Genomic DNA, 286,558 nt, shown 5'->3' on the forward strand with positions numbered 1-286,558 from the left:
GTGTCTGTGTGTGTGTGTGTGTGTGTGTGTGTGTAGGGCCCTGTGTGTGCATAGAGACAGTGCAAAAATAAAAAATACATTGTCAATAAGGATTCAAGGTTAACTCAGTGTCATGGTTCCACCTGTCACCAGAGGGCGGCAGAGACCGTCCTAGAGACATTAACGACACTCAGGTGTGTCCTAATTACTCATGATGGTTTCTCTGTTTAAAGCGGTGCGTTTTCTGTTGTCCTTGGCAGAAGCTTGCTGTGACGTGGTGAGGTTGGACCCAGGTGCAGAGAAGAGGCCAGACGAGGAATCAGTGGTTAAGGATAAATGTAATCCTTTACTGAGAAACGGTAGCCGCAGGATCACAGTACACCTGAAAAACAACAAACACTAAGGCTCGAAAACTCACTCACAAAACGAAACGAACACACACTGTAAAAAATTCAAGCTTCAGCAAAATAAATCATAACGAGTAAATAGGACACACCTGAGTGTCGTTAATGTCTCTAGGACGGTCTCTGCTGTCCTCTTGTGACAGGTGGAACCATAACACTCAGTCTGTGTAGCTATTTTGTTAGCTATTTATCAATCTTATTGCTTGGGGATAGAAGCTGTTCAAGAGCCTGTTGGGGCCAGACTTGATTCACCTGTACCACTTGCCGTGTGGAAGCAGAGATAAGTCTATGGCTTGGATGGTTGGAGTCTTTAACAATTTTCTGGGCCTTCCTAGAAATGCCAGGGAGCCCCAGTGATGTACTAGGCTGCCTGCACCACCCTCTGTAGCTCCATGCGAGAGGGCGGTGCTATTGCCATACCAAGCCATGTTGCTGCCAGTCAATATGCTCTCAACGGTATAGTTGTAGAACTTTTTGAATATTTTAGGGTCCATGCCAAACTTTTTCAAACCTCCAGAGGGGGAAAGGCGCTGTTGCACCGTCTTCACGACTATGCACGTGTCTTTGAACCCTTTTAAGTCTTTAGTGATTTGGACACAGAGGAACTTGAAGCTTGTCATTAATACCAGGAAGTATCTAGAGTCAGTCATCAGTTAGGGCCTCATCACCTTTATAGATACTGTAAATGCTAAAGATATAGGACCTTCATTTGATCACTCTCCTGCAGGAGAACTTTACTTGTAGTGTATTATTTTAGATTTAAAACGGCTTCTGAAGTTCTTCCACTTAGAAATGTCAGACTTGATTTTCCCTTACGGAAAATGTATATACACCTATAAAGCTTCAATGCCATACAACACTCCTTCCGTGGCCTCCAACTGCTCTTAAATGCTAGTAAAACTAAATGCATGCTTTTCAACCGATCGCCTATCTATCGCAGTGCCATCCGTTTTGTCACCAAAGCCCCATATACCATCCACCAATGCGACCTGTATGCTCTCGTCGGCTGGCCCTCGCTACATATTCATTGCCAAACCCACTGGCTCCTGGTCATCTATAAGTCTTTGCTAGGTAAAGCTCCGCCTTATCTCATCTCACTGGTCACCATAACAACACCCACCCGTAGCACTCGCTCCAGCAGGTATATCTCACTGGTCATCCCCAAAGCCAACATCTCCTTTGGCCACCTTTCCTTCCAGTTCTCTGCTGCCAATAGCTGGAATGAATTTCAAAAATCGCTGAAGTTGGAGACTTATAGCTCCCTCACTAACTTTAAGCTTCAGCTATCTGAGCAGCTCACCGATCGCTGCAGCTGTACACAGCCCATCTGTAAATAGCCCATCCATCAACCTACCTCACCCCAATATTTTTTTTTTTTTTTGCTCTTCTGCACACCAGTATTTCTACTTGCACATCATCATCTGCACATCTATCACTCCAGTGTTAATTTGTTAAATTGTAATTACTTCGCTACTACGGGCCTATGTATTGCCTTACCTCCTTACTCCATTTGCACACACTGTATATAGATTTTTTAGATTTCTATTGACTGTACTTTTGTTTATACCACGTGTGTTGTTGTTTTTTGTCGCACTGCTTTGCTTTATCTTGGCCAGATCGCTGTTGTAAGTGATAACTTGTTCTCAACTGGCCTACCTGGTTAAATAAAGGTGAAATATTTTTTTTTATATATAAAAAATGTCCATCAGTTATAATCCACATAATAAGTAACACTTCCTGTTGCTGCAGGATTACTTTCCTGCTGTATCAAACTGGTTCAAATTAAGATCCTACAACTGTATGAGATGTGCTATTGCTTCTGTCATGAATAGGCCCTGAAGACTGGATAGACTTATCAACAATGCTTCATAGTGAAAATATATGTATCCTTTCTCTCTGTACAGCATCCATTTCCTCACAAAAGCACAAAGTATGCCAATTTTACTTGACTGAAATTCCAGACAGCACACTATGAAACACTTACTTTCTCATTTTTTAATACAGCTCCTCACATGATGTCACATTAGGCAGCACTGTGCGGTGGAGTAAATGAATGTATTCATGTTACAAAATATTAACTCATATCTGTAATGAACTCTGACAGAAATGTCATCAACTTAACTTCTCTGAGTGTCGGCGCAATATGAAGCAACATTAACAGCACATCCATAATTAAGAATTATAGTACTGCTCGATCCAATACACAAAACAAACATTTAGGAGAATGCAAATCTCCATATAAATATTTATGGATCTGTGTTATAGTAAACAGCGGAGCAGAGAAATGATGTGAATCAGCAAGTCTAATGTTGTTGGTCTTGCTCTGAAATTTCACACAATTGTTGACTTGAAAACATAGGAAGTGGTTTGTTTAGCCTCACAGCAGGGGAGCGTTGCTCAATGAATAGAAAACTTTTTCTCCTTATCTGATCAGCTTTCCTGTTACAAAAAAAACTGTAATTGATGATGGGGACTTGTTCTCTGCAGCAAATCAGTTTAAGAGGAGATGATTGATGGTTAGAGCAGTTGCTGGGAATAGGCAGCACATCCGTCTTGTCTCTGCCAGGGGATGGGGAGTTATGGAGCTGTCATTTCAATTCACTCCATCACTCCTCTTCTCATCTCTACTCTGCCCAGCTCTATACTGAACTCCTCTGATATCTTCTCCTCTTTTCTGCTTCTCACTACCCTGCACTCCCTCTCATCTCTCCTCCTCTTGTCCTCCTCTGCTCCTGATAGTGAGTGACAGCTGATAACATGGAGGAGTTGAGAACAGAGGCGGCCACTCAGAGAAAACACATAAACCGTGACATTCACTAAAGGTCAACCACTCACTCTGCCAATGAACAGCACTCACTGCACAATGAACAAAGACGGCATAGGTCAGGGTCTCCCAAACTCGGGCCTCAGGAATCCAAAGGGCACATGTTTAGTTTTTTGCCTTAGAACTACATAGCTGACTCAAATAATCAACTAATCATCAAGCGTTGATCATTTGAATCCGCTGTGTAGTGCTAGGACAAAAAACAAAATGTTCACCCCTTGGGATCCCGAGGACTGAGTTTGGGAAAAACTGGCATAGTTGTAGATATACACATCAAGTACTCACAGACACACTCACTGCACACACACACACACATGCTCGCACACATGCATGCACACAAAAGCACACATACATTCATGCACACAAAAACACACACACATTCACGCAAGCATGCACACACACCTACACAAGCTTGCACACACTCACACTGCATGTCTTATTGATTGACTTATTGATTGACTTCAGTGACACAGTGCAGCTTTGTCAGGTTCTTTGTAGTTCTTCTGCATGGCAGAGGGATACTACAGTGAACACTGTGCTTATCTAGAATCAACCCCCAGACTTCCAGCATTAGAAAGAGCTTGCATCATTATCTTTATATGGAAATGTATGGCATGGAGGTTTGCTCCACATACAAATGGACATACACTACATAGCCAAAAGTATGTGGACACACCTTCAAATTGATGGATGGTGGATTAGGATATTTCAGCCACACCTGTTGCTGACAGGTGTATAAAAATTGAGCACACAGCCATGCAATCTCCATAGCCAAACATTGGCAGTAGAATGGCCTTACTGAAGAGCTCAGTGACTTTCAACGTGGCATCGTCCTTGGATGGCACCTTACCAGCAAGTCAGTTCGTCAAATGTCTGCCCTGCTAGAGCTGCCCCGGTCAACTGTAACTGCTGTTAAGTGGAAACGTCTGGGAGCAACAGCGGCTCAACTGCGAAGTCGTAGGCCACACAAGCTCACTTAACGGGACAGCTGAGTGCTGAAGCGCGGAGAGCTTAAAAATCGTCTGTCCTCAGTTGCAACACTCACTACCGACTTCCAAACTGCCCCTGGAAGCAACGACAGTACAATAACTGTTCCTCTGGAGCCTCATGAAATTGGTTTCCAATAGCTGCACACAAGCCTAAGATCACCATGTGCAATTGGACTCTGGAGCAGTGGAAACACGTTCTCTGGAGTGATGAATCCCGCTTTACCATCTGGTAATCTGGGGTTGGGTTTGGTGGATGCCAAGAGAACACTGCCTGCCCAAATGCATAGTGCCAACTGTAAAGTTTGGTGGAGGAGGAATAATGGTATCGTGTTTTTCATTGTTCGGGCTAGGCCCCTTAGTTCCAGTGAAGGGAAAACTTAATGTTACAGCATACAATGACATTCTAGAGACAATACTGTACTTCCAAACTTGTGGCAACAGTTTGGGGAAGGCCCTTTCTAGTTTCAGCATGACAATACCCCCGTCCACAAAGCGGGTTCCATACAGAAATGGTTTGCTGATATCAGTGTGGAGGAACTTGACTGGACTGCGCAGATCCCTGACCTCAACGCAATCAAACATATTTTGGATGAATTGGAACACTGACTGCGAGCCAGGCCTAATCGCCCAATATCAGTGCCCGACCTCACTAAGGTGAGCAGGTGTCCATGTAGTGTGTCATGACGTTGGCCTGTGGGTGTGGTTTATGACCCCCCCATAAATAGCTTTCTCCCTTTCCTCTCTCTTGACTCTACAGAAGGACTCTTGAAAAGCCTTTGTTAAACATATAGAGTCTGGGAACATCAAAAGGTGGGGGGAAAGGAACCATATTTCGGTAATACAACCAGTTGAAAATATGCGTTGGTACTTAATAAATATGATGCTAGATCAGTTGGCGTCTGAGACATTCTTACTAATGATAGGATAACATAAACTGTATATTGGAAAGTCTACACATTATAGTTATCAGATTCACATGGAATTGTTGTGCGATTTAAATGTTTAAATATGAAATTATTTGTGAAAAGATGAAATGTCATTTTAGCTTCCTAATGAGAGAATTGGTTTTTCATAAGGTTATAGCTCTGCTCACTCAGTGGCCCTGCCCATGTGAAGAGGCATTGGTTATAAACTATGAAACACGCCCTTCTCTCCCCTCCTATATAAAGCCCTTGACGAAAATGTAACTTTCTGTTCCAAAGACGTGAGGACTTGCGTTGAAAGGACAAAGATCACCTAAAGAACTAAGCCAACCTCAGCGTGAGCTCTGGTTGAACGACAAGAACCTCACGAAATTAGCATCGAATCTCAATGTGAAGGTGACAACCTACACCTGTCATGTACTGTCATGTTGTGTCTTGTCTCTGTCCTTTCCCTTCACCCTGTCTCCCTCTGCTGGTCGTTGTTAGGTTACCTTTTCTCCCCCTCTTTCCCCCAGCTGTGCCTTGTCTCCTCCTAACCACCTCGTCACCCCTTTTCCCACCTGTTCCCTTTTTCCCTCTGATTAGGTCCCTATATCTCTCTCTGTTTCTGCTCCTGTCTTTGTCGGATTCTTGTTTGTTGTGTTTCATGCCTGAACCAGACTGTCGTCATGTTTGCTGTAACCTTGTCTTGTCCTGTCGGAATCTGCCGGTCCGTCTGAGCCTACCTATGTTTGGTAATTAAAGAAGCTCTGTTTAAGTTAATTCGCTTTTGGGTCCTCATTCACGCACCGTAACAGAAGAATCCGACCAAGAATGGACCCAGCGACTTCGGATCCTCTCCACTCAGCCGTCGGGATCCAGGGAGCGATGCTAGGCAGACACGAGCAGGAAGTGTCTGCTGCTCGACATGCCGTTGAGACCCTGGCCACCCAAGTCTCCAACCTCACAGAACAGGTTCACCATCTCCGCCTCGATCCACCGGCCACTTCCAGGGCTTTCGAATCTCCGGAGCCCAGAATCAATAACCCGCCGTGTTACTCTGGGGAGCCCACTGAATGCCGCTCGTTCCTCACCCAGTGTGATATTGTGTTTTCTCTCCAGCCCAACACTTACTCCAGGAGCACTGCTCGTGTCGCCTACGTCATATCTCTCCTTATTGGACGGGCTCGTGAGTGGGGCACGGCAATCTGGGAGGCAAGGGCTGAGTGTACTAACCAGTATCAGGACTTTAAGGAGGAGATGATACGGGTTTTTGATCGATCTGTTTTTGGGGAGGAGGCTTCCAGGGCCCTGTCTTCCCTATGTCAAGGTAATCGATCCATAACAGACTACTCTATTGAGTTTCGCACTCTTGCTGCCTCCAGTGGCTGGAACGAGCCGGCTTTGCTCGCTCGTTTTCTGGAGGGTCTCCGCGCAGAGGTAAAGGATGAGATTCTCTCCCGGGAGGTTCCTTCCAGCGTGGATTCCTTGATTGAACTCGCTATTCGCATTGAGCGACGGGTTGATCTTCGTCACCGAGCTCGTGGAAAGGAGCTCGCGTTCTCCGTTGCCCCCCTCTCCGCATCACTACCATCTTCCTCTGCCGGCTCGGGTGCTGAGCCCATGCAGCTGGGAGGTATCCGCATCTCGGAACGGAGAATCACCAACCGCCTCTGTCTCTATTGCGGTTCCGCTGGTCATTTTGTCACTTCATGTCCAGTAAAAGGCCAGACCTCGTCAGTAAGCGGAGGGCTACTGGTGAGCGCTACTACTCCTGTCTCTCCTTCAAGATCCTGCACTACCTTGTCGGTCCATCTACGCTGGACCGGTTCGTCAGCTTCCTGCAGTGCCTTAGACTCTGGGGCGGAGGGCTGTTTTATGGACGAGACCTGGGCTCGGGAACATGACATTCCTCTCAGACAGTTAAAGGAGCCCACGGCCTTGTTCGCCCTGGATGGTAGTCCTCTCCCCAGGATTCAGCGTGAGACGCTACCTTTAACCCTCACTGTTTCTGGTAATCATAGTGAAACCATTTCTTTTTTAATTTTTCGTTCACCTTTTACACCTGTTGTTTTGGGCCATCCCTGGCTAGTTTGTCATAATCCTTCCATTAATTGGTCTAGTAATTCTATCCTCTCCTGGAACGTCTCTTGTCATGTGAAATGTTTAATGTCTGCTATCCCTCCTGTTTCCTCTGTCTCTTCTTCACAGGAGGAGCCTGGTGATTTGACAGGGGTGCCGGAGGAATATCACGATCTGCGCACAGTGTTCAGTCGGTCCAGGGCCACCTCTCTTCCTCCACACCGGTCGTATGATTGTAGTATTGATCTCCTTCCGGGAACCACCCCCCCCCGGGGTAGACTATACTCTCTGTCGGCTCCCGAACGTAAGGCTCTCGAAGATTATTTGTCTGTAGCTCTTGACGCCGGTACCATAGTCCCCTCCTCCTCTCCCGCCGGAGCGGGGTTTTTTTTTGTCAAGAAGAAGGACGGGTCTCTGCGCCCCTGCATAGATTATCGAGGGCTGAATGACATAACAGTGAAGAATCGTTATCCGCTTCCTCTTATGTCTTCAGCCTTCGAGATCCTGCAGGGAGCCAGGTTTTTCACTAAGTTGGACCTTCGTAACGCTTACCATCTCGTGCGCATCAGGGAGGGGGACGAGTGGAAGACGGCGTTTAACACTCCGTTAGGGCACTTTGAATACCGGGTTCTTCCTTTCGGCCTCACTAACGCTCCAGCTGTCTTTTAGGCATTAGTCAATGATGTCCTGAGAGACATGCTGAACATCTTTGTTTTCGTTTACCTTGACGATATCCTGATTTTTTCACCGTCACTCCAGATTCATGTTCAGCACGTTCGACGTGTCCTCCAGCGCCTTTTAGAGAATTGTCTTTTTGTGAAGGCTGAGAAGTGCACTTTTCATGCCTCCTCCGTCACATTTCTCGGTTCTGTTATTTCCGCTGAAGGCATTAAGATGGATCCCGCTAAGGTCCAAGCTGTCATTGATTGGCCCGTCCCTAAGTCACGCGTCGAGCTGCAGCGCTTTCTCGGCTTCGCGAACTTCTATCGTCGTTTCATCCGTAATTTCGGTCAGGTGGCAGCTCCTCTCACAGCCCTTACTTCTGTCAAGACGTGCTTTAAGTGGTCCGTTTCCGCCCAGGGAGCTTTTGATCTCCTCAAGAATCGTTTTACATCTGCTCCTATCCTTGTTACACCTGACGTCTCTAGACAGTTCGTTGTCGAGGTTGACGCGTCAGAGGTGGGCGTGGGAGCCATTCTTTCTCAGCGCTCCCTCTCTGACGACAAGGTCCACCCATGCGCGTATTTTTCTCATCGCCTGTCGCCGTCGGAACGTAACTATGATGTGGGTAACCGCGAACTGCTCGCCATCCGGTTAGCCCTAGGCGAATGGCGACAGTGGTTGGAGGGGGCGACCGTTCCTTTTGTCGTTTGGACTGACCATAGGAACGTTGAGTACATCCGTTCTGCCAAACGACTCAATGCGCGTCAGGCGCGTTGGGCGCTGTTTTTCGCTCGTTTCGAGTTCGTGATTTCTTATCGTCCGGGCTCTAAGAACACCAAGCCTGATGCTTTGTCTCGTCTCTTCAGTTCTTCAGTAGCCTCCACTGACCCCGAGGGGATTCTCCCTCAGGGGCGTGTTGTCGGGTTGACTGTCTGGGGAATTGAGAGGCAGGTAAAGCAAGCGCTCACTCACACTCCGTCGCCGCGCGCTTGTCCTAGGAACCTTCTTTTCGTTCCCGTTCCTACTCGTCTGGCCGTTCTTCAGTGGGCTCACTCTGCCAAGTTAGCCGGCCACCCTGGCGTTCGGGGTACGCTTGCTTCCATTCGCCAGCGTTTTTGGTGGCCCACCCGGGAGCATGACACGCGTCGTTTCGTGGCTGCTTGTTCGGTCTGCGCGCAGACTAAGTCCGGTAACTCTCCTCCTGCCGGCCGTCTCAGGCCGCTTCCTATTCCCTCTCGACCGTGGTCTCACATCGCCTTAGATTTTGTCACCGGACTGCCTTCGTCAGCGGGGAAGACTGTTATTCTTACGGTTGTCGATAGGTTCTCTAAGGCGGCTCATTTCATTCCCCTTGCTAAGCTTCCTTCTGCTAAAGAGACGGCACAAATCATCATCGAGAATGTTTTCAGAATTCATGGCCTTCCGTCAGACGTCGTTTCGGACAGAGGTCCGCAATTCACGTCTCAATTTTGGAGGGAGTTTTGCCGTTTGATTGGGGCTTCCGTCAGTCTCTCTTCCGGCTTTCACCCCCAGTCTAACGGTCAAGCAGAACGGGCCAATCAGACTATTGGTCGCATCTTACGCAGTCTTTCTTTTCGCAACCCTGCGTCTTGGTCAGAACAGCTCCCCTGGGCAGAATACGCCCACAACTCGCTTCCTTCGTCTGCGACCGGGCTATCTCCTTTTCAGAGTAGCCTCGGGTACCAGCCTCCGCTGTTCTCATCTCAGTTCGCCGAGTCCAGCGTCCCCTCCGCTCAGGCTTTTGTCCAACGTTGCGAGCGCACCTGGAAGAGGGTCAGGTCTGCACTTTGCCGTTATAGGACGCAGACTGTGAGGGCTGCTAATAAGCGTAGAACTAAGAGTCCTAGATATTGTCGCGGTCAGAGAGTTTGGCTCTCCACTCAGAACCTTCCCCTTAAGACGGCTTCTCGCAAGTTGACCCCGCGGTTCATTGGTCCGTTCCGTATTTCTCGGGTCATTAATCCTGTCGCAGTTCGACTTCTTCTTCCGCGATACCTTCGTCGCGTCCACACGGTCTTCCATGTCTCCTGCATCAAGCCCGTCCTTCGCGCCCCCGCTCGTCTCCCCCCCCCCCCCCATCCTTGTCGAGGGCGCACCCATCTACAGGGTCCGTAGAATTTTGGACATGCGTCCTCGGGGCCGTGGTCACCAGTACCTCGTAGATTGGGAGGGGTACGGTCCTGAGGAGAGGAGTTGGGTTCCCTCTCGGGACGTGCTGGACCGTGCGCTGATCGAGGATTTCCTCCGTTGCCGCCAGGTTTCCTCCTCGAGTGCGCCAGGAGGCGCTCGGTGAGTGGGGGGGTACTGTCATGTACTGTCATGTTGTGTCTTGTCTCTGTCCTTTCCCTTCACCCTGTCTCCCTCTGCTGGTCGTTGTTAGGTTACCTTTTCTCCCCCTCTTTCCCCCAGCTGTGCCTTGTCTCCTCCTAACCACCTCGTCACCCCTTTTCCCACCTGTTCCCTTTTTCCCTCTGATTAGGTCCCTATATCTCTCTCTGTTTCTGCTCCTGTCTTTGTCGGATTCTTGTTTGTTGTGTTTCATGCCTGAACCAGACTGTCGTCATGTTTGCTGTAACCTTGTCTTGTCCTGTCGGAATCTGCCGGTCCGTCTGAGCCTACCTATGTTTGGTAATTAAAGAAGCTCTGTTTAAGTTAATTCGCTTTTGGGTCCTCATTCACGCACCGTAACAACACCCCGGAAGGATGAATTTCACCTATACCAGCCAGAATATAGTGTAACAGTATAACTTCAGATCCGTCCCCTCACGCGAACCAGGGACCCTCTGCACACATCAACAACAGTCACCCACGAAGCATCGTTACCCATCGCTCCACAAAAGCCGCGACTCTTGCAGAGCAAGGGGAACTAGTACTTCAAGGTCTCAGAGCAAGTGACGTCACCGATTGAAATGCTATTTAGAGCGCACCGCTAACTAAGCTAGCCGTTTCACATCCGTTACAATAGCAGGAGCTTAAAGTATGGCAACTTGGTATGAACTTTGAACTCTTATTCACTCCAGAAGTGATACCTCTTAGCCGTTGATTTAGCAGCAGTTGCAAAACGTGGGCTAGGAGAGGATGGACGGAGTATCCATCCTACCACGCTCCAGTTCACCACTAGACATTCTTCAGAGGACCAGAGATCCATAAAGGACAAACCGGCCTTCCATCGACGACCAATCTAACGAAGCGCAGCTCAGAGTAAATATTTATTGCATTCTCCTTTTTCAAATGGGCGGTTATTTAGAATGCATAAGATTCTGTATTTACGATAGCATAGCTTCTCCCTTTGTTACTCAGTCTTCCCACTCTTTCATTCAAACCCAACTCCCTCTCTTTGCGTAACCAGCCGTCGTATCTGTTACGTCCACCAGGGAAGTTTTCTTTAAGACATAATAGGTCCATCAATGTATGATTCATTCTGTGTTTGTAATTCTGTGTGATTCATTAGGTATATAGTAAATAAATAATTAAACCAAATTTTGTATTGCTGATTCAACTTGTTAGCCAGAGTTCTTGAAGTAACCAAGAATTTACCACTTTCAGATGAGACTAAACAAGGTGACGATTAAATATTGACTGCTATTGATGTAAAAGATTACCAGGTCTTTAAGAGTTTATTCGGAAGATAACAGCTCTATGAACATTATTTCGTGGTGCCCCGACTTTCGAGCTCCGCCTTATCTCAGTTCACTGGTCACGATGGCAGGTGTATCTCACTGATCATCCCTAAAGCCAACACCTCATTTGGCCGCCTTTCCTTCCAGTTCTCTGCTGCCTGTGACTGGAACGAATTGCAAAAATCGCTGAAGTTGGAGACTTTTATCTCCCTCACCAACTTCAAACATCTGCTATCTGAGCAGCTAACCGATCGCTGCAGCTATACACAGTCCATCGGTAAATAGCCCACCCAATTTACCTACCTCATCCCCATGCTGTTTATATTTATTTACTTTTCTGCTCTTTTGCACACCAGTATCTCTACCTGCACATGACCATCTGATCATTTATCACTCCAGTGTTAATCTGCAAAATTGTAATTATTTGCCTACCTCCTCATGCCTTTTGCACACAATGTATATAGACTATTTTTTTTATTTCTACTGTGTTATTGACTTGTTTATTGTTTACTCCATGTGTAACTTTGTGTTGTTGTCTGTTCACACTGCTATGCTTTATCTTGGCCAGGTCACAGTTGTAAATGAGAACTTGTTCTCAACTAGCCTACCTTGTTAGATAAAGGTGAACAAAAAAAATTACAAAAAAAATAGTTAATTATTTACCTGATTAGCTTAATCAGGTAATATTAATTACAGAGAAATGATTTCATAGAATAGCATGTCATATCACTTAATCCGGCATAGCCAAAGACACAACAAGTGTATGTCAGAATTAAAGAACAGAGTGTATAAAAAGTACAGTATCAAAGATGATCTCAAAAGAAAGAAGGATACAAAGTGATCTTACAGGGATGGATAGTAATGAGGACATGTAATGAGCAGTGCTCCCTCTACCTAAGTATCTCTCCAATCAGGAATGATCTATGTTGGACCAGACTACAGAGGCTAATGGAGTTATGCCTGCTCTGTCGAAGGGGATTATTAGCATTGGCAGTTCAGTGAGAGTCGCAGTTAGGTTTTCTACTCATGTTAACTTCAGAGCGGAGCTCTACAATATGATTCCTGTGGATTAATAATGTAAGGTTCAGTGGTGCTGTGTCAGTCTCTGCCTGTCAGCTAAGAGCCTCCTCAACATCCACTGCGCTGTAGGTGGTGGGGGGTTGATTGCGTTGCTGAGTTACGCTCTGCATGTGTTGCACAGGTGCATGGTCCACATGCTGTGTGTGATGCTCGTCGCCCGTATGTGTCACGTAGTGCAAACTTGCCAAATAGGAGATGAGAGAGAGAGAGACCCAGCCAAATCACGAGAAAACAAAAAGATAATTACTTGACACATTGGAAAGAATTAACAGAAAATCAGAGCAAACTAGAATGCTATTTGGCCCTAAACAGAGAGTACACAGTGGCAGAATACCTGACCACTATGACTTACCCAAACTTAAGGAAAGCTTTGACTATGTACAGAGTCAGTGAGCATAGCCTTGCTATTGAGAAAGGCCGACGTAGGCAGACCTGCCTCTCAAGAGAAGACAGGCTATGTGCACACTGCCCACAAAATGAGGTGGAAACTGAGCTGCACTTCCTAACATCCTGCCCAATGTATGACCATAGAGACAAATTTTTCCGTCAGATTACACAGATCCACAAAGAATTAGAAAACAAACCTGATTTTGATAAACTCCCATATCTACTGGGTGAAATACCACAATGTGCCGTCACAGCAGCAAGATTTGTGACCTATTGCCACAAGAAAAGGTCAACCAGTGAAGAACAAACACTATTGTAAATACAACCCATATTTATGCTTATTTATTTTCCATTTTGTACTTTAACCATTTGTACATTGTTACAACACTGTATATATACAATATGCCATTTTGTAATGTATTTATTATTTTGGAACTTCTATGAGTGTAATGTTTACTGTTCATTTTTATTGTTTATTTCACTTTATATTATCTACCTCACTTGCTTTGGCAATGTTAACATATGTTCCCATGCCAATAAAGCCCCTTGAATTGAGAGAGAGAGAGAGAGAGAGAGAGAGAGAGAGAGAGGGGGAGAGAGAGAGAGAGAGAGGTAGAGCGAGAGAGAGGTAGGGAGAGAGAGGTAGGAAGAGAGAGGGAGAGAGAGGTAGGGAGAGAGAGGTAGAGAGGGAGAGAGGTAGGGAGAGAGAGGTAGGGAGAGAGAGGGAGTGAGAGAGGGAGAGAGAGAGAGAGAGAGAGGTAGGGAGAGAGAGAGAGTTGTTTAGTTTGTGTTTTTACCCTTTATGCTGTTGTTGTATTACCTGTTGTGCAGTTATCCAACTCTATATTACTGGAAGTGCATTCATATTATTACAGTTGTTTTAGAGCAGGGTAGCTCAATTCCGGTACATCGAGTCCCAAAACATTTCTGTTTTTTGTTTCCACCTGGTAGTTAATTGCACTCAACTTGTGTCCCAGGTCTGAATTAGTCTCTCATTAGAAAGAGAGGATGAAAACCAGAAGTGTTTTCGCCCTCCAGGACTGACATTGAACAGCCCTGTTTTAGAGTAACGACAACGTAAAAGGGCAACTCAAACGTGTTGATTTGAGCACACTATACTGTAGCAACCCAGTCCATCTCCCAAGCTTCAACAATGCAAAAGCCCATGCTGTTATAAAAGAGAACTAGTGACATCTTCTGGACTTAGACCGAACTGTCACAAATAAGAGGAAAGTATGCGAAAAGGAAAATGTAGTAAAGTATCAATTTACCCATCAATTCTAGTAGTAGAAATATATCTATTTTTCTTCTATGAAATACAACCAGTTGACCATTGTCAACCCCATCAAAGCGACTGAATGATTGGAAAATGAAAGATCAGCAAGATTTTTAAGCAAGATTTTTTTCTATATCAGTAGAAAGTATTTATTTTTAAGCATCTGTTGATGTAACCATTCATTTATACAGTTGTTTGAAGAGCACTAAACTCTTTCAACATGACTTAAATGTTGCTGGATAGACTCCCCGAGCTGACAAGGTAAAAATATGTCGTTCTGTCCCTGAGCAAGGCAGTTAACCCACTGTAACCCGGGCGCCGAAGACGTGGATGTTGATTATGGCAGACCCCACACCTCTCTGATTCAGAGGTTGGGTTAAATGCAGAAGACACATTTCAGTTGAAGGCATTCAGTTGTACAACTGACTAGGTATTCCCTTTCCCCTTTCCCCTTTCTTGTCATGTATTACCAGAACAGCAAGAATACTGACCAGCTATCACCACTAGAGATCACCATTTCTTAATTTTTGTTCTCTTACATTTTCACTTCCAGTGTGCCTTTTTGCCAATAAGCACAGAGGATGATTTCAGCAGTCCGGGACTAGGGTGAAGTCCAACGCCTCTGTCAAACCAAAACAAATACATGCTGATCCCTGAGAAAACGCTGGTGTCTTTGTTTCTATCATGTCCCCATAAGGAGAAGGAATCTAAAGCCACAGGAATTTCCCTACAGCTGTAAAGATAACCGCAACCCAACCTTAGAATGGTATTACAATTTCCCTACAGCTGTAATGATAACAGCAATCCTAACACTAACCTTAAATTGGTATAACAATTTCTCTACAGCTGTAATGATTACCACAACCCTAGCCTTCACCCAAGTGACAGGTCAGTCAGTCACATTTAATGCACCCTATGACAACATCCCAGGTTCTATGATTTTCAGTGGCTAAAATACTTTTTCATGAAGCATGTACCACCACTCTGGACCACTGGGTGGTGAAACCTCTTCATCATTATTAAAAAATCTGTGATTGTTGGGGTGGCAGGTAACTGAAAAATCTGTTGGTATGCCCTTGAGCAACGCACTTAACCCTAATTTACTCCAGGGGCGCCATACAAAAAAATACAAGTTTTATTGTCACATACACCGCACTGCTGTTATCTGATAATGTTAAGGACAACAAACCACTTTTCAGAGTCCTTTTGTTTCACAAGAAGTCTATCTGAACTGTCATAAAGCCTGGTTCTCTATTGTGTTGCCTCTAGTCCTGTTCCGGCCTTGTCCTGTGTGTCTCCATTAACGCTATAACCCTGGTCAGGGAGGCTACTTTGCCTCCAGTCACAGAGGCCAAGATAACAGAGAACCATATGGAATTGTGGACTCATTTTCCTAAAGAATACAGCAATACAGGACAAAATGTGATACTGCTGTGATAGTTTTTTTGAAACGTCAAGGTCACCAAATAATTTATCAAAACACATTGTTTGCAATGAAGGGCTACAGTAGCCTCAACAGCGCTCTATAGGTTAGCACCATGGTGTGGCCTGAGAACAGCTAGTTTCCATCTTACCCTGGGTACATTGACTTCAATACAAAATCCTAGGAGGCTCATGGTTCTCACCCACTTCCATAGACTTACACAGTAATTATGACAACTTCCGGAGGACGTCCTCCAACCTATCAGAGCTCTTGCAGCATGAACTGACATGTTATCCACCCAATCAAAGGATCAGAGAATGAATCTAATACTTAAATCATAAGCTACAGCTACCTGCACTGCAGCACAGAAAATGTGGTGAGTAGAGACAGACAATAGTTGAACAGATTTGAACAAATGTATTTATTTAAAAATGAAGGAGAGGCAAAAGAGAGAAAGCAAAAGAGAGAGAACTTGCTGTATTTCGTTGTATTTTTTGTTTACTTTCACGCAGCTAGCTAGTTTGGCCTACTCAAACACCCGGCTCAAATGTAGAGGGATCCTATGTTAGCTAGCTGGCTATGGCTATCCAATACTGTACTCTTCCAAGTCAAGGTAAGCTTTCGGTTGTATTAATTTATTGCCACAGAGGCCCATCGGTGTAACTGCTAAACTGTTTGTTGACTGTTACTACCCCATTTGTGCTAGTAGCGACGACAATGTAGGTAGGCTTTGTGTAACGGTTAGAGGTTGGCAGATATGATATGAAGGTTTGGCTTGGAAAGGTTTTTTCACCTGATCACAGACAGCTGATATGTTATGCACTGAATAGCGAAGGAAAAAAGTGAGAGGAGGAGAGCACTTAGATGGGAAAATGATATTTACAATGAGCAAAATGATCAAGCTGTTTGTATGTGGCTACTATGAAAGTGAACTGTGTTTGCGTGTGATCAGTGTTGTAATCATTCCGACGAGCAAGCAAGTAGTAAACCTACACAAGCTACTGGGGAATCCACACCTGACTACATTTTATTTTTCTTCCACCCCAGTAGCCAGACGCCGCTCTGGTGGAAGCGTCACCGCGTGTCAGCTCTCCACAGCTGACTGGCCGGTGCTCCGCAGGGAGTCAAATGACATCAGGAGGGCTAGCTCGGGAACATCTGAAAATATATTTTAAAGAACTGATTTTAAAATTACAAGACTAAAAAAAACAGCCAATCATTTCAGGTCCAGTACCATCGTTGGTCCGCATGTGTGAACGATTCAGCAGGCTACTGGCATTACACATCTGGCTTAAAGATGATTGTAGCTCTGCTGGATTCACTTTTATAGATAACTTTGACACCTTCTGGAAGCAGAAGATACTCTACAGGAATGATGGAGTCCATCCAAATCATCTTGGCTCCTGGACTCTGTCTACGCATTTCAAAGGCTGCGTTAAGACAATGACTTATCAATGACCCAAGACCAGCTCAGTCGTCATAATGTTGCATCAAATGGACCTTATCCTAGGGTCATTGGCAGACACAATGTAAGTAACTTAATTTATGTCCCCCTAATTGCCCTGGATATCTCTGTTGATCCGACAGCTATTGTATGCAGTAATCATGAGCCTATGGACCAGAGTTTCACTGTTAGCACTGAGGCGGTGTGTCCTTGTAGGAAGATCACTTTGTGAAGCTCACCCTGCATTATCAGCTCCAATATAAATAACATAAGCAAGTCTACCTATGATAAGCTTCCCAGTAAAGCATTTTTTTAAATTAAGCAACCCAGAAAAGTGCTAGCTCATATTAACATATGCAGCCTGAGAAACAAGGTCCATGAAGTCAATAGCTTGCTTGTAACAGATGACATTCATATTCTGTCTCTCTGAAACTCACTAAGATAATACCGTTGATGATACAGTGGTAGCAATGCATGGTTATATTATTTACCGAAAAGACAGAAATGCCAACGGGGGCGGTGTTGCTGTCTATATAAAGAAATACATTCCTGTAAAGCTTAGAGACAATGTTAAATACTGTTGAAGTAATATAACAGGTTCATCTGCCTGAAGGCCATTGCGGAAAGCTGCTATAGACCACCAAGTGCTAACAGTCAGTATCTGGATAATATGTGTGAAATGCTTGATAATGTATGTGAAATAAACAGAGAAGTACATTTTCTGGGTGATTTAAATATTGACTAGCTCTCATCAAGCAGCCACTAAAGAAAAAACTTCAAACTGCAACCTGTGCCTGCAACCTGGTTCAGTTTGTCAGTCAACCTACCAGTGTATTTACAAACAGCTCAGAAATGAAATCTTCAACATGTATCGATCACACCTTTACTAATAAAGCAGTATCCAAATCCATAGGATGTTGCCATCACAATATAATAGCCATATCTTGGAAAACCAAAATTCCAAAGGCTGGGCCTAATATAGTGTATAAGAGGTCATACAAGATGTTTTGTAGAGATTAATATGTTGATGTAAAGAATACTTGCTGGTCTGTGGTGCGTAAGCACTTGACACATTTATGAAATTGCTTATTCCAGTTACTAATATGCATGCACCCATTAAGAAAATGACTGTAAAAATGGTTAAATCCCCTTGGATTGATAGGTGATTGAAAAATTGTATGGTTGAGAGGGATGGTATGGCAAATGAGTCTGGCAGCCCAACTAATTTGCAAACGTACTGCAAATTAAGAAATAATGTGACAATAATGTGACAAAATAAATAAAAAACAAACTGTACTATGAAACAAATATAAATTATATAAATTATATAAAGAATTATATTAAAACGCTTTGGAGCATCTTAAATGACATTTTTCAGCTCCATCATTCATTTAATCAGATGTCTCATTCATCACAAGACCAACTGATATTGCCAATTACTTTAATGACTTTTTAATTGGCAAGATAAGCAAACTTAGGGATGACATGCCAGCAACAAACGCTGACACCACACATTCAAATATATCTGACTGAATTATGAAAGACAAGAATTGTACTTTTGAATTCCATTAAGTCAGTGTGGAAGAGGGGGAGGAAAGTATTGTTGTCTGTCAACAATGACAAGCTAACGGGGTCTGACAAAATGGATGGAAAATTACAATGCTATTTCACAGTAAACAAACTGACAACAGACTTTCAGAATGCATATAGGGAAGGACACTCAACAAGCACGGTACTTATACAAATGACTGATGCTTAGCTGAGAGAAATTGATGATAAAATGATTGTGGGGATGTCTTGTTAGACTTCAGCGCAGCTTTTTACATTATTGATCATAGTCTGCTGCTGAGAAAACTTGTGTTATGGATTTACACCCCTCTGCTATAATGAAGATAAAGAGTTACTTGTCTAACAGAACACAGAGAGGGTTCTTTAATGGAAGCCTCTCAAACACAATCCAGGTAGAATCAGGAATTCCCCAGGGTAGCCGTTTAGGCACCTTGCTTTTTTCAATCTTCACTATCGACATACCACTGGCTTTGAGTAAGGCCAGTATGTCTATGTATGCAGATGACTCAACACTATACATGTCAGTTACTACAGCGACTGAAATGACTGCAACACTTAACAAAGAGTTGCAGTTAGTTTCGGGAAAGGGTAACATGGAATAAGTTAGTCCTAAATATTTCCAAAAAGAAAAGCATTGTATTTGGGACAAATCATTCACTAAACCCTACATCTCGTAATGAATAATGTGGAAATTAAGCAAGTTGAGGGAACTAAACTGTTTGGAGTTACCCTGGATTGTAAAACTGTCATGGTCAAAACATATTGATACAACAGTAGCTAAGATGGTGAGAAGTCTGTCCATAATAGCACATAGCACTGCTCTGCCTTCTTAACAACACTATCAACAAAGCAGGTCCTTACAGGCCCTGGTTTTGTCGCATCTAACTACTGTTCAGTAGTGTGGTCAGGTGCCACAAAGAGGGACTTGGGAAAATTGCAGTTGGCTAAGAACAGGGCAGCACAGCTGGCCCTTAAAAGTACAAGGAGAGTTAACATTAATGACATGCATGTCAATCTCTCATGGCTAAAAGTGGAAGAGAGACTGACTCTATCATTACTTGTTTTTGTAAGAGGTGTTGACAAGCTGAAAGTACCGAGCTGTCTGTTTAAAATACTAGCACACAGCTCGGACACCCATGCATAGCCCACAAGACATGCCACCAGAGGTCTCTTCACAGTCGATAAGTCCAGAACAGACAATGGGAGGTGCACAAGTACTACATAGAGCCATGACTACATGGAACTCTATTCCACATCAGGTAACTGATGCAAGCAGTAGAATCAAATCAAATTGTATTTTTTCACATGCACCGAATACAAAAAGGTGTAGACCTTACAGTGAAATGCTTACTTACAAGCCCTTAACCAACAATGCAGTTTCAAGAAAATACTTTAAAAAAAGTAAGAGATCAGGAAAACTAATAATTAAAGAGCTTCCTAGGGATAGCTCCCTTTTTTTCAATTTTCACCAAAAATTACATACCCAAATCGAACTACCTGTCGCTCAGGCCCTGAATGAAGGATATGCATATTCTTGGTACTATTTGGAAGGAAACACTTTCTGGAAATGTGAATTGAATGTAGGAGAATATAACACAATAGATCTGGTTGAAGAAAATACAAAGAAAAAAAACACAATTTATTTTATTTTAAGGCAACAGAAAGGTTGAGAACATTTTGAGGAATTGCATTTCCGAACTATCGTATGAACTTATTTTTTTCCATCTAGCCATCAAGCTGGTTGCAATTCCGATGGTGTCCACAAGATGGCAGCAGTGTATGTGCAAAGTTTCAGACGGATAACTTGAAGTATGAGCAAACTACATTACATTTTTGTTTGAAGTCACCCAGGTACACTTGGGCAAATTGTAAAGGAGACATTTACATTCACATTCCATTTTTCTGCAAGAATATCGACAAATCTGTATACTTGGACGTTGATTAAGCTTTTCCAGTATTAGTAACCATATTATAAATTCAACATTTGCAAACAACCAGTTTAAGACTTCATAACGCTCCATATTCTTATAATTTTTATCCAAAAGGAAAAGCCTTGCTGTCGCACAAGGTTAGCAGCTACATTTTGCGACATATATGGGGTTTTCTGTGAAGCCCAGCTCATTGGCTATCTAGCTAGCTTTGTTTGACCCAGATTGGTGCTTATTTGACAAAGTTACAGTCGATCGAGTGAAGTACGCCAGCGTCATCGGTGTGCTATGAAGGCGTCGCTCTCTGACCAAATTTGGGTGTCCTATAGGATATACTACACCCCTAATGATATAGTGAAGTCTGGTTACATTCTAGGATCTGAGGAAAAAATACGAACGTGATTTGACTGGTTGAAACATTGTTTAGGGTTAGATTTTCACAGATTCCTTTCTTTGCAAACTGAACGAATGGAAATACAAAATCGATAGTGCATGCTATATGGAGCTTTTTAGGATATGAAAAAGGATTTCATCTAACAAAACGACACTTCGTGTTATCTCTGGGACCCTTTGGATGATAAATCAGAGCAAGATTTCAGAATGTAAGTAAGTTACATATTTCATCTTCAGAGGTGAATTTATCAAACCCTACCGCGGTGAAAAAAAGTGTTGTGGTTAGGAGCTCTCCTCAAACAATAGCATGGCAATTTTACACAGTAATAGCTACTGTAAATTGGACAGTGCAGTTATATTAACAAGAATGTAAGCTTTCAGCCGATATAAGACACTTATATGTGCCAACATTTGTTGTTTCTCTCAAATTTGCGATCGTGACAAGGCGCTGCATAGGCGTCCCATCATCCCGCAGCAGGAAATAACAATAGTGGGGCTATATACAAGGGTTTCCGGTACAGAGTCAATGGGTCAATGCGCGGGGGCACCGTTGGCGAGGTAATTATGTACATGCAGGTTGTCGCGGTAGGGGATTTTGCTACAGGACCGTTAAGGTACCCCCGTCGTCGTGGTTTCGGGATCTTAGATAATATCAAATCAGACTTAGAGTACCTCTTGCTTTACTTTCACTTTCCCTTTGTATGCTATACCTTGGTTACAATTTACAGTCTGTCTGTCGACTAATACTACTTGAGTATTAATATAGAGGATACCTGTTACAATAAAATGATTATTCTGTCCAAACCGTTTTATTGTCTTTAGTGTAGAAACTAGACTTGTTTCCCTGGATTGGGAGTGTCAGAGGTGTTCTCTCCCCTAGGGTTTTGGGTCTAGTTTCTACTTTTTATTCAATGTTTGCAATTCACACAGTTGTACACGTTTTTCAGTTTATTTTTTGTCCTTAATCTATAACATCAACAATAATCAAAATACTTACTACTATTAATGCCTTATGTATTACAACAAGCGGTTAATTACCTTAACGTAGGTTGACCTGGTTGGTCCCCAAAGAGTATGTTCTTTGAGGCTCATCCAATCACTCAGTATCTGTTTCTCCTACTAGAAGTTTGTACTATGATTTACTGATTAGTGAAGAGAACGGTTTGAGATCAAGACCCTTTGTAACACCCCCGATGCTATTCATCTACCCTGGTTAGGGGGTGTATATATTCAGCACGAGGAGTGTAGTGGGTAGTTGTCTCAGTATGTCTCGTTCAGAAATCAGAAGTCAAGCGATACAATTGTTCTAGAGTATGAAAGTCAGATATGTATCCATTTCCCCTACTAGAAGTTTGTCCTGTGATTTACTGATTAGTGAAGAGAACGGTTGGAGATCAAGACCCTTTGTAACACCACTGATGCTATTTATCCACTCCGGTTAGGAGGTGGATGTATTCAGCGCAAGGAGGGTACTGGGTAGTAGTCTCAGTATGTCTCGTTCAGAAATCAGAAGTCAAGAGATACAATTGTTCCATTGAAAGCATGCTTCTTATATACTCTTTCTTCAGGACCAAGTTAGCCCATGCTCTGAATTGTATTTTTAAAGCAGCGTATCCTCGCACTGAAGTGCAAGTTGCACTTCAGTGCTAGTTGCTAGTTGCAGTGCTTCAGGTGGCTGTGTCATGAGGTGGCAGTGCTATTATTAGTTGCTGTGCTTCTGGTGGCTGTGTCTATGCATCATCTAAACCCAAATCTTCCATCAAGTTCACCCAGGGTGAGGTGTCCTCAAAGCTCTTTTTTGTGCTCTTGCATCAAGGTAGGGTTATTAAAGTGGCTATGCATAGATAATAACAGAGAGTCGCAGCAGCGTAGGGAGGTGGGTGCAAATAGTCTGGGTAGCCATTTGATTAGCTGTTCCAGAGTCTTATGGCTCTGGGTAGAAGCTGTTTTGAAGCCTCTTGGACCTAGACTTGGTGCTCCGGTATTGCTTGCCATGAGGTAGCAGAGAGAACAGTCTATGACTAGGGAGGCTAGAGTCTTTGACAATTTTTAGGTCCTTCCTCTGACACCGCCTGGTATAGAGGATTTAAAAAGCAGGTAAAAATACACCTGTGGAACAGCAGGGACTGTGAAACAACACAAACATAGGCACAGACACATATATACACACACATGACAACATGCATACAAAACACACACGTAGACATGGATTTTGCGTTGTAGATATGTGGTAGTGGAGTATGGGCCTGAGGGCACACACTCAGTGTGTTGTGAATTCTGTAATGAATGTATTTTAATGTTTTTAAAATTGTATAACTGCCTTAATTTTGCCGGACACTTTGGCAGCAGCTACTCATAAATACAAACCATCTCAATTTGGTTGAGATCGGGGGATTGTGGAGGCCAGGTCATCTGATGCTGCACTCCATCACTCTCCTTCTTGGTAAACTAGCCCGTACACAGCCTGGAGTCCCACTAAGCCCAAAACAGATGGGATGGAGTATCACTGCTGTGGTCGCCATGCTGGTTAAGTGTGCCTTGAAATCTAAATAAATCACAGACAGTGAGCACCTCCAAACCATAACACCACCTCCTCCATGCTTTACGGTGGGAAAAACATGTGGAGATCATCCATTCACCAACACTGCATCTCACAAAGACACGAAGTTGGAACCAGAAATCTCCAATTTGGACTCCAGACCAAAGGAGAAATTTCCACCAGTCTAATGTCCATTGCTCGTGTTTCTTGGTCCAAGCAAGTCTTGTCTTCTTATTGGTGTCCTTTAGTAGTGGTTTCTTTGCAGCAATTTGACCATGAAGGCCTGATTCACTCATTCTCCTCTGAACAGTTTGTTGAAATGTGTCTGTTACTTGAACTCTGTGAAGCATTTATTTGGGATGCAATCTCTAATGAACTTCTCCTCTGCAGCAGAGGTAACTCTGGGGCTTCCATTCATGTCCTCATGAGAGCCCGTTTCATCAAAGCTCTTGATGGTTTTTGTGACTGCACTAGAAGAAACTTTCAAAGTTCTTTACATTTTTCGTATTAACTACCCATGTCTTAAAGTAGTGATGGACTGTCGTTTCTCTTTGCTTATTTGAGCTGTTCTTGCCATAATCCCCGAGGCCCACCTCCCGGGCCTACTCAGCTGTTCACCCGAACCCCACTCATACACGGCTAGAGCCCAATACTCCACCGGATCCTTGCTGTAAACTCTGGACCTTGGCACCGGATCACCGCTGCTACCGATTGGCTATAGTGGCTAACGCCACTGCCACAAAGCTAGCACCAGTTAGCCGTGAGCCAGGCACATCTCCCGGCTAGCAAACACATTTCTACATTACCTCTTTCGCCATCTGGCTTTGATTCTCTGTCGACACGGTGCCCCGCCGCACCAGCACGTCTGGTCTGCCGACGAATACTCCATCCATGTCTTACCGGCTGCTATCTGAATAGACAATCGGACAATTTATTTATTTTTATTATTATTATGTTTTCTTCTCGGGCCTCTATAACTATATCTATTGTTCTTATTTTTGTTGTTGTTGTGTGATTTGGATTAATCCCCTCTACCTCACGGAACCCCACTAATCTACTGACCGAACGCAAGAGGTGGCTAACAACAGACTCCATCCTATGCTAGCTTGCTACCGGTTGGCTTGGCTAGCTGTCTAAATCGCCGTGACCCTCAACCAACCTCTCCACTCACTGGACCCTTTTGATCACTCGACTAAGCATGCCTCTCCTTAATGTCAATATGTCTTGTCCATTGCTGTTCTGTTTAGTGTTTATTGGCTTATTTCACTGTAGAGCCTCTAGTCCTGCTCACTATACCTTATCCAACCTATTAGTTCCACCACCCACACATGCAATGACATCTCCTGGTTTCAATGATGTTTCTAGAGACAATATCTCTCTCTTCATCACTCAATACCTAGGTTTACCTCCACTGTATTCACATCCTACCTTACCTTTGTCTGTACATTATACCTTGATGCTATTTTATCGCCCCCAGAAACCTCCTTTTACTCTCTGTTCCAGACGTTCTAGACGACCAATTCTTATTGCTTTTAGTCGCACCCTTATTCTACTCCTCCTATGTTCCTCTGGCGATGTAGAGGTGAATCCAGGCCCTGCAGTGCCTAGCTCCACTCCTATTCCCCAGGCGCTCTCTTTTGACGACTTCTGTAACCGTAATAGCCTTGGTTTCATGCATGTTAACATTAGAAGCCTCCTCCCTAAGTTTGTTCTATTCACTGCTTTAGCACACTCTGCCAACCCGGATGTTCTAGCTGTGTCTGAATCCTGGCTTAGGAAGACCACCAAAAATTCAGACATTTTAATTCCAAACTACAACATTTTCAGACAAGATAGAACTGCCAAAGGGGGCGGTGTTGCAATCTACTGCAAAGATAGCCTGCAGAGTTCTGTCCTACTATCCAGGTCTGTACCCAAACAATTTGAACTTCTACTTTTAAAAATCCACCTCTCTAAAAACAAGTCTCTCACCGTTGCCGCCTGCTATAGACCACCCTCTGCCCCCAGCTGTGCTCTGGACACCATATGTGAACTGATTGCCCCCCATCTATCTTCAGAGCTCGTGCTGCTAGGCGACCTAAACTGGAACATGCTTAACACCCCAGCCATCCTACAATCTAAACTTGATGCCCTCAATCTCACACAAATGATCAATGAACCTACCAGGTACCTCCCCAAAGCCTTAAACATGGGCACCCTCATAGATATCATCCTAACCAACTTCCCCTCTAAATACACCTCTGCTGTCTTCAACCAAGATCTCAGCGATCACTGCCTCATTGCCTGCATCCGTAATGGGTCAGCGGTCAAACGACCTCCTCTCATCACTGTAAAACGCTCCCTGAAACACTTCAGCGAGCAGGCCTTTCTAATCGACCTGGCCAGGGTATCCTGGAAGGATATTGACCTCATCCCGTCAGTAGAGGATGCCTGGATATTTTTTAAAAATGCCTTCCTAACCATCTTAAATAAACATGCCCCATTCAAGAAATTTAGAACCAGGAACAGATATAGCCCTTGGTTCTCCCCAGACCTGACTGCCCTTAACCAACACAAAAACATCCTATGGCGTTCTGCATTAGCATCGAACAGCCCCCGTGATATGCAGCTGTTCAGGGAAGCTAGAAACCATTATACACAGGCAGTTAGAAAAGCCAAGGCTAGCTTTTTCAAGCAGAAATTTGCTTCTTGCAACACTAACTCAAAAAAGTTCTGGGACACTGTAAAGTCCATGGAGAATAAGAACACCTCCTCCCAGCTGCCCACTGCACTGAAGATAAGAAACACTGTCACCACTGATAAATCCACCATAATTGAACATTTCAATAAGCATTTTTCTACTGCTGGCCATGCTTTCCACCTGGCTACTCCTACCCCTGTCAACAGCACTGCACCCCCAACAGCAACTCGCCCAAGCCTTCCCCATTTCTCCTTCTCCCAAATCCATTCAGCTGATGTTCTGAAAGAGCTGCAAAATCTGGACCCCTACAAATCAGCCGGGCTAGACAATCTGGACCCTTTCTTTCTAAAATTATCTGCCGAAATTGTTGCCACCCCTATTACTAGCCTGTTCAACCTCTCTTTCGTGTCGTCTGAGATTCCCAAAGATTGGAAAGCAGCTGCGGTCATCCCCCTCTTCAAAGGGGGGGACACTCTTGACCCAAACTGCTACAGACCTATATCTATCCTACCATGCCTTTCTAAGGTCTTCGAAAGCCAAGTCAACAAACAGATTACCGACAATTTTGAATCTCACCATACCTTCTCTGCTATGCAATCTGGTTTCAGAGCTGGTCATGGGTGCACCTCAGCCACGCTCAAGGTCCTAAACGATATCTTAACCGCCATCGATAAGAAACATTACTGTGCAGCCGTATTCATTGATCTGGCCAAGGCTTTCGACTCTGTCAATCACCACATCCTCATCGGCAGACTCAACAGCCTTGGTTTCTCAAATGATTGCCTCGCCTGGTTCACCAACTACTTCTCTGATAGAGTTCAGTGTGTCAAATCGGAGGGTCTGTTGTCCGGACCTCTGGCAGTCTCTATGGGGGTGCCACAGGGTTCAATTCTTGGACCGACTCTCTTCTCTGTATACATCAATGAGGTCGCTCTTGCTGCTGGTGAGTCTCTGATCCACCTCTACGCAGACGACACCATTCTGTATACTTCCGGCCCTTCTTTGGACACTGTGTTAACAACCCTCCAGGCAAGCTTCAATGCCATACAACTCTCCTTCCGTGGCCTCCAATTGCTCTTAAATACAAGTAAAACTAAATGCATGCTCTTCAACCGATCGCTACCTGCACCTACCCGCCTGTCCAACATCACTACTCTGGACGGCTCTGACTTAGAATACGTGGACAACTACAAATACTTAGGTGTCTGGTTAGACTGTAAACTCTCCTTCCAGACCCATATCAAACATCTCCAATCCAAAGTTAAATCTAGAATTGGTTTCCTATTTCGCAACAAAGCATCCTTCACTCATGCTGCCAAACATACCCTTGTAAAACTGACCATCCTACCAATCCTCGACTTTGGCGATGTAATTTACAAAATAGCCTCCAATACCCTACTCAACAAATTGGATGCAGTCTATCACAGTGCAATCCGTTTTGTCACCAAAGCCCCATATACTCCCCACCATTGCGACCTGTACGCTCTCGTTGGCTGGCCCTCGCTTCATACTCGTCGACAAACCCACTGGCTGCATGTCATCTACAAGACCCTGCTACGTAAAGTCCCCCCTTATCTCAGCTCGCTGGTCACCATAGCATCTCCCACCTGTAGCACACGCTCCAGCAGGTATATCTCTCTAGTCACCCCCAAAACCAATTCTTTCTTTGGCCGCCTCTCTTTCCAGTTCTCTGCTGCCAATGACTGGAACGAACTACAAAAATCTCTGAAACTGGAAACACTTATCTCCCTCACTAGCTTTAAGCACCAACTGTCAGAGCAGCTCACAGATTACTGCACCTGTACATAGCCCACCTATAATTTAGCCCTATCAACTACCTCTTTCCCAACTGTATTTAATTTATTTATTTATTTTGCTCCTTTGCACCCCATTATTTTTATTTCTACTTTGCACATTCTTCCATTGCAAAACTACCATTCCAGTGTTTTACTTGCTATATTGTATTTACCTTGCCACCAAGGCCTTTTTTGCCTTTACCTCCCTTCTCACCTCATTTTGTCATGTATTGTCATGTTGTGTCTCTGTCCTTTCCTTTCACCCTGTCTCCCTCTGCTGGTCGTATTAGGTTACCTTTTCTCCTCCGCTTTCCCCCAGCTGTTCCTTGTCTCCTCCTAACTACCCATTCACCCTGTTTCCCACCTGTTCCCTTTTTCCCTCTGATTAAGTCCCCTATATCTCTCTCTGTTTTTGTTCCTGTCCTTGTCGGATTCTTGTTTGTTGTGTTTCATGCCTGAGCCAGACTATCGTCATGTTTGCTGTAACCTTGTCCTGTCCTGTCGGAATCTGCCGGTCTATCTGAGCCTACCTATGTTTGGTTATTAAAGAAGCTCTGTTTAAGTTAGTTCGCTTTTGGGTCCTCATTCACTCACCGTAACAGAAGAATCCGACCAAGAATGGACCCAGCGACTTCGGATCCTCTCCACTCAGCCGTCGAGATCCAGGGAGCGATGCTAGGCAGACACGAGCAGGAATTGTCTGCTGCTCGACATGCCGTTGAGACCCTGGCCACCCAAGTCTCCAACCTCACAGAACAGGTTCACCATCTCCGCCTCGATCCACCGGCCACTTCCAGGGCTTTCGAATCTCCGGAGCCCAGAATCAATAACCCGCCGTGTTACTCTGGGGAGCCCACTGAATGCCGCTCGTTCCTCACCCAGTGTGATATTGTGTTTTCTCTCCAGCCCAACACTTACGCCAGGAGCACTGCTCGTGTCGCCTACGTCATATCTCTCCTTACTGGACGGGCTCGTGAGTGGGGCACGGCAATCTGGGAGGCAAGGGCTGAGTGTACTAACCAGTATCAGGACTTTAAGGAGGAGATGATACGGGTTTTTGATCGATCTGTTTTTGGGGAGGAGGCTTCCAGGGCCCTGTCTTCCCTATGTCAAGGCAATCGATCCATAACAGACTACTCTATTGAGTTTCGCACTCTTGCTGCCTCCAGTGGCTGGAACGAGCCGGCTTTGCTCGCTCGTCTTCTGGAGGGTCTCCGCGCAGAGGTAAAGGATGAGATTCTCTCCCGGGAGGTTCCTTCCAGCGTGGATTCCTTGATTGAACTCGCTATTCGCATTGAGCGACGGGTTGATCTTCGTCACCGAGCTCGTGGAAAGGAGCTCGCGTTCTCCGTTGCCCCCCTCTCCGCATCACTACCATCTTCCTCTGCCGGCTCGGGAGCTGAGCCTATGCAGCTGGGAGGTATCCGCATCTCGACTAAGGAGAGGGAACGGAGAATCACCAACCGCCTCTGTCTCTATTGCGGTTCTGCTGGTCATTTTGTCACTTCATGTCCAGTAAAAGCCAGAGCTCATCAGTAAGCGGAGGGCTACTGGTGAGCGCTACTACTCCTGTCTCTTCTTCAAGATCCTGCACTACCTTGTCGGTCCATCTACGCTGGACCGGTTCGTCAGCTTCCTGCAGTGCCTTAATAGACTCTGGGGCGGAGGGCTGTTTTATGGACAAGACCTGGGCTCGGGAACATGACATTCCTCTCAGACAGTTAAGGGAGTCCACGGCCTTGTTCGCCCTGGATGGTAGTCCTCTCCCCAGGATTCAGCGTGAGACGCTACCTTTAACCCTCACTGTTTCTGGTAATCATAGCGAAACCATTTCTTTTTTGATTTTTCGTTCACCTTTTACACCTGTTGTTTTGGGCCATCCCTGGCTAGTTTGTCATAATCCTTCCATTAATTGGTCTAGTAATTCTATCCTCTCCTGGAACGTCTCTTGTCATGTGAAATGTTTAATGTCTGCTATCCCTCCTGTTTCCTCTGTCTCTTCTTCACAGGAGGAGCCTGGTGATTTGACAGGGGTGCCGGAGGAATATCACGATCTGCGCACGGTGTTCAGTCGGTCCAGGGCCACCTCTCTTCCTCCACACCGGTCGTATGATTGTAGTATTGATCTCCTTCCGGGAACCACTCCCCCCCGGGGTAGACTATACTCTCTGTCGGCTCCCGAACGTAAGGCTCTCGAGGATTATTTGTCTGTAGCTCTTGACGCCGGTACCATAGTCCCCTCCTCCTCTCCCGCCGGAGCGGGGGTTTTTTTTTGTCAAGAAGAAGGACGGGTCTCTGCGCCCCTGCATAGATTATCGAGGGCTGAATGACATAACAGTTAAGAATCGTTATCCGCTTCCTCTTATGTCTTCAGCCTTCGAGATCCTGCAGGGAGCCAGGTTTTTCACTAAGTTGGACCTTCGTAACGCTTACCATCTCGTGCGCATCAGGGAGGGGGACGAGTGGAAGACGGCGTTTAACACTCCGTTAGGGCACTTTGAATACCGGGTTCTTCCTTTCGGCCTCGCTAACGCTCCAGCTGTCTTTCAGGCACTAGTCAATGATGTCCTGAGAGACATGCTGAACATCTTCGTTTTCGTTTACCTTGACGATATCCTGATTTTTTCACCGTCACTCCAGATTCATCTTCAGCACGTTCGACGTGTCCTCCAGCGCCTTTTAGAGAATTGTCTTTTTGTGAAGGCTGAGAAGTGCACTTTTCATGCCTCCTCCGTCACATTTCTCGGTTCTGTTATTTCCGCTGAAGGCATTAAGATGGATCCCGCTAAGGTCCAAGCTGTCATTGATTGGCCCGCCCCTAAGTCACGCGTCGAGCTGCAGCGCTTTTTCGGCTTCGCGAACTTCTATCGTCGTTTCATCCGTAATTTCGGTCAGGTGGCAGCTCCTCTCACTGCCCTTACTTCTGTCAAGACGTGCTTTAAGTGGTCCGTTTCCGCCCAGGGAGCTTTTGATCTCCTCAAGAATCGTTTTACATCCGCTCCTATCCTTGTTACACCTGACGTCTCTAGACAGTTCGTTGTCGAGGTTGACGCGTCAGAGGTGGGCGTGGGAGCCATTCTTTCTCAGCGCTCCCTCTCTGACGACAAGGTCCACCCATGCGCGTATTTTTCTCATCGCCTGTCCCCGTCGGAACGTAACTATGATGTGGGAAACCGCGAACTGCTCGCCATCCGGTTAGCCCTAGGCGAATGGCGACAGTGGTTGGAGGGGGCGACCCTTCCTTTTGTCGTTTGGACTGACCATAGGAACCTTGAGTACATCCGTTCTGCCAAACGACTTAATGCGCGTCAGGCGCGTTGGGCGCTGTTTTTCGCTCGTTTCGAGTTCGTGATTTCTTATCGTCCGGGCTCTAAGAACACCAAGCCTGATGCTTTATCTCGTCTCTTCAGTTCTTCAGTAGCCTCCACTGACCCCGAGGGGATTCTCCCTGAGGGGCGTGTTGTCGGGTTGACTGTCTGGGGAATTGAGAGGCAGGTAAAGCAAGCGCTCACTCACACTCCGTCGCCGCGCGCTTGTCCTAGGAACCTTATTTTCGTTCCCGTTCCTACTCGTCTGGCCGTTCTTCAGTGGGCTCACTCTGCCAAGTTAGCCGGCCACCCTGGCGTTCGGGGTACGCTTGCTTCCATTCGCCAGCGTTTTTGGTGGCCCACCCGGGAGCATGACACGCGTCGTTTCGTGGCTGCTTGTTCGGTCTGCGCGCAGACTAAGTCCGGTAACTCCCCTCCTGCCGGCCGTCTCAGGCCGCTGCCCATTCCCTCTCGACCGTGGTCTCACATCGCCTTAGATTTTGTCACCGGACTGCCTTCGTCAGCGGGGAAGACTGTTATTCTTACGGTTGTCGATAGGTTCTCTAAGGCGGCTCATTTCATTCCCCTTGCTAAGCTTCCTTCTGCTAAAGAGACGGCACAAATCATCATCGAGAATGTTTTCAGAATTCATGGCCTTCCGTCAGACGTCGTTTCGGACAGAGGTCCGCAATTCACGTCTCAATTTTGGAGGGAGTTTTGCCGTTTGATTGGGGCTTCCGTCAGTCTCTCTTCCGGCTTTCACCCCCAGTCTAACGGTCAAGCAGAACGGGCCAATCAGACTATTGGTCGCATCTTACGCAGTCTTTCTTTTCGCAACCCTGCGTCTTGGTCAGAACAGCTCCCCTGGGCAGAATACGCCCACAACTCGCTTCCTTCGTCTGCGACCGGGCTATCTCCTTTTCAGAGTAGCCTCGGGTACCAGCCTCCGCTGTTCTCATCTCAGTTCGCCGAGTCCAGCGTTCCCTCCGCTCAGGCTTTTGTCCAACGTTGCGAGCGCACCTGGAAGAGGGTCAGGTCTGCACTTTGCCGTTATAGGACGCAGACTGTGAGGGCTGCTAATAAGCGTAGAACTAAGAGTCCTAGATATTGTCGCGGTCAGAGAGTTTGGCTCTCCACTCAGAACCTTCCCCTTAAGACGGCTTCTCGCAAGTTGACCCCGCGGTTCATTGGTCCGTTCCGTATTTCTCGGGTCATTAATCCTGTCGCAGTTCGACTTCTTCTTCCGCGATACCTTCGTCGCGTCCACCCGGTCTTCCATGTCTCCTGTATTAAGCCCGTTCTTCGCGCCCCCGCTCGTCTCCCCCCCCCCCCCCCCATCCTTGTCGAGGGCGCACCCATCTACAGGGTCCGCAGGATTTTGGACATGCGTCCTGTGGTCACCAGTACCTCGTTGATTGGGAGGGGTACGGTCCTGAGGAGAGGAGTTGGGTTCCCTCTCGGGACGTGCTGGACCGTGCGCTGATCGAGGATTTCCTCCGTTGCCGCCAGGTTTCCTCCTCGAGTGCGCCAGGAGGCGCTCGGTGAGTGGGGGGGTACTGTCATGTATTGTCATGTTGTGTCTCTGTCCTTTCCTTTCACCCTGTCTCCCTCTGCTGGTCGTATTAGGTTACCTTTTCTCCCCCGCTTTCCCCCAGCTGTTCCTTGTCTCCTCCTAACTACCCATTCACCCCGTTTCCCACCTGTTCCCTTTTTCCCTCTGATTAAGTCCCCTATATCTCTCTCTGTTTTTGTTCCTGTCCTTGTCGGATTCTTGTTTGTTGTGTTTCATGCCTGAGCCAGACTATCGTCATGTTTGCTGTAACCTTGTCCTGTCCTGTCGGAATCTGCCGGTCTATCTGAGCCTACCTATGTTTGGTTATTAAAGAAGCTCTGTTTAAGTTAGTTCGCTTTTGGGTCCTCATTCACTCACCGTAACACATTTGCTCACATTGTATATAGACGTGTTTATACTTTATTATTGACTGTATGTTTGTTTTACTCCATGTGTAACTCTGTGTTGTTGTATCTGTCGAACTGCTTTGCTTTATCTTGGCCAGGTCGCAATTGTAAATGAGAACTTGTTCTCAACTTGCCTACCTGGTTAAATAAAGTTAAAATAATTAAATAAATAAAATAAATAAATAAAATAAAATCCGCTGTGCCTTCAACCGGCCTCCGTCTGAGCAGACCCACCTACTAGCCTTGAGCTACTAACTTTAAAACGCCCGCGTGCTAGCATCGCCTGTTCCATCTACTGCTGCCCCCTGGACACTATGATCACTTGGCTACATAGCTGATGCCTGCTGGACTGTCCATTAGTCACGGTACTCCATTCTGTTTATTTATGTTTTATCTGTCGGCCCCAGCCGCGAACTCAGGGTCTGTGTGTAGTTAATCCGACCCTCTCTGCCTAGTCATCGCCAGTTTGCCTGCTGTTGTTGTGTTAGCTGACTAGCTGTTGTTGTCTCACCTGTTGTTTTAGCTAGCTCTCCCAATCAACACCTGCAATTACTTTGCTGTATGTCTCTCTCAAATATCAATATGCCTTGTATACTGTTGTTCAGGTTAGTTAACATTGTTTTAGTTTACAATGGAGCCCCTAGTTCCACTCCTCATACCTCCTTTGTCCCACCTCCCACACATGCAGTGACCTCACCCATTATAACCAGCAGGTCCAGAGATACAACCTCTCTTATCATCACCCAGTGCCTGGGCTTACCTCCGCTGTACCCGCACCCCACCATACCCCTGTCTGCACATTATGCCCTGAATATATTCTACCACGCCCAAAAATCTGCTCCTTTTATTCCTTGTCCCCAATGCTCTAGACGACCAGTTTTGATAGCCTTTAGCCGCACCCTCATCCTACTCCTCCTCTGATCCTCGGGTGATGTGGAGGTAAACCCAGGCCCTGCATGTCCCCAGGCACCCTCATTTGTTGACTTCTGTGATCGAAAAAGCCTTGGTTTCATGCATGGCAACATCAGAAGCCTCCTCCCTAAGTTTGTTTTACTCACTGCTTTAGCACACTCTGCCAACCCTGATGTCCTTGCCGTGTCTGAATCCTGGCTTAGGAAGGCCACCAAAAATTCTGAGATTTCCATACCCAACTATAACATTTTACGTCAAGATAGAACTGCCAAAGGGGGAGGGGTTGCAGAGATAGCCTGCAAAGTAATGTCATACTTTCCAGGTCCATACCCAAACAGTTCGAACTTCTAATTTTAAAAATTAATCTCTCCAGAAATAAGTCTCTCACTGTTGTTGCCTGCTACCGATCCCCCTCGGCTCCCAACTGTGCCCTTGACATCATCTGTGAGTTGATCGCCCCCCATCTAGCTTTGGAGATCCCCAAGAATTGGAAAGCTGCCTCGGTCATCCCCCTCTTCAAAGAGGGATGCACCCTGGACCCAAACTGTTACAGACCTATATCCATCCTGCCCTGCCTATCTAAGGTCTTCGAAAGCCAAGTTAACAAACAGATCACTGACCATCTCGAATCCCACTGTACCTTCTCCGCTGTGCAATCCGGTTTCCGAGCCGGTCACGGGTGCACCTCAGCACTAAACGATATTATAACCGCCATCGATAAAAGACAGTACTGTGCAGCCGTCTTCATCGACCTGGCCAAGGCTTTCGACTCTGTCAATCACCATATTCTTATCGGCAGACTCAGTAGCCTCGGTTTTTCTAAGTTCATCAACTACTTTGCAGACAGAGTTCAGTGTGTCAAATCGGAGGGCATGTTGTCCGGTCCTCTGGCAGTCTATATGGGGGTGCCACAGGGTTCAATTCTCTGGCTGACTCTTTTCTCTGTATATATCAATGATGTTGCTCTTGCTGCGGGCGATTCCCTGATCCACCTCTACCCAGACGACACCATTCTGTATACTTCTGGCCCTTCCTTGGACACTGTACTATCTAACCTCCAAACGAGCTTCAATGCCATACAACACTCCTTCCGTGGCCTCCAACTGCTCTTAAACGCTAGTAAAACCAAATGCATGCTTTTCAACTGTTCGCTGCCTGCACCCGCACGCCCGACTAGCATCACCACCCTGGATGGTTCTGACCTAGAATATATGGACATCTATAAGTACCTAGGTGTCTGGCTAGACTGTAAACTCTCCTTCCAGACTCATATCAAACATCTCCAATCCAAAACCAAATCTAGAGTTGGCTTTCTATTTCGCAACAAAGCCTCCTTCACTCACTCCGCCAAACTTACCCAAGTAAAACTGACTAGCCTACCGATCCTCGACTTCGGCGATGTCATCTACAAAATAGCTTCCAACACTCTACTCAGCAAACTGGATGCATTTTATCACAGTGCCATCCGTTTTGTTACTAAAGCACCTTTCCACCCACCACTAAAGCACCTATACCACCCACCACTGCGACCTGTATACCCTAGTCGGCTGGCCCTCGCTACATATTCGTCGCCAGACCCACTGGCTCCAGGTCATCTACAAGTTCATGCTAGGTAAAGCTCCGCCTTATCTCAGTTCACTGGTCACGATGGCAACACCCACCCGTAGCACGCGCTGCAGCAGGTGTATCTCACTGATCATCCCTAAAACCAAAACCTCATTTGGCCGCCTTTCCTTCCTGTTCTCTGCTGCCTGTGACTGGAACGAATTGCAAAAAACGCTGAAGTTGGAGACTTTTATTTCCCTCACCAACTTTAAACATCTGCTATCTGAGCAGCTAACCGATCGCTGCAGCTGTACATAGTCTATCGGTAAATAGCCCACTCAATTGACCTACCTCATCCCCATACTGTTTTCATTTGATATACTTTTCTACTCTTTTGCACACCAACCTGCACATCTGATCATTTATCACTCCAGTGTTAATCCGCTAAATTGTAATTATTCACTCCTATGGCCTATTTATTGCCTACCTCCTCATGCCTTTTGCACACAATGTATATAGATTATTTTTTTTCTACTATGTTATTGACTTGTTTATTGTTTACTCCATGTGTAACTCTGTTGTCTGATCACACTGCTATGCTTTATCTTGGCCAGGTTGCAGTTGTAAATGACAACTAGCCTACCTGGTTAAATAAAGGTGAAATAAATAAAAAAATAACAAATATCGACTTGGTCTTTGACCAAATAGGGCAATCTTCTGTATACAGCACAACATAACTGATTGGGTCAAACGCATTAAGGAAATTCCACAAATGTACTTTGAACCTCTAGTGACACCCCATCCCGTGAACGGGACCGTTGTCATCATCTGACACTAATTAGCATAACACAACGGACATAAATCTTCCTAGAAAATATTCCTATTCATGAAAATCACAAGTGAAATATATTGGAACACAGCTTAGCCTTTTGTTAATCATCCTGTCATCTCAGATTTTCAAAATATGCTTTACAGCCAAAGCTAGACAAGCATTTGTGTAAGTTTATCGATAGCCTAGCATAGCATTATGCCTTGCTAGCAGCAGGCAACCTTGTCACGAAAATCAGAAAAGCAATCAAATTAAATAGTTTACCTTTGATGAACTTGGATGTTTTCACTCACGAGACTCCCAGGTAGATAGCCAGAGTTCATTTTTTCCCAAAATATTATTTTTGTAGGCGAAATAGCTCTGTTTGTTCTTCACGTTTGGCTGAGAAATTGAAACGTTGTTTATAATCAATCCTCAAGGTGTTTTTCAAATATCTATTTGATAATATATCAACCGGGACAATTGGTTTCTCAGTAGAAGCGATTGGAATAATGGCTACCTCTGTATTTTACGCGAGAATTTCTCTGGGAGCATCAGGTGACCACTTGCGCAATGAAGCCGCCTACGGGTATTCTTCAACATAAATGCGTAAAACTACGTCACAATGCTGTAGACACCTTGGGGAATACGTAGAAAGCGTAATCTGGTTGATAGGGCATTCACAGCTCAATAGGGACGCATCGGAACGCAGGGCTTTCAAAAGATGAGTCACTTCCAGATTGGATTTCTCAGGCTTTCGCCTGTAACATCAGTTCTGTTATATTCAGACAATATTTTTTACAGTTTTGGAAACTTTAGAGTGTTTTCTATCCTAAGCTGTCAATTATATGCATATTCTAGCATCTTGTCCTGACAAAATATCCCGTTTAATTTGGGAACGTTATTTTTCCAAAAATGAAAATACTGCCCCCTAATACCAACAGGTTTTAAGAAGGAACATCTGTTATTGAAATGCATTCCAGGTGACTACCTCATCCTCATGAAGCTGGTTGAGAGAATGCCAAGAGTGTGCAAAGCTGTCATCAAGGCAAAGGGTGGCTATTTGAACAATCTCAAAAATAAAATATTTAGATTTGTTTACGTCTTTTTTAGTTACTATATGTGTCATTTCATAGTTTTGATGTCCTCACTATTATCCTACAATGTAGAAATAAAGAAAACCCTTGAATAAGTAGGTGTTCTAAAACTTTTCACCGGTAGTTTAGGTTGTTAACTTTAATTCATAGGCTAGGATGTAGCAACCTCATGATGGGTATAGGGAAAATGTGAGTATCATGAAGTAGACTTAACCCATCAATGTTACATTCAGCTGGGTGAATGGATTGTGAATGACAGTCATCCAATATGCTGTAATAGAAATAATGCCATGATCATGAAAAATAGTCCTCCCTCATCTTAAATGTCATGACTGCCACTGTCCTACATAATACCGGGTGATGCGAACTCCTGGGAATGGTAGGTTGGGGGTCACTGCCTTCCACCATTGTTCCTCTATTGACTTTCTGTGCCATGGCTCCGGTATAAGATTGCAGGTTTGAATGCAATCAGCCTAGAAAGGGAGGCTGGCTGGCAGATTGACTTTCCCAGAAGAGCGGACCTGCAGGTTTGGCCACAGTCAATCATTTTCCCTCCCACAAGCTATCTGGACCAGGCAGACACTCTGATGACAGCAGTATTAGTCATGCTGATTTCCATTCAAATGAGTCTTTGACAGTGCATATTATTATGGAATATATTACGTTGGCTACTCAGCTTTGTAAAGTCAAAATTGATTAGTGTCCTTTTTCTTTGCTACCGTTTTGTGATTGTATGCATGTATTACTTACTATATAGCATTTACAGTCTGTCGGGAGCTAACATTGAATAGTCAAATGCTGTTAATTGAGGACTGTCATAATGATGTAGTTAGTATCCTAGAAACCATCCCGAGTTTCTCAAGTGTGTCGTTTTTTGTAAAAAGCCTCTGTGTTTATCAAACAGATTTTCACCAGGTCAAATTATGTCTATCCTGAAATGAACTTGCTATAATTAACATCTCACTTCAACCCACACTTCTACCTCCAGAGGAATGCCAAAGGCTTAATTTCATTTTAAATATTGTTTGCTTAAACCATTAGGCTAACACCCACCTAAATATCTGCTCTGCTCTGCTATTAACTTGTGGCTTTTGGTGTGTCGTGTCATTACTATAGCGAAGTTGTGCCATGGATCCTCCTTCGTGCACATCATTAGTTGTATGAGGGGCAACGAGGGCACAAATATCTGACCTTGCAACAAGCATTTGTTTTTCTATTCCTTGAATAGGTTATGCAGTGGCCAGCTCACATATTTTGTAATTGTGGGCAGATGTTGAACAGATAGCTGGATAGGGAGTTTAGGGATTCGATAACTATTTGTTATGGGGGCTGAAGTACTATGAACTCAATAGCCTGGCCTCTGTGTGGTGGAGGTGATTAGAAATCACACTCTCATGATGGAGGTAGCCTATTCTCCTGTCCTGGGTTCACAAGCCATGGGAGAGCTATACAGTATCTGTATGATTGGGGTGTTTAGTAGTAGACAAGAAAAAAGACCCTCGGTTTCAACCTCTTGAAAAACATTGACTGTCACGGGTTGTAAATCAATTAAAGATCTGAGACATTTAAGTAATGTGGATGAAAGGACAGAACTTCAGTGATGGGGGAAAGTACGCAATTGTTATACTTGTTTAAAAGTAAAATACCTTAATAGAAAATGACTCAAGTAAAAGTCATCCAGTAAAATACTGCTTGAGTAAAAGTCTAGAAGTATTTGGATTTAAATATACTTAAGTAAATGTAATTGCTAAAATATACTAAAGTATCAAAAGTAAGTATAAATCATTTCAAATTCCTTATATTAAGCTAACCACATGGCACCATTTTCTTGTTTTGATTTACAGAGAGCCAGGGGCACACTCCAACACAAGAAATATTTACAATTTAAGCATTTGTGTTTAGTGAGTCCGCCAGATCAGAGGCAGTAGAGATGACCAGGGATGTTCTCTTGATAAGTGTGTGAATTTGACCATTTTCCTATCCTGTTAAGCATTCAAAATGCAACAAGTACTTTTGGTTGTCAGGGAAAATGTATAGAGTAAAAACTATGTTATTTTCTTCAGGAATGTATTGAAATATAAATAGTAAAGTTAAGTACAGATACCCCAAAAAATGTCTTAAGTAGTACTTGAAAGTATTTTTACTTAAGTACTTTACATCACTGCAGAACATAATCTCCTCCTTCATGTATTTTGAATGTATTTACAGTAAAAGGAGGGAAAGAGGATTTCTAGAAGTGTTCTCTTATTTTTTATCTTCCTCTAAAATAACCATGCTGTGCTTTTTCATATGAAGTGGTACCTCGTAAAATATTGCAAGACCTATGCTTTGATTAATTTTTAAGTGTTTTTATTTTTGAATGTACCAATCCATATTGGTTCCTTGAAATTGCAGGAAAATTGCTATATACTGTGATAGAAAAATTACATACTTACCTGATTTGTTTGATATTAATAGTAAACTGTAACGCTCGTCGGAAGAAGTGGACCAAGGTGCAGCGTGGTACGTGTTCATGATTCTTTATTAAATCTGAACACCAAACAAAACAAAACAACAAAGAACAATGAACGTCACTTTCTGAAGGCTACACAGAGCTAAGAAACAAAACAAAACAACATCCCACAACCTAAGGTGGCAAAACAGGCTGCCTAAGTATGATTCCATATCAGAGACAACGATAGACAGCTGTCCCTGATTGAGAACCATACCCGGCCAAAATATAGAAACATAGAAATAAAGAACATAGAATGCCCACCCAAATCACACCCTGGCCAAAACAAATAGAGACATAAAAAGGCTCTCTAAGGTCAGGGCGTGACAGTAAACAATTATTTACTTAACCTCTTGAAGCTAGGGGGCACTATTTTTATGTTTGGAAAAATAACGTTCCCAAAGTAAACGGCCTATTTCTCAGGACCAGATGCTAGAATATGCATATAATTGACAGCTTAGGATAGAAAACACTCTAAAGTTTCCAAAACTGTCAAAATATTGTCTGTGAGTTTAACCTCTAGCGACGAGCAATCCCGTATCCGGGAGTGTAATCATAGCCTCAAGCTCATTACCATAACGCAACGTTTCCTATTCATGAAAATCACAAATTAAATGAAATAAATATATTCCAACACAAGCTTAGCCTTTTGTTAACAACACTGTCATCTCAGATTTTCAAAATATGCTTTTCAACCAAAGCTACACAAGCATTTGTGTAAGAGTATTGATAGCCTAGCATAGCATTAAGCCTAGCATTCAGCAGGCAACATTTTCACAAAAACAAGAAAAGCATTCAAATAAAATCATTTACCTTTGAAGAACTTTGGATGTTTTCAATGACGAGACTCTTAGTTAGATAGCAAATGTTTATTTTTTTCCAAAAATATTATTTGTGTAGACGAAATAGCTCCGTTTTGTTCATCATGTTTGGCTAAGAAAAAGACCGGAAAATGCAGTCATTTACAACGCCAAACTTTTTTCCAAATTAGCTCCATAATATCGACAGAAACATGGCAAACGTTGTTTTAGAATCAATCCTCAAGGTGTTTTTCACATATCTATTCGATAATCTATCAGTGGTGGCAGTTGGCTTCTCATCAGAAGCAAACGGAAAAATACTGCAGCTGGAGATTATGCAATAATTGCGACGGAGGACACCAAGCGACCACCTGGTAGATGTAGTCTCTTATGGTCAATCTTCCAATGATATGCCTACAAATACGTCACAATGCTGTCGACACCTTGGGGAAGCGACAGAAAGCCTAAGCTCATTGGTGGCCCATTCACAGCCATATAAGGAGTCATTGGCATGAGGCGGTTTCAAAAAATGCAGCACTTCCTGATTGGATTTTTATCTGGGTTTTTTCTGTAACATCAGTTCTGTGGCACTCACAGACAATATCTTTGCAGTTTTGGAAACGTCAGAGTGTTTTCTTTCCAAAGCTGTCAATTATATGCATAGTCGAGCATCTTTTCGTGACAAAATATCTTGTTTAAAACGGGAACGTTTTTCATCCAAAAATTAAAATAGCGCCCCCTATAAGATAACAGAACTAATATTGCAGGTAAAAGCCTGAGAAAAATCCAATCAGGAAGTGACTCTCATTTTGAAACCCCTGTCTTTCTATGCATCCCTATTGCCCATTGAAAGGGATATCAACCAGATTCCATATCAACCAGATTCCAGATTCCATTCTATGGCTTCCCTAAGGTGTCAACAGCCTTTAGACATAGTTTCAGGTTTTTATTTTGAAGAATGAGCGTGAACGACCACATTGCATAAGTGGACAGGTGGGGGCTCTCAGAGTGATTTGTGCGCAAAAGAGAGAGGCAGACATTGTTACTCCCGGTCCTAGTGAAAAGCCAACTGTCCCGGTCGAATAGATATTTGAAAAACACCTTGAGGTTTGATTATAAAAAACTTTGACATGTTTCTGTGTACATTTATGGATATAATTTGGAATTTTTGTCTGCGTTGTCGTGACCGCGTTGTTTGTGGAGTGGTTGAAAAATGAGTTTTAATGAATCCAACATAAGTGTATGTAAACTTCTGACTTCAACTGTGTATAGTACTCTGCATTTCTGTAAAGGTTAGGTTACTCGGTCCAACACTCAAGGGTGGGTGGTCGACCAGCCTCATTATTTCAATAATTCATCGATATTAAATAATTCTAAGAAATTACCAAGTCTCTCTCAGTACTGAATTTCTACGACAATACAAATTTTTGGGGTATTTAACAGAAGGCTTTCCTTCCAAAATGTGAGTTTTGAAACAGCCATCACCTTTGATTTTAAGTTCAGTATCACTTTAAATGATCACTTATATATCACTTTAAATGTGATTTCCCCCACAATAACAATCTTAATGCTCTTGGCTTCTGTGACTTCACCAGACTTTGATGGCACATAGCAGTACAGAATATAGGAATTGCTCAGCTCCTACGTTTACCTTGAGAAGGCCATCACTGTGGAAAAGAAACAGGGAAAGCAGTAGAAATAGTGACATCTTTATTAGCCATAGGCTGAAACACAATGTAATACTTTGACTCCTTGGATGTTCACATTTGATACGGATTTGGTAACGTTTAGGCTTTGAAAGAGAGTGGATAATAGCTCCACTGTTCCCCGGGCGATTAAGGCAGCCCCCCGCACCTCTCTGATTCAGAGGGGTTGGGTTAAATGCAGAAGACACATTTCAGTTGAAGGCATTCAGATGTACAACTGACTAGGTATCCCCCTTTCCATGTTAGGCTATTCTATATTTTTTGTACACTTCAACTGTTACCTTATTTTTGAATAATGCTTAAGAGTACAATACAAATTGAATTTGAACTTAATGCATCAAGAATTGTCCTAATAAAAGCTATTACTCAAGGGAGGTAGTTTTTGTCAAAGTACAATATATTGAGACCAAAGAAAATATTAACGAGACTATATAAAAGTACTTGGTACCGAGTCAAAGTGCAGGGTTACGAGGTAGTTGAGGTAATATGTGCATGTACAGTAGGTAGGGATACAAATTATTAGGTAATCAGGATAGATAATAAACCAAGTAACAGCAGTGTATGTGAAGAGTGTGAGAGAGTGTGAAAGTATGTGTGTGTGAAGGGGGGGGGGCGTCAATATGCATATGTGTGTGTTTTTTTTGTGTGTGAGCGTATGTAGTGTGTGCGTGTGTATGTTTGTGCTGGAGTGTCAGTGTAGTATGTGTGAGGGTCTGGGTAGATTCCAGTGAGTGTGCATAGAGCCAGTGTAAGAGAGTCAGTGCAAATAAAAAGGGTGTCAATGCAAATAGTCTGTGTGGCAATTAATGAACTGCTCAGCATTCTTATGGCTTGGTGGTAGAAGCTGTTCAGGAGCCTTTCTTCCCAGACTTGGTGCTCCAGTACCGCTTGCCGTGTGGTAGCAGAGAGAACATTCTATGACTTGGTGGCTGGAGTCATTGACCATTTTTAGGGCCTTCCTCTGACACCAGCTGGTTTAGAGGTCCTGGATGTGCGAAGATTCTCAAGTTTATTATGACACCACACACTCTGAGAAATGTGAACAATGATGAAAAAGGACATAGGCTGAGACAACTCTGCTAACATGTATTTTTGTCACTCAGGATCCCCATGAACTTGTTGCAAAAGAGCTCTGAGTCTGGAAATACTTGCATATTATGTGTGAAAAAGTAATCTTACCAGCCACACATATTCATAACTTAATTATTATCAATGGTATTTCTGTAATGAGAGGGAGTGAAAGGTATTAGTTTTATCTCCATATACATTCATTAACATGATGGAGCTAATGTAAAGTCCATTTATGCCCTGCTGTATGACTGGGTCTAGTTACAGAGCCTTCAAAAAGTATTCACACCCCTTGACTTATTGCAAATGTTGCTGTGTTACAGCCTGCAATTAAAATGGATTACATTTAGATTTTATTTTACTGCCTACAATACACCACAATACCATAATGTCTAAGTTGAATTATGTTCTTGGAAATTAATAAAAATTCAAATCTAAAATGTCTTTAGTCAATAAGTATTCAGACCCTTTGTTATGGCAAGCATAAATAAGTTAAGGAGTAGAATATGGTTGACAAGTCATATAATACTTGTTGGACATGGACTCTGTGTAAAATATTAGTTTTTAACATGATTTTTGAATGACTAGCTCATCTCTGTACCCCACACATACAATTATCTGTAAGGTCCCTCTATCAAGCAGTGAATTTCAAACACAGATTCAACTATAAAGACCAGGGAGGTTGTCCAATGCCTTGAAAAGAAAGGCACCTATTGGTAGATGGGTAAAAAAACAAACAGACATTCAATATCCCTTTGAGCATGAGGAAGTTATTAACTACACTTTGGATGGTGTATCAATACACCCAGTCACTACAAAGATACAGGCGCCCTTCCTAACTCAGTTGCCGGGGAGAACAAGGAAACCGCTCAGGGATTTCACCTGATGGATTAACAACATTTTAATTACTCCACAATATTAACCTAAATGACAGTGAAAAGAAGGAAGCTTGTACATAATTCAAATATTCCAAAACATGCATCCTGTTTGCAATAAAGCACTAAAATAAAACTGTGAAAACAAATGTGGCAAAGAAATTGACTTTATGTCCTGAATCCAAATTGTTATGTTTGGGGAAAATCACCGAGTACCTCTCTTTATATTTTCAAGCATGGTGGTGGCTGCATCATGTTATGGGTATGTTTGTCATCAGCAAGGGCTAGGACTTTTTTTAGGATAAAAATAAACCAAATAGAGCTAAACACAGGTAAAATCCTAGAGGAAAATCTGGTTCAGTCTGCTTTCCAACAGACACTGGGAGACAGATGTACCTTTCAGCAGAACAATGACCTAAAATACAAAGCCAAATACACAGTTGCTTACCAAAGCTGTTTTGACTTAAATTTGCTTGAAAATCTATGGCAAGACTTGATCATGTCTGTTTAGCAATGATAAACAACTAACTTGACAAAGCTTGAAGAATTTAAAAGCTAATAATATACAATCCCAGTGTGCAAAGCTTTTAGAGACTTACCCAGAAAGACTCACAGCTGTAATCTCTGCCAAAGGTTACTTTAAAATGTATTGGCTCAGGTGGTTGAATACTTAATTAATCAAGATACAGTATATTAGTGCTTTTATTTGTATATGTATTTTTAACAAATGTTCCAATTTGACTTCCACTTCAACATTACAGTGTATTTTGTGTAAATAATTGACAAAAAATGACAATTCAATCCATTTTAATACCACCTTGTTATACAATTTGTGGCGGGAAAAAGTCAAGGGGTGTGACTACATTCTGAAGGCACTGTAAGTGTTTGTGGAAAGCCTTTAGTGCAGCCCATGGCAGGTGTCTGTGACTTACATGGGTAAACCAAGATGGAAAGGAAAGCACTGATTAGGGCTGCTGGAGTGACAAGGCAGCCTGATGGTGCTTCTGATGATGACTCCTGGCACTTTCTGTTTCTGTTGTAATTCCCTGAATTTATCAGTTCGCATCATGGAGTGTTGCTTTTTAGAGTGTTGTTGTTGTGTAAACAGTTTTAACCCAGACAAAACTGATATGTTCGAACAGCTCTCAAAGACATAATTGACCTTTACCAGACGCAATGTGACCATATCCTGCTTCCCTTCTATTAATGTTTAGCAGAGGTAAGCCTAATGTACCTGTAATGGTATAAACACAGACTACTTCCTCCATCTTCACTTACCTCACTTTCAAACATGTGGTCAACTTTAGAACTCCCCTGCAATTATCAAAAAGGTCATAGAGGATTCTGCTCTATTGTAGATACTGGACAGTTGAAATTCTGGAAGGCTCACTTCTGGGGTTGTTCTAGTAAAAGACATGTGGCTGATCATAGATATACAGTGCATTCGGAAAGTATTCAGACCCCTTGACATTTTACACATTTTGTTACCTTACAGCCTTATTCTAAAATGCATTAAGTATTTATTTTTCTCATCAATCTACACACAATACACCATAATGACAAAGCAAAAACTTTTTTGTTGATGAAATATTTGCAAAAAGAATAATACAATAAAATGAAATATTTACATAAGTATTCAGACCCTTTACTCAGTACTTTGTTCAATCAACTTTGGCAGTGATTTTCTCCCATTCTTCTCTGCAGATCCTCTCAAGCTCTGTCAGGTTGGACGGGGATTTGATTTTTGATTTGATTTGATTTGGATCTCTTTTAGTCCCCATTTGGACTAATCTTCTAAGAGTCCTTAAACATTAAAATACAATTTATAATACAAACACACTTTCACATATAACACACTATTACAAACATACATAATACTAGCGTAATGACTCAATAAATACTCAATCTAAATAAATATTGATTCTTCATCTACTATAATCCCACAACATTTCTATATACTATATTTAAATTGTTTTAAAATAATGTTTAAATTTATATATTGAAAGGTTTCTAGTTTGCTCAGTTAATTTATTCAATTTCTGTATTGCTCTAAATCTAAATGTTCTTTTGCCTATTTCTCTTTTCTGTCTGGATAACGCATAGATGGTGGACAATCTATTCCTAGTATTTACGGAATGTCTGTCTCTTACCAACTGAATACCGTTGTGAATAGAACTTGGCCGTTTTAAATGATGTATATTATAAGTACAATAAGCATGTTTTTTTCAATTACCTTGTTGATTGACGACCAACCAAGAACACTGTGCATGACTGCAACAGAAGAACCATATCTCCACCTTAAAACAATCCTTGCTTCTTTATTCTGTGCATTCTGCAGTCTCCTAACTTCACTTGATGATGCATTTCCCCAGACCACCGAACAGTAGTTCACCTGACTCTCAATAAATGCTTGTGTTATTTGCTGAAGTATTTATTTAGCTATCCTTCTGATTATGCATGCTGTTTTAATATTTTTTTTTACATAGATTACTTATTTGAGACGACCATAATAAGCAGTTGTCTAGCTGCACTCCCAATAGTTTGGTTTCTGCCACTTCTTCAATTTATACTCCTCCCATACTTAATTGTATCCCATTTGGCCTTTTCCTAGTTGAACAGACCAACATAAGTTTGGTTTTCTTGGTGTTTAAAACAAGTTTGTTTTTGCAAACCCACTTCCTGATATTCTCCAAATCTCCTTGTAAAGCCTGCTGTACCTGTTGAACCGATTGTCTTGCTGCATAAATTGTAGTATCATCTCCAAATATAGTAGATTGAGTTTCAACCAAGGCATAGGAAAGGTCGTTGGTATATATTAAATAAAGAAGTGGCCCAATGCAGCTGCCCTGCGGTATTCCACAGTTTAACACATTAGGGGAAGAAAAATAACCATTGATATAGGTGGACTGTTTCCTGTCAGTTAGATATGACTGTACCCAATTCAATGCTACCTCCTTAAAACCATAATGCATTAATTTTGTCAAAATTATTTCATTATCCACTAAATCAAATGCTGTACTGAAATCTAAAAATAGTACACCAACAAATTTGCCATTATCCATAGCATTGAGCCACTGATCAGTCATGTCAAACAATGCACTGGTAGTGGAATGGTTTTTGCGATAAGCATGCTGATTGGCTGTAATCAGATCATTCTTTTCCATGTACTCCCACATTTGTCTACTCACAATACCCTCCAATATCTTACTGCGTGTAGACTAATTGGTCGACTATTAGCAGGAGTAATGGGTTCTTTGCTGTCTTTCGGAATAGGACACAGTTTTGCATGCTTCCATACATTTGCAAACATCCCCTTTTCCAGTGACCAATTAAATATGTATCTCAGTGGAACTGCAATCGGGGGAGCAGCTCAGCGAAGCAAAACATTGTCCATAAGACCATAACCTGTAGATTTACCATCAGGTAATGACTTCAATAGGTTTAACACCTCCTCCACTGACATCGTTTGTAGACTAAAATAACAGATCTTATTGCTCATAATATGATCATCAATCCATTGGACAATAGCTTGTTTGGAAGAATGTATGTCTACATTGTTGCTCAGTAATTACATTTTCTGTGTAAAAAAATCTGCAAAATTATTGGAAATATCAACTGGTTTTGTTATTATTTTCCCGTCAACCTCCACACTAGATGGGCATGATGAGATAGATGTACCAAGTAAGCCCTTAACTGTGTTCCATACCTTTTTAGAATCATTTTTTACAATCAGTAAAAGCATTGTTGTAAAATAACTTTTTTTTCCTTCGATTCAATTTAACTGCATAATTATGTAATGTTCTACAATTCTGTTCATCAATTTCTAATTTTGACTTGGCTGCTAAGACTTTTGCCATATTTCTTTGAGAAAAAGCCTCACCCAGTTCATCATCAATCCATGGAGATGGACGGGCACCCACTGTACTCTTTCTTATAGGGGCATGATGGTCCATTACCTCCATGAGCAAATCAATAAAACATTCTGTAGCATGATTTAAATCATCCTCTAGATAAATCAGCTCCCAGGGTACAGCAGCCAAATCATTTAGAAATAACTCATGATTAAATGTTTTAAAATTTATTTTGACCACAATCCTAGGGGATTTCTTTGGAACCTTGGTGTTCATGGTTATGGTCACAATAGTATGGTCTGTCCAGCCCACTTGCATTGATCTGGCTTTTAAGCATTGCAATGGAATATTACAGAAAATCAGATCAATGCACGTGTCTGAAAGATTACCCAACTTAATTGAAGATCTAGTAGTATCATTAACCATCTGTTTCAAACCAGTTCTTAGCATATCTCATCAATTTTGTTCTATTTTAATTATTGTGATCCTTCCAATTTATATTAAATTCCCCCAAGATAAATACATCTCTGTTGCTATCTGTGGCCTGGTCAAACCCAGTACATAAGTCCTCCAGATAGGACACCATAGAGCTAGGAGGTCTATACACACATCCTACCAATATGGGTGCCTGGTGAGGCAGATGTACTTGAGCCCATAGTACCTACATTAAGGTCATCCCTCCTCTTAAAATATATATGATTCTGAATATACAGTGCAACACCCCCACCATTCCTATTCCTGTCCCTTCTCAGTAGACTATATCCTTGAATGTTAATTTGCCCATCATTTGCAGGTGCACCTTAATGCGTTTCGGTCAAAGCCAAAATGTGAATATTATTTAGGTTGGCCAAGTTAAAAACCTCATGTATTTTGTTAGGAAGGCTACATACATTAACCTGAGCTATATGCAGCCCTTTCCTTATCAAGTGGAGATCAATATAGCATGTATTCATTATAGTTGAAGTTGTCATGATACACTACAACACACAAACTCAGTTTTTAAACATTAAATTAATATAACCAGGGAGTTACTCTAGAGTCCTGATACAATTGCCCGTTGATATAAAGTTTATCCATCACCATGGAGACTAGTTGATTCAGGCAACGCTTTTCTTCATGATGGGATATAGTTTTTCATTCTTTCATTGATCTCGGTGGGGAAGTGATCATTCATTCCAAAATCAGTGTTTCTGAGTTCTCTGTCCATGTTCTTCGTCATTTCCTTTTGCTTAAATTTATCAAAACATGCAATAATAGCCCGTGACCTATTTCCAGAGGCCTTACCTATTCTATGGACTCTGAAGAAAGTGGCATTACACACAACATCAGTGGGCAGTTTTAGTTGAGTTGACATAAAGTCTCGGACTGTGTCCTCACAGCCTCTGCTGTTGTCATTCTCTAGGATACCTGAGAATATTAGATTGTTCCGCATTGATCGACACTGTACATCAAGCAATGTTTCTTTAAGTTGTTTGTTCTCCCTTTGCACCACCTCCACCTTGCAATGAATAGAGTCTACAGTACCTTTCAGCGCCGTGTTCTCTTTCCTTAGATCATCAATCTGACGTTGGCTGAATTCAAGACTAGCACATAATGCATTGATGTCCTCTCGTAATATATCCAAGATATCAAGTTTGGCAAGCCTTTCATTGATGGATTTTAACAAGTCAACATCCATATCAGTAAACCTCTCCCCACTCGCCCCACTCTTACTAGGGCATGGTTTGATTCCATCGTTGATACCTATTGGCCAACCTGGTTTTGTTGATTTGGTTGGTTGTCCTTAACAATGCTTGAATCCTCCGAAACCAGCGACATGTTTCTTTGAGTTCGTAAGTATCTCTCGTCAATTAATCGTTCAAGCTCTTCAATGGATTCTGAATCATCCAGTGTGTTTACAGACAGAGTTAAGCACACAAACAAACTGTTCAGCCGCAACAGCGGCAGTCACAGAGAGTGCGCTGCGTATTGGAATTTAAATTCTTTAATCTAAGAATTTAAATTGAAGGAGCTGCAAAAGCTCAGAGAGAGAAGGTTGTTAACCCCAATACATTGTTTTACCCCATATCCCCCACTAAAGCCCACACCGCCTGTCTCTACCACAAATTCACTACTTGAGCGATATTTCTAAGAATACCAATCTCAATTTCTCTTATCACAACAGAATAGCAAGTACCTGCGTTGTCTTGGCTGTGTGCTTAGGATCATCCTGAGGTCCTGAGCTCTCTGGAGCAGGTTTTCATCAAGTATCTCTCTGTACTTTGCTCCGTTCATCTTTCCCTTGATCCAGACTAGTCTCCCAGTCCCTGCTGCTGAAGAATATTCCTACAGCATGATGCTGCCACCACCATGCTTCACCGTAGGAATGGTGCCAGGTTTCCTCTAAATGTGACACTTGGCATTCAGGCCAAAGAGTTCAATGTTGGTTTCATTAGACCAGGGAATCTTTATTTTCATTGTCTGATAGTCTTTAGGTGCCTTTTGACAAACTCCAAGCATGCTGTAATGTGCCTTTTACTGAAGAGTGGCTTCCATCTGGCCACTCTACCATAAAGGCCTGATTGATGGAGTGCTGCAGAGATGCTTGTCCTTCTGGAAGGTTCTCCCATCTCCACAGAGAAACTCTGGAGCTTTGTCAGAGTGACCGCCGGGTTCTTGGTCAACTTCCTGAGCAAGGCCCTTCTCCCCCAATTGCTCAGTTTGGCCCGGGCGGCCAGCTCCAAGAAGATTATTGTGGTTCCAAACTTTTTCCATTTAAGAATCATGGAAGCCACTGTGTTCTTGGGGACCTTCAATGCTGCAGACATATTTTGGTACCCTTCCCCAGATCTGTGCCTCGACACAATCCTGTTTTGGAACTTTACAGACATTTCCTTCGACCTCATGGCTTGTTTTTTGCTCTGACATGCACTGTCAACTGTGGGACCTTATATAGACAGGTGTGTGCCTTTTCAAATGATGTCCAATAATTTGAATTTACCACAGGTGGAGTCCAATCAAGTTGTAGAAACATCTCAAGGATGATCAATGGAAACAGGATGCACCTGAGCTCAATTTCGAGTCTCGTAGCAAAGAGTCTGAATACTTATATAAATAAAATATTTATGTTTTTATTTGTTTATTAATTTACAAGAAAATTCTTAAAACCTGTTTTTGCTTTATTATTATGGGTCATTGTGTGTAGATCAATGAGGAAAATGTTTTATTTATTTTATAATAAGGCTGTAATGTAACAAAATGTGGAAAAAGTATATTTCCAAATGCAGTGTACAAACATTACATTATGCATCTGTAATAGAGTGTATAATTAGTTACTGCTTTTTATATGGGAACTGCTCTCAGTCTCAGAGGCGCTGTAGCTTCACCTCAGGATTCAAGCCAGGGTAAACCTAATAGCTCCAAGAAACGTTCCAGCGAATGACTGCCATGGCTATCACTGTTAATCCTGACATTAAAGTCTTCAGCATGTCCTCTGTGAGAACAGACATTTTGATCTGTCTCAGAATAGTCTGTTATCGTCTGGCCTTCGTGGCCTGTCCTCTCTCCCATTCATACTGAAGCCACCTTCAGATAGGCCTAAGGGGCTGATAAAATGCGTTGGATGTATTCACAGATTATCAGATCCGATATTGCCCCCTGCCAGCTTACTGGCAGCGGCTCTACCCCTTAGCCTCACAATGGGTTATTGGAGTTTGGACTTAATGGCACTTTCTTGGCAAAGCTGTCTTACATGTGTCAGTATTTTCCATCAGGATTTGGCAGTCTATCATCTACAGTGGGGCAAAAAAAAGTATTTAGTCAGCCACCAATTGTGCAAGTTCTCCCTCTTAAAAAGATGAAAGAGGCCTGTAATTTTCATCATAGGTACACTTCAACTATGACAGACAAAATGAGAAGAAAAAATACAGAAAATCACATTGTAGGATTTTTTATGAATTTATTTGCAAATTATGGTGGAAAATAAGTATTTGGTCACCTACAAACAAGCAAGATTTCTGGCTCTCACAGACCTGTAACTTCTTCTTTAAGAGGCTCCTCTGTCCTCCACTCGTTACCTGTATTAATGGCACCTGTTTGAACTTGTTATCAGTATAAAATACACCTGTCCACAACCTCAAAGAGTCACACTCCAAACTCCACTATGGCCAAGACCAAAGAGCTGTCAAAGGACACCAGAAACAAAATTGTAGACCTGCACCAGGCTGGGAAGACTGAATCTGCAATAGGTAAGCAGCTTGGTTTGAAGAAATCAACTGTGGGAGCAATTATTAGGAAATGGAAGACATACAAGACCACTGATAATCTCCCTCGATCTGGGACTCCACGCAAGATCTCACCACGTGGTGTCAAAATGATCACAAGAACGGTGAGCAAAAATCCCAGAACCACACGGGGGGACCTAGTAAATGACCTGCCGAGAGCTGGGACCAAAGTAACAAAGCCTACCATCAGTAACACACTACGCCGCCAGGAACTCAAATCCTGAAGTGCCAGACGTGTCCCCCTGCTTAAGCCAGTACATGTCCAGGCCCGTCTGAAGGTTGCTAGAGAGCATTTGGATGATCCAGAAGAAGATTGGGAGAATGTCATATGGTCAGATGAAACCAAAATATTACTTTTTGGTAAAAACTCAACTTGTCATGTTTGGAGGACAAAGAATGCTGAGTTGCATCCAAAGAACACCATACCTACTGTGAAGCATGGGGGTGGAAACATCATGCTTTGGGGCTGTTTTTCTGCAAAGGGACCAGGACGACTGATCCTTGTAAAGGAAAGAATGAATGGTGAGATTTTGAGTGAAAACCTCCTTCCATCAGCAAGGGCATTGATGATGAAATGTGGCTGGGTCTTTCAGTATGACAGTGATCCCAAACACACCGCCCGGGCAACGAAGGAGTGGCTTCATAAGAAGCATTTCAAGGTCCTGGAGTGGCCTAGCCAGTCTCCAGATCTCAACCCCATAGAAAATCTTAGGAGGGAGTTGAAAGTCCATGTTGCCCAGCAACAGCCCCAAAACATCACTGCTCTAGAGGAGATCTGCATGGAGGAATGGGACAAAATATCAGCAACAGTGTGTGAGAACCTTGTGAAGACTTACAGAAAACGTTTGACCTCTATCATTGCCAACAAAGGGTATATAACAAAGTATTGAGATAAACTTTTGTTATTGACCAAATACTTATTTTCCACCATAATTTGCAAATAAATTAATTAAAAATCTTACAATGTGATTTTCTGGATTTTTTTTCTAATTTTGTCTGTCATATTTGAAGTGTACCTATGATGAAAATTACAGGCCTCTCTCATCTTTTTAAGTGGGAGAACTTGCACAATTGGTGGCTGACTAAATACTTTTTTGCCCCACTGTATATATGTTTGCGCAAAATAATAACTCTGGATGTGTAATTTCATTATCGTCGACCACAGGGGCTGGGAGAAGTGGGGGAGAGGTCCAAAGTATGACTACACAGTACAATAGGAAAACCTCTCAATGATACAATTGACCTTAACCAGACGCAATGGGACCATATCCTACTTCCCTTCAATAAACCTTTACCAGAGGTAAGCCTAATGTACCTGTAATGGTATGAATCGAGACTACTTCCTCCATTTTCACTTCCTTCACTTTCAACCATGTAGTCTACTTTAGGACTCCCCTGCAAATACTTTAAATGGGCAACAGCTAAAAGAAAAATAAAAAAGGAAAAACTATGTCTAAGTAAATTCAGCTTGAATGTTTTACTTGAATTTGAGTCACCACTAAAGAAAGATCGAACGGACCTTGTTTAGTTGTAAGTGGCAAAGGACTTGGTGGAATTTGATGAAATGGTCTGCGACCCAACCATCTGCTTTCTTTTCTTTCTGTCGATAAAACTCAAAAGGGGACAGAAAACTATTATCAGCAATCTTCTATACTAAAAAATACTAATCAAAAAGATCCTAGCTTAAGGTAAATTGGAGGAGAAAATGTAATCGATTTCTTATTAAGCGGCTCTAACCCTTAGCCTCACAATGGGTTATTGGAGCTTGGACTCAATTGTACTTTCTTGGCAAAGCTGTCTTACATGTGTCAATGTTTTCCATCGGGATTTGGCAGTCTATGATCTAGATCTATATGTTTATGCTTTATGAGGTCAACAATAGCATTGGCCCAGCAACAAGCTTTGGCCCGTACAAATACTACACATTACTACAAGTGCTGGGACAGTTTGTTCAGAGAGGGACATTTGCATTTACATTTTCACCATTTAGCAGAAGCTCTTACCTAGAGTGACTTACAAATCAGATCACAAATCCAGCAACAAACTGGGTAGATGGATGGTGCCACAAGTTTCAACCAAACCAGTTCCACCTCAGGTGAAGCATTTTATTTTTTGCACGTCTTGACAAGACCTTAGATAAATGGTTTTCTGTCCAGCCAAGAAACCCATGACTTTCAGGTGTGGTAAAAGCTAAATGGGCTATGTAGGTGTTTGTACATTTGAACTAAATTAATGAAGAAACATCCCAGTTAGCACATAACATTTTGGCATATGTTTCTTAGAGCTTGGTGAGAGCGTGGTTGTCCTATGGTTATTTTGCATACAAACCTCTCACAACTTTCTGGGAATGTTTGGCCTCCTGAGTGGCGCAGAGGTCTAAGTCACTGCAGCGCTTGAGGCGTCACTACAGATCCGGGTTCGATCTCGGGTTGTGTGGCAGGTGGCCGACGACCAGGAGACCCATGAAGCGGCGCACAATTGGCTCAGCGTCGTACGGTTTAGGGGAGGGTTTGGCCGGCTTAGATGTCCTTGTCCCATCGTGCTCTAGTGACTCCTGTGGCGGGCCGGGCGGATGCACGCTGACACGGTCGGAAGTTGTACAGTGTTTCCCCCAAAACTTTGGTATGGCTGGGTTCCGGGTTAAGCGAGCAGTGTGTTAAGAAGCTTGGCACGGTCTTGTTTTGGAGGACACATGGCTCTCTCCCGAGTCCGTACGGGAGATGCAGTGATGGGACAGAATGTATCTACCAATTACAAATCATGAAAAAGAGGTTAAAATATATCTATCTATCTGGGAATGGTGCATGATAGTTGATTGGCTTTGGAACATTCTCAGCAGATTTAAGGCACTCGACCCACAAAATATATTTTCTTGGTATTTTATTACTTTAACAGAATGGTTCCTAAAAGTTCACACACGGTTACATTTAATTTCAATTTTAGGAATGCTTTAGGAATGTTCTCCAACTGGTTTGACATTGAGAATGTTCTCAGATAGTTCAGAGAACGTTAAGAAACAACGTTCTTCTGTGAGAATTTCAGTACTTCAGCATAAGGTTTCCTACAGATTTCCTCATGGTTCTACTTAAAGGCATGTTCTAAAAGTGGAAATGTTCCATAAAAACCACAAGAAAACCACATAAAAACCACATTTCCTCACTGCGTCACTACAGACCTGGGTTCGATCCCGTGCTGTATCGCAACCATCCGTAATCGGGAGTCCCATAGGGCGGCGCACAATTGGCCCAGCATCGTCTGGGTTAGGGGAGGGTTTGGCCGGGGGGACTTTACTTGGCTCATCGTGCTCTAGTGACTCCTTGTGGCGGGCCGGGTGCCTGCAGGCTGACCATGGTCGTCAATTGAACAGTGTTTCTTTTGACACATTGGTGCGGCTGGCCGGCGAAAGTTAAGCGCTGTTTGGCGGGCCATGTTTCGGAGGACGCATGACTCGACCTTTGCCTCCTGAGCATGTTGGGAGTTACAGCAATGAAACAAGGTCGAAATTGAAGAGAAAAAGGGGAGAAAAAAAATATATAATACAAAATTATAATAATAATAATAACATGTACGTTTCATTCTAAGCATCAACAACGCTCTTTCTATCTTCTATCTTCTTCAGTGTGTTCATGTTTGTCAGCCACACCTGATCTTAAAGAGTGCTTGTTCCTTTTAAATGGGGTCTGTTTGAATAGACTAAAATTAATGCTTTGTATGCATAAAATAACATGGATTGCTAGCTCCACTCTTGTGCCGCAGTGGACTATTTCTATGGACAGAGAACAGAGGTTTATAGGTTTGATGATGCCATGTCACAATAAAAATGTAATGTGTTTATATGATTAATACCTGTCCAACTTAAAAATAAACATTCCCAATACAGGCTGAATTTTAAATTCTGTTCTCAGAATGTTTAAAAACTGTTCAACCAATGTGAAACCAAAAACATACATTCCCACAACTTCCAAGGAATCAAAATTGCTAGCTGGGTAAGGATTGGGGCCATATGAAAGAGAGAAATAATTGATCCACTTGAGAAGCTCTCCAGGCGCCACTCACAAAGCAGGTGGACATGTGATTTTATGTGAGCAGAGCACTCCTCAAGCTCAAGAGAAATACGCCATTAGTTAATTTCTCAGCTTTACAATTCAGCCTAAGGAATGAATTCTCACAATACTGTAATGGGTTACCACAGTACTACGATTATAGGAGAGGTACTGCATTCCTCCTCAAAGTCTTTCACAGACATTTAATGTGTGGTAATTATTGGGTGCCATTTGAACAAAGTTGGCTTTAGTCTTTTGAGCAGACCCCTTTGTATTGAAGCAGCAGAAGTAAGAAAAAAGTACACATCTCATATTGATTCTTTCAGAAAGCATCTGTCAGATCTTTTTTCTCTTTGAATGTCCTTGATTTTCTTTTTCATCTTTTTTTCTTGTTGAATGTTTTCTTGATTTTCTTTTTGACAAGTGTCTCTAGACTAGAATGAGGATTTTCATTAACAACATCGATTGTGGAAATATTTCCGTGCAGACTCACTCATCAAAAACACATGTTGAAATACAACCCGTGTGTCAAATGTTTGGTACATCCGTATTTGAAGGGCAGTCTGAACAGAGTCCATATATGTTTCAGTCGTTGAGTCTTGAAAGAGCCAGGACAAACAAATGATGCATTACGCTGCAGTATGTCTACCTGATTGATAGGATGTAAAGATATGAACCTATCTACACCATACAAGATCAAAGCCTTACAGGAGAGTTGAAAGCAATGGATTATTAAGACGACAACGCAATTTTCTTTGAAAAGTAGCCTTGATGTCAGAGACAGAATGCCTCAAAGTGTGGATCCCCTCTTTTCATCCCAATCATCAATAATTCCCAACCTTTACCTCTGAAGCTACGGAGATGTAGCTATAGGTGGATCACTGATGGCTGGAGTTTACAAATCAAAGTTTATTGCAGCGAAGGGCTTGTGTTACTAGCTCCAGTAGTGCAGTAGAATGTCTCGCAAATACAATACAAATAGACAACAACAAAAAACATATTCCAGAGTAGACACTCCAGAGTAGATATATTAGAGTGAGCATGTGTCACAATCCAGAATAGAAATAGGTGGTGTGTATGTAATTTGGAAGGAAAGTGGTATGTACAGTAGTAAGTACAGTACCAGTCAAAAGTTTGGACACTCCTACTCATTCAAGGGTTTTTCTTTATTTGTGCTATTTTCTACATTGTAGAATAATAGTGAAGACATCAGAACTATGAAATAACACATATGGAGTCATATAGTAACCTACTTTTTTTTTAAACAAATCTAAATATATTTGATATTTGAAATTCTTCAAAGTAGCCACCCTTTGCGTTGATGACGTCTTTGCACACTCTTGGCATTCTCGAAAACCAGCTTCATGAGGAATGCTTTTCCAACAGTCTTGAAGGAGTTTCCATATATGCTAGGCACTTGTTGGTTGCTTTTCCTTCACTCTGCGGTCCAACTCATCCCAAACCATCTCAATTGGGTTGAGGTCGGGTGATTGTGGAGGCCAGGTCATCTGATGCAGCACTCCATCACTCTCCTTCGTGGTCAAATAGCCCTTACACAGCTTGGAGGTGTGTTTTGGGTCATTGTCCCACTATGATAGTCCCAATAAGCGCAAACCAGATTGGATGGCGTATCGCTGCGAAGACATGAAAACTATGAAATAACACAGGAGGTGTGATGGTTTGGGTGTGCTTTGCTGGTGACACTGTCTGTGATTTATTTAGAATTGAAGACACACTTAACCATTATGGCTAACACAGCATTCTGCAGCGCTATTATTCTACAATGTAGAACATAGTAAAAATATAGAAAAACCCTGTAATGAGTAGGTGTGTCCAAACTTTTGACTGGCACGGTATTTGTGACCAGCAGATGAATATCTGTATTCCCAGTCATGTTAAACTCATACATTAGGGTCTGATGAATTTATTTCAATTGACTGATTCCCTTATATGAACTATAAGTCAGTTAAAACGTTGACATTTTTGCATGTTGTATTTACATTTTTGTTCCGTGTATATGATCTGCATATGATAATAGAAAATACACATTTTATTAACCTTTGCATTCATTTGAATTCTTAATTTTTATATTTTTTTTGCTGAACACATTTACTTAATGAAAATATATAAATGGCAAGGAACATGACTGACGTGGACATGTGCTTTGTGTTAATAATCGCTCATTAAAGAGGGATTCAGCAGTCGACACCTGAATAATAAAAATATGATACATGAACATGAATTCTCATTTAGCATGCATAATCTGCAGTCCAATTCAAATGCCATCCCACGGCTCTCCCTCTCCTTTCATTTGTGGACTCCATGTTTCCAAGCTCCTCATGCATTTCATGCATTGGTTATTAATTTTCTTGCTGGTTTTCCTTATGGCGAGTCTACTCTTCATATTAATGTAGGGTAGGTGTACCCATTAAGCCCACGTAACCATGATTAAGCCCACATGCATCATTGGTTAAAACTTCTTCGGGATCGGTGTTCTGTCCACGGGACGGTTGAGCTAACGTAGGCTAATGTGATTAGCATGAGGTTGTACGTAACAAGAACATTTCCCAGGACATAGACATATCTGATATTGTCAGAAATATTAAATTCTTGTTAATCTAACTGCACTGTCCAATTTATAGTAGCTATTAAAGTGAAAGAATACCCTGCTATTGTTTGAGGAGAGTGCACAGTTTTGAACATGAAAATGTTATTAATAAACAAATTAGGCACATTTGGGCAGTCTTGATACAACATTTTGAACAGAAGCGCAATGGTTTATTGGATCAGTCTAAATCTTTGCACATACACTGCTGCCATTTAGTGGCCAAAATCTAAATTGCAACTGGGCTGGAATAATACATTATGGCCTTTCTCTTGAATGTCAAAGATGATTTTTTTTATTGTTTTTTTTTTCTTTCCATTATATTTTACCAGATCTATTGTGTTATATTATCCTACATTCATTTCACATTTCCACAAACTTCAAAGTGTTTCCTTTCAAATGGTACCAAGAATAAGGATATCCTGGCTTCAAGGTCTGAGTTACAGGTAGTTAGATTTGGGTATGTCATTTTAGACTAAAATTGGGGGGAAAAAGGCGTATCCTTAAGAAGTTTTAAGAATGATGGAGTCCACTGTGTTCTTGGGGACATTCAATGCTGTAGAAATGTGTTGACTCTTCCCCAGATCTGTGCCTCAACACAATCCTGTCTCGGAACTCTACGGACATTTCTTTTGACCTCATGGCTTGGTTTTAGCTCTGACATGCACTGTCAACTGTGGGACCTTATATAGACAGGTGTGTACCTTTCCAAATCATGTCCAATCAATTGAATTTAGCACAGGTGGAGTCCAATCAAGTTGTAGAAACATCTCAAGGAGGATCAATGGAAACAGGATGCACCTGGGCTCAATTTCGAGTCTCATAGCAAAGAGTCTGAATACTTATGTAAACACGGTATTTCTGTTTATCCTTTTTAAAACATTTACAAAAATGTCTAAAAACCTGTTTTCCCTTTGTCATGTCATGTGTGCAGCCTGATGAGGAAAACAATTATTTAATCAATTTTAGAATAAGGCTGTAATGTAACAAAATATGTAAAAGGGAAGGGGTCTGGATACTTTCTGAATGCAATGTAAGGGCAAAACATTGAGCCCACAAGTACTTTGTGTGCTAGCTAGCCAGCTAGTTAACTTTAGCTAATGTACAGTATCTAACAAGCCAATCAAGGTGCCTAACTAGCTAGCCCACCAGGCGATATTTAGCTAGCTAGCTAGTTAACATTAGCTCACCATTCGTGTAGTCAGACTTTTCTAAGCAGTGACATGCTAGCTTACCAACTGTCCTTGCCATGGTGCTGGCCTAACATTAGCTGGCAAGTCTGACTACATGAACAGTGAGTTAATGTTAACTAGTGTGGGAATATGATGTACATATAGGGAGAAACATAATACTGTACCACAAGAGAAAGATACGCTTAGAGTGCATTTGCCATTCTGGTAAAATGCATTGTCTATTGTATAGGACAGGAAACCAAAGTAAGGTCATGAGAGCATAGGACAGCTGGACATACCAAGGTCAGAGGGACATACAAAGGAGGGGGTCAGCCAAATGACCAACTGATGGACTATAGACATAGGGCATATATTTTTAGGACATGAAGAGAAGAGACACATAGTCCACATAACTTAAGCGGCCCATAGGATAAGATGGGCATGTATTATTTTTGGGACATGAAGAAGTCCTGTCACCATTATAACTTGACTGAAAGCAGATATGGCGTTCTTGGGCGTGAACAAGCAGGAAGCACAGATTGAAAGATAATGGTGGCAGATGGACTGAGGGAAGTAACTTCATTTGCATGTGGGATGGACTCATATGTTGTATGTGTATAAATCAGAGCCAGGGCTCTGGAAAAGTGTGTGTTCCGCGGACCATCTATGCTTCTGATATGTTTGTATTAAAAGCCTACTGTATATTGAATTCACAAGTTCTTGTAAGTGTTATATTTTGTAACGATCCTCCACAACACTAGCTAGCTAAATATCCCTTCCCTGGTGGGCTAAGGCTAGCTAGGATGTCACTACATGAAAAAGTATGACTAGACAAACAATGAGCTAATGTAACAGTTGTTAAAGTACTATGTGAATTTCACCAGGTTCATATATTAATATGTCGTGTTGATTTGTTATTATACATAACTGCATCCTGGGAGAAGGGGAGTGTGTACTTACGTTTTGCCCTGCGTGCTCAAATAATTTTGATGCATTGAGAGGTAGGCACGCTTTTTCTGTCTTCAGAAAAGTTTGATTCTTTTAAGTACAAAGTCATACACACAGTGTTTTGTTCATGAATAAGGATGTATATTTAGAGGTTACTCATAAGTGGATGGTATTGTTAATAAGATGTAATTGTACTTTTTAGCCACATGCCTTTTAATGCATGACTTTGAACACCTTGAAATGCAATAAAGTTTGATTTGATTGATGACATTACAGCTGTAGAATATTTAATTTTCACGAGGATAGGTTTTCCATTAACGTTTAGTTGATAACTTTTTTAGCACTTGACATAGCAATCATACAGTGTGAAAGATCCTATACATGAAGACTGTCTGGCTTCATGTACCACTCCAAATAAATAAATACTGTGCTTTTGAAGATTTGTCTCTGGTAATGTAACTGCAATACAGGCTGGATGTCTAAACAAAGTCAAATTCTGAATGTCAATGTATTTGTTGATTAATTCTCATCAATGAAAACATTCTAGAACTAAATTATCACTTATCTCAAGTCTGGTATCGGGGGTAATCTGGTTAATGATTATATAATAGCATTTTAAGTGGCTCTTTCCTTGCAGAATGTTAACAGCTGTATAGAACACATATTGTATTGCAAATATGCTCAAACTTAACTTAATAGCTACACTCAGTGACACAGGATAAACGTTATCCCTCATGCTGGCCCTAACCAAAATGGTAAGTTGCCTAGACACCAAAATTCGACATACTGTTGTCATGACGTTGGCCTGGGGGGTAGGTTTATGTCATAAATACCTCTTCCCCCCCTTTTCCTCTCTCTACCCTACCGAGGTTACATTTCTAAAACACTTGGTTAGCATAGAGTTTCTGGGAACATCAGAAGGTGGGGGGAAATTAACTATATTCTGGAAATCCGACCAATGGAACATATGCGGTGGTACTTAATGAATATGATGTCAGTTCGGTTGTCATCTGAGACATTCTCATCAATGATAAGATGACATAAACTATACAGTGGAAAGTCTACACATCAGAGTTATCGGATTCACATGGAATTGTTGTTCAACTTAAATGTTTGAATATGAAATTATTCGTGATGGGATGAAATGCGATTTTAGCTTCTAAAATGTGAGATTTGGGTTTTCATAAGACAGGGCTCTGCTCAATCAGTGGCCCGCCCCTGTGAAGGGACATGGGCTATAAAACTTTTCAAACACGCCCTCCTCTCCCTTCCTATATAAGCCCTTGACGACAATGAAACCTTCTGTTCCGAGGATGTAGGACGACGGTCCGATATCAGAATGGTTCAGATAATAACTACAGAATGAAACCAACATCAGCGTGAGCTTGGTTGCGAATGGTATGAACTTGGAAGTCTTATTCACTACAGAAGTGATACCTCCTAGCTGTTGAGTTAGCAACAGCAGCTGCAAATGCAGGATAGGAAGGAACAGACAGAGTATCCCGTCTACCACACAACGACTTACTACAACGTATCCAATTGACAACCAGAGACATTCTTCAAAGGACTCGGTTGGGCAACACGGCCTTCCATCTACCACCAACCAACAGAAGCGCAGCTCAGAGTAAATATTTATTGCATTTTCCTTTTCCAACTGGACGGTAATTTAGAATGCATAAGATACTGTATTTACGATAGCACAGCTTCGGCCTTTGTTCCTCAGTCTTCCCGCTCCTTCACTCAAACCCAGCCCCTTTTCGTTTGTGTAACAAGCTGTCATATCTGTTCTGCCCGCTAGGGACGTTTTCCTTTATGACGTCATTTGTAATCAAGTTATGATTTAATTATGTGTATGTGTAATTCTGTGTGATTAGTTAGGTATTTAGTAAATAAATAATTAAACCCAATTTTGTATTGCTGATTCAACTTGTGAGCCAGGGTTCGTGCAGATAACCAAAAATGTATAACTTTCAGATGAGACTGAATTAAGATGACGATTAATATTGACTGCTATTGATGTAAAATATTACTAGGTCTTTAAGAGTTAAGAGTTTAAGTGCCCGACTCTCTAGTTAATTACATTTACATGATTAGCTCAATCAGGTGATATTAATTACGGATAAATTATTTTATAGAATAGCATGTCATATCACTTAATCCAGCATAGCCAAAGACACAACACTGTACAAACAATTATCTAGGCTAAGTCAAACAAAATATGTTTTCATCTACTGCTCTGCCAGCTAGCCAGCTAAAGTGTAGCCAGAAGCTAACTAAGACAGAGAAAGGGGATGTAAGAAGTTCAACACTTTATTCAATTAATTTCAATACACCACATGGATTCATCATGGATTGGGCACAGAAGTTCTCTGATTGCTCTGGTGAATGATAGCTGACAGTGTTGGTTAGAGATGACATGCAAGAGCTTCCTGCAGGAATCTTTAGTCTTACTGAGGTCTTCTCTGTTGCTAATTAGCATTTCAATTTAGAGTAAATGTAGGTAAATATATTGATAAAACTCACTTTGTCCGAGAGAGAACTACACGGTTATCAAAACGTAAGCCTACACCACACACATACTTCATTTGAAGTGTTTGTAAAATTCACAATGAATGATGGAAACATGATTGAGCGCTAGGTTTAATGTGTGTATTATGACCGTCCACTATGGAGGACTATAGTGTATATTTACACACCAGACCATTGGTTTCCAAATATTTTATGAGTAAACTTTGATATGCTGTCTTTTTTATCATAAATCATTGTTGTTCCAACTAAGCCCAGTATGATCCTATTAAGCCCGGTTTGCATTAAAACACATGGGGATTTTTCCTATCACTAATATTTAATTAATCTGAGCATAAATGTTTTATGCATCTATACATGGTGCCTTTACAAAGATTGAAAAACAATTAACCTCTTATGGCTGCATCCCTTATTAAGAACATTTAAATGCCTCTGTACTCTCTCCTGTACTCTCTCTGTCACGTATACTCCCTCTCTGGTGCTCTAGGTCACCAGGCTGCTCATTACTAAACACACCTGTCACCATCGTTACGCGCGCCAGCGCCTCATCAGACTCACTTGGACTCAATTACCTGCCTGATTACCTTCCCTATACTGTATATGTCACTCCCTTTAGTTCCTTCTCCAGTTGTTATTGTTCCTGTTTCAATTTCATGTGCTTTGTGTTGTGTCATGGTTCTTGGTTTGTATGTTGTTAGTTTATTTATTAAATGATTCACTCCCTAAACTTGCTTCCCAGCGCACAGTGTTACACTCTGATGCAGAGAGAGAGAAGAATAAGATCAAATGTCTTTACAAATGAGGGACAAGAAGATTACTATTAGATAACTACTCATACAGTTAGGGCTGGGGATTTGTAATTTTGTTGTCCCTCTTTTATCCATGTTTACATTTTTGGGTTCACCACATTCATCTTTGAAATACAACAGAGGGAGATATAAAACTGTCTTCAAACATGCTTTAAGGAGATAAGTTGACCAAATAAACAAAAACAGTACAGCAAAATGCAAACCAGTTTTGCGATAATTCAGTATAAATGGTTTGCGGTATGGTCTATGTGCATGGTGTCTTATCCACAGAGGTGTGGGTGCAGGTTTTGTTCTAATCAAGCAGTAGCACACCTGATTCAACTAATCAAGTCGTGATTGAAGAATATGATTAGTTAGTTGAATCGGGCGTGTTCTGATTGACAAGAACAAAAGTCTAGGCCTAGATCTCTGCAGATACAATTGGACACCCCCTGTTATGAGTGCTACTTCCATGATGAATAATAATGATAAATAGATTTTAATAACTTTGGGGGAGAGGATTATAATTTAAGCATACATGTCAGTTTAAGTTTTCAACATCTGGAAATGAATTACAAACTGATCATTTAAGAGGTGGGCTTCTTTGTAACACCCATAGGCTTAAAGGGTACATTCAATACCCATTAAGCCCAATGTGGATTTTCACAAATTTTATCAAAGATTTTTCTCTTACATAACAAATATGGTGTAAGTATAGTCATAAAATTTCACATGAGAGATTCATCTCTCATTTGATCTCCAAAAAGTAGAGCAGTATATGTTAGAAATGTCTAAAAGTAGATTTTGGTGGGCTTAATAGGTCAACTTACCCTGCACACTACTATATCATTTAAATTCTCCAGTCCTTATATATACAGGTCAATCAACATAGGTAAGTCATGACACTTGTGGTTCAATGAACAGTCCTCATTTAGCTTTTTTTCATAGGGAGTGTTTGCTATGTATGATAATACCATATGTTTTGTAAGCTACTTATTTACACAACTTTCCTTCATTACCATTGTCCCATTCTGGTCTTAGTCACTGTCCACTCCCACGTTGGGATGCATTGACACTGACTTGTTATTTCTGGGATAGCTGGTCATATTCTTCTCTCCTCCTGCTCTCTCAGTATAGTCACTCACTATCAGATCTGAAGTATCATTGACGTCAATGTGATACCTTTGTGGTATAATCATGTCAGGTAAAAATAGAGTCAATTGCCTTAAAATACAGCTGTACACTTTAATAGACCAACCTTATGTAAGGCCTCAGAGACACATAACAAAGCAAATCATCTCCGGTACTTGTTTTTCTCAATAGGCTCCAGAGCTTCCATAGTCTAGGCTACTATTAAGTCATAAATAACCTTCCTGTCAATCTGAGCTTCCATAGTCTAGACTACTATTAAGTAACAAATAACCTTCCTGTCAATCTGTGCTGCCTCCGCTCCCCTCCAGCTCCCCTTACTTTGACGCAAGTGATTGCTTCACTAACAATGATCAGAGAGGCACTAGCTATCTACCTGCTCTCTGGCAGAAGCACCGTCTTATTTAAAATCACAGAATGCAGAGTAACTTGACAACTCTCTCCCACATAATCCCACGTCTGCACCTGAGTTTGGGGGCTTGTCTCTTTAGTTTGTCCCCTTGATGATGCCAGTGTACCACTAATTAACAATGAGTGGAAGCCATAAGGCAGAGGAGGCAACAGGATTCCAGCACCGGTTTTGATTCTTCTCTTCTTAGTATCACACAGTTGTCAACCGTTCAGTGTGTGATACTCAGAGACAGCGTATGTATTAACAGTGCACTCCGTGACTTATCTGTATTGTGCCTTATGAGTTTATCTACGACTCTGTTACTGTTGCATCCCCTGTTTAGTTATTGCAATGAGAAACTCGACAGTATAAAGCATTATCACAAAGAAGGTTTATTTCCAACATGACAGCGGATATAACTTACCGGTTCCAAGCTGCTCCTGCTCAAAGGTAGCACACTTGAATACCATGGCCAACAACCAATGAGGACCTGTCAATAAAGCTATGCACATCCAAACAGATACATATTTCCAAAACCACGCACTGAACACCAGCGTACCATTTTAACCAGGTGTGCATAATAACATGCTGCTCATCTCTCAAACACTACAGTTACTTGAACCTTTCCTTCACTCAGTATTGTGCAGTTATAACAAATCTCAAGGGGCACAGCTCTCAGACGTATCTCAACCCTCACACCTGGAAACGCCAACATAAAGAAGATAGGGTTTTCTATATTTGGATAGAAAAAACTCTAACATTTCCAAAACTGTTCAAATAATGCCTGTGAGTATAACAGAACTGATATGGCAGGCGAAAACCCGAGGAAAATCCAACCAGGAAGTACTATTATTTTGAAAGGCTTTTTTTGGAAAGGCTTTTTCCATTGAAAGCCTATCCACCATTGTGGCCAGTCTTTAGGCATTGTTTCAGGCTTTTACTCTGAAAAATGAGGGAGATACAGCACTTTCAATCAGTGGCCAGTGGAAACTTCCATTCATCAGCCATGCGCCTATTCGGGAACGCGCCTTTCTTGTTTCTCCTTTCCTATTGACAAAGCTTTTGTCCGGTTGAAATATAATAGATTATTTATGACAAAAACAACCAGAGTATTGTTTTTAAACATCGTTTGGCATGTTTATACTTACTTTTTCATTATGAGCAATGCTCTCACTTCACATGAGAACTATGCACCCACCGAGGAGAGACATGATCATTACCACTGCAGGTGCTGTAAGGAGTACTGACCAGACCAACGCTGTCCCAACACCCCCGCCTGGTGTATCTTGATGTAACAGTATAGCTTCCGTCTCTCTCTTCGCCCCTACCTGGGCTCGAACCAGGGACCCTCTGCACACATCGACAACTGACACCCTCAAAGCATCGTTACCCATCGCGCCACAAAAGCTGCGGCCTTTGCAGAGCAAGGGGAACAACTACTTCAGGTCTCAGAGCAAGTGACGTCACTTGGTAGAAATGCTATTAGCGCGCACCACCGCTAACTACCTAGCCATTTCACATCGGTTACACTGATGTACACTCAATCTCCAGAATTCATCCCCTGCCCTCAATTATCTCCTGCTCCTCATGTGCTGCTTTAACCTGAGGATAAACACACTGCAACACATGGGTCATTTCCTGACAACATAGACTCTCCTCTTATGGCAAGATTACTAGTTTGTGACATTTGAATGACAACCCCTTCTGTACTCCCATCGGTATCCCAGTTACCAGTTACCAAGCCATGTGGCATGAGTCTTCATAAACTGATATGTCAACAATGCTACTAAAGTAACCCCTGCTACTACTAACATGGCCCATGACTATAGCCTCCTTTAATTACAGTCCCTGCAGCTACTGCCGTGAGAATAACTACTGCATGTAAAGTGTTTTCCGGCTGTTAGAAGTTGGGATCGAATTGAATGAGTTGGAAGAATATCCAACCTAACAAAACTCATAGTCACAGGTTGCTTGAAAGTTTACCATAGTGTCTGAAATGCCACCACTATTTCTTCTACTCTCACCATGATCTGGGTATGTTTAATGTTCAATTTAACTTCATAATAGTCCCTATATTGTGCACAGTTAGCTGTCCTCCCTCTCCTATGAGCTTTCTCCTGCAACAATATACATAGTCTCTGGAAATGATACCCCTCTACCACCACAACCTTAATTTATGAGCCCCCACAGATCTCCACTGCAGTCACGTTCCATCCCACTTAACAGCGCTATGTAAACATTCTGTGTCAAACACCTCACCTCCTGCTACAGATACATTTGCACATATAACATTCAATCTAACCCATAACACACTAGTCACTACTCCTAATGCAATTCTACTGTCACGACTTCCGCTGAAGTCGGTCCCTCTCCTTGTTCGGGTGGTGTTCGGCGGTCAACGTCACTGACCTTCTAGCCATCATTGATCCATTTTTCATTTTCCATTGGTTTTGTCTTGTCTTCCTACACACCTGGTTCCAATCCCATCAATTGCATGTTATGTATTTAACCCTCTGTTTCCCCTCATGTCCTTGTCGGAGATTGTTTGTTGTACTGTATGTAGGTGTTTATTGTTAATTCTGGTGTGCGAGGGGTTTTGCCAAATTCAAAACAACAGAAATCCCATAATTAAAATTCCTCAAAACATACAAGTATTATCCACCATTTTAAAGATAAACTTCTTGTAAATCTAACCACAGTGTCCGATTTCAAAAAGGCTTTACTGCGAAAGCACACCATGCGATTATGTTAGGTCAGCACCTAGTCACAGAAAACCATACAGCCATTTTTCCAGCCAAAGAGAGGAGTCACAAAAAACAGAAATAGAGATAAAATGAATCACTAACCTTTGATGACCTTCATCAGATGGCACTTATAGGACTTCATGTTACACAATACATGTATGTTTTGTTCGATAAAGTTCATATTTATATCCAAAATTCTCAGTTTACATTGGCGCGTTATGGTCAGAAGGGCATTGTCTCAAACAAACATCCGGTGAAAGTGAAAGTGCCACATCAAATTACAGAAATACTCATCATAAACATTGATAAACGATACAAGTGTTAAACATACGAATAAAGATAAACTTCTCCTTACTGCAACCGTTGTGTCCGATTTCAAAAAGGCTTTACGGAGAAAGCACAATTTGCGATTATGTTAGGTCTGCACCTAGCCACAGAAACCCATACAGCCATTTTCCAGCCAAGGAGAGTGTCACAAAAGTCAGATATAGCATTAAAATTAATCACTTACCTTTGATGATCTTCATCTGGTGGCACTCCCAGGTCTCCATGTTAGACAATAAATGTTTGTTTTGTTCAATAATGTCCCTCTTTATGGCCAAATACCTCCTTTTTGTTCGCGCGTTTTGTCCAGTAATCCGAACGCTTAAGGCGCGTGCACTAAGTCCAGACGAAAAGTTTTAAAAAGTACAATAAAAGTAAGTATAAACATGCCAAACGATGTTTAAAAACAATACTCTGGTTGTTTTTGTCATAAATAATCAATTATATTTCAACCGGACAAAAGCTTTGTCAATAGGAAAGGAGAAACAAGAAAGGCGCGTTCCCGAATAGGCGCATGGCTGATGAATGGAAATTTCCACTGGCCACTGATTGAAAGTGCTGTATCTCCCTCATTTTTCAGAGTAAAAGCCTGAAACAATGCCTAAAGACTGGCCACAATGCCTAAAGAAAGCCACAGAGCTCATGAACTGGCTCCTAAGTCTTTGTATGGTGGATAGGCTTTCAATGGAAAAAGCCTTTCCAAAAAAAGCCTTTCAAAATAATAGTACTTCCTGGTTGGATTTTCCTCAGGTTTTCGCCTGCCATATCAGTTCTGTTATACTCACAGGCATTATTTGAACAGTTTTGGAAATGTTAGAGTTTTTTCTATCCAAATATAGAAAACCCTATCTTCTGGGCCTGAGTAGCAGGCAGTTTAATTTGGGCATGCTTTTCATCCAAAATTCCAAATGCTGCCCCCTACCCTAGTGAAATTAAACAGCTCCGTTTTTACCAAGTTCATATTCCTGCGCCTGACTTCCCTGCCACCAGCACGCACCACATTACATCTACAGTTATAAACATACTAAAACATTCTCAAATCAATTAGTCAATATACATCAGTCCCTCCTCTGTCATCCCTGTTTAACATATATCCTTTCCTTCTATATGCAGACTGAACAACGAACAGTTGTATATTTACCCAAAGACCAGGACCCCAGGGAACTGGTAATTTTCCCTTCAGACACATGACTCACATCGTGATTCAAAAACAACATGTTAAATATAAAATAAACACATTTGAATAACCAATCAACTTATCTCATAAGGCAATGGTGAAATAGAACAAAAAATTGTGTTTCTCATTCATTTCATAATTAAATCCCACCTGTTTCTATAATTTCTGGTGAGATTGAGCAGACCTCACCAGAAAGTCAGGATACAGGACATTTAACACCATGGTGCCAGGTTTCCTCCAGACGTGATGCTTGGCATTGAGGCCAAAGTGTTCAATCTTGGTTTCATCAGACCAGAGAATCTTGTTTCTCATTGTCTGAGAGTTTTTAGGTTCTGCAGAGATGGTTGTCCTTCTGGAAGGTTCTCCCATCTCCACAGAGGAACTCTTGAGCTCTGTCAGAGTGAACGTCGGGTTCTTGCACACCTCCCTGACCAAGGTCCTTCTCCACCGATTGCTCAGTTTGGCCTGGGTGGCCAGCTCTCGATGGTTGCAATCTTCTTCCATTTAAGAATGATGGAGGCCATTGTGTTCTTGGGGACCTTGCTGCAGAAATGTTTTGGTAGCCTTCCCCAGATCTGTTGATCGACACAATCCTGTCTCTGAGCTCTACAGACAATTCCTTCAACCTCATGGCTTGGTTTTTGATCTGACATGCACTGTCAACTTTTGGACCTTTCTAAATCATGTCCAATCAATTGATTTTACCACAGGTGGACTCCAATCAAGTTGTAGACACATTTCAAGGATGATCAATGGAAACAGGATGCACCTGAGCTCAATTTCGAGTCTCATAGCAAAGGGTCTGAATCCGTATTTAAATAAGGTATTTCTGTTTTTATTTTGAATACATTTGAAAACATTTCTAAAAACCTGTTTTCACTTTGTCATGTATTGTGTGTAGATTGATGAGGGAGGAAATGATTTCATCCGTTTTAGAATAAAGATGTAACACAACAAAATGTGCAACAAGTAAGGTCTGAATAATTTCCGAAATCACTGTAGATAAGTATTCATCCCAAGTATTCAATACATGTTAGAATCACCTTGGGCAGCAATTACAGCTGTGAGTCTTTCTGGGTAATTCTCTAAGAGCTCTCTACACCTGGATTGTGCAATATTTGCCGATTATTCTTTGCTAAATTCTTCAAGTCTGTCAAGTTGGTTGTTGATCAATGCTAGCCAGAAATTTCCAAGTCTTGCCATAGATTTTTAAGCCGATTTAAGTCAAAACTATAGCTCGGCCACTGTATTCCTGGTAAGCATCTCCAGTGTAGATTTTGCCTTGTGTTTAGGTTATTGTCCTGTAGAAAGGTGAATTAATCTCCCAGTGTATGGTGGAAAGCAGACTGAAACAAGTTTTCTTCAAGTATTTTGCCTGTGCTTAACTCCATTCTGATTCTTTTTTATCCTGAAAAACTCCCCATTCCTTAACAGTTACAAGCATACCCATAACATAATGCAGCCACCACTATGCTTGAAAATATAGAGAGTGGTACTCAGTGATGTGTTGTATTGGATTTGCCCCAAACATAACACTTTGCATTCGGAATAAAAAGTTAATTGCAAACAAGATGCATGTTTTGGAATATTTTTGTTGTGTATGAGCTTATTTTCACTCAGTCATTTAGGTTAGTATTGTGGAGTAACTGCAATGTTGCTGATCCCTCCTCAGTTTTCTCCTATCACAGCCATTAAACTCTGTAACAGTTTTAAAGTCACCATTGGCCTCATGGTGAAATCCATGATTGGTTTTCTTCCTCTCTGCCAACTGAATTAGGAAGGACACCTGCATCTTTGTAGGGATTGGGTGAATTGATACACCATCCAAAATGTAATTAATAACTTTACCTTGCACAAAGGGATATTCAATGTCTATTTTTTTTTACCCATCTACCAACAGGTGCCCTTTGCGAGGCATTGGAAAACCTACCTGGTCTTTGTAGTTGAATCTGTGTTTGAAATTCACTGGTCGACTGAGGGACCTTACAGATAATTATATGTGTGGGGTACAGAGATGAGGTAGTTAATCAATAATCATGCTAAACACTATTATTGCACACGGAGTCCATGCAACTTATTATGTTACTTGTTCAGCACATTTTTACTCCTGAACATATTTAGGCTTTCCATAACAAAGGGTTTGAATACTTATTGACTCAAGACATTTCAGCTTTTCATTTTTTATTAATTTGTAAACATTTCTCTGAACATAATTCCACTTTGACATTATGAGATATTCTTTGTAGGCCAGTGACTCAATTTAATATATTTTAAATTCAGGCTGTAACAAAACACATTGTGTAAAAAGTCAAGGAGTGGGAATACTGTATATTGTATAATTCTCCTGTGAAATTTCCATTACATCTTGGTAATATTCATATTTACCCTTATGCAATGAATGGCATAATTTGAACATAGTAAACATGAGGCATTTCTTATTAGAAAGAATCCTGTCTGTCAAGTGGTTGTTGTTAAAAAATATATATTTCACAAATATCAGTGTGATGGTAATGGGTCCAACATGAGCAATGCATTTCTGTCTCATTAATGATCCGATTAAATACGGAGAAGGGAACATTGGAACACCAACGGATGACATCCAACATTGATGAACCAATCTGATTCACAAAGTAGCCTGCGTATGTCATACATCAAGAGATGATTGCTATTCCCTGCCATTTTGAAGACACAGTGTGTTTTGTCTGTGTCGCACAACCATGGAATCGATCATACGTTATTTGTCTTTGTTCGTTTGTTCGTTGTATTTCTAAAAATAAATCACTTTCAGCTGTCCTATTTTGCCTGGGGATCTTAAATGTATAGCCTATCTCATTGCATTATACAACCATCACCTCAACAGGTCATTATTTTTGTCTTTCATTATATCACATACTCTAACAAAACCATACAAATTAAATCGAATGTAATGAATACATCTCGTTAAACACTAACACTATCTATCAGTCAGTGCTACACTCCCCATGTTTTCACTTCTCCACTGGTTTTGTTTTCATGCGGTACTCATGGATCGACTTTGGTGATTGTTATCACAGCATGGAAATACACCTCTTTGGAATTGCAATGAGATACATTAGTGGAGCCTAAATACAAAGTAAATCTAAAACACTGTGTTTAAAGGCACTTATTAGAGCTAGCTAGTCTTACTTTACTATGTTGATGATTAGATTTGTTTAGGGTTAATTAAGCCATCTATAATAACATTTGTGCACATGCAATCATTGGTATTTAGAAATTACTATTGCATTTTAGCAAATAACGGTGATTATTGGTTTAATTTGTATTTCTAATCAAATATATTCTGTGCAGCAGATTTTAATGGAATAGCTTTCAACCATAATGTGTGAGTCATCCCTTTTACACGCTTACTTTTGTAAGGTGGCTGGTGTGAGGGAAGGCGTGAGTGAGTGAGTGAGTGAGTGAGTGAGTGAGTGAGTGAGTGAGACCAACAGACAGACAGACAGAAAGAGAGAGAGAACATTACGAACGTACATGTGTGTACTGCAGTATGTGGTTTGATTTCTAATACAGCTTTGATTCCACTCCCCAGGACGTCTTCCTGAAGGAACAAACTGATTGACAAAGTAGTCTGTTTGTCAGGAAGCTGGATAATGATGGATGGTGTGAATGCTTTATCAGAAAAGGTCAAAGCTGAGACCTGAGACAGCTGCCACACTGGAGAAGATAACAGATAGCAGGACACTGGGCTCAACACACACCCTACTGCTCAAAGGCTTTTAATGCACCAGTCTTCCAGTGTTATGAAGTGGGACTGGACTAGATTCATTGAGCGTCCTTAATTGAGGATATTGAAACATGATAAGAACCTCATTCTCTTTTTGATTATAATGTGCTGTGCATGATCATTTTCAAAACGTCTCAGAGAATGGACCATGGTATGATAAAATAACAGTTCCAGAATATTATAATCATGACCAGGGACCATACTATAGTTTCAACAGAACTTCAATGCACGACTACAACAACAACCTTTTTTTATTAAGCTAGGCCTACTGAGTCAGAGTCAGATTTAGCTGATGGAATCAAACGGCCCTCATCATTAGATGTGATAGCCGTCGACGACAGGCTGCTATTTTGCTGTAAGCAGCAGATTTTTTCCAAACCTTTGCTTGGCAATACTCAATTCATTCTCAATTGAGAAGTCAACGTTGTCTTCTAAACTCTCGTGGCTAGTTGCAGGGGGAACATTTAAAATTAGAAAATGCCCCGATTCATTATTAAATTAAATCAATTTTTGCGCCATGAAGTAATCCAACAATGTATACATCATCTTGTTTATTTTTGATCCTCTCTCATTAATAAAGCCAGGTGAGTGACATTCAAAGCAACACTTGATTTCTTAGTTTCGCTCATGATGTGCAGCCCTTTGGGCTGGACACCCACCTGTCTCGAACTTCGAGAGAATATCAGAAATGGACAAGAGGATGGCGTATACATTGTTGGATTACTTCTTGGAATTTTTTCAAATTTAGTAACAGAGCATTTTCTCAACTCAAGCGGTTCCCCTGCCACTAGCCATGGGATTTCAGAAAACACAGGTGACTTCCGAATTGAGAACAAAGAAAGTATCACCAAGTAAAGGTTGGTTAAGAATCTGCTGCTTACTGCTAAATAGCAGCGTTTTGAACAGCCATCACAGCTGATGATGAGAGCCGTTTCATTAGAGAGCCATCAACTAGATAGAATTGTGGATGGGCCATAGTGAGAAAGAAAGTTTAGTGCCATAGTCCATCACAATTTTAATAATGTGGGAACCAAAGAGCTGATCAGACATTACATTGAGGATTAGTTTGAATCCATATTAGGTTTTCAAATGCCATGTGAATGCTCAGCAGGGACTCCAGTTAGACCGTGATTTGGCAGAATAGGCAATTCATGTCTCAACCATATCCTCTGTAGCTCATTACAGCAACGTTTAGTATATTTTATATGCCTTTGAGTAATTATTAATGGTTCACAGAAAAGCTGTGAAACCTATTGTTATTGTTAGATTTTTTTCTTCCCTTGACATGGTCAAATAACTCAACTATAGATAGGTTTTTAAAAAATTGGGGGGCACACAAAAATAAGAGGCCATGAGTAACTTGGTAAAAAATAATAGCCTATAGGTGACGCTGTTATAAGCATTCTCAGTTAGACCCTTATATCCAACACCCCATTTTACCTAGAAACTTGAAACTTTGTATGTACAGTTGAAGTTGGAAGTTTACATACACGTAGGTTGGAGTCATTAAAACTGTTTTTTTCAACCACTCCAGAAATTTCTTGTTAGCTAACTATAGTTTTGGCAAGTCAGTTATGAGGTCATGGCTTTATAAGCTTCTAACAGGCTAATTGACATCATTTCAGTCAATTGGAGGTGTATCTGTGGATGTATTTCAAGGCCTACCTTCAAACTCAAAGCTTCTTTGCTTGACATCATGGGAAAATCAAAAGAAATCAGCCAAGACCTCAGAAAAAAGATTGTAGACCTCCACAAGTCTGGTTCATCATTGGGAGCAATTTCCAAACACCTGAAGGTATCATCTTTACAAACAATAGTACGCAAGTATAAGCACCATGGGACCACGCAGTCGTCATACCGCTCAGAAAGGAGACGTGTTCTGTCTCCTAGAGATGAACGTACTTTGGTGAGAAAAGTGCAAATCAATCCCAGAACAACAGCAAAGGACCTTGTGAAGATGCTGGAGGAAATAGTTACAAAAGTATCAAAGATCGTACTTTTTGGAGAAATGTCCTCTGGTCTGATGAAACTAAAATAGAACTGTTTGGCCACAATGACCATCGTTATGTTTGGAGGAAAAATGGGGAGGCTTGCAAGCCGAAGAATGCCAACCCAACTGTGAAGCACGGGGGTGGCAGCATCATGTTGTGGGGTTCCTTTGCTGCAGGAGGGACTGGTATACTTCACAAAATAGATGGCATCATGAGGGAGAAAAATTATGTGGATATATTGAAGCAACAATTCAAAACATCAGTCAGGAAGTTAAAACTTGGTTGCAAATGGGTCTTCCAAATGGACAATGACCCCAAGCATACTTCCAAAGTTGTGGCAAAATGGCTTAAGGACAACAAAGTCAAGGTATTGGAGTGGCCATCACAAAGCCCTGACCTCACACCTATATAAAATCTGTTGGCAGAACTGAAAAAACGTGTGCGAGCAAGGGGGCCTACAAACCTGACTCAGTTACACCAGCTATGTCAGTAGAAATGGGCCAAAATTCACCCAATTTATTGTGGGAAGCTTGTGGAAGGCTACCCGAAACGTTTGACCCAAGTTAAACAATTTAAAAGGCAATGCTACCAAATACTAATTGAGTGTATGTAAACTTCTGACCCAATGGGAATGTGTGATGAAAAAAATAAAAGCTGACATAAATCATTCTCTCTACTATTATTCTGACATTTCACATTCTTAAAATAAAGTGGTGGTCCTAACGGACCTAAAACAGGGAATGTTTACTTGGATTAAATGTCAGGAATTGTGATAAACTGAGTTTAAATGTATTTGGTTAAGGTGTATGTAAACGTCCGACTTCAACTGTATGTGTCTTTCTTCATGCTGAACCAATTTGCCTCAAGGACCCAAAAGTTCCATTAGTGTAGATTTGCCTCAATCTTGGTAATTTTGGATAACCTTTGACAAACGTATTTTCATTCAAATGTATGTCCAAATTCAGTATTTAAGCTCATGTTACATCCCTTAACTTCATTTTAGAAGAGCTAAGGCATTGGTTAGGAGATGGCTGAGTTATTCATACATCAGTAAATCTGATATTATGTGTCCATTTAAATCTTTTGTAAATCCACATCACAATGGTCTCCACTCTAAATGTTTTAGCATCATCAAAGGGAATCCCGAGTGGCGCAGCGGTCTAATGCACTGCATCTCAGTGTTAGGGTTAGCGCAAACTGGCTCTTATGGTTAGGGTTAGCGCAAACTGACCCTCTAGAAAGAGTTCCTCTGTCCAGTGTCTGTGTTCTTTTGCCCATCGTAATCTTTTATTTTTATTGGCCAGTCTGAGATATGGCTTTTTCTTTGCAACTCTGCCTAGAAGGCCAGCATCCCGGAGTTGCCTCTTCACTGTTGACATTGAGACTGGTGTTTTGCGGGTACTATTTAATGAAGCTGCCATTTGAGAAGTTGTGAGGCATCTGTTTCTCAAACTAGACACTCTAATGTACTTGTCCTCTTGCTCAGTTGTGCACCGGGGCCTCCCACTCCTCTTTCTATTCTGGTTAGTGCCAGTTTACGCTGTTCTGTGAAGGGAGTAATCCACAACGTTGTACAAGATCTTCAGTTTCTTGGCAATTTCTCGCATGGAATAGCCTTCTATTTCTCAGAACAAGAATAGACTGACGAGTTTCAGAGGAAAGTACTTTGTTTCTGGGCATTTTGAGCCTGTAATCGAACCCACAAATGCTGATGCTCCAGATAATCAACTAGTCGAAAGAAGGCCAGTTTAATTTCTTCTTTAATCAGCACAACAGTTTTCAGCTCTGCTAACATAATTGCAAAAGAGTTTTCTAATGATCAACTAGCCTTTTAAAATGATAAAATTGGATTAGCTAACACAACGTCACATTGGAACACAGGAGTGATGGTTGCTGATAATGTGCCTCTGTACGCCTATGTAGATATTCCATTATCAATCAGCCGTTTCCAGCTACAAATAGTCATTTACAACATAAACAATGTCTACACTGTATTTCTGATCAATTTGATGTTATTTTAATGGACAAAAACAGTGCTTTTCTTTAAAAAACAAGGACATTTCTAAGTGACCCCATACTTTTGAACAGTAGTGTATGTTGATTTTACTGTGTATATATCATGTAACCAGCTCAATGGTTGGATGTTAAAATTCATGCCATGAGATTTAGAACATCTCTGAATCATCATTAGCCTTATCTCTATGTTCAAATGTACACGTGCAACAAGGTTTCTTAACATTGTCAGTAGGCCTATTTACATATTTGTACACAGCTCCCAGTCTATATTCATTTTCAGAGTTAAAAAAACAAACAGATGTGCTATAACATTTTGTTGTGTATGACATGTACAAAAAGAATTATCATTTTTTTCCTTAAGATATAGATGATCTTAGATGACCTGTATACAGAATATGCTCTTTATATCTACAGTTGAAGTCGGAAGTTTACATACGCCTTAGCAAAATACATTTAAACTCAGTTTATCACAATTCCTGACATTTATTCCTAGTAACAATTCCCTGTATTAGGTCAGTTAGGATCACCACTTTATTTTAAGAATGTGAAATGTCAGAATAATAGTAGAGAGAATTATTAATTTCAGCTTTTATTTCTTTCATCACATTTCCAGGGGGTCAAAAGTATACATACACTCAATTAGTATTCGGTAGCATTGCCATTAAATTGTTTAACTTGGGTCAAATGTTTCGTGTAGCCTTCCACAAGCTTCCCATAATGAGTTGGGTGAATATTGGCCCATTCCTACTGACAGAGCTGGTGTAACTGAGTCAGGTTTGTAGGCCTCCTTGCTCACACATACTTTTTCAGTTCTGCCAACATGATGCCATCTATTTTGTGAAGTAGACCATTCCCTCCTGCAGCAAAGCACTCCCACAACATGATGCTGCCACCCCGGGGGTTCACGGTTGGGATGGTAGTCTTCGGCTTGCAAGCCTCCCCATTTTTCCTCCAAACATAACGATGGTCATTATGACCAAACAGTTCTATTTTTGTTTCATCAGACCAGAGGACATTTCTCCAAAAAGTATGATCTTTGGCCCCATGTGCAGTTGCAAACTATAGTCTGGCTTTTTCATGGTGGTTTTGGAGCAGTGGCTTCTTCCTTGCTGAGCGGCCTTTCAGGTTATGTCGATGTAGGACTCGTTTAACTGTGTATATAGATACTTTGTACCTATTTCCTCCAGCATCTTCACAAGGTCCTTTGCTGTTGTTCTGGGATTGATTTCCACTTTTCGCACAAAAGTATGTTCATCTCTAGGAGACAGAACGCGTCTCCTTTCTGAGCGGTATGATGGCTGCGTGGTCCTATGGTGTTTATACCTTCCACAAGCTTCCCATAATGAGTTGGGTGAATATTGGCCCATTCCTACTGACAGAGCTGGTGTAACTGAGTCAGGTTTGTAGGCCTCCTTGCTCACACATACTTTTTCAGTTCTGCCAACATGATGCCATCTATTTTGTGAAGTAGACCATTCCCTCCTGCAGCAAAGCACTCCCACAACATGATGCTGCCACCCCGGGGGTTCACGGTTGGGATGGTAGTCTTCGGCTTGCAAGCCTCCCCATTTTTCCTCCAAACATAACGATGGTCATTATGACCAAACAGTTCTATTTTTGTTTCATCAGACCAGAGGACATTTCTCCAAAAAGTATGATCTTTGGCCCCATGTGCAGTTGCAAACTATAGTCTGGCTTTTTCATGGTGGTTTTGGAGCAGTGGCTTCTTCCTTGCTGAGCGGCCTTTCAGGTTATGTCGATGTAGGACTCGTTTAACTGTGTATATAGATACTTTGTACCTATTTCCTCCAGCATCTTCACAAGGTCCTTTGCTGTTGTTCTGGGATTGATTTCCACTTTTCGCACAAAAGTATGTTCATCTCTAGGAGACAGAACGCGTCTCCTTTCTGAGCGGTATGATGGCTGCGTGGTCCTATGGTGTTTATACTTGCGTATTATTGTTTGTACAGATTTACGTGGTACCTTCAGGCATTTGGAAATTGCTCCCAAGGATGAACCAAACTTGTGGAGGTCTACAATTCTCTTTCTGAGGTCTGGCTGATTTCTTTTGATTTTTCCATAATGTCAAGCAAAGAAGCTTTGAGTTTGAAGGTAGGCCTTGAAATACATCCACAGGTACACCTCCAATTGACTCAATTATGTCAATTAGCCTATCAGAAGCTTCTAAAGCCATGACATCATAACTGACTTGCCAAAACTATAGTTAGCTAACAAGAAATTTCTGGAGTGGTTGAAAAAACAGTTTTAATTTTCCAAGCTGTTTAAAGGCACCGTCAACTTAGTGTGTGTAAACTTCTGTCCCACTGGATTTGATACAGGGAATTATAAGTGAAATAATCTGTCTGTAAACAATTGTTGAGAAAAATTACTTGTGTCATGCAGAAAGTAGATGTCCTAATCAACTTGCCAAAACTATAGTTTGTTAACAAGACATTTGTGGAGTGGTTGAAAAATTAGTTTTAATGGCTCCAACCTAAGTGTATGTAAACTTCCAACTTCAACTGTATACCTCAAGCTCTATCAGCCCGAGAGAGCGCTGTGCCGCTTGTTTCATCTGGATTCGGAAAGACTCTTAAAACTGATGTACAAGGAGCTGACCACCGTGGCTTCTTCTTGTATGGAGTCCTTAATGTCCGACTGGCTAACACACACCGCCATGAGTCTCTTGGGGAGCTTCCCACTGAAGAGCAGGTAGATGCAGGGGTTTGCACAGCTGTTCAGACTTGCCAGAAGCATCAGGATAGAGAAAGTTGCAGCTGAAATCGATATTAAAACACAGAATATCATTATCAAGTAGCAGCATCCTGATTCATAATTCTATACATTTTAGCATTGGCCTACCCCAATAGAAGATAAATAAATTAAACCTACGTTGTAAAGTTTTAATTCAGGCATTAAAACATTTGACAATATGATTGAATTCTAGTAGAATTGTAAGTTTTTCTGAATATTGAAGAGCACTTACTCTCAGTGGGTGCTTGGACATCCCAGACAGACCACAGCTGGACAGTGAAGAAAGGAGTCCAACAGATAATGTAGACAAGAACAATAACCACAGTCATCTTCACGGTCTTAATCCTGGCTTTGGACACTCCAGCAACACTACTGGTCCTGGAGTGCAGAGGTTTGTTGACAATTTCCGATGCTTGATGTGTTTTCATGTGAAAGTTGATTTGAACAGCTCGGCAAATACGCACCTGGCAAACGATAACAGTTAAGATTGGCAACACAAATATCACCAGAGTGGTCCAGGTCACGTAAGCTTTTAGTCCCCAAGGTTTGATGAAGTCAGCCCAGCAGTCATAGACACCAGGCGCAATTTGAACTCGGGAGAAGATGAACAGTTGAGGGAGACTGCCGAAGAGGGACACGGACCATGCAACGCACACAGGCACGTTCCAGCTCGCTCTGCGCCTTTGGAAAGTCACCATGGGGTTACAGATGGCTTGGTAGCGATCAATGGTCATCACTACAATCATGTAAGTGGAGGCAAACATGCCAACGACCTGCATGTATTTCACCAGGCGGCACATTATGTCAGGACCAATGAATCTGTCCGTTACATCCCACATCAGCTGCGGACAAACTTGGAAAAAGGTGACCACCAGGTCTGCCAGGCAAAGGTGAAAAACAAAGACGCGCATCCTCGACAGCTGCTTCCTCCGCTTCCACAGCACCAATAGCAGTACAAAGTTTAACATTGCGGCACTGAAAAATATGATGCTCAAAAGGGCTATTTCAACTCGAGCCAAGCGCTCATCACGAGGCACATCTTCTGCCAATTCCGTTTCCAAACTTATATTACTACTATTTGAAGTAAAGAAAGTCATAATTTAGCTACAAAATGACACAATTTTAAGATAAAAACTCAAATAATTCGGTCCTTAAGTTAATGTTCACGAATAGTTCAAATATAACCTATCAACTGCACAGCATATCACAATAACCAAAATCTGCCTTGGAAAATGTATGCAAATGAAATAAACATTTCCTTGTGAAAATGTACGCATAATTATTAACAGACTAAAGACGTTAACTGTTCTACAGCAATTGTTTAAAGGATAGACCTAGAAAGCGTCTTGACGCGCGAAAACTTAGGAGGTGGATGTCACCAAGTGCGTGCAACGATGTGAATAGAGGAGAGTCGGCAGCAGCAAATTATTTATATATACATTGGATGCGCAGCAGGAGGGAGGGGCTATGCTTCTGCGTCCTTACAATAACGCCTTCTATACATTTTATAAATAAATTATACATCTGGAAAGGTTATACCGGTACTCACTGCAAAAGGCAGAAAGTGGCATGCAATAGTACAACATGATAGGACTAATAGGCATCACACAGTAAGCAGCATATATATATATATGAATATCAAAATTAAGGAGAATACCATTGGTATTTTGTTCAAGTCAAGCTTGGGCTTTATTATATGTGTCACTTAAGTATCATCCTTTCAAAGTTAGGCTATAGTTTAACCTTTTACACACCATCTTCCATCTATGAAACATTAATTAAATATACTAAATATTAAATAAGAGAAAACACACTATACACAAGCTGATTTCACCCTCAAGCCATTTGATGAGTTGTCAAAAAAAAAAATCTAAATTCCTGGAGTCATGTTTTTTCTCAGCCCATGAAATACAGATTTATTCAGTTCACTATATTGGTCAAAGACCGGCTTTCTGAGATATGATTATAGGGCATGTAAAACAATTACACATTGCTCATTAGCCTTTCATTGCTCAAATCTCTCCAATCACCATTGAGAATTGGCAAAATATCCAGTTTTCCACTTAATCGTATTGACTGAATTCCAACAGCAGACTGGCCAATCTCAAAGGAATTGCAGGGGCAGGAAACGTACAAAATAATAGTTCTGATATCAATAATGCCACAGATGTTGAGATACTGCAGTGGCTTAGGTTGATTACAAACTTTCTTCATAGGACATCGGTGCAGCTGAGAGCATAATACCCAAACTCTAAGTGCTGCACTGGGCTAAATTAGTTAAACACAGTAAATATGATTCAGTCCTTGTGGGGTTTCTTTCTCATTCTCATATTCAACACTGTGTATGAGCGGGTAACACCTGATACACACTGGAATTATGTCTTGTTAACATGACAAAGCAGCTCGTCTTTGTCCATCTGGTAACGGCTCCTTTTCCACACGTCTCGTAGGTTCTGTAGGGTAGTACCGATCTCCTTGCCTGAGGTGATGCCCATCTTCCTCAAGTCATGCCCACTCACGGGGAAGCGAGGAATGGACCATCTGCTCATCTCTGCCAGTAACTTGTCTTCTCCCTGGTACTTGAGCAGTTCACATACTTTACTCTGAGCATCCACCTCCCGACTCTGCAAACAAGATACATAGAAATGATCTATCAGACCATGTGGTTCTGTCAGATTGGGCTTCATACACTCAGTTCCAAAAAGGACACCATCTTGACAGTCTTTATTTAAATACAGTAAGTGGTATTACATCAACTCATTTTGACTGTGCTTACATCGATGATAAAGTCAGTGTAGGGCTTCAGGCTGTCTGGATCATCCTGGGACTTATGGAGGTCCTGTCTGTGTTTGACCAGGAACAGACCCAGGTTCTTCTCCTCCCTGGAGACCTTCAGCCTCAGGTCCATCTTCTCCACATCCTGGGAGCAGCGGAACAGGGCCGACAGAACAGTCACGGGCTTGGGAGAATGGTCCTTCACATGCTCCCAGATCCGCTTCATCTCCTCCACATCGCCCTCTGCAGGTAAACCTTGGAATAAAAGTATAACTCTTACACAACTACAATTACAATAACATCTAAAAATACCTATGCTCTAGCTAAGAACATTTCTAGTGGTCTGTCACCGGGATGCCCTAAATATAGTGCTTTGAGGTATGCTTTATGTAGTTGGTTGCATGGTTACTATAATTGGTTGCATGATTCCCCATAACATTGTTCTTAGTAAACAGGGCTTTCTCCCTCACCTATGTACTGAGCCAGGCCCAGCTCATACATGACCTTTAGTAGGTGGGCAGCATGGTTACCCACCACCATCTTCTTCAGCTCAACCCAGATGCGCTCCCCTGATATGGCTGCCAGGCCACAGGCGTTTTCCCTGATGGCCTCCAAGGTGGCAGGGTCATGTTCTGCTGCCTTTACTGACACCCGGCCATAAAACCTGGGAGCAGACCGGGGGAAATACACAAGGACAGAAATAACATGCAGAAACCCTCACATACTAAAGTTTAATTTGTTAATAGCCATAGCCAAGTCCAACAAACACCTGCCCCATTTACACCCCAGACAAGTCTAGATTACCTGAAGTATCGTAGTATTCTCAAGTAGTCCTCCTGAATCCTTTGCTCAGCACAGCCAACAAACTGAACCTTTCGGTTCTTGAGGTCCTCATATCCTTGGAAGTAATCATATAGGGTCCCATCTAACCCTGTTTGGTCAGAAATCAAATAAGACATGGTTTATCCCCCCTTCTAATGTCAAGTTTGGCATTCATTCCAGAAGGGGTGAAAATATACTATAAACACACCTAAAAACATGGAGTTGATGGTGAGGTCTCTACGCTCGGCGTCTTTTTGCCAGTCTGTTGTGAACTCTACCTCTGCATGACGTCCATCCGTCTCAACATCTACACGCAGTGTGGTCACTTCAAAGTTCTCATTGTGAAGCTAGAGATGAAAAGACAAATGTCATGTGTTTTAAAGCAACAAACACACAGGCCTACTGTACAGCAGAATTCACACTACATTGACTTTTAACACTTCACCCCATCGTAACAAAATCAGAATGTAGAAATAAATGTAGTGTAAGAGAACATTTCAGCATCCAAAATGTGAGACTGATGTGATCTGGAATATTTGTGTATAGCTGGTCAAACTGCACATCAATCTTGGGTACTCTTACTCGAGCAGTGATGGTCCCATGCTTCTCTCCTTTATTGTTGATCATCCTGATCCCTGCATTCTGGAACATGCTCTTCATCTCCTCTGGTGTTGCTGTGGTCGCAAAGTCCACATCCTCTGGCCGCTTCCCAGACAAGAGGTCCCTCACAGCACCGCCTGCTATCCTCAGCTCAAACTTGTGCTTCTCAAAGATCTCTATGGAGAAATACAGTAGGGCAGAAAAGTATTTAGTCAGCCACCAATTGTGCAAGTTCTCCCACTTAAAAAGATGAGAGAGGCCTGTAATTTTCATCATAGGTACACTTCAACTATGACAGACAAAATGAGAAAACAAATCCAGAAAATCATATTGTAGGATTTTTAATGAATTTCTTTGCAAATTATGGTGGAAAATAAGTATTTGGTCACCTACAAACAAGCAAGATTTCTGGCTCTCACAGACCTGTAACGAGTGGAGGACAGGCTCCTCTGTCCTCCACTCGTTACCTGTATTAATGACACCTGTTTGAACTTGTTATCAGTATAAAAGACACCTGTCCACAACCTCAAACAGTCACACTCCAAACTCCACTATGGCCAAGACCAAAGAGCTGTCAAAGGACACCAGAAACAAAATTGTAGACCTGCACCAGGCTGGGAAGACTGAATCTGCAATAGGTAAGCAGCTTGGTTTGAACAAAATCAACTGTGGGAGCAATTATTAGGAAATGGAAGACATACAAGACCACTGATAATCTCCCTCGATCTGGGGCTCCACACAAGATCTCACCCCGTGGGGTCAAAATGATCACAAGAACGGTGAGCAAAAATCCCAGAACCACACGGGGGGTCCTAGGGAATGACCTGCAGAGAGCTGGGACCAAAGTAACAAAGCCTACCATCAGTAACACACTACACCGCCAGGGACTCAAATCCTGCAGTGCCAGATGTGTCCCCCTGCTTAAGCCAGTACATGTCCAGGCCCGTCTGAAGTTTGCTAGACAGCATTTGGATGATCCAGAAGAAGATTGGGAGAGTGTCATATGGTCAGATGAAACCAAAATATATATTTTTGGTAAACTCAACTCATCGTGTTTGGAGGACAAAGAATGCTGAGTTGCATCCAAAGAACACCATACCTACTGTGAAGCATGTTTTTCTGCAAAGGGACCAGGATGACTGATCCGTGTAAAGGAAAGAATTAATGGGGCCATGTATCGTGAGATTTTGAGTGAAAACCTCCTTCCATCAGCAAGGGCATTGAAGATGAAACGTGGCTGGGTCTTTCAGCATGACAATGATCCCAAACACACCGCCCGGGCAACGAAGGAGTGGCTTCGTAAGAAGCATTTCAAGGTCCTGGAGTGGCCTAGCCAGTCTCCAGATCTCAACCCCAGAGAAAATCTTTGGAGGGAGTTGAAAGTCCGTGTTGCCCAGCAACAGCCCCAAAACATCACTGCTATAGAGGAGATCTGCATGGGGGAATGGGCCAAAATACCAGCAACAGTGTGTGAAAACCTTGTGAAGACTTACTGAAAACGTTTGACCTCTGTCATTGCCAACAAAGGATATATAATTGAGAAACTTGTTATTGACCAAATACTTATTTTCCACCATAATTTGCAAATAAATTCATAAAAAAATCCTACAATGTGATTTTCTGGATTTTTTCTCCTCATTTTGTCTGTCATAGTTGAAGTGTACCTATGATACATTACAGGCCTCATCTTTTTAAGTGGGAGAACTTGCACAATTGGTGGCTGACAATACTTTTTTGCCCCACTGTACAGGGCTCCCTTGTGAAAGCGTTCTCTCAATGTCCCGGTTTAAATAAAGGTTCATAATATTACAAATCACTAAGTAGAGAAATGGGTTATTTTTAAACTCCCGAGGATAAACTTATTCTGAGCAGTTCTCATCTTCCACTTTCTGCTTGTGAGGTTAAGTGCCACTGACCTAGACTTTGATATAGCCAAATTGGTTGGTAGCAAAAATGTACCTGCTCTCACCTGCTATGCCATTCAGTCCATCGCTGAATAAGGACTTGAACTCTGTAGTCTTCAGCTGCATGGTGAAGAGACTTCTGGCACTCCAAGTGAGACGAACTCTGCTACTCACCACAGGATTCAGGATTCTCCCCCACATCTAGATACTGTCGTTGAGCAGAGCAAGTCAATGTTAGCTATAGCTAGCTGTGGTTAGCTAGCTAACGTTAACTATTGATGTGCAATTGCAGTGAATTAACTTGTGGGGGTTGCCACACACATTCAGCTAGTTTAGAGACTAAACAACTATTGTAATATTATCATTACAGCTAGTAGCTGGTTATCACAGAAATTGGATTCCATGTTCCACTAGCTATTGCTAGATAATTTAGCAAACTGAAGCGAGCATATTGGCTCTTGTAAGAGACATATATTTAAAAAGTACATCTGGTAAAATATAATTGTATCATCATGCAGCTGGCTATTAATCTCATATGGACGGACCTGCAATAAAATATGAATAATTTCCCTTCTTTGGGGATGTTGGTAGAAACATTATTCCCGTTCCATACTTGTTCTGCTACAACAGGAAGTGTACTTACTTTCACCACAGGAAGTCGCTGACTGTGACCAATAAGAGTGTGATTCGTCATAAAAAGGGCGGGGTACAGAAGAAACAACGCGCGATTTCATTCGAATAATTTTTTGAATTACTGTTACTTTGTTGCAATGTATTTGACACTTTTGGCCTCAGTCACTTTGTTACTACAGTTGCGCAATGTCTAGCAGCGTAGAACATTTCCCTAAACTAAGTACTAATGCCATATTTCCACTTGTCAGTTCATTTTGACTGAGCGAGAGAGAGATGAAAATACTGTAAATATATGTATGGTTGATAACTATTTTAAATTGATTCAATAGATTACTCTAAAATCAATTAACTGTTATCAGAGAGATTATAAAACGCATTTTCAGCACGCTAGATAAATTACTCGGTAGCCTCTGATCAGACCATTCATTGATCTATGGGTTCTACAGGGTGGTACTTCGAAAGCTATCGCGAGAAACTGAACATTTTTTTATTTAGTGACTCTTGAATCTGATATTCTGTTTGCTGTAGCCTACAACAAGCCGAGTCATTATATTATACACTCTTCACACAGTAGCCACATGGCTAGGGTAGAACTCACACCGCTGAAACCCTGGGACGATTTCTTCCCAGGTTCCGACCGATTTGCTAAACCAGACGCGAGAGATTTACCTAGATGGAACAACAGGGTTGTCAACAACTTGCTTTATTATCAGACAAACTATTTTGCAATGGCTATCATTGTTTTCCTTATTGTGGGGTAAGTAGCATGAGACACTGTCCACAATTTGTATCGAGAACATAAAATATCTGGTGTCATACTACACTCAGGTTAAAATGGGCTGGGTGGTATATTAAATGTGCAGAAATAACTCAGCCATTTCCTGTTTGCAAACATTTTAATAGTTTGCCTAATTTCAGTTTATGTGATTAAACAAGCAATGTATGGTGTCGATAATCATTGCACCTTCAAATCTGCAGTACAATATATTTTCAATACCATGAAATAGTATTTTCAGCTGTTTGGAGCTAGTTTACAAAATCGAAAGTAAAAAGACAAACTAAACGTAAGGACGTGAAGCATATAAATAGTGAACATTTTAATAGATATACTGCTTCTTAGACTTGCTCTATAACTTTCATTTTTATGTGAATCTGGTCAGTCGCCCAAAAAGTTACATATTGCAGCTTTAAGTGTTGGTGAACTACAGTAAATCAGATTTCCCAACACTAGTTATAACAGTTAACATCAATTAAAACTACAATCTTGGATTCGTTTATCAGCTAAATGACAGCTGCTCCTTGTTTTGGTATACATTGTTAGGTTTTTCTTGTTTGTGTGTGTGTGTGTGTATGAACAATGGAGTATAATTTGGGATATGATAGGGTAAAACAGTTGTGCTATTGAGCTGAGCCATTTATACATTCTTAAAGAATAATTTTATCAATGGCCATTAAACAGATTCTCAGATCCCAGATTGCACCTTTAACTAATGCCTGAAATTAAAGTTGGGTCTCATTAGCTAATTATGGATGCAGGGACTCACTTTAAAGTCTAAACATAGGAGCTGCCCATAGCAGCTGTTATGGCACTATGTGGCTACTATGCATGATGTTGATGTTCCTCCAAACGTCACTCTGTAGGTACTGGTCCTCTATTGCCAAACATGTAGCACCCACCTGGGTGATGCAATGGCTGCTGAGAAGCACTCAAAAAGCCACCTCATCTTGGCAGTGGATAATCTCTGGATGCAGTATGCAGTCCTTGTTGTGGTTATTCCCAACAGATGAAAGCCGGGACTGCATTATTTAAATTCAAACAGCCATTTAGCTAGCTATTGCAAATGCAATGCTTTTCTATGTATGTTATCACATTAACATTTCATTTATTTAATTTCACAATGCTTTTATAAAATTAATATAAACCCTTGCTAGTGTCTAATTCGTTATTTTTTTTCTAGAATTGCTCAGATTTACAATGTGTAATTTCACAAATGGTGGTATCCTGTCATGACTGCATAACTAACAATTGATCACCAAAATCACTATAGAGGAAGGGTTTTTACTTTAAAAATGTGGATTCAGTTTTTCGAAAAAATGGTCATCTTTTGGCTAGACCAACATGGTTATGATGACACACCGCTGCTATGGTGGTCAACTACTAGGCCCCTAATCCCTGCTCACTTATCAGCTGCTGTTCTAGATCACAGGGATATGAGAAACAGCTGTCGTTATTCACTGGAGGTTGGGCAAAGTTCACTATTGGAGTCAGAAGACATAACGTCCAGGAGTCATATTATCTTAAACAACACTCTTGAATTAAGTTTGAGACAAACCATTGGAAATTATAGCCCTATGGTGCAATGTTAGGAATGTTATGTCAAAACTACTTGCTGTGTAAATGTCCCACTCATCCTTCAGTGGGTTATTCTTTTGTAGATTCACTTCTGTAACATGTCATCATAATCTTTGAAATTGCTCTCATTGTGGTTGTTAATGAAACATCTTTTGTATAAATATTTGCATTTGGGCTAAAAAGTCACGTTGATGTGTTGACAACCTATCACCACTAGATGGTATCCATGACTACATGAAATATCAACTGTTCCACCCACCCAGCCCTCTCATTATGTTGTGATATGTGTTTCCCTGCAGGTTTCTCAACCCTATGGGGATGTTCATGGGCATGGCAGTGGTGTCGCTGGTCTTCCTGGGCTCAGTGTGGGCTGGAGAGAATAAGGCCATGATCAAAGACTTTAAGAGGCAGAACCCCACATTATTTGTCATGGCAGTGATGGTAGCCAGCTACTTTCTTATGTCTCTCTTCGATGGTGTCATGGTGTTCATGTTTGGGATCACATTTCCTATTCTCTGTAAGTTTAACGGTTTGGTATTAAATGTTTCTTTAAGTTACACCACAATTATGCCATTGGTAAATAAATAGGCAAACTTGAATTGTAGTTATTCTAATTTGAAAATATCCAGGAGGTATTACTTACATTGGTGTGTTTACATTAGTGCAAAGTAAGGGTATTAATCTGCTTCTATATATTTTGACTTCAGTGATCTTTGTACATGCCTCACTTCGACTTCGCAACATGAAGAATAAACTGGAGAATAAGATAGAGGGGGCGGGGCTGAAGAAGTCACCAATGGGTATTCTACTGGAGGCGCTGGGCCAGCAGGAAGAGAGCCTTCAGAAGATCCAGGAGTTCCTTGAGGGGAAACCCAAGGAAGGATGAACTCTACACAGAAAACCAACAACACACACGCCACAGTCCCTATGTTGTCATAGGTCCCCTATCACATCCCTGGCCTCTGATTAATGGGAACGCGTTCCTTTGCACACCCCCTTTAAGGTGCAGTCTCAATGCACTCAATCAAAGTTGGATAGAAATCATTGTAATACATGTTTGAACACTTCAGCTACAAACCGTATAGCCTATCTCGCATGCAGGTATATGTGTATTTGTTGGTTTATTCTAGAGAACATGTGTTGAAAACCAAAGCTTTAATTTTACTTCAGAATATTTGTTACTCCACCCAGAACTTGTCAGAACCCTTCTTTCAAGTAGTGATGACAGCATCTTGATACTGGCTCACATCCTTGCTATGCAATGTTGCAAATTACTATTCCTTGTTGAATGTATTTGTGTGTGTAGGTGGGCAAATGTTTCCAAATCCCACATGCAATATTTACACAACCTGTTCATGCTTTGTGACTTTTGTAAATATAACGAGTGAAAGCATTGTGGTGTTAAAAGCACATCTGTGACCTGACAGATTGAGGTCACTTGGTTTGAAAAAATAAACAAACAGAACTATGTTTTATTGTTCCATGAATGAATTCAGTTCTCGCAAATGAAGCGGTAGTGAATTAGGTTTTTTAAACGCTGTGGATTCTCTCTCTGAAGTGTATACAAACATTGTAATGTGAAAATTCTGATTTGTGGAGAGTAGAACTTTACTACCTTTATTTCTAAGCTTTACTACTTTTTTGGTTACCGTCTTCAAAGGATCTGAATTATTTAATTTATGCATAATTATTTTCAAATAAGAGAATCTGACAGGCTTGCCTATGAGAGGCTGTGAAATCACTGTGGATGATTAATTATTGTGTAAAATAAATATATCACTGCCAAACTATTCTGAAGGCAAGAGAGTATCAAGTGTTTTATTTTGTACAGGGTGTTTTTCCTCACTAAATTCGAAGGTGTATTTAACTGCAACATTGGATGGAAAGTAGCCCTACGTTTTACTCTAATAAAATGAGAACCAGACTAAAGAACCAAGCCAATGCTTTGTGTCCTGGTGCATATGAGAGAGATGTAGAACTTTAATGTGGTGTATTTCATAATCGCATCAAATGGTCTTTAAACAAGTATATGATTTAGAACTTCAAAGTAATAAGGGGTACTAACCTATGTCCATCAGCATTCACTCAGCACCTCACACTCACACACATCTAATCTCCATAGTACCTCCAAGGTTATGGATGACCTAACTTCTCCCTCCTCCCCACTTGTCCCAATGCTAATCAATAGGCTGCAGTAGATTATAGTGAAGAGCAGAGTACTGCACAGTCAGTGACAGAGGGATTCATCTGCAGTCACTCGCTTCCCAACCCCTAAACCTTCTCTGGATTGCGGTGTCAGCTACTTCAACCAGGCTCACATTGGAAATGTATTACAAATCCCAAAGTGGGCTCTCTCTATTGCACTCTCCACTTAGACATCTTGCACATAAAGTTTTTAAGAAAGGTTTAGGATTTACATAACAATAGTCTTTGGGGGTGTGTGTGCATATGGGGGAGAGAGAGATAAAGACAAAGTAGAGGGCAGGAGCTGATGACCTCAGGTGCAGTGCTTTAAGTTCATGTTCAGCTGCAAAGCCTTATTTGAGCTCTCAGAGAACTGATTCATGTCCCCTCCTGCAGTACTCTTCCTTCATGCAGACTACATTGATCAACCTGGGAGCACACGAACGCACACAGCCCAGCGGCAGTAAACCCAAGTAAAGTCTAGTCTCAGAGCAGAAAACACAGTGGAGGCCCTTGTTCTCTATCTCTCTCCCCTGCAGCTGTTGTACTTATCCACACAAACATAAGTGTCTGTTGTGTGCAGCAGCTCACCCAACAGGCATGTGTCTTTGGTCTATTGCCTCCTGATCTGAACAGACGTGAAGTGTGAGGCTTTAAGAACAGACACATTACTCTGGCAAGGAGCCTGGTGAGGAAACATCCTTTGTGCTGCAGAGACTCTCAAAAACACATGAATCTTTGTTGTAGTGTGTTTGGAATATTTCAACCTGGACTTAGGGGTAGACGTAACATAGTAAATGTAAATCTGGAACACTACAATTAGAATGATATGTTACGTTTCATATGGTATGTATTAATTTGAGGATTTCCATTATCCATTTTGTATGATATATTACGAATTGCAATTCTTACAATCTGTTAAGAATTTCTTGTGGCTAATATTAGCTAGATGGCTAACGCTAGCTCAGTGGATAATGTAAGCTAGACTAGGGGTTAGGGGTTAAGGTTGGGGTTAGGTTAGGAGTTAGGTTACAGGGTTAGTGTTAGGGTAAGGGTTAGCTAACATGATACGTAGTTGCAAAGTAGGTAAAAAGTAGTAAGTAAAGTTGTTAAATAGCAAAGTTGTTAAATAGCTAAAATGCTAAACTTGCCCATGATGAGATTCAAGCACGCAACCTTTGGGTTGCTTGATGTTCACGTTATACGCCCACCAATCCATCCACCACGACCAACCACCCTACTTTCGTTTTTGCCTTAAGTAACCTTCTGTCTTATGTAACCATACCAAATGTTACATATCATACTAATTTGAATGTCCCGGATTTAGGTTTACTATGTTATGTCTACTCTGAGACCTGGATGAGTCATTTGAACTGGGATTCAACAGTGTTATCTAATTGGTCATCACTGTCAGACCATGACCACACCAACAGGTGTCTTTTACTTTCCTGTATGAATACATTTGACCACAGTTGGCTGGCATGTAGTTTGTATTTAGCATTTTGACACACTGTGTTTTCCTCATGTGCTGTTGCTGGTTTGAAGATTACATCTGTCTCTTGTTCTCTTTGTTGCAACAACTCAGTCGTCGGCATGAAAGGTAGTAATTCAGCATAACGCAAAATTCATTAAGTGTCAGCTAATCCAGGCACACTTCAACCCTGTGAGCTGGCTGTGCATCCGTTGACCCATCATGCCCCCCGGCATGCTTGGCTTGCCTGAGAGGCTTTGGGATGGTTAAGCTGGTTAGCCTCATCATCACTCCAACAAACAATCTGTCATTCACCAGCTTTGTGCTATGGGGTCTCTCATCGTAAAGCGTGATGTTCACTGTACAACACAGAGATGCTGACCATAACAATCCTGTCAGTCTGTTATATCCTGATGAGACCACTTTAACCTGCAGAGGAGATATCTCTACCCTATATTACTCATGGGAATGTTATACATGATCTCATGAACAATGAACTCCAAGTTTAAGTGTGCAGGACACTGATCCAGCTATCCACTCCTCAACTATAAGGAGTATCCCACTGGGCAAAAACTGGTTGAATCAATGTTTCCATGTCATTTCAACAAAAAAATGTAATGTGATGATGAATCAACATGAAAAACAGATTGGATTTGAAAGAAATTCATCAAAGTGAGGGAATTTCATTTTTTTTCACCAAATGTTGAACCTAAATCCAATGACATTGTGAATTTTTGATGATTTCACATTGAATTCACATTCGTTGATAACTCAACCAAATGCAAGTCAAGGTCTGTGCCCAGCGGGATTGTTCCCTGAGCAGAGATAGGATCTTCTGCCCTGAGGCGTGATGACTTACCATCCTGACTTACAGTTGCTTTAACCTGAGCATGGGTTAGCAGCAGGCACGGTCTAGCCACACGTGGGACACATACCTGCATTTGACATCGGGGGAGTGTGTTTGTGGTGTATAGACATACAGAACATAGGGAGCCCATTGTTTGTGTAGTTGTGTGTCAGCTGGAACAGCAGTAGTGATATTCTAGTGCAGCTGGTGTCTAGGGAGGAAGCAGAGAGAGAATGGGGAAGACAGCTGCAGAAGAATGTCTGTCTCTCCCTCCCTTTCTCTTTCTCCTTCTCCCTCTCTGTCCAGGGTAAACTCAAGGACTTGGAAACCTCTGAGACCTACCCAGAGTTCACTGGAGTTTAGAAGCATAACACTGTGAGGAGATAGAGTTGAAGTTGGAAGTTTACATACACTTAGGTTGGAGTCATTAAAACTTGTTTTTCAACCACTCCACAAATTTCTTGTTAATTAACAAACTATAGTTTTGGCAAGTTGGTTAGGACATGACACGTAATTTTTCCAAAAATTGTTTACATACAGATTATTTCACTTATAATTCACTGTACCACAATTCCAGTGGGTCAGAAGTTTACATACACTAAGTTGGCTTTGCCTTTAAACTGCTTGGAAAATTCCAGAAAATAATGTCATGGCTTTAGAAGCTTCTGAAAGGCTAATTTACATCATTTGAGGCAATTGGAGGTGTACCAGTGGATGTATTTCAAGACCTACCTTCAAACTCAGTGCCCCTTCGCTTGACATCATGGGAAAATCAAAAGAAATCAGCCAAGACCTTGGAAAGAAAATTGTAGACATCCACAAAGTCTGGTTCATCCTTGGGAGCCATTTCCAAACACCTGAAGGTACCACGTTCATCTGTACAAACAATAGTACGCAAGTATAAACACCATGGGACCACGCAGCCGTCATACCGCTCAGGAAGGAGACGTGTTCTGTCTCCTAGAGATGAACGTACTTTGGTGCAAAAAGTGCAAATCAATCCCAGAACAACAGCAAAGGACCTTGTGAAGATACTTGAGGAAACAGGTACAAAAGTATCTATATCCACAGTAAAACAAGTCCTATATCGACATAACCGGAAAGTACGCTCGGCAAGGAAGAAGCCACTACTCCAAAACAGCCATAAAAAAGCCAGACTACGGTTTGCAACTGCACATGTGGACAAATATCGTACTTTTCGGAGAAATGTCCTCTGGTCTGATGAAACAAAAATCGAACTGTTTGGCCATAATGACCATCGTTATGTTTGGAGGAAAAAGGGGAGGTTTGCAAGCCGAAGAACACCATCCCAACCATGAAGCACGGGGGTGGCAGCATCATGTGGGGGTGCTTTGCTGCATGAGGGACTGGTGCACTTCACAAAATAGATGGCATCATGAGGGTGTAAAATTCTGTGGATATATTGAAGCAACATCTCAAGACATCTCAAGCTTGGTTGCAAATGGGTCTTCCAAATGGACAATGACCACAAGCATACTTCCAAAGTTGTGGCAAAATGGCATAAGGACAACAAAGTTAAGGTATTGGAGTGGCCATCACAAAGCCCTGACCTCAATCATATAGACAATTTGTTGGCAGAACTGAAAAAGCTTGAGCGAGCAAGACGGCCTACAAACCTGACATCAGCTCTGTCAGAAGGAATGGGCCAAAATTCACCCAACTTGTGAATGTGATGAAATAAATTATTCTCTCTAATATTATTGTGACATTTCACATTATTAAAATAAAGTGGTGATCCTAACTGACCTTTTTTTTACAAGGATTAAATGTCAGGAATTGTGAATAACTGAGTTTAAATGTATTTGGCTAAGGTGTATATAAACTTCAGACTTCAACTGTACATACAACCCAAGCTGTTGAACCAGGGTATTTACAAACAGCACAGGAATCAAATCCTTCACATGTATTGATCACATCTTTTGCTTTAAAGCAGTATCGAAATACATTGGATGTAGTGATTACAATTTGGTGGCCATATCTAGGAAAGCCAAAAGTTCAAAAGGCTGGACCTAATATTTTATATAAGAGGTTCTGCAAGAGGTTTTGTAGTGATTCCTATGTTGATGATGTAAATAATATTTGCTGGTCTGTGGTGCGTATTGACGAGCAATCAGACGCTGCACTTGACACATTTATGAAATTGTTACTCCAGTTACTAATAAACATTCACCCATTAAGAATATGACTGTAAAAACTGTTAAATCCCTGTGGATTGCTCAGGAATTGAAAAATGTTGTGGTTGAGAGGGATGAGGCAAAAGGAATGGCAAATAAGTCTGGCTGCATAAGCGATTGGCAAACCTACTGCAAATTGAGAAATCATGTGACTAAACAGAACAAAAAGAAGAAGAAACTATACTATGAAACAAAGACAAATCATACAGTATATAAACCCAGCAAAAAATAAACGTCCTCTCACTGTCAACTGTGTTAATTTTCAGCAAACTTAACATGTGTAAATATTTGTTTGAACATAGGATTCAACAACTGAGACATAAACTGAACAGTTTCCACAGACACGTGACTGACAGAAATTGAATAATGTGTCCCTGAACAAAGGGGGGGTCAAAATCAAAAGTAACAGTATCTGGTGTGGCCACCAGCTGCATTAAGTACTGCAGTGCATCTCCTCATGGACTGCACCAGATCTGCCAGTTCTTGCTGTGAGATGTTACCCCACTCTTCCACCAAGGCACCGGCAAGTTCCTGGACATTTCTGGGGGGAATGGCCCTCTCCCTCACCCTCCGATCCAACAGGTCCCAGTCGTGCTCAATGGGATTGAGATCCGGGCTCTTCGCTGGCCATGGCAGAACACTGACATTCCTGTCTTGCAGGAAATCACACACCGAACGAGCAGTATGGCTGGTGACATTGTCATGCTGGAGGGTCCTGTCAGGATGAGCCCGCAGGAAAGGTATCACATGAGGGAGGTGGATGTCTTCCCTGTAACGCACAGCATTGAGATTGCCTGCAATGACAACAAGCTCAGTCTGATGATGCTGTGACACACCACCCCAGACCATGACGGACACAGTACAGGCCTGGGTGTAACGCTCATTCCTTCGACGATAAACGCAAATCCGACCATCACCCCCGGTGAGACAAAACTGCGACTCATCAGTGAAGAGTACTTTTTGCCAGTCCTGTCTGGTCCAGCGACGGTGGGTTTGTGCCCATAGGCGACGTTGTTGCTGGTGATGTCTGGTGAGGACCTGCCTTAAAACAGGCCTACAAACCCTCAGTCCAGCCTCTATCAGCCTATTGTGAACAGTCTGAGCACTGATGGAGGAATTGTGCGTTCCTGGTGTAACTCGAGCAGTTGTTGTTGCCATCCTGTACCTGTCCCGCAGGTGTGATGTTTGGATGTTACGATCCTGCGCAGGTGTTTTTATACGTGGTCTGCCACTGCGAGGATGATCAGCTGTCCGTCCTGTCTCCCTGTAGCGCTGTCTTAGGCTTCTCACAGTACGGAAATTGCAATTTATTGCCCTGGCCACATCTGCAGTCCTCATGCTTCCTTGCAGCATGCCTAAAATACGTTCAGACAGATGAGCAGGGACACTGGGCATTTATCTTTTGGTGTTTTTCTTTCGTGTCCTAAGTTTTCATAGCTGTGACCTAAATTGCCTACCGCATGTTCATTAATTGTTTATGGTTCATTGAGCGAGCATTAAACCCTTTACAATAAAGATCTGTAAAGTTATTTGGATTTTTACGAATTATCTTTGAAAGACAGGGTCCTGAAAAAGGGATGTTTATTTTTTTGCTGAGTTTAGTAGCATAGTAAAAAGCTTTGGAGCAGCTTAAATTAAATTTTGGGCAAAAAGGCAAACTCAGCTCCATCATTTATTGAATCAGATGGCGCATTCATCACAAAACCAACTGATATTGATTTTTTTATTGGCAAGATGAGCAAACTCAGGCATGACATGCCAACAACAAATACGGAACCAACACATCCAAGTAAAACCGACCAAATTATGAAAGACAGAAACACATTGTGATTTTGAATACTGTAAAGTGAGTGTGGAAGAGGTAAAAACATTATTGTTGTCTATCAATAATGACAAGCCACCTGGGTCTGACAACTTGGTTGGAAAATTGCTGAGGATGATTGTGGACGATATTGCCACTCCTTTCTACATTTCTTCAATCTAAGTTTACAGAAAAGTGTGTGCCCTCAGGCCTAGAGGAAAGCAAAAGTAATTATACTACCTAAGAATAGTAAAGCCCCCTTTACTGGCTCAAATAGCTGACCAATCAGCCTGTCATCAACCTTTGGTAAACCTTTGGAAGATGTGTGTTTGACCAGATACAATGCAATTTTACAGTAAATAAATTAACAACACACTTTTAGCACACGTATAGGGAAGCTCATTCAACATTCACGGCATTTACACAAATGACTGATGATTGGCTGAGAGAAAATGATAACAAAACGATTGTGGGAGCTGTTTTGTTAGACTTCAGTGCGGCTTTTGACATTATCGGTCATAGTATGTTGCTGGAAAAATGTATATGTTATGGCTTTACACCCCCTACTATACAGTGCCAACGGAAAGTATTCAGACTTTTTCCACATTTCATAACGTTACAGCCTTATTCTAAAATGTATTAAATGAAGATAAACAATCCTTAGCAATCTACACACAATACCCAATAGTGACAAAGCAAAAACAGGTTTTAAGAAATACCTTCTTTATATAAGTATTCAGACCCTTTGCTATGAGACTCGAAATTGAGCTCAAGTGCATCCTGTTTCTACTGATCATCCTTGAGATGTTTCTTCAACTTGATTGGAGTCCACTTGTGGTAAATTAAATTGATTGAACAGTATTTGGAAAGGCACACACCTGTCTGTATAAGGTCCCACAGTTGACAGTGTATGTCAGAGCAAAAACCAAGCCATGAGGTGAAAGGAATTGTCTGTAATGCTCAGAACAGGATTGTGTCAAGGCACAGATCTGGGGAAGTGTGCCAAAACATTGCTGCAGCATTGAAGGTCCCCAAGAACACAGTGGCCTCCATAATTCTTAATTGGAAGAAGTTTGGTACCACCAAGACTCTTCCTAGGGGTGGCCGCCCGGCCAAACCAAGCTATCGGGGGAGAAGGGTCTTGGTCAAGGAGGTGACCAAGAACCCGATGGTCACTCTGACAGAGCTCTAGAGTTCCTCTGTAGAGATGGGAGAACATTCCAGAAGGACAACCATCTCTGCAGCACTCCACCAATCAGGCCTTTATGGTAGAGTGACCAGACGGAAGCCACTCCTCAGTAAAAGGCACATGACAGCCCGCTTGGAATTTGCCAAAAGGCACCTAAAGACTCTCAGACCATAATAAACAATATTCTCTGGTCTGATGAAACCAAGATTGAACTATTTGGCCTGAAAGCCAAGCGTCATGTCTGGAGGAAACCTGGAACAATCCCTATGGTGATGCATGGTGGTGGCAGCATCATGCTGTAGAGATGTTTTTCAGCAGTAGGGACTAGGAGACTAGTAGGGATCGAGGCAAAGATAAACAGAGCAAAGTACATGAAGTCCTGAGCGCTCTGTAGCTGGTTTTCAGACTGGGGTGAAAGTTCTTCTTCCAACAGAACAACGACCCTAAGCACACAGCCAAGACAACTCAGGAGTGGCATCTGGACACATGGAACTCTATTTCCACATCAAGTAACTCACTCAAGCAGTAAAATAAAAACGATAAAAATACACCTAATGGAACAGCGAGGACTGTAAAGAGTCACACACACGTACTGTATACCTAGATTGTGTGTTGTAGTACAGTGTCATGACGTTGCCTCTTTGGGTGTGGCGAGCCCCATCCCCCTCTCCCTGCCTCCCCCTTCCCTCCTTCAACTAGGCTGCTGTTGCCAGAGAGACGTCGTAAATTCCTGAGGATCTCCCCATGGACACACAGTATAGAGAGAGTACATTTTAATAGAGAACAAAGGAATTCCTTCCACCTCACAGAACTTGAGGTACGAACAAATTTCATGTTCCGGAGAAAGTATAAAGGATCGGTGAAGAATCCAGCTACAAACTGGTTTGTTTGTTACAACTTGGGGAAGCTCATGGGCGATGGGGTGGCCACATTACCATAACGGTGTTTATATAATAGCCTCAGATATGAGGTTTACATCTAATTGTTGTATAAGATGAATGAGTGAGTATGATACTGTTTACACAATTTTACAATGTGATTTTGGACTGTTTAATGAATGAAAACTCAAAAAGGGAATTGGAGTTAACTAAATCAGAGGACCGCCCCTGAGCCCAGTTAGGGACAGGCGTCCTGGGACAGCCCCTTTCTGCAATTCCGAATAAAACCCAACATTGAGAAATTATCACCAGGCCATGTATTTCTCCATTAGGAGGGGACAAAGGTTGTAGACCATTGCTGAATCTTTTAACCATACCACGTGGTTAAACTCTTAGACTATCGATACCGACAGAATAAGAACAAGTCTTTGATATTAATTACTAGTCTGCAGCTAGGAATTCGGCATCATTGAACGCGAAGAACAACAACCGCTGAAACATCTTTCTATAAGAAATGAATGAATGTCATTCTGAACTATCGAGAGTAGATAGAGAGAGAGAGAGAGAGAGAGAGAGAGAGAGAAAGGACGAAACTCTCCAACAGAAACAAACTTTTCACCAGCGATCAAGACGACACACTGAGCGTGAATATACATATTGATTGCAATTGTTCCCAAATGAGTGAGCGTTTATGTGCAAAGGATTAGCATTTCAATTGTTATAATTATCACTCTGTAGTGACTTCTTAGTCGACCCCCACTTCCCCTTTTGTCTAACAAGCCGCCATGCCGGTTTAGCCCACTAGGGCACATTCTCTTATCATTTCTTGTAACTATATTTACTGTTTGTTTATGCATTTCTGTGAATTACTTAGTGAGTAATAAATAAATGATTTAAGACAATTGATGTATGGATGACTCATAGTGAAGACTGGGTTCGTGCAGATAACCAACAATTTACGACGTTTGGAATGAGACTAACGTGAGGTAAAGTAAATAATTAATTAATTCGAAGACTAATTGATCAGATAAAATACCTGAAAAGTTATTTTAGGAAATGATAACTTTGTAAGCTGAATATTTTTCCTTGGTGCCCCGACTTCCTAGTTAATTACAGTTACGTGATTAATCAGTTGATCGCGTAATACTAATTACAGAGAATCTTTGATAAAAAACTATAAGTCTTCAATTTAATGATAGTAAAGACACAACAACAGTAATGGCCAGAAGGCACAAACTTAATGTATTGTGAGATCTGTTGTAAAAATGTATGTTTACATTATTATTTAAAAAAAATGTATATGTTATGTTCCCCAACAAGAAACCAAATAATGTCACTCAAACAGAAGGGGGAACTAACAAAGTGTCATTGACAACAAACAAAACAAAACAGGTGGAGTTTTAGGAGGGGTTCTAAAAGACACTCATGGGGGTCTCCACTGACAGATGACTAGCAACAACAACTGGAACCTGAAAGACACCCACCATGAGTGCCCACTGAATTTGCCCAAGAGGCAAACAAAAGAAAAACCCACAACTTAAAGATAAGAAGCAAACCAAAAAGGTGGAGCAAAACAAAATCAGATAAAATATTGTTTGTCTAGAAAAATAGGGCGAGTCACCTAAAGGTGTTAACCCTCCGCATCTATCAAGACAACATACAGTGGGGCAGAAAAGTATTTAGTCAGCCACCAATTGTGCAAGTTCTCCCACTTAAAAAGATGAGAGAGGCCTGTAATTTTCATCATAGGTACACTTCAACTATGACAGACAAAATGAGAAAAAAAATCCAGAAAATCACATTGTAGGATTTTTTATGAATTTATTTGCAAATTATGGTGGAAAATAAGTATTTGGTCAATAACAAAAGTTTATCTCAATACTTTGTTATATACCCTTTGTTGGCAATGACAGAGGTCAAACGTTTTCTGTAAGTCTTCACAAGGTTTTCACACACTGTTGCTGGTATTTTGGCCCATTCCTCCATGCAGATCTCCTCTAGAGCAGTGATGTTTTGGGGCTGTTGCTGGGCAACACGGACTTTCAACTCCCTCCAAAGATTTGGCCTAGCCAGTCTCCAGATCTCAACCCCATAGCAAATCTTTGGAGGGAGTTGAAAGTCCGTGAAACACCTTTCCACTAATGTGATGGCAAATAGCACAGGTGTAACACATACTGACTAACAAGCTGACATCAATCGGTGCGCCCTACGTGCTAACAAGCTATACGTGCTAACGCTAACGGGCTATACATGCTAAAGTCCAACCTTGAAACATAAAGGGAAAAACCAATGCTTGTAACAGTATATTACTGCCTTTATTTTTGCTGGACTCCAGTAAGAGTAGCTTCTGCCTTGGGGTCACATACTGGTCCACGCGGAAGAGTGGAGGCTCCATGTTCAGGAATCACACTCTCACTACATGGAGTATTGACTATCCAGTGAGGTGAAACCTTCAGAATGTAGAAAGAAATGTGATAAAGAGAGCCAATACTTTTCCGCAGGTTGGCATTATTGGAATGACTCATGTACTGGAGGAAGCTCTGCAAGGGTAGTCACTAGCTGCCACAGTCATAAAATATTATTTAAAACCTAACCACACTGCTAACCTTATGCCTAACCCTTATCTTAAATTAAGACCAAAAAGCACATTTTTCTTTTCATTCATCTTTACAATATATAGCCAATTTTGACATTGCAGCTGGCCCATCTAGTGGAAATTGCTCAGTTCAGCCTCCAGGACAAGATCAAATTAAATTACTGGTTGTGTAGTTTTGCACATTTTATCACAGGTGCAGCGAAACTCTTATGTTTCTATCTGTGTACAGATTCACCCCAATAAATGTCAACCTGCCTCATTTCCCAATGAGCATGACAATCATATGTACATTTCTATCTGAATGTTCTTCAATGTTGCACCCTCCTAAACGGGCCCAGGTTCAGTGCGGTTGACTTTAGCTTGTCATTCGTGGGAAGGACAGCGTGGGCGTCTGTCTTTAAACACACTTTTTTCTCACCGCTGTGTAGTCAAACTGGTTTTGTCTCTGCATAAGCTGTAAACCAGACAAAACCAGTTTGACTACACAGCGGTGAGAAAATGGAGCCAAAACCTGAGGCTAGCAACAGTTGTTTACAGTTATGACACTTTCAATTGTTTACAGTTATGACACTTTATACTCTGATACTCTGATATAGGTCAATCAAAGGTATTTATAAAGCCCTTTTTACATCAGCAGATGTCACGAAGTTCCATACAGAAACCCAGCCTAAAACCATAAACAGCAAGCAATGCAGATGTAGAAGCCCGTTGGCTAGGAAAAAAACCCTAGAAAGGCAGGAACCTAGGAAGAAACCTAGCGAGGAACCAGGCTCTAAGGGGTGGCAGGTCCCCTTCTGACTGTACCGGGTGGAGATTATAACAGTGCGTGGCCATTAAGGCCAGATTGGTCTCCAAGATGTTCAAACGTTCATAGATGACGAGCAGGGTCAAATAATAATCACAGTGGTTGTAGGAGTAAATGTCTCTTGGCTTTTCATAGCCGGGCATTCAGAGGTTGAAATTGCAGGTGTGGTAGAGAGGTAGCACGTCCGGTGAACAGGTCAGGGTTCCATAGCCGAAGACAGAAGAGTGAAGCAGCAGCATGATCAGGTGAACTGGGGACAGCAAGGAGTCATCAGGCCAGGATGTCCTGAGGCATGGTCCTAGGGTTCAGGTCGTCCGAGAGGGGAGCGAGAGAGAATTAGAGGGGGCATACATAAATTCACACAGGACACCAGATAATACAGGCGAATAACACCAGATATAACAGACTGACACTAGCCCCCCAGCACATAGACTATTGCAGCATAGACACTGGAGGCTGAGACGGGGGGGGGGGCATATCAGATCCTGGACTTCCTGACGGGCTGCCCCCAGGTGGTAAGGGTAGGTAACAACACATCCACCACACTGATCCTCAAAACAGGGGCCCCTCAGGGGTGCGTGCTCAGCCCCCTCCTGTACTCCCTGTTCACTCATGACTGCACGGCCAGGCACGGCTCCAACACCATAGTTACATTTGCCGAAGACACAACAGTGGTAGGCCTGATCACCGACAACAACGAGACAGCCTATAGGGAGGAGGTCAGAGACCTGGCCGTGTGGTGCCAGGACAACAATCTCTCCCTCAACGTGATCAAGACAAAGGAGATGATTGTGGACTACAGGAAAAAGAGGACAGAGCACGCCCCCATTCTCATCAACGGGGCTGCAGTGGAGCAGGTTGAGAGCTTCAAGTTCCTTGGTGTCCACATCACCAACAAACTAACATGGTCCAAGCACACCAAGACAGTCGTGAAGAGGGAACGACAAAACTTATTCCCCCTCAGGAGACTGAAAAGATTTGGCATGGGTCCTCAGATCCTCAAAACGTTCTACAGCTGCACCATCGAGAGCATCCTGACCGGTTGCATCACTGCCTGGTATGGCAACTGCTTGACCTCCAACCGCAAGGCACTAGAGGGCAGTGCGAGCGGCCCAGCATATGCCTGGGGCCAAACTTCCTGCCATCCAGTACCTCTATACCAGGCGGTGTCAGAGGAAGGCCCTAAAAATTGTCAAAGACTCCAGCCACCCTAGTCATAGACTGTTCTCTCTGCTACCACATGGCAAGTGGTACCAGAGCGCCGTCCAAGAGGCTTCTAAACAGCTTTTACCCCAAGCCACAAGACTCCTGAACATCTAGTCAAATGGCTACCCAGACTATTTGCTTTGAACCCCCTCCCCTCTCCACACCACTGCCACTCTGTTGTTATCTATGTATAGTCACTTTAATTAACACTACCTACATGTACATACTACCTCAACTAACCGGTGCCCCTGCACATCGACTCTGTACTGGCAACCCACTGTATATATTGTTCTTTTTTACTGCTGCTCTTTAATTACTTGTTAATTCTTATCCGTATTTTTTGAAACTGCAGTGTTGTTTAGGGGCTCGTAAGTAAGCATTTCACTGTAAGGTCTACTACACCTGTTGTATTCGGCGCATAGCCCACGAAGATCTCCTCCACCGCACAAGCTCGAGGGGTTAACATCTTCTGTGTCAGGCATATTTCATCCATTGTCCATAGCAAGTGCAGGGAGATAGATATGTTACTGTGGTGATGGTTAGAAACAGAAGTAGTAATTACATAGTCTGGTGGGAAAGAGGTTGAAAATGTTTGTCACAGTCACATTGAAAAACATCCCAATCCAAAGCCATTAATTTGACACTTTACTGAAACTGATTTATTTAGGGAGGGATTTTAGCAACGTAAAAGAGTCATTATCGTCCTGAGCTCTTTAAGTTCATTATCTTAAGTTAAAAAAAGCATTGAACTTTCTTTACGGCTCTAGAATTAAATCCTGTGTTTTACTGAATCAGTTACAGGAGATTTGTTTTTCAGTTCTTCTCAGATCCTCAACAGACAGTCATCACAACCATTTTATAGACTAAAACATGAATAAACTGAGGACATAGCTCAAAATATTTGTTTTAATTCAACGCATTTCAAATTATACAAACGACTAAGAACCAGCTTGACAAATGTGATGGTTTACTATTCATAACATGCTTCTTAAAATATATAAAAAATGCTCCAAAAACAGTTCTGTACAATCTATTTACATTATCAACATGTACATACAAATTCCTTATTGAGAGGAATCGAAAGCACCAGTCCATGGATTCCAGCATGGGATGCAATAAGCATTTAAAACTGACATTTTGTCTCACTGCACTGAGCAATAAAATGAAGCCATGTAATAGAGTGGACATATTACATAACTGGCATTGATAGTGTTAACATGGTCTTTGAAAGTATAAACGCTGACATGGTTGAGTCTAGACTTTAATGGTTAGACTGAAGCATTTGGCAGTAAAGATGATCAAATTACTGAGAACAAGAGAGAGGTCCAAATACTGTGTTAAATGGCTGGTGCAAAAAGACTGACAACCTAAGAATAGCACAAAGTGCTGTACAGTATCTACAAACACTATCATAGAATGGGCTCTAGAAATTAGTAGTGACTGGAGAACATTTCAGCAGGTCGCCATTGCTAGTCATCTTCACACTCAAAATCCAATTTCAATCCTTCATTTCAACATTTAAAAGTGTCAATATTGGAGAGATCTGTCATTGTAATGGTGAGTATAAAGCTTGCCCAATTATCGAAGTCATGTTCATTATCCTCCATCCTCATGCCAGCCTCTCAGACTAACCCAAACAGCCACAGCACCAAGTGCAACTCAGTGCACAGACAAACACCCCCCCCCCCCCCCAGCAATCCAGAACATTCAGATCAGGTGACCGTGTTGTAATTCTGCTTTCAGAGAGCGTACGCAGGTGGACCTACTTTGTTTGACAATTCCTTGTATGGGAACTCAAATCAGCTATACTTAGACTTAAGGTCCTCCCCTGTGTGAATTCCACAGTGGTTGATATTTGATTCTTTGCATCCTTTTTCCATCCAGAAAAACAGGTAAGTGCAGTCCAAGGCACATGTTAGTGTCACAAAGTGGAAGTTGAGAGAGTTGATGGCCCTGACTGCTACACTATAGTTCCAGGTTTGGAGGAGCCCTCATGCCAGTAAAGTCTCTGGTCATCTGGATCCAAGCTGCAGTTCGTTTGGCTGTTGATGTAGGTTTCTGTTTGGTTCACATCTACATTGGGTCTGCAACACATACAGGATGTATACAGGTTAGGCTAGCAACAAAAAACGGATAAGTTGAAAAGTTATTTGAGTAATTTAACCCTGGGTTGTTACTTCATTGGAACACAGCACTGGAGAAATTAAATTGAGTTATATCCCAGTTTCAAAATGGCAGGTGTTAGTTAGTGTGTTCCACCAGGATTAAACTATTCACACACCTTAAAACAAAGCAGATGGAAAGATGAACAACAAGCATCAAACACACGCAGCATTCAAATATCCAAAATGCAGGGTCACTTGCCTTCTTCCACAGATACCACCACTTCCAAAGCTGCTGCCCCACCACCCCCACCACCACCACCAGTGTACACCACCATAGAGTAAAGAGTACTAGGACAACCAAAGCAGTCTTGTGTTGTTTTTTTTTTACTGCCACACACAAAATGAGTCACCACCAACACCATATAATCTGTGGCGGTAGTTTGTTTCTTCTCCCACCCTTTCTTTAGCGCAGGTGTTTAATTTGGGTGGTCAGAACTCAGTACCATGACAGGCACCAGAATCAAACCTCTCTAATGACCCTGTCTAATGACCCTGTAGCCACTGCTGGCCCCGGCACCAGTCTATCACAGCTCCTCCACCCATACCCTGCTGTGGGACATCTGTGCACGAGAGGGTCAAAGGTCAGTGATAGTGATAATGGGGTGGGAGAGGAGACAGCGGGGGTAACTGACAGTTTAAGTGGTGTATGTCTATGCACACCCCTTAAGAGAAATGTGACCGCTGGATGACAATTTGGTATGGCAGCTGAAAGAGATGGCAGAAATGAACAACAATCATAAAAGCCATGCAGTTCCCTCATCATAGAGAGGGAAAGAGAGACAGCCCAAACAAACAGCTTTGATACTAATTGAAAAAGAGAAGCCCAAAGCACAGACCAGGACATTGTTTAAGCTCACTTTTAAAAAAAAACAAGCAAACAATGAAGTCACGCTGAGGACAGACTGGTAGCTGGTTACTTACTACTATCGTGGGCTACACTTAGCAAAGGAGACTTTACAAAGCCTCTGGCTTCTGTAGCTGTGGGGCTGCTGCAGGGGACTGGAGCCCTGGCCCTGGGCCCAGCCGGAGCCCACAGCCAGGGGAGGAGGAAGGAAAGGAGGAGAGGTGGTGGAGGATAAAGAGCTAGCAGGGACAAAGGCACAGCACCTCTGGCCATCAGGGATGTGCCAAGAGCCCTTAGAGTGCTGGTAGGAGGAGCAAGAGGAGCCATATCTATGAAGAGAGTAGCCCAGTGGACAGTTAAAGCAGGAGAAGAAGAAGAACCATTCCTAAGGCCAGTAAGATGAAGAGCTAACCACTGGCTGCACAGACAGACGCTATAATCCATTTCTAGTAGCCATGCTAATTGGCCTGCAAGTGAGTGAGCTCCAACTATCAAACTGTTTCCAACACTTCTGGGACATATCATGGTCAGCAAGGGAATGTCAGACACACAGGTCACAATGGTGTGTGGCCGATAAAACCAAAGAGAAGCTTCATTTTTTCAGCGAGCATCCATTCTCCACAATGACACAGTAGTGGTGTTTAGCTCCATTGTTAATTAAGTAGGATCAGGGACAGCCAATCAGATACGGAGCTGAATTGGGACTAAGAATGACTTCTCTCACCTGTTGTGGGCGTGCTGGCTGTAGTGAGCGGTGCCGTAAGGCTGCTGCACCGGTAGGGGCATGTGGAACTCTGACATACCCCCTCCTAGGTGACCGCGCCAGCCTCCTGCTGTGGAGGACTGCTGTGACGAGACTGGAACAGAAACCACAACAAAGAAAAGTTACAATAGGATAATTTATCTCTGAGATATAGAACGCAAATGAGTGACTGAATGTTAGCATTCATTGACATGCTTGAATGCAGAGAAGGCTGATGCGTGTCGTTTTGCATTGCCCATTTAAGTGAAACCAAATAATTGCCTTTGACTAACAGACTGGAATATCATTCTGTTTGCATGTGAGATGAGGGAGTTTGCAGGCTGTCTGTACCTGAGGAGTAGGATGTGTTCCTGCTGTAGGGAGCTGGCATGGTCTGGTAACCCAGGCTCTGCTGGGAACCCCTCTGGTTGTAGTCGTAAGTCTGTGGTTGCTTTTGGCTTGCATTGCGCTGGTACCAGCCTTTCAGGTGCTCTGCCACCAGCGCCTTCTGGATGTTCTTGGTCAAATGTTCCGTCCTGGGCAGAGCTTGACGGTTCCTGGGCGGCCTCAGGGTGGCGTAGGGGTTCTGAGCCATACTGTCCATCTCGTCATCACCATAGCGACTGCTGTACACATCATGTCCGTGGTTGGCCGGCGCGGCGTGGTATGAAGGGTTAACGCTGTAGTGACCCTCTAACTCGTTGTTGTACATGTAGACTCCATTAGAGTAGGGCTCTGGCTCTGTGTAGCTGGGGTAGCCCGTCACATAGTAGGCCGTGGTGGTGGGTCGTGGTGCCCGGGGGGGCTGGTATGTGTTGTAGCAGGCATCAGCCTGTGCCAAGTTGGGCATGCTGCCCGTGTTGGCGTAGATGTTGCCCTTCCTGCCACGCCAGCGGTCCCTGGGGCGGTGGGTATGGTTCCCAGGCACTGTATACTCCGCGCTGGAATGGCTGGTGTAGGATGAGCCATCGTCCAGGACCTCTGTGCTGTTGCTGCGGCGGAACGGGACGAACGCTGGCGCCGGGGGTGTGGTCTCTTGAGACTGGGACTCCAGACTGCCACTCCGCTGGCGGAAATGCTGGGGGTCGTCATCTGACCTGGAAACGAACAACATCATGATGAACAACATGATCCTCCTTCTTATATACAGAGTTAGATTGATCACTACCTGACATAGGGTTAGAAATCCCATACAGAAGTTATACAGAGGACAAAGGTCTAGACAGGACGCTAGTCTAATTGGGGCCCCTGGTCGGTGTTGAGGAGCATCAGAGGCATCTTTGTATGTGAGGGGTGTACGGAGATCATGGAGGCCAGGGCCTCTATTCACAAAACATCTCAGAGTAGAAAATTGGTGCTGAGAACAAACATTTTACTCCTACTCTTATGGGTAAAAATAAAAGCTATACATGAAGCCTCTTTAGTAATAAGAGTCCCACCTAGTCGACATATTCAGGACACTGTCCTAACCAGTGAAGAGTTACCAGCAAGTGTCTTGATAATAGAAAAATGCAGCAAGTCAGTGGTTCCTGTTTTGATATTTCTACATGATCAACCCATAAATAATCTAAACCTATATGCAACAGTACCTCTTCCACTTTTGATAATGATTTCTTATGAGGCCTATTTCACATGATACACCTAAATAAACAATGTTTTTCTTTCACTTATTGAATTACCTACATTATGTCATTTCAAGTTATCCCTTTCGAGCGCAACATCAGGTTGTTAAAACAGTCTGAATTGGGCATGCCTTAATGTTTGGCTGTTGAATTCGTCTTGATTCTAGGGTTATGTTAACTTGATTGTGTTCGATGAAAGTTAGATCTTTTAAACGCTGTATGCGACATTATCGGCAAGTGACTTGATGCCTACTGTGCCAAAAAGATTTAGAGTTGTTAGACAGGAGTGATAAGTGTATTGATAAAACAGTTTTATTGTAAACATTCAGCTGTTAACAACAATCGGAATAAAAATAAAAAAAGCCTTATGCATGCCAACATATTAGGCAATAATAAAGAGTAGGCACAGTGTCAGGCTAAAATTACAAGCATTTTGATAAAAACCATTGCAAAATTTGATGTACCGTCACATTCACCGTGGTTGTCTGAATGGTGCTATATAGTTCACAGAGTACTATGTCTCATCGCGATTGGCTATTCCCCATCACTTGCAAAATGTCAATGAGCGTCATCACTATCTTTACTTTGCGGTACCTCGAACTGTCGTGATTAACAGTTGAGTCATTTTTACAAGTTGATTTTACTCCTGGCTCAGAGTTTGTCTGAGCAGTCTTTTAACATTGTCCTAAAATCTGCTCTGAGCTGGGAGATTCTTTGTCTTAAAACAGGTTTGAATAGGATTCCTAGGACCTTTCTGAGATGCTTTGTGGATATGGGCCTGACCTACCTGAACTGGATGCTGCTGTAGGCATTACGGGTGAGGAGGGGGGTGGGAGGCATGTTGTGTGCAGAGGCAGGCTTGTGGCTCGATAAGGCATCTTGGTGATTGTAGTGGAAATGTTCCTGGACTTTGCCATAATTTAATCTGAAACACAGATAAGAACCATGCTTTTCACAGACTTGGAGCTTCTACCTTGATTACACAGCCTCTCCCTCTCCTCGCCACTCAAAACATAATATTAAAGCTGTATCCTCGTGTGCAGGGATTTCAGTCATAATTTTCACCTGGATGACTGTCATTTCATAGGTCATTGATCTTTCTCTTCATGGAACGGTAAACAAATAACATTACCAAACAGTAGCAGTAGAACTCCTGCTCTCCTCTCTCCCAGCAGCATATCATCCAAGTCATTTGATAAATGTTCACACAGTGAGCGAATACGTTCAAATTCAGAGTTTCCAGAGCAGCTTTCCGGTCCCAGACTATTTTCCCCTCCTTGGGATTGTGGTTTCTTCCTTAGCAGGCAGAGACATGCTTACTGCTGTCTGTTTCTTTTTTTACATGGAGCGTGTTGGGGCTGATAAGAGAAGGTTGTGGGGGCAGCAGGAGAAGAGGCTGGTAGGAATGCAGGCAGCTCTCCCTGGTTCTCCTCTACAGGTCTATACTCGCTGCTGCTCCCTGGGCCCCAAGAATAACAGTCTGAAACAGACTGGGTAACAAAACAACCCAGAGCCAGGAGAGCTGTAGCCAGTGGCCAGGCCCGTGCAAGAGCTCTTACCTGTTGTTGGGGTTGAGGTCCTGGGACTGCTCGTGGGCTGAGGCCAGTCGGTCAGACTGGTAGTGGAGGCTCAGGGTTTCTGAGTGGTGGGGCCGGGGAGAGTACTGCACAGAATGGGACTGTTGCCTTTGGCCTCCCAGATCCTCGTCTAAAACACACAGGTGAACAGAAGGAACTGTCATTGTCACAGCCTGCTAAAAGCTATGGGGATGCTACAGATGTGAACAGAGAATTTAGCTAATGTATGTATGATATAACCTCCGCAGCACTCACCATCGTCCAGAGTAAGACTGTCGGACAGTGAGCTGAGTTCTGCAAGGTTCACATCATCTGAGAAAAGGGGAGAAACGGAGGTTAACACATGCTTGAGTTGGGCTTTTCATTAGAGGCCACATCTGATAAAAACCCATGTCCTGAAGTCTTCTTTCTTTCAGACTAGCACAGACAAGGTGTTTCTGACAGGAATTGTGATTCCTCAGTATGCTACAGTCAATCTAAACTGTGTTATCACTGTGACTGTATGCAATGTCTGGCTGTTGGTATGGCGTGGTGTAGGCTACCTGCTATGATTATTGATGCTCTCTGGGTGGGCTTTTTGCCCATCTTGATCCTGTATTTGTTGATCTCCTCCTCAATCTCCTGCAGCTTCCTCGTGGCGTCCAGGCAGTTCCTCCTCCTCTTCTTCTTCACCGTCTTACAGAGCTCAGCCTCGTTGGCTAGTTTCTTGGCCGCTTCCACGATCTTCTGCTGCAGGGCAAACCTGCTCTCCATGTTTCTGAGATGGGGATCCTGCAGGACAAGAAGACACAGTAGAAACAGATGAGATTAGTAACTTGCACACAGGCACGCAGATCAGTGCAAAGGGGATTTTCATAGAATAAAATAAGCATATTCATCACTAGAAATTCCTTATCCTGGTCGTATATAGAGAATGTCCTCCACACACACAAACACACACACACGATTAAAATGTTGCATTACAATGTCAGTCAAGTCTAAGATTTATTAGCCAAAAGAACACATAATATTTTTGACAGCCAGTGCTCCCATCCTGTGACTCCTATACTAACCGCATCATAGGGGAAGAGGTCGTCCAGTTTGAAGGCTGTCCCCATGCGCCGACGCACCGCGGGGGGCTTTTCACCCGAGTCCAGAGGGTACTCTTTGGGCAGCCTGCCTGTCAGCTCCTGGAAAAACAAAAAGAGAACAATCAGCAGTGATATAATCTAATTGAAATTATTTAATTCAAGTACTGATGAAGATGCTTACAGCTTCTCGCAGGCAGATCTTCTTGAGCTCCTCTAGTTTCTGAGTCAGAGAGTCCTGCAAGTCCTTCTCTTTATTCTTCAGGTCAGCAATCTTCTCCTTCTTTATTAACTCCTCGCTCACATCAGAGTCTCCTGACCCTGCATCAGGCAGACATTCTATTAAAACCATTATGATCACTTCAATCTCATCTAAACAGCATTTGTCTTTATGAAGTCAATAGGACCGATATGTCCGTCAAGCATTGTCCATTGTTAGCTCATTGTCTACCTGCTGAGATGAGGGATCTGTTGCTGGCCATGATGAGCTGGTCTTTACTCTCCATGCTGGACAGTTTACTGATCCTGGGCGCTCCAATCTCCGTCAGGTCCATGGCGATGTCACCCAAACTTCTGGCCGTGGTAACTTTGGACTGGAGAGAGAGGGGGACGGGAAGAAGGAAAAAGAGGGAGACGGTAACAGTCACACACCAGTATTTATTCTTAAATGACTGCGCAGCGAGATAAGAGCCCCATTTGATGCTTCAGCCCAGGCTGGGAACAGAGCCCTCTCTCTCTCTCAGCACGATTCCTGGATGAGCACCATCTGCTTCTGAAAGGCTGAAACCCACCTAACTGCAGCCACACACTCATTCACCCCTCGGAGCAACTATCATAACTTACACTCAGCTTGGGTAACGTCAGTAATGTAAAATAACCCACCAAAACATGCACCATCTAAACAAACACGTAAAAAAATGTCCTTCTGTGTTGATTCATCAAATAGAGCAGCAAGGAAAGTCGACATGAAATCAAGAATCCCCACAGCTATGCTTAGGCTATTCTAAGAACACTATAATATACATCAATTAAAATGAGGCAGATACATTAGGCCTGTCCCAGACAAAAAAAATCTTGGACGATCAAGAGTCGTCTGTTCTTTCGACCAATCGATTGGCTATTCAGTAGGCTATTCTTTTGACCAATCGATTGTGCTGGGCCTGGCTCAGACTTGCTGCACTGTGTAAAAAAAAAAAATGTAAACAGCGAGTGACTGACTAGCACCTGTTGTCTCTCTCTCCTCCCTGCTGCAGTCACCACCACAGAACTTCAACAGTGTTTATATTGTTGTCTCTCTCTCCTCCCTGCTGCAGTCACCACCACAGAACTTCAACAGTGTTTATATTGTTGTCTCTCTCTCCTCCCTGCTGCAGTCACCACCACAGAACTTCAACAGTGTTTATATTGTTGTCTCTCTCTCCTCCCTGCTGCAGTCACCACCACAGAACATCAGTGTTTATAGTGTTGTCTCTCTCTCCTCCCTGCTGCAGTCACCACCACAGAACTTCAACAGTGTTTATATTGTTGTCTCTCTCTCCTCCCTGCTGCAGTCACCACCACAGAACTTCAACAGTGTTTATATTGTTGTCTCTCTCTCCTCCCTGCTGCAGTCACCACCACAGAACATCAGTGTTTATAGTGTTGTCTCCCTCTCCTCCCTGCTGCAGTTACCACCACAGAACATCAGTGTTTATAGTGTTGTCTCTCTCTCCTCCCTGCTGCAGTCACCACCACAGAACTTCAACAGTGTTTATAGTGTTGTCTCCCTCTCCACCCTGCTGCAGTCACCACCACAAAACATCAGTGTTTATAGTGTTGTCTCTCTCTCCTCCCTGCTGCAGTCACCACCACATAACTTCAACCGTGTTTATAGTGTTGTCTCTCTCTCCTCCCTGCTGCAGTGACCACCACAGAACTTCAACAGTGTTTATAGTGTTGTCTCCCTCTCCTCCCTGCTGCAGTCACCACCACAGAACATCAGTGTTTATAGTGTTGTCTCTCTCTCCTCCCTGCTGCAGTCACCACCACAGACCATCAGTGTTTATAGTGTTGTCTCTCTCTCCTCCCTGCTGCAGTCACCACCACAAAACATCAGTGTTTATAGTGTTGTCTCTCTCCTCCCTGCTGCAGTCACCACCACAGAACTTCAACCGTGTTTATAGTGTTGTCTCTCTCTCCTCCCTGCTGCAGTCACCACCACAGAACATCAGTGTTTATAGTGTTGTCTCTCTCTCCTCCCTGCTGCAGTCACCACCACAAAACATCAGTGTTTATAGTGTTGTCTCTCTCTCCTCCCTGCTGCAGTCACCACCACATAACTTCAACCGTGTTTATAGTGTTGTCTCTCTCTCCTCCCTGCTGCAGTCACCACCACAAAACATCAGTGTTTATAGTGTTGTCTCTCTCTCCTCCCTGCTGCAGTCACCACCACATAACTTCAACCGTGTTTATAGTGTTGTCTCTCTCTCCTCCCTGCTGCAGTCACCACCACAGAACATCAGTGTTTATAGTGTTGTCTCTCTCTCCTCCCTGCTGCAGTCACCACCACAGACCATCAGTGTTTATAGTGTTGTCTCTCTCTCCTCCCTGCTGCAGTCACCACCACAAAACATCAGTGTTTATAGTGTTGTCTCTCTCTCCTCCCTGCTGCAGTCACCACCACATAACTTCAACCGTGTTTATAGTGTTGTCTCTCTCTCCTCCCTGCTGCAGTCACCACCACAGAACTTCAACAGTGTTTATAGTGTTGTCTCCCTCTCCTCCCTGCTGCAGTCACCACCACAGAACATCAGTGTTTATAGTGTTGTCTCTCTCTCCTCCCTGCTGCAGTCACCACCACAGACCATCAGTGTTTATAGTGTTGTCTCTCTCTCCTCCCTGCTGCAGTCACCACCACAGAACATCAACAGTGTTTATAGTGTTGTCTCCCTCTCCTCCCTGCTGCAGTCACCACCACATAACATCAACAGTGTGTATTGCACTGTCCATGCTGCTGAAGTTACAACAAATTACAGATATTTCTGACTGAAAAGATCTATTCTCAAAATGCCTCATTTGTTTAGGAAACAATTCCCTATTCCCTCAACACTTGCTCTCCTTACATGACACATGTATGCATCACATGCACGTGACCAATAGGGTCTGACTTATAGCATATCATAATATGTAGGCCGTAATTGTAGTAGGCCGTCATTGTAAATAAGAATTTGTTCTTAACTGACAAGCCTAGTTAAATAAAGGTTAAATACAAAATAATCACATCAATAAATTGGTTATAACAAACTCCTAACACAAAATGGATGCAGAGGAAGTAACAAATAAACTCGATACCAGGGAATGTTCACCCGTTGCTTATTAGGAAAGGGAAATTCAGACGTGTGGAATAAATTTGACTTGTTTTTGGGACAATTTGGAAGAGTGTAAACAACACTAAATAAGTTATAAATAATACCAGAGGCTGGTCTAACAAACAAATATTGTAAAGCATTTAATACAGCATAGTAAAGATTTAAAAAAGCAGAATTTGTGAAATTGTTTATCTAACATGTGGTTGCATGAGGCTTGGTGCACACAGAGTCAGTAGGCTATTAAACGAACATCCAGCAGAAGAAGGATCAGTCTTATTTCTGGAGATATATATGGATGATTTATAAAGCCAGGCACATTTAACAGTTAGGCTGTTGATTATAGACCTAATTAAGTTGGGGTTTCCTTTCTCCTCACTTTTCATAGACAATTAAGTCAAGGGCTGTTTTCTCGTCTCCTAACCGCCACTGCCTCCATCGCATTGTTCTCAACACCAATATGCTGGTTAGCTTTGCAATTATGCACACAGCAACATCGTCTAGGAAGCGCACTGATATTTTTTAAAACCACGGACAGCGACCACTATCCAACATGGGAGAAAGCGCATTTGTTATAAAATACAATCCTTTTTTTGTGTTGCACCATTATTCTTACATAATATAACCATAAACAATTTCAGTAGCATGTCGTACACTGATGGACCGTGCCATCCCAACAATGGATCAGTCCACTCAGACTGGTCTTGTACACCATGATTTAACAAAAACATTTTTTGCTACTGCTCGACTAAAGAAATCTTGGTCGACCAACAGCCGATCGACCAAACAATCGACCAGTTGACTAAATTGAGGCAACCATAAGAAACATGTTAGCAAACAGAGGAGTAAAGGTTAAGACAAGGACAGGAGCACTCAGATGTGGAGTGGAGTGAGAAGGAGTGTGGTGGGGGTGACAAGGCCCTGATAAGGCTAGGAACAGCACAGAGGCACAGATGCAGGTAAGGGGATGAGGGTAGGAGAAGAGCAGTAGTGCTGTGCTGCTGACACACTCACTTTACTCTGCTTCCTGTCCAAATAGAACTGATGCTGACTGATGGCCATCACCCAGATGGTCTTAATCAGAGAGTGGCTGGCATACCACGTGTGAATGACCAATCCAGTCTGCCCGAAAGTATGCCTGGAAACTATCCTTCTGCGGATAAAAAGAGAGACAGACACAATTTGAATCCCTCATGTTACTGCTAGGTAGGAGTAATTTCATCTCTTTAATCCAAACTGACAACACAACAACTGAATACCTGGATATCTAACTATAGATACACTTTTAATAACATGATGGGTACTGATATCAGAATCATACACAATCAGAGATTAGAAAACAATTCCTTGCATAAACTAATCTCATGACTGGTTCTGTAATACAATACATTGATGGGGGAGAGATGCAGTGTTGGAACAGAGATTTTTAATTCCAACCAAGGTGGCTAGCAGCACCTTATTATTACATGTGATACAGCACTGAGGCTGGAAGTGCTGTAATGTCCTGAGAACACTGACTGCAGCAGTCCTTTACAGCAAGAAGGAAGGCCTTCATTCGACACTAGCAAGATATTGTATTGGAGTCAGCTCATTGACACTAGGCTCTGAAATGACGCCTGTTATGATTCAGAAAGGCTAGGATCAGAATAGAAGACAACAGATTCCTGGGTTGAGTTCAGTAGGCACCAAACATTTTGAGGTGCTAAAGAAACTGACCCTACAGAACACAACCCAGGATCACTATATGCATCCAGTGTCTGTTCCATCTCACCTGTCAGGGTCGTTCACCTCTACAGCAAATTTCTTCTCACGGAAATACAAATTCTCCAGCTGCTTCCACTGAAACAACTGCAGAGAGAGAAAACAGGACACACCACTTAGTAAATAGTCCACTGGACCATGCCCTGTTTGAGTGAGTGGCAGACCTAGAGAGCTTTGATACATCCATATTTATTCCAAGCGGCTTGAGGCATCCAATGTGTGGACCATCTAAACTCAAACACAATGCCACTAGCATGGAAAGACACTCGTTTAGTCCCAGATACACCAGCCTTTCTCAATGTTAACAATAACAGTATCAGCTGTGCACAGAGGACAGCCACTCAGTCAGGTGGAATTTACTTACTACTCATTAATGAAGCCAGTGTAGAGAGCAAGACTTGCCTAGCAAGAAGCCTCTCATTTCATTCTGTCCTGGAGGGAGAGCACTGAAAACAGGAAGAGGAGTGGAGTGAAACATCTGCATACAGCAGAACCGGGCTTTCTTTAGAGAGAATTGGAGCTCTTTTCGCTGAGAGCGATGGACTCTCCCCTGGTCTGGCTGTGTGAGAATCCACCACTGGCACCAGGGTCTGGGGTGTAGATTTATGGCAGAGGGATTTAATAAACATTCTCTACCAGGTACTGGCAAGCCAGGCAGATAGCCATAGCTCTAAATAATAAAACACATGACCCTTGACTACAGTCCTCAGCGAAAAATCTAAACGATATCACAAGCAACCCAGCCCATGATACTGTGTACTGCTCTTTTTTTTACTCCTCATCCCATATGGACTGAGAACTGATTTTAGTACATTGAAGTCTTGGTAAAAATGTTAATAACACAATAGGGAATCGTATTCTTCTAAACAGGTTCTACATGTTTCCAGTATAGTATACACCGCAGTCACTGCTTTACAACTGTGGATTGTACAGCACATTAACATACAATTACTTACAGGTAACCCAAAAACAGAATGACAACAGCAACTCAACTGAATATATCCTGAACTACCTAGTCTGGTAAAAAGTCTGGTAAAAGGGGGCTTACCAGGGCAGGTTTTAGTGCTTTTTAAATCCCGGGTGAATTATCAGGGTGGTATTGAAACCCCTGGTCAAGTTTCCAACAGGGCTAGAGCGTCCTTGAACAATACATTCATCTGTTCTCAGGCAGCCAGATAGGTGTTGCAAGAGTGTCAGCTGAGCAGGCTCCGCCTCTCTCCTCCCATCCCCTCTGACATCACAGACACCTCACTCTGACCTCGCCCACCTTGCACTGCTCTGCTCTCTCTCCTTTCCTCATGAATTCTCTCTGTGTAACTCACTCCTTCTCTCCCTCTATCACAATCTTCCTCCTCAGTCAAACCAGATGAACAAGTTGTGCACAGAGAGGTATTCAACCTCCTCTCGTCTTCAGGGAAAAGACCATTATGACCCCCTTTCTTTCAGTGTGTTTCCCTTCATCCACAGATCTTAGATTAGCCCTCCACAGTCATAACCCTTTGTGATGTGTTATCTGGGTTCTAAATACCATGCCAACCCCTGTTGTTCAGTGTGCTATCAATTCCAGCCTCCCACCGCTCCCCAAGACAAATATTTCAGGAATCTACTACTTTGGTCTAATCATTAATAGCGGGCCCCTCTTCACCTCCATGTGAATTCAGGACAGCTCTCGGTCAGCTCTCAGAACTGGGCCCAAGCTGACAAGGAAGAATCTCTCACTACACCTATAAAGTCCATTATTAAAACCAAAGGAAAATGTAAAACTCAATTTCTGCAACTCACAAAGCAAATGCTGTAGCCAATAACAGTGTATTAGGTGTCAATATTTCATAAGATGTTACTTCATGCTTTAAGTAAAGTGATCCAGACCATTTCTCCATTGCTGCTCCAGCCAATACTGTAGGCCTAGCCTAATCAATTAGATCCCCAGTCTAACTGTGGATTGGGAGCATGGTAATTAGTGAACAATGGGAACCAGCAGGCTCCACACTTCCCACAGACTCACCCCATTGTGTGGGACACCCCTCTCTAATTCACAAACCCCCTGGATACTTACTACAGCACATTCAGAAAATAAACAGATAACACTAATTTACATAACTAGATCATTAGACAGTTTCAAACACCACACACACACACACATAACCATTTTAATGAGTGCTTATGTATGGCCGAAGGTAGTAAGTGCCAAAATATATCAAGGATGTGTGACACACCTTTAACTCTGATCACAAGAACCCACTTACCATTTGGACAGAGAAAACAGTCCAAGCCAGTGCTGCCAAACTGCATTGCAGAGAAACCACCACCAAAACTAAACATGAGGTGAATGGTAGAGAGACAGTCCAGTCATCTGGAGAACAGAACAGTAGTTCCCCATCTCAATCTCGTTTATTTCAGATGTTAGCGGTTTCACTTCTCATTAGAGCCCATGCCAAAATACCTGTGGTTTGAGATATTCCCAGGACATTCTGATGCAGACCCAACCCTGAACCCACAACAACCTCCCCAGACTCCCCCAGGCCCTGTGACGTGATGGAGGAATCCTCTGAGGAAGATAAATAAAGTGTGTCAAAGGTCGGGACTTACACGCAGGAAGAGAACCACCACACCCTTCTCATACAGTCACATGGCACGCTGGTTCACTGAACATTTCCAGCAGAGGCATGACGAGAGAGAATGCTACAGTCCACTACAAACACACACATTACTTAAGGCTATGGTTTTAACCTATTATATACGGAGGTGAAAGAAGTGTGAAGACGGCTTTTAGGGAATGGGGCTGCATGGTCCACTGACACAGCTAGCCTTGGATTTTAGCACCCTTATAAATATTTGAGCAGCCTTTTATTGTTCCAAGATAAAAAATTAAGGGTCTAATCATATTTGATTATTACCATTACAGAAATGATTTTACCCTTACTGAGCTGTGCTTACATTGGTTTTATTGGTTGACCATATAACTGGACCTGCAAGTGATTATAATACAAATAAGTGTTAAATTACTTGCTGATAAGAGGAAGAGAGAGATGGACTGAAACAGACAGAGACATGGAGAGAAAAGAGAGATAGAGTGATAAAGCCCTTTGAATTGAAATTGAGAGAGAGAGAGAGCGAGAGACAGAAACAAACAGACAGAGACACACACAGAGAGCCAGAGCGAGAGAGAGAGAGCGCTCTCTATATCACAGCCATTTGCTCCTCAGACCATCTTAGAAATAACTTTTAATTTAAAGTACGGCCTTTGTATAAAATGTGGTGCTCTAGCATACATTTTATTCTCCTGTTGGTTACTATTGAGATTTTGGAAAAAGCCCCAGTTCTCTTTTACCCAACAGACAGGGATAGGAAGTTGTGGTTCATCCCATCCATTAAGTTGTGATAAAGCTGACAAGAGGTTGAGCTACAGTTGCTTCTTTCAGCGCATGTCACTGAAGTCTGGGAAAACGTCAAGAATCCCAAGATTCCTCACAGGACGATTGGAGTGCTGCAGTGGGATTCCTTTTCTGCAGCCCCCCCCCCTTCAAGACCCCTACAGCCTCCCACACTTCAAGACCTCCTCAACCCCCCCACCCTTCAAGACCCACTCAACCCCCCTTCCAAGCCCCTCACACCCTTCCAAGCTTCTCACAGCCCCCCTGACAAGGTGATTGTGTTTTATTGCTTGATCAATTGTTTGCTCTCCGAGAGAAACACACACACACAATAACAGGCAGCTTTGCATAATGAGCACAGCATGCTTGGAGAAGGGCAGAGGGGGGCTGTGATGAATACAAAGGTCGCCAGCCTTGATAGGAAGCACTATCAATATTCTACCAGATGACAGGCCCCTCTAGAACAGCAACAAGAGTTGTGCACTTTAAAAAAAAGCATATTACAAAAGTCCACCGTTTCACCAGGGGTCTGCTACGGAGGAGTTTTGGCATGAGTGCTCCCTCCCTCCATGTGTGGTTGGTTGGCCTGGGTAGAGCATAGCTCTCTCTCAGAGCTGAGCCCCTCACAGAGACCGCCCAGGCTGGCTTGGTGCCGGCTCATCCAGCCCCAGAGCCCTGCCTGCTCCCCATCCTGCACCATAATTACACCTTCCACTGGGAAGGGCTGCTGAGAAAGGAGCAGGGATACGCTGGGTTTAATATATGGGACACGCCCAGTAATGCCTTGGCATTCACTGGAACAGCATTCCCAGCTGTGTCAACAGGGATCCAACATGTGAACAGGTAAGAGACATAGTAATGAAGCGTGCGGAGGAAAACACAAGAATAAATTGTAACTTTTTTACATTTAAGGCCAAAACTGTAACTTTAGGTTTCATATTAGGAATCACAGTCGTGATTATTTCAATCACACCCTAAATGAGGAATGCCACAATCTTATCACCATAATCCAGATACTATCACACCCACATTGATAACAACTTTCCCTCCCTTTACCCTGGCCAAGAACACAAGCTTTTTGTTGCCATTATTTACAGTTTGGTGGATTATTAACCAGAGTGGAGCTGGATGTTCAGTTAGACCATTATGAGAAACAAGTCACAGAAGGCCAACCTACCTTCCGAGGTTTCAACTTGTCCTGTAAATCGTACTGTCCAATGCCTTTATAGCTGACTCCCAGCCACCACGGCAGGCCCTGCTTGTCCTGTTGGGAAGGCAAGGCAAGGCACACCAGTCATTAGGAGCAGCTTAAGTGGTACATTTTTAAAAGAAAAACGGGCCATTACTGTGACAATTACCCCATTAGGCTAGCAGCACTAGCAACACAAGGAGAGATCAAATGCATTGAAGCAGCCCTAAAAAGCTACAGACCGAGTCATTTTAACAGCACCGTTTGATGTGCTCAGACACCCTGCTTTAATGAGTGAGGTTGGAGAGCGGGGCTGGTGGGGCTGAGGCTCTGGGAGTGAGAGAGTTTCTGAGAGAAGGATCACTCAATCATTATTTAACTAAGCACGGAGCCTGAGAAAACAGCCAGCTAAGGTCCCTGTCCAGCCTCCAGAGGGAAAACGGCTGTATTTCTATCTGAACACACAACGTTTTTATATTTAAAAAATGCTAGTTAGATGGGAAAGCAAACATGAAAACAAATGTACAGATGTTTGATGCTTCCTACTGTAAGATACAGGGTTGATTTCTCCCTTACCTTTACTGGATAATAATGAACTCCATATGTAGGGAGGGACTCCACTAAGGCCAAATACCTTCAAAACGGAGAGGGACGCGTTAGCAGTAATTCAGGCAGTTACACTTCATCAACGTCTGTGAGTGGCTGCTCTACAGAAGTTTGAATGGGCTTTAAGCCCCAGTCAGTCATTCACCAGACACAGTCATTTACAGTGGCGGAGCCATCGATTTCTTTACAGGGCCTTGGAGAATAAATTGATCAAGTCAAGGGCACAAATCATACAGCCGTGTGTGAATGACCTCGCTAGGCTAAGCCCTCCCAGGGAAAACAGAGTGGACCTCTGTCACACACTGCTGGCTGCCCAAAGCATAGTAAAAGTTTGCTGTCCCCTAATTAATGACACATTCTGGCAGTGAGACAGCAACCCCTTTTAAACAAAAACACAGGAGTAGACGCTACAGAGGACTGCAGAGTGTGTTGGACTGATGAACGCGCTAAACTAGAGGTCCACAGCAGCTAATTTCCTCCATGCACTTGACCCAGATTAACATAAAAATGCCCATTTATTACACGACTTACCGCACAATTGCTTGCCCTCTGCTGAGGCCCTTCAGGTTCTCATAGTGCTCGATCACTCGGTCTTCACTGTAAGAGAAAAATAAAAGCCGAAATGAATAAGCCATTACTGATTGTAACATATCCCAAAACAGAGACAAGTGGTGAGACAGTCCTTTCCTGACACACATCATTCCTGTTCATGGAGAGAATTCTGTCTGGCCTACTGGCCTGACCATGGTTCTCATCTCCTCTCAACTCACACACACAGCCCTGTAATTCCAATCTGCCCATTAATCCATACAGCTGCTGTTCATCAGTGGGCTGGGCTGCAGCCTCAGATGAATGCTGAGGCAGAAGAACAAGATGCAGCAGCATACACTCAGACAGACACAGGAGCTGTTAACAAGCGGCTGGCCTGGCCGTCTCGTTCTCTCACCCTCCTGTCTAGCCCAGCTCCCATGAAGACATGATGAAGTCGGCACCACCCTGGCTGTTCATGATGCAGCCAGACGTAATTAACACAGAGCACTAATGAATACAGCCCATCTGAGATAAACAGCCTGGCAGGACTCTGGGTGTACCTCCACCTCGCTGCCCACACCAGCTCATCTGCATGGGAAAATAATTGCTTTGTGCATCCAGGTGTTAGCTACAATTAAAAAGCCATTTGATGAGGATAGGGACGGGGTGAGGGGAGGATTGGTATTGACAGGACTGCGGTCTGATATCTATGGAACTGTGTGTAATCCAATTGGATTAATACCCCTTGTGCATTTGTGGTTAAAGTGTTGTTAATGTGGCACTGCTTACCAGTATACCAGGGAGGGATGCTCCCTCAGGACTCTAGTGGGTAAAACCGGGAGCTTGTTCAGGTCCGACCTGGAGCTTTCAACACTGTAAATACAGAATGATTGAGACATAATGATCAACTGAATTAATTCACAAGAACAGTAACAGTTGTCTCTTAAAAAGGCTCATTTACATCTCCAATAGGACCAGGGGGCATTTGAATGCTCCATAATAATAACACTGCTGATTGATCAAAAGTTCTTATTACTGTCATTACGCCGTTATTAGACTGTCATTACACTAGTAGACTGTCATTACACTAGTAGACTGTCATTACACTAGTAGACTGACATTACACTATTAGACTGACATTACACTAGTAGACTGTCATTATACTATTAGACTGACATTACACTAGTAGACTGACATTACACTATTATACTGTCATTACACTATTATACTGGCATTACACTATTATACTGACATTACACTATTATACTGTCATTACACTAGTAGACTGTCATTATACTATTAGACTGACATTACACTAGTAGACTGACATTGCACTATTATACTGTCATTACACTATTATACTGGCATTACACTATTATACTGGCATTACACTATTATACTGTCATTACACTATTAGACTGTCATCACACTATTAGACTGTCATTACACTAGTAGACTGACATTACACTATTAGACTGACATTACACTATTATACTGGCATTACACTATTATACTGTCATTACAGTATTAGACTGTCATTACACTAGTAGACTGACATTACACTATTAGACTGACATTACACTATTAGACTGACATTACACTATTATACTGGCATTACACTATTATACTGTCATTACACTATTAGACTGTCATTACACTAGTAGACTGACATTACACTATTAGACTGACATTACACTATTAGACTGGCATTACACTATTATACTGGCATTACACTATTATACTGGCATTACACTATTATACTGGCATTACACCGTGTAATTACTACTCTAGATCTCCATGATGACCATCTCTGAGTTCAATAAACCCCTATATCCAATAATAACCTCAAATTAGTTCTACAGAGCAGAACACAGGGGACAGAGATCATGTGAAATTTCAACATTAAAATGTTTTACAAATTGTCATTGATGCGTTGTACAGAACAGGTAAAGTCCCACATCATATAGGAAGAAAGTGATAACCAAATCAAAATAAAAAAGTGGTCATGACTGGACATTTTTCATATTTTTATCTAGCAGGCTATTGATGCATTCCAACAGACTAGGCTTAATATCCACTTAGGTATTGTCAAAGTGTCTCAATAGAAACAGATAAAAGCCCTTTTAATTAACAGAGGAAATTGAAATATAGTTCTATCATGTCAAGGCGCAGTTCCAGAATGGGATGGTAATTATGACTCACGAGTAAATGTTTTTCAATGGTATTACATGTGCATTCTTTGAGGTGTGTGTGTACAGTACAGGCGTTGACCTCAATCTTTGCATGCCAGTGTAAAGAGTGCGAGATAGTCCTACCATACGTCATTTACCATACAATTTCATAAACACACAATTAAGACCTCATGTAATCATAAATGCCACAGGTACCTCAAGTCTGGAGGTGATCTAATACACAGCAATAGAAAATGACCTCTCTGTATTAACTGTGTTGTATGTCACTGTCAAGGTCTGAGATAGTGAACTATGAGTCACTCCAACACAAGATGGGGGAGCATTTGCTCTACAATTACTGATCGACAAAGAGGGCTATGACTTGGCAGGCCAGAGCACTGGAGCCCGGAACAAAAGCCATTCACCAGTTTTGGCAGCCCATGCAGTGTTGAAAGGTACTGTACAACTCACAGAGGAGAGCTTTTCAAAAATAGGACTTGGCCTCTCAGACAGGACTCAGACCAATAGATCCTTCATATCTGTATCATATTCTAAACTACTGGGACAACATAGTATACTTATGTTTTGGTATTTTTTCATTGAAACTATTTGATGTAATAACTACTGAAGAAAATCAACAAAAGAAACTACAAAGCAGGAGCTGAACTTTTTAAAATGTGTCAATTGCAGTTTCTCAATGATCTCCAAAGTGAAATGAAAAGAACTAAACAATCCTTAGAATGCAGAGGCCATAATGATCTAGTAATATGAACCTGCTCACTCAGTAGAAAGGTAAAACACTACAGAGAGAAAGCCACTTGAATCATTGTTCCCTAGCTAGCTGCCTCCCGGAGGTTCACTAGTCTCTGCTGCTATATGGCAGTTAGTTCACTGCTGTGGAGTTGGATAGCATACATTTTATAGGGCGCTGGGGCTGGTGTTGTTAGGGTGATCTACTATGTAGCCACATTGCACTGTCAGCAATCTGGAATTCATTACACGTCCTGTGACGTGGGCTGGGGGCAGCTCCTCCACCCTGCCAGCCAGCAAGGGGGTTGGCTAAACACTCATACAGTAGGTCAGCTATTTCAGTGGGCTGATAGTAAGTCCCTGTTAAGGAAATGCAAAGAAAGAGACCAGGATATCCCCATTGCTGTGAAATTCCCAGTAAAAGCAGGTTGGGTCTACATTTGAGTGAGTAAATCGACAGTGTCAGGGGTGCTGTAGCCTATAGGCATAATGGTTTATACTAACAACATTTAACTGGGATGTGACAGTTATCAGCTGAAAAGTATTACATGGTGATATTACACTGCATGTCATCTAGGCTACTACATTAACACTGCATAACATCAAAGGTAAAATGATAACCCCTAGAATACATGTTTTTATTCCCCTATATGCACATGCTCCCAATGAACATGCAAAGTCAATCCAAGACTAGAGGCACAACAGGAAACTATAAAGTGATAGCTCAGCAGGGGGGCCGGCTTTGACTACAGAGAAATGACATCACAATGGTTAGTATTTGACGCCGGGCAGTCTACCGTGGCCTAGTGAGGACTGCACTCCTGAAGCTCATCCCTTTTAGAACAGGCAGTACATTTGAGGAGGGGGTTCTCCCTAACTCCTACACATCTAATCTCAGAGCTGCAGGGCCCTTTGCAATATATGTCTAGAGCTGCACATGTTTTATGAGAGGATTTGCCAACCTTCCTTATCCAAAAAGGTAGAAATTAAAACCATCAGAGAGGAAAAATATGTATTAGTCTAAAAACAACCCAGGAGAGAGTAGGCTGGGATATATAGTTGGACAGGCTCCCATCCACAATAATTTTACAGACTTTGCTGGCAGGGTCTGTTTTGTTGTGCTTTCAGACAAGACAAAGTGCAGCTGAAACATTAACTGACGAAGCTGCCTGACACCTCAGGGCTAAACAATCGGAAAACGCACCCTTAATATACTGCAACACAAGGCCGTGAAGGGCTCCACTGGGCATCCTGAATACTATACAATGAACTGAAGCTTATCCAAGAAGTGGGATATAAAAAACAGGTGCTGCTGAAATTAGAGTTTTGCGAGTACAAAGATAAGACCTTGATGTAGAAACAAACTGCATTTTAAGCATCAAATATCACAGTGTGCATTCACACAATACATTTCCTTACAGAGCAGATCAATGCTTCTGTGTTCAGATAGGCCTGATGCCCAGCGGTCTCTAGGAGACCCAAGCTGGGGATAACACCCCACAGGTTCAACCTGCTCAGTGCTCGTCCACTCTGACGGACAGGACAATATTTCCTGATTACCTTAGCCCTCTCTTCTCCACCTGATGACTAAAATAACAAACCTTATCACCAGGTCAAGCCTTTCAGTGTTTTATCTCTCCACCAAAACACATTAGGCTTTGTAAAAAAAAAATATATATATATAGATACAGTTGAAGTCGGAAGATTACATACACCTTAGCCAAATACATTTAAACTCAGTTTTTCACAATTCCTGACATTTAATCCTAGCAAAAATGCCCTGTCTTAGGTCAGTTAGGATCACCACTTTATTTAAGAATGTGAAATGTCAGAATAATAGCAGAGATAATTATTTATTTCAGCTTTTATTTCTTTGATCACATTCCCAGTGGGTCAGAAGTTTACATACACTCAATTAATATTTGTTAGCATTGCCTTTACATTGTTTAACTTGGGTCAAACGTTTCAGGTAGCCTTCCACAAGCTTCCCACAATAAGTTGGGTGAATTTTGGCCCAGTCCTCCTGACAGAGCTGGTGTAACTTAGACAGGTTTGTAGGCCTCCTTGCTCGCACAAGCTTTCTCTGTTCTGCCAACAAATTGTCTATAGGACTTAGGTCAGGGCTTTGTGATGGCCACTCCAATACCATCACTTTGTTGTCCTTAAGCCATTTTGCCACGAATTTGGAAGTATTCTTGGGGTCATTGTCCATTTGGAAGACCCATTTGCGACCAAGCTTTAACTTCCTGACTGATGTCTTGAGATGTAGCTTCAATGTGTCCACATAATTTTCCTCCCTCATGATGCCATTTTTTTGTGATGTGCACCAGTCCCTCCTGCAGCAAAGCACCCCCACAACATGATGCTGCCACCCCCGTGCTTCACGGTTGGGATGGTGTTCTTCGGCTTGCAAATCTCCCCCTTTTTCCTCTAAACATAACGATGGTCATTGTGGCCCAAAAGTTTTATTTTTGTTTCATCAGACCAGAGGACATTTCTCCAAAAAGTACAATCTTTGTCCCCATGTGCAGTTGCAAACCGTAGTCTGGCTTTTTTCATGGCGGTTCTGGAGCAGTGGCTTCTTCCTTGCCGAGCGGCCTTCCAGGTTATGTTGATATAGGACTTGTTTTTTTACTGTGGATACAGATACTTTTGTACCTGTTTCCTCAAGCATCTTCACAAGGTCCTTTGCCGTTGTTCTGGGATCGATTTGCACTTTTCTCACCAAAGCATGTTCATCTCTAGGAGACAGAACCCGTCACCTTCCTGAGAGGTATGACGGCTGCGTGGTCCCATAGTGTTTATACTTGCGTACTATTGTTTGTACAGATGAACGTGGTACCTTCATGCGTTTGGAAATTGCTCCCAATGATGAACCAGACTTGTGAAGGTCTACAATTTTTTTCAGAGGTCTTGGCTAATTTCTTTTGATTTTCCCACGATGTCAAGCAAAGAGGCACTGAGTTTGAAGGTAGGCCTCGAAATACATCCACATGTACACCTCCAATTGACTCAAATGATGTCAACTAGCCTATCAGAAGCTTCTAAAGCCATGACATAATTTTCTGAAATTTTCCAAGCTGCTTAAAGGCACAGTCAACTTAGTGTATGTAAACTTCTGACCCACTGGAATTATGATACAGTGAATGATAAGTAAAATAATCTGTCTGTAAACAATTGTTGGGAAAATTATTTGTGTCATGCACAAAGTAGATGTCCTAACCGACTTGCCAAAACTATAGTTTGTTATATCTTGTGCAGGCAACAACAATCTAATTCAAGACATATTTAGACTGAACAAGATGGGAGGGGGAAAGGAAATTCAATAGCCAGGACAAACAGAAAGCAATTGAGGTCAGGTTTGCCAGAGTATAGAGCCTATAGCTTTTGGCTACTGAGGAATGGACTTGAAAACAATAAAACACTGACCAGGAAAACCGGATCTAGATACATCACGTTGTATGTTCTAAAGATGCCGTTATTGTTGAGTAATACATCATTATAATATATAAACAGTCACAGGTAAAGCAGATACAGTGCCTTGCGAAAGTATTCGGCCCCCTTGAACTTTGCGACCTTTTGCCACATTTCAGGCTTCAAACATAAAGATATAAAACTGTATTTTTTTGTGAAGAATCAACAACAAGTGGGACACAATCATGAAGTGAAACGACATTTATTGGATATTTCAAACTTTTTTAACAATTCAAAAACTGAAAAATTGGGCGTGCAAAATTATTCAGCCCCCTTAAGTTAATACTTTGTAGCGCCACCTTTTGCTGCGATTACAGCTGTAAGTTGCTTGGGGTATGTCTCTATCAGTTTTTCACATCGAGAGACTGACATTTTTTCCCATTCCTCCTTGCAAAACAGCTCGAGCTCAGTGAGGTTGGATGGAGAGCATTTGTGAACAGCAGTTTTCAGTTCTTTCCACAGATTCTCGATTGGATTCAGGTCTGGACTTTGACTTGGCCATTCTAACACCTGGATATGTTTATTTTTGAACCATTCCTTTGTAGATTTTGCTTTATGTTTTGGATCATTGTCTTGTTGGAAGACAAATCTCCGTCCCAGTCTCAGGTCTTTTGCAGACTCCATCAGGTTTTCTTCCAGAATGGTCCTGTATTTGGCTCCATCCATCTTCCCATCAATTTTAACCATCTTCCCTGTCCCTGCTGAAGAAAAGCAGGCCCAAACCATGATGCTGCCAACACCATGTTTGACAGTGGGGATGGTGTGTTCAGCTGTGTTGCTTTTACGCCAAACATAACGTTTTGCATTGTTGCCAAAAAGTTCAATTTTGGTTTCATCTGACCAGAGCACCTTCTTCCACATGTTTGGTGTGTCTCCCAGGTGGCTTGTGGCAAACTTTAAACAACACTTTTTATGGATATCTTTAAGAAATGGCTTTCTTCTTGCCACTCTTCCATAAAGGCCAGATTTGTGCAATATACGACTGATTGTTGTCCTATGGACAGAGTCTCCCACCTCAGCTGTAGATCTCTGCAGTTCATCCAGAGTGATCATGGGCCTCTTGGCTGCATCTCTGATCAGTCTTCTCCTTGTATGAGCTGAAAGTTTAGAGGGACGGCCAGGTCTTGGTAGATTTGCAGTGGTCTGATACTCCTTCCATTTCAATATTATCGCTTGCACAGTGCTCCTTGGGATGTTTAAAGCTTGGGAAATATTTTTGTATCCAAATCCGGCTTTAAACTTATTCACAACAGTATCTCGGACCTGCCTGGTGTGTTCCTTGTTCTTCATGATGCTCTCTGCGCTTTTAACGGACCTCTGAGACTACCACAGTGCAGGTGCATTTATACGGAGACTTGATTACACACAGGTGGATTGTATTTATCATCATTAGTCATTTAGGTCAACATTGGATCATTCAGAGATCCTCACTGAACTTCTGGAGAGAGTTTGCTGCACTGAAAGTAAAGGGGCTGAATAATTTTGCACGCCCAATTTTTCAGTTTTTGATTTGTTAAAAAAGTTTGAAATATCCAATAAATGTCGTTCCACTTCATGATTGTGTCCCACTTGTTGTTGATTCTTCACAAAAAAATACAGTTTTATATCTTTATGTTTGAAGCCTGAAATGTGGCAAAAGGTCGCAAAGTTCAAGGGGGCCGAATACTTTCGCAAGACACTGTATGTACAGTGGTTTGTCCTTTAAAAAGTTGCAGCACAGCAGAATTCTATGGCACGTTATTTAAGTGCCAACCACTGGTACCATTAATGCTAGTTAGTGCTAGTTTGACCACCAGAGGGCATCTTTCAGAAGCATTTGATAGCCTTCAATAGTGGCTGTAATAGAGAATTTAAAGCCTTTTTTGTAAGAATATAATATTTGGCTTAATTAATTTGATTAATATTATGGTGTTTCTATTCCCAAAAATAACTAAAAACCCTCTGCGTTTCCATTAGGATGGAACGGAAAATATGGCGATGTACAACGTGACAGTCGGGAGTAGGCTACAGTGCTGGGCTAATTAGCTAAAGAATCCCCATGTCGTAAGGGCACGCGGGAGACCAGGGTTCAATTCCCTGATGAGGAGGAAGGAGTAGGCTGTCCTTGTAAATGAGAATTTGTTGTTAACTGACTGGCCTAGTTAAATTAAGGTTACACTAAGCGCATAACATTTCTACACAATAATTTTAGTCTAACCAATACCCAAACGGAGATTCAGTCCCCCAAAAAATCTCATTGATTTATCAAGACCAGTCCCCATGCTTGACACGAAACGGTGCTAAAATAGTTGAAGGCTATTGCTTCAAATCCTATTGCTTCCAAATTCAATATGCTCTTTAAACAAGACCTACACCACATTTACCAGCACATTACTCAACACTAGTGAGACTCATGTCGCCTATGGTGGGCCTACAGTACATCAAAAAAATATGACGTGACTCTCCGTCGATAATTACATATAGAGGATTGGAGGATTCTAAATTTAACCATAAGCCGCCTCATGGGTATCAAAATACAGAGAGGTGTTGGTAAAGGTATATTGTCCTGATAATAGCTCATAAATGGGCTATTATAATACTGTACATGGTGTCCAGGTCAGGATAACCAAAACATGTATTTATTAAAGACCATCAGAAAGAATGTTGGTACTTATTTATTTTGATCCAAAGCCATGAATGAGTGAGTCACTCAGCTTTATGTAAGTGCCAGCTATTTATTTTCTGTTATTTTACCAGGTAAGTTGACTGAGAACACATTCTCATTTGCAGCAACGACCTGGGGAATAGTTACAGGGGAGAGGAGGGGGATGAATGAGGCAAATGTAAACTGGGGATTATTAGGTGACTGTTTGATGGCCAGATTGGGAATTTAGCCAGGACACCAGGGTTAACACCCCTACTCTTATAATAAATGCCATGGGATCTTTAATGACCACAGAGAGTCAGGACACCCGTTTAACATCCCATCTGAAAGACAGCACCCTACACAGGGCAGTGTCCCCAATCACTGCCCTCAGGCATTGGGATATTTTTTAGACCAGAGGAAAGAGTGCCTCCTACTGGCCCTCCAACACCACTTCCAGCAGCATCTGGTCTCCCATCCAGGGACTGACCAGGACCAACCCTACTTAGCTCCAGAAACAAGCAAACAGTGGTATGCAGGGTGGTATGCTTCTGGCTATATGACGGTGACATCAACTTGATAATATATAACGATATTTTGGAGGTTATTTCATTTTCAAAAAAATGAAAGTCAGTGATTATAATCTGAATAATGGCCAAAATAATATTTGTAAAGGCCAAAACATTTATTTCTGTTTTTAGAGGGAGAAAAACGCTGGGCCAATTGTGCGCCGCCCTATGGGACTCCCAATCATGGTTGGATGTGAGACATAATAATAATAATACTTAACTTAGAACCTAACTTAGAAATACATTTGACGATAGAATTCTCCCCCTATCCTCCATCTAGGCAAGTTATTATCCAGCTACCTGCTAGAACGTTTCCCAAGTCAGCGCCATTATTAGTGCAATTCCCCTAAAATTGTTGCTCTGTGCTGCCCAGTGTGGTGGGGTGGGGGTCCACCACCCTTTCCTAGGTCAGGGCTAGGTCTGTCTTCTGTGTGCGGCTCTGCGGCGCATCCCGTGCCTTGAACCTTGTGTGCTTTCAGTGGATACAGCTGAGAACTGCAAGGCAATCCCATTGTGCTTCACTCGGGAGCCATGACCAATATGACCAATATATATTGTCCTGCTAATAACAGGGTTAATATCATATCTGTGAGAATATCCAAGGGGCTTTTATATCATTCTAAATGAATAATAATCGCTTTGTTTAAAAAAAAAAACAATATTTTGGAGATGATAACGTAAAATTATCGAGAAAAAGGACATTCTTGAACATTGAACACATTGTTACTCATTTGTAAATAAATATGTTAGACTATTGCGCCACTCAGGTGCTGTACAACGTGACTGGTCAGGAGTGGCCTACAGTACTACAGTAAGAGGAAAATAATCCTAACAAAATAAAATAAAAACCTTAGTGTAACAACAGTTTTAGTAAGTAATACTGAAGTCGTACACAATTATCAGTTTCTATTTAGTTTTATGTCGCCCATTCATTATCCGTTAGAGACACAGTAGGACCCAAAAGCATAATCAGTGCCATAATCAATAACTCCCCCTTGAGCTGGTCTGGAGCAATGAAGTGGTGACGCAGGGTACCGTACTAAACCACAAATTACCTCCAATACTGCAGCATAATCGCAAAACTTTTAGTGGAGCAACCACCGTAGAGATTTTGAATATCAGATTCCAGCTCAGTTCAATGTCAAAAGAAAAACATCAAGGCCCTCATTTAAAAAAAAATGTACCTTCATTTAACTAGGCAAGTCAGTTAAGAACTAATTTTTATTTACAATGACAACCTACCCTGGACGACACTGGGACAATTGTGTGCCGCCCTATGGGACTCACAAACACAGATGAGTGTGATACAGCCTGTGATCGAACCAGGGACGGCAAGGACTTGCACTAAGGTGCCTTAGACCACTGCGCCACTCAGGAGCCCTCTAAGATAAAAAAGAAGATAAACTAAGATTAAAAAAATAAAAAACGAGCCAACGTGGTGAAACAACCTCTTTAGGATCGGACACCTTTTTTCAATTTTCCCTAAATTGACATACCCAAATCTAACTTCCTGTAACTCATGCCCTGAAGCAAGGATATGCATATTCTTGGTATCATTTGAAAGGAAACTAGAGTTCAACCGATTAACGACAGGATGGCCTATTAATTAGGGCAGATTTAAAGTTTTCATAACAATCGGTAATCTGCATTTTTGTACGCCAAATACATTGCACTCCACTAGGAGACTGACCACATGTTACACAAGTGCAGCAAGGAGCCAAGGTAAGTTGCTAGCTAGCATTAAACTTATCTTAGAAAAAACAATCAATCTTAACATAATCACTAGTTAACTACACATGGTTTGATGATATTACTATTTAACTAGCTTGTCCTGCGTTGTATATAATCAATGCAGTGTCTGTTAATTCATCATCGAATCACAGCCTACCCGCCAAACGGGTGATGATTTAACAAGCGCATTTGCGAAAAAAGCACTGTCGTTGCACCAACGTACCTAACCATAAACACCAATGCCTTTCTTAAAATCAATACACAAGTATATTTTTTAAACCTGCATATTTATTTAAAATAAATTCATGTTAGCAGGCAATATTAACTAGGGAAATTGTGTCACTTCTCTTGCGTTCAGTGCAAGCAGAGTCAGGGTATATGTAACAGTTTGGGCCGCCTTGCTCATTGTGAACTGTGTGAAGACCATTTCTTCCTAACAAAGACTGTAATTAATTTGCCAGAATATTACATCATTATGACATAACATTGAAGGTTGTGCAATGTAACAACAATATTTAGACTTATGGATGCCATCCATTCGAGAAAATACGGAACGGTACAGTATTTCACTGAAAGACTAAACGTTTTGTTTTCGAAATGACAGTTTCCCGATTTGACCATATTAATGACCAAAGGCTCACATTTCTGTGTGTTATATTATAATTAAGTCTATGATTTGATATTTGATAGAGCAGTCTGACTGAGTGGTGGTAGGCAGCAGGCTCATAAGCATTAATTCAAACAGCACTTTCCTGCGTTTGCCAGCAGCTCTTCGCAATGCTTGAAGCACAGCGCTGTTTATGACTCCAAGCCTATCAACTCCAGAGATTAGGCTGGCAATACTATAGTGCCTATAAGAACATCCAGTAGTCAAAGGTATATGAAATACAAATAGTATAGAGAGAAATAGTCCTATAATTCCTATAATAACTTCAACATAAAACTTCTTAACTGGGAATATTGAAGACTCATGTTAAAAGGAACCACCAGCTTTCATATGTTCTCATGTTCTGAGCACGGAACTTAAACGTTAGCTTTTTTACATGGCACATACTGCACTTTTACTTTATTCTCCAACACAATACTAAAGTGCCTATAAGAACATCCAATAGTCAAAGGTATATGAAATACAAATGGTATAGAGAGAAATAGTCGACACGTCATAATTCCTATAATAACTACCCCCTAAAACTTCTTAACTGGGAATATTGAAAAACTGGGAATATTGAACCACCAGCTTTCATATGTTCTTTGTTCTGAGCAAGGAACTTAAACGTTAGCTTTGGTATATGACACATATTTCACATTTACTTTCTTCTCCAACACTGTGTTTTTGCATTACTTAAACCAAATTGAACATGTTTCATTATTTATTTGAGACTAAATAGATTTTATTCATGTATTATATTAAGTTAAAATAAAAGTGTTCATTGTTCATTCAGTATTGTTGTAATTGTCATTATATATATAAAAATCGTCCGATTAATCGGTATCAGCTATTTTCGGTCTCCAATAGTCGGTATCGGCGTAGAAAAATCATAATTGGTCGACCTCTAAAGGAAACACTTTGAAGTTTGTGGAAATGTGAAAAGAATGTAGGAGAATATAACACAATAGATCTGGTAAAAGATAATAAAAAGAAGAAGAAAAAAATAATAATAATTTTGTACCTTCATCTTTGAAATGCAAGAGAAAGGCCATCATGTATTATTCCATCCCAGCTGCAATTTAGATTTTGGCCACTAGATGGCAGCAGTGTATGTGCAAAGTTTTAGACTGATCCAATGAACCATTATATTTGTTCAAAATGTTGTGCCAAGACTGCCCAAATGTGCCTAATTGGTTTATTAATAACTTTTCATGTACAAAACTGTGCACTCTCCTCAAACAATAGCATGGTATTCTTTCACTGTAATAGCTACTGTAAATTGGGCAGTGCAGTTAGATTAACAAGAATTTAAGCTTTCTGCCCATATCAGATATGTCTATGTTCTGGGAACCTCATGCTAATCGCATTAGCCTACATTAGCTCAACGTCCCGCTGGGGACCCACCGAACCTGAAGAAGCTTTTAAGGTCATTCCACCTCAGAAAGCAGAAGAAAGAGGATTTCGACACCCCCCATTTCAGATTGTTCTGAAAACGTTTCTCTAGTTAGAAACATATAAGATTAGCATTCCTGAAACATTATTTTGTTGAAATATTGGACTATTCAAGGAAAATTGGTTTGAAGCATTAGGTTGCTAAGAGAAGAACAAACTGAATTGCTTTCATGGAGGACTGGCTTGACCACACTATTTATTTTCATCTTGAGCAAAAGCTATCGGGTTTCTACCAAAGGTTGCAAAGAAAACGTTGAGTCCTATTTATTAAACACAAGATACCAGCAAAATGATCAAAGGATGTGGTGGCAGTAGCAGGAACAGTGGCATCTAGTGTGCAGAACTTGGTACTTTCAAACAAATTTATGGTAAAGAATGTAAGCGACTTCAATGGCTAATTTCTTTGAACAGGGGAAGAAAACCATCACCAGATTTACAGGGAATACATTACAAAGGTTGAAGAAGCAATACACCAAGCAGCAGCTCTATACTACTTATCAGACAGAGAGCTGATACTTTATACATTAGGTACTATATTTATTGAAGATGATAAGAATCTTATGAATTAAAATTGCCAATTTGGGTGAAATCAATTTGCTCAATTGCTCATAGGGCAAATCATATTTCAACAAAATAATATTTCAGGAATGCTAATCTTATGGATTTCTAACTACAGAAACCATTTCAGAATAATTTGAGATGATGGGTGACATGGCTTGCTGAATTGACACGGAATGACCCTGAAACTTTCACAAAAACATCTATAAACGAGTTAGCCCCAGTAGCATACCAGTTTTACTCTTCCATAGGCCTACATGTTTTAGAATGTCCTATTGCAAGTAGCCTACCGTGGCTGACAAATGTGACAGAGTGAGTAACTTAATGGTGCAAGCTGAAGCAATTTATGATATTTAACTAAATATGTATGCGGATAAGTGATCATTTTGATCTAATAATAATAATAATCTATTAGTGTTGACATGAGTGACTTACCTTGTGTAGTCTCCTTTGGCCTCCTGGGAAACAAAATCGTACCGTTACAAGTTAGAATAATTAATATGCATCAAGTACTAGCCTGGAGGACTTATTAAAACATGATCAATACGTCATCAAATCATATTGTTTTGGTCACATACGCATGGTTAGAAGATGTTAATGCGAGTGTAGCGAAATGCTTGTTAATAAATCATTAATAAGTCTTCCAACGATATTTAGGACAACGGTAACACTTTTCAAGCTTACTCAGCTTTGAATATTATTTACAACAAAAGATCTTATTGCACACTATAAGAAGTACAATGATTTCAATATTGAAGCTGTAAGTAGCTGTACATCACTCACAAGACGATTCCTGAAATTAACTTATTTTAACAGCGTGCATGACAGTGTTGATTCAGTTTATATTCAAATCGCTGATGAATTACAAGTCACACAAGCTACAAAAATGCACTTACCTGCAAAGCATATGCAGCTAATTTGAAAACATTTTCACTCTCAACTTCGATGATCTCCTGTCGTTAAAAAATGAGAAAATGTGTTATAGTGTAAAAAAACAACAAAGGTACCACGTTCGAACAGTAGCACTTGACTTAATATAAATATAATTCCCACCAGTATGTACCTCAACGCCACAGTTACCGTCTGAACCAATGTCAATGAAAAACGGTTGTAAGTATTTAAGGTTGATTCGGAATCTTAAAAGTTATTCATATTCTTCATCGACGTTCGGAACTAAATATTGTTGCGTAGACTACATAATAAAGTACATACAATAGCTACACAAAGCCTCTATAACCACAGTTATTTATAAATTTAACCACCTAATCATCAAAATGGTACATTCTACGAGCAAGTTCACGCTCCTCCAGTGTTGAAAAAAAATCGTCCTGGGCACTGAGCCGTATGGTCCTGGAGCGTATTCATTACGCCAATTCTGTCTCAAACCATTTCCTAAACGGAAGCAAACGGGACGAAACGAGGAGATACCTACCTGAATTTGTCCAACAGAATCTCTCGTTTTGCTCTGTTTGCTTCCGTTTAAGAAACATCCCTGGGGTCCAAAACGGAAACAAACAGAGCAAAACAAGAGTATATATTGGATAAATTCAGGTAGGTACATCCCCGTTTTTCAACAGAATTAGCACAATGAATGCACCCCTGGCAAGTTGTCAGCATTATATCTAAGATGGTGGATAAATGAAGATAATTCACTCAAGTAATTTACCATTTAAAAAAATAGTTAGTTTCTGTCTACCTAACTGGGTGTGTCTCCCATAGACACCAACCCAATAGCAGCTGGGTGTGGTCTTCTTAGTTTTTACGCTGCGTTCAAAACAACTGGGAACATGGAAAATACGAGGTCAAATCATAACGTCATAACAAAGTAACTTTGTGTTGTTGTTTTTGTCGAACTGCTTTGCTTTATCTTGGCCAGGTCGCAGTTGTAAGTGAGAACTTGTTCTCAACTGGCCTACCTGGCTAAATAAAGGTGAATAAATTACATTTTAAAAAATCAGGTCAGAGAGTTGGAAATATAGAAAGAAGCCTGAGTTCTCGAGTTGCGATGACCGTTCAAATAGATTTTTCCCAGTCAGAGCTTGTTTTTCTTCAGAGTTACCAGTTGTTTTGAATGCACTGAAGTTGGAAGTCTGAGATTTACTAGTTCTCAGTTGTTTAGAAAGTGGCGATTGAGCCCCAAAGTGGAGGTGTCATTGTAAAAGAAAGTATGTCCTGCTTCTCTCCTCTCTCCTCTCTACCTAACTTGCCCTCGCAGTCCCTTCAGTTTCCCATTTGTTTGTCTGCTCAGCCTACCTTAGTTATACCTCACCCATCATAGCCCTGCTATTCCTAACCAATCAGAGAGCTTGGAAATGCACATCTGGACACTGCATCCGCCCACTCAGTTCAGAGTGTTATCATCAACCGAAGAGAGAAGATGCACATCTGAGGACTTTTTATTATCGACAGTAACATGAATGTCATAATGGTGTGCATGCATCGAAATAAACACGACAATAAGACTTCAAGTCATTCAGATTACCCCAATCAAATAAACATCTTCAAATGGAAACAGCTGTGTGTGTGTGTGTGTGTGTGTGTGTGTGTGTGTGTGTGTGTGTGTGTGTGTGTGTGTGTGTGTGTGTGTGTGTGGTGGTGACTATCAAATCAAGAGTACAGTGATGGGCCTCAACATCATGTTCTAACCGGACTGCACTCTAGTTGGCAGAACCAAACCAAACACATTAAGTACAGTTGAAGTAGCCAAATATATTTAAACTCAGTTTTTCACAATTCCTGACATTTAATCAGAGTAAAAAAATCCCTGTCTTAGGTCAGTTAGGATCACCACTTTATTTAAGAATGTGAAATGTCAGAATAATAGTAGAGAGAATGATTTATTTCAGCTTTTATTTCTTTCATCACACTCCCAGTGGGTCAGAAGTTTACATACACTCAATTAGTATTTGGTAGCATTGCCTTTTAAATTATTTAACTTGAGTCAAACGTTTCGGGTAGCCTTCCACAAGCTTCCCATTCCTCCCGACAGAGCTGGTGTATCTGAGTCAGGATTGTAGGCCTCCTTACTCGCACACGCTTTTTCAGTTCTGCCCACACATTTTCATTTTCTATAGGATTGATGGCCACTCCAATACCATGACTTTGTTGTCCTTAAGCCATTTTGCCACAAATTTGGAAGTATTCTTGGGGTCATTGTACATTTCAAAGACCCATTTGCGACCAAGCTTGAACTTCCTGACTGATGTCTTGAGATGTTGCTTCCTCCCTCATGATGCCATCTATTTTCTGAAGTGCACCAGTGCACTGAAATGCTCCCAAGGATGAACCAGACTTGCTGGTGAAGTGTGCCTTAAATTCTAAATAAATCACTGACAGTGTCACCAGCAAAGCACTCCCACACCATCACACATCCTGGGGGCGTGTTCGAGGGCGTGTTCGGTCCTCCTTTTACTGTAATCCACAATCATCTCCTTTGTCTTGAGGGTGAGGTTGTTATCCTGGCACCACACTGCCAGGTCTCTGACCTCCTCCCTTTAGGCTGTCTCATTGTCGTCGGGGATCAGCCTACCACGTAGTATCGTCAGCAAACTCAATGATGGTGTTGGAGTCGTACGTGGCCATGCAGTTGTGGGTGAACAGGGAGTACAGGAGGGGACTAAGCACACACCCCTGAGGGGCCCCCGTGTTGAGGGTCAGCGTGGAGGATGTGTTGTTGCCTACCCTCACCACCTGGGGTGTAATTGTGTATTTACACAAATATAAATGTATGTTCATGTAATGACAAACAGTATGAGTGCTATTGATCATTGATCAATCAGTCTGCCAAAATCAAATTGCAATAAAACGTTGTTGATGGTCAAAAGTCAGCTTTCAAAAGTCAGACTAATAAGGAAAGTGAAGGGTGGGTGCACCACTCAACCCATTACAATCACTGCTGTGTGTGTGTTTGTGTGTGCGTGTGTGCGCGTATGTGTAAGTATAGGCTAATATGTGATGTATGTGTAACGGCTGTCGTGGGTTGAAGGTGAGGACCAAGGTGCAGCGTGGTACGTGTTCATCTTTTTATTTTGAACTGAACACTGAATAATAAAACAACAAAGAGCATGAACGAAACAGTTCTGTCTGGTGCAGACACAACAACAGAAAACAACTACCCACAAACACAGGTGGGAACAGGCTACCTAAGTAAGGTTCTCAATCAGAGACAACGATTGACAGCTGCCTCTGATTGGGAACCATACCAGGCCAAACACATAGAAATACAACACACAGAACAAACATAGAAATGAAAAACATAGAATGCCCAACCCAACTCACGCCCTGACCAAACCAAAATAGAGACATAAAAAAGGAACTAAGGTCAGGATGTGACAGTATGTGTGTCTGTATGTGTTTGATATGTAAAACCTGTTTCTCCAGCTCCATCATCCAACATGTATGGTAAATGATTTCCTCCTGTTAATTATCACAAATGCTATCTAATATTGTACAACAATTCTGTTCATTTCTGCTACTCTGGCTGTGTGTGGCATGGGAAAATATACACAGGTTTCTGAGGGGAGGCAGTGAATCAAGATATTGTTCTTGTTCATGTTGTTAAAGTGCAGCGTTTCCAAAAGAAAGCCCTGAGTCAAATTATATTTTGGAGGATTAGGGAACTATTTGATGCTCATTGTGTTGAAGAATGTAGAATTAGAGTACATAAAACAAAAGTGGGAAGTCTCTGTGAAGTCAGCAAGTGAAGTGTTAGCCCCATGAGTAATGAACTATGTACAGAACAATTACTCTTAACAATGTTTTTGAAAGAGCCTGAAATAATGAATAGTAATGGCCTTCAATTTAATAGTGTCCAGTCAAACAGGCACTCCTTACAAAACAACTGTCTTCTGTAAATGATGTGTAGACAAAATAACTCTGGCCACCAACTGTGTTTTGGGCCCACCTTGCTTGTTTTAAGATGTTGACATCTGGAGCCAACTTTCAGTTCCAGCAGCAACTCATCCTACCAACTAGAATGCCCCACAATGATTCCACAGCAGGAACTTTTGTCTTGTAATTCCATTTATGGGATTATATTTCACCCAAATGATCACAGGTCACACAATTGGTTTATGTCTGTGCATGCAGTGGATGAGCCCAAACAGAGTAAGCACATTATTTGTGCAATGGCATGGAAATTGAAGGACAGGCTATGGAGGGCTGATTCGTGGCATGCTCAATACAATCATATTGAGTAACAAATGTAAGAAAATGAGTTACATCCACTTACATTGAAGACTGACGATTTGGCATTTAGGAAAAACAGCTCCACTGTTGTATTCTCTTTCAAAAATGTTATCTTCTCAATATAAAACCTGTAAAACACATAATGTAAATTATGGAGTACTTGAATAAGGGTATATAGTGCCCCTTCCAATTTCAGAACATCTTCTTATTGCAGATTGTCACATTAGTGCCATCTACTGGACATGAGTCTCTACATACAGTATGATCCAGGTTACAAGTTTCATTTTATTTAACTAGGCAAGTCAGCTAAGAACAAATTCTTATTTTCAATAAGAGCCTAGGAACAGTGGATTATCTGCCTTGTTCATGGGCAGAATGACAGATTATTATTATGTTTTATTATTTTTTATAACCTTGTTAGCTTGGGGGACTCGATCTTGCAACCATTTCAGTTACTAGTCCAACACTCTAACCACTAGGCTACCTGCCACCCCTACAATAACTGTACCTCCGATTAACGCTGATTAACACTGGGGGTTGTCACTTTAGTAGCTCTTTGAGCCTTCTCTTGGGCAACATTGATAGATACCTCACATTTTCAGATGGATTTTCAAATAAACTATATGTAGTCTAGCTCTCAAAGAGGAAGGAGTGTCTATGGATTAAAGTGTGTAAGATACACTGTCAACGTCTAAGACTGATGCTATGTTTGTGATAGAGTACACTTTGGGTAGCCGGCTACTACAGTATGGTAGTCCATACTGTAGGCTACCAGCTGAGAGGCAATGAGAGAGAGATCACTCACCTGACCAGGAACTTGAGCTCCAGTGGACCAGTATTTTTAGTGAAGTCATGATCCAGGACCCTGCGATCCAGCTGGAGCCATTTACTCTGACCGCTGGGGAAGAATACGAGCAGATGCTACACCGTTAACTATGATGTCAACTGCTAGACTGATACAGTTGTCTCACTTGTGTCATGGAGATGCATGCAATCAGCAGCAGGAAAAGGAGCTAAACTGGTTTGCACCCATTCACAGTATTTTGTACCTGACACCACAAGATTGAAAATACATCAATGAACTAGAAAGTAGTTACAGATGTACTATCTTAATTTGATCAGTTTCTCACAGCAGGAAAATAATCCTGCAACAACAGGAATTGTGAATTATTATGTGTATTATAATGAATGGACATTTATGTAGGGGTTGATACATATTTTGTTAGAATGAATAAAGTCTGACATGTTAAAGTAGAAATTACAAACTTTAGAAGCATTTTTTAAACTTTGAATACACTACAATTTGCATTTCCTGCGACAACAGAGTGATCAAATTAAGATAGAACATCTGTAGGAGTTGTACGTACGTGTCATCAATGAAGGATATTCCAAAATACTCCTTCTCCTTCAGGTTAAAGTGTGAGGACACCAAGTCTAACAGATCCCGGGACAAGAGCTTCGGCTAGGAAAATGAAACCAGTATAAATAAACACAAATTTATGAAGTGTCCACACTAGAGTGTAACATCACAGTGAACAACATTAGAAGTACGGAGGTTGAGGATGTGTGAAGGGTGGGTACCTGGACCATTAGGTCCAGCTTCCTGTCGTCCAGGAGGTGCACCTGACACAGCCGGCCCTCTGTCATCTGTGGGAAGGGAACAGACATGATGAGATCCCCTGGAATAGAGGTGGGCAACTTGCGGTATGCCCCCCTTTTGAAGGCCCGCGGATCAATCCCCCCTACCAGGGAAAGACGCTGCACAGGATTCATGTCAGTGTTGACTCTCAAGGCTGCTTGATTATGGCGAAGGGTTGTGTTGAGGGAAAAACATGTGGCTCCCAACTGGTTAGGCTGGCCTGGCCTCTGTGGTGGAAAGTGACCACAGGGTGGAAATAGAAGTTCTGGGCTGGTGTTAACTGCAGTCTACCAGGGTATTGTTCCCTCCACCACCACAACAGAGCTGATTTTAAGCTGTTATACAGGTTACTTTTTTGCTTTGTTTTTGAACACATTAAATCTAAATGAAATTACTGACTTATGGGCTTGTCTGGACAAAGTGTTTTATTTACTGTCACTCACTTAAGCGGATGACATGGTTCTGGTAGGACTCTTTTTTAAAGATGCTACGTCAGATGTGGACAGCTATTTTAAACAGACCAACAACCTTGAAAAATGGTGCTGGTCAAGTGCCTGTGGTCGACCAAAGTAATTGGTAATCGACCACAGGAACATTTGAGCAGTCTGTTCCACAACCAAAAAGAAGGCACTGGTGACCCCACCCACCCTCTACCAACTCAGTTCGAGAGGCTTGCCTCTGGCCGGCACTTCAGAATGCCCTTGGCCAAGTAGAATGTGTTCAAACATTCATTCGTTCCTTGTGCTGTTGGACTACTAAATGGCAAGTGAATTGTATCATTGCAGTTGGGACAGGGGTCGGTTGTGAGTGAATGTATCAGTATCCTTTATGTTTTTAGTGTATGCAACATAATGGACTGACTGGTTTAAATGTGTATGATGTGAGAATGTTTGCATATGTGATCCTTTTAATGGAAGGTGATGCCAAAGAAAAATGTCCATCCTGGATGGACAAAGTTGAATTCTATTCTATTATGTAAACTCTATTTTTCTGAAGTCAAACTGTAGTTTCTAGGCATTTCAAAAGCAAAGTTGAATCTCTAGAGATGATTCTCTTGAGAATTCAAGCCCTTTCGGAATGGTTCAATAGCCCACTTATATAGCAAAGACCAAGAACCTTAATCAGAAACACAAGCATAGATTACTAGATGACAAGTTTTTATAACACAGAGAGAAAAAAACACAAGACTTGTCTTCATAGAACATAGTGTGTCATCCTTATTAATAGAGAATTTTTATAGCTGTTCATTACACAATCTCCATTGTCTAAACAGGGATTAGTCACTATAGTGATTGTGGGGGTTGTCAAGTGCATGATCCACACTACGGTGCATTTATCAATGCTGCATTGTTGCATTGTTACGGACAAATGACATCCAAGCATACAAACAAAGAGGCCAGTAGCTCCATGGTCTAAAATGTGTTAGTCTTCCAACATTGTTTCATGGGATGAAGTGGGACAATATTAGTAAACATTTTGAGTTAAAGTATTTAAAAAAATCAAGTATCTCCAACATGCTCCCTGCTTTTCTGCTCCTTTTCTGTGCCTGTCTTTGTCTACCCCAAAAGCCCCCTTTACCTACAGTAACTCCATTTCAACTCCACTCCATTTCAAATTCACCTTAGCAAGACATCTAATGAGCTACTGCTCAGTCTAAACCCTATCCCAAAATCATTACACCACAGTTCACTGCACAACAATTCATGTTCCTTACTTTAGTAGCGTGGAAGTAAAAGAAGACCCACTGGGCACAGACATACCTATCCCCACATTGGTTCAATGTAATATTCATTGTAAAGACTTGGAAACAATGTTAATTCAACCAGTCTGTGCCCAGTGGGAAGTTTTGTTGGTGACTACCTATCCTATCCTATCGGCATGGCCGATTAATTAGGGCCGATTTCAAGTTTTCATAACAATCGGTAATCACCTTTTTGGACGCTGATTATGGCCAATTACATTGCAATCCATGAGGAAACTGCATGGCAGGCTGGCCACCTGTTACGCGAGTGCAGCATCAAAACAACCTTGTGGCTGCAAGGAGCCAAGGTAAGTTGCTAGCTAGCATTAAACTTATCTTATAAAAAACAATCAATCTTCACATAATCACTAGTTAACTTCACATGGTTGATGAAATTATTAGTTTAACTAGCTTGTCCTGCGTTGTATATAATCAATGCAGCACCTGTTAATTTATCATCAAATCACAACCTACTTCAACTTCGAAATGATTGTTTCTAGATTTGACCATATAATGACCAAAGGCTCATATTTCTGTGTGTTATATTATAATTAAGTCTATGATTTGATATTTGATAGAGCAGTCTGACTGAGTGGTGGTAGGCAGCAGCAGGCTCATAAACATTCATTCAAACAGCACTTTTCTGCGTTTGCCAGCAGCTCTTAGCAATGCTTGACCCACAGTGCAGTTTATGACTTCAAGCCTATCAACTCCCGAGATTAGGCTGACAATACTAAAGTGCCTATAAGAACATTCAATAGTCAAAGGTATAGGAGATACAAATGGTATAGAGAGAAATAGTCGACGCGTCATAATTCCTATAATAACTGCAACCTAAAACTTCTTAACTGGGAATATTGAAGAACTGGGAACATTGAACAAGCACCAGCTTTCATATGTTCTTTGTTCTGAGCAAGGAACTTAAACATTAGCTTTTATATATGACACATATTTCACTTTTACTTTCTTCTCCAACACTGTGTTTTTGCATTATTTAAACAAAATTGAACATGTTTCATTATTTATTTGAGACTAAATAGGTTTTATATGAGTATTATATTAAGTTAAAATAAAAGTGTTCATTGTTCATTCAGTATTGTTGTAATTGTCATTATTACAAATACATACAGTGCCTTGCGAAAGTATTTGGCCCCCTTGAACATTGCGACCTTTTGCCACATTTCAGGCTTCAAACATAAAGATATAAAACTGTATTTTTTTGTGAAGAATCAACAACAAGTGGGACACAATCATGAAGTGGAACGACATTTATTGGATATTTCAAACTTTTTTAACAAATCAAAAACTGAAAAATTGGGCGTGCAAAATTATTCAGCCCCTTTACTTTCAGTGCAGCAAACTCTCTCCAGAAGTTCAGTGAGGATCTCTGAATGATCCAATGTTGACCTAAATAACTAATGATGATAAATACAATCCACCTGTGTGTAATCAAGTCTCTGTATAAATGCACCTGCACTGTGATAGTCTCAGAGGTCCGTTAAAAGCGCAGAGAGCATCATGAAGAACAAGGAACACACCAGGCAGGTCCGAGATACTGTTGTGAAGAAGTTTAAAGCCGGGTTTGGATACAAAAATATTTCCCAAGCTTTAAACATCCCAAGGAGCACTGTGCAAGCGATAATATTGAAATGGAAGGAGTATCAGACCACTGCAAATCTACCAAGACCTGGCCGTCCCTCTAAACTTTCAGCTCATACAAGGAGAAGACTGATCAGAGATGCAGCCAAGAGGCCCATGATCACTCTGGATGAACTGCAGAGATCTACAGCTGAGGTGGGAGACTCTGTCCATAGGACAACAATCAGTCGTATATTGCACAAATCTGGCCTTTATGGAAGAGTGGCAAGAAGAAAGCCATTTCTTAAAGATATCCATAAAAAGTGTTGTTTAAAGTTTGCCACAAGCCACCTGGGAGACACACCAAACATGTGGAAGAAGGTGTTCTGGTCAGATGAAACCAAAATTGAACTTTTTGGCAACAATGCGTAAAAGCAACACAGCTGAACACACCATCCCCACTGTCAAACATGGTGGTGGCAGCATCATGGTTTGGGCCTGCTTTTCTTCAGCAGGGACAGGGAAGATGGTTAAAATTGATGGGAAGATGGATGGAGCCAAATACAGGACCATTCTGGAAGAAAACCTGATGGAGTCTGCAAAAGACCTGAGACTGGGACGGAGATTTGTCTTCCAACAAGACTATGATCCAAAACATAAAGCAAAATCTACAATGGAATGGTTCAAAAATAAACATATCCAGGTGTTAGAATGGCCAAGTCAAAATCCAGACCTGAATCCAATCGAGAATCTGTGGAAAGAACTGAAAACTGCTGTTCACAAATGCTCTCCATCCAACCTCACTGAGCTCGAGCTGTTTTGCAAGGAGGAATGGGAAAAAATTTCAGTCTCTCGATGTGCAAAACTGATAGAGACATACCCCAAGCGACTTACAGCTGTAATCACAGCAAAAGGTGGCGCTACAAAGTATTAACTTAAGGGGGCTGAATAATTTTGCACGCCCAATTTTTCAGTTTTTCATTTGTTAAAAAAGTTTGAAATATCCAATAAATGTCGTTCCACTTCATGATTGTGTCCCACTTGTTGTTGATTCTTCACAAAAAAATACAGTTTTATATCTTTATGTTTGAAGCCTGAAATGTGGCAAAAGGTCGCAAAGTTCAAGGGGGCCGAATACTTTCGCAAGGCACTGTATATAAAAATTGGTCGATTAATCGGTATCGGCTTTTTTGGTCCTCCAATAATCGGTATCGACGTAGAAAAATCATAATCAGTCGACCTCTAATCCTAACCAACAAGTGTCAGGATGGACCGCTGAAGAAAGCAGTGTTTTGGAACATTTTCCAAATTTGACAGAAATATACATAGTTAGAACATGTCTCATTTGTTCATGAACAAGATGCAATAAATTACTGGAAGCTTATATATAACGTGCAACTCCAAACATTTTGGGTGTGCACCAGCTCATGCTTTTCAATAGAGTATGGGTGTGTTCATAAATTCCCTCTGGAGTGCCAGAGAACGAATTCAGAGTGTAGTCAGATTGTCAGTTTGTTAATTCAGAGCGTTCTGACCTTACAACGGCAGTCAAGCACCCAATCTAACTGGCTAAAGTTAGCTAGCATGCTAGCTACTTCCAGACATAAATGAGAGAACACCTCACTCTGACAATTTTTCCTAACAATTTTTTAACAAGTGTCAAGATGGACCGCCCCTCACATAAGGCAGAAAGGCTAGAGGCCATGGCTTTAGAGAGAGTTTGACCCGCAGGTTTAAAGGAAGATAATGTGATGTGTAATAGCCATGCCAGAGAGGTCATCCCCCTAAAGGCCTGTCATTGGGGCGGGGCGTTCCAGCCGTGGCCTCTTCACACGACCTCCAGCCACTGACCTACATAGGCTTAGCTCCAACCCTGCAGCATTAGGCCATGCCTGTAATTGACTGCTTATCAGGCTTATTCACATATTCTCACTGATTACCATCTCCTAACACCAGCTATCTTCACTGACAATGTAATTTAGCTTTTAATGGTAGTTCATAAACAACCTTTCCTAATTTGAATTCTTGACATTTTTTTACGTTTGGAACGAAAATGTATATAGTCAGAGGATGTCTCATTTGTTCATGAACAAGATCCCATTCAGGTGCTCCAACAAATGACAGCACTTCAAAGACAACCTTCAAAGATCAAAAGACTGGCCGTGCTGCTTCCTGATGACTTCCATATGTGCAATGAGACCCATGTTAAACCTGTCTCTGTGACTCATAAAGAAACACCCTGTCCTGAGTCCTCACAGGCACAAACAGTAAACTTTCACCCAACAGACAATCTATCAAATACAATATGCAATTCTAAAAGTCCAATTAAAACGTGGTACCCTTTGGATATGATTCATAGTTATAGCCACAATGTGACGGTTATTCTACAGACTCCAGACAACTCCTGACAGATATATACATATACAGAAAGCAAGGTGTAAAACAGTATCAACAAGACAGGTCAAATTAGAATATATATTAGACATGATCTTGCTCCAGCCACCAGTACATCCCAGTCGGAAGCTGGCACAGTAGCTGTCAACATAGTAGTCAATAAAAACCACATTGATTAGAGCTGCATGTACAGAACAACTTTTCCCCTGGAGTAAAGGGATTGATTGGTAACACAGTCCCAGCGTACCTGATAGAACTCCCCGAGCTGCCACCATGTCTGTAGGAAGCGGCGGGTTGGCATGATCCCCTGAGAGGACCACCTTCTGAGGGTCTGCTCTGCCAAGCTCCACAACACCTTGCTGCTTGATGCCAGCAACTCCTCCACTCCAGACATGAAGCCCAGAGCCATGGCTGTCACTTCACCGCTCACTCACTCACTCCCAGAGACCAGACAGAGATACCCTTGTGCCTGGTACAGTCTCTCTCTACTGATGAAGTTGTAGAAAGTCTGTGATGCTTGAGAGATGCTTGAAAGGTAAGCACACTACTCTGTCTTCTTGGCCCAAGAGAATGTACGCTGCTGAGTAAAACACCAACTTCACTCTGGGTCTAGAGGATGTTGTGACTCAGAATGTCAATGCCCTGGAGGAACGTCAGTAGTAGTCTACTACTACACACACACTTTACTATGTCTCCCTGCTGATGTAATCTGTGAGAGTCACAGCTCTGGTCTAGAGAGACTGGAGTTGTAGAGCTGGAGTGGAGTGACACGCCGTAGGGTGAGCTCCCAGCCTTCTGCCCTGGGCCCTGGTCCAAGACAGCCTGACACTCACATGGCAAAGGGCTGGACAGAGCCACAGAGAATCAGCCTAAAGAAGCTTGGTCTGCAGTGCACGCCACATAAACACACTTTACACATACATGCTGTACCTACACTCACAGGCAGACAGCTCAGTCACTCCATCCCCGCCTCATAAACACTCTATTTTCTTTCTGACTTAACGCTTAATCTTTTTCTTGAGGTTTTCCACTCTGTTGGTAGCGTCATTTTAGACTGTAGTTGTTCCTTCATTAGGGAAATGGATCAACTGTAATGCTAGTGTTATACGCCATTTGGAAGGTTCAGAGAGTGGAACGTCAACTATATGACAGTTAAGACCAAATAGAGGCAGCATACAGGAGTTCCAGAAGCTGTGATTTTTTTTCTTGACAGGCAACCACCATCTCAATGATCTTGCTTGACACACACCAATTTATAGGCACTCGCCAGGCATTACTAATCAATCACTAACATCCAATTCCTATCCTTTATCTAATAATGGTATTCAAATATATAATATCACATTAGATATAAGATATTGCTATATAATAGTGTGAAATAGCGTGTGTAGATTTTAGTGATTCAGGATGGTTTCTGAAGGTCATTCATTTTCTCTGTACAGTACTCTGGGTGCAATTTCCCGAGGACAGTAGCCATCTACACCCATCATATTCCACACTACTCCACATATTCCACACTACTAAAAATACTAAAACTGAAACTGTCTTTTTTTGGAAATTGTTTAATGTTGGAACCTACATGTGACATCAGAATGTAGCGGATATAGCTACGTCCTGACCTTAGTTCCTTTTTTGTGTCTCTAATTTTGGTTTGGTCAGGGTTGGGGGTTGAGTTGGAGTGGGCATTCTATGTTTTTGTTCTATGTTTTGTAATTCTGTGTTTGGCCTGGTATGGTTCCCAATCAGATGCAGCTGTCTATCGTTGTCTCTGATTGAGAACCATACTTAGGTAGCCTGTTCCCACCTGTGTTTGTGGGTAGTTGTTTCCTGTTTTGTGTTTTGTCACCTGATAGGACTGTTTCGTTTTTTCGTTGTTTCACCTTTGTTATTTTGTGTTCAGATTAATACCATGCTGCATTTTGGTACAATCCTTCATATTCCTCATCAGACGAGGACGAGAATCGTTACATTAGGAAAAGTGGGGAAAGATTTCCATAGTGTAGTTACTTTTGATATCAAACATTGAAATTTGAAATACTGTGGGAAAAACATACTCATATTCGTTAATTTATTTTGAATATTTTTACATTCCTTTTAGCAAAGAAGGATGTGCATATTTCCCCAAAGAGCCGTACACCATTCTGACAGAAACTGAAGAAAACAAGTGAAAAGAGATCAAATGTGTGGACCTATACGTTTTTAGTTGAGTCAAACTAGCGGTGTCTCATCTGGCAACAATAGCTTGCTGTTTGTTTGTGCGTTCTGAGTCTCATAAAACCTTAACACGTTTGCAGTCAGCACATACAGAACATGTCGCAAAGCCCTCTGAACAACATCCGAGGGATCATCTGAAACAAAGCTGAATCATGGAATACTCGTAACAGGCCTGATTACTGTGAGAGTAAAATCAAATAAAATCCACATTTTATTTGTCACATGCGCTGAATACAACAGGTAATACTTACAGTGAAATGCTTACTTACAAGCCCTTAATTAACCAACAATGCCGTTTTTAAGAAAAATAAGTGTTAAGTAAAAATATAAGTAAAAATAAAACATTTAAATAACAAATAGTTAAAGAGCAGGTATCTCATCTATGGAAAATGTATCTCTTATCATCTCTGCCCACTGCCAATTGTCCTGACTGGAAGGACATGCATGATTGTTGAATCTTTTGGACTTCATGTGTATAGTCTGATAATCTATGGTAGTTTCCTAGCGCAGTAAAGACAAACACTTATTGAACTAAACAATCACCCAGGGTAAAGTCCAACTGGCATTTTTGCAATAACATATCTATTGCAGATGAGACACAAAGTATGGCACTGCAGTCTAGCTTTAACATATACAGTAGCTCCATTATGACAAGACCTTCAGGAGGAATTCAATGATTCTATTTCGAGGTGACAACCATAAAGTATTTTGTATTTAAGATTTCAAATAGTTGAATCAAAAAGTTGTTTGATGAAAACATCTAATGACAAAACCTAGGTATTTAATGTGTGTATTAGGGGATGACTGGATTTGGATAGATCCATTTCAGGGTGATATTGTCACACCCTGATCTGTTTCACCTGTCTTTGTGCTTGTCTCCACCATCTACCAGGTGTCTCCCATCTTCCCTCATTAATCCCTGTGTATTTATACCTGCGTTTTCTATTTGTCTGTTGCCAGTTTGTCTTGTCCTGTCAAGTCCTACCAGCGTGTTCCCTGTGCTCCAGTTTGTGATTTTCCTAGTCTTCCCAGTTCTGACCTTCCTACCTGTCCTGACCCTGTACCTGCCTGACTCTGATTTGGATTACGACTCTTTGCCTGCCCCTGTAATAAACTCTAAGACTTGTACTATCTGTCTCCTGTGTCTGCATCTCGGTCTTTGCCTGAGCCATGATAGATATAATTTATTAGAGGCCCACATTGAAGCTATACAAGAGTGCAGTGGGGGAGGGGGGTGTATTCAAGTAATCATGTTGCTTATGACACACACACAGAGTGGTAACAACTATGAAGACCACAGCTGTGGTGGACACAATACCATCGTTATCACCAATATACTGTATGTCACCATATTTAGCGACAAAAAATAAAGAGTACAGAGTTTTTGCCTGTGTCCACTAGACAATGCAAGCACTTACAACATAAAACCAGTGCAGAAGCTATAGATGGCATCCTTAACTGTCAATAGAGTGGAGGGTTCCTGTGATATTACATGAAAGTGTGATATCACATTCCCTCTGGCCATATCTCCTGTCCCATTCTATCCAGAGACCAGGGACCAGGCAGTAGCCAGATGATTCCCTCCACAGTGAGAGGAGTAAAGTTCTGTTTGCTTGTATAACACACACGGACATGCAGGGGCTGCCTTCCATAGAGAGACAAAGGAACAGCCAAAACACACACATGTGCACACAGCAACTCGAGAACACAGAAACGCACACATACACACACCCACTCACCCACACACCGCCCGCAGGTGCCTGCTATTCACAACTGATATCCATGTGTGATGTGTTTCATTGGGCGGCGGTGGGGTAGAGGTAGGGGTGAGACCAAAACAAGAAACCGTTTGTGAATTTGCAGACAGAGGTGATCCCAGGGGAATGAGAACCGTCGACCACTCTCACCTCTCATAGGGAGAACCACTCTTTATCTATTCCTAAAATCATCTGTCTGCAAGAATCCATGTCTCAAGAGGATATTCTATTCAGCTCTGTAAATGGATGCCACAGGCCAGTTTGACATTTCCCCTCACACTAGTCTTGCTTGGCCGATCTTACAGTGCAGTGCATGGGAATGAGACTACCCTCACACAAAATCCAAACCGTCAGTTAATCTGGGCCTTTTGAAGAATGGCGGTGATACAATGCAGAGGTGTGTAGGATATTTTCTGCCACAGATCTGTGAAACCTTAAATATTTCCTTATATTCCCTGATGAGAAAGAAAGGATAGATCTATCCTCTCCTCTCACTCCTCTGGTTGTTGATGCATTGTGAGGGGACACAGGTGCTCCAGCTGTCTCTCTCACTCTGATTCACCCATCTGTTTCCATAATGAGAGACCCGCCGCTAGAGAGGCTGGTAACACTGACTGCAGCTCTGCTCTCAGCTGTAAACAGCATGACCTCACACTCTGGCCCACTCTCCTCTCTGAGGTCACTCTCGTAAACACTTCACTGACAAGCCCCCTCCAAGTCATCTGCTCCACAGAGGAATCCATTTATTTGAATGATGATTATTGTCGTCATGACTTCAAGAGTGTGCTTTACCATCAATTGCGTTTTTTATCTCCTAATGAGTAGAATACAATCAATTGCGGAGAATGAAGTCACTGCTGACTTGTAATTCATACTGCAGTTGCCAGACAACACCAGTAGGCAGAGTAACATCACACTACTAGACCAGACTCCACTACTGAATATGTATAAGGCAGTGGTCAGTCTACAACTTTCGTCCTTTTGTTCTAGCCCACTGAATCAGGTGTGTTAGTCCTGAGCTGGAACAAACCCCTGCACATCCTGTCGTTCTTTAGAATAGGTATTTGAGACCCCTGATTTGTAAGGAGTACATTTAGTGCTGAGAATGTTCAGCCAATCATGTCCTGGGTGCTACCTTTATGACAATCATGTCCTGGGTGTTACCTTAATGACAATCATGTCCTGGGTGTTACCTTAATGACAATCATGTCCTGGGTGTTACCTTTATGACAATCATGTCCTGGGTGTTACCTTTATGACAATCATGTCCTGGGTGTTACCTTTATGACAATCATGTCCTGGGTGCTACCTTTATGACAATCATGTCCTGGGTGTTACCTTTATGACAATCATGTCCTGGGTGTTACCTTTATGACAATCATGTCCTGGGTGTTACCTTTATGACAATCATGTCCTGGGTGTTACCTTTATGACAATCATGTCCTGGGTGCTACCTTTATGACAATCATGTCCTGGGTGCTACCTTTATGACATCATGTCCTGGGTGTTACCTTTATGACAATCATGTCCTGGGTGTTACCTTTATGACAATCATGTCCTGGGTGTTACCTTTATGACAATCATGTCCTGGGTGTTACCTTTATGACAATCATGTCCTGGGTGTTACCTTTATGACAATCATGTCCTGGGTGTTACCTTTATGACAATCATGTCCTGGGTGTTACCTTTATGACAATCATGTCCTGGGTGTTACCTTTATGACAAACATGTCCTGGGTGTTATCTTTATGACAATCATGTCCTGGGTGTTACCTTTATGACAATCATGTCCTGGGTGTTACCTTTATGACAATCATGTCCTGGATGTTACCTTTATGACAATCATGTCCTGGGTGTTACCTTTATGACAATCATGTCCTGGGTGTTACCTTTATGACAATCATGTCCTGGGTGTTACCTTTATGACAATCATGTCCTGGGTGTTACCTTTATGACAATCATGTCCTGGGTGTTACCTTTATGACAATCATGTCCTGGGTGCTACCTTTATGACATAATGTCCTGGGTGTTACCTTTATGACAATCATGTCCTGGGTGTTACCTTTATGACAATCATGTCCTGGGTGTTACCTTTATGACAATCACGTCCTGGGTGCTACCTTTATGACAATCATGTTCTGGGTGTTACCTTTATGACAATCATGTCCTGGGTGTTACCTTTATGACAATCATGTTCTGGGTGTTACCTTTATGACAATCATGTCCTGGGTGTTACCTTTATGACAATCATGTCCTGGGTGTTACCTTTATGACAATCATGTCCTGGGTGTTATCTTTATGACAATCATGTCCTGGGTGTTACCTTTATGACAATCATGTCCTGGGTGTTACCTTTATGACAATCATGTCCTGGGTGTTACCTTAATGACAATCATGCCCATCCTCCTCTCATGTTCCTAAAGCGTTCTCATCTGATTAGTGAGTCCTTTGAGGAGATGATTACACACCACAGGCATGCTCTGGTTCTGGTACTGAGGCAGCGGATGTCTGTTTCAATATAGATACCTCTCAGTCCAATTCCATAACTCATCAGTTTTAATAGGCTTGGGTCTGTAGAGAATACAATGAGGGCATGACAGTACAGCCCGTGCTACCGAGATCATCACACGTCTGTGTCCCCGAGCTAATTTCATTAGAATGTCAATTACCATGTGCAGTAAACGCTCAGTTAATTGTCTAAAAGAGGATGGCCTCCCACAGTAGCAGACACACAGCTCCAGCACAGGGCAGGGTAACATCTGTTAACACACAGCTACAGCTGATAGGCAGGCAGGCTGGGACAAGAACACACAGAGTACAGTACGGCTGACAGGGCACAGCCCCATGCCACATACAGAGATACAGCTGTTAGGCAGGCTAGGACACAGAACACATATAGTACAGTAGGACTGACAGGGCACAGCCCCATGCCACATACAGAGATACAGCTGACAGGCAGGCAGGCTAGGACACAAACACATATAGTACAGTAGGACTGACAGGGCACAGCCCCATGCCACATACAGAGATACAGCTGTTAGGCAGGCTAGGACACGAACACATATAGTACAGTAGGACTGACAGGGCACAGCCCCATGCCACATACAGAGATACAGCTGTCAGGCAGGCTAGGACACAAACACATATAGTACAGTAGGACTGACAGGGCACAGCCCCATGCCACATACAGAGACACAGCTGTCAGGCAGGCAGGCTAGGACACGAACACATATAGTACAGTAGGGCCAAGGCAAGGCAAGGGCCGCATGGTGGACAGTGTTAGCATTCCATTTATTCTCAGAGATGACGCCCATGACATGCCTTCAGTGACAGGGAGAGTCCCATGGCTTTACACGGAAAGCCTCCTGACTGCTGCCTCTGTTCCAGGATATCACATTCCAGTAGTGGCATTTTGTAGTCATAATTCAAATATGAGTGGAATAAAATAAATAAATACAAAAATGTAAAAGTATCAAGTCTAGTTATGCATAAGTGATTGCTTGATTATTATGCTACGTCTCATACGTTGTAGTGTTTGTGTTTACCAAATTAAATGGATTTTGATCACTTTTACTCTTCCTCACTGCTCTAATATGCTCTCCCTATTCAGGCTTCATAAGCACACATTCTGCATTTAATCAACAGGGATGAACCTATAGATTCTGAGAGGGCTGTATCTTCTCCCCTCTGTGAGCTCTTAAAGTCACACCACCATGTCTGTGAATGAGAGGTCCACATTATACTCCTTGAGGAAAGTTGTCAGTACATCTTTGTAATACACACACAGGACATACCCGATTATACCCAATTAAAGCCATGTGATTAAGCTCTAGTTGGTGAATGTGGAGAGAGAGAAAAGCTTTTTGTGTGCTGCCGGGCGGTAGAGTCAAGCCCGGCTTTGTGCAGCATGGCAGGGGTTGGAGGAGAGGGGCCTGGGGGTCTGGACTGCCACCACCGTCCCATTGAGATGTCTGTTATGGCTGGGGATGTGGGGCCTGATTCTCTGCACCCTAGGACACTGCTCTGGGGCCTGCTGAAGGCCCTGGCCTGTGACAAACACTGTGCGTGCATAACCCAGATGCCACTGAGCTGAAGGGGCTGAGACAGTGTCCATGGTGTCAGTCGCACACTGTCTGACCCTATCAAATAAGCCCATGGCCCCAAGGGATTGTGGGTGCTGCTGAGATTTTCAAAGGCAGCAGTGGTGGAAAAAGTATCCAATTGTCATACTTGAGTAAAAGTAAAGATACCCTAATAGAAAATGACTCAAGTAAAAGTGAAAGTCACCCACTAAAATATGAATTGAGTAAAAGTCTAAAAGTATTTGGTTTAAATATAGTTAAGTATCAATAGTAAATGTAATTGCTAAAATATTCTTAAGTATCAAAAGTAAAAGTAAATCATTTCACATTCCTTAAATAAGCAAACCAGACAACACAATTTTCTTGATTTATTATTTTACGGATAGTCAAAGGCACACTTTATTTTATTTATTTATTTTATTTCACCTTTATTTAACCAGGTAGGCTAGTTGAGAACAAGTTCTCATTTGCAACTGCGACCTGGCCAAGATAAAGCATAGCAGTGTGAACAGACAACAACACAGGGTTGCACATGGAGTAAACAATAAACAATAAACAAGTCAATAACATAGTAGAAAAAATAATCTATATACATTGTGTGCAAAAGGCATGAGGAGGTAGGCAATAAATAGGCCATAGGAGTGAATAATTACAATTTAACAGATTAACACTGGAGTGATAAATGATCAGATGAACATGTGCAGGTAGAGATGCTGGTGTGCAAAAGAGCAGAACGGTAAATAAAATAAAAACAGTATGGGGATGAGGTAGGTAAATTGGGGTGGGCTATATACCGATGGACTATGTACAGCTGCAGCAATCGGTTAGCTGCTCAGATAGCAGATGTTTAAAGTTGGTGAGGGAGATAAAAGTCTCCAACTTCAGAGATTTTTGCAATTCGTTCCAGTCGCAGGCAGTCCACCATGCGGCCCTTGCCTTGCCTTGGCCCTACTGTACCATTCACACACTGATGACATAATTGACAAATTAAGTATTTGTGTTTAGTCCGCCAGATCAGTGTGTGAATGGAAAAAAATCTGTCTGCTAAGCATTCAAAATGTAAAGCATACTTTTGAGTTTCAGGGAAAATGTATGGAGTAAAAAGTACATTATTTTCTTTAGGAATGTAGCGGAGTAAAAGTAAAAGTTGTAAAAAAATCTATGACTTAAGTAGTACTTTACTTAAGTCGTACATTAAAGTACTTTACACCACTGAAAGGCAGAACTGTTAGAGAGAAAAAAAATGACCTGGAGCTGCAGGGTTTTAATATGATTTGCAAGAGATGGAGGACATGAAGGGCTGCTCTTAACATCTCTGCGGGGGTCCTAAGAGACAGACAAAGAGAGGGGGGAAGAGAGAGAGAGAGAGAGAGAGAGAGAGAGAGAGAGAGAGAGAGAGAGAGAAAGAGAGAGAGAGAGATTCATATAACATGTATGCTGATATCTCATGCTTGATTGTCTAGCTCCTCTAACGTACTGTTTCTGTTTAGCTTGTTTACGTATTCATGATTGAGGAATTTACTTTATTCTATAAATGACATGAGTGTCACGCTATGCCTGTTCAACAACACATCACTGTTCAGTCATGTTTAAAATCTTTTTTTCTTTTTTCATTTTAGTCAACACAAAAACAAAATAATCTGTGGAGAAACTTAATTTTCCTTTGAGCCAGCCCTTGTAAAACAAGTTTGTGCTGCCTGGTTTTATTTAAAGCTATATATTCAGCAATAACATTGTCCTTGTTCAGTAAATATAGATGAATTACCACCACCATGCATCCAATTTCCAGAGTAATGTGAATGGTGCCCAGGGGAAGGTCTTTAGGGACTTATTTAGGTTATTCTGAATGCTAAACCAACTGTCGAGAACGCAGTGTTGTAGACACACACAGTGGACATGTCGCATTATCAATGCAAAATATCTATACTTCGAAGACCTATATAACCAAATATCTCGCTCCAGTTAAATCCTACAACCCAACCCAGTCTTATCACTCACTGACTTATTTTATGCACTTTCTTGTACATCCTTTAGAGAGTGTTTGTCAGTTGATAACTACCATAACTACTGGATAATGTAATGAGACCCTCTGGTGACTTAAGCTGATCACTGTCAAACAGCTTTATCAGGCCAGCAAAACATGTGTAGGGAAGACCTCCCTGACTTAGAGGGGCAATGAAAACCTCAGAACATTACCACTCCAAATTTGATAAGGAGTAAAGACTTTTCACTATGTGTGGATTTTATAGACAGAACAGACCATGAGGCATTATGGGAAAAAGGCTAGCGGATACCCAACAGTCACTGTGGATTACTCACCATTGGTCCATTGGAGCAAACCACCAATGTGATAGAGGACCTCTCAATCTGTCATAGTGTGAACACTTATGCCAGGGTCTGTCTATTCCACTTAGGAGGCAAACTGAGCTCATGGAAAGTCAGGATTTGGCATTGAGTTGTGCTTTGGTGGGGGTTGCATATGCAGTGGTGTGTATTCATGGATACAAAAGGAAGCCAGGTTACCACAAATATTTGACCAATAAAAACATTTCAATTATAAAATAATTTATCTTTTGTCTCTCTGGATTGTCATAATTTTTCTGTAAATTCGCAAGTGGTTGAAACTCACCTGAGAAATCATCAGAGCGAGGGAAACAGCACCCCTCTTTCTTAGTATGTGTAGACCATGTATATGTTGGCGCCGTAGTATTTCAATAATTGATGCCAGCAAGTATTTGGACTCCCTTGATCATTTTTAAAAAATAAAGTAATTAGCCAATCAGAGTTGAGCTGAGCTCAACTGTAGGTTGTTCTGGGGCAGCAAAACACCCACTAAGGGTGGCCAGTTTGGATTTGGCTTCTAATAAAATCACATCCTGAGCAAAACGTCCATCATTGCCAGAATAACGTGTCTGTTTCTTGTCTGCTTGTGTTGATGTCCTGCAGTAGCTAGCTTGCTAAATTGGCCCTTTCCTAAGCCATGGACGGTGATGGGGATTTGGACATGTGGTTATGACTTAATTCTATGTAGAGGCCAATGATTATGATGGTGATTCTGATTTAACCATATATTAAAATATTGTGCCACTGGTCTGAGATGATTGAAGTTCAATATGTAGCCTACTGTAGATGTAGCCTAGTTGGCTCACATTAGGTAGCTAGCTAAACTAGCTGGTTCATTGTTGCCCATGGGAGGAAGTTAGGCTAGCAAGCAATTTAGCTAGATTGCCTATGGAAAAAAAACTAAAGGCTTACAGAGCCATAGACCATTTGCCAACATGAAAGAAATTAGGACAGCATTGGTGTTCAACAAGTCTACAAGTAGGGTGAGTGCCCCAAAATATATTTTCTTGTGTGAGCACGCACACATAGACAGACAGAAGTACCATGAATAGCCACATGATATTTTGGTATCTTTAAGTTTGTTTTCAGTGTATTAAAGTAAACACATATTGCCTTGTTGATTTGATGATGTTTAAGTTGAAATGGTGCTGGAATAGCAGAGGCAGTACTCCCGTTGTCTTTGTGCTGACTTGCGGTAACGCCATGGTTCTAAATCAGTAGTTAGTAAACTGTTACATGCAATATTCACTTTGTGACCGTCACTGGACAGATGTTGGTCTTCGGTTTTGTGTAGTTTAATTTATTCCGCCACTGGGTCACTGTTGTCTTTTTGTTGTCACAGACTTATTGTATATCACAGTGGCTTATGAACAAATGGGTTATAAAGAAAACAACACAAATATCACAACATAGGTTTCTTTACAGTGGTGTAAAGTACTTAATTAAAAATACAGTACTTGAAAGTACTATTTAAGCAATTTTTTGTGTATCTGTAGTTTACTATTTATATATATTTTTTTACTTTTACTTTTACTTCACTACATTCCTGAAGAAAATAATGTTCTTTTTACTCCATACATCCCTGACATCCAAAAGTACTTGTTACACTTAACATGTTTAGCGAGCCTGGAAAATTGTCCTATTCAAACACTTATCAAGAGAACATCCCTGGTTATCCCAACTGCCTCTGATCTGGAGGACTCACTAAACACAAATGCTTTGTTTGTAAATTATGTCTGAGTGTTGGAGTGTGCCCATGGCTATCTGTAATTAAAACAAAAAAAAGAAAATTGTGCAGTCTGGTTTACTTCATTAATATAAGGAATTTGAAATGATTTATACTTTTACTTAGATACTGTATATGCCGATGACATGCTGAGACATCGACATGCATTTCTTCATGTCAGATGGCTTTTGGGTCTGCTTTGCAGATAGACGTACAGAAAGAGGGTAAATTGTACATTTTCTATCAGAATATTTTGCATGAAGATAAGCATTATCTTGTCAGATTATAGGAGAAACTCTGGTAGGCCTGAAACAGTCTTCCTCACCTCTTATGCACGATCCAGCTTTACAGCCGAGCACACTGCCACTGTATCAGGTTTGTTTCAATGTCCAGGTCACATTATCAGGGGCTGTACTCAACAACATTGACTGAAAACATTAATTTACACTGTAAGCCAATTATTGTACGTGACTAAAGTGTATTGCCATATAGAGACCAATGCACACTGATGGAAGAGGTGAGTGATAACAGGCCATGGTGCTATGAAGGTGACTGACTGCTGCTGGCTACCTGCTCAGTGGCTTGCTGTGTGGAGGGGAACAGGACAGGTGGCCTCTAATGAGGGAGGGAGGAGGGCTCATATAACACAACATTAATGATGCAGGGCTCATCCACTCATGGATGACACATTGTCTTCGATCTGCCAGACAGCACTGAAATGACTTCTAAATCCTCAACATATGGCCTACACCTTTAATGAAAAGTGCCAATATGAGCAAACACAGAATATAGAAAATAAGAATAAAGAGTACACTTTAGGCTTTAGACAAGCTATTGAGGAGAAAACTAATGTATATATATTCAAGCAATAAGGCCCTAGGAGGTGTGGCACTGTATATGTAGAAGAAAAAGAAACGCACACCTATTTAGGCGAGGTGCTGGCTAGTAGAAAACTTGAAAATAAAAGAGAAACGTTGGTAATTACATTTTTGCATCTGAGCTCCTAGAGTGTGCGGCTCTCTTTTATTTTCAAGTGGTACTGTATATGGCCAATATAGCAAGGCTAACGATTGTTCTTTGCACGACGCAACTCGGAGTGCCTGGACACAGCCCTTAGCTATGGTATATTGGCAATATATAACAAACCCCTGAGGTGCCTTATTGCTATTATAAACTGGTTACCCAAAGTAATTATAGCAGTAAAAATAAATGTTCTCATACCTGTGGTATACGTTCTGATATACCACGGCTGTCAGCCAATCAGCATTCAGAGCTTAAAAAACAAGGTTAGAAATGTATATATATCACAGGTTCAGAAGGCTCTTTAGCGAGCGAACCATCTCTTTACCAAGCCATCCCCTCCAGCTGTAGCTCTGTGAAACACACACTTGGGGGTTGAATCACTGAGCAGTATTGATTACTCTGGTCTCATGGCTGTGGGATATGTCGGCTGCCTGAACACAGCTGCTTCCATGCTCTACATCACATATGTCAGAGTCAAGGCCCGCGGGCCACATCCGGCCCGCAAGAAGGTTTTTTACGGCCCCTGGGATGATCTTGATTTATTATTAGAACCGGCCCGCAGCAAGCCGGCAGCCCGCAGATCTTTTACACGCACCAATACTACATTTCCCACAATGCAAAGGTGACGCACCGAGCAGTAGGCTGCTTCATTTCAATATTTATTGGCACAGCAGTCGTCAGCATCACAGTAAAATTAACTTTCAGATACCCATCAAAAATGGCAAAACGGAAGGTGGATACTGAGAACCGGGGGTTTCAAACAAGGTGGGAGTCGGAGTATATGTTCACGAAGGTAGCTGGAAAACCTGTGTGTCTTCTGTGTGGAGAAAGTGTGGCGGTACTGAAAGAGTATAATCTGAGACGACATTATGAAACGAAACACGCGGACAAAAACAAGAATATGGACATGGAACAAAGGCTACAAAAGGCCAGTTTTATTTTGGCAGAAGAGATCGCTAAATCAGCCCGGCCATTTACGGAGGGGGATTTCATCAAAAACTGCATGATTAAAGTTTGTGACGAAGTTTGCCCAGAAAAAAGGCAACTCTTTTTAAATGTGAGTCTGAGCAGAAACACCATTGCCGAGAGAGTAGACCAGTTGTCCATCAATCTAAAAGAGCAGCTTGTGAAAAAGGGAAAAGATTTTATTGCATATTCCTTGGCTGTGGATGAGAGCACCGACATTTCTGACATTGCCCAGTTGTCAATTTTCATCCGCGGAGTGGACTCCAACCTAAGCGTGACAGAGGAGTTTTTGGCTTTACGTCCTATGCATGGCACAACTACGGGGCATGATTTGTATGAAGAGGTGTCAAGATGTGTAAATGAGATGGAGCTGCCTTGGGAAAAACTCGTGGGTTTGACAACCGACGGAGCACCTGCGATGTGTGGACACAGGAGCGGACTGGTGGCGAAGATACGGGAAAAGATGCAAGAGGAAAACGCGACAGGTGAGCTGACAGCTTATCATTGTATCATACACCAGGAAGCGTTGTGCGGTAAAGCCTTGAAAATGGAGCATGTAATGAGCATCATCACGCGCACAGTTAACTTTATCAGAGCCAAAGGTTTGAATCACCGCCAGTTCAAGGCATTTCTGACGGAGTTAGAAACGGAGCATGGTGATTTGCCTTATCACACAGAGGTGCGATGGCTAAGCCAGGGAAAGGTGCTTCAAAGATGTTTCGAGCTTCGTGAGGAGATTTGTCTGTTCTTGGACAGCAAAGGGAAAGACACAACACAACTCCGAGACGAAATGTTTCTGTGTGAAATGGCTTTTCTGTGTGACATTACGAGTCATCTGAATGCAATAAACTTGCAGCTGCAGGGTCGGGATCGTGTCATCTCTGATATGTACAGTACAGTGAAGGCATTTAAAACCAAACTGACTCTGTGGGAGACGCAGATGCGGAAAGAAAATTTGAGCCACTTTCCCAGCTGCCAGACCATGAAAGAGAAGCTCTCTACCAGTGCGTTCCCGAGCACACAGTTGGCTGATAAAATAGGTATGCTTGCCGCTGACTTTCGACGCCGATTTGCTGACTTTGAAGCACAAAAAAGCAGGTTGGAACTGCTCGGTAACCCATTTGCTGTTGACGTGGAAAGCTCACCACCAAACCTCCAAATGGAGTTGATTGACCTCCAATGCAATGATGCACTGAGGGCAAAATATGCGGCAGTGGGTGCTGCGGAGTTCGCCCGTTTCCTCCCCGGCACAATGCCCCAGCTGCGCATCCAGGCTGCTCAAACGTTGTCTATGTTTGGCAGCACATACCTGTGTGAACAACTGTTTTCTTTGATGAACCTGAACAAAACATCACACAGAAGTCGACTTACTGCTGAACACCTCCACTCAATTCTGAGGATTTCTTCAGCTCAGAGCCTTACCCCGAACATTGATGAACTTGTGGAAAAGATGGGACACCACCAAGTATCACCCTCAACCTCAAACAAGTGAACATTACTGTGCAATCACATATTTAGAGTTTTTACTCAGTTCAAGTTTAAAAGTTAAAATTTAATATTTGTTTTCACTGCATGTTACTTCTCCTTAAACAAAGTGTTGTTTTTGATTAATAGATTTTTGCACTTTATTTTTTTGTATTTCAATCCAATTATATTTTAAAAATATTTCAGTTGAGTGGATGATAGAAAATTGCTATTATTGTTTTTTCTTTGAAGTAAATTTAGCCCACTTTTGCTAAAATAGAAAATATAGTCTACTGATGGTGCCTTGAATACCGGTTTCTTTCATTTAATGTTCATGTTATGGGGATATTTATATAAAGGAAATTTGTCTTTTGTGTCTGTTGAAAATTAAAGATTACTGACAGAGCCATAAGAAAATATTGCTTTATTTATCTGATCATATTGTAATATATTTGTTAGGTTTTCAGTAGGTTCAATTAGGTTCACTAGACTATATGCGTCATTTAAAAATTTTTCAATGAACATTCGAACAGTCCGGCCCTCGTCTTGTAGCTGATTTTTTTATTTGGCCCTCCGTCCATTTGACTTTGACACCCCTGCTCTACATACACATCACTATTGCTGCTTCAGTGAGAGAATAATAGCTGCTCATCTCAGGTCTATCCGTCCATTACCATCCCCCCATTCAGCACAGTCCTCTCAGTGGTCATTATAATTCAGGCCCTCAAACACAGCTCCTAAATGAGCACTCCAGCAGGTGTAGACAAACAGTGAAATGCATACTTCCAGACCCTTCCCAACAACTCAGAGAGAAAAATATTGAAAAAAAGAATAGGACAAGGAGTAAATAAACAACGTTTAATAATAACAGATACATATACAGTGGGGCAAAAAAGTATTTAGTCAGCCACCAATATTGTGCAAGTTCTCCCACTTAAAAAGATGAAAGAGGCCTGTAATTTTCATCATAGGTACACTTCAAATATGACAGACAAAATGAGAAAAAAAAATCCAGAAAATCACATTGTAGGATTTTTAATTAATTTATTTGCAAATTATGGTGGAAAATAAGTATTTGGTCAATAACAAAAGTTTATCTCAATACTTTGTTATATACCCTTTGTTGGCAATAACAGGGGTCAAACGTTTTCTTTAAGTCTTCACAAGGTTTTCACACACTGTTGCTGGTATTTTGGCCCATTCCTCCATGCAGATCTCATCTAGAGCAGTGATATTTTGGGGCTGTTGCTGGGTAACACGGACTTTCAACTCCCTCCAAAGATTTTCTATGGGGTTGAGATCTGGAGACTGGCTAGGCCACTCCAGGATCTTGAAATGCTTCTTACGAAGCCACTCCTTCGTTGCCCGGGCGGTGTGTTTGGGATCATTGTCATGCTGAAAGACCCAGCCACGTTTCATCTTCAATGCCCTTGCTGATGGAAGGAGGTTTTCACTCAAAAAAAATCAGTCGTCCTGGTCCCTTTGCAGAAAAACAGCCTCAAAGCATGATGTTTCCACTCCCATGCTTCACAGTAGGTATGGTGTTCTTTGGATGCAACTTGGCATTTTTGTCTTCTAAACACGACGAGTTAAGTTTTTACCAAAAAGTTATATTTTGGTTTCATCTGACCATATGACATTCTCCCAATCTTCTTCTGGATCATCCAAATGCTCTCTAGCAAACTTCAGACGGGCCTGGACATGTACTGGCTTAAGCAGGGGGACACGTCTGGCACTGCAGGATTTAAGTTCCTGGCGGCGTATTGTGTTACTGATGGTAGGCTTTGTTACTTTGGTCCCAGCTCTCTGCAGGTCATTCACTAGGTCCCCCCGTGTGGTTCTGGGATTTTTGCTCACAGTTCTTGTGATCATTTTGACCCCACGGGGTGAGATCTTAGATCAAGAACAGCAAGGAAATGACTTCGTCAACAGTGGCCAGGAGTTGATATTGCTTACTTGATTTAAAAACTATTGTTAGAAAACTAGCCATGTACATATGTGAATATTTTCATATTCTGTTTCTCACTCCAGATCGAGGGAGATTATCAGTGGTCTTGTATGTCTTCTATTTCCTAATAATTGCTCCCACAGTTGATTTCTTCAAACCAAGCTGCTTACCTATTGCAGATTCAGTCTTGCCAGCCTGGTGCAGGTCTACAATTTTGTTTCTGGTGTCCTTTGACAGCTCTTTGGTCTTGGCCATAGTGGAGTTTGGAGTGTGACTGTTTGAGGTTGTGGACAGGTGTATTTTATACTGATAACAAGTTCAAACAGGTGCCATTAATACAGGTAACGAGTGGAGGACAGAGGAGCCTCTGAAAGAAGAAGTTACAGGTCTGTGAGAGCCAGAAATCTTGCTTGTTTGTAGGTGACCAAATACTTATTTTCCACCATAATTTGCAAATAAATTCATAAAAAATCCTACAATGTGATTTTCTGGATTTTTTTTCTCATTTTGTCTGTCATAGTTGAAGTGTACCTATAATGAAAATTACAGGCCTCTCATCTTTTTAAGTGGGAGAACTTGCACAATTGGTGGCTGACTAAACACTTTTTTGCCCCACTGTACATGTAGTAAGGTGAAGCGACTGTGTGTGTGTGTGTGTGTGTGTGTGTGTATATATATGTTTGTGAGAGAGAAAGATGGAGAGATATAGTGAGAAAGAGAGTAGGATAGTAATAAAAAGGAGAGAGAAACAGACAGGGTAATTACAGGAAGGATCATCAACAGCTCCCACAGCTTGCAGGCAAAGCAGCAGGATAGCATCCACAGCCAGCAGACCGAACACAGAGCAAGAGCTAAACATGGGGTCTGCTTTGCTGTTATTCTCATTTTCTAAGCCTCAGAGCAATTGAGTGCTGGTCTGCAACGCAGAGGAAGAGACCAAACATAACCAAAGGATGGTAATGTGCTTTGGCTCTTAAGGGAACTACAGTAGATACAGCCTCAGGGCATTCCTCACTGCACAACCATTGCCCATTGGGACACAGGTTGCTCTATAGCTCAGGCTCCATCTTAGATCTGCTAGAAACAGTCTTCCAATACAACACAATATCCTCTGAGAGGTGAAAAGTGACCAGAATTTACACAAACAATGGTTTGTCAACAAAGCTAGCTACATTGATCATTCTCAGAGTTCCCCTGCAATGACAGATTTCCTCTTCTTCGTCTGAAGAGGTGTAGCAAGGATCAGACCAAAATGCAGCGTGGTAAGTGTCCATGTTTTAATAGTATAAACTGAACATGACAGAATACAAAATAACAAAGTGGATATAAACGAAACAGTCCCGTGTGGCACAAACACTGACACAGGAAACAAACACCCACAAACTAACAATGAAACCCAGGCTACCTAAATATTGTTCTTAATCAGGGGCAACGATAAACAGCTGCCTCTGATTGAGAACCATATCAGGCCAAACACAGAAATAGAAAAAACATAGAAACACAAACATAGACTGCCCACCCCAACTCACGCCCTGACCATACTAAATAAAGACAAAACAAAGGAAACAAAGGTCAGAACGTGACATCCCCATAAATAGACTTTAATGCAGGGAAACTTAAATCAGTTCTAAATCAAATCTCTATCAACATGTTAAATGTGCAACCAGAGGAAAAAAATTCTAGATCACCTGTTCTCCACACAGAGACGCGTACAAAGCTCTCCCTCGCCCTCCATTTCGTAAATCCGACCACAACTCTATCCTCCTGATTCCTGCTTACAAGCAAAAATTAAAGCAGGAAGCACCAGTGACTCGGTCTATAAAAAAATGGTCAGATGAAGCAGATGCTAAACTACAGGACTGCTTTGCTATAACAGACTGGAACATGTTCCAGGATTCTTCCGATGACATTGAGGAATACACCACATCAGTCACTGGCTTTACCAATAAGTGCATTGAGGACGTCATCCCCACAGTGACTGTACGCACATACCCCAACCAGAAGCCATGGATTACAGGCAACATTCGCACTGGGCTAAAGGGTAGAGCTTCCGCTTTCAAGGTACGGGACTCTAACCTGGAAGCTTACAAGAAATCCCGCTATGCCCTGCGACGAACGTTCAAACAGGCAAAGCAAAACAGGCAAAGCATCAATACAATGCATGTCCCCATTCTCATCGACGGGGCTGTAGTGGAGCAGGTTGAGAGCTTCAAATTCCTTGGTGTCCACATCAACAACAAACTAGATTGGTCCAAACTAGAGGTCGACCGATTATGATTTTTCGACGCCGATACCGATACCGATTATTGGAGGACCAAAAAAGCCAATGCCGATTAAAAAAAATATGTATTTGTAATAATGACAATTATAACAATACTGAATTAACACTTATTTTAACTTAATATAATACATCAATAAAATCAATTTAGCCTCAAGTAGATAATAAAACTAATAATAAATTGGTTTAAATAATGCAAAAACAAAGTGTTGGAGAAGAACGTAAAAGTGCAACATTTCAGTTCCTTGCTCAGAACATGAGAACATATGAAAGCTGGTGGTTCCTTTTAACATGAGTCTTCAATATTCCCAGGTAAGAAGTTTTAGGTTGTAGTTATTATAGGACTATTTCCCTCTATACCATTTGTATTTCATTAACCTTTAACTATTGGATGTTCTTATAGGCACTTTAGTATTGCCAGTGTAACAGTATAGCCTCCGTCCCTCTCCTCGCTCCTCCCTGGGCTCGAACCAGCAACACAACGACAACAGCCACCACATCGAAGCAGCGTTACCCATGCAGAGCAAGGGAAACAACCACCCCAAGGCTCAGAGAGAGTGAAGTTTGAAACGTTATTAGCACACGCTAACTAGCCAGCCATTTCACTTCGGTCACACCAGCCTCATCTCCGGGGTTGATAGGTTTGAAGTCATTAACAGCGCAATGCTTGACACACAACGAAGAGCTGCTGGCAAAACGCACGAAAGTGCTGTTTGAATGAATGTTTACGGCCTGCTTCTGCCTACCACCGCTCAGTCAGATACTTAGATACTTTTATGCTCAGTCAGATTATATGCAACACAGGACACGCTAGATAATATCTAGTAATATCATCAACCATGTGTAGTTAACTAGTGATTATGATTGTTTTTTATAATATAAGTTTAATGCTAGCTAGCAACTTACATTGTCATACTGCATTTGCGTAACAGGCAGTCAGTCTCCTTGTGTAGTGCAACGAGAGAGAGGCAGGTCGTTATTGCGTTGAAATAGTTAACTGTAAGGTTGCAAGTTTGGATCCCCTGAGCTGACAAGGTGAAAATTGGTCTTTCTGCCCCTGAACGAGGCAGTTAACCCACCGTTCCTAGGCCGTCATTGAAAATAAGAATGTGTTCTTAACTGACTTGCCTAGTTAAATAAAGATTAAATAAAGTTGTAAAAAAAAAAATATATATATATTCTTTTTTAAATCGGCGCACAAAAATACCGATTTCCGATTGTTATGAAAACTTGAAATCGGCCCTAATTAATCGGCCATTCCGATTAATCAGTCGACCTCTAGTCCAAACACACCAAGACAGTCGTGAAGAGGGCACGACAAAGCCTATTCCCCCTCCGAAAACTAAAAAGATTTGGCACGGGTCCTGAGATCCTCAAAAGGTTCAACAGCTGCAACATCGAGAACATCCTGACCAGTTGCATCACTGCCTGGTACGGCAATTGCTCGGCCTCCGACCGCAAGGCACTTCAGAGGGTAGTGCGTACGGCCCAGTACATCACTGGGGCAAAGTTGCCTGCCATCCAGGACCTCTACACCGGGCGGTGTCAGAGGAAGGCCCTAAAAATTGTCAAAGACCCCAGCCACCCCAGTCATAGACTGTTCTCTCTACTACCGCATGGCAAGCGGTATCGGAGTGCCAAGTCTAGGACAAAAAGACTTCTCAACAGTTTTTACCCCTATGCCATAAGACTCCTGAACAGGTCACCAAATGGTTACACGGACTATTTGCATTGTGTGCCCCCCCCAACCCCTCTGCTGCTACTCTCTGTTTATCTTATATGCATAGTCACTTTAACTATACATTCATGTACATACTACCTAAATTGGCCCGACCAACCAGTGCTCCCACACATTGGCTAACTGGGCTATCATCATTGTGTCCCACCACCCGCCAACCCCTCTTTTTACGCTTCTGCTACTCTCTGTTCATCATATATGCACAGTCACTTTAACCATATCTACATGTACATACTACCTCAATAAGCCTGACTAACAGGTATCTGTATATAGCCTTGCGACTCTTTTTCAAATGTCTTTTTACTGTTGTTTTATTTCTTTACTTAACTACCTACCTACACACACACACACCTTTTTTCCCCCGCACCATTGGTGCGGTAAGTAAGCATTTCACTGTTGTATTCGGCGCACGTGACAAATAAACTTTGATTTGATTTGAAATAGACAAATTAAAGATATATCCAAAGCAAGCAATTTTTGTTTCCATTTTGTTCATAATTGGGGCTCATGCCCAAAGAATGAGTGTCTGGAATCTGGATGCTTGGAATTGTGACATTACTCGTTATTCCGATTAGACAAGGGCACTTAATGTATTGTGCTTCTGTCAATGTCCACTGACACAAATGGGTAATCTATAAATCCATCCTTACAGTATGTCCATCTTTGAAATTATTTATAAGGAGGTGCATGTGCTCTGGCAATTTTAGGTGGAATTTGTCAACAAACTGGAAATCCTCTCTCCTCCTTAAATATATTGCTTGTTGTCCTAATAGTTTCTTTCATCTAAATCAGTGGTTCACAACCAGGGGTACTTGGCCTATCCACAGGGGGTACTTAAGAAAACTCATGAGACCTACTAACCTTACTGGTACTTCAGGGGTATTCCGGGCAGAGCAGAATTCAGTTGGTGGTACAGTAACCGACAAAGGTTGGGAAACACTGATCTAAATTATATGGGCCCTGCCTCCCAGAGAAATTCCCTACCAGCTGAGAAGCCTGTGTCCGGCCTAATCCCATTGCTTTCTGCTCTCTGCAACGTACTGAACACCAAACACACAAGTAGTCAAAGAGGAGAAAGAAATGCATGTCACCGTCAGTCAGTAAGCCAAGGTATTCAAACTTTCCACTAATGAAGGAGGATGAGTACGGTCACTCAAAAACCATAACACCAACAAAAAAAATCAAACCGGAAAAAGAAATATTTAATTCCTAAATGTCTGCTAAATCAAAAAAAACATTCTGTTTATTCATGTTTTCAAAAGACTGTGCCTAAATGGACAACGGGACAGTTCAGTGTATCCATGGTTTTGTAAGTGAAAATAAGTTACAGACTATATGTTTTACACAGGATGTCCTGTGGAAGGACAAATGTCAGACGTAAAACAAGGAAAAGGTCCAGAGATGCTCTGCCTGGGGACTGCTTGTAAACCGCCAACAAGGAAAAGGTCCAGAGATGCTCTGCCTGGGGACTGCTTGTAAATCGCCAACAAGGAAAAGGTCCAGAGATGCTCTGCCTGGGGACTGCTTGTAAACCGCCAACAAGGAAAAGGTCCAGAGATGCTCTGCCTGGGGACTAATTGTAAACCGCCAACAAGGAAAAGGTCCAGAGATGCTCTGCCTGGGGACTGCTTGTAAACCGCCAACAAGGAAAAGGTCCAGAGATGCTCTGCCTGGGGACTGCTTGTAAACCGCCAACAAGGAAAAGGTCCAGAGATGCTCTGCCTGGGGACTGCTTCTAAACCGCCAACAAGGAAAAGGTCCAGAGATGCTCTGCCTGGGGACTGCTTGTAAACCGCCAACAAGGAAAAGGTCCAGAGATGCTCTGCCTGCGGACTGCTTGTAAACCGCCAACAAGGTAAAGGTCCAGAGATGCTCTGCCTGGGGACTGCTTGTAAACCGCCAACAAGGAAAAGGTCCAGAGATGCTCTGCCTGGGGACTGCTTGTAAACCGGCAACAAGGAAAAGGTCCAGAGATGCTCTGCCTGCGGACTGCTTGTAAACCGCCAACAAGGTAAAGGTCCAGAGATGCTCTGCCTGGGGACTGCTTGTAAACCGCCAACAAGGAAAAGGTCCAGAGATGCTCTGCCTGGGGACTGCTTGTAAACCGCCAACAAGGAAAAGGTCCAGAGATGCTCTGCCTGGGGACTGCTTGTAAACCGCCAACAAGGAAAAGGTCCAGAGATGCTCTGCCTGGGGACTGCTTGTAAACCGCCAACAAGGAAAAGGTCCAGAGATGCTCTGCCTGCGGACTGCTTGTAAACCGCCAACAAGGAAAAGGTCCAGAGATGCTCTGCCTGGGGACTGCTTGTAAATCGCCAACAAGGAAAAGGTCCAGAGATGCTCTGCCTGGGGACTGCTTGTAAACCGCCAACAAGGAAAAGGTCCAGAGATGCTCTGCCTGGGGACTGCTTGTAAACCGCCAACAAGGAAAAGGTCCAGAGATGCTCTGCCTGGGGACTGCTTGTAAACCGCCAACAAGGAAAAGGTCCAGAGATGCTCTGCCTGGGGACTCCTTGTAAATCGCCAACAAGGAAAAGGTCCAGAGATGCTCTGCCTGGGGACTGCTTGTAAACCGCCAACAAGGAAAAGGTCCAGAGATGCTCTGCCTGGGGACTGCTTGTAAACCACTAACAAGGAAAAGGTCCAGAGATGCTCTGCCTGGGGACTGCTTGTAAACCGCCAACAAGGAAAAGGTCCAGAGATGCTCTGCCTGGGGACTGCTTGTAAACCGCCAACAAGGAAAAGGTCCAGAGATGCTCTGCCTGGGGACTGCTTGTAAACCGCCAACAAGGAAAAGGTCCAGAGATGCTCTGCCTGCGGACTGCTTGTAAACCGCCAACAAGGTAAAGGTCCAGAGATGCTCTGCCTGGGGACTGCTTTTAAACCGCCAACAAGGAAAAGGTCCAGAGATGCTCTGCCTGGGGACTGCTTGTAAACCGCCAACAAGGAAAAGGTCCAGAGATGCTCTGCCTGGGGACTAATTGTAAACCGCCAACAAGGAAAAGGTCCAGAGATGCTCTGCCTGGGGACTGCTTGTAAACCGCCAACAAGGAAAAGGTCCAGAGATGCTCTGCCTGGGGACTGCTTGTAAACCGCCAACAAGGAAAAGGTCCAGAGATGCTCTGCCTGCGGACTGCTTGTAAACCGCCAACAAGGAAAAGGTCCAGAGATGCTCTGCCTGGGGACTACTTGTAAACCGCCAACAAGGAAAAGGTCCAGAGATGCTCTGCCTGGGGACTGCTTGTAAACCGCCAACAAGGAAAAGGTCCAGAGATGCTCTGCCTGCGGACTGCTTGTAAACCGCCAACAAGGTAAAGGTCCAGAGATGCTCTGCCTGGGGACTGCTTGTAAACCGCCAACAAGGAAAAGGTCCAGAGATGCTCTGCCTGCGGACTGCTTGTAAACCGCCAACAAGGAAAAGGTCCAGAGATGCTCTGCCTGGGGACTGCTTGTAAACCGCCAACAAGGAAAAGGTCCAGAGATGCTCTGCCTGGGGACTGCTTGTAAACCGCCAACAAGGAAAAGGTCCAGAGATGCTCTGCCTGGGGACTGCTTGTAAACCGCCAACAAGGAAAAGGTCCAGAGATGCTCTGCCTGCGGACTGCTTGTAAACCGCCAACAAGGAAAAGGTCCAGAGATGCTCTGCCTGGGGACTGCTTGTAAACCGCCAACAAGGAAAAGGTCCAGAGATGCTCTGCCTGGGGACTGCTTGTAAACCGCCAACAAGGAAAAGGTCCAGAGATGCTCTGCCTGGGGACTGCTTGTAAACCGCCAACAAGGAAAAGGTCCAGAGATGCTCTGCCTGCGGACTGCTTGTAAACCGCCAACAAGGAAAAGGTCCAGAGATGCTCTGCCTGGGGACTGCTTGTAAACCGCCAACAAGGAAAAGGTCCAGAGATGCTCTGCCTGGGGACTGCTTGTAAACCGCCAACAAGGAAAAGGTCCAGAGATGCTCTGCCTGGGGACTGCTTGTAAACCGCCAACAAGGAAAAGGTCCAGAGATGCACTGCCTGGGGACTGCTTGTAAACCGCCAACAAGGTAAAGGTCCGGAGATGCACTGCCTGGGGACTGCTTGCAAACCGCCAACAAGGAAAATATTCCTGTTTACACAACTGACATTGTGAACCATGTTCACTACAGTTGCCTTCTCTGTGAGACTGGGAGTACAGAGGGCAATATGTACAAATAATTTGAGATTTTTCTGTTTGCATTGTACAGTGGCAAGAAAAAGTATGCGAACCCTTTGGAAATACCTGTATTTCTGCATAAACAATAGACAAACACAGTCTGCTTAAATTAATAACACACAAACAATTATACATTTTCATGTCTTTATTGAACACACCACATAAACATTCAGGGCAGGGTGGAAAAAGTATGTGAACCCTTGGATTTAATAACTGGTTGACCCTCCTTTGGAAGCAATAACCTCAACCAAACATTTTCTGTAGTTGTGGATCAGACCTGCACAACGGTCAGGAGGAATTTTGGACCATTCCTCTTTACAAAACTGTTTCAGTTCAGCAATATTCTTGGGATGTCTGGTGTGAACTGCTCTATTGAGGTCGTGGCACAGCATCTCAATCGGGTTGAGGTCTGGACTCTGACTGGGCCACTCCAGAAGGCGTATTTTCTTCTGTTGAAGGCATTCTGTTGATTTCCTTCTGTGTTTTGAGTTGTTGCCCTGTTGCGTCACCAAGCTTCTGATGAGCTTCAATTGGTGGACAGATAGCCTAACACTCTCCTACAAAATGTCTTGATAAACTTGGGAATTAATTTTTCCATTGATGATTGCAAGCTGTCCAGGCCCTGGGGCAGCAAAGCAGCCCCAAACCATGATGCGCCCTCCACCATACTTTATAGTTGGGATGAGGTTTCGATGTTGGTATGCTGTGCCTTTTGTTCTCCACACAGTGTTGTGTGTTCCTTCCAAACAACTCAACTGTAGTTTCATTTGTCCACAGAATATTTTGCCTGTAGCGCTGTGGAACATCCAGGTGCACTTTTGCAAACTTCAGACCAGCAGCAATGTTTTTTTTGGACAGCAGTGGCTTCTTCCGTGGTGTCCTCCAATGAACACCATTCTTGTTTAGTGTCTTATGTATCGTAGACTCGTCAACAGAGATGTTAGCATGTTCCAGATTATTTCTGTAAGACTTTAGCTGACACTCTAGGATTCTTCATTACCTCATTGAGCATTCTGTGCTATACTCTTGCAGTCATCTTTGCAGGACGGCCACTCCTAGGGAGAGTAGCAACAGTGCTGAACTTTCTCGGTTTATAGACAATTTGTCTTACAATTTGATGAACATCAAGGCTTTTAGAGATACTTTTGTAACCCTTTCCAGCTTTTTGCAAGTCAACATTTATTCATCTTAGGTCTTCTGAGATCTCTTTTGTTCGAGGCATGGTTCACATCAGGCAATGCTTCTTGTGAATAGCAAACTCAAATTTTGTTAGTGTTTTTTATAGGGCAAGGCAGCTCTAACCAATATCTCCAATCTCGTCTCATTGATTGGACTCCAGGTTAGCTGACTCCTGACTCCAATTAGCGTTTGGAGAAGTCAGTAGCCTAGGGGTTCACATACTTTTTCCAACCTACCCTGTGAATGTTTCAATGATGTATTCAATGTAGACAAGAAAAATACTATAATCTGTGTGTTATTAGTTTAAGAACACTATGTTTGTCTATTGTTGTGACTGAGATGAAAATCAGATCAAATTTGATGACCAATTTATGCAGAAATCCAGGTAATTCCAAAGGGTTCACATACTTTTTCTTGCCACTATATGTACACTGAGTGTATAAAAAATAGAGAGCATCTTCCTAATATTGAGTTGCACCCCCCTGCAACATGTAAAGTGTTGGTCCCATGTTTCATGAGCTGAAATAAAAGCTCCCAGAAATGTTCCATACGCACAAAAAGCTTATTTCTCTCCATTCTTTCACTGTTAGTGAGCATTTCTCCTTTGCGCAGATAATCCATCATTATGGCATATCAAGAAGCTGATTAAACAGCATGATCATTACACAGGTGAACCTTGTGCTTGGGACACTAAAAGACCAATCTAAAATGTGCAGTTTTATCACACAACATAATGCTACAGATGTCTCAAGTTTTGAGGGAGCGTGCAATTGGCATGCTGAGCGCAGGAATGTCCACATGAGCTGTTTCCAGAGAATTGAATGTTCATGTCTCTACCATAAGCTGCCTCCAATGTCATTTTAGAGAATTTGACAGTACGTCCAACCGGCCTCACAACCGCAGACTATGTGTAACCATGTTAGCCCGTTTCTCCACCTGCGGGATCGTCTGAGACCAGCCACACGGACAGCTGATGATTTTCACAAGCAAAGAATTTCTGCTGTCACAAACCATCTCAGGGAAGCTCATCTGAGTGCTCGTTGTCCTCATCAAGGTCTTGACCTGCAGTTCGGCGTCATAAACAACTTCAGTAGACAAATGCTCACCTTCGATGGCCAGTGGCATGCTCGAGAAGTATACTCTTCGCAGATGAATCCCGGTTTCATCTGTATCAGGCAGATGGCAGACAATGTGTATGTATGGCTTAATGGGGGCAAGCGGATTTGCTGATGTCAACATTGTGAACAGAGTGCCCCATGGTGGTGGTGGGGTTATGGCATTGGCAGGCGTAAACTACGGAAAACAAACACAATTGCATTTTATCAATGGCAATTTGAATGCACAGAGATACCATGACAAAATCCTAAGGCCCATTATCGTGCCATTCATCCACCGCCATCACCTCATATTTCAGCATGATAATGCACGGCCCCATGTCACAAGGATCTGTACAGAATTCCTGGAATCTGAAAATGTCCCAGTTCTTCCATGGCCTGCATACACACCAGACATGTCACCCATTGAGCATGTTTGGGATGCTCTGGATTGGCGTGTACGACAGCGTGTTCCAGTTCCTGCCAAAAGGAGTGGGACAACATTCCACAGGCCACAATCAACAGCCTGATCAACTCTATGTGAATGAGCGATGTCTCACTGCATGAGGTAAGTGATGGTCACACTAGGTATCTGTGACCAACAGATGCATATCTGGGAGGTTTTAGTATGCCTCGCCAAGAAGGGCACCTACTGCTAGAAAAAGTCAGACATTGAATATCCCTTTAAGCATGGTGAAGTCATTAATTACACTTTGGATGTTGTATTAATACACCCAATCACAACAAAGATACAGGCGTCCCTCCTAACTCAGTTGTTGGAGAAGAAGGAAACCACTCAGGGATTTCACCATGAGGCCAATGGTGACTTTAAAACAGTTACAGAGTTCAATGGCTGTGACAGGAGAGAACTGAGGATGGATCAATAACATTGTAGCTACTCCACAATACTAACCTAATTGCCAGAGTGAAAAGAAAGAAACCTGCCCAGAATACAAATATTACAAAACATGCATCTTGTTTGCAACAAGACAAATAATACAGCAAAACATTTGGCAAAACAATTAACTTTTTGTCCTGAATACAGTGTACATTTGGGGCAAATCCAATACAACACATTACTGAGTACCACTCACCATATGTTCAAGCATGTTATGGGTATGCTTGTAATTTTTAAGGACTGGGGTATTTTTCACAATAAAAAAAGAAATAGAATGTAGCCAAGTACAAGCAAAAAACCTGGTTCATTCTGTTTTCCAACAGACACTGGGAGATGAACTCACCTTTCAACAGGACAAAAATATAAAACACAACCACAAATCTACACTGCTTACCAAGAAGACAGTGAACGTTCCTGAGCGTTACAGTTTTGACTTAAATCAACTTGAAAATATATGGCACGACCTGAAAATTGTTGTCTAGCAACGAACAACAATCCATTTGACAGTTGAAGAATTTTGAAAAGAATGGGCAAATGTTGCACAACCCAGGTGCAACATTTTGCTCTTATAGACTTACCCAGAAACATTCACAGCTGTAATCACTGCCAAAGGTGCTTCTACATGTAAATTAGATATTTACAGTGCCTTGCGAAAGTATTCGGCCCCCTTGAACTTTGCGACCTTTTGCCACATTTCAGGCTTCAAACATAAAGATATAAAACTGTATTTTTTGTGAAGAATCAACAACAAGTGGGACACAATTATGAAGTGGAACGACATTTATTGGATATTTCAAACTTTTTTAACAAATCAAAAACTGAAAAATTGGGCGTGCAAAATTATTCAGCCCCCTTAAGTTAATACTTTGTAGCGCCACCTTTTGCTGCGATTACAGCTGTAAGTCACTTGGGGTATGTCTCTATCAGTTTTGCACATTGAGAGACTGAAATGTTTTCCCATTCCTCCTTGCAAAACAGCTCGAGCTCAGTGAGGTTGGATGGAGAGCATTTGTGAACAGCAGTTTTCAGTTCTTTCCACAGATTCTCGATTGGATTCAGGTCTGGACTTTGACTTGGCCATTCTAACACCTGGATATGAACCATTGTATTGTAGATTTTGCTTTATGTTTTGGATCATTGTCTTGTTGGAAGACAAATCTCCGTCCCAGTCTCAGGTCTTTTGCAGACTCCATCAGGTTTTCTTCCAGAATGGTCCTGTATTTGGCTCCATCCATCTTCCCATCAATTTTAACCATCTTCCCTGTCCCTGCTGAAGAAAAGCAGGCCCAAACCATGATGCTGCCACCACCATGTTTGACAGTGGGGATGGTGTGTTCAGCTGTGTTGCTTTTACGCCAAACATAACGTTTTACATTGTTGCCAAAAAGTTCAATTTTGGTTTCATCTGACCATAGCACCTTCTTCCACATGTTTGGTGTGTCTCCTAGGTGGCTTGTGGCAAACTTTAAACAACACTTTTTATGGATATCTTTAAGAAATGGCTTTCTTCTTGCCACTCTTCCATAAAGGCCAGATTTGTGCAATATACGACTGATTGTTGTCCTATGGACAGAGTCTCCCACCTCAGCTGTAGATCTCTGCAGTTCATCCAGAGTGATCATGGGCCTCTTGGCTGCATCTCTGATCAGTCTTCTCCTTGTATGAGCTGAAAGTTTAGAGGGACGGCCAGGTCTTGGTAGATTTGCAGTGGTCTGATACTCCTTCCATTTCAATATTATCGCTTGCACAGTGCTCCTTGGGATGTTTAAAGCTTGGGAAATCTTTTTGTATCCAAATCCGGCTTTAAACTTCTTCACAACAGTATCTCGGACCTGCCTGGTGTGTTCCTTGTTCTTCATGATGCTCTCTGCGCTTTTAACGGACCTCTGAGACTATCACAGTGCAGGTGCATTTATACGGAGACTTGATTACACACAGGTGGATGGTATTTATCATCATTAGTCATTTAGGTCAACATTGGATCATTCAGAGATCCTCACTGAACTTCTGGAGAGAGTTTGCTGCACTGAAAGTAAAGGGGCTGAATAATTTTGCACGCCCAATTTTTCAGTTTTTGATTTGTTAAAAAAGTTTGAAATATCCAATAAATGTCGTTCCACTTCATGATTGTGTCCCACTTGTTGTTGATTCTTCACAAAAAAATACAGTTTTATATCTTTATGTTTGAAGCCTGAAATGTGGCAAAAGGTCGCAAAGTTCAAGGGGGCCGAATACTTTCGCAAGGCACTGTATGTATTTCATTTTCAATAAATCTGTGTGTAGATGGGTGATAATGTTTTTATTCAATCCATTTTGAATTCAGGCATTAACACAACAAAATGTGGAATAAGTCAAGAGGTATGAGTACTTTCTGAAGACACTGTACATATGAAGTGGGTAAAACAGTATATAAACATGATTAAAGTGGCCAGTGTTCAATGACTATGTACTGTACATAGGGCAACAGTGACTAAGATTCAGGGTAGAGTACCGTGTGGAAATTGTTAAAAGGCATCCTTGTGCATAGAGTTGCATGGTTTGTTTAACTTTGCAATCATTGGTTTCTGTTTGACATGCATTTTAAAGTGAAAAATCGGAGTCTCCGCATTACTTTGTTACCGTGGAATTGATTAGCACTGCTTTGGGGCATAAACTTACATTAGAACCCACCATAATCAAGTTGAGTAGCCACACTATTAGGTCTATTCATAAAAGTAAGCATACTGAAGCACAGACAAACTATTTCAAACTCTACCAAAGTACAGAATTTTGCAAAGAGAGAGATGCCATCAATTTATTGCATCATTCCTTTTCTTTCCTATTTTGTCTTTTTGTGGAAATCTGTACGCAGTAAGGGGTTTAGAGTATATCCTGTAGACTAGAGGAATGACTTGGGTGGAAAACCTGTTCAACAGGACCTGCTCACTCTGTCAGATGACACCTGCATGAGCACAGAATCTAATAACTACCAATCCTCCTGCTCTATGTGCATGAAAAACGTTCAAATGATATGTGTGTGAAAAACAGAAAATGCTGATAACCAAATCTCAAGACAAAAGAAAGGCTGGGTCTAGAGGTGGGAAATGATAATAACCCTATTCTCAGACCCAGGTTTCTGCATGTGTCGCCTTTGTAGGTTAAGTTATGTATAGACAGAAAAGGTTTCTACTGTTTACTCTCTGAAAGGCTGGTTTGTTTGAATGGCTCCGTGAATTAATGTATTCTGATTAGCAAATAACTCTTATCTGTGCTGGCTGAGCACCCAGCCTGGTCTCATAGACTAGACGTAACATAGTAAACGTACATTCAGACACTAAAATTAGGGAAAGGGGGATACCTTGTCAGTTGTACAACTGAATGCATTCAACTGAAATGTGTCTTCCGCATTTAACCCAACCCCTCTGAATCCGAGAGGTGCAGGGCCTGCCTTAATCAACAACCACGTCTTCAGCGCCCGGGGAACAGTGGGTTAACTGCCTTGCTGGGGGCAGATGACAGATTTTTACCTTGTCAGCTCGGGGATTCGATCAAGCAAGCTTTGGGTTACTGGCCCAACGCTCTAACCACTATTATGATATGTTATGTTTGGTATGGTTACAGAAGACAGATGGTTACTTAAAGAAAAACTAAAGTAGGTGGTTGGACGGGGTGGATAGGTGGGTGTATAACGCAAATTTCTATCAACGCAAAGGTTGCGAGTTCGAATCTCATCACTGCAATTTTAGCTAATTAGCAACTGTTCAACTACTTACTACTTTTGAGCTACTTTCAAACTACTTAGCATGTTAGCTAACCTTTACCCTAACCCTAACCCCAACCTTAACCCTTTTAGCTAACCCTTCCCCTAACTTTAACCCTTTAACCTAACTCCTATACTTAACCTTAATCCTAACCCCTAACTCTAACCCCTAGCCTAGCTAACGTTAGCCACCTAGCTATAATTTGTAAAAGATCATATGTTTTGCAAATTCGTAACATATAATACGAATTGGGCGATGGACATCTACAAATTAATACATATCATACGAAATGTAACATAAAATAATAAAGGGAGTGTTTTAGATTTTAAGTACAGAATAATACAAAATGCTCTGAGACCAGGTTGGAGCACCAGCAATGGAATCTTAGGTGACAGTTAATAGCTTTATTGAATTGGAAGCACTGACCCCATTAAAACCAACTGAACATCCCAGACTGAAGTAAACAAAATGCTGTCCTGCTTTTGTACTCTAATGTAGTGTGTGTGCGCGTGCGTGTGTGTGCGTGTGTGTCTGTGTGTATCTGTGTGTGACACTTATTTTATGAGCCTCTAATTTAATATTGTCCCCTTTACAAACCAGACCCATGCAGTGTAGTGACAGGGACAGGACAGGCACATTAGCACTGCCTGTCCTCAGCATGTACAGCTATTTAAACTACCTGAGGTAACTGAGTGAACTGAGCTACTGAGGTAAACTGAGGTCTATTAATCAAACTTTGTAGGCTACCAATCCATCTTGTTCACAGTTAGGTGTGGTTTTTCTGTCCTATAAAGTTAATACTTTGAGTAGCCTATCTGTAGCCTACAATTCATTACAGTCTAATTCCTCTTATGGGCCTATTTTGGTACTTGAGTCCAGAGTGACACAAACCCCATACAGGATATCACATTCTTTCTCCCATTGTTTGTCTTTCCCAGGAAACAGGAAACTCAGGCAGAAGTTGTGAGTCTGTGACTTTAAAACCTGTTTGTTTGTGTCTCAGCCTGTGTGTGTGTGTGTGTGTGTGTGTGTGTGTGTGTGTGTGTGTGTGTGTGTGTGTGTGTGTGTGTGTGTGTGTGTGTGTGTCTGTATGTGTGTGTGTGTGTGTGTGTGTGTGTGTGTGTGTGTGTGTGTGTGTGTGTGTGTGTGTGAGTGTGTGTGTGTGTGTGTGTGTGTGTGTGTGTGTGTGTAAGTTTGTGTGTTGTCTGTTATGTCTTTATTGTCCCTCTGGATGAGGTATTGACATAATCAACACCCTGTGTGCATGTTAGCAGCAGCATGTCTATTAGAAAACAAGCGTACACTTGTTTTGGTTTGATACCTCAGTCGGTCATCACCTGAGAGCAGCTGTGGGAGTAAGTAAATGAAGGTGATGGAAATAATTGCATCTTATCTCTTTCTTGAGATAAACAAATAAATTAACATTACTTCCAATGAAGAAATGGCAAAAACTAAATACAACCTATAAACTAGGGAATACTGATTACTGTATAAGTGTCTAGGTACAATAGGTAGGCATATTCATGCTGTTGGCTACCAGAGTGTTTAAAATTGTTTTAAGTGCATAACATGTGCCAAGTAATGCACAATGCAACAAGATAAAGGATGAGAACAGAGTGAGATAACAAAACAATTACGAGCTTGTTTTTACATAGGTTTACTTATTGTTGAAGAAAACAATAGTGTATATTACAATGCAGATGAAAATATAACTTATACCATACATCATATGATATGAGCATGGCACAATTACAGATGGTTGCCAGCCCAATCAGTATTGCTTTTGATAAACATAGCCTCAGTTACCATCAAAAGCATGATTGATTCGTTTGAAAAGAAACTGTATAGTTCCTTACCTTTTTTTTTATTGTCGCCGTTATGGTCCAATTGAACTTTTTGTATGAACAGAAGGTTTTTTACCGGCAGCGATAAAAACAAATTATTCCACCGGCGTTCTCTCCGGCTGTAGCCCACCAAAACGAATAAAGAACGTAAAATTAACCGCTGCTCTTTCGCTAGTGATCCATTGGGGCCAGAAAGCGAAGCTGTCTACTAGGTCCGCATATCCTTATCGTGCACAGTCTCATCCATTCACTCTCTGCCTCCTCCCCTGTATCCTTCAGCCAATTCAGAGAAGACGAATTTCCCACTATTTATTCTGTGCCAGTGCTGGCATGACCTGAACAAATGCACGGTCCACGTACAAGCGATGCGGGACCTGCTGAACTATAGTCTATATAAACAAAGCTCTGTCAGTCTCTGCTCTGCAAACGTAGCTCTACATTTGTATTTTATATTTATTATTGGCAGCAGCTACTCTTCCTATGGTCCAGCAAAATGAAGGCAGTTATAAATTTTTTTTAACATTACAATACATTTACAACAGATTTCACAACATATTAAGTGTGTACCCTCATGCCACTACTCTACTACCACATATCTACAACACAAAATCCATGTCTAAGTGTGCATAGTGAGTATGTTATTGTGGGTTTGTATGCATGTGTCTGGGCCTATGTTTCTGTTGCTTCACAGTCTCCGCTGTTCCATAAGGTGTATTTTTTTGAATTTTTTTCTATCTAATTGTACTGCTTGCATGAGTTACTTGATGTGGAATAGAGTTCCATAGTCATGGCTCTATGTAGTACTGTGCGCCACCCATAGTCTGTTCTGGGGACTGTGAAGAGACCTCTGGTGGCATGTCTTGTGGGGTATGCATGGGTGTCCGAGCTATGTGCCAGTAGTTCAAACAGACAGCTCATGCATTCAACATGTCAAGACCTCTCACAAATAGAAGTAGTGATGAAGTCAATCTCTCCTCCGCTTTGAGCCAGGAGAGATTAATATTAGCTCTCTGTGTAAATCTAAGGTCCAGCCGTGCTGCCCTGTTCTGAGCCAATTGCAATTTTCCTGTTCCTCTTTGTGGCACCTGACCACACGACTGAACAGTAGTCCAGGTGTGACAAAACTAGGGCGTGTAGGACCTGTCTTTTTGATAGTGCTGTTAAGAACGAAGAGCAGCGCTTTATTATGGACAGACTTCTGCACATCCTAGCTACTGTTGTATTAATATGTTTTGAACATAATAGTTTACAAAAGTTTTATATATTTTTTATTGTATTTATTTAACCTTTAACTAGGCATGTCAGTTAAGAACAAATTCTTATTTATGATGACAGCCTACCCAGGCCAAACCCTAACCTGGACCATGCTGGGCCAATTGTGCGCTGCCCTATGGGACTCCCAAACACAGCCAGTTGTGATACAGCCTGGAATTGAACCAGGGTCTGTAGTCATGCCTCTAGCACTGAGCCACAGTGCCTTAGACCCCTACGTCACTCGGGAGCCCCCCTCCAAGTAGTTTAGACGCCCTCAACTTGCTCAATTACCACATTATTCATTTCAAGATTGAATAATGTTTTAATTGAATGTAGGATAGCTAGAGGGGTTTAAATATTTACAGAACTGTAAAATGTATTCATGCTGGACATTCAAATTAGTTAACGTTGGAACAAACATTGCATTCATCCTTCAGTTGTCGGAGAAATAGCAAGCCCACTTGATGAAAACAACCTTGGGGAGCCAACCTCTCAAGGTATTGATGCTAAAGAGCTGAATGTGTATTTTCTTGTGAAGGACAAAACCTATCCAACACTAATATTTGTATGCTAATACATTTGCAGGTGCACTTCATTCAATTGTATTGATCACAGACATTTGTATTTTGCTTTCAGGGAAATGTAATAACTACTATCAATCCAGTCCAGACCTCTGATTTCAAACATGGATGGCTCTGTGGATGCTTGTCACATTCGTCGTAACGATGAGACCAAGGCGCAGCGTGATTGGAATACGTTCGTATTTTATTTAACAAAGAACACTTAAACAAACGTGACGCTATAAACAACTAGTGCTGCCATGCAACTACACATAGACAATAACCGACAAAATCAAAATGGAAAACGGCAACCTAAATAGGATCCCCAATCAGAGACAACAATTTATTTTTTAATTTTTTAATTTCACCTTTATTTAACCAGGTAGGCTAGTTGAGAACAAGTTATCCTTTACAACTGCTACCGTGCCAAGATAAAGCATAGCAGTGTGAACAGACAACACAGAGTTACACATGGAGTAAACAAAATTTAAAAAAGCTGTCTCTGATTGGTAACCAATTCAGGCCACCATAGACCTACATATACCTAGACATACCAAAACCCCATAGAATACAAAAAACCCCAGACAAGACAAAAACACACATACCCCCCTTGTCACACCCTGACCTAACCAAAATAATAAAGAAAACAAAGATACCTAAAATCAGGGCGTGACAATGCTGCTGTTCTCTCTTGAGCACAGTGATAGTCTAACCAATGGGGTAATACGTTTTTTAGACGAAGTATGCAGAAAGTTCAATTTTTATGATGATTAATCTATTAGTCAAAAAAGGAAGCTACTAGAGTTATCATGAAAATTATAACATTGTTAAAATGATGAACAGGCCCACTACTAAAAATAGAAATTGATTGAGTAGTACTTGGTCAGTAGAATTTATGTGAATGTGCAAAATGCATATCTTTCAACTGACAGAATTGTGGAACAAGTTGTACGGGAAAGGAAGGGAGTGCCAGATCATTGTGGAGTCACTGGAAACTGAACAATGGAAAAACTCTGAAATCCCCAGAAACTGCAGGACTAGGAAATGGGAGGAATTGAAAAAATGACTAGGTTTACTGTAAGGTAGCTCAACCAGGTCAAAGCGTTAACAGACAAACTAAAGGTGGGTGGTGCCCTGTTCTCAATCTCACCCTTACATACCCATTTAAAACAAAATATAATAATTTGTGTCTAGGCAACCTACTGGTGTGTACGGAGACAAAATGTTTAGTTCAAAGCCTAAATTAGTCACCCAGGGGACTGCCTCACCCCCATCCCCCATTTTGGGGGATTTCTGCTTGCGAGTGATTAGGCTTAACCCAGTGCCATGTGTGCACTAAGCATCTCTACCCCCAAATCTCAGCCTGGCCTCAGGTCCCATGGCGATTACCACAGAAGGCCTTGTCACTTTGACACTTTCTATATCTGTCCTATTCATGACACAAAAAAATAAATATAGATTGCAAAACAGTTTTCTTTTTATAAGGATGGAGCCAATTTTCCAAAAGAAAAAGAAAATCAGTCTGGTCATTGATGAGAAATAAGGTATTGGCTACAGAGTAAAACCTCTATTAAATTCATATTGTACATAAATAAGAATAAGACCTATTTGTGCAGGTATGAACAACCAAAAGCCTCACTGTACAAGTATTTATTTATAAGCTAAAAATGTACAGGTCCCTTGAGATGAAAAACAAAACAAATAGAAAACTGAATATAGATGAATAACTTGTACAGTAAGTCATATTTTGATAGTTATTCTTCTCAAAATAACTATCAGAGATAGCAACCGCTAAAGTGGAGTGATCATTGTTTTAGGGGAGATTAACACCATGAATATTAAATAGAGGGGATTATGTTCCATCAGTAACCCTCATGGAGCAGATGTTAACATGGAGAGGAGGGATAACCTCCTGGGACGTGATGGGGGCAGGAGAGACCCGGAGCTGATTCACACTATGCCAATCTCCTTTGTAGGGCCATTGTCAGTGTGTCAGTGTGCATCCCATCACCATGCATCTCCAAGTATCTGTCTCCTATTACAGGCCTCAGGCCAGATTAACTCTGACAGCCACTGCCATTAGACTTGACCTTGGTTAACTGGTAATATGATATTTGATGCTCAGACATCACCTCTCATTAACTTTGCAAATCACATTGTTTTCTGTGTTTTGAACTTGTTTACATCCTTAATATAAAACAAAGGACACAAGAAGAATTGCGGGTGTGGAACCATATGGGCTAGTGTCTATATGGGCTATAGACATCCCATCTCATAGAGCAGAGCAGCCGAAACAGGTCGACTGTATAATGGTATTGTATTAATACAGCCACCAGCCCTCATTCTGCTTGTTCATTTCTTTGGAATGAAAGGACAATTTTAGTATTTTCCAGGCCACAGTGAAATAATCCACCATTAGTCTCTCCTTCAGTTTTGTTCGCCCATCCCCTATCCCCCATCCCTCATTTAAAGATGAGGTGTTATGTGACTGGGGGATACTGTGGAGGAAGCTTGAGGGATTTTTGTTTGTGAATTTCCAGTTTTTCTTCCGTGTGTCTCTCTGTAACTCTTGTTCCACATTTTCTTAGCTAAAGCCATATTAGCATATTAGCATATTAGTAGGATATCATTGTAAAATGTATTCTTAATTAACTGACTTGCCTAGTTAAATAAAGGTTAAATAAAAATGAAATACAAAAATAACAGCACTGTTCATTTCCTGCATATATTTCATAATGTTGATCTTAACGAAAGTGTAACAAAATACAATATTAGAAAAAATATATATTTTAGACCAGACCATGTGACATAGGAAGAGTTCGTTTTTGTGTTAATTTGAAAAAAGTGCAAACATTCTTACTCTAGAAAACACTTTCAAATACAATTTTAACATTAACGACTATTCTAAAACATTAATAGATTTTTTATCATATTTTCAAGCTACGTTTTTTATCCTGGTTTTGATGACATCAGTTTGTTCAATATTTGTACAGCGATAACAGATTTGAGTGGATAATCCTGGACTTCCTCTTGATTTACACTACCATCTAGTGGATTTAATGCACAGTCTGTATGTACACTAATTGGCACAGTAGACTAATATCTTAATTTATGCCAGAAACAATTTGGTATTGTATTCTAGGTATTAAAAATAACAATATTGTAGAATATCTTTAGTTTGTAACATATATAAATTGCATTATTTTAGCTGGCTTTTATTTCTCTGTATATGCCTAATCATCACCACTGAGGAACGTCACAGAAAACAATCAGTTGTTTATTTTATTTGGCGCCATCTAGAGTGTTCAGAGTACATGACTGAGGAAAATAACGTGTTTTCAAATGACAGTTCATCAAATTTGTTTAGGATATTTGTATTTTAGCCATTGTCGATACGTGCGAAAGTTTCACGGGGAAAGAATCCCGTCAGACTCAGGAATTGTTCCAGATATTGAGGTCGACAAAGATTTTCAGGACGAATCCAAAACGTTTAACGAGTTGAAAAGCAAGCCCCTGAAAAACAGGTCAATCCAGATGTTTACAACCTACTGCCTGCCCTGGAGCTGGATGAGTATGATGATGATTCATTTATGAATGTTCTTTATAATTGCTGATAGACAGATTTGCACATTCAGCCAAAATGTTTCACCAGAAATGTGAGATTTTATTTCTAAACCTTTCAAGCAACTTTCCTGACATTTGAGCAACATCTTGTGCAGATACCATGCTACTTAAATAAAACACCATAACCCAATAATCCATTGAATTTGGGGACACCAGGTTTAAGACTAAAGCAAACCAGATATGTATCCCTGTATGCATATTTCCCACTCTGGATTTTCAGTGCAGATTAAGCTAAATTTGTCAACACCGTGTAGTGCAGTAAATCTGACAGATAGGCTCATTAAAGTGCACATCGTTTGTTGATGTTTTCAAATATATAAATGTGTCTAATTAGCTAAAACTATGATGGCTCATCAGAGTATGTCTATTATGTCCCACTGGGCACAGACGTCAGTTCATGTCTGTGCCCAGTTCACGTACATTTGGTTGAGTTGTCAACTAACGTGAATTCAACATGAAATCAACAAAAAACGTCACTATGTCATTGGATTTAGGTTAATAATAGTTGCCTGTGGAAAAAAAAACTATTCGTTTTCCCATGTTTATTCATTTTCATCAGATTTTTGTGTTGAAATGACGTGGAAACAAAGTTGATTCAACCAGTTTTTGCCCAGTGGGTGTAACATGTACATCATGGGCCATTCTCTGTTTGGACTGTAGGTAGCACCAATGTGGAGACAACATGTGACTCATTTACTGAACTGCATTACCCCTGGAATGAAGACCTTGTCTGAACACTGCTCTCCAGTGTTCATCCAATTCAATGCTTCAAGCACTGGAGCTGAGCATGTTTCACATTTCTTTCTCCCTCTCCCTTCTCTGTGGTAAATGTACATCACTGAAGTGTAGCAAGTGTATAATTCTGTCCAGCAGAATTGCTGAAACCTTATTAATATACATGAATCTTTATCATGATAAAATAATGAATATGGCCGTTGTGTGCTTATCAGGTTTGTACCTTTGTCTTAATAAGATTGACCAGAAGTGCGCAGAAAGTAAAATTGATGTGAAAATACTGGTATTGTCATGTGGTATCTCAGATTGTTCTGGGAGGAAGGATGTTTGACATGCACAAATATTTTCAGACTATCCTGGCATAGAATCACCTTTTTATCAGAGCAGACGTCCTTTTTGCAGAGACAGTTATCCCTGTTGTGAATGGGTTGTCCCGTCCGGCACCTTATTGTAATCGTTATTCAACTGATCCCACAGTGATGCTAACATAATGCTTTGTGTTGTCAAGCTTGCTCTGACAGGCCTCCCTGTCTGGGTGGTGTATGAAGGTGTGGTCCCTCATAGGAAAGATGCAGATTGAGAGAGAAGGAATTTGCCCCAAGGGATTGAGATGACATGTCTGTGAGCTGTACAAACATGTGACATGGATTCACTGAACGGGAAGTGTCTGTATACTCACCTGAGGCAGTCAATGAAACTGAAAACGTTCAATGAGATCAGTCGTAACTACTTTCAAAATGTACATGTTTCCTATTTAAGGCTATGCAATTTGGTTACATGAATGCAGAAATGTGAGTGAGATCTTCTGTACATGTACTGTATACAGCACAGAATGTCTTGATGATTTTGTATGGATTCAATTTGGTTGATTATAATTTCTACTCAATCATATTCCCCTCTAAGGTAAACTGTACTGAACCAGTATGCTATCTGATACTCTCCTGGGTTTTTGTAATATTTAACAGCATTTTATTCATTAAAGTCATCTGTGTACTTGTGAAGTGAACACAAGATGGTGCTTTAACTCCCATTACTAAAGTGTTCCAAAAACACATTTTCATGTAATCACGTCTGGCGTTAATTTGATAACATGTGATAACATGATAAGTGTTCCAAAAACACGTTTTCACATGATTTCACATATGATGTTGCATCTGAAATCATGTGATTTCCCACATGTGAAATCAGACAAGGATTTTCATGCCTCATAAGGTAGTGGACAGATATTCTAGCACACTAAAATATCTAATTAGTTACTTCCTTCAGAGATACTGTGCATTTGCTATGAACCAAGTCGATATGCCAATGCGAAGACTGGTGTTACTTATGAAGCGTCTTGTGTGTGTGTTGCGCAACAATCTTGGTTTGTTTTGTGTTATGGCATTACCTTCCACTCCTTACTTTATTTAACTGCTAATGATTACCTTATTTTGCTGGTATTTCCTTTAGAATAATATCCTTGAAACAAATGTTATTGAAAGAGAGATACTATATAGGCTCGGGCCTATTCAGTATTCACCCACTGCATTTGGATACTTGCAATAGCACTTATGTGTACCTCTCCATAACTTAAGACCCTACATGCCATTAGCTTACTTATTTGGCAGGTTAACATGTTGTCATCTGTGATATTGTGAAATGGCATGTGAATTATGAAATGGATGGCAACTTATTATGATAATAATAAGTTGTGGAACAGGATCCTACAGAGTGATTCATTTTTATCTCAAAGTTATTGAACTATAGTAGAGGACTTTACTATAGTAGAGGATTTCCACTCATGCAACAATAGGAAGGTGAAACATTTAACTAGAGTCTGGAACAGAGAACACTTTATTTTTATACCGTTACTACATGGAAACAGTTGAATCACAGCCCATCCTTCCTGTTATTCTGTGACCACAGGCTGTACTAAATATATTGAAATAAGTGTCTTGGAAAATGTGTACTTCGAGATGGAGACTCAGATATTTTAGTAAAAATCACAAGGTCTTCCAAAGATATCTTTAGGATTGTTTTGCAGCAATTAGTTAGAAACACCATGTATTTTTATGAGTTTAGTGTCTCAACATGTATTTGTATGAGTTTAGTGTCTCAACATGTTTTTTACGAGTGTTTTGTGTACGGCTGCGTGTTTTATTGTGTGCATGTGGTGTGTATCTGAGACAAACTGATCATTGACTAGGTCAGAATGGTGAACAGTCATATTTCAAAAGAAGCAAGTCAACACATTTGCGCTGCAGGATACAAACCTTTTGCGTTTACATGTTTTTACAGACATATATGTTATTGCAATAAATATAGTGTTACCCAAATTTTTCCCAACGTGAAATATGGTTGGAGGGAGTGTATCTGGATTTATTTATCATGTTTAGTGTAAATAATCAACATTATCAATGAAAGTATCACAGCTAATTGCATGTAAGGCGTATTACCTCTAGACATTCAACGATACTTCAGAAAGCAGAGTGGGGATCTGAAAGTGAGACATTATTGTGTCATAACCGGAAGTACTGCCATCCTCTTGTCCTTTAAAAGGACCCTAGGTTTTAAACCACATACATATTGATGTTAGTCTCAAAAGAGCCACTGCCAATCATGATAATAAAAAGGTAGGACATTATCAACTGTCTTTCATGAAATACATTATGATACCTAATCTACAGAGTGTAATCTGCTCATACTTAACAATATTTAGGCTATCTGACACATTATTATACCTTGCTTTGTAATTGCTTTGAGAGTTTACTTCTTCCAGTTTCGATTCAACATAACTTCTGGGGTTATCTAGTTTTATTGGTTGGAACCACTTATTGATGCATGCATGCTTGGTGCTAAACCTTTCACCATTGCCATATCTACCCAATTGGCAACACTTGATGATTTGTGGCCAAGCCACGCGCACACAGGGTAATTGTTTACTCTGGTTTACTATTGTTTACTATGGAGGAAATGGCTGGAGAACATTATGTTTTATCTAGCGGCATGGGATATTGAGGTCAGTCCTCCCCTAGTTGTCATGCATGCTTGTTTTTCTTTAATATTTTATGGGAAGAAACAACTTCGTCAATTTTATATTTGAATACTGAATTGGTATCCCCAGTGAGTTAGGTGCATGTGCTCCCAAATTCTTCTTGCTAAGTGCTTTTACCGATATTATGATTCTTTCAAAAAATATATATATATATATATATTCCAGGTGTAAATCTATGATATTGCCCGAGCATATTTGGTTCTCTTCAACCAGCCTTTTGAAGGATTGTCCCTGGCTGCAATTTGATACTTTGTAACTGCTAACCAGACCAGAAAATGTATGTTAGTGAATTGGCAAAAGCCACTCTAGTGATATATGGAACAATAACTGCATTGTTGCATATCTATACATTTCATAGTGTCTCAATACATTTAAAATATCTCAATAGCATGTTGTGCTATTTAAATGTATTAAGATTAGGAAGTAGATTAAACATTGAGACATCCTTGCATTGTGATGTGCTTAATTTATCTCAGCGGTCTGGATCATTCTGTCACCAGACCTTTTTATTAGCTTAGCATCCATAATTAGCATCCATAATAATAATTATTATTTAATGTGTGGGACACACTGCTATTACAACCTATTCTATAATTATAAATGAATCGACTGATCAGTACAAGCTAATACTACATGGTGGCCTTGCTAATTTAGCAACAACAACAAAAACTATTAAGCAGTTTCAAAAGACTTCTGGGTTTTTGCTCTATGGAAAGCTGAGACTTTTAAGAACACTCTCTACGATGCCCACATGCTTCACAGGACTCGTGAGAAAGTCACTGTAACTGTGAGGTAAGAAATGACTGAATATGATTTTTGGGGACCAGGGTTACATTTGTAACTTTTTTTTTTTTTTAGCTTTCCTATATCTCTCAGACACCTCAAACCATACTTCCTTTTGATACGTTTTGGGATTTAAAAAAAATAGCAATGTATGAATGTTATTCAGTGCGTTTCTATGGGATAATAGCAGTAAAGCCAAATTCAATGTTTCATCAAAAACATGTATTTTATTTATTAATGGATACCTACAGAGTTCCTAAAACTCAAAATCAAATAGCTAAATGGTCCATCTTATAACAATTCCATATTTTAGCTTAGTAGATAACACCATCTAGAGGCTTATACTCTTAGGGGTTAATGGTTTGTGGCTATGGTCAATGATGAGGTCAGTCAATCACAGCCTCAAGATTACCCTATATATGCTAGTATGATAAATGTTTTGTTCGGAAGGAATGGACCAGTCAGGCCATACATAATGCTGTTGTCCCCGTAAGGCACAATGATGATTTGATATTTGGTTTGGTTAAATTTCTGTACCCTCTCCCTGATGTCTCTCTGTACCTTAAGTGGCCACTAACTACACAAACTTCATGTCTTTAGAAAGGCCTTTATCAACATATGTATAGTTATTTTAACTGTATGTCCATAGACGAGAGCCAGAGGACTCTTGAATTCTGCGTGAATAGTAGGGCGGGAATTGCCCGGGACCTCACGATGCGATATTATCACGATACTTAGATGCCGATACGATATGTATTAATTGCCAGGGACCTGACAATGCGATATTATCACGATACTTAGATGCCGATACGATATCTATTAATTGCCAGGGACCTGACAATGCGATATTATCACGATACTTAGGTGCCGATATGATATGTATTAATTGCCAGGGACCTGACAATGCGATATTATCACGATACTTAGATGCCGATACGATATCTATTAATTGCCAGGGACCTGACAATGCGATATTATCACGATACTTAGATGCCGATACGATATGTATTAATTGCCAGGGACCTGACAATGCGATATTATCACGATACTTAGATGCCGATACGATATGTATTAATTGCCAGGGACCTGACAATGCGATATTATCACGATACTTAGATGCCGATACGATATGTATTAATTGCCAGGGACCTGACAATGCGATATTATCACGATACTTAGATGCCGATACGATATGTATTAATTGCCAGGGACCTCACAATGCGATATTATCACGATACTTAGGTGCCGACACAATATGTATTACAATTCTCGCGATTCTTGCGTTTCGATCCTACGATTTTATTGCGATTTGATGTTTCAAACATATTACTCACTATATGTCTGCTGCAGCGAGACAAGAGAGCACATGAGAACATTTGTTTTGATCAGTCATGGAAATAAAAGTGCTGAAAACATGTTGGCTCACGATTTAAAAAGAAGATGGAGAACAAGCTATAGGATGGAAAATACCTGCAGTTTGGGGCAAGGACAGCTGACTAGCGCTAGCTAACACTGCCTAGCATATATATATATTTTTTTACAAATCGATACTTGAAATCAAATTATCTATATAATAATGCAAAAGTAGTATTGTGATCTATAACTGTTGTCTAGACATTTATGTTGGGGCTATAAGATGATGAAGCCTCCAATGTGCTGTAGTATGTGCATGGTAATGCTAAGTGATAGTTGCAGACCGTGGCTAGATTTGACATGACTTGCTAATTAGTGCGATTATCACACAGATGCACGGGCTGAGAGGCTTTGCAGTGGTTTTATCAAAAGGATCACTTACCTAGGGAATGCCTCGTCCTGACAGCGCATGCACTGCCACATCCATTTAGGTTTGGGATGGGCAGAGTCCGTCTTGAGAAACATATTGTACATGTATTTCATAAGGGAGATGAGAGTGGATGGAGATTATAGTGATAGATGGAGAGGAATGACTTATTGCTCATTTATGCAATGGGTGAGTCTAATCTTAAAATGCTGATTGGTTAAAACATTTGTATTTATGCCCGTGAGTAAGAGTGCATTGTTTTATTAAACTAGATGTGGAGTCTTGTTCCAAGCCAGTCTGCTGTTGCCACTTGCCAGGTCTCTGAGATTATATGAGTATGTGTTGGAAGCATGAGAAGGAGGATATGTGAAAGAGGTACATATTATGAAGGTAGCAAGCAGGTGCAGTTACATCTAGGAACTACATGTATAGGATCTTAATTTGATCACTCTTTGGTTGATAAGAATTTTCCTGCAAGATGAGCAGAAATGCAGATGAGCTTCGTGATTTACATAAATTCACTGAGAACCCGCACTAACTTAAAAAATGTATATTTATTTCACCTTTATTTAACCAGGTAGGCCAGTTGAGCACAAGTTCTCATTTACAACTGCGACCTGGCCATGATAAAGCAAAGCCGTGCGACAAAAACAACAACACAGAGTTACACATAAACAAACGTCTAGTCAATAACACAATAGAGAAATGTATGTACAGTGTGTGCAAATGGATAATATTAGGGAGGTAAGGCAATAAATAGGCCATAGAGGCAAAATAATTTCAATTTAGCAATTAACACTGGAGTGATAGATGTGCAGATGATGATGTGCAAGTAGAGATACTCGGGTGCAAAAGAGCAAGAAGATAAATAACAATATGGGGATGAGGTAGTTGGGTGTGCTATTTACAGATTGGCTGTGTACATGCACAGTGATCGGTAAATTGCTCTGACAGCTGATGCTTAAAGATAGAGAGGGGGACATAACTCTCCAGCTTCTATGATTTTTGCAATTTGTTCCAATCATTGGCAGCAGACAACTGGAAGGAAAGGCAGCCAAAGAAGGTGTTGGCTTTGGGGATGTCTATTGAAATATACCTGCAGGAGCGTGTGCTACAGGTGGGTGTTGCTATGGTGACCAGTGAGCTGAGATAAGGCGGAGCTTTACCTAGCAAAGACGTATAGATGACCTGAAGCCAGTGGTGACGAATATGTAGCAAGGACCAGCCAACAAGAGCGTACAGGTCACAGTGGTGGGTAGTATATGGGGCTTTGGTTACAAAACGGATGGAACCGTGATAGACTGCATCCAATTTGCTGCGGAGAGTGTTGGAGGCTATTTTGTAAATGATATCGCCAAAGTCAAGGATCGGTAGGATAGTCAGTTTTACGAGGGTATGTTTGGTAGCATGAGTGGAGGAGGCTTTGTTGCGAAATAGGAAGCTGATTCTAGATTTAATTTTGGATTGAAGATGCTTAATGTTAGTTTGGAAGGAGAGCTTACAGTCTAACCAGACACATATGTATTTGTAGTTGTCCACATATTCTAAGTCAGAACCGTCCAGAGTAGTGATGTTGGTCGGGCGGGCGGGTGCGGGCAGCAATCGGTTGAAGAGCATGCATTTAGTTTTACTTGCATTTTAAAGCAGTTACAAGCCATGGAAGGAGTGTTGTATGGCACTGAAGTTCGTTTGGAGGTTTGCTAACACAGTGTCCAAAGAAGGGCAAGATGTATACAGAATGGTGTCGTCTGCATAGAGGTGGATCAGAGAATCACCAGCAGCAAGAGTGACATCATTGTTAAATACAGAGAAAAGATTCTTTAGAGAATTTAACCCTGTGGCACCCCCATAGAGACTGCCAGAGGTCCGGACAATTTGACACACTGAACTCTATCTGAGATGTAGTTGGTGCAGGGGGTGCAGAGCTGTTGGGGGTGCAGAGGGGGTGCAGAGCTGTTGGCCGGGGTAGGGGTAGCCAGGTGGAAAGCATGGCCAGCCGTAGAAAAATGCTTATTGAAATTATCGATTATCATAGATTTATCGGTGGTGACAACGCTTCCTTGCCTCAGTGCAGTGGGCAGCTGGGAGGAGGTGCTCTTTACAGTGACTTTACAGTGTCCCAAAACTTTTTGGAATTAGTGCTACAGTATGCACATTTTTGTTTGAAAAAGCTAGCCTTAGCTTTTCTAACTGGCTGTGTATATTGGTTCTGGGTCTTAAGTATATCCCAGTTTAGGTCACCTAACAGTACACACTCTGAAGATAGATAGGGGGCAATCAATTCACATATGGTGTCCAGGGCACAGCTGGGGGCTGATGGGGGTCTATAACAAGCGGCAACAGTGAGAGACTTATTTCTGGAAAGGTGGATTTTTAGAAGTAGAAGCTCAAATTGTTTGGGCACAGGCCTGGATAGTATGACAGAACTATGGAGGCTATCTCTGCAGTAGATTGCAACTCCGCATCCTTTGGCAGTTCTATCATGTCGGAAAATGTTGTAGTTGGGGTGGAAATTTCTGTATTTTTGGTGGCCTTCCTAAGCCAGGATTCAGACACGGCTAGGACATCCGGGTTGGCAGAGTGTGCTAAAGCAGTGAATAAAACAAACTTGGGGGGAGGCTTCTGATGTTAACATGCATGAAACCAAGGCTTTTACGTTTACAGAAGTCAACAAATGAGAGCGCCTGGGGAATTGGAGTGGTACTGGGGGCTGCAGGGCCTGGATTAACCTCTACATCACCAGAGGAACAGAGGAGGAGTAGGATAAGGGTACGGCTAAAGGCTATAAGAACTGTTTGTCTAGTGTGTTCGGAACAGAGAGTAAAAGGAGCAGATTTCTGGGCTTGGAAGAATAGATTCAAGGCATAATATACTGACAAAGGTATGGTAGGATATGAGTACAGTGGAGTTAAACCTAGACATTGAGTGACGATGTGAGAGGTTTTGTCTCTAGAGGCACCAGTTAAGCCAGATGAGGTCACCGCATGTGTGAGGGATGGGACAAAAGGGCTATCTAAGGCATATTGGGTAGGGCTGGGGGCTCTACAGTGAAATAAGACAATAATCACTAACCAAAACGGCAATAGACAAGGCATATTGACATTAGGGAGAGTCATGTGTTGCCGAGTGATCATAGGGTCCAATGAGTAGCAATAGGTGAGTAAGGGAGCCGATTCAGTAGTCGCTACTACGCTAGGCGAGCTGGAAACACGGCGATTTACACAGCTAGCGGGCCGGGGATAGCAGATGGGCTTTCGGCGACGTCGCAACGGAAGAGCCTGTTGACACCACCTCGGATGATTACGCCGGCAGACCAGTCATGATGGCGGGGCTCCGTGTTGGCAGTAAAGGGTCCAGGCCAATTGGCAAAAGAGGCAGCCCAAGAATTAGCTGGTGGACCTCTTCGGCTAGCCGGGAGATGGGCCTAGCTCGAGGCTAATTCAAGGCTTACTGGTTCTTGCTTTGGGACAGAGAAGTTAGCCAGGAGTAGCCACTCTGATTGCAGCTAGCTAGCTGTGATGATCCGGTGTAAATGTTCAGAGCTTGCGGTAGGAATCCGGAGATGTGGTAGAGACAAAGCAGTCCGATATGCTCTGGGTTGATATCGCGCTGTGCAGACTGGCAGGTTTTGACCGAGCTGAGGCTGGCTGGTGTCCGAGTTAACGGTGAAGACCGCTAGCAGTGGCTAACTGACAACTAGCTAGTAGCTAGTTAGCTGGCTAGCTTCTGATGGGGGTTCCAGTTCTAAAGTACACTGCTCCAAAAAATAAAGGGAACACTTAAACAACACAATGTAACTCCAAGTCAATCACACTTCTGTGAAATCAAACTGTCCACTTAGGAAGCAACACTGATTGACAATAAATTTCACATGCTGTTGTGCAAATGGAATAGACAACAGGTGGAAATTATAGGCAATTAGCAAGACACCCCCAATAAGGGAGTGGTTCTGCAGGTGGTGACCAGACCACTTCTCAGTTCCTATGCTTCCTGGCTGTTTGGTCACTTTTGAATGCTGGCGGTGCTTTCACTCTATTGGTAGCATGAGACGGAGTCTACAACCCACACAAGTGGCTCAGGAAGTGCAGCTCATCCAGGATGGCACATCAATGTGAGCTGTGGCAAGAAGGTTTGCTGTGTCTGTCAGCGTAGTGTCCAGAGCATGGAGGCGCTACCAGGAGACAGGCCAGTACATCAGGAGACGTGGAGGAGGCAGTGAGAGGGCAACAACCCAGCAGCAGGACCGCTACCTCCGCCTTTGTGCAAGGAGGAGCACTGCCAGAGCCCTGCAAAATGACCTCCAGCAGGCCACAAATGTGCATGTGCCTGCTCAAACCGTCAGAAACAGACTCCATGAGGGTGGTATGAGGGCCCGAAGTGCTTTCAGCCCTACACCGTGCAGGACGTTTGGCATTTGCCAGAGAACACCAAGATTGGCAAATTCGCCACTGGCGCCCTGTGCTCTTCACAGATGAAAGCAGGTTCACACTGAGCACATGTGACAGACGTGACAGTCTGGAGACGCCGTGGAGAACGTTCTGCTGCCTGCAACATCCTCCAGCATGACCGGTTTGGCGGTGGGTCAGTCATGGTGTGGGGTGGCATTTCTTTGGGGGGCCTCCATGTGCTCGCCAGAGTTATCCTGACTGCCATTAGGTACCGAGATGAGATCCTCAGACCCCTTGTGAGACCATATGCTGGTGCGGTTGGCCCTGGGTTCCTCCTAATGCAAGACAATGCTAGACCTCATGTGGCTGGAGTGTGTCAGCAGTTCCTGCAAGAGGAAGGCATTGATGCTATGGACTGGCCTGCCCGTTCCCCAGACCTGAATCCAATTGAGCACATCTGGGACATCATGTCTCGCTCCATCCACCAACGCCACGTTGCACCACAGACTGTCCAGGAGTTGGCGAATGCTTTAGTCCAGGTCTGGGAGGAGATCCCTCAGGAGACCATTCGCCACCTCATCAGGAGCATGCCCAGGCATTGTAGGGAGGTCATACAGGCACGTGGAGGCCACACAGCCTAATTTTGACTTGTTTTAAGGACATTATATCAAAGTTGGATCAGCCTGTAGTGTGGTTTTCCACTTTATTTTTGAGTGTGACTCCAAATCCAGACCTCCATGGGTTGATAAATTTGATTTCCATTGATCATTTTTGTGTGATTTTATTGTCAGCACATTCAACTATGTAAAGAAAAAAGTATTTAATAAGAATATTTCATTCATTCAGATCTAGGATGTGTTATTTTAGTGTTCCCTTTATTTTTTTGAGCAGTGTATAAAAATAGCAGATCCGTACCACATTTTGGTGAGGTGCGTTGCAGGAGAGTATATTCAGTCCCTAGATGGAAAGTGAGATTGAAATATATACAAAAAAAAAACAGAGGAAAACGATATTTACATAGGACAGGCCGGGACAAGACAAAACACACGTCCGACTGCTACGCCATCTTGGAACACAACTAACACACAGAAATATTAATATTCCACTTTGCATGAAGCCTCAGTTCATTAATAGCCTAACCACTGATCAAGCAACATTGTGGACTCAACATTCCAATCCTGTTGCTGCAGGATTATTTTGCTGTGACAATAAAGGTCAAATTAAAGTCCTACATCTGTAACTGCACCTGCTTGCTACCTTCATACTATTTACCTCTTTCACATATCCTCTTTCTCATGCTCCCAACACATACTCATAATGCCTCTCTCTACCTCCCTCTCTCATTGAATTGTATTCTAATATGATGTTTGTTTAAACCTGGATGGCTCAGAATAATGCAGTCAGCCTATCACTGTGTGTGTCCTGATTGACTGTGACTTTCTCCCCACCACTGCCCTGCTCTGGTTGGGCCGTGGCCTGCAGTGATCCTCTGGACCAACATGGGTTCCCCAAGCCCCCCCAGAGCCCCACAGTGCTCCCCGCAGTGATGTCACGTGTCCTGCTCCACCAGCAGCTGATGCGGGACCAGCTCCAGGAGCAGGACCAGCGGGAACAGAGAGAACAGAGAGAGAGGAGCACCAGGCACCCCTCACACCATCTCCTGCACCCCAGCTGCCCCCAGACCCCTCCCATCAATGTCACACTGCCCTCCAACCTGCCCACTGTGACCCATGTGCCCATGGAAGTCCTCAAGGTAAGCCGTCTACAGTGCCAGGCAGGTAATTTTGGACACTCTCGTTCACCCCTCACTAGAAGAGCTGCCAGAAGGTAGGGGTTCTCATCTGAAACTTTTACTGATAGATTCCTAGGTACATGGGTTCCTACTGTTAGTGCTGCAGTGGAATTGTTTTTCAGTGCCCAGTTTTTCTGAATTTCATTTAGATCCTTGATTAAACGTGATTACAAACAGATTACAGTTTATAGCATTTTGTTTAGATTGTTCATTTAACTAGGTTATGCTACAGAAATTCTGGTGACGGTGCCACTTTAAAACTAAAAATTACAGCTCTTTAAGACTGAACTGTGTTAAATCCATAGCGGGGATTATCTCCTGAAAGAATTCCTCTGTTTCCAGACATTCAACATGTTTAATCCTATTTGCTCCACTACATTGACGTATTTTCATTGCTTTGATTTCTGGTATGTCCGAGTGGATTCTAAAAACTGATATTATGTTTCTGTAATGAGACAGAGGATGTTACTGATGTAGAAACCAATGTTTTCCCAAGCCAACTCTTAGGAATCAACAACGGGTAAGATTTGATACTCTACATTGCATGTATTCGTTGTTTTATTTGACTGTCACTAATCATCGTGATAAATGGTTTTACAAAGATGATCCGTGTAGATTTACAACCCATTGTTATTTGATGCCAAATTCTCCTGATCAAACGAACCTACTGCATGGAGAATGTACAGTATGTGATTGTTATAAACAGGAAAGGGGGTCAGGCAGCAACTCTCTGAGTTTTAAATGTGTCAAATCATAACATCCTAGCAGAATAAGATTGGCTCAGTATTGGAGACTAATAGCATGCATTTGTCTGCCATTAGTCTAAGTAGTTATAAACTGTATGTTTATTTTTGCTTATGCTGGTTGACTGATTGTTTGGCAGCGTTTCCTCTTCTACTAAATGCTCCACCAGAGATGAATATTCAGAGATATGCATGTGCTGCAGTTGTGGCTAATAAGATATTTGAGTAAAGAATCTAGCAATGTTATACAGATGTAGGATCTTAATTTTACCTATATTGTCACAGCTAAATAATCCTGCAGCAACAGGATTTTAATATTTACTCCATAATGTTGCTTGAGCGGTGGTTAGGCTATTAGCTGGACAAAAGTAGGCTACATGAAAAGTGCAATACTGTTAATATATATGTGTTGGTGTGTGTTTTCAGTAAATCACAAAGCTCATCTGCATTTCTCAGCAACAAAAGAGTGATCAAATTAAGATCCCACATCTATAGGTGTTCTGATAGAGATGCTATTGGTAAACAATGAGAGATCTACTGTATGTGAGCAAAGTATCCGCTCTTAACTGCACACGTGGCACACAATCGTTTTTAGGAGAAATTATGTGCAAGTTTTTGATCTGGAAGTATTTTTTTAAACATTTTTATATTCTACTTACATTCTGATTATCAGAGTAGTCTGAGTAGTGACCAACAGAATTTGTCCACATTTGATAGCCTTGTATCTCCATTCTGCTGCAGACTTATCAGACGTCTTATTTCTAATTGAGTCACACAGTGGTTGTGGCCCCACCCTACTACAACCTTGCAAAACACGTTGGTTCATGTTTTGTTTTGATAAATGTTGTTTTTTCAAGTTTAAGATGGTTGTAATATATTCTGAAAATATTATACATTTTACATTCAATAACGTTAAAACTGAGCTGTGAGGCTTTACTGGAGCATCAAACTGTTTCCAGGAAAGCTTTGGGGTTACTAAGTGGAGAAATAATTAACATTAAAGAGGTTCTTAGATGTGTAGGGTTTTCTTTCATTGTAAAAATTACCAACCAGAATCTAAAGACCTTGGTAAATGCATTGTGGCAGTTTGAACTTGACCTGGCTATGCTTAGATTAACAGGGTCCCACCAAAACTATGCAGGCAGGCAAAATTAGCTTAGAGAGGTACCAGGCAGAGCCGCTGGGCCATGAAAGTGAAAACATTAAGCTCAGATGAGTTTGTCTAAAGACCGAGGAGACCCTTAATTAGCAAAGTTACCTCTGACCCCGCAAGAAACTAGTAAGAACTCAGTTCAGGGATCAAGACAATGGCAGGCACAGAGTTTTACCACACACAGAACACTAAGTCAGCAAAGAATGCCCGTAATTAGGCCCAATACTTTCATTCTTGAGCTTGTTTAAGAAGAAAAAACTACTGCATTGAAATAATGATCATAGGTTAGTATCCAATGAGCTCAAAATTGTCAGACACATTATCACAGTTAATGTTTGAAATTTCAGGTAGCACATACCAAAAATACAATTTCCTAGTTACTATATGAGTAACCCTTAATAAAATTGTTAATGTCATGAAAACCTGGTGGTTCATAAGTCTTCTCCCCAAGGCTGCGTTTAAGCAGGCAGCCCAATTCTGATATTTTTTCCATAAATTGGTCTTTTGACCGATAACATCTGATCTTTTCACATCATATATTGTTTTTCTTCACAAAAATATTAGAATTGGGCAGCCTTTCTAAACACAGACCAAGAAGACTACAATCCTACTTATTGGATTCCAAGTGAATATTACAGGAGTCTTAAAAACACAACTGCTCACTAGCCACTATAAATACAATATTTCATAGGTACATATAGCCATTTGTGTACTGACTTACAATAAAGTCTAGCTTAACCTCGGTACTGTATACAGTACATTTGCTTGTTGATTCTCAGTGGTTAATGTGATTTTCAAACGTATCTGGTGTTGGGTACTCAAGAAAACACTTAAGTTGTTATTTGGTGTGAACATATTTTTATTTATGGCAGGGGTCCCCAATTACATTCAGCCACGGGCCGTTTTTTTTAGTGAGCGGATGGTCGGGGGGCCGGAACACAATTATAAATAATTTGTAAACTGCAAATTGACGGCAAGATACCCAAACAGATATAGTATTTGACAAAAATCGAACAATTTCAAACCATGATTACATTGGGATACGAGCACATAATGCACCTCTATTTAGGCGTGGAAATACTTGGGAACATATTTCCTAAATTAAAATCATGTGTGTGTATATATATATATATATATATATATATATATATATATATACAGTGCCTTGCGAAAGTATTCGGCCCCCTTGAACTTTGCGACCGTTTGCCACATTTCAGGCTTCAAACAAAGATATAAAACTGTATTTTTTTGTGAAGAATCAACAACAAGTGGGACACAATCATGAAGTGGAACGACATTTATTGGATATTTCAAACTTTTTTAACAAATCAAAAACTGAAAAACAGGGCGTGCAAAATTTTTCAGCCCCCTTAAGTTAATACTTTGTAGCGCCACCTTTTGCAGCGATTACAGCTGTAAGTCGCTTGTGGTATGTCTCTATCAGTTTTGCACATCGAGAGACTGACATTTTTTCCCATTCCTCCTTGCAAAACAGCTCGAGCTCAGTGAGGTTGGATGGAGAGCATTTGTGAACAGCAGTTTTCAGTTCTTTCCACAGATTCTCGATTGGATTCAGGTCTGGACTTTGACTTGGCCATTCTAACACCTGGATATGTTTATTTTTGAACCATTCCATTGTAGATTTTGCTTTATGTTTTGGATCATTGTCTTGTTGGAAGACAAATCTCCGTCCCAGTCTCAGGTCTTTTGCAGACTCCATCAGGTTTTCTTCCAGAATGGTCCTGTATTTGGCTCCATCCATCTTCCCATCAATTTTAACCATCTTCCCTGTCCCTGCTGAAGAAAAGCAGGCCCAAACCATGATGCTGCCACCACCATGTTTGACAGTGGGGATGGTGTGTTCAGCTGTGTTGCTTTTACGCCAAAAATAACGTTTTGCATTGTTGCCAAAAAGTTCAATTTTAGTTTCATCTGACCAGAGCACCTTCTTCCACATGTTTGGTGTGTCTCCCAGGTGGCTTGTGGCAAACTTTAAACAACACTTTTTATGGATATCTTTAAGAAATGGCTTTCTTGCCACTCTTCCATAAAGGCCAGATTTGTGCAATATACGACTGATTGTTGTCTTATGGACAGAGTCTCCCACCTCAGCTGTAGATCTCTGCAGTTCATCCAGAGTGATCATGGGCCTCTTGGCTGCATCTCTGATCAGTCTTCTCCTTGTATGAGCTGAAAGTTTAGAGGGACGGCCGTGTCTTGGTAGATTTGCAGTGGTCTGATACTCCTTCCATTTCAATATTATCGCTTGCACAGTGCTCCTTGGGATGTTTCAAGCTTGGGAAATCTTTTTGTATCCAAATCCGGCTTTAAACTTCTTCACAACAGTATCTCGGACCTGCCTGGTGTGTTCCTTGTTCTTCATGATGCTCTCTGCGCTTTTAACGGACCTCTGAGACTATCACAGTGCAGGTGCATTTATACGGAGACTTGATTACACACAGGTGGATGGTATTTATCATCATTAGTCATTTAGGTCAACATTGGATCATTCAGAGATCCTCACTGAACTTCTGGAGAGAGTTTGCTGCACTGAAAGTAAAGGGGCTGAATAATTTTGCACGCCCAATTTTTCAGTTTTTGATTTGTTAAAAAAGTTTGAAATATCCAATAAATGTCGTTCCACTTCATGATTGTGTCCCACTTGTTGTTGATTCTTCACTAAAAAATACAGTTTTATATCTTTATGTTTGAAGCCTGAAATGTGGCAAAAGGTCGCAAAGTTCAAGGGGGTCGAATACTTTCGCAAGGCACTGTATGTATATATATATATATATATATATATATATATATATATATATATATATATATATATATATATATATATATATATATGTACACATGATTTTAATATATATATATATATATGTGTGTGTGTATGCATACACTGCTCAAAAAAATAAAGGGAACACTTAAACAACACAATGTAACTCCAAGTCGATCACACTTCTGTGAAATCAAACTGTCCACTCAGGAAGCAACACTGATTGACAATACATTTCACATGCTGTTGTGCAAATGGAATAGACAACAGGTGGAAATTATAGGCAATTAGCAAGACACCCCCAATAAAGGAGTGGTTCTGCAGGTGGGGACCACAGACCACTTCTCAGTTCCTATGCTTCCTGGCTGATGTTTTGGTCACTTTTGAATGTTGGCGGTGCTTTCACTCTAGTGGTAGCATGAGACGGAGTCTACAACCCACACAAGTGGCTCAGGTAGTGCAGCTCATCCAGGATGGCACATCAATGCGAGCTGTGGCAAAAAGGTTTGCTGTGTCTGTCAGCGTAGTGTCCAGAGCATGGAGGCGCTACCAGGAGACAGGCCAGTACATCAGGAGACATGGAGGGGGCCGTAGGAGGGCAACAACCCAGCAGCAGGACCGCTACCTCCGCCTTTGTGCAAGGAGTAGCACTGCCAGAGCCCTGCAAAATGACCTCCAGCAGGCCACAAATGTGCATGTGTCTGCTCAAACGGTCAGAAACAGACTCCATGAGGGTGGTATGAGGGCCCGACGTCCACAGGTGGGGGTTGGGCTTACAGCCCAACACCGTGCAGGACGTTTGGCATTTGCCAGAGAACACCAAGATTGGCAAATTCGCCACTGGCGCCCTGTGCTCTTCACAGATGAAAGCAGGTTCACACTGAGCACATGTGACAGACGTGACAGAGTCTGCAGACGCCGTGGAGAACGTTCTGCTGCCTGCAACGTCCTCCAGCATGACCGGTTTGGTGGTGGGTCAGTCATGGTGTGGGGTGGCATTTCTTTGGGGGGCAGCACAGCCCTCCATATGCTCGCCAGAGGTAGCCTGACTGCCATTAGGTACCGAGATGAGATCCTCAGACCCCTTGTGAGACCATATGCTGGTGCGGTTGGCCCTGGGTTCCTCCTAATGCAAGACAATGCTAGACCTCATGTGGCTGGAGTGTGTCAGCAGTTCCTGCAAGAGGAAGGCATTGATGCTATGGACTGGCCCGCCCGTTCCCCAGACCTGAATCCAATTGAGCACATCTGGGACATGTCTCGCTCCATCCACCAACGCCACGTTGCACCACAGACTGTCCAGGAGTTGGCGGATGCTTTAGTCCAGGTCTGGGAGGAGATCCCTCAGGAGACCATCCGCCACCTCATCAGGAGCATGCCCAGGCGTTGTAGGGAGGTCATACAGGCTCGTGGAGACCACACACACTACTGAGCCTCATTTGGACTTGTTTTAAGGACATTACATCAAAGTTGGATCAGCCTGTAGTGTGGTTTTCCACTTTAATTTTGAGTGTGACTCCAAATCCAGACCTCCATGGGTTGATACATTTGATTTCCATTGATAATTTTTGTGTGATTTTGTTGTCAGCACATTCAACTATGTAAAGAAAAAAATATTTAATAAGAATATTTAATTCATTCAGATCTAGGATGTGTTATTTTAGTGTTCCCTTTATTTTGTTGAGCAGTGTATATATATATACACAGTACCAGTCAAAAGTTTGGACACCAACTCATTCAAGGGTTTTCCTTTATTTGCACTATGTTCTACATTGAGGAATAATATTGAGACATGAAAACTACGAAATAACACATGGAATCCTGTAGCAACCAAAAAAGTGTTAAACAAATCAAATAGATTTTAGATTTGACAAAGTAGCCACCCTTTGCCTTGATGACAGCTTTGCACACTCTTGGCATTCTCTCAACCAGCTTCACCTGGAATGTTTTTCCAACAGTCTTGAAGAGTTCCCATATATGCTGAGCACTTGTTGGCTGCTTTTCATTCACTCTGTGGCCAACTCATCCAAAATTGGGTTGAGGTTGGGTGATTGTGGAGGCCAGGTCATCTGATGCAGCACTCCATCACTCTCCTTCTTGGTCAAATAGCTCTTACACAGCCTGGCGGTATGTTGGGTCATTGTCCTGTTGAAAAACAAATGACAGTCCCACTAAGCGCAAACCAGATTTTCTGACAGACAGTGTCACCAGCAAAGCACACCCACACCATCACACCTCCTCCTCCATGCAGAGATCATCCGTTCACCTACTCTGCCTCTCACAAAGACACGACAGTTGGACCAAAGGACATATTTCCACAGGTCTAAGGTCCTTTGCTCATGTTTCTTGGGCCAAGCAAGTCTCTTCTTATTATTGGTGTCCTTTAGTAATGGTTTATTTTCAGCAATTCGACCACGAAGGCCTGATTCACACAGTATTCTCTGAACAGTTGATGTTAAGATGTGTCTGTTATTTGAACTTTGTGAAGCATTTATTTGGGCTGCAATCTGAGGCTGGTAATTCTAATGAACGTATCCTCAGCAGCAAAGGTAAACCTGGGTCTTCCTTTCTTGTGGCGGTCCTCATTAGAGCCAGTTTCATCAAAGCACTTGATGGTTTTTGCGACTGCACTTGAAGAAACTTGAAAAGTTCTTCGAATGTTCCGGATTGACTGACCTTCATGTCTTAAAGTAACAATGGACTGTTGTTTCTCTTTGGTTATTTGAGCTGTTCTTGCCATAAAATAGACTTGGTATTTTACCAAATAGGGATATCTTCTGTATACCACCCCTACCTGGTCACAACACAACTGATTGACTCAAACGCATTAAAAGGACAGAAATTCCACAAATTAACTTTTAAGAAGGCACACCTGTTAATTGAAATGCATTCCAGATGACTACCTCATGAACCTGGTTGAGAGAAGGTCAAGAGAGTGCGAAGCTGTTATCAAAGCAAAGGGTGGCTACTTTGAAGAATCTCAAATATAAAATAAATGTATTTTTGTTTAACACTTTTTTAGTTACTACGTGATTACATATGTGTTATTTCATAATGTTATTCTGCAATGTAGAAAATAGTAAAAATAAATAAAAACCCTTGAATGTGAAGGTGTGTCCAAAAGTTGGACCGGTACTGTAAATAGAGTGCATTCGGAAAGTATTCAGACCCCTTCCCTTTTTCCACATTTTGTTACGTTACAGCCTTATTCTAAAATGGACTAAATACATGTTTTTCCTCATCAATCTACACACAATACCTCATAATGACAAAGCAAAAACAGGATTTTAGAAATGTGTGCAAATTTATTTCAAATAAAAACAGAAATGCCTTATTTACATAAGTATTCAGACCCTTTGCTATGAGACTCAAAATTGAGCTCAGGTGCATCCTGTTTCCATTGATCATCCTTGAGATGTTTCTACAACTTGATTGGATTCCACCTGTGGCAAATTCAATTGATTGGACATGATTTAGAAAGGCACACACCTATCTATGTAAGTAAGGTCCCACAGTTGACAGCGCATGTCAGAGCAAAAACCAAGCCATGAGGTCAAAGGAATTGTCCATAGAACTCCGATACATGATTATGTCGAGCCACCAATCTAGGGAAGGGTACCAAAACATTTCTGCAGCATTGAAGGTCCCCAAGAAGACATTGGCCTCCATCATTCTTAAATGGAAGACGTTTGGAACCACCAAGACTCTTCTTAGAGCTGGCTGCCCGGCCAAACTGAGCAATTGGGGGAGAAGGGCCTTGGTCAGGGAAGTGACCAATAACCCAATGGTCACTCTGACAGAACTCCAGAGTTCCTCTGTGGAGATGGGAGAACCTTCCAGAAGGACAACCATCTCTGCAGCACTCCACCAATCAGGCCTTTATAGTAGAGAGGCCAAACGGAAGACACTCCTCAGTAAAAGGCACATGACAGCCCACTTGGAGTTTGCCAAAAGGCCCCTAAAGGACTCTCAGAACATGATGAACAAGATTCTCTTTGGCCAGAATGCCAAGCGTCACGTCTGGAGGAAACCTGGCACCATCAGAACGGTGAAGCATTGTGGTGGCAGCATCATGATGTGGGGATATTTTTCAGCGGCAGTTACTGGGAGACTCGTCAGGATCGAGGGAAACATGAATGGAGCAAAGTAGAGCGAGATCCTTGATGAAAACCTGCTCCAGAGCTCTCAGGCTGGGGCGAAGGTTCACCTTCCAAAAGGACAATGACCCTAAGAACACACCCAAGATAACACATGAGCGGCTTCGGGACAAGCCTCTGAATGTCCTTGAGTGGCCCAGACAGATTACAGACTTGAACCCGACCTAACATCTCTGGAGAGACCTGAAAGTAGCTGTGCAGTGACGCTCCCCATCCAACCTGACAGAACTTGAGAGGATATGCAGAGAAGAATGGGAGAAACTCCCCAAATACAGGTGTGCCAAGCTTGTAGCGTCATATCCAAGAAGACTCAAGGCTGTAATTGCTGCCAAAGGTTCTTCAACAAAGTACTGAGTAAAGCATCTGAATACTTAAGTTAATGTGATATTTCAGTTGTTTATTTTTAATAATTGTGCAACATTTTCATAAAAACTGTTTTTGCTTTGTCATTATGGGGTATTGCGTGTAGATTGATTAGGGGGGAAAACAATTCAATACATTTTAGAATAAGGCTGTAACGTAAAAAAAAGGTGTAAAAAGTCAAGGGGTCTGAATACTTTTAGAATGCATTGTATATACACTACATGACCAAATGTATATGGACACCTGCTCGTCGAACATCTCATTCCATAATCATGGGCATTAATATGGTGTTGGTCCTCCTTTGCTGCTATATCTGTGAAAGCTTTCCTCTAGTTGTTTGACCATTGCTGCATGGACTTGCTTCCATTCAGCCACAAGAGCATTAGTGAGGTCAGGCAATGACGTTGGGCTTTTAGGCCTAGCTCGCAGTCTGCATTCCAATTCATCCCAAAGGTGTTCGATGGAGTAGAGGTAAGGGCTCTGTGCAGGCCAGTCATGTTCTTCCACACCTATCTCGACAAGCCATTTCTGTATGGACCTTGCTTTGTGCACGGCAACATTGTCATGCTGAAACAGGAAAGGGCCTTCCCCAGACTGTTGCCACAAAATTGGAAGCACAGAATCGTCTAGATTGTCATTGTATGCTGTAGTGTTAAGATTTTCCTTCACTGGAACTAAAGGGCCTAGCCCGAAGCATGAAAAACAACCCCAGACCATTATCCCTCCTCCACCAAACTTTACAGTTGCATTCGCCAGGTAGCGTTCTCCTGGCATCCGCCAAACCCAGATTACTCCATCGGACTGCCAGAGGGTGAAGCATGATTCATCACTCCAGAGAACGCTTTTCCACTGCGCCAGAGTCCAATGGTGGCGAGCTTTACACCACCAACCAACTCTTGGCATTGAGCATATTGATCTTAGGCTTGTGTGTGGCTGCTCGGCCATGGAAACCATTTCCTCAAGCTCTCGAAGGAACAGTTATTGTGCTGATATTGCTTCCAGAGGAAGTTTGGAACTCGGTAGTGAGTGTTGTAACTGAGGAAAAACGATTTTTACGCGCTTCAGCACACAGCGGTCCTGTTCTGTGAGCTTGTGTGGCCTGCTCCTTCGCGGCTGAGCCGTTGTTGCTCCTAGACATTTCCACTTCACAATAACAGCACTTACAGTTGACGGGGAAGCTCTAGCAGAGAAGAAATTTGACAAACTGACTTGTTGAAGGTTGGCATGTTGAATGTCACTGAGCTGTTCAGTAAGACTGTTCTACTGCCAATGTTTGTCTATAGAGATTGCATGGCTGTGTGCTTGATTTCATACGCCTGTCAACAACGGGTGTGGCTGAAATAAGGGGTGTCCACATACTTTTGTATATATAGTGTATGTATATATATATATATATATATATATATATATATATTATCCTATTGGGGAACCCAGATGTATGGCGTCCACTCAGCTCCTCAATTAATGTAAGCCCATTCAGAAAAAACATCTACTCTTGTCTTTTTTCAAATCAGTTATCGGGCAAAAGGGAACATTCCAATTTCTTTCATACACAAAAGCAAGTGTAAATACTGTAAGTTAATAGTTAAATTAGGAGAATCACTTGAAACTAGAACAGACAAACATGAACAGACAAATGAGAAAAAAACTAAAAGCAACGATTGTTCTTATAGACATTATCTGTGTTCCAAGGGATCTTCTACAGAATGTTCAATCAAACCTGTGCTGCAGTTATACAGACTGAGGAAAGATCACATTGTTCATGTGGGCTTAATATGTACACTTTTGTACAATAACAATAGCAATGTGTACAATAACAATGGGGGTTTTATTAGGGCTTATCACTTGAGAGTCATATTTTGTGTTTGGTTCTGACCTGTAGAGGCTATGGTAGTGCTGTGGTGGTTAGTGGTGGGTAGTGGCGGGTAGTGCAGAATTAGGATTAGGGGCTTTTAGGATGATTATCACAGCTTGACATCAATAAGGTATTTTGTAACCATTGAGCTCAACAAAGCTTCACCTGGGTGGGCACAGTAGGAGTCGTAGAGGGCTGAACTGGAAGGGGACTCAGTTTAAATAATCTAAATTCATAAATAATCTAAATTCATAAACTGTATTGATTAGATATCAGATCAAGTTGGCCAGACTGCACTAAGTGGAGATGCTTTCCATACAGTTGACTTTTAAATACCATCAGATTTAGCTCCACGTGCAGAGTAGACTTGCTGTCTTTTCCCTCCCTCTGATAGTTGGTAGTCGGGTTGAACTTTGGAAATGTTCAGCTCGGGGCCTAGTGTGGAGCTGCATAATGCTTTATCATTGTGCTCCTCATTTTGGTGAGCCCAGCTCTGAGGTTTAATGCTTTGTCAAAATCCAGCAATGTGAAAAAGGTCTTTGTTTCAACATAGTTCAGTAAGAAGACCAACATAACTCTGGATTTCTGAGGACTTTCTTCCTACAGATTTTGGATCTTAATTTGATCACTCTTTTGTTGCTGAGAATTTTCCTGCACCACAGGAAATGCAGATGGGCTTCGAGATTTACATAAATTCGCTGAAAACCTGCACTAGCACATGGTTATATTAACAGTATTTTAGCCTACTTTTGTCCAGCTAATAGCTTTACCACCGACCAAGCAATATTATGGACTAAACATTTAAATCCTGTTGCTGCAGGATTATTTTGCTAAAACAATACTGGTCAAATTAAGATCCTACATACAGTATGTCGGATCTTAATTTGATCCCTTTTGTTCCAGGAGGAAAATAATCAGTGCCATTTATTCATGGAGGCCAAAGGAAGCCAGGCTTCCCAAAAATTTGACCAATGCATTTTTTTAAATTATAAAACAATTTCTCTTTCGTCTCTCTGTGTTTTCATAATTTTCCTTCAATTAGCAATTGGGTGTATCTATCCCACAGGAGAAATCATCAGAGCGAGTGAAACAGCGCCCAGAAGTCTCAATATGTGTAGCCCATGTATCTGATGCTGTCTGGACAAAAAGAGTATGACATGTTGCCGCTGTAGCATTTGATGGATGGATGCCAGCGAGCATTTGGCTTCCATTGATAAAACATTGATAAACAATTTAACCATTCAGCGTTGCATTGAGCTAAACTGTGGGTGATCTTGGTAAAGCAAAACGTCCCCCAAGGGAGGCCTGTTTGGATTTAGCATCACACCAATCAAATCACATCAAAAGCATATGTTTCTGGTAGCATTTGATGTGTTGATGTCCTGCTGTAGCTAGCTAGCTAAATCTTTCTTTTCCTAAACCATGAATGGAGATGGGTATTTGGACTTAGTGTTTTTACTTAATTCTCTGTACAGGCCAATGATTATGATAGCCAGGCCTGAGATGATTGAAGTGCAATATGTAGCTTAGATGTAGTAGATACACGTTAACTAGCTAGCTATCTAACTTAGCTGGTTCATTTTAGCCCATGGAAGGAAGTTAGGCTAGCAAACATTTTGGCATAGGACTAGTATTACTATATAACGTCGGTTATGTAATTATTATCCCAGCATATTCCTTTTTCCAGTGGACTATTCGGAAGGGATTAGTTTTACCAAACTAACCCTGTAATATTGTTTTTTTCCTCATTCAAAATTGCTCGTTATGTTGAAGCATGGAGGCTCTTTATTTTTATTTCACTTTTATTTAACCAGGTAGGCCAGTTAAGAACAAGTTCTCAATTACAACTGCGACCTGGCCAAGATAAAGCAAAGTAGTGTGACAAAAACAACAACACATTGGATAAACAAACATACAGTCAATAACACAATAGAAAAATCTGTCTACAGCATGTGCAAATGAAGTAAGGAGGTAAGGCAATAAATAGGCCAATAGTGGTGAAGTAATTACAATTTACACTGGAGTGATATATGTGCGGATGTGGGTGTGCAAGTAGAAATACTGGTGTGCAAAAGAGCAGAAAAACAAAAACAAATATAGGGATGCGGTAGGTAGTTGGTTGGATGGGCTATTTACAGATGGGCTGTATACAGCTGCAGCGATCGGTAAGCTGCTCTGACAGCTGACGCTTAAAGTTAGTGAGGCAGATATAAGTCTCCAACTTCAGTGATTTTTGCAGTTCGTTCCAGTCATTGGCAGCAGACAACTGGAAGGAAAGGCAGCCAAAGGAGGTGTTGGCTTTGGGGATGTCCATTGAAATATACCTGCAGGAGCACGTGCTACGGGTGGGTGTTGCTATGATGACCTGTGAGCTGAGATAAGGCAGAGCTTTACCTAGCAAAGACTTATAGATGACCTGAAGCCAGTGGGTTTGGTGACGAATATGTAGCAAGGACCAGCCAACAAGAGCATACAGGTCACAGTGGTGGGTAGTATATGGGGCTTTGGTGACAAAACGGATGGAACTGTGATAGACTGCATCCAATTTGCTGAGTAGAGTGTTGGAGGCTATTTTATAAATGATATCGCCGAAGTCAAGGATCGGTAGGATACTCAGTTTTACGAAGGTATGTTTGGTAGCATGAGTGAAGGAGGATTTGTTGTAAAATAGGAAGCCGATTCTAGATTTAACTTTGGATTGGAGATGCATAATGTGAGTCTGGAAGGAGAGTTTACTGTCTAGCCAGACACCTAGGTATTTATAGTTGTCCACATATTCTAAGTCAGAACCATCCAGAGTAGTGATGTCAGGCGGGCGGGTGTGTGCAGAGATTGGTTGAAGAGCATGCATCTCGTTTTACTAGCGTTTAAGAGCAGTTGGAGGCCACGGAAGGAGTGTTGTATGGTGTTGAAGCTTGTTTGGAGGTTTGTTAACACGGTGTCCAAAGAAAGGCCAGATGTATACAGAATGGTGTCATCTACTTAGTGGTGGATCAAAGAATCATCCGCAGCAAGAGCGACATCATTGATAGATACAGAGAAAAGATTCGGCCCGAGAATTGAACCCTGTGGCACCCCCATAGAGACTGCCAGAGGTCCGGACAACAGGCCCTCCGATTTGACACACTGAACTCTATCTGAGAAGTAGTTAGTGAACCAGGCGAGGCAGTCATTAGAGAAACCAAAGCTGTTGAGTCTGCCGATAAGAATACGGTGATTGACAAAGTTGAAAGCCTTGACCAGGTCGATGAAGACGGCAGCACAGTACTGTCGTTTATCGATGGCGGTTATGATATCGTTTAGGACCTTGAGCGTGGCTGAGGTGCACCCGTGACCAGCTCGGAAACCAGATTGCATAGCGGAGAAGGTACGGTGCGATTCAAAATTGTCGGTGATCTGTTTGTTCACTTGGCTTTCGAAGACTTTAGAAAAGCAGGGCAGGATGAATATAGGGTTGAACAGTGGGTTGGGTCTAGAGTGTCTCCCCCTTTGAAGAGGGGGATGACCACAGCCACTTTCCAATCTTTAGGAATCTCAGATGATACGAAAGAGAGAGGTTGAACAGACTAGTAATAGGGGTTGCAACAATGGCAGCGGATAATTTTAGGAAGAGAGGATTCCAGATTGTCAAGCCCAACTGATTTGTAGGGATCCAGATTTTGCAGCTTTTTCAGAATATCAGCTGTCTGGATTTGGGTGAAGGAGAAGCGGGGGTGGGGGGAGCTTGGGCCAGTTGCTGCGGGAGGTGCAGAGCTGTTATCCGGGGTTGGGGTAGCCAGGTGGCCAGCCATAGAGAAATGCTTATTGAAATTCTCGATTATCATGGATTTATCAGAGGTGACAGTGTTTCCTAGTCTCAGTGCAGTGGGCAGCTGGGAGGAAGTACTCTTATTCTCCATAAGAGAATAGTGTCCCAAAACATTTTGGAATTAGTGCTGCAGGATGCAAATTTCTGTTTGAAAAGCTAGCCTTTGCTTTCCTAACTGAATGTGTGTATTGTTTCCTGACTTCCCTGAAAAGTTGCATATCGCGGGGACTATTCGAAGCTAGTGCAGTACACCACAGGGTGTTTTTGTGCTGGTCAAGGGCAGTCAAGTCTGGAGTGAACCTAGGGCTATATCTGTTCTTAGTTCTACATTTTTTGAAAGGGCCATGCTTATTTAAGATGGTGAGGAAAGCACTTTTAAAGAACAACCAGGCATCCTCTACTGACGGGATGACTCCAATATCCTTCCAGTATACCCGGGCCAGGTCGATTAGAAAGGCCTGCTCGCAGAAGTGTTTTAGGGAGCGTTTGACAGTGATGAGGGGTGGTCGTTTGACCTCGGACCCATAACGGACGCAGGCAATGAGGCGGTGATCACTGAAATCCTGGTTGAAAACAGCAACAACATGTTTACGGATTTGGGGTTGTACCTGGTAGGTTACTTGATAGTTTGTGTGAGATTGAGGGCATCTTGCTTAGATTGTGTCAATTTATGTCACCTAGCAGTACGAACTCTGACGATAGATGTGGGGCAATCAATTCACATATGGTGTCCAGGGCACAGCTGGGAGCTGAGGGGGGTCTATAACAAGCGTCAACAGTGAGGGATTTTTTTCTGGAGAGATGGATCTTTAAAAGTAGAAGCTCAAATTGTTTGGGCATAGACCTGGATAGTAGGACAGAACTCTGCATGCTACTTCTACAGTAGATTGCAATTCCGCCCCCTTTAGCAGTTCTGTCTTAAGCCAGGATTCAGACACGGCTAGGACATCAGGGTTGGCGGAGTGTGTTAAAGCTGTGAATAAAGCAAACTTAGGGAGGAGGCTTCTGATGTTAACATGCATGAACCCAAGGCTTTTACTTTTGCAGAAGTCAACAAATGAGAGCGCCTGGGAACACACAAGGCCTGGGTTAACCTCTACATCACCAGAGGAACAGAGGAGTAGGATGAGGGTACGGCTAAATGCTATAGGAACTGGTCGTCTAATGCTTTGGGAACAGAGAATAAAAGCAGCAGATTTCTGGACGTGGTAGGATAGATTCAGGGCATTGTGTACAGACAAGGGTATGGTAGGGTGCGAGTACAGTGGGGGTAAACCTGAGCATTGAGTGGTGATGAGAGAGGTTGCATCTCTGGAGGCGCCACTTAAGCTAGGTGCGGTCTCCCCATGTGTGGGGGGTGGGACAAGGGAGCTATCTGAGGCATGTTGAGCAGGACTAGGGGCTCCACAGTAAAATAAAACAATGAGAGCTGCCCTAAACCACAGTATATTAGAGAAAGTAGAAAGGCGTAAGGCAATCACAGGTGTTGATTGGGAGAGCTAAGACAACAACGGGTGAGACAACAACTGGTAAACAGCTAGGACAACAACAACTGGTAAATGGCGATGAATGGACAGAGAGGGTCAGATAGCTACACACAGGGCCTGAGTTCGAGGCTGGGGCAGACAGATAAACAAAATGAAGTACCATGTTAATGAACAGTCCAGCAGGCATCAGCTGTGTAGCCGAGTGATCATTGGGTCCTTCTAGGCATAAAGATATTTAAAATGTCTAGTGAAAGCCTAATATTGGCCTAATGACCTTCAGTTTGGAGAAAGTCAAAATAATAATCCATATCAATAAGAACCATGAACTGTAACCATCTAATTCAAATTAAATCAAATTGTATTTGTCACAAAGCCAAATACAACAAGAGTATACCTTACAGTGAAATGCTTAACCAACAATGCAGTTAACAAAAATAAGTATTAATAAAGTATTTACTAAAATAAACTGAAGTAAAAAATAAATAAATAAAAGAAAAAATAAGAAAAATAGAACAATAACAAATAATTAAGGAGTAACAATAAAATAACAGTAGCTAGGCTTTTGATTAGCTGTTCTTATGGCTTGGGGGTAGAAGCTGTTAAGAAGCCTTTTGGACCTAGACTTGGCGCTCCGGTACAGCTTGCCGTACAGTAGTAGAAAGAACGGTCTATGACTAGGGTGGCTGGAGTCTGGCCATTTTTAGGGCCTTCCTCTGACACTGCCTGGTATAGAGGTCCTGGATGGCAGGAAGCTTGGCCCCAGTGATGTACTGGGCTGTACGCACCCCCCTCTGTAGTGCATTTTTGGTATCTTTAAGTTTGTTTTCACCGTATTAGACCGTATCACCGTATTGTAGATTTGATGTTTAAATGTTTAAGTTGAAATGGTGCTGGAATAGCTGAGGAAAGACCTTAAGTTATGTATAATTTGTCAACATAGCTAACTAAAAAAAGGGTATGAGCATCCACACTGGAGGAAAGTTTATTGTTCTACAGTAGGCCTACATCTGTCAATCGACTGATGGCCCAAATCAGTTCATCAACCCAGGGAAACACAAACAGTAGGCTAGCCAATTATAGGTTTTCACACCTTGCATTATGTGGATAGGCTAACGGGTAGCCTACAGAATGTAGCCTATTGGAATATAATCAATTAAAAAGGGCCTATTGCAACCACTGATAACACTAGATGTGATATCTCATTAAACAATCAATAGCGCTAAATTCACCTGCACAACTTTTCTCAATTGCAACCATTATTGGTCACCTCATTACTGCTCCAGATGATGTCAGTGTTACCTTAACATTAGTCCTGCTTTCAACCATTCTTTCAACATATGTTCACCCTCTGGTATTGTAATCGGAACAACTGAGTCCTTTTTTAACTATGGGTGATTTATCTACTTGCCAAGCATTCCATACAATATAAATAAAGTATTTCCTTGTTTACCATGGCAATGTGTAAATAAATCAAGGGGATTGAGGTATTCATGCCAGAAGGATGTTGGCTGGAATCTAACCCACACCAGGCCTGTATTTGCAGGATGTAGGCAGTGGCCCTAATCACTAGACCACCCCAGGTCACAATTGAACAGAATATTGACCATAGCAAACACTTGACACTTGTATGTAATAGCCTAATGGAGACCAACATATATCTTGTGTTATTAAGCTTCATAAAATGATGGTTGTTGAGAGAATGGCTGCATTTCAGATGTATTTTTGTACATTTGAATGTATCAGTAGGAGCTACGTTTAGCGTTTGAGCAAGAGAGAACATTATTTTGATTGCAAGCACTGATCCCAATGACGCAACTGCTCTCACATGGAGAGAAAGATAATTGCTCATTTTCAGGGACTCACAAGGCTCATTGAATTCCCTGATGCAGCAGGAATATTCTCTGCCACAAAAGTGTGATCAAGTTCAAATCCGACATCTGAACCTCTGTTTTCATATCATTTTAAGGGCATTACATATGAGGGTATACAGTTGAAGTCGGAAGTTTACATACACCTTAGCCGAATACATTTAAACTCAGTTTTTCACAATTCCTGACATTTAAAATTCCCTGTCTTAGGTCAGTTAGGATCACCACTTTATTTTAAAAATGTGAAATGTCAGAATAATGGTAGAGAGAATGATTTATTTCAGCTATTATTTCTTACATCACAATCCCAGAAGTTTACATTCACTCAATTAGTATTTGGTAGCTTTGCCTTTTAATTGTTTAACCTGGGTCAAACATTTCGGGTAGCCTTCCACAAGCTTCCCACAATAAGTTGGGTGAATTTTGGCCCATTCCTCCTGACAGAGCTGGTGTAACTGAGTCAGGTTTGTAGGCCTCCTTGCTCGCACACGCTTTTTCAGTTCTGCCCACAGATTTTCTATAGGATTGAGGTCAGGGCTTTGTGATGACCACTCCAATACCTTGACCTTGTTGTCCTTAAGCCATTTTGCCACAAATTTGGAAGTATGCTTGGGGTCATTGTCCATTTGGAAGACCCATTTGCGACCAAGTTTCAACTTCCTGACTGATGTCTTGAGATGTTGCTTCAATATATCCACATAATTTTCCTTCCTCATAAAGCCATCTATTTTATGAAGTGCACCAGTCCCTCCTGCAGCAAAGCACCCCAATACATGATGCTGCCACCCCCCAATACATGATGCTGCCACCAACCGCTTCACGGTTGGGATGGTGTTCTTCGGCTTGCAAGCCTCCCCTTTTTCCTATAAACATAACGATGGTCATTATGGCCAAAAAGTTTGATTTTTGTTTCATCAGACCAGAGGACATTTCTCCAAAAAGTATGATCTTGATTTTGTCCCCATGTGCAGTTGCAAACCGTTGTCTGGATTTTTTATGGTGGTTTTGGAGCAGTGGCTAATTCCTTGCTGAGTGGCCTTTCAGGTTATGTCGATATAGAGCTTGTGTTACTGTGGATATAGATACTTTTGTACCTGTTTCCTCCAGCATCTTCACAAGGTCCTTTACCGTTGTTCTGGGATTGATTTGCACTTTTCGCACCAAAGTACGTTCATCTCTAGGAGACAGAACGCGTCTCCTTCCTGAGCGATATGACGGCTGCATGGTCCCATGGTGTTTATACTTGCGTACTATTGTTTGTACAGATGAACGTGGTAACTTCAGGCATTTGGAAATTGCTCCCAAGGATGAACCAGACTTGTAGAGGTCTACAATTATTTTCTGAGGTCTTGGCTGATTTCTTTTGATTTGCCCATGATGTCAAGAAAAGAGGCACTGAGTTTGAAGGTAGGCCTTGAAATAGATCCACAGGTACACTGCCAATTGACTCAAATAATGTCAATTAGCCTATCAGAAGCTTCTAAAGCCATGACATCATTTTCTGGAATTTTCCAAGCTGTTTAAAGGCACAGTCAACTTAGTGTATGTAATTTTCTGACCCACTGGAATTGTGATACAGTGAATTATAAGTGAAGTAATCTGTCTGAAAACAATTGTTGGAAAAATTAGTAGATTAAGTAGATGTCCTAACCCACTTGCCAAAACTATAGTTTGTGAAAAAGACATTTGTGGAGTGGTTGTTAAACGAGTTTCAATGGCTCCAACATAAGTGTTTGTAAACGTTCGACTTAAACCGTAACTTTGAAAGATTGAGTCGTATTTTTTGTTGTAGGCAGAGCCATAGCGCAATGGAGTAGAATTCTATTTGCGGAGGTAGCACACTAGCAGTCTTTCAATCACCAGCAAGTGAATGCGCTTTTCAGATCACAGTGCACAGTTTGTTTCTATTCGTTGCTAGTTAATGAGTTATTAGTCCAGTTATAGATAAGTATAGGTCAGCAATGGGGAGTTACTGCTTCCTACAAGAGCACAAAACCTGAAGGCTACATTTCATGCTGTCTTTGAAAAGCCAGTCAGGTAAAAAGATTATGTCTTAATTAAAGAGGAAGTTTTATATTTTGAGACAGACTTGAATTTGCAAATAAGCTAATAGGCAGATTTTCTGTATGGTAATAATATTACATTTTATTTTGTAAAGTGATTTCTTGCATCATACAACACAATGCAATTTACAGTCCCCTAGTTGGCCCATGGTGTTACAGACCAAGTAAAAAATTATGAATTAATGTCAAGCCCTTCATAACGTAAAAACATTTTTTTAAAGTATCATGCAATGTAGACCTGCAATGAACACCACATATACTGTAGGCTATATCGTAAAAATCAAAAGCTATTTCCATTTGAAAATGTTATGGGATTTGCTCCATTGGTTTTGTTGGTAGGCCAACATTATACTCAAATAGCCACAATAGCCTATTGGCTACTGTCTAAAACTGTAAGGGTACAGGTCCAATGTTCACTGTAAATGCGCCGGAAGTTGCAAAAAATTCTCTCAAGTTTCCGACCACAATGCCTACAATTTGCTCAGTGCCCCCAAAAATTAGAGGGAACATTGCTCAAAATATATGCCATTTATCAGACACAATTTACAGTCATGCGTGCATGCGTTTTACGTATGGGTGGTCCTGGGAATTTAACCCAAAATCTTGCTATGCTCTACCAACTGAGTTACAGAGGACCAGCTGAGGCGTGATGGGGGATATGGTTTCAGATTTGATAAATGCATTGCAGCCTCCACTTTTGATTCACCGAGTAGTTTAAAATATACAGTAGGACAAAAAAGTATTTAGTCAGCCACCAATTGTGCAAGTTCTCCCACTTGAAAAGATGAGAGAGGCCTGTAATTTTCATCAGAGGTACACTTCAACTATGACAGACAAAATGAGGGAAAAAAATATACTGAAAATCAAATTGTAGGATTTTTAATGAATTTATTTGCAAATTATGGTGGAAAATAAGTATTTGGTCAATAACAAAAGTTTATCTCAATACTTTGTTATAAAGCCTTTGTTGGCAATGACAGAGGTCAAATGTTTTCTGTAAGTCTTCGCAAGGTTTTCACACACTGTTGCTGGTATTTTGGCCCATTCTTCCATGCAGATCTCCTCTAGAGCAGTGATGTTTTGGGGCTGTTGCTGGGCAACACAGACTTTCAACTCCCTCCAAAGATTGTCTATGGGGTTGAGATCTGGAGACTGGCTAGGCCACTCCAGGACCTTGAAATGCTTCTTACGAAGCCACTCCTTCGTTGCCCGGGCGGTGTGTTTGGGATCATTGTTATGCTGAAAGACCCAGCCACGTTTCATCTTCAATGCCCTTGCTGATGGAAGGAGGTTTTCACTCAAAATCTCACGATACATGACCCCATTCATTCTTTCCTTTACAGGGATCAGTCGTCCTGGTCCCTTTGCAGAAAAACAGCCCCAAAGCATGATGTTTCTACCCCCATGCTTCACAGTAGGTATGGTGTTCTTTGGATGCAACTCAGCATTCTTTGTCCTCCAAACACGACGAGTTGAGTTTTTACCAAAAAGTTATATTTTGGTTTCATCTGACCATATCACATTCTCCCAATCTTCTAGCAAACTTCAGACGGGCCTGGACATGTACTGGATAAAGCAGGGGGACACGTCTGGCACTGCAGGATTTGAGTCCCTGGCGGCGTAGTGTGTTACTGATGGTAGGCTTTGTTACTTTGGTCCCAGCTCTTTGCAGGTGAATAGGTCCCCCAGTGTGGTTCTGGGATTTCTGCTCACCGTTCTTGTGATCATTTTGACCCCACAGGGTGAGATCTTGCGTGGAGCCCCAGATCGAGGGAGATTATCAGTGGTCTTGTATGTCTTCCATTTCCTAATAATTGCTCCCACAGTTGATTTCTTCAAACAAAGCTGCTTACCTATTGCAGATTCAGTCTTCCCAGCCAGGGGCAGGTCTACAATTTTGTTTCTGGTGTCCTTTGACAGCTCTTTGGTCTTGGCCATAGTGGAGTTTGGAGTGTGACTGTTTGAGGTTGTGGACAGGTGTCTTTTATACTGATAACAAGTTCAAACAGGTGCCATTAATACAGGTAACGAGTGGAGGACAGAGGAGCCTCTTAAAGAAGAAGTTACAGGTCTGTGAGAGCCAGAAATCTTGCTTGTTTGTAGGTGACCAAATACTTATTTTCCACCATAATTTGCAAATAAATTCATAAAAAAATCCTACAATGTGATTTTCTGGATTTTTTAAATAATTTTTCTGTCATAGTTGAAGTGTACCTATGATGAATTTACAGGCCTCTCTCATCTTTTTAAGTGGGAGAACTTGCACAATTGGTGGCTGACTAAATATTTTTTTGCCCCACTGTATATATGTTAGACACACTGAACAAATGTTCTGCCTTCTACATTCATTAGTATTTTTAGTGTTAGTCCTATACAGTACATCGCTGAACTCATGACACATTTATAGATTCTGCGCCTCTTGACCCTACGGCAGGATGTACAGTATCAGACCTCCCTTGTTTAATGGACTTACATTGTCATATCAAGTTTATCTGAGATCTCATAGTCCCATACCAGGCTATGATAAACCAGCTCTGTGGGTTTACGCGGCTGCACACATAAGCTCTTTTGTTCATAATTTAGGCAAGTGCATTTTCTTAATCCCTCATAAATTGGACAATGTTTGCCATTCTGGGCAGAGAAGGGTTACATTCTTGTTAACTTCTCTTGCCACAGGCCCAATAGCACACAGCACAACCCCTGGTCTAAGTAGAAGATGCCTCTTTGTCCGTTTGCCATCCTCTTAGCTGAGCAGCCCATGCCATCACAGCAGCTCCCACGCCTGCAATGTCAGAGGCTTGTAACTATGGGCTGGAAGGCTAGAGAGCAAGACCCAGTGCCTTGGGGCTTTGATGGAACCCAACACATAGCGGTCAATTAAACACTCACAAAGTCTCTCTTGTTTTCAACGAAGAGCTGTCTTTCACAGATATGCATTTTGTGTTTTGTCTGGTCTCAACAGCTTCCACGCTGTATCTCTCTGCCACTCTGTTCACCAAATCTCTACCTCCTTGACACATATCTTAACCCTGCATCTAAGAAATCAAAGTCCAAGGGAAGAAGGGGTGAATAAGAGTGTATACATCCCATCTGTGAAATGGTTTAAAGGCACAATCTATAAGGCTTTCTGCTGTTGAAGATAAATACCCATTGATTTCTTTATGAATGTAATTTATACAGCACATGACTTATGAGCTTAGTACTTAGCTGTTTCTATGAATGTGAGATAAGCTTGGGTTTCCCCTGCCCCATCCCTCAACTGACCAAACAAGCTGGCAGTTGCAGGCGGTTTAAAATTCAGATTGGTCCTAAAAATGATTTAATAGTCACCTGTATGCATTTCGTCCTTTGTGGCTCAGTTGGAAGAGCATGGTTATTGCAATGCCAGGGTTGTGGGTTCGATTCCCACGGGGGACAAGTATGAGAAATGTATGCACGCTCTACTGTAAGTTGCTCTGGATAAGAGCGTCTGCTAAATGACTAAAATGGAAATAGTTTGCATTTACTTTTTTTTCTACCCCAACAACAGTATAACATTACCGTTCTTATGATCACAATGTACAGATCACAACTTCAGCATAAAGTATTTAAAGAATGTGTCACGTCTGCTCCTGCTCCTCCCCTCCGGTGTACGACGTCGCCAGAGTACTAACCACCGGTCCTGGGATTCATCATTACGCACACCTGGCACTCATCATTATGAGCACCTGTGAATCATTATGAGTCACACCTGGACTCCATTACCTTCATCATTTCCTCCCCTTTATACACTGCTCAAAAAAATAAAGGGAACACTAAAATAACACATCCTAGATCTGAATGAATGAAATATTCTTATTAAATACTTTTTTCTTTACATAGTTGAATGTGCTGACATCAAAATCACACAAAAATTATCAATGTAAATCAAATTTATCAACCCATGGAGGTCTGGATTTGGAGTCACACTCAAAATTAAAGTGGAAAACCACACTACAGGCTGATCCAACTTTGATGTAATGTCCTTAAAACAAGTCAAAATGAGGCTCAGTGGTGTGTGTGGCCTCCATATGCCTGTATGACCTCCCTACAACGACTGGGCATGCTCCTGATGAGGTGGCGGATGGTCTCCTGAGGGATCTCCTCCCAGACCTGGACTAAAGCATCCGCCAACTCCTGGACAGTCTGTGGTGTCTGTGGCGCCGACAGAGATGGCCGCCTCGCTTCGCGTTCCTAGGAAACTATGCAGTTTTTTGTTTTTTTACGTGTTATTTCTTACATTGGTACCCCAGGTCATCTTAGATTTCATTACATACAGTCGAGAAGAACTACTGAATATAAGAGCAGCGTCAACTCACCATCAGTACGACCAAGAATATGACTTTCGCGAAGCGGATCCTGTGTTCTTCCTTTCACCCAGGACAACGGAATGGATCCCAGCCGGCGACCCAAAAAAACGACTTCGTAAAAGAGGGAAATGAAGCGGTCTTCTGGTCAGACTCCGGAGACGGGCACATTGCGCACCACTCCCTAGCATACTTCTCGCCAATGTCCAGTCTCTTGACAACAAGGTTGATGAAATCCGAGCATGGGTAGCATTCCAGAGGGACATCAGAGACTGTAACGTTCTTTGCTTCACGGAAACATGGCTCACTGGAGAGACGCTATCGGAGTCGGTGCAGCCACCTGGTTTCTCCACGCATCGCGCCGACAAAAAAAAACATATTTCTGGTAAGAAGAGGGGCGGGGGCGTATGCTTTATGGTTAACGAAACGTGGTGTGGTCACAACAACATACAGGAACTCAAGTCCTTCTGTTCACCTGATTTAGAATTCCTCACAATCAAATGTCGACCGCATTATCTACCAAGGGAATTCTCTTCGATTTTAATCACAGCCGTAAATATTCCCCCCCAAGCAGACACATCGATGGCTCTGAACAAACTTTATTTGACTCTTTGCAAACTGGAATCCACATATCCTGAGGCTGCATTCATTGTAGCTGGGGATTTTAACAAGGCTAATCTGAAAACAAGACTCCCTAAATTGTATCAGCATATCGATTGCGCAACCAGGGCTGGCAAAACCTTGGATCATTGCTATTCTAACTTCCGCGACGCATATAAGGCCCTCTCCCGCTCTCCTTTCGGAAAAGCTGACCACGACTCCATTTTGTTGCTCCCTGCCTACAAACAGAAACTAAAACAAGAAGCTTGTTCTGTTCAACGCTGGTCCGACCAATCTGATTCCACACTCCAAGACTGCTTCCATCACGTGGACTGGGATATGTTTCGTATTGCGTCAGACAACAACATTGACGAATACACTGATTCGGTGAGCGAGTTCATTAGAACGTGCGTTGAAGATGTCGTTCCCATAGCAACGATTAAAACATTCCCAAACCAGAAACCGTGGATTGATGGCAGTATTTGCGTGAAACTGAAAGCGCGAAACACTGCTTTTAATCAGGGCAAGGTGACCGGAAACATGACCGAATACAAACAGTCTAGCTATTCCCTCCGCAAGGCAATCAAACAAGCTAAGCGTCAATATAGAGACAAAGTAGAATCGCAATTCAACGGCTCAGACACAAGAGGTATGTGGCAGGGTCTACAGTGAATCACGGATTACAAAAAGAAAACCAGACCAGTCACGGACCAGGATGCCTTGCTCCCAGGCAGACTAAATAACTTTTTTGCCCGCTTTGAGGACAATACAGTGCCACTGACACGGCCCGCAACCAAAACATGCGGACTCTCTTTCACTGCAGCCGAGGTGAGTAAAACATTTAAACGTGTTAACCCTCGCAAGGCTGCAGGCCCAGACGGCATCCCCAGCCGCGCCCTCAGAGCATGCGCAGACCAGCTGGCTGGTGTGTTTACGGACATATTGAATCAATCTCTATCCCAGTCTGCTGTTCCCACATGCTTCAAGAGGGCCACCATTGTTCCTGTTCCCAAGAAAGCTAAGGTAACTGAGCTAAACTGAGCTAAACGACTACATCCGTCATCATGAAGTGCTTTGAGAGACTAGTCAAGGACCATATCACCTCCACCCTACCTGACACCCTAGACCCACTCCAATTTGCTTACCGCCCAAATAGGTCCACAGACGATGCAATCTCAACCACACTGCACACTGCCCTAACCCATCTGAACAAGAGGAAAACCTATGTGAGAATGCTGTTCATCGACTACAGCTCAGCATTTAACACCATAGTACCCTCCAAACTCGTCATCAAGCTCGAGACCTTGGGTCTCGACCCCGCCCTGTGCAACTGGGTACTGGACTTCCTGACGGGCCGCCCCCAGGTGGTAAGGGTAGGTAACAAAATCTCCACCCCGCTGATCCTCAACACTGGGGCTCCACAAGGGTGCATTCTGAGCCCTCTCCTGTACTCCCTGTTCACCCACGACTGCATGGCCAAGCACGCCTCCAACTCAATCATCAAGTTTGCGGACGACACAACAGTGGTAGGTTTGATTACCAACAACGACGAGACGGCCTACAGGGAGGAGGTGAGGGCCCTCGGAGTGTGGTGTCAGGAAAATAACCTCACACTCAACGTCAACAAAACTAAGGAGATGATTGTGGACTTCAGGAAACAGCAGAGAGAACTCCCCCCTATCCACATCGATGGAACAGCAGTGGAGAGGGTAGTAAGTTTGAAGGTCCTCGGCGTACACATCACAGACAAACTGAATTGGTCCACCCACACAGACAGCATCGTGAAGAAGGCACAGCAGCGTCTCTTCAACCTCAGGAGGCTGAAGAAATTTGGCTTGTCACCAAAAGCACTCACAAACTTCTACAGATGCACAATCGAGATCATCCTGTCGATCTGTATCACCGCCTGGTACGGCAACTGCTCCGCCCACAACCGTAAGGCTCTCCAGAGGGTAGTGAGGTCCGCACAACGCATCACCGGGGGCAAACTACCTGCCCTCCAGGACACCTACACCACCCGATGTCACAGGAAGGCCATAAAGATCATCAAGGACAACAACCACCCGAGCCACTGCCTGTTCACCCCGCTATCATCCAGAAGGCGAGGTCAGTACAGGTGCATCAAAGCTGGGACCGAGAGACTGAAAAACAGCTTCTATCTCAAGGCCATCAGACTGTTAAACAGCCACCACTAACATTGAGTGGCTGCTGCCAACACACTGACTCAACTCCAGCCACTTTAATAATGGGAATTGATGTAAAATATATCACTAGCCACTTTAAACAATGCTACTTAATATAATGTTTACATACCCTACATTATTCATCTCATATGTCTACGTATATACTGTACTCTATATCATCTACTGCATCCTTATGTAATACATGTATCACTAGCCACTTTAAACTATGCCACTTTGTTTACATACTCATCTCATATGTATATACTGTACTCGATACCATTTACTGCATCTTGCCTATGACATTCTGTACCATCACTCATTCACATATCTTTATGTACATATTCTTTATCCCTTTACACTTGTGTGTATAAGGTAGTAGTTTTGGAATTGTTAGTTAGATTACTCGTTGGTTATTACTGCATTGTCGGAACTAGAAGCACAAGCATTTCGCTACACTCGCATTAACATCTGCTAACCATGTGTATGTGACAAATAAAATTGATTTGGTGCACCGTGGCGTTGGTGGATGGAGCGAGACATGATGTCCCAGATGTGCTCAATTGGATTCAGGTCTGGGGAACGGGCGGGCCAGTCCATAGCATCAATGCCTTCCTCTTGCAGGAACTGCTGACACACTCCAGCCACATGAGGTCCAGCATTGTCTTGCATTAGGAGGAACCCAGGGCCAACCGCACCAGCATATGGTCTCACAAGGGGTCTGAGGATCTCATCTCGGTACCTAATGGCAGTCAGGCTACCTCTGGCGAGCACATGGAGGGCTGTGCGGCCCCCCAAAGAAATGCCACCCCACACCATGGCTGACCCACAGCCAAACCGGTCATACTGGAGGATGTTGCAGGCAGCAGAACGTTCTCCACGGCGTCTCCAGACTCTTGTCACGTCTGTCACATGTGCTCACTGTGAACCTGCTTTCATCTGTGAAGAGCACAGGGCGCCAGTGGCGAATTTTCCAATCTTGGTGTTCTTTGGCAAATGCCAAACGTCCTGCACGGTGTTGGGCTGTCAGCACAACCCCCACCTGTGGACGTCAGGCCCTCATACCACCCTCATGGAGTCTGTTTCTGACCGTTTGAGCAGACACATGCACATTTGTGGCCTGCTGGAGGTCATTTTGCAGGGCTCTGGCAGTGCTCCTCCTGCTCCTCCTTGCACAAAGGCGGAGGTAGCGGTCCTGCTGCTGGGTTGTTGCCCTCCTACGGCCTCCTCCGCGTCTCCTGATGTACTGGCCTGTCTCCTGGTAGCGCCTCCATGCTCTGGACACTACGCTGACAGACACAGCAAACCTTCTTGCCACAGCTCGCATTAATGTTCCATCTTGGATGAGCTGCACTACCTGAGCCACTTGTGTGGGTGGTAGACTCCGTCTCATGCTACCACTAGAGTGAAAGCACCGCCAGCATTCAAAAGTGACCAAAACATCAGCCAGGAAGCATAGGAACTGAGAAGTGGTATGTGGTCACCACCTGCAGAACCACTCCTTTATTGGGGGTGTCTTGCTAATTGCCTATAATTTCCACCTGTTGTCTATTCAATTTGCACAACAGCATGTGAAATGTATTGTCAATCAGTGTTGCTTCCTAAGTGGACAGTTTGATTTCACAGAAGTGTGATTGACTTGGAGTTACATTGTGTTGTTTAAGTGTTCCCTTTATTTTTTTGAGCAGTGTATGTCACTCTCCCAGGTTCACTCACCAGTTGGTGTTGTTCTTGTGTATCAGCGTTATGCCTTATGTTAGTGTCGTGTTCTTGGTTTTGTTGTTTTATTAAAACATTTCACCTGCTTCCGACTCACCACCCCATCATTACAGAATAGTCCAAAGAAAGCAAACATATGTTTTTTGGGGAGATAAGGTTTGCCAGGACTGGTGATATGAAGTCTGAAGGGTCATTTAGGAATATATCATGGGGCATGAACCTCTCTTGTGTCCATTGACTGGTTTCTGGTCCAGTTTTACGCTCTAGACTGCATGGCACCAGGGCACCCTAATGTCAAATTTTCATGGAAATACAAGATTAGTGGCAGCCTGATGCATGTGAACACTTATGTCTCAAGTTAGGATAAGACCTCAGAGTATCCCATTTTAGGCAAAGGGGCTATCATCCAGACAACAGACAGTTTAAACATAGAGCAAGAAAGGGTCTGCAGGTCAATAGTAGGGCTATGATACCCCACAAGGATTTCTGAAATAAACATAATAGTTACATTGTCTCTCTGATTAGAAGAATGTGAGGTGGTAATGTATAGTAAACTATACTTTAAATTACTTTAGTTGGAGAATAACATTTGTTCAATGCAGTTTGATAAATAGTCAAGAGTTTTTCCTCAGCAGTGTGTACAAGTAGTTATACAGGGGCCAAGGGATCATGGCAGCCAGTGGCTATAGCCATCAATGTAAGCCCATGTGCTCTCTGCAAGTAGGTGATAAACCTCTGTCTCGCGAAGAGGCTATAAATAAAAGAGGGGTAAAGTCGCTGTGGGGAGATGAGGAATACTGCCCTTCTTCACGTATGTGTCTTAACCCAAAGGTTTGGCTGAAGGAAAAGGCCACAAAATGAGGGCGGAACAAAGACGTCCTCTACTATGTTAGCACAAAGAGATCTTTCTTTGGGTTATTATCGGTGAAGGTTCTGCCAGGCCGTAGGGCACTTCCCCTGCATGTGCTTCACCTCTCTATCTCTATCTGGAAGGCCGTTCCTCCACTCCAAGTCACGGTTTCCAGTAATCCCAACAAAGGCATGATACTGTTTAGGAGGGAATGGTAGACCTTTACGTTAGTTAGAGCGGCTATTGACATCGCTTTATCTCGTGTGAGGATCCTCATAAATTTGGACTCACGGCTGCGCAGTTCCTTCACCAAATCAAATCAAATCAAATGTATTTATATAGCCCTTCGTACATCAGCTGATATCTCAAAGTGCTGTACAGAAACCCAGCCTAAAACCCCAAACAGCAAGCAATGCAGGTGTAGAAGCATGGTGGCTAGGAAAAACTCCCTAGAAAGGCCCAAACCTAGGAAGAAACCTAGAGAGGAACCAGGCTATGTGGGGTGGCCAGTCCTCTTCTGGCTGTGCCGGGTGGAGATTATAACAGAACATGGCCAAGATGTTCAAATGTTCATAAATGACCAGCATGGTCGAATAATAATAAGGCAGAACAGTTGACACTGGAGCAGCAGCACAGTCAGGTGGACTGGGGACAGCAAGGAGTCATCATGTCAGGTATTCCTGGGGCATGGTCCTAGGGCTCAGGTCCTCCGAGAGAGAGAAAGAAAGAGAGAATTAGAGAGAGCATATGTGGGATGGCCAGTCCTCTTCTGGCTGTGCCGGGTGGAGATTATAACAGAACATGGCCAAGATGTTCAAATGTTCATAAATGACCAGCATGGTCGAATAATAATAAGGCAGAACAGTTTAAACTTGTTCACCTCCCATCCGTGGAAGGGTTCACAGAGTTGGCACTATTAGCACAGTCATTTTGCATACTTCTCTAGTCAATTAAATGAGAATGTAGTTGGGAGACATCGATGGGGAAATATGCATGTTCAGACCAGCAGTTTAGTGTGTTGTAATGACTGGGCTTCTATCCTCATCTCTTTTTTTCAGACAGAAAAAGACACATTTTATTTTTTTGGTTTACACTTTGACCCATTCAGGACAATGTTTGTCTCTTTGACATAATGGTGTACAGCGCTGAACAGCTTAGTAAACAGAAGTTCCTAAATTAGGGTGGACATTCTATGTTAAAGATATTGAGCTCCATTTTTCTTTTCAAGGGTTATTTCCAAGAATTACGTCTCGACTAGTGCAGCATATGGTGTGCATGGCTCGAAGGGCATGCAGAACTTAAAGATCCAATGCAGCTGTTTTTATGTCAATGTCAAATCATTTCTGGGTGACAACTAAGCACCTTACTGTGATTGTTTTCAGTTAAAATTCTCAAAATAAACAAAATAGCTTCTTAGCAAAGAGCAATTTCTCAAGCAACACATTTACTATGACTGTCTAGGAGTGGTTGGAGTGGGGAGGGGAATACTGAAAACCAGCTGTTATTGGCAGAGAGGTTTGGAACTCTCTTTCTTATTCTATTCTATTCTATGCTATTGGAATTATCTGTTTTATTATATTCTATTGGAACTCTCTTTCTTATTATATTCTATTCTATGCTATTGGAATTATCTTTTTTATTATATTCTATTGGAACTCTCTTTCTTATTCTATTATATTCTATTGGAACTCTCTTTCTTATTCTATTCTATTGGAACTCTCTTTCTTATTCTATTATATTATATTGGAACTCTCTTTCTTATTCTATTCTATTCTATTGGAACTCTCTTTCTTATTCTATTATATTCTATCGGAACTCTCTTTCTTATTCTATTCTATTGAAACTCTCTTTCTTATTCTATTATATTCTATTGGAACTCTCTTTCTTATTCTATTCTATTGAAACTCTCTTTCTTATTCTATTATATTATATTGGAACTCTCTTTCTTATTCTATTCTATTCTATTGGATCTCTCTTTCTTATTCTGTTCTATGCTATTCTATTGGAACTCTCTTTCTTATTCTAGTCTATGCTATTAGAACTCTCTTTCTTATTCTATTCTATGCTATTCTATTGGAACAAGCTTTCTTATTTCCTATTAGATCATTTTGCACCTGGCAGGCCAAAACTCCATCCTACCAAAACAGGCAGAAATGTCAGGTGCTCTTTTTAAACAGCTCTTACACTAAAAGGGCATCATTATCATTTTTACAAATTCACAATATCATTACAACTTGTGGAAATATATACAGTGGGGCAAAAAAGTATTTAGTCAGCCACCAATTGTGTTAGTTCTCCCACTTAAAAAGATGAGAGAGGCCTGTAATTTTCATCATAGATACACTTCAACTATGACAGACAAAATTAGAAAAAAAAATCCAGAAAAATCACATTGTAGGATTTTTAATGAATTTATTTGCAAATTATGGTGGAAGATAAGTATTTGGTCACCTACAAACAAGCAAGATTTCTGGCTCTCACAGACCTGTAACTTCTTCTTTAAGAGGCTCCTCTGTCTTCCACTCGTTACCTGTATTAATGGCACCTGTTTGAACTTGTTATCAGTATAAAAGACACCTGTCCACAACCTCAAACAGTCACACTTCAAACTCCACTATGGCCAAGACCAAAGAGCTGTCAAAGGACACCAGAAACAAAATTGTAGACCTGCACCAGGCTGGGAAGACTGAATCTGCTATAGGTAAGCAGCTTGGTTTGAATAAATCAACTGTGGGAGCAATTATTAGGAAATGGAAGACATACAAGACCACTGATAATCTCCCTCGATCTGGGGCTCCACGCAAGATCTCACCCCGTGGGGTCAAAATGATCACAAGAACGGTGAGCAAAAATCCTAGAACCACACGGGGGGACCTAGTGAATGACCTGCAGAGAGCTGGGACCAAAGTAACAAAGCCTGCCATCAGTAACACATTACGCCGCCAGGGACTCAAATTCTGCAGTGCCAGACGTGTCCCCCTGCTTAAGCCAGTACATGTCCAGGCCCGTCTGAAGTTTGCTAGAGAGCATTTGGATGATCCAGAAGAAGATTGGGAGAATGTCATATGGTCAGATGAAACCAAAATATAACTTTTTGGTAAAAACTCAACTCGTCGTGTTTGGAGGACAAAGAATGCGTCTGTTGCATCTGAAGAACACCATACCTACTGTGAAGCATGGGGGGTGGAAACATCATGCTTTGGGGCTGTTTTTCTGCAAAGGGACCAGGACGACTGATCCTTGTAAAGGAAAGAATGAATGGGGCCATGTATGGTGAGATTTTGAGTGAAAACCTCCTTCCATCAGCAAGGGCATTGAAGATGAAACGTGGCTGGGTCTTTCAGCATAACAATGATCCCATCACACCGCCCGGGCAACGAAGGAGTGGCTTCGTAAGAAGCATTTCAAGGTCCTGGAGTGGCCTAGCCAGTCTCCAGATCTCAACCCCATAGACAATCTTTGGAGGGAGTTGAAAGTCTGTGTTGCCCAGCAACAGCCCCAAAACATCACTGCTCTAGAGGAAATCTGCATGGAGGAATGGGCCAAAATACCAGCAACAGTGTGTGAAAACCTTGTGAAGACTTACAGAAAACGTTTGACCTCTGTCATTGCCAACAAAGGGTATATAACAAATTGTATAAAACACAAGAAAATCACACTTTGGACTGCACTGGGCCTTTAACAAACTTGTACAATGGTTAAATAAACCTGGAACAAACATATTATTGTGGTTTTTCATATATATCCAAGGGCTACAATGTATAAAGGACGATAAAGACAGATTAATTACTGTATAGTGCTACTGGTCAAGCATGTGCCTTGTGGAGTCTTTCTAAGTTGTATTTATGTTTTGCTAAGGGTTCCTTCTTCATTCTCAGTATACACAGTCTTTCTCAGGTAGATCTGATTGGTCAGTGGTGAGGGTGTGGTATTAGCCTTTATTTAACTAAGGCAATAGACACTGATATGTGCACAGTCTGCACACACATGTATCTACATTCTGTGTGATGTTTTAAAGAAGTACATTCAAGCAAAACAATACTTTAATGTATGACAACTTGATTACTATGACCTGTGTGAAAGCATGTATGTATAGGCATCCACTGTATGTGCTTAAGGGTGCAAGGAGTGGCAACATAATATACTGTTGACAGGTAGCTAGAGAAGAACTAAATCTAATTACTAATAGTTATGTGGAGAGAGAGAGCGATAGAGAGTGAGAGAGAGAGATGTGTGCAACATCACACGTGTTGGCTCCAGGCATGACGCCTGCTGTATAACTCTAAATTACTGTCCCAGAATAATGGGCCAGCTTTGTTAGAGTAGAATGGTCAGATGTGAGCTCAACATTTATGATAATAGATTTTGGAGGAATGGGTGTTTCTAATGAGGATTTTTGGAACGATTTGTAGATTAATTGTTTTGATTTATTTTTATTCTACATTTTTTGGTTGCATATTCCTCTATACTAAAAATGAATAGTTCTATAAATTAGCTAATATTTTCTTTGTTTTTTGCATAGTGGAAATCCCAGTGGGCATATAGACTCACACTTTGCTCATAGCTTCTATACACATGCAGAGACAGGCCAAAACCAGTCAAAACCAATGATCTTTCTATAGAAGGGTGTGAGAGTGAGAATATGCTGTTTATATGAATCTTAACTGATCATTTATATACAGTACAGTTGCCCCTTGTGTTAGATACAACTACTTATATTGTCTTTATTTATTTATATTTGACATGGTTTTGGAACCATGAATGGCCATGTGTCTTCTGAAAACCAGATATAACAAATGTCACTAAGCAGTGTTGAAATTTATTAGCATACAGGCCTAGTGATCTGGATAAACTATTGAACTTTGGCATAGATTAATGTTAATGTTAATGTTCCTAATTACACAGTTATATTTGTTTCTGGTAATGTCATATTCCAGAGGTTTCAAGCCAGCAGTGATTCCATTATTGTGCCATGCCTGTGGCACATTTTTTGTATTTTTAACCCTAGTGGCCTCTTAAGTGGCAGACTAAGTAGGAACTGGCTATGACTTAGTTGATTAGTGGATCCTGGCACACCATTTGCGAACCACTCAGACTAGTGCTTAAATACTTAACACCAAAAGTTGGTAGGGGGATGGACAATCTGTTTAAAAATGCTGCTACATTTTGGAATTTATCTTTTCATATGCTCTGTTTGTAATGGAACAGTGGTGTCAATTGTATTCCGTGTTCTCAGAACAAATTATGTTTTATACTAGATGAGCGGAACTAAAGATGAAACGTTAGTTAGCCGTGAGCGAGTTTCAGTTTGGAGACTAGTAACCCACCAGCAGAAAGGGTCCTTTGTGAGACAGAGATGTTGACGTCAAATGAACCCTGTGAAGACATAAATTCTCAGTTTAACTAGAACAACACAACACAGGGAGGATGAGCCCTGGTATCCTCCCCCTGTCTCCTAACTTACATAACTCATGAGGGGTTTTCCTTTAATAAGTTCAACCGACCAAGTCTGTCCTCTTATTTTCATGTTAGCCCTGTGTCCACACAGTTGACTGACCAGAACAAGGGAATATCTGATACATACTATCATACAAATTACAATATGTTGGAGATGCTTGAATATAGCCATTACCAGGTGAGATGTGCTACTGAGCTGTTTTTTTGGTTTGGTTTTGTCATTCAGGATGCAGTATTACTATATTTATAGTATATTACAATACTATGTTTGTTCTGAGAATTAGAATAATATAACAGAAATGTTCACTAATCAATGACAATGTCCTAAGTGTGTTGTATAATTGACTGTCATTGAGTAATATAAATAAAGAGGCATATAACTGGAGGCGCTGATTGAAATGATTCCGTCCATTGTTTCTGATTGTGTCACATCCATGTGTTGATCTTCGGGCATGCATTCTAGTCTGAAAACCCACCCACACAATGTCAAAGATCTGTATTGTGAGACAACATTTTACAAAGCCACATTTCAGTGGATAACTATGCGTTTCCATAGGATAAGATGACTACCTCAATACTGACATTGAATAAAACTGACTTCTGAAAAATGTTAATCGCCTTCCATGTCTCTCCTTTCCCCCCACCAAGGTACAGACACAGCTGGAGAACCCCACCAAGTACCACATCCAGCAGGCCCAGAGGAAGCAGGTGAGGCAGTACCTGTCCACAACCCTTGGGGGTAAGCCTGGCAGCCAGGCAGGAAGCCTGCAGTGCCCCAGCCAGCCCCCGGAGCACGGAATGCCCCCCGGCCCAGGCAGCAGTGCCCCCAACAGCCCCATGGCCCTGCTGACCCTCAGCTCCAACTGCGAGAAGGAGGTAGGCATAACAGAGATGCCACAGAGATCCAATGTACCATTCACCCTGGTTTCTCATTTGGATTTCACAGTGGATTTATAACTAACTTCATGAAAATGGCAAACTGATTACAAAATACATGTAGATTTATGCGACATCTTTCAATGTTGTTTATCAGAACATTATTTGAATACAAATCTGGTACTACTATATAGGTTGGTTTCGAATGTGTTTTCCATCATTATTACAGATGGATGATGTCATCGATGACATTATTAGCTTGGAAACAAGTTATAATGAGGATATTTTTGGACTTATGGACCCAGGACTCCAGGTTACTAATACAGTAAGTTGACATCCTTTACAATTTAAACAACTTTTCAAGTGATGAGTGCAATAGCTACAGGCCCTACAACACATTTACTGAATAGGAACTACAGCTTTTTATGCTATAGAATATAAACATCTTTCTTACTTGTTGCATTGCAATCATTGAATGTTCTGTTCATTTCCTCAGCTCCCTGTATCTGGTAACCTTCTGGACATGTATGGAAATCAAGGGCTTCCCCCAAATGGACTTGCCATCAGTAACTCCTGCCCTGGTAGCTTATCCAACATCAAAAGGGAATTCTCAGGTTAATGTTTTTTGTCTACCGGGTATAACACATTATAACACCCTCAGCAAAGCAGCTCCATGTTAATAATTTCAACTCTTTCAAATAAAAAAATATTTAAAGATGTTCATATTCAATTTGTGAAACCATTGTAGTGATATACTAACAGTTAAAGAAGCAAAGATGCACAAATATTGTGTACAATTTGTAAAATGTATAAATATACTGTTAGCTATACATTAAATATATCAAATCATTTACCAATACTCCAGCTCCTGGCATGATGCACGTACTGGACAATACTGGATCCTATGGCCAGTTTGACAACTACCAAAGGCCTGAGGGCTTTCCAGTTGGTACGTTGTCACTAGATTTTCAGATTTTTAAGCCATTGTCATTTGAATTATTTTAATACATTTATGAAACTATTTTCATGGCAGCTCACTAATGTACCTGAACTAAACTGCCAATGGGAATTCATAATAATCTACCTCAGATTGGATCATTTGTGTATGTTATATGAAATGCAGCATTAAAGGCCTCTGTGAAGTATTTTGTGCATATTGACAAATATAACACAATATGGATCTATATACTGTCTCAGTAAAATTGTAGCAAAGATAGCTAACATGAATGGTATTTAGCCAGAAATGGGTTGTAATCATCTTGAGTATGTATGGAATAGGACACCTTCTTTTGTCACTCAAAAGTGTTTCCCTTCCGCCCAGAAGCTGAGGTTCGAGCGATGGCCAAGGAGAGACAAAAAAAGGACAACCACAACTTAAGTGAGTTTCTATGGCAAAGAGGAATAGTCAGTTATTTGGGATACATTGATATTTTTCAAGAGTTGATTTGCAGATCCTCATGATACTTTAACTGATTCCCAATTTTTGTCTCTTCACCCTGTAGTTGAACGAAGGAGAAGGTTCAACATCAACGATCGAATCAAAGAGCTTGGAACCCTGATTCCTAAGTCTAATGATCCGTAAGTAGCACAGTTTATACCACTTTTGGATATTCATCTTTTTTATCTACCAAAAATCTCTGGCTGCTTCCGGATTGCATAAAGGTTCATGTAGTTTAAGGATCTGCTTAGTTTCTACATGTACACTACATGTATGCACTGACTGTTGTCTCCCGCGGTCCCTAGGGACATGCGCTGGAATAAGGGCACCATTCTGAAGGCCTCAGTGGACTACATCAGGAAGCTGCAGAGGGAGCAGCAGAGAGCCAAGGAGGTGGAGCTTAGACAGAGAAGGCTGGAGCATGCCAACCGCCATCTGATGCTGCGCATACAGGTACGCCATTCCAGAGGGAGCCAGTGGGCATGGTACAGGGGCGCCTTGAGGGAAAACCTTTGTACTTCTGTACTTTAATACTCTTTGGAATGTGTACTTTAATACTCTTTGTGGGTTAATGTGTTTTCTGTGTGTGTTTCTGTGTAGGAGTTGGAGATGCAGGCGCGGGCTCATGGTCTTGCAATTCTGCCGTCGTCTTCCCTCTGCTCCTCTGAGCTGATAGCCCGAGCCATCAAGCAGGAGCCCATCTTAGGAGACTGTCCCTCAGACCTGTATCAGCAGCCAGGTCCCGACATGTCCCCTCCCACCACACTGGACCTCAACAACGGTACCATCCACTTTAACGACAGCCCTGTGGATGCAGGTGACCCAGGGGCATATGGCTCCAGCAAAGCATCCACTAAACTGAAGGACATTCTAATGGACAACACCCTGTCGCCCATATCATCCAATGACCCCCTTCTGTCCTCAGCTTCCCCAGACACCTCCAACAGCAGCAGCAGGCGTAGCAGCAGCTCAAGCATGGAGGAGAATGATCATGGTTGTTAGCACTGCCCACAAGCTCAAATCACACTGACATTTTATAAAGTAGCATTGTTATTACTGGAGCCAACGCTAGGTGCTGCTATGGCCTATTCCTTGAGATAAAGACAGTGGGATTTTCCCTCCCATTGTGTTCAGAAGTTTTGTCTTTTGTTTTTGTTTGTTTTACAATATTGTGTCTCTTTCTGGAATCAAATCTGGTTGTTCAGATTAGGCTACCCTACCTAAGGTGACTGCTGAGATTTCACTGTACTGTAGCGTTCACTTTTCATGTTAATTATTTGACAGGAAGTGCACAATAACATGGCAATAATGTATTTTATGTGTAATATTTTGATATTTTTTTCATATCATGACCATTTTTTGAATTAGTTTAAACATTTGTTTTGTGAGATATCATAGAGAAATATATATTTAGTTGAATACTTAAATGAACTGATAATAACATTTCACCAAGATTTTAAGATGAGATAAGACACATTTTTACCCTTAAATTTAGAAGCAATGGTTTGAAACCTACAATATTATTTGCGACTAGAAACAACTTTCAGGAACAATGAATACAATTTGAATGAATACAACCTGTTGATGAATTTTGTTTCCGACGTGGTGATATCTAAAGTGAAGATATTTGTACAAAACAACACTGTAAATATACTTATTTTGTGATTTAGTTTTTTGAAGTAGGCCTTTAATTAAGTATTAAATTGAAAGTGAATTCATTTTATTTTTATTCCCTTGGCTATCTCAACCATATCATTTAGATCGTTGCTCTTACCCCATAGAAAGTTGTAATGCACATGAAGATAATATTTTGTCCAGGTCAAACCAATGACACATATTTAGCTCAGAAGGAGCTCCTGCGACCATTGTTTTTGAATGTCAGACTGCTGAATTACTATCCCTAATATAACTTTATGATGACTAATATCAATTCCTAATATAACTTTCCATAAGACATGGTCCTCTGTGTTTTTCGTATTTTATTAGGATCCCTATTAGCTACTGCTAAAGTGGCAACTACTCTTCCTGGGATCCACACAAAACATGACATAATACATTTTTTATATTTTTTATACATAACATAGGCTAACACTTTTTGCTAAACTCCGCTGACTGGAACATAGCAACCTTGTTTTAATAAACTCCCCTGATGTGAATATAGCACGTGAATATAGCAAATCACCTAACCTGTATCGCCGTTAACAGGTTAGCTGAGATTTTGTGTAACGCCTTACAGTACCACCCATGAAGGGTTAGCTGAGGTATTGTGCCAGACTTTGGACCTGCTCATGAACAAGGTTCCTGTGAATCAGATGGAATTGTTCGGCTCCTACTCGTATAAAATTAACCAGGATCAGGAGTTGTTAGGATCCTACTTATATCAAATTAACCATGATCAGATGGGAGTTTTAACTAAGGTCCTTGGATTCTGCTGTGGCTTTCAACTCAGCCACTGTGATCAAAATTAATAGACGTGATCTCAGCAACCTTGAATCGTGTAGTTTCCTCCCTCTAAAGTTTCAACTTGATGGTTTCCAACTTAGCAACTTGTCTAACATTTCCACCTTCATTCCCCCACACCAGATTCATACTCAGCAGCGTCCACCAGTACACACTTTATACACTTAAACCCAACATTCCATACATCAATAATACTTTGCTCTACTGAGGCAGGCCCTGATAACGTAATGCCACTGCACCAATGTTCTTTAAACAACCTGAGAGATTCTCACAACCTCAGTCAGTCAGTGAGCTGAGCAGAGTATCATATCATGCAGAGCATGACCGAAGTCCTTAATCTACTGGCTTTGTTTACATTATTTAAGCAGGACCTGATATCCTAATGTCAAGGGTATATCTTATCTTTAACTTGAACCCAAACACCAGATGTGCTCAGGAGGGAGATGCTACAAGCTATTTAGGTCAGAGGTGTTGTTCCCGTGATTCACTGTAAAAGATAGCCCTTTAGTAAATACTGTTGGTAATGTAACCCAACACGTCATATTTAATTTAATATTAGTCATTTCTATGTCTATTAAGATAGCCCCCCCCAATTAAAAAAATGTGTACGTCCGAAATCTGGCTTGTGTGACAACTGGGAACTCTGGAAAAAACAAGGTCAAATCATGTCGTCAGTGACCTTCATGTCGGAAAGTAGGAGATCTAGAAAGATGCCCTCAACAAAGATTTTTCCCAGTCGGAGCTTGTTTTTTTTTTTTGCGAGTTCCCAGTTGTCTTGAACGCACTGAAGTCAGAAGCCTGAGATTTCCGAGTTCTGATGACCAGTTGTTTTGAACAATGAAGTTAACTGCATAATGTGTGCTAATTGGACTATGTACAGTTGAAGTCGGAAGTTTACATACACCTAAACCAAATTCATTTAAACTCAGTTTTTCATAATTCCTGACATTTAATCCTAGTAAAAATTCCCTGTCTTAGGTCAGTTAGGATCACACTTTATTTTAAGAATGTGAAATGTCAGAATAATAGTAGACAATAATTATTTATTTCAGCTTTTCTTTCTTTCATCACATTCCCAGTAGTATTTGGTAGCATTGCCTTTAAATTGTTCAACTTGGGTAAAACGTTTCGGGTAGCCTTCCACACAAAAAAATTGGGTGAATTTTGGCCCATTCCTCCTGACAGAGCTGGTGTAACTGAGTCAGGTTTGTAGGCCTCCTTGCTTGCACACACTTTTTCAGTTCTGCCAACAAATTTTCTATAGGATTGAGGTCAGGGCTTTGTGATGGCCACTCCAATACCATGACTTTGTTGTCCTTAAGCCATTTTGCCACAACTTTGGAAGTATGCTTGGGGTAATTGTCCATTTGGAAGACCCATTTGCGACCAAGTTTTAACGTCCTGACAGATGTCTTGAGATGTTGTTTCAATATATCCACATAATTTTCCTTCCTCATGATGCCATCTATTTTGTGAAGTGCACCAGTCCTTCCTGCAGCAAAGCACCCCCACAACACAATGCAAATAGTCTGGATAGCCATTTGATTACCTGTTCAGGAGTCTTATGGCTTGGGGGTAAAAACTTTTGAGAAGCCTTTTTGTCCTAGACTTGGCACTCCAGACCCGTCTTTGACCATTTTTAGGGCCTTCCTCTAACACCGCCTGGTGTAGAGGTCCTGGATGGCAGGCAGTTTAGCCCAAGTGAAGTACTGGGCCGTACGCACTACCCTCTGTAGTGCCTTGCGGTCAGAGGCAGAGAAATTGCTGTACCAGTCAGTGCTCTCGATGTTGCAGCTGTAGAACCTTTTGAGGATCTCAGGACCCATGCCAAATCTTTTTAGTTTCCTGAGGGGGAATAGGCTTTGTCGTGCCCACTTCACGACTGTCTTGGTGTGTTTGGACCATTCTAGTTTGTTGTTGATGTGGACACCAAGGAACTTGAAGCTCTCAACCTGCTCCACTACAGCCCCGTCGATGAGAATGGGGTCATGCTCGGTCCTCCTTTTCCTGTAGTTCACAATCATCTCCTTAGTCTTGGTTACGTTGAGGGATAGGTTGCTATTTTGGCACCACCCGGCCAGGTCTCTGACCTCCTACCTATAGGCTGTCTCGTCGTTGTCAGTGATCAGGCCTACCACTGTTGTGTTGTCTGCAAACTTAATGATGGTGTTGGAGTCGTGCCTGGCCATGCAGTCATGGGTGAACAGGGAGTACAGGAGGGGACTGAGCACGCACCCCTGTGGAGCTCCAGTGTTGAGGATCAGCGTGGCAGATGTGTTGCTACCTACCCTCACCACCTGGGGGCGGCCCGTCAGGAAGTCCATGATCCAGTTGCAAAGGGAGGTGTTTAGTCACAAGATCCTTAGCTTAGTGATGAGCTTTGAGGGTACTATGGTGTTGAACGCTGAGCTGTAGTCAATGAATAGCATTCTCACATAAGTGTTCCTTTTGTTCAGGTGGGAAAGGGCAGTGTGGAGTGCAATAGATTGCATCAATTGTGAATCTGTTTGGGTGGTATGCAAATTGGAGTGGGTCTAGGGCTTCTGGGATAATGGTGTTGATGTGAGCCATGACCAACCTTTCAATGCACTTCATGGATACAGACGTGAGTGCTACGGGTCTGTAGTCATTTAGGCAGGTTGCCTTTGTGTTCTTGGGCACAGGGACTATGGTGGTCTGCTTGAAACATGTTGGTATTACAGACTCAATCAGGGACATGTTGAAAATGTCAGTGAAGACACCTGCCAGTTGGTCAGCACATGCCCGGTGCACACGTCCTGGTAACCCGTCTGGTCCCGCATCCTTGTGTATGTTGACCTGTTTAAAGATCTTACTAATTTTGGCAACGGCGAGCATGATCACACAGTGTCCGGAACAGCTGATGCTCTCATGCATACCTCAGTGTTGCTTGCCTCAAAGCGAGCATAGAAGTGATTTAGCTCGTCTGGTAGGCTCGTGCCACTGGGCAGCTTGTGGCTGTGCTTCCCTTTGTAGTCTGTAATTGTCATGTACTGTCATGTTGTGTCTTGTCTCTGTCCTTTCCCTTCACCCTGTCTCCCTCTGCTGGTCGTTGTTAGGTTACCTTTTCTCCCCCGCTTTCCCCCAGCTGTTCCTTGTCTCCTCTAACTACCCATTCACCCCGTTTCCCACCTGTTCCCTTTTTCCCTCTGATTAGGTCCCTATATCTCTCTCTGTTTCTGTTCCTGTCCTTGTCGGATTCTTGTTTGTTGTGTTTCATGCCTGAGCCAGACTATCGTCATGTTTGCTGTAACCTTGTCCTGTCCTGTCGGAATCTGCCGGTCTATCTGAGCCTACCTATGTTTGGTTATTAAAGAAGCTCTGTTTAAGTTAGTTCGCTTTTGGGTCCTCATTCACTCACCATAACAGAAGAATCCGACCAAGAATGGACCCAGCGACTTCGGATCCTCTCCACTCAGCCGTCGGGATCCAGGGAGCGATGCTAGGCAGACACGAGCAGGAAGTGTCTGCTGCTCGACATGCCGTTGAGACCCTGGCCACCCAAGTCTCCAACCTCACAGAACAGGTTCACCATCTCCGCCTCGATCCACCGGCCACTTCCAGGGCTTTCGAATCTCCGGAGCCCAGAATCAATAACCCGTCGTGTTACTCTGGGGAGCCCACTGAATGCCGCTCGTTCCTCACCCAGTGTGATATTGTGTTTTCTCTCCAGCCCAACACTTACTCCAGGAGCACTGCTCGTGTCGCCTACGTCATATCTCTCCTTATTGGACGGGCTCGTGAGTGGGGCACGGCAATCTGGGAGGCAAGGGCTGAGTGTACTAACCAGTATCAAGACTTTAAGGAGGAGATGATACGGGTTTTTGATCGATCTGTTTTTGGGGAGGAGGCTTCCAGGGCCCTGTCTTCCCTATGTCAAGGCAATCGATCCATAACAGACTACTCTATTGAGTTTCGCACTCTTGCTGTCTCCAGTGGCTGGAACGAGCCGGCCTTGCTCGCTCGTCTTCTGGAGGGTTTCCGCGCAGAGGTGAAGGATGAGATTCTCTCCCGGGAGGTTCCTTCCAGCGTGGATTCCTTGATTGAACTCGCTATTCGCATTGAGCGACGGGTTGATCTTCGTCACCGAGCTCGTGGAAAGGAGCTCGCGCTCTCCGTCGCCTCCCTCTCCGCATCACTACCATCTTCCTCTGCCGGCTCGGGTGCTGAGCCCATGCAGCTGGGAGGTATCCGCATCTCGACTAAGGAGAGGGAACGGAGAATCACCAACCGCCTCTGTCTCTATTGCGGTTCCGCTGGTCATTTTGTCACTTCATGTCCAGTAAAAGGCCAGAGCTCGTCAGTAAGCGGAGGGCTACTGGTGAGCGCTACTACTCCTGTCTCTCCTTCAAGATCCTGCACTACCTTGTCGGTCCATCTACGCTGGACCGGTTCGTCAGCTTCCTGCAGTGCCTTAATAGACTCTGGGGCGGAGGGCTGTTTTATGGACGAGACCTGGGCTCGGGAACATGACATTCCTCTCAGACAGTTAAAGGAGCCCACGGCCTTGTTCGCCCTGGATGGTAGTCCTCTCCCCAGGATTCAGCGTGAGACGCTACCTTTAACCCTCACTGTTTCTGGTAATCATAGTGAAACCATTTCTTTTTTAATTTTTCGTTCACCTTTTACACCTGTTGTTTTGGGCCATCCCTGGCTAGTTTGTCATAATCCTTCCATTAATTGGTCTAGTAATTCTATCCTCTCCTGGAACGTCTCTTGTCATGTGAAATGTTTAATGTCTGCTATCCCTCCTGTTTCCTCTGTCTCTTCTTCACAGGAGGAGCCTGGTGATTTGACAGGGGTGCCGGAGGAATATCACGATCTGCGCACGGTGTTCAGTCGGTCCAGGGCCACCTCTCTTCCTCCACACCGGTCGTATGATTGTAGTATTGATCTCCTTCCGGGAACCACCCCCCCCCCCCGGGGTAGACTATACTCTCTGTCGGCTCCCGAACGTAAGGCTCTCGAAGATTATTTGTCTGTAGCCCTTGACGCCGGTACCATAGTCCCCTCCTCCTCTCCCGCCGGAGCGGGGTTTTTTTTTGTCAAGAAGAAGGACGGGTCTCTGCGCCCCTGCATAGATTATCGAGGGCTGAATGACATAACAGTGAAGAATCGTTATCCGCTTCCTCTTATGTCTTCAGCCTTCGAGATCCTGCAGGGAGCCAGGTTTTTCACTAAGTTGGACCTTCGTAACGCTTACCATCTCGTGCGCATCAGGGAGGGGGACGAGTGGAAGACGGCGTTTAACACTCCGTTAGGGCACTTTGAATACCGGGTTCTTCCTTTCGGCCTCGCTAACGCTCCAGCTGTCTTTCAGGCATTAGTCAATGATGTCCTGAGAGACATGCTGAACATCTTTGTTTTCGTTTACCTTGACGATATCCTGATTTTTTCACCGTCACTCCAGATTCATGTTCAGCACGTTCGACGTGTCCTCCAGCGCCTTTTAGAGAATTGTCTTTTTGTGAAGGCTGAGAAGTGCACTTTTCATGCCTCCTCCGTCACATTTCTCGGTTCTGTTATTTCCGCTGAAGGCATTAAGATGGATCCCGCTAAGGTCCAAGCTGTCATTGATTGGCCCGTCCCTAAGTCACGCGTCGAGCTGCAGCGCTTTCTCGGCTTCGCGAACTTCTATCGACGTTTCATCCGTAATTTCGGTCAGGTGGCAGCTCCTCTCACAGCCCTTACTTCTGTCAAGACGTGCTTTAAGTGGTCCGTTTCCGCCCAGGGAGCTTTTGATCTCCTCAAGAATCGTTTTACATCCGCTCCTATCCTTGTTACACCTGACGTCTCTAGACAGTTCGTTGTCGAGGTTGACGCGTCAGAGGTGGGCGTGGGAGCCATCCTTTCTCAGCGCTCCCTCTCTGACGACAAGGTCCACCCATGCGCGTATTTTTCTCATCGCCTGTCGCCGTCGGAACGTAACTATGATGTGGGTAACCGCGAACTGCTCGCCATCCGGTTAGCCCTAGGCGAATGGCGACAGTGGTTGGAGGGGGCGACCGTTCCTTTTGTCGTTTGGACTGACCATAGGAACCTTGAGTACATCCGTTCTGCCAAACGACTTAATGCGCGTCAGGCGCGTTGGGCGCTGTTTTTCGCTCGTTTCGAGTTCGTGATTTCTTATCGTCCGGGCTCTAAGAACACCAAGCCTGATGCTTTGTCTCGTCTCTTCAGTTCTTCAGTAGCCTCCACTGACCCCGAGGGGATTCTCCCTGAGGGGCGTGTTGTCGGGGTGACTGTCTGGGGAATTGAGAGGCAGGTAAAACAAGCGCTCACTCACACTCCGTCGCCGCGCGCTTGTCCTAGGAACCTTCTTTTCGTTCCCGTTCCTACTCGTCTGGCCGTTCTTCAGTGGGCTCACTCTGCCAAGTTAGCCGGCCACCCTGGCGTTCGGGGTACGCTTGCTTCCATTCGCCAGCGTTTTTGGTGGCCCACCCGGGAGCATGACACGCGTCGTTTCGTGGCTGCTTGTTCGGTCTGCGCGCAGACTAAGTCCGGTAACTCTCCTCCTGCCGGCCGTCTCAGGCCGCTTCCTATTCCCTCTCGACCGTGGTCTCACATCGCCTTAGATTTTGTCACCGGACTGCCTTCGTCAGCGGGGAAGACTGTTATTCTTACGGTTGTCGATAGGTTCTCTAAGGCGGCTCATTTCATTCCCCTTGCTAAGCTTCCTTCTGCTAAAGAGACGGCACAAATCATCATCGAGAATGTTTTCAGAATTCATGGCCTTCCGTCAGATGTCGTTTCGGACAGAGGTCCGCAATTCACGTCTCAATTTTGGAGGGAGTTTTGCCGTTTGATTGGGGCTTCCGTCAGTCTCTCTTCCGGCTTTCACCCCCAGTCTAACGGTCAAGCAGAACGGGCCAATCAGACTATTGGTCGCATCTTACGCAGTCTTTCTTTTCGTAACCCTGCGTCTTGGTCAGAACAGCTCCCCTGGGCAGAATACGCCCACAACTCGCTTCCTTCGTCTGCGACCGGGCTATCTCCTTTTCAGAGTAGCCTCGGGTACCAGCCTCCGCTGTTCTCATCTCAGTTCGCCGAGTCCAGCGTCCCCTCCGCTCAGGCTTTTGTCCAACGTTGCGAGCGCACCTGGAAGAGGGTCAGGTCTGCACTTTGCCGTTATAGGACGCAGACTGTGAGGGCTGCTAATAAGCGTAGAACTAAGAGTCCTAGATATTGTCGCGGTCAGAGAGTTTGGCTCTCCACTCAGAACCTTCCCCTTAAGACGGCTTCTCGCAAGTTGACCCCGCGGTTCATTGGTCCGTTCCGTATTTCTCGGGTCATTAATCCTGTCGCAGTTCGACTTCTTCTTCCGCGATACCTTCGTCGCGTCCACCCGGTCTTCCATGTCTCCTGCATCAAGCCCGTCCTTCGCGCCCCCGCTCGTCTTCCCCCCCCCCCCCCCATCCTTGTCGAGGGCGCACCCATCTACAGGGTCCGTAGAATTTTGGACATGCGTCCTCGGGGCCGTGGTCACCAGTACCTCGTAGATTGGGAGGGGTACGGTCCTGAGGAGAGGAGTTGGGTTCCCTCTCGGGACGTGCTGGACCGTGCGCTGATCGAGGATTTCCTCCGTTGCCGCCAGGTTTCCTCCTCGAGTGCGCCAGGAGGCGCTCGGTGAGTGGGGGGGTACTGTCATGTACTGTCATGTTGTGTCTTGTCTCTGTCCTTTCCCTTCACCCTGTCTCCCTCTGCTGGTCGTTGTTAGGTTACCTTTTCTCCCCCGCTTTCCCCCAGCTGTTCCTTGTCTCCTCTAACTACCCATTCACCCCGTTTCCCACCTGTTCCCTTTTTCCCTCTGATTAGGTCCCTATATCTCTCTCTGTTTCTGTTCCTGTCCTTGTCGGATTCTTGTTTGTTGTGTTTCATGCCTGAGCCAGACTATCGTCATGTTTGCTGTAACCTTGTCCTGTCCTGTCGGAATCTGCCGGTCTATCTGAGCCTACCTATGTTTGGTTATTAAAGAAGCTCTGTTTAAGTTAGTTCGCTTTTGGGTCCTCATTCACTCACCATAACAGTAATAGTCTGCAAGCCCTGCCTCATAAGACGAGCGTCGGAGCCGGTGTAGTATGATTCAATCTTAGCCCTGTATTGACGCTTTGCCTGTTTGATGGTTCATCGCAGGGCATAGCAGGATTTATTTTAAGCTTCCGGGTTAGAGTCCCGCACCTTGAAAGCGGCAGCTCTACCCTTTAGCTCAGTGCGAATGTTGCCTGTAATCCATGTCTTCTGGTTGGGGTATGTACGTACAGTCACTGTGGGGACGACGTCCTCGGTGCACTTATTGATAAAGCCAGTGACTGATGTGGTGCACTCGTCAATGCCATCGGAAGAATCCTGGAACATGTTCCAGTCTGTGATAGCAAAACAGTCCTGAGGTTTAGCATCTGCTTCATCTGACCACTTTTTTATAGACCGAATCACTGGTGCTTCCAGCTTTAATTTTTGCTTGCAAGCAAGAATCAGGAGGATAGAGTTGTGGTCGGATTTACCAAATGGAGGGCGAGGGAGAGCTTTCTATGTGTCTCTGTGTGGAGTACATGTGATCTATAATTTTTTTTCCCTCTGGTTGCACATTTAACATGTTGATAGAAATTTGGTAGAACTGATTTAAGTTTCCCTGCACTAAAGTCTCCGGCCACTAGAAGCGCCGCCTCTGGGTGAGTGCTTTCCTGTTTGCTTATTTCCTTATACAGCTGACTGAGTGCGGTCTTAGTGCCAGCATCTGTCTGTGGTGGTAAATAAACAGCCACGAAAAGTATAGCTGAAAACTCTCTAGGCAAGTAGTGTGGCCTGCAATTTATCACAATATACTCTACTTCAGGCAAGCAAAATCTAGAGGCTTCCTTATGTTTCATGCACCAGCTGCACCAATATGCATTTTACCGGAGTGTGCTGTTCTATCTTGCCGGTGCTGCGTATATCCCGCTAGCGGAATATCCATGTCGTCATTCAGCCACGATTCCGTGAAACATTGGATATTCAAGTTTTTGATGTCCCGTTGGTAGAATATTCATGATGGTACCTCGTCTAATTTATTGTCCAATGATTGCACATTGGCGAGCTTCACATACAGTATGAACCAAAAAGGATAGTCTGTTTTCCTTACTCAGTGACATTTCGTGCTCTTGTTTTGGGCTAACATTAGCTAAGTATCTAGAATTTGGAACAACGTATTTTGGAGTAACCTTGAGTATACCCTAAGCCTATGCATGTATCAATTGAAGAGTCACCTGAAGCTTGAGAGGAATGGGAGATGCAGTAGACTGAAAAGAGGAATAAAACTACTTCCTAATCATGGCCTCTAAAATGGCCATAAGGCCTCTCTGGCAGTCACCTCCTTCTTGCGCCTCCACATCTGGACCCTTCTGGGAAGGAGACAAGCCCACTCTGCACCTTGGGAGGATGAGGAGATGATGATCGGTGGGATGATGGAGTGGAAAGCCCTGCATTGCCTCATCCATCACAGTATACCACTTCCAGGCTGAGGCCTCTCCTCCCTCCGTGCTGACTCCGGTGGGGGGAGCGTTCAACTCCTGGAAAATATGAAAAAGGATAGCGTTCAGCGTCAAACATACTACTTTTTTTCTCTCCTTTATTTATCTTGGCAAATCACTTAAGAATAAATTCTTATTTACAATGACGGCCTACCAAAAGGCCTCCTACGGGGACGGGGGCTGGGATTAAAATAACAAAACAAAAAATATATAGGACAAAACACACATCATGACAAGACACCACAACACTACATAAAGAGAGACCTAAGACAACAACATAGCATGGCAGCAACGCATAACAACACAGCATGGTAGCAACTAGAGGTCGACCGATTAATCGGAATGACCGATTAATTAGGGCCGATTTCAAGTTTTCATAACAATCAGATATCGGTATTTTTGGACACTGATTTGGCTGATTTTTTTTTACACCTTTATTTAACTAAGCAAGTCAGTTAAGAACACATTCTTATTTTCAATGACGGCCTAGGAACGGTGGGTTAACAGCCTTGATCAGGGGCAGAACAACAGATTTTTACCTTGTCAGCTCGGGGATTCAATCTTGCAACCTTACGGTTAACTAGTCCAACGCTCTATCCACCTGCTTTACATTGCACTCCATGAGGAGCCTGCCTGTTACACAAATGCAGTAAGAAGCCAAGGTAAGCCAATTAAACTTGTCTTATAAAAAACAATCTATCACTCAATCAATCATAATCACTAGTTAACTACACATGGTTGATGATATTACTAGTTTATCTAGCGTGTCCTGCGTTGCATATAATCGATGCGGTGCACATTCGCGAAAAAGGACTGTCGTTGCTCCAACGTGTACCTAACCATAAACATCAATGCCTTTCTTAAAATCAATACACAAGTATATATTTTTAAACCTGCATATTTAGTTAATATTGCCTGCTAACATGAATTTATTTTGCATAGGGAAAATGTGTCCCTTCTCTTGCAACAGAGTCAGGGTATATGCAGCAGTTTGGGCCGCCTGGCTCGTTGCGAACTGTGAAGACTGTTTCTTCATAACAAAGTCAGCAACCTTCGCTAAACGCATTTGTGAAAAAAGCACAATCGTTGCACGACTGTACCTAACCATAAACATCAATGCATTTCTTAACATCAATACACAGAAGTATATATTATTAAACCTGCATATTTAGCTAAAATAAATCTAGGTTTGCAGGCAATATTAACCAGGTGAAATTGTGTCACTTCTCTTGTGTTCATTGCACGGAGAGTCAGGGTACAAATGCAACAGTTTGGGCCGCCTGGCTCGTTGCGAACTAATTTGCCAGAATTTTAAGTAATTATGACATAACATTGAAGGTTGTGCAATGTAACAGGAATATTTAGGCTTATGGATGCCACCCGTTAGATAACATACGGAAGGGTTCCGTATTTCACTGAAAGAATAAACGTTTTGTTTTCGAGATGATAGTTTCCGGATTCGACCATATTAATGACCTAAGGCTCGTATTTCTGTGTGTTATTATGTTATAATTAAGTCTATGATTTGATAGAGCAGTCTGACTGAGTGATGGTAGGCACCAGCAGGCTCGTAAGCATTCATTCAAACAGCACTTTCGTGCGTTTTGCCAACAGCTCTTCGAAATGCTTCAAGCATTGCGCTGTTTATGACGGAAGCTATACTGTTACACTGGCAATAGTATAGTTCCTATTAGAACATCCAATAGTCAAAGGTATATGAAATACAAATCGTAAAGAGAGAAATAGTCCTATAATTCCTATAATAACTACAACCTAAACTTCTTACCTGGGAATATTGAAGACTCATGTTAAAAGGAACCACCAGCTTTCATATGTTCTCATGTTCTGAGCAAGGAACTTAAACGTTAGCTTTCTTACATGGCACATATTGCACTTTTACTTTCTTCTCCAACACTTTGTTTTTGCATTATTTAAACCAACTTGAACATGTTTCATTATTTATTTGAGGCTAAATTGATTTTATAAATAAATAAGTGTTCATTCAGTATTGTTGTAATTGTCATTATTACAAATAAATGTTAAAAATCGTCCGATTAATCAGTATCAGCTTTTTTTGGTCCTCCAATAATCAATATCGGTATCGGCGTTGAAAAATCATAATCGGTCGACCTCTAGTCGCAACACAACATGTTAACATGGTAGCATCACAACATGGCAGCAGCACATCATGGTAGTAGCACAAAACATGGTTCAAACATTATTGGACACATACAACAGCACAAATGGAAAGAAGGTAGAGACAACAATACATCATGTGAAGAAGCCACAGCTGTCAGTAAGAGTTTCCATGATTGAGACTTTGAATGAAGTGATGGAGATAAAAAGGTCCAATTTGAGTGTTTGTTGCAGCTCGTTCCAGTCGCTAGCTGCAGCCAATTGAAAAGAGGAGCGACCCAGGGATGTGTGTGCTTTGGGGACCTTTAACAGAATGTGACTGGCAGAATGGTTGTTGTATGTGGAGGATGAGGGCTGCAGTAGGTATCTCAGATAGGGGGGAGTGAGGCCTAAGAGGGTCTTATAAATAAGCATCAACCAGTGGGTCTTGCGATGGGTATACAGAGATGACCAGTTTACAGATGAGTATAGAGTGCAGTGATGTGTCCTTTAAGGATCATTGGTGGCAAATCTGATGGCCGAATGGTAAAGAGCATCTAGCCGCTCGAGAGCAACCATATCTGCCGATCTATAAACTACGTCTCTATAATCTAGCATAGGTAGGATGGTCATTTGAATCAGGATTAGTTTGGCAGCTGGGGTGAAAGAGGAGTGATTACAATAATAGCCTGCAGATTTTATATGTGCTGAGAGAAGGACAGTATCCTGTCTTGTCATACTCTCAAGTACTTGTATGAGGTGACTACCTCAAGCTCTAAACCCTCAGAGGTAGTAATCACACCTGTGGGGAGAGCGGCATTCTTCTTACCAAACCACATGACCTTTGTTTTGGAGGTGTTCAGAACAAGGTTAAGGGCAGAAAAAGCTTGTTGGACACTAAGAAAGCTTTGTTGTAGAGCATTTACCACAAAATCCAGGGAGGGGCAAGCTGAATATAAGACGGCATATAAATGGATGAGAGCTCCCTACTGCCTGAGCTATGTTGTTGATGTAAATTGAGAAGAGCGTGGGGCCTATGATCGAACCTTGGGGTACTCCCTTGGTGACAGGCAGTGGCTGAGACAAGTCAATAAAAACAGCAGCACATTTCTTAGAATCAAGAGCAATCGTGACATCATTTAGGACCTTTAACCTTTCTGATCTCCCCATCCCGGATCCGGGATCGTGAATACAGACTCAAGCTCATTACCATAACGCAACGTTAACTATTCATGAAAATCGCAAATGAAATGAAATAAATATGCTAGCTCTCAAGCTTAGCCTTTTGTTAACAACACTGTCATCTCAGATTTTCAAAATATGCTTCTCAACCATTGCAAAACAAGCATTTGTGTAACAGTATTGATGGCTAACGTAGCATTTAGCGTAGCATTTAGTGTTAGCATTCAGCTGGCAACATTTACACAAAAAAACAGAAAAGCATTCAAATAAAATAATTTACCTTTGAAGAACTTCAGATGTTTTCAATGAGGAGACTCAGATAGCAAATGTTCAGTTTTTCCTGAAAGATTATTTGTTTAGGACAAATCGCTCCGTTTTCTGCGTCACGTTTAGCTACGAAAAAAACCCTGTATCCAGGATTGTGTAAATCTATCAGCAAGCTCATTAGCATAACACAACGTTAACTATTCATGAAAATTGCAAATGAAATTAAATAAATATGCTAGCTCTCAAGCTTAGCCTTTTGTTAACAACACTGTCATCTCAGATTTTCAAAATATGCTTTTGAACCATAGCTAAACAAGCATTTGTGTAAGAGTATTGATAGCCTAGCATTGCATTAAGCCTAGCATTCAGCATGCAACATTTTCCACAAAAAAACATAAAAGCATTCAAATAAAATAATTTACCTTTGAAGAACTTCAGATGTTTTCAATGAGGAGACTCTGTTAGATAGCAAATGTTCCGTTTTACAAAAAATATTATTTGTGTCGACTAATCACTCCGTTTTGTTCATCACGTTTGGGTAAGAGAGAAAAAAAAAAAAAGTCATTAAAACGCAAACTTTTTTCCAAATTAACTCCATAATATCGACAGAAACATGGCAAACGATGTTTAGAATCAATCCTCAAGGTGTTTTTCACCTATCTATCGACGATAAAATCCATCGTGGCAGTTTACTTTCAATTCTGAAGAAATGGAACGCGCATGGACTTACTGATTACGCACACAGGACACCGGGCGGGACACCAGGTAAATGTAGTCTCTTATGGTCAATCTTCCAGTGATATGCCTACAAACACGTCACAATGCTGCAGACACCTCGGGGAATATACAGAAAGCGCAGGCTCATTCCTGGCGCATTCACAGCCATATAAGGAGACATTGGAACACAGCGCCTTCAGAATCCGGGGCATTTCCTGTATCATCTTGGTTTCGCCTGTTGCATTAGTTCTGGGGCACGCACAGATAATATCTTTGCAGTTTTGGAGACGTCAGAGTTGTGTCTTTCCAAGGCTGTCAATTCCATGCATAGTCGAGCATCTTTTCGTGACAAAATATTGCGCTTAAAACGGGCACGTCTTTTATCCAATAATGACACAGTGCCCCTATAGGTTCAAGAGGTTAAGGTTGCAGTGACACATCCATAACCTGCGCGGAAACCAGATTACATACCAGAGAGAATACTATAGACATCAAGAAAGGCAGTCAGTTGATTATTGACAAGTTTTTCCAACACTTTTGATAAACAGGGCAAAATATACATTTGCCTATAACAGTTAGGATCAGCTTTAGCTCCCCCTTTAAATAAAGGACGCACCATGGCTGCCTTCCAAGCAATGGGAACCTCCCCAGAGAGGAGAGACAGGTTAAAAAGGTCATCACTTGGCAATGGTAGGGACAGCAACCTTAAAGAAGAAAGGGTCTAAACCACCTTACCTAGATGTTTTTTTGGGGTCAAGTTTAAGGAGCTCCTTTAGCACCTCGGACTCAGTGACCGCCTGCAGGGGAAACTTTGTAGCGGGTTAGGGGAATAAAGCGGAGGAGCATCGGGGCTAGTCGCATTAGAAGGGGTGGGAGATTAGGAAATGTTAGACGGGCAAGGAGGCATGGCTGAGTCAAATAGGAATCCTGACTTAATGAAGTGGTGATTAAAGCGCTCAGCCATGTGCTCCTTGTCAGTAACAACCACATAATCAACATTAAGGACCATGGGCAGCTGTGAGGAGGAGAGTTTATTGTCCAGGTAGTTTTCCAGAACTTCTTGGGGTTAGACCCACAGAGAGGGAACTGCTCCTTAAAGTAACTAACTTTGGCCTTCCAGATAGCCTGAGAGCACTTATTTCTCATTTTCCTGACCGAGAGCCAGTATGCCGAGCCTTCCGCCAAATGCAATTCTTGAGGTGGAGTAACTTGAGGTGGGTACATGTAAAGCCCTGTAAAAGGTATTATGACAATTGCAGTACTTTTCTCTGGAATAGCTGCACCTTTCTAACATATCTTCACACATATGTAACAGTACAGCTTCCATCCCTCTCCTCGCTCCAACCAGGGACCCTCTGCACACATCTACAACTGCCTCCCATGAAGCATCGTTACCTATCTCTCCACAAAAGCCGCGGGAACAACTACTTCAAGGTCTCAGAGCGAGTGACGTCACCGATTGAAACGCTATTATCGCGCACCCCGCTAACAAATGGTCCGGTGAAGGATACCATTACTTTCACCATAACAGGCTATGTGCAATGAAACTAGCTTGCTAGCTAACTAGTCTAATGTTAAATATGAAGTTGTCGCTCAACAGAAAGTAACCCTGTAGCTAACGTTACTGTTCAAACAGTTATAACTTCTAGTCCTACTAAACCGTGTAGCTAGCTAAAGGCACAGAAGGCAGCAGGCTGAAAATCTGTTTTCAAAGATGCACGATGAAATAGTCGTGAACATTTTAAACGGAACAAAAACTACTTACATTTGAATACCACCGTAGAAGCTTCACTATTCGCAATATTACACGTTGTTTTGTTGTTTTCTAGATGAGATCTAGGTATCAAAACTCGCAGCCCCCCTCCTCCAATGCAAATTCTACTAGATGAAATACCAAAATTAGTATAACATCAATGCATTTAAAGCATGCTCGATTTTCAAAAAATTCACATACTATAAAACATTATATTTCCTCATACTGAGAATGCGTCATGCGTGATTACATTTTTTAAAACCAAATATTGGGTTATTTCGGTAGAGCATCCCCATATCCCCACAGACCATATGTTTGACACGCCTACCCCATGCTGATTTGTATCGGTGGAGCTCTGTGAACAATTATTTATTTATTTTTATTTCACCTTTATTTAAGTTCTCATTTGCAACTGCGACCTGGCCAAGATAAAGCAAAGCAGTGTGACACAGACAACAACACACATGGAGTAAACAATAAACATGCTAATAAAACAGTAGAAAAAGAAAGAAAGTCTATATACAGTGTGTGCAAAAGGCATGAGGAGGTAGGCAATAAATAGGCCATAGGATCAAATAATTACAATTTAGCAGATTAACACTGGAGTGATAAATGACCATATAATGATGTGCTAGTAGAGATACTGGTGTGCAAAAGAGCAGAAAAGTAAATCAAATAAAAACAGTATGGGGATGAGGTAGGTAGATTGGGTGGGCAATTTACAGATGGACTATGTACAGCTGCAGCGATTGGTTAGCTGCTCAGATAGCTGATGTTTAAAGTTTAAAGAGATTCTTGCAATTCGTTCCAGTCACTGGCAGCAGAGAACTGGAAGGATAGGTGGCCAAATGAGGTGTCGGCTTTGGGGATGATCAGTGAGATATACCTGCTGGAACGTGTGCTACGGGTGGGTGTTGTTAAAGTGACCAGTGAAGTGACCAGGCGGAGCTTTACCTAGCATAGATTTAGGTGCCTTTAATTTCAGAAAGATTAGTGGTTGTTTCAGGGTGTTTGTTTTCACACCAACGTAGTCCCTTTCAGACAATTTTTGTGAACACAGTGTGGTTCACTTAAATTGTTGTGCAGTGTGAACACTCCCAAGGAACTCAGCACCCTCAAAAGAGCATTTCGAGAGGTGGTCTGAGTTTGGTTCACTTGAATTCCGTGGTCCAGTTCTCTTTTTAAGGGCAATGTGAACACAAAGCTCCCCAGGTTCGCTTATCATTACTCCCGCACCACACACTAGACTACTGCAACATCATTTCCCGTACCATAAACCCTCTCACATTGGTGCCACAAAAGAGAGGATATGATCTGCAGGGAAAAACATGCTGTTTTTGGATAGCCATATTGATTAGCGATTGTCAATGATGCACAGAAATTCCAAAATATGTTTTTAGTTCAGATTATTTGTTTGCAACATGTGATCTATAGGCTAAAAATGTTTCATAAACTGTTTATTCGATTGTGGGGTTTGAATAGTGTGAGGACGCCAACATAGGGTACAAAATATGTTCTAGCAGTAGCCTACATTGGGTGTACAATTGACAATTACAACATTATTTAATATGCAGTTATTCTTCTGCTATTTATTCTGTTACCAATAATATTTACAGTATCTTCTGGTTACAATTATTATGTCTCATCTTTTAACTAAATGCAATCTATTAGCTTACAAAATGTAAGTAGGTATATCTAGCTGTCCGATAACACATTCTGATAAAAAATGACTTGTCCTGCACTTTGTAAAAACCCAGAGCGCACTGAGTAAATCTTGGAAAAAGATCTTGGTTGCTTTTTAAATATAGCAATGTGAATGCAAAGAGGACTGAGCACTTTTGCTAATTGTACCCTAAAATTCACTTTAAAGAGGATTGGGATCGGTTCTTTTAAAGAGGACTGAGATTGGTTCTTTTAATGAGGACTATATGTGAAAACACCCTAAAATCCATTCACTGAACCTCAATATAATTAGCATTTGGTAGCATTGCCTTTAAATTGTTTAACTTGAGTCAAACATTTCAGGTAGCCTTCCACAAGCTTCCCACAATAAGTTGGGTGAATTTTGGCCCATTCTACCTGACAGAGCTGGTGTAACTGAGTCAGGTTTTTAGGCCTCCTTGCTCGCACACGCTTTTTCAGTTCTGCCCAGAAATTTTCTATGGGATTGAGGTCAGGGCTTTAGTAATTGTCACTCCAATACCTTGACTTTGTTGTCCTCAAGCCATTTTGCCACAACTTTGGAAGTATGCTTGGGGTCATTGTCCATTTGAAAGACCCATTTGCAACCAAGTTTTAACTTCCCGACTGATGTTTTGATGCTTCAATATATCCACAACATTTCTCAGCCTCATGATGCCATCTATTTTGTGAAGTGCACCAGGTCTTGGTTGATTTCCTTTGATTTTCCCATGTCAAGCAAAGAGGCACTGAGTTTGAAGGTAGGCCTTGAAATACATCCACAGGTACACCTTCAATTGACTCACATGATGTCAATTAGCCTATCAGAAGCTTCAAAAGCCATGACATCATTTTCGGGATTTTCCAAGCTGTTTAAAGGCACAGTCAATTTACTGTATGTAAACTTCTGAACCACTGGATTTGTGATACAGTGAATTATAAGTGAAATAATCTGGCTGTAAACAAATGTTTGGAAAAATTACTTGTGTCATGCACAAAGTAGATATCCTAACTGACTTTCCAAAACTATACTTTGTTAACAAGAAATTTGTGGAGTGGTTGAAAAACGAGTTTTAATGATTTAAGTGTATGTAAACTTCAGACTTCAACTGTATTTTGTACAATTTAAAAGTGCATTGCTCCTAAATAAAGTGTTTGTAATTGTGTATTTAAAACACAAAAAGTATTCATTTCTTAAACGATTTAATGAGAACATTTGAGACATCAAAAACATCAATAGCAATACAAAGTCATCATAGATAAAGTTTTGAATTTCCCTTTTTGTAATGCAGTAGTAAAACTGTGAGGGGCCTGTATTGTTCAATAGGACAAGACATCGCTTGCAATTTTCTATCAAATCAAGTCAACCTGAACAATCAACAGCACCAACAAATATCAGCTACAACAACTGTTGAGCATTCTAGATATCTGTGCCAACATGTCAAGCAGAAATGCCACATCCTTGTTTTAATCATTTAAATCATTAAAAGTAAATAATCTACAGTAATGCAAAATGTTTGGACTAGTTCAGGTCGCTTGGTCGCAGCTCATCACACCACTTCTCAAACGCTCTGTACAGGGTGTCATCACCTGTGTCATTATAGATCTCTACAGTTGGAGAGAAAAGGGAGATTGTTAACACGAGCTTTGAAAATGTATGAATTTTTTATCTTTGTTAATGTGCTGAACTCTAACTGAAAAACACGTCTGTCTCTTTACCTGCATGCCCTAGGCCAATGGGTAGAGGCATCCTGACCAGCCCACCAGAGTGTTTCAGCCTCTCACAAAGTGAGTGCTGCACTAGTGCCATGGTAACATCCTGGTGCCACACAGGCAGCTCCAGCCCCCCCATGCAGCCTATAATCCGCAGCTTCTCCTCCTCTGTCATGAGGCCTCTCTCACGGGCCACATAAACCATGTAGGACATATCGATGTTCACCGCCTCTCCGTGCAGCAAGGAAGGGAGCACCTTCTGTAATAAGAAGGTCAGCGTTCAGTACTGTATCCATGCACAACTCTCTAGAGTGCAGTATTACTCATAGCCACACTGTTTATTGCCGCTAACTAACACAAACAGGTGTGAGTAAACCTGACACCATGCTCATCTGGCACATAGTTACACTAAAAATGGAACAGGAAGTGACAAACATGACATGATGACATATTGGTTCAAATCCGGTTACATACAGTAGCTCATGGAACTATTTGGCTTTGTGGTTATTTAAGGTGAAGCGGTAAAAATTGGTTGTACTGTACCATTTCCAGCTCTGGGCTGATAAGGTGACCAAAGTCTACTAGTCTGTCTAAATCGTCCTCCCACAGGTTGGGGGCCAGCTCCTCTAGCATGGCTTCTATGGCCATGCGTGTGGACACGGAGGCAGCATCTTTGTTGTCCCCCTGAAGACCGCTGTCAGACTGGAACTTGGAGTCCAACAGGAACCGGCCGTTGGTCTCCAGAAGCTCAAAGAGACCTCTGTGTTTCATCAAGGCCATCTGTAGAGCACACATCTACATTACATTTACATTAAATACCAGTACATAAAACCAGATCTACAGAGCTAAATGAGCATCAACATATGATGTACTGTATATTGTTCTCTACAGTATAGTATACAGTCAAATAGTACAGCATTGTATCTTAAGTTCATGTACAGTCCAATATCTAATTCATATCTGTTGCTGTCAGGCATTGCCACTGTACCTTTAACATTTCGGCCAGCCCATTGGAGATGTGTCTTCGAGAAACAGTTTGAATGAAGGAGCGGTCTAGGAAAGCAGCCACCGGGGGTATGTAGCCACCCAGCTTATTTTTACAGTTGGCAAAGTTCACCCCAGTCTTTGCCCCCACGCTGGCGTCAACATAAGAGAGCAGGGTGGTAGGGACACGGATGTAGGGGGTGCGTCTCCTGTACAGGGATGCCGCCAAGCCCACTATGTCCAGGCAGACTCCTCCTCCGATGGCTATGATGGGCTCTGTGCGTCTGTCCAGGGAGAACTTATGGACCTCCTCCAGGATCCTCATCACCAGCTCCATGGACTTGTTCTCCTCGGTGGTGGGCAGAGGCAGGATCCTGTAGAGAACATTATGGGCCTCAAAGTAGTCTGTGAGCTGGCAGCCGTAGAGGTTGTAGACGGTCTGGTCCATGACCACGAAGCGCCTGAGGGGCTTGGTGCTGATGCTGTTCCTCAGGGCCTCCAGCTGCTGGGGGTCCCTAATGTGCCCCAGGAGCAGGGTGTCGTTGCTGGGGTCCAGCAGGCCCAGGGACTCAGTCACCTTGTAGGTGAAGATGATAGGGCTGACCACTGTCCAGGAGGTGCCTTGCTCCATGGTGCTCTCATAGCTGGAAAACGTGATATATTTGTCAGATTATTTTATGTACAGTACAATATGTACAGTAAATGTTTAGAGAACAAAGCCTGGGGATAAATGGAAATTCACACAATTTCACTTTCTGTGTCTACCGTACCATCCTTGCCCATCCAAATAAAATATTGAAATATTGATAATATTTGACCGAGACACGAGATGACAGAAAGACTCAACAGTCTCAGATAAAGCATCCGAGTGAGCGAAACAGCGCCCCTCTGTCTCCTTTTGTGTGACCATGTATCTGATGCTGTCTGGAGAAAAGGAGTATGGCATGTTATACTTCTTCTGTCCAGACAGCATCAGATACTAAGACACAGCGGCGCTGTTGAGCTCCCTAGTTTCAGCAGAGAGGAAGAGGCCAAGTGAGAGGGCTAAATAAAGGGACTAAATAAACCCAATGCATTTCTATGGACATAATATGCAGACCTAAGCTTATTGCCTGCATTCCCACCTTTGGGACAACGATTTGCATTGTTAGGGTGGAGACATGAGCGCCTCGTCATTATACACAGATCTCTGGTTTCAGCCACTTGTGAATTAGAATGGAAAGTTGACGGGTGCACAGTGCACTGTTCGGATGCTGGCTTTCCCTAAAGTAAATAGATGTTTTGCCAAAATGATTTAATTACTCCAGTCAAAATACTTTACTAGAGAGCATGACTTAGCCATAGAGGATCATTAGCTTCTTTAAAAAAATGGCTGTGGATTATTTCAAATCACAAGTGCATAGGCCTGTGCCTATTAGGAAAGCCAGCCATTTGGGCAGAGTACGTGGCAAAAAGCCTAGCTGATTATTGAGTTGCGGATGTCAGTGAAAAGCATGTAAAATGTGAAGATAATGTGTCTTGAGTATAATTTAAAATGTTGAGACAAGATGAGGGGTGTGTGGCGAAGACATGCTTAGTAAATGCACCGTTAATCCCCCTCATTTGGTTACATTCATTTACTGTTCTCATTCTCAAAGTGCAAATGTTGTTTGCAGAGTTCACAACCTGCTACACTTGTGGGAAACAAGTTTTGGTTTATTTCATAAACATAATTTAGGAGTTTTGTCAGAGAGCGCTCCATGTGAGCAATGAGCATGAGTGTGGTTTCTCTGTCCTGATAACTTTGAGGGAGAGCAAGCCAACCTGCTGAGTTGATTCAATGTTGCACTTCACTAGCTATAGCTCAAGTCAAGATAGACAGAAAGGGAGACACATAGGCATGCAATTGAAAGAACGTGCATTTTATCAGGATAGGTTCTAATGTTTTTTATTTGTTGTCTTTAACACCTATGTATTTTACTTAGATGAAGATGTAAGTTATAGGCCTAGTGCTGCGTTGGCTTATAGGCTATCTCTGAGTTCCATGCACTAATTTCTTTAGCCACCAATGGATCATGGTGTAGGCTATCAATGTGTCCATATGGCAAAGGCTGGTGCTCTTGCATTAGTTTAATTTAAACTTTTAGATTTTAACCATTTTAATTCATATTTGTATAATTAACCACGTGACAATAATTTTGAGAAACTAAAACATTACAAAAATGTGCATATAAAAATAATCATAACTGGCACGCAGATAAGTAAAATTGTAGGATAAATTGTAAGCTTCCACAAACTTGAAACTCACTAGCTGCCTTTGGTCTTCATTATAACAGCCATTAACAAAATTCAAAATACCGGAAGTCCCATGAAGTCAAATGCATATTCAACTGATTTGTTCTGGCACCGGCCCTGGATCTCAGGCTTATGACAAAGACTGTTAAAATGGGACCAGATGAGTCTCTGCTTGGCACTCAGTATTAAGGAGATACATTGGGGGTAAGGCCCAGCGATAGACTAGTGTCATGACGTTGGCCTGGGGGTAGGTTTATGACAGTCATAAATACCTCTTCCCCCCTTTTTCTTCTCTCTACCCTACTGATGTTACATTTGCAAAACTCTTTGGTTAACATAGAGATTCTGGGAACATCAGAAGGTGGGGGGAAATGAACTATATTCTGGTAATCCGACCAATTGAACATATGCGGTGGTACTTAATGAATATGATGTCAGTTCGGTTGTCATCTGAGACATTCTCATCAATGATAAGATGACATAAACTCTACAGTGGAAAGTCTACACTTTCACATGGAATTGTTGTTCAATTTAAATGTTTCAATATGAAATTATTCAAAATTATAAGCCCTTGACGACAATATAACCTCCTGTTCCGAGGACGTGAGGACAACGGTCCGATGTCAGAACGGTTCAGATAATAACTACAGAACGAAGCCAACATCAGCGTGAGTTTTGGTTGCGAATGGTATGAACTTTGAACTCTTATTCACTACAGAAGTGATACCTCCTAGCCGTTGAGTTAGCAACAGCCGCTGCAAACGAGGGCTAGGAAGGAACAGACAGAGTATCCCGTCTACCACACAACGACGTTACTACAACGTATTCAATTTACCAGCAGAGACATTCTTCAAAGGACGAAGGACTCGGTTGGGCAACACGGCCTTCCATCTACCACCAACCTGAGCGCAGCTCAGAGTAAATATTTATTGCATTTTCCTTTTCCAAATGGGCGGTAATTTAGAATGCATAAGATACTGTATTTAAGATAGCACAGCTTCGCCCTTTGTTCCTCAGTCTTCCCGCTCTTTCACTCAAACCCCGCCCCTTTTCTTTTGTGTAACAAGCTGTCACATCTGTTCCGCCCCCTAGGGATGTTTTCCTTTATAATGTCATTTGTAATCAAGTTATGATTTAATTATGTGTATGTGTAATTCTGTGTGATTAGTTAGGTATTTAGTAAATGTGTCCTGTGTGAATGTAAGTATGCTTTCTCTAATTCTCTCTTTCTCTCTTTCTTTCTCTCCCTCGGAGGACCTGAGCCCTTGGACCATGCCTCAGGACTACCTGGCATGATGACTCCTTGCTGTCCCTAGTCCACCTGGCCGCGCTGCTGCTCCAGTTTCAACTGTTCTGCATGCGGCTATGGAATCCTAACCGGTTCACCGGACGTGCTACCTGTCCCAGATCTATTATTTGACCATGCTGGTCATTTATGAACATTTGAACATCTTGGCCATGTTCTGTTATAATCTCCACCCGGCACAGCCAGAAGAGGACTGGTCACCCCTCATAGCCTGGTTCCTCTCTAGGTTTCTTCCTAGGTTTTGGCCTTTCTAGGGAGTTTTTCCTAGCCAACGTGCTTCAACACCTGCATTGCTTGCTGTTTGGGGTTTTAGGCTGGGTTTCTGTACAGCACTTTAAGATATCAGCTGATGTACGAAGAGCTATATAAATACATTTGATTTGAATAGTAAATAAATAATTAAACCCCATTTTGTATTACTGGTTCAACTTGTGAGCCAGGGTTCGTGCAGATAACCAAGAATGTACAACTTTCAGATGAGACTGAATTAAGATGACGATTAATATTGACTGCTATTGATGTAAAATATTACTAGGTCTTTAAGAGTTTATTCGGAAGATAACAGCTCTATAAATATTATTTCATGGTGCCCGACTCTCTAGTTAATTACATTTACATGATTAGCTCAATCAGGTAATATTAATTACGGAGACATGTTATAGAATAGCATGTCATATCACTTAATCCGGCATAGCCAAAGACACGACACTAGTGTCCTGTCCAGTTGGTCTGCTTGTACATCAAGATGCCTCACACTACAGAAACATGGGATAGGCTCCTGGTCCCATGAGCCATTCCGAATCACACAAGCCAAGTCTTGTGCAAGCCCACTGGGCACAAATGTCAGTTCAACACATCTAGTTTTGATTTATATATGGTTGAGTTGTCAACTAATGTGAAAAGCAAAAGAATTTCACCATGCCATTGGATTTAGGTTCAAAGTTGGTTGAAGAAATTACGAAATTCCCTTAATGATTTTTTGCAAATCCAATCAGTTTTCCACGTTGATTACACGTCATCACATTGAATATTTTTGTTGAAATGACGTGAAAACAAGTTTTTGCCCAGTGGGAAGCTACTTATTTTATTACTTAAAGTCTAGCTAGAGGGTCTAATAAAATAAAGCATGTTAACATCAAGAAAACAAATGTAGATGTATGACGATAATGTGCACAAACCTTATATTTTGCTTAACGTTTTAATTTATTTAGAATCAATTGCATCCCTTAACTCTATTTTAACACAAGTTTTACTCACATTTTGGCAGCTGATACTCGACCCTTTATATTTTTATTCAATTTGTTTCCCGATTTGCGTTTCCATGTGCCCTTGACTTGAACTAAGTGAAACTCGTTCTTCTTTATTACTGCAATATTGTTGCATTCCAGTGGCTCTTCCACATGTGTCTTCCCAGTGTTTGCATCAAGTGACATCTTGATATATTTATGTATTGGAAGCTAATGAGTGACCGATGCAGAGACAAGTAACCTAATGGAGCATAATGTTCACCTCTCATTACTCTCTGTATATATACATATATCCTCGACAGCAGATCACTTCACTTCTGCCAGGGGAGGAGCAAGTATTTCCAGTGTGCTTATGAAAGTGTAGCCAAAACCATTGTGTAGCACGTGCCCCAGCATGATCCTTACACAATTTTTGGGAGTGATGTAATGAAACTATAGAATTATGTAAAGAGGGATTCCCCCACCCCCACAATAGGCTATATAATTGACTAGCCTACATTTTTTTTATGTAAAACATATTTAGGCTACTTAATAAAAAACTTGACTCCACATCAATAAACATGTCATAGACCATTTGTAATTGTATACGCACATACTGCATGTTTATATGTCAAGTCTTTTTTTTTATTTCACTCGAGAAATAAGAGCAAGATAAATACATTTGTAAAAGATACACATGTATTGCAAAGTTACATGTACAATTCTGGGATAATTGATAAGGGTTATGTATTTAGCCTACTGGGGGAGCCTGCATCAGACTTGCTTCTTGTGCAGAAAATGTGCTATCAGTCACTGATGAACATGCGAAAAAGGCTTTGGATATTATATATATCAGCATTAGCCTAGCCCTTTTTTGTGTGTGCCAAATTGACTGTAAGAAAAAAACATTTTTGTTTAGTTGAATTGTGGTATGTTCAATTTTTGTTCAAATCCCTGAGCTGGTAAAAGGTAAAAATCTGTTGTTCTGCACAAGGCAGTTAACCCACTGCTCTTAGGCTGTCATTGTAAATAGGAATTTGTTCTTAACTGACTTTCCTAGTTAAATAAAGGTAAAAAAACAAAAAACAATTTGAGACAGTTTGCTACAGCAGGAAAATAAGCCTACAGGAAATGTGGATTATAATTAATTAGCATTTTGATACTTAAAAAAAAAGGGAAAATCAGGTTTGACATTTCAAAGTGGAAATTACAAACTTCAGAAGTATTTTTAAACCTCAAATGCACTAATCATTGCAGTAAAGTTGTCCAGCAACAGGGTAATCAAATTAAGATCCTACACCTGAAAATAAAGAGTAATAAAACTTGCAGCTGACAAAAAAAAGCAGATGTCAGTCTAGGATGAGTCAAGATGTTTAAGATCAACTTTTTTGTAGAGTAAATGTATGATAATGGGAAATATGCACAGTCTTGAAGTAAAGTGATCATTCATGTCTTTGTATTGAGCTAAGAATCCATTCTATTTTATTTTAACAGTTGAATGATTTCACATTTTACATGGCTCATTTTAACACTTCAGCACCTCGTGACAAAAGTGTAGACATGATGGAAACCATTTGTATTTTTCTTTCATTACACAAGTGGCCTTTTTAACGTCTGGATGCCTGAGCTGGACAGATACCGTGGCGCTTGACTTGGTTGAAGGTCAGCTCCATTAGACATAGCTGTGTTATACGGTTTGCGCCCACGTGATGACAGTAAAACGACCCGAAAAAACGTTGTCGCGAAAGGTTTACACAAAAAGTTTGACATCGATAGACAAATCTTACAGGTCAACGGACACGTGGGCGGAACTACTGTGTGGGAAACTAGGAGTTTATTTTGGGGAGTTTCGTAAGCCATCAGTAAAGGACATTTACACAACTGAAACGGGGTTAAGCTATATAGATAGACAGACAGCTGCTTTGCCAGTCGCCCTTGTGATTTGACAACTTGTTGTGTATTTTGTATTACGAACGCCGTGGAAATTCACCATGCAGGCGGCCAAAGGTATGTCGGGTCTTTCTCACAGAACTAGCTATGATTGCAGAAGCTCGAAAGAATGAATGTGGTTGGGCTTGTTAGTTGCAGGAGAATGTCGCGGGGAAACATCAACTGGAAAGATGATAGGACACTTAAATAGTATATTCGTAATAATCCACTATATGTGCATTGTAAAACTAAACATTACATTTATATTAATTGTAATTAAATTAAATAACCTACATATAGGACTAGCTAGATGTGGTTAAGAGGTCAATGCATGGAACGCAGCCGTGGGGGACTAGGACCCCGGATTGGCGCATATTTAACAAATCTGATCTAACAAAGTGGATATTCGTCAAGATTGATGTATTGTAACATGCCCACAATGTAGTTACTAACGTCCGATTTGAACATATGTGGTTGTTTTCGCTGCATAACATTTAGAATTGGTCCCTTTTCAGGTTTAGAATAAGTGAATGATTAATGCTAGTTTCCTAACTCCCGTTTGTAGTATCGCTAGCATACAGAAATCGGCGGTGGTAGTCTAGTTTTGAACTGTATTGTAGTTGATTGGTGACGATGGCATTAACATGTCTTGGGGTTCACATCTATACAAGCAGTTTACTCCGATTTTACATTAACATATTGTGAAATACACATAAACAATAGCCTAAATGTATGAGGTACCATAAGGCATCTTTCACCCACGCGTTTCGATGGCATATCCATGGTTTTGGTCGAGTTCCATTGACATCTTTACCGCATCTCTAGGAACATACACTTATAACCCCGCCTGTTGCAGTTATTTATTGGGCTCGTCCGTCCTTCCTAGAGCTCTATGTCCATCTAATGGTATAGTTATGTAATGACAGAGTAGTCTATGAATTGTCCAGTGGGAAAAGTACCCAACTGTCACTTGAGTAAAAAGTCACACAGCAAAATACTACTTGAGTAAAAGTATAAAAGTATTTGGTTTTAAATTTACTTAAGTATCAAAAGTAAATGTAATTGCTAAAATATTCTTAAGTATCAAAAGTAAAAGTAGAAATACTTTTACATTCTTTACATGAAGCAAACCAGACGGCACAAATATATTTTTTATTCACGGATAGCCATGGGCACGCTCCCAACACTCCAACATCATTTACAGACAAAACATTTGTGTTTAGTGAGTCCGCCAGATCAGAGGCAGTAGGGAGGACCAGGGATGTTCTCTTGATAAGTGCGTATCATATGTAACATTCCATATGTAACAAGTACTTTTGGGTGTCAGAGAAAATGTATGGAGTAAAAAGTACATCAGTTTCTTATGAATGTAATGGAGTAAAAGTTCTCAAATATATATTAAAGTACAGATACCCCCCCAAAATGACTTAAGCAGTACTTTAATGTATTTTTTACTTAAGTACTTTACACCATTGGAATTCCATATTATTATAACGTCACTCCTTCTCTGTATCACCTTTCCCCCCCCTTCTGTCTCAAATTGTTCATTAGTATAATAGCCTACTGTACTCATTAGGCATATACTGTATAGGCTTGTGTACAGTTTTGGTCTTGTGTTCTCTGCAGTCTCTGACACCCCGATGGAATTCATGGTGGATTTCTTAAACAAAGCCAAGGAGATAGCAGATAGCACTGCCAACATTCCAGAGGAACTGAGGGTCAACCTACAGAAGGCCCTGGACATAGCTTGTGGTCTGGACGGCTACCTGGAGAAAATGAGCAGCCAGGAAAGTGCACCTCTCGCTGAGCTGTATCAGTGAGTAATTCTCTTGTCCGTCCCACAGACACAGTTCACATGGATGGTTTCTGATGCACATTCTTACTTAATCCCATACGGATGTGTAGGAAAACGATGGAACACGACTGGGATAAAGTATTCGAGGAGGGCAAGACTCAGTTTCGGCTTCCAAAAGAGTGCATCACTGGGCATGTGGAAGGTGAGACATCTCTATTGGGTACAGTTGTGTAGATGCTTGGTTAGAGATACATATTTAAGTAGTGCTAAATATTTGTCTTGATGTTTTATTGGCAGGCCAGACTCTGAAAATGCTGGTTCACATGAGTAAAGCCAAGAGGATCCTAGAGATAGGCATGTTCACAGGGTATGGTGCTCTCTCAATGGCTGAAGGACTGCCCGAGGATGGGTCACTGGTTGCCTGTGAGATTGAGCAATATCTTAAAGAATTTGCTAAGCCCATATTTGACAGGTCTCCACATGGCAAGAAGATAACAGTGAAGATTGGTTCTGCCATGGATAGCTTGAAGGTGACTAACTACCTGTTGTGTAACTACATTGATTAAGTTTAGCCTGCAGTGATTACACATGTTAGTCTACTTGCATAATAACCACGTTATATAGTTACATGTATATACAATGCAAACCAAATCACTTAAAGTAACATACAATAAATAGCCAATTATATATATATATATATATATATATATATATATATATATATATATATATATATATATAAAACAACCATTATACCTAAGTAAAAGGTATACACTGTATCAGTGTATCTAGCTCATTGACAGTGAATGGTCCGGCTCTCTGATAATATTGTCTCTTTTAAAGGATCTGGCTGCAGCAGGCGAGCAGTTTGACATGGTCTTTATCGACGCAGACAAGAACAACTACATCAACTACTACAAGTTCATCCTGGACCACAACCTCCTACGGCTGAGTGGTGTGATATGTGTGGATAACTCTCTGTTCAAGGCTAAGGTCTACCTAAAGGACACCACTGATGTAAACGGGCTGGCGCTTCGAGATTTTAACCAGTTTGTGAAGAGTGATCTTCGTGTGGAGCAGGTGAGTGGAGAGACATGGCTTGCAATCTGTCTAATTATTACTGGGTGTTTACTCCTGTGTTAGTAAAGAAGGTTTTTCTTTTTTTAAGGTCATTGTCCCCCTCAGAGATGGCATCAGTATCATCCGCAGAGTACCCATGGCAACAGCATGTGCAGGCACACAGGTAACATATGACGCATCCTCAGTCAGAACCACACTTAGTGCCCGTGCTAAAAGGAAAAGAAAATGACTATCATTGTTGTCATTGACAGCTGTAGTTACTACCATGAGTCAAATGGTGACTTTACAGTACTTAAAAGCTCATACAGACTTTTCCCTTCTCACTTATAACTCACTTGTGTGTGACTTGTCTCAGAGCAAGGTAACAGACGATGAGGTATTCCGGGGTTTGAACGGGAGGTCGATCCTGGACCGGATGCGTCTGGATGGCAGGGTGGCCTATGTGACAGGGGCAGGCCAAGGTATAGGCAGGGCGTTCGCACATGCCCTAGGAGAGGCTGGTGCCAAAGTGGCTGTGGTAGACCTGGACCAAGGGAAGGCTGAGGGCGTGGCAGAGGAGCTCACACTGAAAGGTAAGGCTTTGGCATTAGCACACACCACTATGATTGTCACAATGTTGGATTTTCATATTAACCTTCCATGTATTACCAGCAGATGGTGCTCTACTGACAGGGAAAAGGGAAATACTGTACATCATTGTTCCCCTACTAGCGGCCCAAGATTTGAATTGTTTTATTTTATTATTGTTGGACATTATGTAAAAATACCCCCACGCATAATAGAGAGATATACGCTACACTGAGTGTACAAAACATTAGGAACACCTTCCTAATATTGAGTTTGCACCCCTCCCTTTTGCCCTCAGAACAGTCTCAATTCATCAGGGCATGGACTCTACAAGGTGTTGAAAGCGTTCCACAGGGTTGCTGACCCATATTGACTCCCACTGTTGTGTCAAGTTGGCTGAAACCCAGCAGCGTTGCAGTTCTTAACACAAACCGGTGCGCCTGGCACCTACTACCATACACCATTCAAATGCACTTAAATCTTTGTCTTTCCCATTCACCCTCTGAATGGCACACGCACACAATCCATTTTTCAATTGTAGCAAGGTTTAAAAATCCTTCTTTAACCTGTCTCCTTCCCTCCTCTACACTCCCCTACACTCCCCTACATCTACACTGATTGAAGTGGATTTAACATGTGACATCAATAAGGGATCATATCTTTCACCTGGTCAGTCTATCATGGAAAGAGCAGGTGTTGCTAATGTTTTGTACACTCAGTGTATGTGATTGTATGCAAACGTAAGCCAGGTTTGAATGATTGTTTTAGTGAAATATTATATCTGCTTTGGCTTCTTGCGGTCGGTCACTTTGTAGTCTACAAATGATTTGTAATTATGTTCCGACCCCCTGACCTTCCGCTCAAGAAACCATCGGCTGAATCTAGTTCATTATCCCTGTTGCATATTGTAATCTGATTATATTATATTTTCAGACAAAACTTTCATCTGCACCACATGGCACCATATTTAGCATATGAAGACACAAAATAGTAATAATATCAATAATTTTGAACTTGCCTATTATTGCATTTTAAATAGCCACTACTTTTCAATCCAGGGATAAATTGCATTGCGATTACCGCTGACATCAGCAAATCGTTAGAAGTTGAGAGGATGATTGACAGCATTGTGTCCAAATGGGGAGCGATCCAAATAGCATGCAACAACGCAGGGATCAACATGAACTCAGCCAGTGAAGACACCAGTCTGGAAGAGTGGGACCAAACCTTTGATGTCAACTTGAGGGGGACCTTCATGTGTTGTCAGGTGTGTGATTCCTCTACTGTATTCTGTTGTAAGCCTAGGCCACTTATAGGGGACGCCTGATCTGCACTCTCATCTAGGATTGATGTGCCCAGCTGGTAATACACTTGTGTCCCCAGTGGACCGGCTGAATGCGGTGTGAAATGGTGTTGGAAAATGTTTTATTAAAACAGTACACATATTTTTCAATTTTTTCCCCCAACTGCCCGCCATTAAAGTTTGTTAAAGAGGAAAATGATGCCTTTGCAGCCTGACTGCAGGATGCTTTATGTATGAGCCGGTCCACGGGGGACACAAGTGTATTAACGGTTGGGCACATCAATCCAAGACAATAGTGCAGATCTAGAGCCCACTATTGGCAGCCTAGGCTAGTATGCTACTGTAGGCCTGTGTGATCTATTTCATTACTCAGAGGGTCATACCAGTGACATAAGTCTGTCTGGAAAATTGGAAACATGTACAGTTGTTTGCATTTGAGTTTACACGTCTAACTGTTTTGGGGGGAATGACATGTAAATTACACATGGAATATATGAGAGTTTGAGTTAGGGTCTATGAGTAAGTATGAATAATAATGAAAAGTGTACACACAGGGTGTCAATACTAAAAGTGTGATGAATGTTTCTAATATGTGTCCATTCTCCCTGAATTCTTGCCTCAGGCTGCAGGTCGTGTGATGCTGAAGCAAGGATATGGGAAGATTATTAACACAGCGTCCATGGCCAGTCTAATAGGTTAGTGAATATTCTATCTATCCTGTATGTTCCCTTTAGATTTCATCAACGTTTTAGAGGGAGAATGTCTTCCTTTCATCTCCATGTATGGTGAGTCAATGAAGAATGGTGAGTCAAGTGAAGAATAATGACCTGAGCTTTGTTGCTGCATTGATATGTCTCCTATAGTACACTGAGAAGTACAGTAATGTAATACTCATCACAGTGATTTTGTGCACCAGAACATAATTGTATACAGTTTGTTTCTGTATCGTTGCGAAACGACTTCAATGGGCTTGGTATTCTACAGTCTTGCCATTTCAGTGTACTTTAGTGAACTTAAAGTGACAGAGGAGGAAACTTGGTGACCCATTTCACAAATGCAATCTTTTTTCTTTTTTTTTAAGTATAATTGCTAATACTGCTAATCTTCACCATATAACTGTTTATTCAGGACAATGCTATAGTGATTTATCCACCCACGTTATTATCCCGCTGCAAACACAGTTAGTTGTGATTGCTGCTCATCAAGGCACTTTTGCATCATAATAAACATCCATCTCCTGAGCTCTAGGGAGGATGTGTTAGTAAGGAAACCTGAGGTCCAACATGTAAAAGACTTCCTGTGCAACAACCCTGCCTGCCTCTGTAAAGGGCTGTGCTTAAGCAGCAGATGCTTTTACATTTTACTAAGTGCATTGTGAAATGGGAGTTATTCCCAGCCCAGTGTAAATCCTCCTACAGGTTCCTCCAGAGAAACAGTAACACTTCATCAGCAGTATAGTCATCGCCAATAAACTGCTGTGACATATGGGCCTGAGTCCCAACTGCAGGGGCAATCTGTAAAACAGGGCCATGCTGGTAAATAGAGGATGGCAACAAAAAAAAGTGATCCATTACTCAGTTACGCACAGTCCTGCAGGAATTTACTTTACTGGTCTGGACATCTGTTACAGTATTGTCATAATGAATAATCAGAGGGGACCTGTTTTAGCCAAGTAGGGTACCAAAAAGCAGCCGTGAATGTGTATTTTAATTGGACAATGACAGCTTTTTGTCCATCTGCTGAATAAAATTTGTTTTTCCCCTCCCCTGTACATTTGAAGAGAATGATGGTAGGCCAGACAAAGGAAGAGCATTTTTGACATGCTAACAAAGCTGTATTTGAGAGTAGATGTAAAGTATTTGACCTGACTAAGGAGGATAGAGAGAATCATGTCAGCGGCACGCTCATTCAGCCTGTGTACCATCTTTACTTCCTATCTGTCCTGAGGACTTTAGTATGTGTAGGCCTGTGATGAAAAGGGCTCGTTTCCCCCCACTTAGAATGGGCAATAAGTAGCAGGGGGGGATGTTAAAGAGGATTTTAGACAGTGCTCTCTTTCTCCCTCTCTAAGGATTACTGCTCTTAAAGACGGAAAACATCAATGCAGGTTTATTTGAAGGATAAAGGCCTGTTTTGAACGGTATTTTGGAGCTGTATCATCAGGTCTTCAGTGAGGATTAGCACTGTTAGGCTTTTTTAGCTGTGTTTCCTGTCCTGATAAATCGGCTTTCACCTTCAGTCTGGGTGTAAGCCCTGGGCTTTGCTCCTCCTCACGTGCTCCTCCTCTCCTCCAAGGCTGGGGTCCTACCCAAGGGCCTGCACCTCCTCCTCAGCCTCCTCACTCCATCATGGAAGCATCCTCCATCCTCTTCTCTCCTCACATCAGCTCTGTTCCTTTCTAAACAAACGAGGGACCGTGAATCTCCTGTCCACTCTGTCTCCCCAGGACCAGCCCCTGCCTCTCTGCAGCTGTGTCATATTTATCATCTCTGTTCCGACCGAAGCAATTTGGCAGTGAGATCAAGGGGCGACGAGGTTAACTACTAAAGTTGTATGTAACTTGGAGGCTTCCCTGTGATGATTAATCAACCAGAGGGAAATTAGCCGCTGTCCAAGCATCCCATGCAGTGTGCAGCATCTGTGATGGTCAAGGCAAACAAATGGTGTGTTGCCTTTTGTATTTTGACATGGCTTTATCCACAGGGTCCCAAGTACCTAATGGAGGTGTTTTCATGTAGCATGCAGTAGAAACCAGGGTGCTGAGTTATGATTGAAATGAAGAAATGCATAGAATGAATAATATGCAGGGGTACTCGAGTGGCGCAGCGGTCTAAGGTACTGCATCTTAGTGTAAGAGGCGTCACTGCAGTCTCTGGTTCGTATCTAGGCTGTATCACATCCAGCTGTGATTGGTAGTACCATAGGGTGGTGCACAATTGGCCCAGCGTCGTCCGGGGTAGGCCGTCTGTCACGGCCGTCCTCCTCTTCATCTGAAGAGGAGAGGCGAGATGGATCTGAGGACCAATACGCGGCGTGGTAAGTGTCCATGGTCAATCTTTAATAAAGAAAGTAGCGAACACTGAACACTATACAAAACCAGTAAACAAAATAACAACCGTGAAGCTAATCATATGGACTGTGCTGAAACAAGCCATCAACATAGACAATCACCCACAAACAAACAGTGCAACCCAGGCTACCTAAGTATGATTCTCAATCAGAGACAACTAATGACACCTGCCTCTGATTGAGAACCATACTAGGCCGAAAACATAGAAATGCCCCAAAACATAGAAAAACAAACAGACTGCCCACCCAACTCACGCCCTGACCATACTAAATAAATACAAAACAACGGAAATAAAGGTCAGAACGTGACAGTACCCCCCCCCCCCCCCCCCCCCCCAAAGGTGCGGACTCCGGCCGCAAAACCTTGACCTATAGGGGAGGGTCTGGGTGGGCGTCTGTCCGCGGTGGCGGCTCTGGCGCGGGACGCGGACCCCACTTCACCATTGTCTTAGTCCGCCTTATTGTCCGCCTCCGTGGCTTTCTCACCATGGCTACCCTTCTCAATGACCCCACTGGACAGAGGGGCAGCTCGGGACAGAGGTGGGGCAGCTGCTCGGGACAGAGGGACAGCTGCTCGGGACAGAGGGGCAGCTGCTCGGGGCAGAGGGGCTACGGCAGCGGCGCCGGACAGGCGGGAGATTCCGGCAGCGGCGCCGGACAGGCGGGAGGCTCCGGCAGCGGCGCCGGACAGGCGGGAGGCTCCGGCAGCGGCGCCGGACAGGCGGGAGGCTCCGGCAGCGGCGCCGGACAGGCGGGAGGCTCCGGCAGAGGCGCCGGACAGGCGGGAGGCTCCGGCAGAGGCGCCGAGAGGCGCCGGACAGGCGGGAGACTCCGGCAGAGGCGCCGGACAGGCGGGAGACTCCGGCAGCGGCGTCGGACAGGCGTGAGACTCCGGCAGCGGCGCCGGACAGGCGTGAGACTCCGGCAGCGGCGCCGGACAGGCGGGAGACTCCGGCAGCGGCGCCGGACAGGCGGGAGACTCCGGCAGCGGCGCCGGACAGGCGGGAGACTCCGGCAGCGGCGCCGGACAGGCGGGAGACTCCGGCAGCGGCGCCGGACAGACAGGACCACCTGCAGGGAGGAGACAGAGAGACAGCCTGGTGCGAGGGCTGCCACAGGAACCACCAGGCTGGGGAGCCCTTCAGGAGGCTTGGGGTTAGGAGGAGGCACCTGAAGGACCGGGCTGTGGGGGAGCACTGGAGCTCTGGTGCGCAACCTTGGCACCACCTCCCCAGGCTGGATAACCACTCTAGCCCGGACCCTCCAGAGTGCAGGCACAGGTTGAACCGGGCTGTGGGTAAGCACGGGAGATCTAGTGCTTACTACACGCACCTCTCCCTTAGGCTCCACTCCCACATTCGCCTGAAGCTATTCCAGCGTTGCTTTTGCTGTATGCTTTGGGTCATTGTCCTGTTGGAACGTAAGTCTTCTCCCGAGTCTAAGGTCGTTTCACTCTGAAGCAGCTTCTAATCAAGGAATTGTCTGTTGTGCCTGGTTTTCTCCAGCGCTTTGAATTCAGGCCAAAGAGTTACATATTTGTTTCATCGGGCCACAGAATCTTTTGCCTTGTGCTCTGTCTTTCACATGCATTTTTGCAAACTCCAGGCGCTGCTGTCGTATATTTTTCTCAGAAGTAGCTTCTGTCTGGCCTTTCTCCCATAAAGCCCTGATTGGTGAAGTACTTTAGAGACTGTTGTCCTTCTGACAGGCTCTCCCATCTCAGCCAACAAACTCTGTAGTTCTGTCAGAGTGGTCATTGGGTTCTTGATCACCTCCCAAGGTCCTTCTTGCCCAGTTGCTCAGGACGGCCAGCTCTAGGCAGAGTCTGCGTAGTTCCATATTTTTTTTATTTCCCAATGATGGAGACCACTGTGCTTTTGGAAACTTTCAACACTAGTATTTGTTATATACTCTTCCCCAGATATATGCCTCAACACAATTCATGGTATAGTTTCTGCTCTGACACAGATTTATCCGTCGGACTGCCAGATGGTGAAGCGTGATTAATCACTCCTGAGAATGCGTTTCCACTGCTCCAAAGTCCAATGGCGGCGAGCTTTACACCACTCTAGCCGACGCTTGGCATTTCTCATGGTGATCTTAGGCTTGTGTGCGGCTGCTCGGCCATGGAAACCTATTTCATGAAGCTCCCGACAAACAGTGCTGATGTTGCTTCCAGTGGCAGTTTGGAGCATGGTAGTGAGACCATTTTTACATGCTTAAGCACTCGGTGGTCCCGTTCCTTGAGCTTCTATGGCCTACCATTTCACGGCTGAGCTATTGTTGCTCCGACATTTACACTTTGCAAAAACAGCACTTACAGTTGACCAGCCAGGGCAGCTCTAGCAAGGAAGAAATTTAACGAACTGACTTGTTGGAAAGGTGGCATCCTATGACGGTGCCACCTTGAAAGTCATTGAGCTCTTCAGTAAGGCTTATCTACTACCAATGTTTGTCTATGGAGATTGCATGGCTGTGTGCTTGATTTTATTCACCTGTCAGCAATGGGTGTGGCTGAAATAGCCGAATCCACTCATTTGAAGGGATGGTCACATACTTTTGTATATATATTGTACACTGCCAACTGTGGGACCTTATATAGACCGGTGTGTTCCTTTCTAAATCATGTCCAAACAATTGAATTGGCCACAGGTGGACTCCAATCAAGTTGTAGTGACATCTCAAAGATGATCAAAGGAAATTGGATGCACCTGAGCAAAATGTGGAGTGTCATAGCAAAAGGGTGTGAATACTTATGTAAATTAGATATTTTTGTGTTTCATTTTCAATAAATTTGCTAACATTTCTAAAAACAAGTTTTTATTTTTTCATTATGGGACATTGTGTGTCGATGGGTGAGGGTAATTTTTATTATTTAATCCATTTTTTATTCAGCCTGTAACACAATGAAATGTGGAATAAGTCAAGGTGTATAAAAACTCTCAGGAATGAACTGTATGTGTTTTAATTAGTTCAAGTTTAGTTTAAAACAAGTGATGGACAACAATACAAATCAAATAAATACATAAACCTATGCAGGTGTAGTTGGACCAATACTACTTGACTTGATTTGTCCCCTCTGCAGTGCCCCATCCACAGAAGCAGCTTGCCTACAACACCTCAAAGGCAGGAGTGGTCAAACTGACACAGACACTTGGCACAGAGTGGATTGACAGAGGGGTCCGAGTTAACTGCATCTCACCGTAAGTTTGTGTCCCAAATGTTAGTTTTATTAAATGGCCTGGCTTCAGAATAGGCCTATAGTGTGTCAATGTCAGATCTTATCTGTATCACCATACCACAACAGTTCACACATCACAAATACTTTTTAAAATGTCAATCCTAAATTTGATTTAAGAATGTACACATACAAAATGTCCATGGACTTCAAGCCCATCTGTTCTGAACAAAAATATAAATCCAACATTCAACAATTTAAATGATTTTACTGAGTTACAGTTCATATAAGGAAATCAGTCAATTGAAATAAATAAATTAGGCCCTAATCTATGGATTTCACATGACTGGACAGGGGTGCAAACATGGGGAGCAAGGCCCACCCACTGGGGAGCCAGGCCCAGCCAATCAGAATGAGTTTTTCCCTACAAAAGGGCTTTATTACAGACAGAAATACTCCTCAGTTTCATCAGCTGTCGGGGTGGCTGGTCCCAGACAGGTGAATAAGCCGGTCCTGGATGTCCTGGGCTGGCGTGGTTACACATGGTCTGCGGTTGTGAAGCCGGTTGGACATACTGCCAAATTCTCTAAAACGACTTTGGAGGCAGCATATGGTAGATAAATGAACATTCAATTTTCTAGCAACGTCTCTGGTGGACATTCCTGCAGTCAGCATGCCAATTGCACACTCCCTCAAAACTTGATATATCTGTGGCATTGTGTTGTGTGACCAAACTGCACATTTTAGAGTGGCCTTTTGTCCCCAGTACCAGGTGCACCTGTGTAATGATCATGCTGTTTAATCAGCTTCTTGATATGCCACCACTGTCAGGTGGATGGATTATCTTGGCAAAGAAGAAATGCTCACTAACAGGGATGTAAACAATTTTATGACCAAAAGAGAAAAGCTTTCTGTGCATATGGAACATTTCTGGGATCTTTTATTTCACCTCATGAAAAATGAAACTTTACATTTTTGTTCAGTATGTATTGCTATTTGTTGAGCTGCCAAGAACAGTAATGATGAGAAGTGATTGAGTGTTTTCCTCCATTGTGAAAGTTCCATTTAAGCCCTCAAACAATGTGCTCAGGCTTAATTAGATGGCGTCTTTAGGGAGGAACAAACACTTGCTCTAATTGTTATATTCAATTAGGAAATCAAATGAGCATCCTCACTCCAAGTGTCTCCACAACAATAGCACATTGTTTGTATCTAGTTGTCTGTGAAGCTGTGTGGCGGTGAAGAAGAGAACAGAGGAACACTTCGCTGCGCTGTGTATGTGTGTGTTAAGTCGAGCATCCCTTAGCCCCAGCGAATCCGTCCGGTGGCTCGGCATGCGGGGCCCGTCACCACACCCAGAACAAAGCGCCCACTCTGCTTTATTTATCGACAGCTTGTTTGCTCATTTTAATTTGCAAAGAAGCAATTCTTTCCCCCTTCTAACTGGCTGTCTCAATGGGGCGCTGATTTCGTAGAAGTGACCGTCAGTAAATATGCATAAAAAGGGACACAATTAGCGAGTGCGAGGTTGACTGCAGCCTGATTTCATTGGCAACTTTAGCCGCGCCGGTGATAAGCTGCATTATCTAGAAAATTGGTTGAGGGAAAACAGCACCTCTGATTGCCAGGAAAGGTTCCAGATAACAGGGCGCTGAAGAGAAATATAATTGAGGTGGAATATGTTAACCAAGGTGTCACATGCTTCTTGGAGCCGCTAATTTATCCAAATGTTGGAATTTGTATCAAGGCACAGCCAGGAATACTGCATGCCTAACATGTCGGGTACGGGCTAAAGATGAGTCGACCGTGAAGCTTTTAGTTACTTTCATAATGGTTGTGTGAAAAGCCTGAAGTCGTCTCACATTAGACACAGCTGTGTTGACACGTTTATCCAAATTATATATTTCAATAGGTGGAGAGAAAATCATTGGTCATGATAGATTAATGCTGACACAAGCATTGTCTAAACATGAAAGTACCTAAGTCTCAGAGGAGGAAATCACTATAGTACTATAGTACTAATCACTATAGTACAAACATACCTGTTTCTTTTAAATGCCACTCAAGCGCTATGCCTGAGAATCAAACCAGCTAAAGCACATATCAGGCAGGAATCAGGGAGACGCAGAAAAAGTGATAATGTACAGGCTCCTGAAGGCAAATTACACCTAGGATCCTGTCGTACCCGGTGGTGCTTCCTGCGACGTACCAGTCATTTAACACCACGCGTCCCACTGTAAATATCATCAGAGATGTACCCTTTTTCTGAAGGGTAATTGGGTTTATTTATTATTTTATTTTGGTTACCAAAGTGGTGGCTCTGAAACGCCACACTGCTGTCACTCCTGGCTTTGAAGTCTGGTGTCTCTGAATTCTCTTTCCCTCCAACTCTGTCTCCCTTTTTCTTTTCAGGGGGATTGTTGACACCCCTCTCATCCACTCGGAGAGTTTGAGGCCTCTGGTGCAGCGCTGGCTGTCAGATATCCCTGCTGGACGACTGGCTCTAGTGACAGACCTGCAAGCTGCAGTGGTCTACTTGGCATCTGACGCCTCTGACTACATGACAGGGCATAACTTAGTCATAGAGGGTGGGCAAAGTCTGTGGTAGAGAGAGGGAGAAGCTTAATTTTTCCCACTCTTGGTTCACTCTTGGGAATAGACACCCACCGCAGGTGGCTGGTGGCACATTAATTAGGGAGACGGACTCATAGTAATGGCTGGAATGGAATGATATGGAACACTTGGCTTCCATGTGTTTGATTTCACTCCATTCCAGCCATTATTATGAGCCGTCCTCCCCTCATCAGCCTCCTGTGGCGACCACTGTGACTGATCTCCACAGGGAACACTAGAGTAACAGAGATTAGGTCAGAGTGATTACCTCCCTGGTTTACCATTATGTCAGATTGGAGATTATTTTACAGTTTCATATAGTAGTCTTCACATAAAAGGGACATTTATTTCCACACAGTTGTGCTTTCATATCCCTATAATTTTCTTGACAGAAATGCACACTTTGTCGAAAATCCTTTTTACTCCTTCTACATGGTGCTATCCTTTGGACATCTGTGTTTTTATACGGAAACATTTTTCACGCTGGAATCTGTGAGTGACTCTTATAAACAGGTTTTTGACACCATTTGCCCCATCAGAGGTATTTGTTTCGTAAGTGAAAAGTACTTGAAACGGGTTCATAGTTCAAGATTTTAATACACTGAATGCATGCTGCTTTCTACTGTGCAAGTGCAGTACGTACTGGATATTAGATTGTGAAAGATGGGTTGGGCATAGTAGAAAGTACTGAGATGTGTATAACAAGATACTGTACGAAATACAGTCGGTTTATAAAATAAACACTATCAAACTTAATATTGTAACTAATCCTTTCCTTGTGGGGACTACATACTGAACACATAAATATGGTTTCAAAGCTAACTAGACATTCTATGCATATAAATGTGTAATAACTCCCTGTTTGACAGTCCTGGGATGGTTGTGTTTCTCCGGGTACCATAGTGTACCCCCCTCCTTCAGCTCTTCTCTCTCATGGTTTTGCTGATTGGTCCCCCAAGTGGTGCTTACAATCCACATCTTAATTGCTCCCTGTACTGTGCTATGTGCTGCAAAACAATGCTTAAAGGAGGTTAGCTGAGGGCATGGCCTTAGTCACTGCAATTATACCAAAGGAGTGTCCAATTAGCACCATCCATGCAATGAGACGGTGCTTGTTTGTGTGAGAAACTTCTCGCTATTAGTGGCCATACTCAGATTTACATAATGGGGTCCCTTATTAACGGGGCTAGTGAGTGAGAGGATCCCGTTTAGATATGGAAAGATCTGACGATCTCTGCATTTCAGTTGGATTTAATGTAGAAGACATACTAAACCTGCATGGTAGATAGACACAACTTCCTCACAGGACAATATCAGACATTTGATTTCTGTAAACAGTAAATGTAGAATGTATCTAGAATGACCTAATAAACATCTTAATATAACGTGAGTAGAATATTAGTTAGGCATTTCGTCAGATGGCCACAAAGGGGCAGTCTAGAGATGGGGAGCTACAGATATTTGCTGTTCTCTACCTTTCAGTATACAGGATAATCACTGTTTGAATGTGGGGTTATCAAGAACATTATTTGCCATTATCCGAGGGTAGCAACAAAGGGTCTGCTATATGTTTATGTGAGTAAATTATGATTGAAATGACATCTGCAATTCTAGTGTGCAAACAGCTGGACATGGGAATGAATCTGTGTTGAAATGTTGAACAAACGCAATGTACAGTACTTTCAATTAAAATGAAACAAATAGTGACATTTCCAATGTATCAAAAATGTCATTACTGTATATTCATCTGTTGCTACTGCTTGCCAAGAGATGAGGTGAGTAATTGTCGAGGTTCACAGTAATTGTTATGCAGGTATCTATCTACACAGTTTATGTTGGGAATTGTAATAACTGTTCTGATTGTAATCTGTCTTAATCTTAACTAAAGACAAACATTTACATGTCAGTTAACAACTTAAGTTGTGGTTTTCCATTAGTTGTACCTAAACACAGGTCGACTGGGGTCATACATACAGTAGTAGGTGTATCATTTTGTCAATTCATTAAAGTGTAGCCTATAGTTTTTACGGCATAACTATTGTAGCATTCACAGCAAGATGTTAAACTCCATCCTCTGTAGTACTGCTGCCTACAACACCACACTTTAGTCAGGAGTTTATTCACAGCATAATTCAGTCTCAACTGTTTTGATGTTATTATGTTTTGTATTGCTCTAAACGGTTTCAAAGCCCTTTTTGAAGATCTTGTTTTCCCTGGAAAGCGCAGCCACGAGCCAAATTCTGTATTTTGAGCTGAAAATGTGATCTCTCCAAACCTATGGCTTGCTTCATGAGGTGTAAGTGATCTTGAATACATTATTTATGACCTCCTTGTGCTGCAATTACGCTCAGTAGCGAGGCCCGCGAAAATGCCGGTGTTGTGCTAAAGAGTTCTTCAGCACAAAAGCACTTGTGCCCTCGCACTTCAAATCAACTTTGATTAATGTCCATGTTTGTCCTGGAATGCAACATTTTACAGCAGAAGCAAATCGTGAGTAGCCCTGGGTCGATGCGACAACAGGAGGAGACAACACAGCGGAGCACGGCCTGTATCTGGGTGAGAGAGTACGTCAGGGTTTATAGATGGCATATTAACATTTGACAACATCAATACCCTTTTATTGATATATTTTATCATGCCTCAGCCCTAGTGTAGTGAGTGAGATATTTGAAAATGAAATGTATAGCCTTTATAAATGGAGCTAAGGTTCTTACAACAGTAGGTCTACATGACCCATTGTGTCAATGAAGTGTGGACAAAATCAATTATTTAAAATAATTTTACTTCCAACAGGTCAATAAAGACTTTATTTCACTGATGTAAATACAAATACATCACCTCAATCATCCTTTATTGTGGTCATACCATACGTTTATCAAAATTAGGAAGGGTAGTGAGTAGAAAATGGGGGACCAAGTATCTTGATAGTGTTGAAAGACAATTGACACAATAAAAGCCTCTGTCAATTTTAACAGCGTCAGAACTCTAGTAGGTAAAAG

General features: G+C 42.1%; 7 protein-coding genes across 18 annotated transcripts; 3 read left to right on the forward strand and 4 right to left on the reverse strand.

The window, feature by feature from the left end:
- Positions 1–80,785: 80,785 nt before the first annotated feature.
- On the reverse strand, positions 80,786–82,440 carry LOC110495193 (vasopressin V2 receptor-like). The gene is made up of 2 exons (XM_021570510.2): positions 81,305–82,440; positions 80,786–81,095 (listed from the first exon to the last, which is right to left on the reverse strand). The coding sequence occupies exons 1-2, from the start codon at positions 82,167–82,169 to the stop codon at positions 80,890–80,892; spliced, it is 1,071 nt and encodes a 356-aa protein (XP_021426185.1). The 5' UTR covers positions 82,170–82,440; the 3' UTR covers positions 80,786–80,889.
- Positions 82,441–82,731: 291 nt separating this feature from the next.
- Positions 82,732–87,835, reverse strand: trnt1 (tRNA nucleotidyl transferase, CCA-adding, 1). 3 transcript variants are annotated; one of them, XM_036950679.1, is made up of 8 exons: positions 87,817–87,835; positions 87,239–87,381; positions 85,252–85,445; positions 84,878–85,016; positions 84,652–84,778; positions 84,318–84,511; positions 83,849–84,102; positions 82,732–83,696 (listed from the first exon to the last, which is right to left on the reverse strand). In XM_036950679.1, the coding sequence occupies exons 2-8, from the start codon at positions 87,372–87,374 to the stop codon at positions 83,448–83,450; spliced, it is 1,293 nt and encodes a 430-aa protein (XP_036806574.1). In that variant the 5' UTR covers positions 87,375–87,381; positions 87,817–87,835; the 3' UTR covers positions 82,732–83,447. The 3 variants fall into 3 exon arrangements, with proteins under 3 accessions (XP_036806574.1, XP_021425469.1, XP_021425470.1); XM_021569794.2 differs by having other exon boundaries at positions 87,719–87,820; XM_021569795.2 differs by lacking the exon at positions 87,817–87,835 and having other exon boundaries at positions 87,229–87,367.
- A 373-nt stretch (positions 87,836–88,208) lies between these two features.
- Positions 88,209–92,095, forward strand: arl6ip5a (ADP-ribosylation factor-like 6 interacting protein 5a). Its single transcript, XM_021569796.2, has 3 exons — positions 88,209–88,563; positions 90,459–90,676; positions 90,867–92,095. Exons 1-3 carry the CDS (start codon positions 88,385–88,387, stop codon positions 91,043–91,045), a joined length of 576 nt encoding a protein of 191 aa, XP_021425471.1. The 5' UTR covers positions 88,209–88,384; the 3' UTR covers positions 91,046–92,095.
- A 14,128-nt stretch (positions 92,096–106,223) lies between these two features.
- frmd4ba (FERM domain containing 4Ba) lies at positions 106,224–185,467 on the reverse strand. Of its 5 annotated transcripts, none has more exons than XM_036950683.1 (24): positions 185,163–185,467; positions 144,899–144,964; positions 144,685–144,779; positions 144,123–144,215; positions 143,361–143,445; positions 139,027–139,083; positions 138,566–138,588; positions 124,943–125,026; positions 124,154–124,219; positions 123,593–123,650; positions 123,005–123,091; positions 118,464–118,540; positions 117,707–117,845; positions 113,800–113,941; positions 113,533–113,669; positions 113,334–113,450; positions 112,824–113,052; positions 112,537–112,593; positions 112,264–112,411; positions 111,492–111,629; positions 109,434–110,179; positions 109,065–109,197; positions 108,418–108,669; positions 107,208–107,415 (listed from the first exon to the last, which is right to left on the reverse strand). In XM_036950683.1, the coding sequence occupies exons 2-23, from the start codon at positions 144,962–144,964 to the stop codon at positions 108,420–108,422; spliced, it is 3,027 nt and encodes a 1,008-aa protein (XP_036806578.1). In that variant the 5' UTR covers positions 185,163–185,467; the 3' UTR covers positions 107,208–107,415; positions 108,418–108,419. The 5 variants fall into 5 exon arrangements, with proteins under 5 accessions (XP_036806576.1, XP_036806578.1, XP_036806575.1 ...); XM_036950680.1 differs by lacking the exon at positions 185,163–185,467 and adding an exon at positions 150,917–151,409; XM_036950681.1 differs by lacking the exons at positions 108,418–108,669; positions 185,163–185,467 and adding an exon at positions 150,917–151,405 and having other exon boundaries at positions 106,224–107,415.
- A 17,317-nt stretch (positions 185,468–202,784) lies between these two features.
- On the forward strand, positions 202,785–242,768 carry mitfa (melanocyte inducing transcription factor a). 3 transcript variants are annotated; one of them, XM_036950685.1, is made up of 9 exons: positions 202,785–203,061; positions 239,159–239,386; positions 239,616–239,711; positions 239,883–240,000; positions 240,252–240,335; positions 240,708–240,764; positions 240,889–240,964; positions 241,130–241,277; positions 241,425–242,768. In XM_036950685.1, the coding sequence occupies exons 1-9, from the start codon at positions 202,855–202,857 to the stop codon at positions 241,824–241,826; spliced, it is 1,416 nt and encodes a 471-aa protein (XP_036806580.1). In that variant the 5' UTR covers positions 202,785–202,854; the 3' UTR covers positions 241,827–242,768. The 3 variants fall into 3 exon arrangements, with proteins under 3 accessions (XP_036806580.1, XP_036806581.1, XP_036806582.1); XM_036950686.1 differs by having other exon boundaries at positions 202,787–203,061; positions 240,711–240,764; XM_036950687.1 differs by lacking the exon at positions 202,785–203,061 and adding an exon at positions 236,614–238,688.
- Positions 242,769–261,708: 18,940 nt separating this feature from the next.
- Positions 261,709–270,828, reverse strand: LOC110494594 (2-epi-5-epi-valiolone synthase-like). 3 transcript variants are annotated; one of them, XM_036950689.1, is made up of 5 exons: positions 270,717–270,828; positions 263,224–263,863; positions 262,779–263,015; positions 262,242–262,494; positions 261,709–262,130 (listed from the first exon to the last, which is right to left on the reverse strand). In XM_036950689.1, the coding sequence occupies exons 2-5, from the start codon at positions 263,848–263,850 to the stop codon at positions 262,045–262,047; spliced, it is 1,203 nt and encodes a 400-aa protein (XP_036806584.1). In that variant the 5' UTR covers positions 263,851–263,863; positions 270,717–270,828; the 3' UTR covers positions 261,709–262,044. The 3 variants fall into 3 exon arrangements, with proteins under 3 accessions (XP_036806584.1, XP_036806583.1, XP_021425475.2); XM_036950688.1 differs by having other exon boundaries at positions 270,696–270,796; XM_021569800.2 differs by lacking the exon at positions 270,717–270,828 and adding an exon at positions 268,057–268,345.
- On the forward strand, positions 269,665–285,271 carry zgc:113054. 2 transcript variants are annotated; one of them, XR_005037081.1, is made up of 12 exons: positions 269,665–270,032; positions 271,581–271,770; positions 271,860–271,951; positions 272,047–272,279; positions 272,593–272,829; positions 272,918–272,992; positions 273,185–273,401; positions 274,455–274,663; positions 275,322–275,394; positions 280,854–280,971; positions 283,359–283,631; positions 283,724–285,271. XR_005037081.1 is itself a non-coding variant. In XM_021569801.2 (11 exons), the coding sequence occupies exons 1-11, from the start codon at positions 270,017–270,019 to the stop codon at positions 283,552–283,554; spliced, it is 1,656 nt and encodes a 551-aa protein (XP_021425476.2). In that variant the 5' UTR covers positions 269,666–270,016; the 3' UTR covers positions 283,555–285,271. The 2 variants fall into 2 exon arrangements, 1 of the variants encoding a protein (XP_021425476.2); XM_021569801.2 differs by having other exon boundaries at positions 269,666–270,032; positions 283,359–285,271.
- The last annotated feature ends 1,287 nt before the right edge of the window (positions 285,272–286,558 follow it).

The sequence above is a fragment of the Oncorhynchus mykiss genome, chromosome 17 (genome assembly GCF_013265735.2).
Source record: "Oncorhynchus mykiss isolate Arlee chromosome 17, USDA_OmykA_1.1, whole genome shotgun sequence".
Classification (NCBI taxonomy): Eukaryota; Metazoa; Chordata; class Actinopteri; order Salmoniformes; family Salmonidae; genus Oncorhynchus; species Oncorhynchus mykiss.

Coding starts and splice junctions, on each gene's coding strand:
- LOC110495193 (XM_021570510.2), bottom strand. CDS start 82,169: ATGACTTTCTTTACTTCAAATAGTAGTAATATAAGTTTGGAAACGGAA. Junction 81,096..81,304: donor TGTCCAAGCACCCACTGAGA/GTAAGTGCTCTT, acceptor TATCGATTTCAG/CTGCAACTTTCTCTATCCTG.
- trnt1 (XM_036950679.1), bottom strand. CDS start 87,374: ATGTGGGGGAGAATCCTGAATCCTGTGGTGAGTAGCAGAGTTCGTCTC. Junction 84,779..84,877: donor CATCAACTCCATGTTTTTAG/GTGTGTTTATAG, acceptor CTGACCAAACAG/GGTTAGATGGGACCCTATAT. Junction 84,103..84,317: donor GGGCCTGGCTCAGTACATAG/GTGAGGGAGAAA, acceptor TTTTATTCCAAG/GTTTACCTGCAGAGGGCGAT.
- arl6ip5a (XM_021569796.2), top strand. CDS start 88,385: ATGGCTAGGGTAGAACTCACACCGCTGAAACCCTGGGACGATTTCTTC. Junction 88,564..90,458: donor ATTGTTTTCCTTATTGTGGG/GTAAGTAGCATG, acceptor GTTTCCCTGCAG/GTTTCTCAACCCTATGGGGA. Junction 90,677..90,866: donor GATCACATTTCCTATTCTCT/GTAAGTTTAACG, acceptor TTTTGACTTCAG/TGATCTTTGTACATGCCTCA.
- frmd4ba (XM_036950680.1), bottom strand. CDS start 151,078: ATGGCTCTGGGCTTCATGTCTGGAGTGGAGGAGTTGCTGGCATCAAGC. Junction 123,651..124,153: donor AGAGGGCAAGCAATTGTGCG/GTAAGTCGTGTA, acceptor TCCGTTTTGAAG/GTATTTGGCCTTAGTGGAGT. Junction 113,053..113,333: donor ACCTCTTCCCCTATGATGCG/GTTAGTATAGGA, acceptor CTTGTCCTGCAG/GATCCCCATCTCAGAAACAT.
- mitfa (XM_036950685.1), top strand. CDS start 202,855: ATGTCACGTGTCCTGCTCCACCAGCAGCTGATGCGGGACCAGCTCCAG. Junction 239,712..239,882: donor GACTCCAGGTTACTAATACA/GTAAGTTGACAT, acceptor TCATTTCCTCAG/CTCCCTGTATCTGGTAACCT. Junction 241,278..241,424: donor ATCTGATGCTGCGCATACAG/GTACGCCATTCC, acceptor GTTTCTGTGTAG/GAGTTGGAGATGCAGGCGCG.
- LOC110494594 (XM_021569800.2), bottom strand. CDS start 268,232: ATGTCACTTGATGCAAACACTGGGAAGACACATGTGGAAGAGCCACTG. Junction 263,864..268,056: donor CGAGTATCAGCTGCCAAAAT/GTGAGTAAAACT, acceptor CACGTTTTCCAG/CTATGAGAGCACCATGGAGC. Junction 263,016..263,223: donor GGCTGGCCGAAATGTTAAAG/GTACAGTGGCAA, acceptor TGTGCTCTACAG/ATGGCCTTGATGAAACACAG.
- zgc:113054 (XM_021569801.2), top strand. Junction 272,280..272,592: donor CTGCCATGGATAGCTTGAAG/GTGACTAACTAC, acceptor TCTCTTTTAAAG/GATCTGGCTGCAGCAGGCGA. Junction 274,664..275,321: donor GGACCTTCATGTGTTGTCAG/GTGTGTGATTCC, acceptor TTCTTGCCTCAG/GCTGCAGGTCGTGTGATGCT.